Source organism: Pan paniscus, chromosome 4, assembly GCF_029289425.2.
Source record: "Pan paniscus chromosome 4, NHGRI_mPanPan1-v2.0_pri, whole genome shotgun sequence".
In the NCBI taxonomy this organism is placed as follows: Eukaryota; Metazoa; Chordata; class Mammalia; order Primates; family Hominidae; genus Pan; species Pan paniscus.
The window spans coordinates 65817178-66105535 of NC_073253.2; the positions used below are offsets into that span (position 1 = coordinate 65817178).

The window sequence follows — 288358 nt, forward strand, 5'->3', positions numbered from 1 at the left end:
TTGTAGGAGATCAGCCCTCTTCTACCCAGTATTTCCCTGTCTCCTGTCCATATCAACACCACCTATAGGGACACCACAAGTGCATACCAAATTAAAGTAGAGATTTCTATCTCCCTCTTCCTCATCTTCACCTCCCTCAATAGAGAATACAAGCCTTAAAAAAAAAGAAAGAGAAAAAATATCTCTGAGCCAGGCCATAGCTCCTCTCTTCTGAGCCCTCTTAGTCATAACCTCTGTCGTACTTGGGAAGGTGTAGTCTAATTTTAACAATCAAAAGTCACCAGAGAGTTATAAAATTATTCAACATATCAATATATAGTAAAGGGGATTGGGATGTAATAGAGCAGAGTTGAAAGTAACAAGAGATAAATCTTTTTTTAATTGAAAGAGACAGAATGTTGTGTCATAATTAAAAAGACTACAACAGATACTGGAGCTAGATTGCCTGGGTTAAATCAGCTTGCAGATTTTACCAGCTGTGTGATCATGAACAAATCACTTAGCATCTTGACATTTTGATTTATTTATTTAAAAAATGGAACTAATACTAGTACCTACCTCATGAAGTTGGAAAGAGTATTAAATAAGCTAATATATGTAAAGTGGGGGCATGAAGTCAGTACTTTGTAAGTATTAGCTGCTATATTGATACCCCATTAACCAGTTGCATTTGACTAAGTTTGAGGTTCACCTTTATACATGAAAATAATTAAATTGAATTATTTCATTTGTATTCATATATTATTCTCTGTCGATTGCTATAATTTTTGAAAAAGGAAAATATCCCAGAAAAAAAGGAAAAAAAGAAAATTTATTTTTATTAATACACTAAATGTTTTATGAGAGAATAATTAAAAGCTCATTCCTCATATATAATATTTAACACCCTTTACCTTTCACTCTGATTCATTATTTATTTTTGAAATATCTGTGGAATCAACTAAATCGCAAAAGCAGAAGTTTGCTCTAAGTCAGACTGCAAGAGCAAACAACAATGCAGAAAATATATTATAGCACATCTCTTCTATTGCTTTACAAAACTACATGTTTAAACCTCAAATTTAGAAAAGCAGGTTATGACTGATAGAAGGGGTACCCAAATGACATGCTTTGGCGTCTGTCAGTTTTTGGACATCAACAGCAACATGGTGGTGATACTAACACTACTCCATTCACTGTACTTTTAAAAGAAAGAGGACAATTTCAGCAACCTTCAATTCATTTAGTTACAGAAAGTTTAGTGAACTTCAGTTAATGTTAAGGCCTATTGACAGCAGAAAGAATTCAGATTTCTGCCACTGAGAATCGGGGAAGACTGGTGACATTAATAAGATCCAGATCCCCAGGCCAAACAACTGTGATCTTCCTTATCCACTGTCCCACAGGATGAGTTTGTTAAAGGTTTTCATCTCCTCTCAGTGGCTTTCCTTCCCTCCGCCCCTATCTCTGATCTGCAATAGGGGAAGGGGAAAGGGAAAATAAGAGTAGAATCCACCAGAAATTACTGTTCTAATTTAGCATTAGCAGGAATTTGTAAACCACCACTAAGTAGATAAAGCTAAGAGCTACTAACTACAAACATAACCAAACAATAACCTCTGTGACTGTTTGATGGAGACCTTGATTAGAAACACAGAAACCAGGAGCCTTTACTGGAAACCAGGGAGCAATAATGTATTCAAAGAGAAAGGCTAATGGGGCCTGCACAGAAAATCAGCGTTCTGGAAAGAAAAGAGAGGAAAAAGGGAGGTAATCAGGTATAGAAGGAGTTAGAATTAATACAGCAATTTGAATTTGGCTGTGAAGTATTGACACTGAATTATTATTCTGAAGTTAATGAATTAACACACTGGAATAAAGAACTGTGGTATTTAGAAACACTTGCCTACGTTAATTTTGCAGGACTGTATACAGATACAGGTTGATTTCTGGGTTTTGCTTTAAAATGTAGTTTGTTGTTTAGAACTGCATGAGTTACTGAAAAATCTTTTCAGGGTATTGGATTTCATGTTGCATAGTCAGTTCACAGTAACATATTTTGCATATTTACTGTTTCTAAAGGCTTGACTGGGCGTTTAAAGAGCAAATTAGAGTGCACCTGGTAATAGCCTTAGAGGAAACTCCACAAGAATTACAGACATCGTTTTGTACATCAGTAGTTACAAATTTTGTCTACTGACAAAAAATGTCCACAATAGTGTGGTTGAAGTGTCTCTTACATTACCTAAGCACAAGTGTTTCCTCATATTTAATTTTTTGCTTTCCAAAAATATATTTAGAAAATACAGTAGCATCTCACTCTTCCTAGTAATAATCAAGGTCAATGCTAAGGAAATATCAGTTTTATTGAGCCAATATTCTATGTTATGTTGTCCAATAGAGTAGTCACTAGCCATATGCTATTCAAATTTAAGTTAATTTTTAAAATAAAATTAAAATCTCAGTTCCTCAGTTGAACTAGCCATATTTTAAGTCAAATTTGACTAGTGGCTAGTGTTTTGGGACATGCAGACATACAGCATTTTTATCATTGCAAAAAGTTATATAGGACAGTGCTGTATAGTAAGTCAAAACTGTTCAGACGATTATATTTGTAGAAATGATACAATTTCAATAACTACAAAAACACATTTCTTGTTCTTGTCATTATTTTCAAAAATTTTTCTAAATGGTAAATATTTCTAAAAGAGTATATTTTCTGTACTAAAATTGTATACCATGTCTTATCTCTGCAGCTTCTCCATTTTATGTGCTTATTGCCCAAAAAGTAAAATTTAAAGTAATTAATTCATTAAAATAACAAATCCAATAAAGCTTTAAAATAACATTTAATTTCAAAGATGCAACAAAAATTAAGACTTTGTAGCCAGGTTATTCTAAATCACAATGTTTTCACAATAATCAGAGACTAGACCTAAATATGCCGTGTACATAAAAATAGAAGCAGCTGTTTATTAGTCCAGGATTGATATTATGGAAACATTAAATATTCACTAAATCATCAGTTTGTGTATTTCAATGGTTTTTTAAAAAAGAAATCAGTGCTAAATTGGTATTAAATATTTCAAAATATTAATTCTTACAATTTTTTTTACACAGAAGCAAAATATAAACTAGTTAATTTGATCTCCAAGAGTTAACCGGTTTTAATATTACTGACAGTAATATCAGCAGTGGTGTTGGAATCCCATGATCTCATGAATGATAGATGTAAGTACAACTTTTATTTGTCAAAAAGCTATTGGATCTGATTTTCCTTTTAAGATACTCACTTATTTAAAAAAGTAAATAAAATTATGTATACATGTATGGTATGTGCATATAAATATAATCAGAGTTTTCACAAACACTCTTGAAAGAAAATATTCTGTCTTTAGACATGTATGGTGACGTTTCAAGCAAAGTTTAGCCTAAATGTGTGAGGAGTTAATCTGATGCCTATAACTTAGCACTTTTGTACTGTGGTAGTGGAAAGGGATGGATCACTTAATGGTTTCAGATGTTAGACTTTAGTGAACTAGGATGGGTTTCCTTAGCATGACATCAGTTTATCTAGCTTATTAGCTTTGTAGTTAAAAACTTTATTATTCTTTTGTGTCTGCAAGCATTTTCATGACTTTTCTTCCTTTTGAAAAATGTTTCATTTGTTGTGTTATATAGGAAATAGTCCATTAAATAACCTCTTAATTGCTAGAATTAGCTTATTCAATTATGATTCAATTTCTTTTAAATGTATTTCTTCAAGGAAATTAAAGGATCCAATTATGCAGGCTTATGTCAATTTTCATTAGAAGGTCTCAGCAATTGAATTTTATGAATACTAGTACTTTATGGCACTCAACTGATGAGGGGAAGTGATTATGCATTTCAAGTACCTTTAAATCTGAAATGAGTTTTGCATTTCTTATAATATGTATTCACATTAACTGAATAGTATTTTTTCAAATAGTTATTTCTTATACTTTGGGCAACAAAAATAGTAAAATTTATAATAACATGAAACAAACATTTATTTCTCTGGATCCAAATGCATGGTAAGGCCACACAAATCATCTGCCAGTTATACAGCAGTCTTGTGAGAAATCTCAGACTCATGGGCATTTTTGCATGCTCATAGCCTGTCTGATGTGTTTGTTATGCCTGAATTGCTTTTTTTTTTCTTAAATTTACCATGTGTGGTCTGCCCAGACTACAGCTAATTGGAATAGACATGGGAAATAAGTCAAAGCAACCATATGGCAGGGAGAGTATGAGGGAGACTCGGACCAATGTGTCTGTCTACTCTGGTGACCAGCCAAACCAGTTAGAATCTCTTTTTCCCCACTTAAGAGAGAGAAAGAGAAAAAAAGATAGAGTTAGCTGGCAATTGAGTAAACTGGTTGAATAAAGGTAGAGAAGTGGCTCAATGCTTTTGCAATAGCTAATAGAATTGCTGTTGAGTCAACAGACGTGCTCTTGAACTATAAATCCTAATTTTTTTAACTAAATGGCAATGAAAGATGTTACAGGTATCTGTGATGCCTCATTAAGACATTTGAGATATTTTCCTTGTCCTCTCTTGCTACCTTTCCAACAAACCATTTGTGGAAAGTGAATTTATTCTTACAACCTGAAAAACATCAAACAACACATAGGTTATTATGTCCAAGTCCATTGGATATAAACATTTTTTATTAATAAAATTGCTCCAATCAATGGTGAAGAAAACTGAATTGAAGAGAATATGTAATATAAAGTGCTAGCTTCTTGAAAGTGCAATAATCTTACAAATTTGTTTATAAATTATCTTTCCCATTTGGATTCAGATATAACTTTGCAAAGAATAAATTAAGAGGTGGAAAGGTTGTAGGCGGCTCTAGATATGTTCAGGCCTCTTTGTGATTATGTTCACAGATTAATGTGGACAATGAGCTCATTAACCATTTCATTTGATAAAAGTCGGCATCAAGATGAGCTCATCAAAACAGAAGTAAAATCAAATAGAAGACAAGAATTCCCTTTATCTACAATCTTATTATGTAGTTTGTGAAGGAAAAAATGTATATTTTTAGAGCCATCCTCAAACAACTTTGACAATTTTATCCAGTCAGTTGTCTCTCTATTATAAATGCAGAACTTGGAGGAAACACCAGTAGTCATTAGTGATTAGCTAAAAACATGCAGATTATGATAAGAAAGGAAGTGTAGGTCCACAATTGCTGACCTGACTCCATGTCTGTCCTTGGAGAGCACAAAAAAATCTCCTTGAACTCTCATTAGAATGTGTTTTTTTTTTTAATCCCAGTAAAACTAGTTGAACTCTTCAATTAGGCACACCTTACAAAAGAGCAATGATTTTAGATAAAATCATTCCTCACACTTTCATGATTAGTTTGAGGTCTGGGTGCAGAAAGGGAAAAAAGTAAAAAGTTCAGTGTTAAATATTGTAAGACTTCCGCAGTTTTATATGTAACATCAGAAAGAAGGAACTCCCTATACAAGGCTATTTTCTTGGTTCTCATTATCACATAGAGTTAATCAAAAACAGTTCAACCTCAGGCAAGTACCCCTGAGATTAACGTATTGAAGAGAAATAAAGCATCTTAGTCACCTGGATGATAATTAACCTTGAGAAAGCCCAAATCAAAGCAAAATATGGTGTATCTTTTCTGAAATATTTTCCCCTAAATACTAATATATGCTGGGTTGATAATATATGCAATATACATTATCAACCCTACACTGTGGTGTATCATACCAAACCAGCAAGTGACTGTCCTCCTGTCCTCACTATGTTCTTTGGGCACATGAGGAGTTGTAAATATATGCCTGCATAATTTAATGCATGACACATTTATTTTATCATGAAACTACATGTTAAAATGCTACAGTGCTATTGTTTTAAAACATCAAGAACTAAAACACTGACTACAGTATGCAATCCAGATGGCAAATTCTCAAGGCATAGGACTGGAAAATGAAAAAAAAAAATTAAGAGTTGTTTGGCTTTCTCAGTCATGCAGCTTCCTAGCTTGCTTTTACCTTTCAGCACTAGCAAGGATTTAAATGCAATAAAAGCAGTTAGTATAACAGAGAAATAGGATTTGTTACAGGTCTGCTAGTCTTTTAAAAACATCTTTATTCCTCCTAAAATGGCCTGGGCTATTTAAGTTCTTGTGTTGCACTAATTAATAATAAATAGAGTACATTAAAGTCGCTTTATTTATCTAACTTCCTATCACATGCAAGCCAATACACACATATATTATTTACACATAGTCGATGTCTTTCTGCTATTTAAATTTTGCAGGATAAGAAATATCCAGTGAACTAATTTTCAGAATGTGTTTATGTGTCATGCGTAACTGATAAAACAACTAGTTAGAATACAGACAAATATCAAAAAAACAAATGTAATTTTCTTAATTAAAATGTCAGTCATGCAACTATGCCAAATCACATTTTAATCAAATAAACCCAGACCTTATCATTAAAGACAAGTACTTCAATTGCAGAATTTTAAATAGCTTAATTGTATATGGAAAATGTGGCTTGAAAATATAAACATAATTAAGACAACTTCTTTTAGTCTTTTTGGTCAGCCTACTAAGAAGGATAAAAGTCTTGCATGTATTTGAGATTAGATACAGCATTAATTGGCAGCACTTTGTCACAATATCCCATTTAAGTAGTCTTGACTGTTCTTGCACAATAAACAACATTGTCTTTCAGTTTTTTTGAAAGTTTTATTTATATTGGAAAAAAAAGCCTCCAGAACTTCCCCAAATCTCCAGGAACCATGCCATATTTAATACAATATCCACCTCAGTAACTCAGTGATCACGTATTTCACCTATTTGTTCTAAATTCTCTTTTTAATTTTTTAAAAGGCAGTCTTCCAGCAGCTACAAACATCATTAATTGACTTTTCTTGAACCAAGGTTCATATTAACAAAATATAAATTAGATAACGGTTATTAGTGCTGCAACAACACTTAGATGAGTCTAGCCATAATATGTCAGTAACATGAAAAATGCTAGGTTTTTTGGTTTGGAATTTATCTGGATTTTCAATTAGGCTTAGCCAACTTGAGCAAGTAGTTCTTGTGGGCAACAATTATGGGTTTTACTTGTGTGTTTGATTTGTATTTGGGTCTTCTTTTTTCCTTATTTGATCACCAAGGCACACACAAATATTCATCTCAAGCCTAAAGCCCCGAAAGTAAGCCATTCTTTAGCTGGTGAAATTCTAATCTCGTTTTATATGTAGTCAATGAGCTGCTGAGAGATGACTTAGCTTGTTAACATGATAGCAGACAGATGAGAAGAAATAAAAAGTACTGGCCTGTGAAAGCCAAATCAAAGAGCCAGATTGAGGAGATTCTCGAGTTACCCAGGTGAGGCCCTCAGTGCCTAGCTAGTGACCCAGCTAATGGTCAGAATGCTGTAGGTTCCGTTTGGATGATCCAAATGTTAAAACATGGGACTTCGATGTCTGCATAAATGGCTGATAATTTGCTTTTTCTTTGTAAGCTTACTATACAATAAACAAAAGACATATTTGATACTAACCAAACATGGAGAAGGAACAGACAATAACACTGGACGAATATATTCAAGATGCAAATCTTTATGTGGCATTGAAAGAATTTCAGGATCCTACATTTCTGTATCACAGATTTTTAATTCTCCTTGAGTGTAAACTATTACCTATTGCCATTTACCAAAAAAAAATACTCATTTCCATAGACATGTAACAATATAAATTGCCTGAAAATGGGATAATGCTTTCATGCAGTGAAATCTTGATAAAATAAGAGAAAGTTACAGCTTTTTTTAAAATAATGATTATAGGATTTAAGAGAAAGGGTATGTGACAATACTCTGAAGAAGTATTTTAGGTGTTGTAAAAACACTTGTACATGGGAGCATTGAAATCTACAGATTGATATTTCCTTTTTGTTTTCTTTTTCAGAGCAACTGCTTACTGGACATTGAAGCTTTATGGCCAGCTGCCAAAAAAATAAATGCACCTTAATTTTTAAATTGAATTATAAAGCCAAAAATATCCTATTGCTCTATTCCTCTTATTTTGGTGTTTACATGTCACTTTATAATTTCCTTCACTTGAAAGATTTTAACTTTAAAGGAAACTTTACTCTGAACGTTTAGGACAATTCATAGATAATCAAATTGATTATCATGTTTTCAATGTTAAATATTACTTCATATGTCTTTTTACAACCTTCAGAATAAGAAAGCCAGCTATGAAATACCAAGTCTTGACTAGTAGTGCCACCTAGCATCACAAAGAAAAAGTTGTTCAACTACTTTGCAAAGCATTGGAAATTTATCAAATCATCTAATATACTATCTTCTTGATCCTTAATCCAGAGGAAAATAAGCAGACATGATCAATTAGAAGAAATGTACACAAGACCTATGTAATTTTAGAGATAGTATACTACATATTATGAATGTTTGTGTTTTAGTAAGATGTAGTTATGAGATGTAGCAGTAAGATATAATTTCTGGTTTGCTGACTGATATGCTACCGGTTTTTCCTATAATTTAAGAAAACATATTGGGATTCAAATGAATAAAAATAATGTTTGTGTACTGAAATATTGGCTATGACCTAATTTATAGAATAAAAAGTAAGTCATTCACAATTATCAGTATTTTGAATAATGTGGCAACCAACAACTGATTGAGATTTGTTAGTGTTTTGAGTAATGAATTTAGAAACTTTGGAATATAATATAATGCTAACAAAGATATCACAGGCTCAATCCTGGATGGAACTGAGGACAGCTATTCCAACCATCTCAGTTAAGATGCTTCTTATTGGTGATAAGTGAATAATAAGAGAGTAGATGGCTCATACCAGACCTATTTCTCTCACAATTCAAATAGACTTAGCTGTGAGATAGGGCAAGTCCTCAAATAACACCATTTCATTCAAAGTCATTTTATAATCACTTTGATGAGAAGAAAATCACTAATTCTTGGTCATGGCCACTGTCTGTGTGGAGTCTACATGTTCTCTGCATGTGTACGTGGGTTTTCTCTGGGTAGTTTGGTTTCCTTCCACATCCCAAGGAAGTTCACATGAGGTTCACTGGTGTGTCTAAATGGTTCCAATGTGAGTGAGTGTTGGGGTGTGTGTGGGTGCCCCCTGCAGTGAGATAGCTTCCTGTCCAGGGCAGTTCCCACCTTGCACCCTGAGCTGCTGGGAGAGGATCTGACCACTGGTGACCCTAAACTGGAATAAGCAGGCTGGAAAATGAACGAATACAAATTATTATAAAATAAAATTTCATAAAATCTATGGTAATCTTATAAATGCATGACAAAAAATGCAGTAAGAAAGTGCTCAGGAAGCCCACTGTATTTGTCGTTTCTGAAGGAGATGCTCCTGACAGTTTTTGCTTTGCTAACATTTCTTCCTTGATTTAACACACCATCACTACAACTACTATTGCTCACTGATTCACCAAAAATTGGGTAAATATTTATCGTTTTCATTAACATTTCTTAAATGTATGGATGTATCACAATTATTTCAATGTTTAATATTAAAAGTGTTTTGGGTCTTTATTTAGAAGTTTAATATGTTTTTGTGACCAGAAATATAACATTGGAACTTCACTCTTGTTTGTATCAATTAGCCTGTGGTAAAGCGGGTTTCATTCAAGCTTGTCCAACCCACAGCTCATGGGTCACATGTGGCCCAGGACTGCTTTGAATGCAGCCCAACACAAATTTGCTACCTTTCTTGAAACATTATGAAATTTTTGTGTGATTTTATTTTTTAGCTCATCAGCTATCATTAGTGTTAGTTTTTATGTTTGGCCCAAGACAATTATTCTTCCAATGTGACTCAGGGAAGACAGAAGATTGGACACCCTTGATTTCCAACAACTTGCTTAAAGTTGATGTCCCCAAAAACCTACTGATGACATTAAGTGAGGACTTACTGTAATAAAACTTAAGTGGTTATCTTAGAAAAGGGAGAAAACCATTGAAGACAGGTCACACTCTGGGACACACTCCTCTGGGAGTAGTCAGCTACTCAAATTAAAATATGCCAACAGAAAGGCTAACTTGAGCTTCTTTCAAACCAGTGCCCAGGTGTGCCATGTCTAGTGAGTGGGACTCCCAAGGCAAATAACCTTGGCAGAAATAGGAAGATTTTCAAGATTTCAATTAGGTTAGGTTTAGAACTAGAATGGAACTGCAATACCTTTCATAAAGCAAAAGGGTGAATCCAGCAATGTGCACTAGGCATCAGTATGTCTAAAGACAAGTGACATATAATATCCCAAACATACCAGGCTTTAGCAAAAGTACTCTTCAACTCACCTGTTAGGAAGCAAGATGGCATAATGGTGAGGAGTATGATTTTGCAAGCTTCCTGCCTCACCAATTGCTAGCTATGTGATATTGGACAAGTTAGATCAGTTGTCTGCAACCCGGTTTCTTGTGAAATGGACAACAAGGATATGACTGAATGAAATGAAAACACTCAGCATTGCTGTAAACATCCACTAAAAATATGTTATTATTATTTTATTATTGCTCCTCTCTTCTCAGGTTAGGTTTTGACACAGAATTCTTTCAATGCCATTTCACCAGTTGGAAACCTCTGTGGCTGGTGGCACCTCTGCCTCGGCTTCACTTTTGTCTGCTGGGCTTGCTCTGCCCACTTGGCCCAGCAGGCTGAGCTCTGTTCACTCCCCAGTCCAAATCCCACAATCACCATGGGACCCATGCTCAGCTCACGGCGGGACCAGGCATGCTGTAAGTGGCTTCTGTAGCTGAGTGCTGGCATTCAGACAAAGGGGGATGTGGTGGCGCCTGAAAACTTGGAGACGCCAGCAACCGCAGAGCCCCAAGAGGTGTTACAGCTTCTGCTTGGGGAGTCCCAAGATCTGAGAACCCAGGAAGTATTACAGCTCTCGTTCATTCCCACTGCCTACAGCTTCAGCGAACAGGGGTGTGTCACAGCTCTTTCTGTCCTGCTGCCTGCAGCTCAGCAAATGGGGGCATGGGGCACCCAGCAGCTTTTTCTCCCCTGTCGCTTGGTGAGTGAGAGGGAGGGTTACAGTGTTATAGCTCTTTTTGCACCTCCCATTTGGTGGGTTCTGGGTTCTTGTCCCATGACCAAGAAGAATGAGGTTGCATGGACACCAGAGAGTGAGCGAGGCAGGGAAGAATTTTATTGAGTGACAGAGAAGCTCCTGACAATGACAGGGTACCTGAAGTGGGTAGCCCTCTGTGTGAGGGGGGCCTGAAAGCAGGTAGCCATCTATGTAGCTGAGTCCAGGAATGAGGAGGTGCAGGCTATAGGTAGCCTTTGGAAAAGGCAACATTCCATTGGTTAAAGAGCATTATTCAGAAAGAACCAATCAGGAAACAGTGGGCAAACAAGAACAGAAGTTCTCACACTGGACTCTATCCAGAACCAGCAGTTCGGTTTTCAGTCTTCGGGCTGTCTTTGGCTTAAAGGCCAGGTTTCACAAGGGACCCATCCTTGTCTGTCTAGGAATTTGTCTGTCTTCTGCTGCTATCAGTTTGTCTCAGGAACTACATGATTCTGGGTCTTTAGGTAGACAGCCTTAAAAGAGCTTCAGCTAAACATGACTGGGAAGCTAGCCACTCACCACTAATATGCAAACACATAGTTTCTGGCCTAATGGAACTGAGGAAATAGCACTGATTTAATAAATATGGAATATTTGTCACCAAAAGATAAAATTACAATATTCTAACATATTTTTCTATGCAACATTCATATATTTATATAAATATTAACAAATATATTCAATGTTAATTCATATATATTAACAAATATATTCATCTGTATTAACAAATTTAATATGTGATCAATCTATTTAATCCTTTTTCTAAACTTTAGGTTATAGTTTAGCACAAGATATAATTAGCTGATATCAATAATATTTGTCACTCATTATTTTTTCCCCCAGGATACAAGTTTTGGTGTCCGCAAAATGAAATATCTCTCAAATCTGTAATACAAGCATGATATAGTCTTAAACAAGAACCACTCCTGTTATGACAACTATTACTCTTCCTCCTTTTAAAGTTTACTCAGATTCTGAATTATGGATAACTACAAAGAAGCTTGGTGAAGTTACATAGGGGAAGAAGTTTCATTTTTCAACTTCCCAGTGAAAAATAAGTAACACAGCATCACAGAAGGGAAAATATTCTGTCCCAGAGGACAGTGCCAGGACTTTAGCTTATTTCTTTTGCTTCTGTGGTTGGTTGTCTTTGGCCATTTCTCAAGATGTGTAAGCATCTGATAATATTAATAAAAGCACTTTATTTGCAACCCGTATTAGTCCTGGTTTATTACACATACCCCTAATTATGATTTTAAGTGGCCAAAATAAGAAATTTTGGAGACTGTAGAAAAATTTTTTTTTCTGGGCTCCAGATTTAGACTAAAGGAGAGTGACCAATACAAGTCATGGGACCCTGAGAATGGGAAGGAGAGGCATTGAATTAAATATCACTAGTAGAGATTCAAGAATATGAGAATCCCTAGTCCCAACCCTACCATTCCATGATCTTAATCGCCTGAATGGAAATAAACAACATAAGAATACATTTTACCAGCTGGGCGTGGTGGCTCATGCCTGTAATCCCAGCACTTTGGGAGGCCGAGGCAGGCAGATAGCGAGGTCACGAGATTGAGAACATCCTGGCCAAGATGGTGAAACCCTGTCTCTACTAAAAATACAAAAATTAGCCAGGCTTGGTGGTAGGCGCCTGTAGTCCCAGCTACTCGGGAGGCTGAGGCAGGAGAATAGCATGAACTCAGGAGGAGGTGGAGCTTGCAGTGAGCTGAGATCATGCCACTGCACTCCAGCCTGAACGACAGAGCGAGATTCCATCTCAAAAAAAAAAAAAAAGGATACATTTTACCTTAATCACAGGAAGTCATTTGAAATACAGAACTTTTTTCTAGGCATTGTAGGGCAGGCATGAGAGCAAGCACTTAAATTTAGAAGTGAGATCCTTGAAAGCTGATGTACTTAGCTTCACAAAGTTCCTCTTGCTTTCTAATCTTATTCTCCCTTTTCCTACTCCTCTGCTGATAAGATATAAAAAGAAAGCTAATAGACTCATTTCCAGGTGAGTGGCCTGCTTGGATCGTATTTTGGAAATTTTAGATATCTTTCATCTAACAGCAGGAAAGCTTGAGGATGTAAGTCTGTGGTGGAGAGCTACAAAATCAAATATAACTTGGTTATTTTCCCACTATGAAGAGTCACTATGAATAAAGTAAACTCGGATATTAGCTCAAGTTTGAAGGCTCTTTTCATTTATTTGTTAATGACCTTGCACCTCTGTTGGCAGCACTGGAGGCTTGCAGAGGCCTTAGAAGAGGTTTCTGGGGGCAGACATGAAACAGGATCACATAGCTTAGGTGAGTATCCAAAGAATTCTTAGATGTGACATAATTCTTAGTAATTTTTTTCAGAAATTGGTTTTGGATTGAGGAACAGCTGAATTTGAATTCATCCATGACTCTTTCTTCTCCAAATTTTATCATCAGACTTTCAATTAACTTTTTTTATGGTAGATTGAATAACTGACCCCAATATTTCCTCCTTCCCTTATCTGTACACTTTGACATGTAATTTTGCAATTCCTCCCCCTAGAAGTGCTGTCTTTTCATACTGCATGGCTTGGCTTTGAGCTCAGTCATATGACTTGTGTTGACCAGTGGAATGTGGCTGAAAATAACCATTTTTAAATATATGTTAAACTTCTGCTGTCACCATGACAAGAACATACTTATGGTAGGCCACCAATACGCAAAGAATGAGCAGCACATGGAGGAAACCTGAACACACCCAGTGACTTTAGACCAACTCTCACTAAACCAAGACTAATTAGCTTAACCTCAGCTGACTTACAGATATGGGAGGAAAAAAGGCTTGCTATTTTATGTCATAGAATTTTGGAGTGGCTTGCATGTGGCATTAACTGATTTACCTTTTCTGACAGTTTCCATTCTCTAAACCTTTAAGCCCTCTTTATGTCTCCTTTAATTTCTCTCCACTTCTCTCATGTTTAAGATTCAACATTGTAATCTTTTAAAATAATTTAAGTCAAGCCAATAATTTATTAAGATTTTGCTTTTGTTTGTTTAATAGATATATTAACATTATAAAAATGTACTATCGGTATTACCCAGACAAATTAGGCAATGCTTACAATCATGTTATAATTATTATCAGTATCAATATTGCCTTGATGTATGAAATATATTTTTTTCAGTTAAACATGCATGTTTTTTCCTAACAAGCTGTCATCAGTGGGTACTACATGTATATGTGAGATGTTACTAAGAGATTCATTATAGTTTTTAACATGAATTAAATCAATCTTAGATTTATAAAATTCGAGTAACAATTTGATGTATGTAATTTGAGTAACAATTTGATGTATGAACAATTTGATGATTACAAGAAAGGCAATTAAATATCAGATAAGGAATTTACTCAAATACTTAATTTTTAAGAAAAATTAAGAAACTTAAAGCAAGTAAGAAACCAGTGCATTTCCTAAGAAAAACATAGCAGGTAATCACAATTTAGTTTATATTTGGTACGAGCCTTATGTGATTTACTTTCACCATCTCATAAATTTTCAAAAACTTATAGTCTTCATTCTAAACTTCATTCATTGAAACTTTTATTGTAAACATATTTACACTAGATCACCTAGTATCTTATTTTTAAATGTGCTGAATTTTGCATATTCATATTTTTATGTGCTTCATTAAATCTTTAAATTGTAGACATATATCTTATAGGAGATCTTGTGAATAATTAGAAACAATGCAGAAATCTCGCTTCCTTTGTTCTAATTCTCATATCTTCTTTTCTGAATGACTACTTTAATCTCCCAGATATTCTTTGAGCCTGCAGTCTCATAATGCTCTGTGTTCCATGTTCCCAACAGAGTTGTATTTCTAAAATAATAATATGAACAAGTCACTTTCAGGTGTAAATTTTAAAAGAATCTTTCCAATACCTATGCAATAAAGTTAAAAATATTTGACTTTGTTAACAAAAAAAAAAGATATTATATATTCTATCTAACGTTCCAGCCTCAGGTTCTACCTCTTCCTTTTCAATAAAGTTTTCTAATGGCAGTTGAAAATATTTCAAAGTGAAACAGTATAGATTTGAGAACAGTAGGTGAATATCTTCTTAAATCATATCATTAATTAAATGGTCTATATCAGACTAGAGGAAAATTTCTAGTAATATGCCGCAAGACTTCACTGATAACTCTTTCTATTTGAAACAGTTACTTGAAAGATGTCATTGCAAACTGCAGATGCTGGAAAACAGAAAAAACTTAGTGACCATAATGGATGATTAAAAGATAAATATTAACTTGAAGGATTTTGAAGCAGTGTATATTATCGAAGAGTAATGAATGTAAAACACTACTGATAGGTCCACAAACAAACATGTACAAAATATAGAGTGTGCCAGAGCTAGTAGTACACAGGTGAATAAAGTTTAGTTGACAGCTAATTATCAGCCTGCATTTCTACTAGGCTTTGAGGTAAAAGGTAGAATACAACATGACCCAGTGCTCAAGGGGCTTTTAGTCTTGAAAGCAAACAATTAGAAAAAAATTAATATAATTTCTTAATCAAATTTATTCATTGCTTACATTAAGAAAAATATGATAAGAACTTGAGTAATGTATTTGTACACCTCACTTAAAGAATAATACAGATAAAGTCAATCCAGAAAAGTACAATCAGGATTATGAGGAGAACTTAAATAATATCATAGGAAGAATCGCTATGTTGTTTACAGAAGTGAAAACTGGATGAGATGCTAAAAAAATAATAATAATGGTAACGATAATATAAGGAAATAAAAATAATTAACCCTAATTGAATATTACCTATGTACCAGGCATTCCATTATGTTAAAATTATATAATTCTATACTCAGTGATTGGTTGCTTTTTAAAAAATTTTTATTTTGTAAATGAAGAAATGAGGTTTGTCTTGTATAGTAATTTGTCCAAGGTCACTAAATTATGAGTTGACGCTTCAAACCTAGGTCTGTATAACTCCAGAACTCGAGTTATTAAACATGATACTGCCTGATATTGTCATTAGCAGGTGTTACTGACTGAGAAACTAATATTCATAAAAAAGATTAGAATTTTTCTATAATAGAGTATCACATGTATTATGATACTCAATTGTTATGGAATATAGAATAAAGAGTATAGAATACCAAATTACATATAATACATATGATACTGTATTGTAGAAAATAATGTAGAATAATTTGGTACAGAAAATCTAAGTTTATGATTAGTATCTGTTACTTGCTAGCTACATGACTTTGAACCAACTACTGTCTCTCTGAATCTCAATTTCTTTGTCTAAAAATAGATATAATAATAACTAAATTATCCTATAAGGCTCATGTTCAGATCAAATACTATAAAAGGAACATAGATGAAAGGATTTTGAAAAACTTTCAAAAGGTACTTTTAAAATGCTTAGTTGTATTACTATTGTAACCACTAAAACCAAGCAAGAATTAATGGGTAAAGCTATAAGCAATAATTTATGTATAGACCTTTAAAGGTTAGAAGTCTTCTATGCAAATGTGAGTTCCCGGACTTACATCAATGAAAGTATTCAAATATTGCATAGATGACTATTTGATTGGGCTATCAGGGAAGAAATGTAGGCATCAGATGAGTGTCCACAAGTTTTGAAAACATTTTTTCCTTAATCATACTTTTTTGAAAACAGTTTATATGTATTTATATAACACATGTTTTCTATTATGTAAGTAGATTTTTGTTTGGAGGAAGCCATTTCAGTTATCTTTATCTTCCTTAGAGCAATGAGGTCATACACAAATCATCACAGGGAAAAAATATCTAAGAAAGATTTGTGACTCTCCCTTCCCATTATTGGATGCTTTTACAGAGATAGTCTTAGCACAAATGTTATTCATACATCTTGGAATAAAATCATGTTACTTTACTTGCCATTTCAATTATATTTTTAAATGATTGATTTTGAGCTTCTGAGTAACAAAAGATGACATCAAATTATATTCTCTGATGAATTCTTATTTTCTTGAAATGTTTGCTAGTTATGTTTTTATAGTAGTACACAGTGTAGCATCTAGTTCAACTTTCAAGCTATATATTTTATTTTGGTTCCAAATAGTGAGAAATAGTTCATTTATTATACATTATATTGAAAATTCTGGTTTATCTTTCCAATTTCCCATTTTTAAGCTAATTGTAGAGAAATATTAGTCCATTAATGATAGATACAGATGGTGTCCATCTGGTATCCATCTTTAACTCTAAAAATGGAGGCATAAGGATACACTGAAACATTAGACGTTCAAAATTAGATGCACTCTAACAGCTCAAAGAAAATGTTATTTGATCCATTATAATTTTTTTCTAATACTCATATTTCAAACAAGATAGAGAATAATAATTTTTTTCTGAAAATAAGAGTTGTAATTTTAAGTCCACAATTTTTTCCTACTATAACCAGATAACAAATATCAAAATCATTAATACAAACCAATTTTTCACTTATGGCTTATCTCAAAAATCTATTGGTAATCATCAATATGTGGACATCTTCTGGAGTTTTGTTTTTGGTGTATTAGCTCTTTACCTATAGAAAATTCAAGTATTTCAGACTGGAATGTAACTAAATTAAAAAAAAATCAGTGCTTCATAAAAACCTTATTTTGCATTGGGTCCTAGAGAGAAAAATTATCTTGTTTCTCAGTCAGTGTCACTAGTACTCATAATTATGACTTAAATTTTATTGGGTTTATTTTCCCAAACTAGAATACCCCATTGTAATGCCCTTTGGGGATACTGTAAAGATATAAGGAAGATTTCGAAAGCAATTTAGTCACGCCTAGAGGAAATGTTAAATACAAAGATACACCAGGCATTTAATAAGAAAAACAAGAATAAACATTTCAGAAAGAAAATTTAAAAACATTAATAAATAATTTAAACAAGCACTTTCATGAAGACAATTATAAAATGCAGAATGACAATAGCAATAAAAGCTTTGGTAAATTTAATGGTGATGTTTTGAATAAATATCTAAAAGAAATAATATATGTTCTATTCTGTTGTCAATTAAAACTTTTTAAATTGCCAGATTTTTATATAGACTTTCTCATGCATATATACTGGCTTCTATTAACAATATTGCTGCTAAATTTAGATTCTACTTCCGTGTGTGTGTTTGTGTGTGTGTGTGGTATGTGTGTGTACTTCAGTTCTTTAGGCTGAAAAAGGTTAAAAGTTATTTTTTTCACCCAATATTACCATATCTCAAAAATATATAAAGGCATAATGTTTTCTAGTTTTATGTCATGTACTTGTCACTGTGTAGGATGATTACAAAGTTTTTTTTTTAAATTGTACTTTTTATTTTTGTGGGTACATAGTAGGTATACATATTTATGGGGTACATGAGATATTTTGGTACAGAGATGCAATGCATAATAATCACATCATGGAAAATTGGGTATCCAATCCTTAAGCATGTATTGTTTGTGTTACAAACAGTACAATTATACTTTTAGTTATTTTAAAATGTACAATTAAATTATTATTGACTATAGTTCCCCTGCTGTGCTGTCAAATACTAGGTTTTATTCATTCTTTCTAACATAGTTTATTTCTCAATATTCTCTCCACCCTTTGAAAACCTAAGAGGTATTTATAAGAAATTAAAGCATTTTTAAAAATGAAGTTATAAAGCCTTATTCTTGAGAGCTTTTAAAATTAGGTTAATTACATCAAATTTCTTTACCCTCCACAGATTTCACCTCCCTTACTCTCTCTCTCTCTCTCTCTCTGTCTCTCGTTTTTGTAGAGACAGGGTCTTACTGTGTCGCCCATGCTGGTCTCAAACACCTGACCTCAAGCAATCCTCTTACCTTGGCCTTGCAATACAGTCATGAGCCACCGCACCCAGCCTTACACTTTATCTACCGGAAGTTGCTTCTATTTTTCCTAATGTGTTATTTTTTAACAAATTATTTTTTGTTAATAATAAAATAAAATCTACCAGATGACACAAGTATCAATGTATAAATACATATATAAAACCATAGATTTTGGAATACTACATAACGAAAGGGACCATAGAAACCACCTAGATTTTTTCCAGCAAATATCTGAATGATATCTAAAATTTTTATTGCGGACATCAGAAGTATAGGAGAGAAGGAGAGATAGAAACAAATGAGCTGAGCCCCAGCTCCTTGCTAATGAATGGGAAGAAATAAAGTCAAAGCCCTGGATATTGTTCCCTCCTGGGTCTGGATTGTCGTTGGGAGATGTTGATTAGGTCCAACACCTACCTACCCTTTACAGATAAAGAAGCTAAGTTCCAAAGAAGTTATGTGACTTTCACAAAGCCATACAGAAGGTGTGCAGCACATTCTTTCACTCATGTACTCCATATAACTGTGAAAAGAACAGAAAAATTAAAATATTCTGATGAAAGACTTAAGAAAATCCACACAAAAGCTTTTCTATTAGTTTGTTGTTCCTTGCATCTGTTGTGTTTAGGATAGTGTCTGCCATATACCAAGTAGTTAGCAAATATTTGCTGAAAAGATAAAGAAAATAAATACATATCTACAGAAACATTTCTTCCTTTAGGTAACACCACTGAATCCTTAAAGCAACACTGTATGTTTATTCTTAATTATAACAAATGTGAATCATCAGAAAAACATCCAGTTTCAGGCAATATCTCTTTCTCTTTTTTTAATGAGGAAGACATTACAGTATATTGAAAACAATGTTTTTGAAAATGATTTAAAAACTCTAAAACTTACTTAAATGTGAAAATTATCTCAAAAGTCTATTGTACTATAAATCTTCTATAATAAAGGTAGAACAATGAAATATGATAAACATGTTAAATAATATAAATTATAATTTATAATTATTATTGTAACTTTTAAGTTTTAGATACGAATATTAAAAACTGCTGTTAACACTTGGCATTCTACATACAAACTGTCATTAGGAAAACTATTTTGCTATTATGCTTTGTATGTTTTTGTTTGTTCTTTTGTTTTCTAGTATAACACTTTATTCAGTGGTAGGAATTTCTACCTACTCATAAATACTTAAGATATGAAATGATTTATTACTTTAAAAATAATAAGAAATAGCTAATTAGTGAGATGCTTAACTTCCAAAAATTTTAAATTAATGGAAATTGTGCTAAAGGGATGAAAATGTGATTTCATTTTGAGATATAGTTTTATGAAAAAGATTAAGGCACATAAGTAGAATATGAAAAAAATATTATGGAAGGTGAACAAGAGGAGGAGGAAAGAAAGCAAGCAGAAAAGTAGGGCTAAAAGGAAGGGAGAAAATTATGAAGAAAAAATTTCTGACCTTATAATTTTATAAATCAATATTGTAATTAGATGAACATCTAAACAAGCATCATTTATTAAAAAATAAAATCATGAAATAATAAAAGGTTTATTTTATTTCATTTTTTTATATGACCATAAGAACAAAATAAGCCACTCCCCTAAAAAAGTGCAGCTGATTCCTGAAGCTTTTGAAAATGTAAATCCTGGCGGAAAGACGTAGGCAACTAGGTGAGCTAATTCCATGTCCCGAATCAGACTTTTCCTGGCTCTATGATCTTGGCAAGTGAAAGGACTTCTCTTCATTTGACTTGTTTTTATCTCCACAAAGGAATAATTACAATACCCAACTGATAAGGAAACTGTAAGTTTAAATAAAGTGGTTACAATATTTTAAAGTTTAAGAGTTGAAACAAACAGCTTAAAACAATATCTGAAACATAATAAGCAGTAAATGTTGTTGATATTATTATTTAATCTTTAACCTCAAATTGAAATTTTGAGATGAAAAGTCAGAAGATTGTCACAAAGCTAACAAAAGCAGTGATTCCGGATTCTTTGCTCATAACCATTACATAATTCAGCCTCCCTGAAACTAGAGATAACAGGAAAATTGTTACCGGAGGTCTTTGCTCCCAGAGCTCCCAAGATGGTGGCAGGCCGCTTCCAAGATGGCAGCAAGCCTCTTGTTCTCTGACCTGGGGTTCTTGGCCTCATGGATTCCAAGGAATGGAATCTTGGGCCATGTGGTGAGTGTTATAGCTCTATTAGAAGCCACAGGTCATGGAAGAGAACGGTGGAACCCAGTGACTAGTGTTCAGCTCAATTAGGATGAACCCGGGCACTTAGATGTGCAGGAACAATGGCAAGCCTTTAGTCTGATCAGGAGAGGCAATGGGCACCTTGCTGGATCAGGAGTACAGCGGACTCCCTTCCGGATCCAGAGGGGTGGAAGTCAGCAGCAGGTCTGCCACGGCAGCAAATAGCAGTGGTGGACGGCTAGCGAAACCTCAGCTTGAGACATAACAAACAGGGACCAGAAGAGTGTGCAGTTGCAAGATTTAATAGAGTGAAAACAGAACTGCCATACAAAGGGAGGAGACCCAAAGTGTGTAGCACTTGCCAGCTGGAATGCCTGGGTTTATATCTTAATCAGTGTTCCTCCCCCTGTGCTCTCAGACGATAGATGATTGGCTATGACTTTACCTCCCATTTTTTGCCTAATTAGCATTTTAATGAGCTCTCTTTACTACCTGATTGGTTGGGTGTGAGCTAAGTTGTAAGCCCCCTGTTTAAAGGTGGATGCGGTCACCTTCCCAGCTAGGCTTAGGGATTCTTAGTCGCCTAGGAAATCCAGCTAGTCCTGTCTCTCAAAATCAACCTGAGCTTTATGTAGGCAAAACACGCAAACCACCCTGATAGGTTATTTGACAGGTGTGACTGGGGATAGGACAGGACAGTTCCTCCATATTTGACACAATTTCTTTATCCTAATTATTTATATGATGCCAATGACACACTGCCAACTGTACAGTGGTGTTAAGAGTGGAACTGATCGCCTCTATGTGTGGTGAACCTCCTCTTCACACGAACCTTGATGTGATGCCTGTGTCAGAGGCATTTGAACCAGAGTGACTCCATCTTGAGTGAGAGCTAGGAAAAATGAGGCTGGGACTTGCTGGGCTGCATCCCCAGAAAGTGGACCACCATGTGACAGAAATCGCTTAGGAAAGGAGATGGGGTCACATGTCCTGAAAGATTCCTGGCAACTCTAAAGTATTCTGAAAAGCCATTCAACCCAGGTTACATATGACCTCTGATTTTTTGTAATGCAAATTAAGTTAACACCATATACAGCATTACAAAGACTCCCCAAATAGTTCTAAAGAATCAGTTAGTTTAGAAACCATAAACACACTAATTATAAGCAAATATACAATATTATCTATTCCCTGAAGCAGGTCTAATCTATGATTGGTAATAGTTAGCTAATAGGCCCTACACTGTGAACGTGAAAAAAAAAAAAAAAAAATCTGGAGGGCTTTATGAAGACTCCTCAGACTTCATTAATCCAGATGTTGCTTTCCTAAAGTTAGTAATATTTTACTGAAGAACAAATTTTTCTAATGGTGCAACTACCCAACAGACATTCCTCTTTCATCAGAAAGTCACTTAAAGACGTTTGGGATATTTCTACCTGCTCACCCTTGCCTGAGTGAAAACTAGTGATTTCTCCTTCTCACAGATGAAAACTGCCAATAGATAAGACCTATCAGTCTGAAGTGACTAGATTTATACCATCTGTTAGCTCACTCCTTTCCCTCATCACTGTGTGCTTACAGAAAGTAAAAAAAAAAATGCGGGTATATGTGTTTTCTTTTTTCTTCTCTCCTCCTCCCCACCACCTCCCACAGACACCCCCACGCCCAGTAAATATGTGTGTGTTTTCAAATGCAAAAGACAATGAAATTTCAAATTAAATGCTCTTTAGAGACAAATTTACCCATTTGAGCTTTGCCTAATGCCTGGGGCTACTAAAAACCAAAACAGGATGTTTTTCTAAAAGGAGTGACTGGCTTACCTTATTTTCTCATCATAAAGAGCAACCACCCACCTGGGTGTCACTATTTTTCTCCAGAGGAAGAACAATTAAGATTCAATTTAGGTCACTTAAATCTCCAAGTTTAAAAGTCCTCCAAAAAACCTGACGGTTCTCAGGAATCTCTGACAACCGTTACATACAATTTCTGATGTTTTCCATTCCTTCACAAGTGTCTGCAATGCCCCAGATTAGTTGTACTCTTTTGTCATCTTTTTAAGAATAAATTAGGGCTAATGTTTTATTTAAGTCTAAATCCCAACACTGTTTCTTTAGAACTCTCTAACAAGAAATAATGAACTCATACAGTGTTCTCTAAGAGTGGATGTTATTGTTTTCCCTTTGTAGAAGAAAAAAAAAAAAGATACAGCAACAATAGTTGGCTTTTCCAAAGTCACAGAGCAAATCAGGAAACAACACACCATTTCTGGCAATTTTTTTTAAAATTTATTTTTATTTTTAGAGAGTCTTGCTCTGTCACCAGGCTGGAGTGCAGTGGTGCAATCTTGGCTCAATGCAACCTCCGTTTCCCGGGTTCAAGCAATTCCCCTGCCTCAGCCTCCCAAGTTAGCTGAGACTACAGTACAGGTGCATGCCACCACACGTGGCTGATTTTTTTGTATTTTAGTAGAGATGGGTTTTCACCATGTTGGCCAGGATGGTCTCGATCTCCTGACCTTGTGATCTGCTCACCTCGGCCTCCCAAAGTGCTGGGATTACAGGCGTGAGCCACCGCACCCAGCCAATTTTTTTTTTTAAATACTGAAAAACTTTGAAGAAAAAGCTCTTAAGGTTTAGGATCTAGTTATAAGGGAGGATTCAGGATCTACTCTAGTGTAGAAAAATAGATGACTTTCTCAGCCTTTCTGATTTTTATTTTTAATACTTTGTTATTATTAAAGTATTCCAGCTTTTGTAAAGGTTTAAGAGAGCCTTCATGAAGAGATCAGCAAATTCTGTCTGCAAAGTCTTCTAGGGCTTTGGCTAATAAGAGCAGAAATCTGAATCCTTGCCTCTGTTGCTGCCACTTCCCAGCCCAGTTCAGTCCTGCAAAACTGGTAATTTTACCATAGTGTGTCTGACCATGAACATAGAAAGCTACCAGATAGACAGACTCAGGGGTCAGGAGGAAGTTGAGAAAAGAAAAGAAGTTTTATCTGAGGAATGCCAAGTCCTTTTAAATTATCAGGCTCAGAGAGAGACATTAAAATGAGAAAGCAATCATGTCCTGCTTTCTGTCTTTTGAGCTATGTATTCATCTCTTGAAACTGCTTACTATTGCCAGAAGTAGCTATAAATTAACCAATAATGCCACACCTGATACTACAACCCACAACCTATGGCTTAACAATGTATAGCCAATCAATTGCTCATGTAATTTTAATGTAAATTCTTAATAAACAACTCAGGAAGTACTTCTTCTTTCTCTTTAAAAAAACACATGTAACTGCTGCTAATCAGAGTCTATATTCAGAGAAACTTGAATCTGTTTTCCTGGGTTGCAATCCTCAAGACTGGCACAAAAACTCTCTACTTACATTGATTCTGCCTCAGCTTCTTTTTTTCAGGTCAACACATCTGGCATACATTGACAGGATTCAGAGTGACTCCCTTTAGCCCCCTGGTGTTTGCCTCTGAAAGTATTACTCAGTAACCTCATAAACTCTGTCTTCAAAAGTCCCATTGGGTGTTAGGGGTAAGTTCTCCTGAATTCGGAATTCTGACTCTAGACTTTTTATTTGGGCTGTTTTCAAACCCCGTCTTTCCTTTAAGAGTGAAGGCTTTGATTTCTTTCTCTGGATATGATATTCAGGGAAAGAGCTCTACAGACGACTGCCTTTTTTTCCTACCTTTCTCTCACAGCGGAGGTTCTAGTCAAGTCTGATCAAGGTTTTTCCACCTCTATCTCATAGTAGAAGTTGGTATCAAAGGACTGGCAGTTAGGGACTACAATAGCAGTTGCACAGCATACTTTTAAGATTGCAACTGTTTTCTATGACTTGAAAATTCAGACTTAGACTTTATTTGTGACCAATCTTTGTTAGTTTCTAACTGAAGTTTACCACCTTTTGCTCTTTCAGAAAGGTATAATATGAGAGTCTGGGTCCCCCATATCTTGAGCACTCTGCTATCACCTAGTGGTTAGAGATAGTCCAAGATACATTAAACTTCAACCTCAAAATATTACAGTCTCACCAATGTACTACAATGTAGCAGCCTCTCATTGTGAGGTATCACCCAGAGTTCTTTGTCTCATAACCAAGAGAATTAAGGAGCGTGGACACAAAGGGTGAGGTTGGAGTGGAAGTATAATAAGGGAAAAAGAAATCTCTCCACCGCAGACAGGGGGCCTGGAAGAGGGTTGCAGTTTTTACAGTGAATGCAAAGGCTTTTATAAGTAACTGATGAGGGCTGGGTATTTTATTTGCATAAAGCATGAATTTCTGGTAGCTCCACCTCATCCTCATAGTGCACATGTGGGCCCTTAGCTTGACTTACTACATATTGCTTTGTTCCCTTTACTGCACATGTGTCAGGGGACAGAGTTTTCCATTGCAGGCATATCTGGGCAAGTCATCTCTGTAGCCTTTCTTATCTTTGCAGCTGTGGGCATGTCTTAGGTACTAAGCCCACCTGTGCAATTTCCCTTATCTCTGTCTGCAGGCTGTTCTTTTGTTTGAAATAATTTAACTGAGGACCCACCCTAACTGCCTGCCTGACCAGTTTCTTCCTTTCCCCTCTCTCAACAACACATCCTCAACTTTTGTCACTTCTGAGAAGTTCCCAAATTATGGAAAAAACCAGTCTTCAAAATCTGAGCACTCTTTTTAGAAACATCAGGTGGATTTATGTATAATACATATGAAGCACCCTCTTGTAGATATCTAGGAAATTAGATCTACCTAACCCAGGATAGTCATAGGCAACAATGATGAAAAATGGGGATTTTTAAAATACCTAAAATAATTTGTTTGTGTACACCATTGTAAATAGCTGGTTTTAGAACCAGACAAATTGGAGACTTCCAATGGCACCTAAAAATGTCTTTTTAAAGAAATAACTTTTTTTTTATTTATTGGGAAGCAGAAGCACTGACCAGCACTTGGCTTTAAAAACTTCTGAAAGAAATCATGAAAAAAAATGCCTCCATTCAAGAGGTAAACAAAAGGATATTTGAAATATTAAAAAAGACTTCAGAGGCTTTCTCCCTTACTCCTTCAACTGCTCCTTCTCCTTCTACCCGTGTGAGCTCAACTCATCCCTCTCTACTTGTTCCCTTGGCTCACATGCATCTCTTAGGCAGAGAGGTTTTAGGAAATTCACAATGCACATGTTTCTTCTTTTCAGAAAAGGGAAATAAATTTAAATCTAGAATAGAAGAAAAGTGGAACAATGTCAGAATAGGAATAATATTCCTGTTGTGAGCACCAAATATCTGAGAAATGTCTCAGTTAATTTACGAAGTTTATTTTGCGAAGATTGAGGACGCATGCCCATGACACAGCCTCAGGAGGTCCTGGTGACATGTGCCCAAGGTGGTCAGAGCACAGTTTGGTTTTATACATTTTAGGGGGACAAGAGACATCAAACAACATACATAACATGAACATTGGTTTGGTCTGGAAAGGTGGGACAACTCAAAGCAAAGGCCAAGACAACTTGAAGTGGGGAGGGGGCTTCCAGGTAATAGGTAGAAAAGAGGCAAATGGTTGCATTATTTGGAGTTTCTGATTAGCCTCTCCAAAGGAAGCAATCAGATATGCATTTATTTCAGTTAGCAGAGGGGTGACTTTGAATAGAATGGGAGGCAGGTTTGCCCTAAGCAGTTCCCAGCTTGACTTTTCTCTTTAGCTTAGTGATTTGGGGGACCCAAGTTTTATTTTCCTTTCACACTGTGATTATATAAATGCCAATTCAATAACTTTTTTTCTAAACCAGAACAAATGAATGACACTAATTTATTGACCCAATATCAGACAATACTATTTAAATCGTATAATGTCATTGAAATGCTAATGTCCAGGAAATTAGCTAAGCAGCATTCCAACTGAGATCAGGTCTGAAACAAGTTAAAATCCTTAAGATGCTGAAACTGCCTACTTTGGATCCCCTATAGAACTTATTTTTAAAAAACAAAATAAAACGACAACAGCAACACTTCCCGCTGTGATCTAGTGGCTGGGATTCAGCACTTTTACTACTGCAGCCTGGGTTCAATTACTGGTAAGGGAATAAATCCCATTTGTTTGAAATTGTTTGTATAATTATTCACTTTTAGAAGTACCTATTTGTTATGGATCCTCTTCCCTTCCATGAACGTTTGACTGCCTGTCTTTTTTCCATTTATGAGGCATATGGGGCTTTTGAGCCTTCATGCATAGGTGCTCAGATGAGAAGCTGAGATTATAGAAAACATGGCTGGACATTAATGTGGGTTGGATTCCATTTGCAGCTAGTGAAGCTACCTTTCCTTGAGCTGTTTTGGGAGTGGTTTTGGATGTTGTGAGAACGGCTTTTCACTTCTTTGAAGATGCCTCATGCATCCTGGGTTAAGTTATATCTTTGGTTAAGTCGTATTGGTTTTGATGAGTTGCTCGAAAGGGGATCATTGATTAAAAAAAAGAATGTTCAAAAGCCAGGAATATCAGCTGTTTGTCCTGGCTAAAATCTGATAAGAGTTTTGAAACAAAAACTTTTTTTTGTTTAAAGAGTGCTGCGGTCAAAAGTCACCTTAATTAAAAGCTGATATTCAAGCTCTTCTTTTGTCTTTGCTATCTTTGGTACCACATGAAAAGAGCTACGTGAGAATTCTAATGACTCAGACTCCTTGCAGGACACAGAAAAAGGAACTACCCACCACTTTTTTAAGGTCTTTTTTCCTCCTTGGAGTCTGAAGAATCATGGACAGGTTCCTTTCAGCTCTAAAATCCTGCTGCTTTTTGTATTGCATTGCCTGATCTCTTTGGCTTTTGAGGTAGCAGAGTTTACGTTGTACTGTGAGAGAATACTTGACCTTTGTGTATGTGATGGCTGGTGAGTTATAGGTGAGAGTTGCAGTCTTGGAGATGGCTAATGGTAGTTGTTTATTATAAATGATTATTACCACAGGGGGTTACTCTGTGGGTTTTTTTTTTTCCGCATGTTTAGATAAAGGCATAGTTTAAACACTTAGATAAATGTCTTTGTAGTGAAGCATACTGTGACAGCATTGCATGGCCCAGTCCCATTGCATTTCACTCTTTGTGGGGATTCTCTTTTCAATGTAAAAGTGGAATTCTTGATTTTTAAAGATCTAGATGCTTTGCCTTCTAATGGTGGCTGCTTTTCACATATTTATATTACTAGGCCGTAAAGACTGCACATATATAAATTATCAGGCTCTAAAAAGTGCAAATGCTTTGCTGGCCTTCTTCCCTAATGGGCTCCACCCTGAGCTCAGTGGTCCAGTTGCAAAACAGACTAAATTAAAAGCTACTAACCTCAATAAAATTGGTCTTCTTATGAAATCTTTTTGTAAATTCCTATGATTTTGTACTACCTTGGTGTTCTATTTTTTTTTTTTTTTTTCTGAGATGGTTTTGCTCCTGTCACCCAGGCTAGAGTCCAATGGTGCAATCTCAGCTCATTGAAACCTCCACCTCCTGGATTCAAGCAATCCTCTTGCCTCAGCCTCCTGTGCAGCTGGGATTACAGGTGTGTGCCACCATGTTAGGCTAATTTTTTGTATTTTTCGTAGACATGGGGTTTCACCATGTTGGACAGGCTGGTCTCGAACTCCTGACCTCAGCTGATCTTCCTGTATTGGCCTCCTAAAGTGCTGGGATTACAGACATGAGCCACTGCACCCGGCCTGGTATTCATTTTTAATCTTCTTCTATCTATCACATATAAACTCCTTCTTGAAAAAGCTTAAATTCTGTCAGTGCTTTGAGGTGTAAATTTGCTACCCTATTTTCTCTAAACATCTGTAAGAACTTTGCCCATGTGTGACAGGTAAACTTTAAACATTTCTACTTAGAAAGGCACAGTGTGAATACAACTATCCTTTTAAATTAGTGAGTTGCTGGTCTCATGGCTAAAATTTTAAAATCAAAGCTATAAAGTCTTCATGTGTTTTTGTATTATGAGTGCATGTGTAAATATCTGTTTATATATTGCTATACTGCACCATTGATTTATAATACATAAGCACTCATAAATTTAAAAACCACCTCAAATGCTTTTCAAAACTTTTAAGTCAAATTTATGACTTTAACAACTTTTGGTAAATAAAGTTGTAAAATTGTTGGTAAAGTGAAATAGAAATTGCTTCAGAATTTTATTTAGACATTTTTGCCTGGGTCTATTGGTTGGAAAAGTTTATACAGTCTCTGCTAAAAGTTTTAAGGTTGTAAAGTTGTTGCTTTTTTGACATTTGTAGATACTTGCTTAATTTGTCTGTGAGTTTATGTCTTTTTATTTGAGCCGTTAAATTCTGAGGCCTAGACAAGTGGCCATGGTGAGGCCTCGGGCAGTGCCTGAGCTCCATTCTCCCTGGACAAACTTTGCCACTTGGGCATGCTGGGATGGGTCAGATGCTCCATGCATTGTCTCCAAAGCTTTGTCCTTTGTCCTAGGCTCTGCATCTCATGCATAATTAAAATTTCTAACTTTCTAGGGTTTCCACTGGAAATTAGGATAACTAAGAGTTAACATCGTAATTAATATATATATATATATGATTAAAACTACTAGATATGAGATACAATTTTATATAAAGGATATATAGAGAAAGTAAGATGGAGAGCTAGGCATGGTGGTTCATGCTTATAATCCCTATGCTTTGGAAGGCCAAGGCAGGAGGATCGCTTGAGTCAAGGAACTTGAGACAAGCCTGGGCAATATAGTGAGACCACATCTTCAGAAAAATTGTAAAAATGAGTTGGACATGACAGTGCATATCAGCAATCCTGAATACTTGGTAGACTGAGGCAGGAGGATCACTTGAACCCAGGAGTTCAAGGTCACGGTGAGTTATAACACTATTGCACTCCAGACTTTACCTCTGAAAAAAAAATAAATAAATAAAGGAAAGAAAGAAAAAAGAAAATGTGAAAGTTGAGAGAGGAATTTTTTTTTTCTTTTTAAATGAAAGAGAATGTTGTGTGGTGGTCAAAATGATAAGGAAGAAGAAACATAAATTTTGTCTTAAGTAGAATGCCAATATGAAAAAGAAAGTACAGGACAAAACTCAAGTATTAAGCAACTTGTATAAAAATTGTGAGAAATTAATCTACTAAAAAATTTTGTGAGTGATCAACTTGGCTAAAATTAGAAGGAGATTATTTAGTTTTTTTAAAAGTTGAACATTAATATCAAAATTACACTAAGGCAGGGCCACAGTCAGTGCTCCTATGTCAAAATAACAGGGTTTTCTTGATTTGCTCTTTAATAGAAAATTGTCAAAGGTTATAAAAGGTTTATAAAAGTATTATTTTGTGCACTCAAAACTGAGATTGGACATATATGTTTACAAAGTTTTATTAAAATTAGCTTTAGCATTAATAATATATGGATGAAAATGTAAAATTTTGTTTTCTCTTTAGAACAAAACTTTTTGAAGTATTAATAGGGATAGTAAAAAATTATTCACCTTTTGAGTAAAAACAAAGAAGAAAAGATTCTGTTGGTCTCATGCTATCTTTATTAGGTCTTCTGACTCTTTGGAAAACAGTATGTTCTCTGTCAAAAAGTAAACATTTTTTGCTTTTTGAAATCTTTGAATTATCACTTTGGATAAATAAATGACTTTTTTTTTGTTTTTGTTTTTACAGTGGCCTGTGATCCTATTTTGATCAACTGTTTTAAACCTTTAATATTTAACACATTTCCCAAAATCAAATTCTAATTCTAAAATTTTCTTTTCAAAAACAAACCAAAAAACCCTGCAAGTCCAAGACGGCTGTTTTGGCTTATTCGGGATGTTAAAATCATATGGAAAGCATTGTTAAATAAGAAATGGTGTTTAACTATATTTGATTTATACTTGTATGGATATTTTATTAATATGTGTTCCAAAATTATATGAGATTCCTAAAATTCTGATATGTTTTTGTTTATTTTCTTAGTTATAACGAAACTGATGTATGTGACAGGAATAATCAAATTTTTCTTGTCAATTCCATCTTTAAACTTGGCTATTCCAAGTATTTTTTCATCCGCAAAAAATAATTGTTTTACTTTGGATTCTTCTCAAAATCAGTTTACAATCAGCTACAGTCCAAAATTGGCCTTTTCTTCAAGGAAATGTAAGGAAAAGAATCCTGACAAATACTCTTAAACACAGGTTTCAGATAACTTTGGAGATTATATTATCAGACTCAGTAAAAACCTTCAGAGATCTAATAAATACATTTTTTCATAATGAGGATGATCCCACCATCAAGCAGAACAAGAGTTAATTATATGGGACAGAACTGATAGAGTACTAAATTGATTTTCATGACTTTTTATTTGCAACATTGCTGATTATTTTTATATTTTGTTTTCCAGAGTCGAGAAAACATTTTTCTTTTGAGCTATACCAATTATAGCTTATAACAATTGGGAAATGTATACATTAGTGAGTGAAATTGAAACATCTATCATTCTTTCTACCTGATCTCTCCAAAATGTGCAAACTATTCTCAAGTATTCTTATGTTATCACAGTCTTGAAGTTATTTGCATAAGTTCAAAAAGAAGCTACTTTCTGTAACAAGACACAATTAAAGACTTTGCCTATTTTACCAAGGCATTACTGGAATGGCGTATTTTCAGATATGACCAGATAGTTTTGAGGAATTGTGGTTGACTTCATGGAGCTGATAAAAAGCATATTGGAGAGAATGGCTTTGTACGTTGTCTACATAATTGCCTTTCAAAGGTTCAGCCCATGCAGAAAATAAAAAAATATCACTTTCCAACAGGTGTGGGAGCCCCAGAATATTTGAGGAACTGATACGGTTTGGCTGGGTCCCCACCCAAATCTCATCTTGAATTGTGGTTGCCATAATCCCCACATGTTGCAGGAAGGATCAGGTGGAGATAATTGAATCATGGGGGCAGTTTCCCTCATCCTGTTCTCATGATAGTGGGTTAGTTCTCATTTTACCTGATGGTTTTATAAGGGACTTCCCCCTTTGCTGGGCACTCATTCTCTCTCCTGATGCCCTGTGAAGAGGTGCCTTCTGCCATGATTTAAGTTTCCTGAGGCCTCCCCAGCCATGTGGAACTGTGACTCAATCAAACCTCTTTATAAATTACCCAGTCTAAGATATGTCTTTATTAGTAGTGTGAAAACAGACTAATACAGGGACCTTGAGAAGAAAGGAATTCACCCAATTTATCCAGGTATTACAGGTACAATCTAACGGTGAATCTTCAGTTTGGATTTCTATCCTTGAGACTTTTAAAAGTCAAATATGCAATTTCTTATAGGAGTTACAGCAAAGCCAAATAAAAACAGCTGATATGATCAATCACTATCTTGCTCCACTTAATTATGTAAATAATCAGGCTAAATATAATAATAAGATGTATTATGCAAGTAAATTGATCCTACTGAAATTAATCTTTGGTAAAAATGGGGGCTGGAGAGAGAAAAAATTATTTTTCAGAAGAAAGCTATAGTAGATCAATTATTGGATTCTAGCATTGTACATTGTTTTTTAGTTTTTATTATTTTTCAGCAATTTGGGTTAAAACCTGAATTGTATCCTGGCTACAACAAATCTCTAAAAAAGGACCAGCTTTTTAATTTTATTCATGATGTTTTTAGTTGACTGCCCCAAGGGAATTTTTTTTTTACTTCTGAAATACAAATTTGCTTTTTACCAAAATTCTTATGTATAGCATACTTCTACTATGCATCTGTTTTACTTCTGAGAAAAGTAAATTCATGCTACTACAACATGTAGAGATGACAGCAGCTATAGATCAACCACTTTGACAGGACGATCGAGGATCGAGCCTTCCCAGTGATGAGGGATACCTTGACACTCAGATTTTGTTCATCAATGCTTTCAAGAAGAAAGATTTTTGATCCAAAGTGGGGAAATGAGAAAAGAACTTTTATCTAAGTAATGCGAGTCCTTCTAAATTACCAGGTTCAGAGAGATGTTAAAATGAGAGAACAATTCTGTCCTGGTTTCCCCTCTTTGAGCCATGTATTCATCTCTTGCAAACTGCTTGCAGTTGCCAGAAGTAGCTATAAATTAACCAATAATGCCACACCTGATACTACAACCTACACCTTATAACTTAACAATGTATAGCCAATGAATAGCTTATATAAATGTAATGTAAATTCTTGGTAAAGACCTCAGGAACTGCCTCTTCTTTCTCTTTGAAAATTCACTTGTAACTGCTTTTAATAAGAATGTATATTAAGAGTAATTTGAATCTATGCTCCTGGGTAGCAGTCCTCAAGCTTAGCTCCTAAAATCTCCACTTATATTAATTTTGCCTCAATTTCTTCCTTTTAGGATGACAGGGTGATTGGGTAAGCTTCATATAACAAACGAGGAAGTCCAATGCTTTGCTAGCCAGAAGTTGCAGTCTAGTTAGTGGTCAGTAGCGTACAAGCCAGAAATGTAACAAGTGATCATGTAAATGAGAAAGCCATAGAAAGACGAAGTAAGCCTTGGCTGAGCAGAAAGGTGTACACATATGTAGGAAGATTCACAGTAGTCTTGCAGAAGTAAAAGACAAATCAAACTTCAGAATTTGCTGAACATTAAATGTGCTCTTCAAACTCACTGATCTATCAGCAGGGGATAGAAGTCTTATGGAGTTGGGGTGTTTGAGCAGAGTCTTGAACAAAAACATTGGATTTTGCAGACCCAAGGGAGACCCCTTGGAAGGTAAGTTAAAAATAATAATAAAGGCCAAGCGCGGTGGCTCAAGCCTGTAATCCCTGCATCTTGGGAGGCCGAGGCAGGCAGATCACGAGGTCAGGAGATCGAAACCATCCTGGCTAACACAGTGAAACGCCATCTCTACTAAAAATACAAAAAATTAGCCGGGCGTGGTGGTGGGTGCCTGTAGTCTCAGCTACTTGGGAGGCTGAGGCAGGAGAATGGCATGAACCTGGAAGGTGGAGCTTGCAGTGAGCCAAGATTGTGCCACTGCACTCCAGCCTTGGCGACAGAGGGAGACTCCATCTCAAATAATAATAATAATAATAATAATAATAATAATAATAATAAAAACTGAGAAGACACATTCACAACCACACACTACAGGGCAAACAGATGCCGCACTTTAAAAAATCCAGAAAAGTTCATGAAACCAAAAGTACTCAGAAACAAAATCAGAAGTCATAATTACTATAAAACATTGTCTAAAATGTCCAGTATTCAACCAAAATATTAAAAACCATGTACAGGAGCAGAAAAGCATGAATTATAGAAATAAAACAGTCAATAGACATTAACTCTTAGTAGGCCCAGATGCTGAATTTAGCAGGCAAAAAATTCAATACATTTATTATAAAAACATTTAAATAATTTTAAAAACTATATTTGAAGAATTTAAGAAAAATGTGATGACAATGATTCAACAGATATGGTATCTAAGTACAAAAAAAAAGTTATAAATATGAAATTTCTAGAAGTGAAAGATATAATAATAAAAATAATTCACTATATGGGATCAAGAACATGTTTGAGATAGTGGAAGAAAGAATAAATGAACCTTAAAATAGATCACCGGAATTATCCAATCTATAGACTAGAGAGAACAAAAATAACTGAAGAAAAATAAACAGAGCCTCAGAAACTGCAAAGTATTACCAAATGTACCAACATATGTTTAATGTGAGTCTTATATATCAAGGAGGAGAAAAAGAAGCTACAAATGGAAGACAAAATCTTTCCAAATTCATTGAAAAATATTAACCTACATATTTAAGAAGTTCAAGTAGCATCAGTTAGAATTAACACAAAGATATACACCTAGATACATAATCAAATACTTAAAAGCCAAACAGGAAGATGAAATACTGAAAATGGAAAGAGGAGAAAGAGCTCATAAAGTAGAAGTTATCAATAGCACAATTAATAGCTGATTTTACATCAAAAACAATACATGTAAGGGATAGTGGAATGAAATATTGAAAGGAATTGGTAGAAGAGAACTGGAAACCAAAAATTATATATCCAGCGAAAAGCTATTTTCAAAAATAAATGCAAATTAATGAAATTCTGAAAGATAGTACAGACAGCAACACTCAAATGCAGAGGGAAGGATAAATAGCCCTGGAAATTATAAATATGTTTGTAAATATAAAGGAATGTGCCACACACACTTATTTTCTTTTAAAAACAAGATTATTTTATTTAATGTAATAGTTATAGCACTACATTGCTGAGTTTTAAACAACAATATATGTAATATATTGATAATAATAGCACAAATAAGGAGGAGTAAATGAAGCTACATTGAAGCACAGTTACTATAGTTTAACAAATTAAATTGACATTACTAAGAAGTTAATTCTCATAAGTTAAAATATATATTGAAACACCTAGAACAGCCAATGATAAAATAATTTTAAAATATAGACGAAAATCAAAAAATTAAAGCAATATACTAAAAAATACTTGTTTAACACAAAAAAGGCAGTAAGAGAAAAACAGAATAATTAACACAAATGAAACATACAGAAACCAAGTAGCAAAACTGATGTAACACTAATCATGTAATATGTTACACTAGACAACAAAAAGGCAGGTATTTCTATACTAAATAAAAAGCACGATGCAGGAATTAAGGAGCCAAGATATGAATGAAACATACAGAAACCAAGTAGCAAAATAGATGTAACACTAACCATGTCATATGTTATACTAGTCAACAAAAAGGCAGGTATTGCTGTACTAAATAAAAAGCAAGATGCAGGAATTAAGGAGCCAAGATAGCTGCCTATACACAGCCATTAAGAAAGTCTCCCACAAACAGATTAGGACAGGCCGGGCGTGGTGGCTCACGCCTGTAATCCCAGCACTTTGGGAGGCCGAGGCGGGTGGATCACGAGGTCAGGAGATCGAGACCATCCTGGCTAACACGGTGAAACCCCGTCTCTACTAAAAATACAAAAAATTAGCCGGGCGTGGTAGCGGGCGCCTGTAGTCCCAGCTACTCGGGAGGCTGAGGCAGGAGAATGGCGTGAACCCGGGAGGCGGAGCTTGCAGTGAGCCGAGATCGCGCCACTGCACTCCAGCCTGGGCGACAGAGCGAGACTCCGTCTCAAAAAAAAAAAAAACAAAAAACAGATTAGGACATTGGGAAGACTGGCATACTCCAAGCAGATCTTTGGAGGGTAAGCATTAAGAGTAAACAGAAGGAAGATGCAGACCCCGGGCTGAAGGAAGAGGAATCTGGAGACCCTGCACAAGGCTGCCAAGCACCAGGACTCATACCTTGCTCCCAGTAGCTCCTTTGGAAGGGATGAGTTGAACAGGTGAGGAGTGGCCTGCTCGTGCAAGAGACTGCTGGAGTCCTAGATGCAGGAAAACCCCTTCACCCCCCACAAATATCTGAGCTGGCAGGGAGAGCTGCATGGAGAGGTGGCAGGGGCAGGAACTCCAACCTGTGTGTAGTCCAGGGGATTTGGTGTGGGAATGGCTGCAGTGGAGCATGGCAAAAGACACTCATACCCAAGGCTCACTGTGCTCCTCTAGGTGACTTTCATCTTCATTGACTGTTAGACCTGGACAGATTAGGGCAGTATTGGGCTGGCCCAGTTTGGTCTGAGCACTCCCTTGTTTGACAGCCTCTCCTGGGGGCCCAGGTGGCTGTGTCCACTTGCAGCACATCCTCAGATGCCCAACAAGGTGCCTCTTGGGGCCATCATCATGGATTCTTTACTGGCAGACTGTGCCTAGCCATCTGACAATTCTAGCAGATGGCCTCAGCTGATGTGCACCGACCCACCCACAGCCTCCCCCAGGACAGTTCCCCCACCACTTTGCCAGTGCAAGCTTGCCCATGACTTACCCCAACTGCTCTGACATGCACCTGGGGGTGGACCTGCCTCCTCTCCCATGCAGCTAGCTGTGAAACTGCCACTAGTGTGAGCATACATGAAGACACAGACCATTCTGTACCATGTATGAGGGCATGTGCTCACCCCTCCACACTGCCACTGCTGTTACAAATGTGTGCATGGACTCTGTCACCCTGCCCCCATCAGTACCCTGCCCCCACCAACGTGTGGGCACTCCATTTTGGCACTGCCACCAGCACAAGCACACACATAGATACTGCTGCCCCAGCCCAGTCAACACCCCTTCCCAGCTGATGTGTATGCACTCTGCTGTGATGCTGCTGCTGCTGCTGCTGCTGCTGGCATATGTGAGTGAGTATGGATCCTTTTGCTACTGAGGCGAGAAAGCACTTTGGCCTGCACTCCCCATAGGAGTGTTATTGCAAGCAGACTGAGAACATCTCAGCCCCCCCAATGCAGCAGGTTCCTAACCTTGAGAGGCCAGAGAAGAAAGATGGAGGCGTGGTACCAGCCCTCAGGGTTAGAGCACACAGCCCAGGATTTTGGAGCTGACTCTTGGCTCCTTAAAAATTTTCATAAGTGAATCCAGTTAAGTGAACTCAACTATACCACAGTAAAACCATCAGGGCATAAAAGAAAATCAAAGCAAAAAATCCCATCCAAAGGACAGCTGAAAGATGAAACAGCTATTTAAAGAAAGAATCAAACTGATCTAACAGAGCTGAAAAACTCACTACAAGAATTTCACGATACGTTTCCAAGTTTTGTTTTGTTTTTTTGGAGATGGAGTTTTGCTCTTGTTTCCCAGGCTGGAGTGCAATGGCATGATCTCAGCTCACCGCAACCTCCACCTCCTGGGTTCAAGCGATTCTCCTGAGTTCAAGTGAGTCTCCTGCCTCAGCCTCCCGACTAGCTGGGATTACAGGCATGTGCCACCATGCCCAGCTAATTTTTTATTTTTAGTAGAGATGGGGTTTCTCCACGTTGGTCAGGCTGGTCTCAAACTCCCGATCTCAGGTGACCCGCCCGCCTCAGCCTCCCAAAGTGCTGGGATTACAGACATGAGCCACCTCGCCCAGCCCATTTCCAAGTTTTAACAGCAGAATAGACCAAGCTGAGAAATAAATCTCTGAGCTTGAAGACTGTTTTTCTTAATTAACTTAGTCAAATAAAAATGAAGAGAAAAGAACAAAAAAGAATGAATGAAACCTCTGGGAAATGTCAGATTATGCAAGGACACCAAATCTATAACTCATTAACATCCCTGAAAGAGAGGGAGAGAAAACAAGCAACTTGGAAAACATATTTCAGGACACTATCCATGAAAATTTCCCCAACCTCACTAGAGAGGCCAACATTGAAATTCAGGAAATGCAGTGAACCCTTGTGAGATATTGTATAAGACGACCATCCCCAAGATACATAGTCATCAGATTCTGCAAAGTCAACATGAAAGAAAAAATATGAAAGGCAACTAAAGAGTAGGGGCAGGTTATCTACAAATGGGACCCCATCAGGCTAACAGCAGACGTTTCTTGCAGAAACTCTGCAAGCCAGAAGAGATTGGGTGCCTATATGCAGTATTCTTAAAATAAATTCCAACCAAGAATTCTATATCTACCCAAAGTAAGCTTTATAAGTGAAGGAGAAATGAGATTATCCTAAGATAAGCAAGTATCAAGGGAATTTGTTAACACCATACCTGCGTTACCAGAGGTCCTTAAGGGAGTGCTAAATATGGAGACCAAAGATTGTCACTGATCACCATAAAAACACACTTGAGTATGTAAATCATTGACACTATAAAGTTACTACACAATCAAGTCTGCATAATATCCAGCTAACAGCATGATGACAGGATCAAATCTTCCCATGTCAATACTAACCTTGAATGTAAACAGTCTAAATCCCTCAATTTAAAGGCACAGAGTGGCAAGTGGGATAAAGAAGCACGACCCAACTATGTGCTGTCTTCAAGAAACCCATCTCACATCCAATGACACCCACAGGCTCAAAGTAAAGGAATGGAAAAAATCTCCCAAGCAAACAGAAAACAGAAAAAAGCTGGGTTATGATCCTAATTTCAGATAAAACAGACTTTAAACCAACAATTTAAAAAAAGAAAAGAAGAAGGGCATTACATTATGGCAAAGGGTTCAATTCATTCCACATGAAGACTTAACTATCCTCAATATGCACACAACACAGGAGCATCCATATTCATAAAACAAGTTCTTAGAGACCTACAAAGAGACTTAGATAACCACACAATAATAGTGGGATAATTCACTACTTCACTGACAGTATTAGATCCTCAAGGTGGATAACTAACAAAGATATTTGAGACCTGAACTGGAGACTTGATCAAATGGACCTAACAGACATTTATAGAATGCTGCACCCAAAACCAACAGAATATAAATTCTTGTCATCTGCACATGGCACATACTCTAAAATCAACCACACAATTGGCCATAAAACAATTTTGGCAAAAAAAACTTAAATCATACCAAACACACTCTTGGACCACAGGGCAGTAAAAATAGAAATCAATACTAAGTAGATTGCCCAAAACCATATAATTACATAAAACTTAAACAATCTGCTTCTGAATGACTTTGGGGTAAACAATAAAATTAAGACAGAAATTAATAAATTTTTTTAAACTAATGAGTACAAAGACACAATATATTGAAATCTATGGGGTACAGATAAAACAATGTTAAAAGGCATGTTTAAAACACTAAACAACCACATCAAATAGAAAAATCTTCAGTTAACAACCTGATATCACGCAGAACTAGAAAAACAAATGCAAATCAACCACAAAGCTAGCAGAAGACAAGATATAACCCAAATCAGAGCTGAACTGAATGAAATTGAGAGGTGAAAAACCATACAAAAGATAAATGAAAACAGAGGTTTATTCTTTGAAAGAATAAGTAAGATTGATAGACTACTACCTAGACTAATAAAAAAAGAGAGAAGATCCAAATAAATACAATCAGAATTGACAAAGGGGGCATTACCACTGACCTCACAGAAATAAAAATGATTCTCACAGACTGCTAGGAACACCTCTATGTACACAAACTAAAAAACCTACAAAAAATGGATAAATCTCTGGAAATATACCACCTCCTATGATTTAACCAGGAATAAATTGAAACCCTGAACAGATCAATAACAAGTTCCAAAATTGATTCAGTAACAAAAAGCCTACCAATCAGAAAAAGCCCTAGATTAGACAGACTCAAAGCCAAGTTTTATCACATGTGTAATTAAGAGCTGGTACCATTCCTACTGAAACTATTTCCCAAAAATGAATAGGCAAGATACTTTCCTAACTCATTCTATGAGGCTCGCATCATTATGATACCAAAACCTGGCATAGATACAACAACAAAAAGAAAACTACTGGCTAGTATCCTTGATGAATGTAGATGCAAATATTCTCAACATAATACTAGCAAACCACATCCAGCAGCACATCAGAAACCTAATCCACCATGATCAAGTAGGCTTTATCCCTGTGATGCAAGGTTGGTTCAACATATGCAAATCAGTTAATGTGATTCATCACATAAACAGAACTAAAAACAAAAGCCACATGATCATCTCAATAGATATAGAAAAGTCTTCTGCTAAATTTCAACATCCCTTCATGGTAAAATTCCTCAACAAAGTATGCATTGAAGGAACATACCTCAAAATAATAAGAGCCATTTGTGACTAACATACACTCAACAACGTAATGAATGGGCAAAGGATGAAGTCATTCACCTTGAGAACCAGAACAAAACAAGGATACTCACTGTCACCACTCTATTAAACATAGTACTGAAAGTCCCAGCCTGAGCAATCAGGTAAGAGAAGGAAATAAAAGGTATCCAGATAAAAAGAAAGGAAGTCAAACTATCTCTGTTTGCAGACATTATGATTTTATTTATTTATTTATTTATTTTTAAGATGGAGTCTTACTCTGTTGCCCAGACTGGAGTGCAGTAGCACAATCTCAGCTCGCTCGACCTCTGCCTCCTGGGTTCAAGTGATTCTCCTGCCTCAGCGTCCCAAGTAGCTGGAATTACAGGCATCTGCCACCCCACCTGGCTAATTTTGTATATTTTTAGTAGAGACAGGGTTTCACCATGTTGGCCAGGCTGCTCTCAAACTCCTGGCCACAGGTGATTCACCTGCCTTGGCCTCCCAAAGTGCTGGGATTACAGGCGTGACTCCCACGCCCAGCCGACAATATAATTTTATACTTAGAAAACCCCATAGTGTCTTCCCCAAAACTCCTAGATCTAATATACAACTTCAGCAAAGTTTCAGGATACAAAATCAATACACAAAAATAAATAATGTTTCTATTCACCAACAACATATTCAGGCTGAGTGCGAACTCAGGAATACAAACCCATTCACAATAGCCAGAAAAATAAAATAAAATTTTGGGTATTGAGCTAATCAAGGAGGTGAAATTTCTCTACAATGAAAATTATAAAACACTGCTGAAAGAAATAAAATGACAGAAATAAATGGAAAGACATTCCATGCTCATGGATAGAAAGCATCAATGTTGTTACAATGACCATACTACTCAAAGCAATTTATAAATTCAATGCTATTCCTGTCAAACTACCCATGACATTTATCACAAAATTAGAAAAAAACTATTTTAAAATTTATATAGAACCAAAAAAATTGCCCAAATAGCCAAATGAATCCCAAGCAAAAGGAATGCTGGAGGCATCATGTTACTGGACTTCCAACTATACTAAAAAGCCACAGTAACCAAAACAGCATGGTATTGGTACAAAAACAGACACATAGAACAATTAAACAGGTTATAGATCCCAGAGATAAAGATGCACACCTATAACCATCTGATCTTAGACAAAACAAGCAATGAGGAAGAGACTCCTTATTTCTCCTAGGAGATAAGATTCTGGACATAGGCCTTGGCAAAGATTTTATGACAAAGACTCCAAAAGCAATTTCAACAAATACAAAAATTGACAAATTGGGCCTAATTAAACTAAAGAGCTTCTGCACAGCAATAGAAACTATCAACAAAGTAAACAGACAAACTACATAATAGGAGAAAATAGTCACAAACTATGCATTTAACAAAGATCTATTATCCAGAATCTATAAGGAATTTAAACAATTCTACAAGCAAAAAACAACCCCATTTAAAAATAGGCAAAGAATACGAACAGACACTTCTCAAAAGAAGATGTACAAGCAGCCAACAAACATATGAAAAAATGCTCAATATCACTAATAACCAGAGAAATGCAAATGGAAAACACAATGAGATACCATCTATCTCACACCAGTCAGAATGGCTATTATTAAAAAGAAAAAAAAGCAACAGATGCTGATGAGGCTGTGGAGAAAAGAGAACACTTATAAATTGTTCATGGGGATGTACATTAGTTCTGCCACTGTGGAAAGCAGTTTGGAGATTTCTCAAATAATTTAAAACAGAACTACCATTTGACCCGGTAATCCCATCCCTGGGTATATACCCAGAGAAAAATAAATCGTTCTATCAAAAAGACACATGCATGCATATGTTCATTGCAGCACTACTCACCATAGCAAAGACATAAAATCAACCTAAATACTCAGCAACAGTAAGACTGGATAAAGAAAATGTGGTACATATACACCACAGAACGCTAGGCAGCCATAAAATAGAATTGCATCATGTCCTTTACAGCAACATGGATGGAGCTGGAGGACACTATCCTAAGCAAACTAATGAAGGAATAAAAAACCAAATACTCCATATTCTCTTACAAGTAGGTACTAAACACTGAATACACATGGACACAAAGAAGGGAAGAATAGACATCAGGGACTACTTGAGGGTGAAGGTTGGGATCAAAAAACTACTTATCAGGTACCATGCTTATTACCTGTGTGACAAAGGTAATAATTTGTACCTGTGTGACAAAGTAATCTATGCACCAAACCCTGCAACATGCAATTTGCCTATGTAACAAACCTGCACATGTACCCCTAAAGCTAAAATAAAAGTTAAAAAATAAAAATAAAAAACAACATGCAGCTGTTTGTTGTCTATAAGAAACATACTTAGAGACAAAATAAACAAAGCTAAAAAATAGAGAAAAGCTATCCCACACAGCCAATAGCCATAAGAAAGCTGCAGTGGCTATATTAAAATCAGTCAACACAGATTAGACAAGAAATATTACTAGGAACATTTCGTAATGATAAAAGGCTCAATGCCACAGGAAGATATAGTAAGTGTAAACAAGCTGCATGTAAATGTGAATAAGCAAATATAATGCACCAAATTGTATTTGCATGGAGCTGAGAGTGGGAGCAGGGATTAACTGCAAATAGACAAAGGGAATTTTAGGGGGTGAAGGTAGTTCTAAGACTGAGTTGAGGTGCTAGGATGCAATTGTATAAATTTATTAAAAATTACCTAATACATTTAGAAGGGTTGGATGTTTGGGTATGTAGACTCTAATACCTCAGTCAATTTCAGAAAAGTTTTATTTAAAAAGTGTAGATAATTTCTTTCAAACAATAAAATAACCTATTAAGTCTATATTTGTAAAATATTTAAAGTTGTTTTAAGCAATGGAGTTAGGTGAAGGGCAAAAACAAAGATTTAAGTATAATGTGTACCTGGGAAACAAAAAGAAGCCCAGGTTGATTAGTAAATCAATCCGGTTGATTGATTGATAGTGGAAAACCTTTATAGATAAGATTAAAAAGCTAAGTTTTAAAAAGATCATGAGGGAGAATGATGGATGCTTCAGCAAGAATCTTAGGTTTTATAAGGATCTCAAATTTATAATAAGTAATATTTTAATTTTAATGTGAACAAAATATAGTACTAAGGTTTTTTCATGCATTTTTAAATTTAATTCTCAAAATGATTAACTACAGTGAAAACTATTATAATCATCCCCATTTTACAGGTCAGATTGTTGAGTCCTTCACAAGTTAAGAATACATAGCTGTCAAGGATACATAGCTGGCAAGTAGAACAGTATATGTGGGATTTAAACTTAGGTTTCAAGTCTATCTGTCCTCAAAGTACAGCTTTAACATTCTGCAAGTCAGCCTCACGATTATGGTACAGTTAACTGTTTCCTACATAATGCATAGTATTTCTAACACTGTGATTAAAGAAAGAAAATCAAATAGTTGCTAACTCTACATCATTTCTATGATGAATAATTTGACAACCTATCTGGAGTTAAAAACAGAGAGGTGAAACAGATGTCAGATTATGTTTGCTTTTTTCCAATTCAGCAGCTTTGGAGAGAGAAAGTAATCTGAAGCAAAGTAAGTTGGAAACTTGGGCTCTGTTTACTGGGCCTGTCTGTGAGGGAAAAAATGAGCTAAGACTTGTGTAAGCAGAATCAAGACACTTAAGTCAGCTTAACCATGTGCTTTGGCATAAAGCTCTCATGGAAGAATTAAAGTGGCTTGAGGAAATACATGCATAAAGACTTAGTACCTACAGAATGACAAATATAAATACAATGGAATATTATTTCACCTTAAAAAATAAGGCACTCCTGCCATATATGACTAAATGAATGAATCTGGAGGATATTGTGCTAAGTGAAATAAGCCCTTCACAGAAGAATAAATACTGCATGATTCCACTCACATGAGGAATCTGAAATAGTCAAACTTACAGAAGCAGAGAGTAGAATGGTAGTTGCCACGTGCTTAGAGGGGAAAATGAGGAGTCGTTGATCAATAGGTATTAAGTTTTGGTTCTGCAAGATGAATAAATTCTAGAGACCTGTTGTACAACATAGTGCTTACAGTAAACAATAGGGTATTTTGCACTTAAATTTTAAAAGAGTAGAAATCATGTTAAGTTTGTTACCACAAACAAATAAAGTGGCACAAGGATCTTTTGGAGAAGATAAATGTGTTTATTACCTTGATAGTGGTGATGGTTATACAGGTGTATGCATAACTCATCAAAATGTATACATTAAATATGTACAGTTTGGGTGTATCAATTATATTTCAATAAAACAGTGTTTAAGAAGAACAAAACTTCTATTTTTTAATTTTAAGCATTCAAATTACTTTACTCCTGGGACAGCCTTGGGAGTCATAAAATTCAAAGGCATTGAATATTTAGAGCAAATTCCAGATAAAACTTTATGCATGTTACCTACCACAAATTGAAGACCAATTATTTTTATTAAAAGATGAGGAAGAAATATTTTGAACAAAGCTGCCTTGTAGACCATTAATCTTGTGCCTCATGGATTATGTTGTGAATGGCATCCACTGGTATTGTGTGATATACAACCTGCTCAGCCATATACAAAGCTCTGATTGTGGATCATTTCCAGTCAGCAAGAGATGGTAAATTGGAACTACTGGTGCAACACCAATTATTGTTATTTTAGGACTTGAAATGCCAATGACAGTTTATTTTCATTGTTTTATTGCTTATTTAATTTTTGTGTAAAGAAAATTGTACTTATAAAGGTCTGTTAAAACCCATTTTTCTAATAATTGGTTTATGCATTTTAGCTACAAATTATCTTGCCATGACGACTTTCAGGATCATATAATCCATGTGGTTGAGGTGGGAAGGCAAGGTTCCAGAATTTCATTTGGAATTTTAAGCAATTTTCCAAGGAAGCAGTGTGCAAATTCTCAGGCTAACAAAGTCCCCCTAACTTACAATGTCACTCATGTAGTATTAATAGTGCATGCTGTCCACAGTACAAATGTCTTTCGAACACTAACTCAGGAAACTAAGGACACAGCTAAAACATCTCCTAAATGGAAGTATGCTCCCACCACTTCAATTTATACATAACCCTAAGGTCCTGAAAGTGTAAATGACTTGTCGAAGTTCACATAAAGTATAAGGGATAAAAAAAATCAAAAATAGTGTAGCGGAGAAAAAGTAATATGTTTTTCTCACTCATTGCAAGGTTCATGGCTGACATCCCCATAACAAAAGATATATTAGCAAGATAAAAAAATAAATTTATTTAATAAAAGTTTTACATGACTTGGGAGCCTTCAGAAATGAAGATCCAAAGCTTAGGTTTGGAAAAAGAGAGGACAGTCACGTAGACATATTATCAGACAAAATTGGGTATGATATAATGTTAATAATCTGGGGAAAATTTAGGAGGGCAAGTTTGCTGAGATTTTTCTTGGCATCTCTGTGTCTTCTTCATTCTTTTCCTCCAGTTATAGGGAAAAGCAACTAGGTTTTATGATGTACTTTCAGGGGAAATTGATGGGAGAATTTTTTCCTAGCCAGCTCTCACATAGAACGCAGAAAAAGATCAGATTGACATTTTTGCTGATAGAGACAGGAGACAGCCAAGGGTCCCCGATGAAACCCTGCCTTCAGCCTAAAACAGCCCGAAGGTTGAAAAACCAGACTGCTAGTTCCAGATGAAACCCACCCTTTCCCAACTGATTCTCTCTGAATAATGCCCATCTGTGCACTGGGGGAAGTGGGTCGAGCCAGGGGAAGTTTGCCCCATTTGCAGTGGGGAGGAGCCGGGCCTCTTCAGTTCCTGTGTGGTGGCCTGGGATTCAATCTGTGAGATGGGAAATCTGCTAGTAGGACTTTCTTGCGCTTTTCTGAGATTTCCTCTTTTCTTTTTACCCAATAAACCTTCCCTACTCACCCTACAATATGTCCCTGTGTCTAAATTTTCCTGGTCATGTGACAAAAACCCGTTTCTTTTCTATAACATTTTTGGCGCCCAGAACATGAGACCTGAGAAAGGGTAAGCAAAATGTGGACCCCAAACCTCTCACTTTCGTTTCTGGGCTTTTTGGTCCTCTGGCATTTTTATTCTTTCCTTTGGACAGTAATAGCATCCATCTTTTTTTATTTTACAATATAGAAGGTGGTCCACACCCACCCCAACCAACTGCTGAAGGCAAGCTCACAGGACTGTTGTGCAAGTGGTGACTCCCTACTCCCTTTCCATCCTGGTGGGGGTGCAGTGTCTGCTGCATGTGTGTGCTGTGTCCAACAGCTGCACAGGATGGGAATGAGCCAATGCCACTGCCTAGGCCCCAAGATGGCCTCTGAGGCCCGGGCCCTGTGCAGCTAGCTGTCCAGGCTCCTGCTCAGTCTGAGACAGGGGAAAGGAATCCATTTGCATACGAATAAGAGTTTCTTCCACAAAACATCTTTCCAATCCTGCTTTTTAACTTTTTTTTTCCTTTTCTTTACCCTTTTTCCTTTCAGAAGACATTTGACTAGGCCAGGATCACTGTTTATATTCTCTGTAAACTTTTAATTATGAAAAAGCATTTGTGAGGCTGGTCTTAAGCTGTAGCCAGTCAGGTGTACTTTGCATGATTTTCTGTATGGTCAGTAGCAAATTTTGCTAGAGGCCTCCATCTTGTTTTACAACCTTGTGAGCATGACCTGTAACCATGTGGCAATGTTTGGTTCTAGCATCCACCATTTTACAATGGTGCCCAGGTTCAACCCTGGCTTAGGGAATGAGTACTTTTGCCATTTGCTGATTCTCTTCCCCTCCATGAACAAATTCTAGCCTTTGTTTTAAATCTTCCTTTCTCTGAGTAGCTTTCTTGTTTTGCAACTCTTAATACATGCATGAGAGGCCAATAATCTAATTAGGGATTGACAAATGAAAAATCTTATGACTGCTGAGTTTTTGTCTGCTTGTCTGTGTAGTTTATATGTGTTGTGTGTAATGTCTATTAAAAAGGGCTCTAATTAATTGGCCTAAAGGAAAATAAGCACTTGGATCAGATAGTTTTAAAGGGAAGATAAAAGCTGTGGTACCATTCAGTTCATTGGACTTTAATCTTTGAGACATAAAAGCAGACTTAAAGATTATTGGTAGAATGCAGGTGTCATTGAAATCTAAATTTTTGCCCAGGATTAAAGAATTGTTTTGAATTAGATAAGATAAAGCTGAAGGTTTAAATAAACAGTGGAATGTTTATACTAATTAATCTTGCAAAAATTCCATGTGTGTTCACGTTATCTAAATTCAAAAGGATATTATATGTATTTTGTGTAAATTGAGCATTGAAATAAAAGCACAACAAGGTGCTCTTAAGGCACTAATCTTCTTTTTAGAAAAATTTGTAAAGGTTTATAAAATGGTTTTGTTTTTTAAAATTTCTGAGTCATTGTTTTGGCAAAATAAATAATTTATGGTACTCTGGAATTCTATTTCATAACATCAAGTGTTTTAAACCTCTAACATTTGACATGCTTTCCAAAATCAAACTTCAGTTTCAAAATTGTCTTTCCTGATGCCTGGCTTTTGGGTGCTACAGAGGCTCCTGGAGTACCCAAAAGAGAGGTAAACAAGATTATTTGACATGTTTAGGTACGTGGGATTGCCAAAATGGTGTTCAATCTTCTTTAGGTTACATTCTGGTGAATGATATTAGTATATGTTCCAAAATTGTAAGATACTTCAAAAAATTCTAATGTCTAAAGTATATGCTATGAATCATAATTAAGATTGTTAAGTTATTGTAAACCACAGAGATAACCAAACTTCTTTGTCAATTGCATTCCTAACTCTAACTACCCTGGACATTTTGTTATTCACAGACAATTATTATCTTGTTTCGACATTTTCAAAAGATGGCTTATACTCAGCTATAGAACTCTGACAGGTGCTCTCAAACACAGGTTTCTGATAACTATGGAGATTGTGATATTGGAATAAAGGAAAAAAGGTACAGAACTCATGAAGAGTTGAAAGGTTCACAAATATCAAGCGAAACAACTAACTAAACGGACTGAACTCATAGAAAACTGAAGCAATCTTTTTGACTATTGCTTGGAATATTGCTGATCCTTGTTTCGCTTTTCAGAATCAAGGAAACTTATTTTGAACTACTTATGGCCTCTAATAATTGAGTAAGTTATACTCCTGTGAACAAAATTTGGAGCAAATTTGTTTTTCTCTCTCTGCCTGGCTTCTCCTTAATTTGGAAACTAGTTGTGAATGTTCTTAACTTATGGCAATATAGCTGTTTGCATCAGTGCAATAAGAATCCATTTTCTTTTGCAACAGGATGCAACTGGATAAATTGGTTGTTTTACCAAGGCTTTGACTAGAAGGCTATGATTCCCTTTAAGTAGTCAAGCTTGACTTGCAGAGCTGATTTAAAAAACCCCTGGGGAAACTGGCCTCACACCCTTGTCTATGCAGTATGTGTACAGAGTTCCTGATCTATGGTAAGTAAAGTATGTCACTTTCTGACAGGCCCAGGAGCTCCAAGTTTATCTTGGGACTTTAAGAGGAAAGGATTACCCAACTCACAGATATTTGAGGATACAAACCCATGGCCAGGTTTGGCTTTAAAAGGTCTTATCTGAGATTCCTTGTGGAACAGAGTTCCAACAAAGCTAATCTAACAGGCCTATGTAGAAATAATTATTCTGGCTGCACTTTATGCAAATAATCAGGCCAAGTATAAGACTAAAGTCTACTTTGCAAACAACTCAGTCTTATCATGACTTGGTTTTTAACAAAAATGAGGACTAGAGAGACAAAAATTATGTTTCAAAACTTATCATACATTTTCATTTAATTCTAGACTCATTAGTTGTTTCCAAGTTTTTGCCTACATTTTAGACTAACCCTACTTATTCCTGTGAACCAACCAACAGTCTCCACCTGCAGCTCAGAAAGAACAAAAAGGACAGGTGATGTAAAAATCTGGATTAATATTCTAGTTTTGAGAATTTATCCTGCAAATCCTGCCAGGTGATGGGAATAAATAGGGTGCCCATCACCCAGAGGTTTCCTTTTTGCAAAAGTAAGACCAAGGAAGTTACCCAAAGCCAAGCTCCATGCACCCAAATCTTAGCAAGCATAACTGTAGCTACCAGTTATCTGGGCATGTCACAAGACATTCTTTTCTTTCCCTTGTTGGAGGGGGACTCAATTCCACAGCTTCACCTTAGCATTCAGCCTATGATAAAAAGTCCATGCAATGCCCACACAAGACATATTTTTGTCCCAAACTCAATTCCAAGCTTCAGGTAAAAGCCCTAGGCAAGAAAATTGGATCTGAGGGATCCAGAGACAGAAAATAACGGAGGTTAAAAGGCACAGTGCAGGTTAGCATGACTGATTATTGCTGATTAAGCCAAGTTTCCCATTTCATGGACAAATTTCATGCTAGTATCCATGGCATAAATGAGGTCTAGGGAACTCAAAGGCTACTAACAGCAGGGAGATACGGCATACGTGGGTAAGAGCAGATACTCCCACCCCAGAGGCCCCCCTGTTAACATGGGTGAAAGCCACTTTGACACTCATGGGCAGTACCCTGTTGCAGTCACCTGTAATCAGGGATACAAGGACGGAGGAAAAAAAGAGGAATGCCTCACTTTCCTTCCTTGATATACCTTGGGTATTTGCTAGGAAGAGAAAGGACCCAGGGATGTCTTCCCCACTCTTTCTAGATGAGTAGTCATTCATCTTCAGTCTGTACCCCTTTCAAAAGCATCCTGAATCCCTGGAATGCCTTTGAAAAAAAAAAGCCTTCATTTTTCCTTTCTCTTCCTGTGTCCTCTCTTCACTGATAGGCAATTGCATCTTCGTACTATGGGTCACTTCCCTCAGACGCATCCTCCAAAATGGGAAAAGTTAACTTCCTAAGCCTTAAATTAGTTGGTTTAGGATTGAACTCAAAGCAAGGAAGCTCAGAAGCCTGACATGCTGGCCATAGGGTAAAAGTGTTTTTTGCCGGCTGGGCTTTTGGCCTCCCTCTCTCTGCTAAAACTGGTAAAAGGCCTTGAGATTTTTGAGCTGTCCTTACCCATCCCTTGTTTTATTTTAATATATGTTTTCTAATAATCCGATTTGTCTCTTCAGGCCATCAAACTTCCAGTGGTCATGCAACAGGAGCTCAGATGATGGCCCCTTTTGCTGGCAATCCTTACACAGGCCTCTGAGGGAGCTCTGACTGCCTTTTTCCTAAAACAGCACCCCCTGTCACCAGGATGCAGCTAAGATCAGTCTTCATCCTTATCCTTATCCTAATGGCAGTTAAGTATACTTCTTTACAGCGGGAAATGATAGAGACAGGAGACAGCCAAGGGTCTCTAGCGAAACCACAACTTCAAGCCTAAAACAGCATGAAGGCTGAAAAAACGGACTGCTGGTCCTGGATGAAACCTGCCCTTTCCCAACTGATTCTCTCTGAATAATGCCCACCTGTGCACTGGGGGAAGAGGGTGGACCCAGGGGAAGTTTGCACCATTTGCAACAAGGAGGAGCCTGGTCTCTTCAGTTACTGTGTGGTGGCGTGGGATTCAATCTGTGAGGTGGGAGACCTGATAGCAGAACTCTTTGTCACTTTGCTGAGAGCTCCTCTTTTTTTGTTCTTTTCACCCGGTAAACCCTGCCCTACTCACAAATGTGTCCCTGTGCCTAAATTTTCCTGGTCATGTAACAAAAACCTGTTTTTGTTTTTCTTTTTTCTACAACACTGCTACTGCTGCTTTCTCAATTTCCAAGGTGCCATGTTTGGAGGTACAATGTCCTGCATCTCATCTTTATCATAAAGTAAATGGTGAGCTCAAATATGCATGCATGTAAAGAAAACAGATGTTTGATACTAAAGGAAAACAAAGATATTTCACTCCAAAATATACTTTGACTGAAATATTTTGAGATGGCTACTCAGAGGGCATGCAGACTAGAATATCCCTGCAAAGATTTTTTTATGAAGGACATTTTCATTGGTAGAGAAAAATTTACATTAGCAAAATGAGCAGATAGGCTTTCTCTGAGGCCTTTCTTGCCCAGATTTGGGACAGATTAACTCACAGGAGAGATAGATTGAGTCTGACAACTTTGAAGATCTGACAAACTGTTGTCACAGGCTACTATCTATTCTTTCTGAGAGCTGCTGTCTGCGATGTTTTATCTCAATAACAAGAGGGCCTTTGCGAGCCATGCCTTTTCTCTTCTCTCCCTCACACAAACTATTTTGCCATGCTCCAAGACCTTATGCTTTCTGTAACTTCAAGATGGCATAAAGCATCAATCCCCTGCCCTTTCTTTCAGTTCTGATATTTTGTATGACTCTCTTGCACACATATTCACATTAATACATTTGTATGCCTTCTTTTCCCGTTAATCTATTATCAGTTTGTTTTATAGATTCAAGTTATGATAATCTCAGTGGAAAAATTTTAACTTCTCCATAGTTTTGGTGTTGTGTGCAGGATAACATCACCGCTTTGGAGACAATGAATGGGATCCTGGGGCAACTGACAAAAAGCCAGCCAAGAAAGGTAATTTTTTTTTTTTTTTTTTTTTGCAAAGCCGGATTTTCCAGGTCCCTGCCTATAGTGCCTAGTCAAATGAGAGTGGTAAGAGTCTCTGTCCTTTCTCATTCTGAATTTGAACTAGCAAGGGGAAAAGGGGATTTGAATCACATTTGAAAAACATAAATTGGCTACATTTAAAAAAAAACTTCTTAGAGAGCTCTTTGTCTTAAACTGCTTTATTATTGGTATCTATAAAAGATGCAAAAGAAACATAACCTTAGAAAATTCCCTTGGCAAGATTAAGAAAGCAGAAATCAGATTTAAACATTGAAATTCTTCATATATTCAAACTGCCTGCTTTGACTTCCCTGAGAGATTTTCCCAAAAAAGACACTCCACCTTGTAGCCTAGGGGATATGATTTCATACTTTTATCTCTGCAGCTCATGTTTGATTCCAGGTCAAGGAACAAGTCTCTCGGAAATGTAAACCTTTTAACTAAGGAGGAGAAAAATTATAAAAATTACTTTGAATTATTTGTTTTAAATTTATATGTATATGACTTAGCCTTTGGGGTGCCCATTTGTTTTGTAATTCTTTCTTCTCCTATAAACAGCTTTGGTTTTCCTTTGTCTTAAGCACTGCAGAATATGACCAGACAGAAATAGGCATTGTATGCCATTTGCAGCTAGCAAAACTTTCTTTAAGTTGTCAGTGATAATGGTCTTAATTTTGTAAGGCTTCTAGCTTTTGCTCCCTCTTTGGAGGCCTTGGTTAAAATCATAAAGGGGTTCTTGGTTTTAGTTGCATATGTGTGTATTTGTTTTGGTATTGAATCATTTGCTTAGGTATATCTTTGATTTAAAACTTTAGTTTATTTTTAGAGTGTAATAGCAACTATTAGCTTTTTAAAATTTTATCTTCCTTCTAGTGGGCTAGAGAGACAGCTCAGAACCAAACCAATAAGTAGGCGAGGCAAGCTCCTCCCAGGCAGCAGAGTCAGTGGGGAAAGGCCACTGCTGCTGCTACCACTGTCCTCTTGCTCCATGAAAGTCCAGCTGCTCAAGGGACAAAAAGTTTGCTGCTTTTATAGTTAAAATAATTATTTAAAAAGAACTATATGGTCAAGTCAGCTTAATTAAAAGCTGATATCCTTCTCTGTTCTCTTTTAAATCCTGTATCTTTCATGTGGACTTATTCAACCACATCTTTTTTCTCAAATTCTTGCTAGCTAAAACTTCATTTTCGTGTGTGTGAAACTTAAAAATCTCTCCTAAATTGGCTCTAAGACTTGCTCTTCCATTTCCTTCTACTTCAGCTCCTCCTTCCTTTTGCCATCTTTGATACCACATGAAGGGAGAGAGGGGACTTCTAATGACTCTGAGATCCCTTTAGGAACACACACACACACACACACACACACACACACACACACACAAAGACACCACTGACCCCATCTTTTGGGACTTCCTGTCTTTCTCACAGAGACCCCAAGAGTCATGGGCAGGTTTCTCTCAGGTCTAACATTAAATAATAATCTTTGGACAAGTGTGTGTGTGTGTGTGTGTGTGTATGTGTGTGCTGTATGTTATGTCTAAGTATGTATGTGTCTATGCATGTATGTCTACATTGTCTACAGGTACTAAACTGACTTATAAATAAATGAGTGCCCATAAACTAAATGGCTAGCTAAAATGCTTTCAAGATCATGTAACTTTAGTGGTCTTTGGTAAATAAAGCTGGTTTTAAAACTGTTGGTAAAATAAAATAAAAATTTCTTCAAAAGTTAATTTAGACATTTTTGCCTGGGTCTGTTGAAACAGGATTATGCTTTCTCTGTTAGATATGTTAAAGTCATAAAATTGTTGCTTCTCTGATATTTTTGATACTTGATTGATTTGTCTGTTAGCTTACATCTTTGATTTGTGCCTCTGGATTCTGGTGTCTGGACAGGTAGCCATTATGAGGCCTGGAAACATGGTGCCTGGGCCATCAGCTTCAAGCCAGAGTCAAGCCCATTCTAACCCCATCCTCTCTGGCCCAGCTCTGCCTTCTAGCCATATTGGAAGGGATTGAATCCTCCAGGCATCATTTTTACTGTGAAATGTGTGTGCTCTATACTTGGTGTGTAAACCCAGGACCCAGATGGACCCTGCCCCTCATAGCTTCCCTAGAAGCCACATGAGTATTTGTGGTCCAGGACAACTGTGGGGAGACATTGTGGAGGGTTCCATGTCAAGTATCTTAAAGGTCTTGGTTAAGATGAGACTGACTGATGTAGAAATAGCCTAGTTTTGCTTTTTTAAAAGAAAAAAGACTGAGTACTTTTTTTTCAAAGCAATTCAAATCTAATTGTTTAAATGAATAAATTAGGTAAATGAAAATTGAAATAAAGATTATAAATAAACTTTTAATAATAACTGTGTTTTAAAACATATTTAATTAAAAGTTTCCAAATGCCTTTTGTAACTATACTCTGAAAGTTTTAAGTTAAATTAAATGACAGATATTAATTAAATATCTAAATCATCTTCAAATAAGGTATAATGCTAAAATATTAATTACTAAATACAACTGTAAGCTTATATGCTTTTGGCTTCTTATTTCAGAGAAACAAAAGATAGTTGTGTTTGTTAGTGAATATGTCCTGTTTCACTTTAAAAAATTGTTCTATAAAAAACCCATGTTTCTAGAAATTATAAAATATGTGTTCATAAAATGTTTTGATACATACCAGTTCAAAATTATTTACCCCATAGGTTTTCACAAGAAGTTAAGGTTACTTAAAGGTAAAACTGTACTTAATATATGCAAATAAAACTAGTAGATATAAGAGTAATAATTCTGTATACAAGGTGTGTAAGAAAAGTAGAATGTGTTTTTCTTTAAAACAAATTTTATATAGAATACATGAAGATGTGATTTTGTTAAAGAAAAAGTAATTTTGTCTGGAGAATTTAGAGTTGTTTCAAATTCAAAGAATAAAAAATATAGATAAGACTAAACGAGAGTGAAGGTATGAAAAGTCAAAAAAAAAAAAAAGAGAGAAAACAGAAAGAAATGTAAAACGTTATAAGAAGTTTATGGAAATCTTATGTGGTCCAAGCTGACTGAGTTTGAATGTGTTTATAAGATTTTATCAAAATTAGTTTTAGTATTAAAAATACACTAATACAAAATTAAAATTCAGTTTTCTCTTTTAAACACATTTTCATGTAGTCTTAACAAGAGTTAGTAAAATATTTTGTTCATCTTTTGAGTAAATTCCAAAAAAAGAGAGGAGGGAGAAATAGATAATGTGTACCTCATGCTGTCTTTATTAGGTCTTTTGATTATTTGGAAAACTCAGTCTCCTCTCTATCAAAGAGTAAATATTTTTGTTTTTTGAAATCTTTTAATTTTGACTTTCACTAAAGGAATGACTGTAATTTTACAGTAAGCTGTGATCCTATTTTGATTAAGTGTTTTCAATCTTAGAAATATTGTCAGGCTTCCCAAAATAAAATCTTAAATTATAAATTAATTCTGTTTTACCTCAAACTTTTAGTCATTTTGGAAGGGTCTTTGGAAGTATGTGAGAGACATATTAAATTTATTTGATATGCAAAATTATATGGGTAGCATTGTGAAATAGAATATGTTGAACCTTCTTTAAAAGTTATATTTGTGGCTGGGTGTGGTGGCTCACATCTTTAATCCAAGCACTTTGGGAGGCTGAGGCGGGCAGATCATTTGAGGTCAGGAGTCCGAGACCAGCCTGGCCAACATGGAGAAACCCCATCTCTACTAAAAATACAAAAATTAGCTGGGCATGGTGGCACACACCTGTAATCTCAGCTACTCGGGAGGCTGAGGCAGGAGAATCACTTGAACCTGGAAGGTGGAGGTTGCAGTCAACCGAGATTGGCACCACTGCACTCCAGCCTGGGCAACAGAGCAAGACTTTGTCTCAAAAAAAAAGTTGTATTTATATAGGTACATTATTAATATATATTTCAAAAGTGTATGAGATTTCTAAAAATCTGAGATGCTAAACTGCTGTAGATCAGAGGAAATGACCAGATTATTTTGTTAATTGCATCTTTAACCATGACCATTTTAAGTCTTATTGTCAGTAGTAAATTGCTTTATTTGGATGCTTTTTTCTAAAATCTCTTTGCAAATTCTAAAGTGTTGTTTCTTAAAGAGGTTCATGGAAAAGGCTACACCAGGTACTCATGTTTCTGACAACTTTGAGATTATACAATTGCACTGGATAAAAATTTCAAAAACTGAAAAAAAAACAACTAGACCCATAAGACTGCTAGCTTAACATCAAGTTGAACAAAAATTAATTACATGGGACTGAACCGATGGAGGACTAAAATTATGTTTTATGACTTTTGTTGTTTGAGACATTGCTGATTTTTTAATGTTTTGTTTTCTTAGTCAATAAAGCTTTTTTCTTTCTATCTATAGGTGACAGCAATTGAGTAACATACTTTTGTGAGAGAAAAATGAAACATTTACCTTTTTATCTAGTTCCTCAAGAATTCAGAAACGGTCATGAGTATTCTTATTTTATAGCAATATAGATATTTGTATAAGTCCAATAAGAATCTGTTTTGTAACAGGACACAGTTAGAGGCACTGGTTATCAAGACTTTGACACGAACGTCATCTTTTCAGATTTGACCAGACAGTTTTGAGAGATTGACTTTATAAAGCAAGTAGACTTGGAAAAAGACTGGTCAGTATCTTGTCTCCACGGTTTCCTTATAAGGTTCCTGACTTGTGGTAAGTAGAGAATGTCACTTTCTCATAGTCCCAAGAACCTTAAGATATTTTTGGGACTTCAAAAAGAGATGTATTTACTCAATTTGTACAAGTCTTATGGACACTATCTGAGGGTGAATCAAATCCTTGGGTTGGCTTCTAAGCCTTGAGAGGCTTTTTAAAAGTTGAATGCAAAATGTCTTATAAAAACTGCCAGCAAAGCCAACTTCAAAAAAGCCCACATGGCCAATCACCATTCTTGTTTATCTTATGTAAATAATCAGGCCAAAGATTAAACTAATTTTGCAAGTAAATTAGTCTTACAATAAATATTTTTGGTAAAGATGAGGGTAAATGTAGAAAGAAAAATTGTTTCAGAAGAAAATTCATAGAGCACCCATTATTAGATTCTAGTTCATTCATTTTTTGTTTTTTCCTCTGAAATTTTATTATCTGTAATTAGAACTAAATTCTAAACTTTTAGTTTCCTCTGATATCTGGCTATAACTCTCCAGACTAATGTTTCCAGTTTTTTTCCTACCCTTCTGACTTCGAAATTTTATTATCTGTAATTAGGACTAAATTCTAAACTTTCAGTTTCCTCCAATATCTGGCTATGACTCTCCAGACTAATGTTTCCAGTTTTTCTCCTACCCTTCTGACTTAAAATCACTAGAAATTAAAACTATGCTTTTCTTGAAGCTGAAATTTTCTACAAACTGGAGCTGTAAAACCTGATATAAACTTTGGGGGAAATCACTACAGTAACTTGTATATGAACAACTTTCATGCCTGGAGGGTGTATGGATACTCAGAAAGTTCACTGAAACATCTGATTCAAACTACAACTCAGAAAAATCAGTTACTTTGCCACTGCCTGCCTATTCCAACTGAATATGCTTCAGAGTCTGTAGAAAAACTAACTTACAGACTTCCCCAGACATGAATCTTTATTTTTTCTTCTGTTTCCATAGAAATGCTTCTTATTAAACATCTGTTTGCCTGTATTATATAGAGAGGCCTTGCTTTGAAAACCTATCGCAATTTCACCTCCTGGAATGTGACACAGCTGTCTAACTGACCTATTCTCAAGACTAGAAGACTGATTCAAGAAAATATGGACCCCTTGTTTAAATCTATGTTCTTTTTCTTCCCTCTGCCAATCTCTTATCTGACAACCTATAACCCAAATCACTTCACAGTACCGATCCTATTTTAATATGTTGAACTTTCTAAAAATGAGCTTTAAATGGGAGACTAAAGGAAACCAAAAATATCTCAACCCAAGATACATTCTGACATCTTTGTAGATGGCTATTCAGAGGATCTGCTGAGTGAAATAGCCCTGCAAAGCTGCTTTTTTCTGGAGCAGATTTTTATCTGTAAAGTCTACATTAGCAAAATAAGGAGACAGACTTTCTCTGAGACCTTCCTTGTCTAGATCTAGAAAGATTATCTCAGAGGAGAGAGAGAGACTGAGAGTATGACCTTTGAAGTTCTGGCAGAGAAACCGTTAGAACAGGCTGCCATCTACTCTTTCTGAGTGCTGCTACCTTAGAGGCTTCATCTGCATAACAAGACAGCCTTCGCTAGCCATGCCTTTTCTCTCCCTCACATAACCTGTCTTACCATGATCCAAGCCCCTAAGTTTCCTGTAATCTCAAGATGATATAAAAGTGTAAACTATCTGGCCCCTTTGAGTTTTCATATTTTGTATTACCCCATGCACATGTATTCATGTTAATAAGTTTGTATGCCTTCTTTTCCTGTTAACCTGGTCTGTTATCAGTTTGTTTTATAGACTCAAATTATTGAACCTTCCATGGAAAAAATTTAAACTTCTTTGCAATATTAAATAAGTGGAGAATAATATCTTTAGAGAATTAATGACATGGGGATTTCATGGAAGGAGAGATTACTTCAAGCTGGAAGGGAGAGGAAATCTGGATTCACGTTAAATAATGATAGTTTGTGGAAAAGTGGAAAGCACAGAGAAGACATTCTGAGAAATGAAATGGACAAAGGCACAGAAGAAAGCACAATGGCATGTACTAGGGAGTTTCAAAGGTCAATTACACATAAATAATGGTTTCCACTGCGATGGAGAAATAAGTTATTGGGGGACTTTAGATCAATATAGAAAGCTGAAGATGCAAAGTATGCCGACTACTCCAAGCACATACAATAGAAAGCCAAAAATGCAGCAAAATTATTTTTAATAAAGCTGAACTTTTAAACAAAAAAATGACAATTTCTAGGTGCTAGAAATGAAGAGGAATGTCAAATATGTAGTAAGTTGGTAATTGTACCATACTTAAGGCTTAGGAGCTGGGATGATTAATAAAACTTTAAAGAGATCTAGGCCACAGTCATTGTGCAGGGCAGGAGACTTGGAACTGGTCTTCTGAACACTGCTGAGAAGGAGGGAGTGGTTGTCCCATTAACAGTAATCAGAAATACCCTTGGCTCTCAAATTAACAGACCAGAAATGCTCTTCCACCAACTCAGGAATTTAGACCAAACCTAAGTACTCCTCTCTCCACAGTGGCAATCTGTCTGGATATGCGTATTCATAGACATATCAAGTTATATAATTTTCTTGAATCCTAGAAAATAACTTTGCCATTATCTGTTTGCCATTCTTAGTCTTCTCATCTCCTGCAAATTCTATTAGACATACACTGGAGATAGTCTTATATAGAATATGTTTTAAATTTTCCTTCATAAACTCTATTTTAAGTGATAGTCTCCATTTTATCTTTGACTAATTATGCAAAGTATGTAGGTAACCCTTTGACTGAAATATTGAATGTTTTTTACAATTCAGTTAATATGTGGTGTGTGTGTTTGTGTGTGCATACATACCTACATATACAATTGACCCTTGAACAACACAAGTTTGAACCATGTGGGTCCACTTATACACAGATTTTATTCTGCCTCTACTACCCCTGGGAAAACAAGACTAACTCCTCCTCTTCCTCATCAGCCTAAACAACATGAAGTTGATGAGGATGAAGACCTTTATGATGATCTACTTTCACTTAATGAATAATAAATATATTTTCTCTTCCTTATAATTGTCTTAAAAACATTTGCTTTTCTCTTACTTTATTGTAAAAACACAGTATATAATGCATATAAAATAAAAAATATGTTTTAGTCAACTATTTATGCTATTAGTAAGGCCTCCCTTCAATAGTAGGCTATTAGTAGTTAAGTTTTGGGGATTTTAAGAAGTTATGCTTGGATTTTTGCCTATGTGAGATGTATACACCCCTAACTCCAGTGTTGTTCAAGGGTCAACTATATAGTCATGCTGCTTGATAAGACTTTGTTCTGAGAAATACATCACTAGGTGATTTTTGTCATTATGTAAACATCATAGAGAATATTTACAAAAACCTAGATGGGATCACCTACAATATACCTAGGCTATATGGTTTAGCCTATTCCTCCTAGGCTACAAACCTATACAGCATGTTACTATGCTGAATATGGTAGGCAATTGTAATACAATGGTAAGTATTTGTATATCTAAACAGAGAAAAAATACAGTAAAAATGTAGTATTATAATCTTATGGGATCCCTGTCATATATGTGGTCTTTCATCAATTAAAACCTCATTGCATAGTGCATGACTATGTATATATTTTCCAATTCAATAATAGGATAAAAGAAAGTAATTTTCAGATGTACAAACACTTTAAAGCTTTGCTTCTAAAGACTCTTGTTGAAACTACTACAGGATGTCCTCCAACAAGAAAGAAATAGAAGCCAAAGGAAAGCATAGCAAGAAACACAAGTGAGCAAAGAAAAATTAAAAAAAGATAAATGAAAGTTAGATGAAGGCAGGAAATTTTCTTCTTTGCCAGTGTGACACCAGAACAAAGAAGAGGGCTTATATGAGATACTATAAATACTTGCTAAATTTAACAAAATAAGCATTGAATTTCATAACTAACTAAAAAATAAAAATAAATTTTATTTTTAGAAACAACATGTAATAACAGTAACATGAAAGATGACAAGTTTGGGGGGGAATTAAAGTATCCCAGTTTACTTGTTAAGGAAAAAATAGAAATATCGGTCAATGTTAGGCTTTGTGAAAAATAAAAAAATTGTGCACATTTATATATTTTTACAAATTTACGGAAAGCCATTAAAACAAAGGAAATACTATGTATAACTTTGAAGAGGAGACAAAGGATGTGAATAAAACTCCATTAATGCAATACATTCTGAGGAAAAAAAGAGCCAATAAAAAGATGAAAATAAAATAACCCAAATAAGCACGAATATATCAGTACTCACAATAAATAAAAATGGGCCTGTTGTGCATCGATAGGTATATTTGAGGAGGATTCTTGGAAGAGTAGAGCTAAGAATCCCAATTCCTCCTCCCAAAGTGTGTGTGTATGGGAGGAAGAGGTAATATGGGGAATTCTTACCTTCATTATTTTAAGTCTTGAGAGATTTGGCTTCAACAAGACACCAAGAGTGTCTCTTTGCCCATGGAATGAGACATGACTGCTGCCTGGGACTTCACAAAGTTGCAGTTTGGCCTGAGTAGTGGTGATGGTATAGCCAGGAGTGTGCAGTTGTCCTGGGACTGGACTGCCATCTCAGGGTTTGTACAAGTATAGATTTTATAAGTATTTCCCCTGTACTGAATATGGACCATGTGGACAGAGAGCAGAGCTATGGCCATTTAAAATCCTACCCTAGATAACTGCCTTAAGGGAGAAAGAATGCATGAGCTGTGTGGTCCAGACTACCAGAGAAGAAGAGGCTGTGGGAGGACTTATAAGTCTGGGGAAAGGAATGCATTATCTGATGCATGAGAGTTACAGGTAAGATATCTAGAGACTCAGATTCCACACTTTGTCAGCTTTAACTATCTGCCAGATACAAAGAACGCAATGGCACTCAGCTAAAAAAGAACTGCCCCATCCTCTTATTCTTATTCCCCGCTGATCTTCCCCATTCAGTGCTGGAAATTCAAACCAGCAGCTCACAAAGATAAAGCAGGCATTTTTTAATCAAAAGAAAATGGGTTAGTATAAATAGTAGAAAATAGAATTTTGAGTAAAAAGCATTAATGAGGATTAAAGATGGACATAATAGAGTGATAAATGGAACAAACTACTAAGAAGATGCATTAATCATGAACTTTTATGCAATTAACATAAATGTGATATTGAAAAACATCAAATAAAATTAATAGCATTACAAGGACAATTGGAAAAATAAAGAATTCCAGTCAAGCTTTTTCAGAAAGTTGTAGAGGAAAATGTAAAAAATAAGCACACAGAATAATAACATATTCCTCGATCAATCTTATAGTTGTATGTGGGATTTTTATACCCTAAAAAATAAAGAATATGCCTTCTTTTCTAGAATTGAATATTTATAAAAACTTGATGAAGTGCCAGCATAAAAATAAGGTTATTAACAAAGTTTAGAGATAATATCATGCAGATCATATATTAATATGTAAGAACAAAAAGGGTAAAGTTGCTTATATCATCTTAAAAATTTTTTAAATTAATGTTAAAAATAAAGTTAGAAATTATTGAATATCTAGAGACTGAAAATACTGGAAATAATTCAAATTAAAACTCATGCGATATAGCTAAATTATGGTTTAACAGGAAATATATAGCCTTAAATTAATATATTAGAGAACAAGAGAAAAGTAGTGAGCCAACATTAAATTCAAGAGGCTAGATGAAAAACAGTAAAATCACAAAAGTGATAGCTAGAAAATAAGAGAATGGAAATTAATGGAGTATAAAGTAACATTAGAGTTTTTTTGTGCTTAACTTTTGAAAAACTCATAAAATAAATCTTTGGAAAGCTTCATTAAAGGAAAAAGTGATAAGAGCAAATAAATATTACAAATCAAAAAGAATGTAGCTACAGATAAAGCCATGGTTAAAAAATACATGAGAATACTTCATGTCAATAATTTTAAAGTTTTGGACAAAAAAAAATTAAAAAGGGTATTCAATTTACCTTTGAGACTAGTATAAACCTGATATTCAAAGCAGAATTAAATAAATTAATGTCACATCAAATTCAGAAATGTTAATAAAAATCATGACCAAGTGGGTTTTCTAAGTAACGCAAATATTATTCTAAATTAGTATATTCATTAATATAAGAAACATGAATGGATTAAGATGGAAAAATACTATGACCTTGTAAAAGTTTGCTATCTAGCATTTAATAAAATTACCCATTTATGATTTAAAACTATTGTAACCAAGAACAAAAAAACTTAAGAGTACACATTGCTTTTAATGGTGAAACTTTAGAAGTATTCCCAATAAAGTTAGGAAAAATTCTTTGTAGTACTAATTAGACTGAAATAAATAAAATTAAGGAAACTGGACTTAACAATGAAATAAAAGGGCATTTCCTTTTCTCAGTGGCTCTGTGAATGGGCAGCCCATACTCAATCCACATACAAACTTTCTATTGATGGCAATGGGATTAGTGTGAGGTTTAAGTACAAAACAAGCAACTGGGATCTACTCTTTGTTTAAAAGATTTCCTATGCAGGATGTTAAAGAGAGGCAAAGGCCCTGTCATCCTGCTTGAGGGCCAAGTCCTCCTGTTTAAAATCTTATGAACTCTTGGGTGATCAAACTTGTTGCAATAATAAGCCAGGCAGGGTAACAACATAAGTACTGAACATAAAAGTTTTTCAATTTTAAAAGCTTTCTTATGGTCATTAAACATTTCAGACAAACAGTCATTATGAACTAATTGGTAGCAAATGTTAATTTGAAAACTTAAGCTGACTTTAAGTTATAGTCTTTTGGTTTTGTGATTTAAAAAGCGAAATATTGAGAAATCGTGTGAGCATCTTTCCGTGCTTAAAAATTCCAATCACCAAACCCTATTGTTCTTTAGATGCCGACCCTGAATAAATTGAGCCTTCTAATCCCAGAGTTAACTTCTCTAAATTCTTTATGCCATGAAAATAACTTCTGATCTCCTGACATTTTTCACTGTCATTCTCTAGATCCATTGAGACATGTTTGTGTAATTCTCATAAAGTTTTGAAATCTTGAGGAAAAGAAACAGGCATTTTCTATAGAGATGTCTACCCCTTCTTAGAATTCCTTTACCTTTTTCTGTTATTCTATAACATCAAAATTTATGGAGCATCGTAATAGGGACTAAGCTAAGTATCTCAGCAATTTTCTTCTCTTACTAACCCCAGATTCCCCAGGCTGCATGATTATTTTTTCTTTCATAGACTCTACATTTTTTGTTCTGGTACATAATAATATTCTTACCTTCTATCAGTTCCAGCAGAGGGTGGGAAAGTTGAGGGTGGGTAGGGAGGCACACCAGGGCCAAACCTGTCTGGTAACACATACATGTTTTTTACTCACCAAAATTCCCTTTTTACCACTCCCAAGGTTTTCTCCAAGGCTTTTCACTGCTACTCTATTTTTATCACCTCCTTTAAATCTTGGGTTAAAACTCACACCTAAAAGTCATTTTTATGAGCTCTACTTGAGCTGAGTATTGCTTTATATTCCTCAATTTAAAATGCAAGTTGTGAATTTTGATTTTTAAATCATTGTTATAAATATGTGTTAAATATATTTTACTTCTGTATATTCTTTCATACTTTAAGCTTATGCATGAGTTATACTTTCTTTTTTCTTCCCTCTTTTTTCTTTCTTTCTCCTTCCCTTTCTTCCTCCCCTCCTTCCTTTCTTTCCTTTTCTTTTTTCTTTTTTCTTTTCTTTCTTTCTTTCTTTCTTTCCTTTCTCTCTTTCTCTCTTGCTTTGTTTTTCTTTCTTTCTTTCTTTCTTTTCTTTCTTTCTTTCTCTTTCTTTCATTCCCATTCTTTTCCTTCCTTTCTATACTGTCTTATTTTATTCCCCAAACTGGTAGTTCTTTAAAAATACTTGACCAACTAAGAATTCATTTTTATTAGCGGATATAAAATTGATAATACTGCACATGAAGGTTGGTCAGAAATTATTCAGAAGCAATATAGAAAAAAGAGCTTCCACTGATCTGTTTCACGGTTTTCATTATATAGATGCATGTGTGTTTATATCAAGGTGAATAATATAGCATTTTGGTTATACTATGATATAGTGTAACCATAGACTGTGGTGCCATATCCACGTTGTGATCAAATCTCAACATGGATACATCCTGGATGACTCTGGCTGAGTTACTTTACTTCTCTTCTACTTAGTTTTTCAGTCTGCAAAATGGGGATGATTATAAGCACCCACTTCATAAGATTGTTGTGAAGATTAAACAGATTAACATATGTAGAGGACCCAATATAAAAACTGCACACGTTTTAGTTATCACAGCTTGAGAGTCCCAACTTCAAACTCCAAAGAACTCTGAAAACAAAATTACTTCTATGATTAATTCGAAAGCACTGAAGTTAACTACGACAAAACTATTTATGGTCTTTCTTATTTCTTTTAATGTGACTACACTTACATTACCATACAGAAACATTGAAGTATTTTAAGGACCTTACTGGGGGATGCAATGTTAAATTCAATATATAAAACATGCTACATTTCTATGCATATATATGCATGTGTGTATATATATATATATATATATATATATATATGTGAAATGCATCTGGCCCCAAGAGTTTTAGATAAAGAATGTTGTATTATTTGCTCTACATTTCTGCACTGATATAATTTCAGTTCAAATTTATGAATCTGACCTTGGCATACTGCATTTGATACATGAGTTGGAAATGAGTGATTATTTCTATTTTTGAATGTATATCACTCCCGAGGACCCTTTTCACCTTCTCGTCTCATGATCTTCCTTCTCTTTTCTCTGCTCTTTATTTTGTGCTCCTCCTATCATCCTATATCAATTATAAATTGCATTCAGAGATGAGTGATGGTCAAGTGAAAACTTGACTAGAGAGTTTCAGGTATTTTTATGCTATGCTAAGAAGTCCAGTGATGGGAAGTGCAGGGCTAGTAAAAGTGGCCCTTAGTCTCAAAACAGTGTCAATGTCCAAGGGAAGAGGCAACCCCAGCAGACTTCCATTTACTTCCTATTGTCTGAACTATGCACATGCTCACTCGTAGCTGCAAAAATGGTCGGGAATTCTAGTTATGCTTTTGTTTAAAATATTTAAAACTAGAGGCAACAAAGAATAAGGAGATTGAGATGGACATTAGTCAACCAACCCACAATATCTGCCACTTTATCCACATGCAAAATGACAGGTGGTGTAAGAACTGAATTAGAATATATTGTCATCAGCAATGTATCAAGATAAAGAGAAAATGTTTCAATTGTTTAGGTCCCCTATTTTATAATGTAACCATATTAGTAACCTTAGTGGTTACTTTGAATGAAGAATTGAATCTTCTAATCTCCTCCTGCAACTATATTTCCAAGCTTTTAGCCTGTAGCCTTTCTTTTACTTTCCATATGTACAAGTTACATTTAGAACTCTTCTTTATTTTCCCATAACTATAATTAAAGCATGTGCATATGAATACCCATGATTCTGTGAGGCTATCTATGGAGATATCTTTTACAAGCATGAAGAATAGGAGTAAGAATGTTGTTGTATGTGTAAGCATGTGTTTGTATTCACACCTTCAGTGCATCTCAAACTTTAAAAAAAGGTGGTATTACCAAGGAAAAATGAAAACAAAACACTCTTTTCCATAATCTCTTCTTCTTCCTTTGTATAAACCTTTCTCTGAGAAACTTCAGTGCTAACCTGTTTTTCTCTGTTTCTTCCCTGATCCTTTCTTGCTGTGGATGTCTCCTCAGCAATAAGTAAAAGACTAATAGGAGCAATCATTAAGTTTGTAAATTCTATGAATTAGTGAAATATTTTCTGTACATTTTTTCTTAAAGTAGGAATCAACAAATACTTTATTGGCATATTACCAAAGCCTACTATAGCTCCTTTCACGCTTGTTTTATAAACAAATATTTCATCCAATCCTCTTGTTAGCTTCCTAATAGACTAGGTGCTTTTATTGAATTGACCACAAAAAGGTATAAATATTTGTGCTGAAAGGTTGCAGAACATTAAAAAACTATCGGCATATATAAACTTTTTAAAATAAGATTTTATTTCTGCGATTATTTTCTCCTGGCCCTTGTCTGTGTTGAAATTAGCTGCTATTCTGTTGATCAATTATAACTTTTTGTAGTCCTCTGGTATTTTTTTCCTTTACTCTGTTAGGCTAGTTTGTCATGAACAAATTCTTTCCCCTTGCTACTCATGTTTTTAATATATTTAGCTTATCTCACCCCAGTTAACCCCGTAGGAACACTACTAGAAGATCTTTCCATAATCGATACTCAGAATTAGCTATTCATTCTTACTCTTTACTCCTTATTTCATAAGAAGTACAAAGGCAATAATATGACCTCTATTTCTTGTCCCATTGTCACCAACCATCACTTCTTCTAAGGAAATAAATTCAAAGCACTCTTTCAACATTATAGTATATTCTACTCATGAACATTCAGTAGTCATTATTGTTTATTCTTTTTAGAAAATTCTAACACCTCAGAAGAATAACAAGGACATAAAGGACTCCTCTGAGATTATTAGTCCATGTTCTTACTTGGGAATTAAGCTATCCCAGAGTGAGTAAGTCTCAAGTGCTTTTAATTTCAGAGAAAGAAATAAATCTATTTTCAATTATTATTTGGTTTTCTAGTTCTAAGACTCTGGAAGGGTGTGGCAATGAGGAGTACTCTGTATCATTATACAGCTTCTGGTGTTGGGGTACTGACATCAGAACACTGGATGGTATAGCCATGATTCTAACAAAATAAAGTCTTCTAGGTTTTCTAAAGGTGAATGCAATTGGTGATAATAACACTTCACTTCTGTAAGTAACATTGTCAATCATAGTCAAAAGCACAGTAGTTTTAATAAGTTAATCAACCAACCAAATTGATATATACAAACTAATCATTTTACTTGTTTTATCACATTTTCTGTTTCATTTTGTTTGTGTCTCCTCTGATGCCACCATTTGATAAATAGCACCATTTGTAGATAAAATGGAGTTATATAGAGAGATTAATTTCTAAAGTCAACACAGAAGATAAAGATGTCAGAGTCAAATTTACTACAAACCTGTTATAAGAAGATTCTTCTGCTGTCTCTCTATAAATCTATCTCATCATTTTTCTCTCAAAGTTGAAAGGATGGCTCATTTTGTTTTGTTCTGGCTGAACATCTGATATATAGATGATGTATTCTTGGAGGTGAAGGGCCATTATGTACAAAAGTATAAAAATATCTTATAACACAAGAATTACATAGCATGGCAAGATTCTCAATTTTTAGAACCAATATAAAACCAAAACTGATTGGGAGATCAGCAAAGCCTTATCTCTCCTGATATTTATTACTGAAAACATATACATATTCTCATTGATTGAAATGTCAGGCAGAATTGTCCACACTATTTAAATTATTGTTATTATCACTATTATTGTTTTGGCAGAGACCAAATAACTGAATTCAAGTAGGTGTGATGCACACATAATGCATCTTTGCTATACTTCACCAAATTGCCCATGCTAAAGTCACCAATGATTTCCACAGGATAATTTTCTGTTACTAGAACTCTGTTACTGTTGACACTACTGACCACTTTTTCCTTCTTTTTATTAACACTATCCTTCGTTGGTTTCTAGAATCCCATTATCTGTTACTTCTGTCTTTACTTATTCTGAGTTATTACGGGTTTTATTTTTTTCTTAAACCAACTTTTAAATATTACTATTTCCAAAATTCTTTTTCCCTTTACTTCTTTTAGTTGCTCACAGTGTCACTTACCATCTTGATTTTCCCGAGTTCCAAATGTACAATCTCTAACCTGAGATTTTGATTCATGTTTTCTGGTCCATTTACCGTGTTGACTGGGATGTCTCACAGGTATATTAAAGCTAAGCACATGATCTTTATTCAAACTTTCTTCTACAACATTCCTTTTTTTATTAATAATTCTACAACCTGTTCAGTTTTCCAGGAAACTCAGTCATTTCAGCTTCTTTTTTTGCCATAAAATCCTATGTAAAATTACTCATTATATTCTGTCAGTGCCACATCTTAAATATCTCTAAAATTTGTTCTCTCTATGGCTGCTATTGTAGTTCAAGCCAACATGTTTTTCTTTCTTAGGTTATGACAAGAGATTCCTTGCTGGTCTTCCCCATAGCAGCTTTGTTTCCAGTATGTCAGCTGCAATAATATTACCAGGATAATCTTTTGAAAATGTTTACTACAACTCAATTATTATGAATTAAATTGTGTCTCTTCAAAAATCATATGTTGATGTCCTAACTCCTAGTACCTCAGAATGTGAACATATTTGGAAATAGGGTCACTACAGATCTAATTAATTAAGATGAGGGCATATTGGAGTAGGGCGAGTCCCTAATTCATTATGACTGGTATCCTTACAAAATGGGGAAATATGGACGCATACATGCACACAGGGAAAACACTATGTGAGCATGAAAGCAGAGATGGGGTGACACATCTACAGTCAAGGAACACCAGAGATTTATAGGTAACCACTAGAAACTAGGGGAAAGGCATAAAACTTATTTTTTTCTCACACCCTTTATAAATTAACCCTGCCAATACATTGATTTCATATTTCTAGCCTCCAGAACTGTAAGACAACAAATTTCTGTTGTTTAATCCACACAGTTTGTAGTACTTTGTCATGGTAGCTTTGGCAAACTAACACAATAATTATTATATAATATTTTTGTACTCTAGATTTTTAAATTTTCCAATGGCATCCATTATTTATTGTTTCAAACACAAATGTCTTACCATAATACAGTATATAAGACATAATATGATCTTGGCCATATTTACCTCTTCACTTTTGTTTCTCATTGCTTTTTTCTCTACTATACTTCTATATATTTCTCTTATTTTGTTTGTGTGTTTAGTGACCTTCTACCTGAAATGGCTTTTCTGCCATCATTGACTGGGTGATTTCAACCTGTTCATTGTGGTGCATCAATGGCATCGCATTCTCTGCAAATTATTTCAAGGCGGAGTTAGATTTTCATCCCTCTGTTCTCTTGGAATCCTTTTTCCACTCTTTTGCCATGTTTACCAGGACACTGTCAAATGTCACTGACTTTCCCTGACCACCCACTAGTTTCTCATGCATTGAATTCTTTAAGGGAAAGGATTTTGACTTGTTCATCTGGCACCAATGGAAGTTAAATATTTTGAATAGATAAATGAGGCCAGACAGTCTTCCACCCTCTCTTTACTCCTTCACAAACCCTTTCTCTTTTTCAGCAGGGTGCCTAGATAACCTATGCATCCTTTTATAGTTCTACTTTATAGTTAAAAGTCTAAATTTGTTTGTTATTATTTTAATCAGATGTTAATCAGATTATATGTTTCCTTCAAAGTTGATATTTATTTACAAGCTGGGGAAAGAACATGTTATAAACATATTTTAAAGTCCTGTTGGCCAGGATTCACAAATTTTGAACATTCAGTGCAGGAAATCATTGGGCAAGGGAATAAAGTGAAATGGTTTTAGCCTATCAAATGTCTTTCCAATTCAGACCTATGGTTTAGAGCTTAATACGAAACTGTACCTCACAGCAGTGGGCGACACTAAAGTTTAAAATGAAATTCAATAATTGCACAAGGTCCTTGGCTAGAAATGCACTGCTATAGAAGACAATATTGTCAAGTGGAAGAGGAGAGACAAATTACTCAATACAGCATTGCATTTAATATTTGTTTAGTAATATTTATTTTAGCAAATATTTGTGACAGTTAGTAGACACAATTCTGGTCATAGTTCATGATAATATTTCCTTAGAAAGAAATTTAAATACAATACTAATTTCAGGAAATTGTGAACTCCACTTGCTGAATTTTTTGCACTGTGACTCTCAACTGATTGTATTGTATTTTAATATTCCACTTAATGTTCAGTTGGGATCACAAAATTTCAAGTCAGAAAGCACAGCATAGGTTATCTAGTTAAAATCATTTTTAGAGTAATTTACTAAGGTCTGAGTAGGCTAAATAACTTGTCTAAGTTCATGCAGTTGTCTGGTAAGTAAAAATAGACTATAACTCAGATCTAACTTCTTATGAAGTGTTCTTTCCTTCTTAGTATATTTACTTCTGTTGGAAGGAAAATCCAGTAACAAAAATGTAAAGAGTAAATATACTCTATCCTTCGATTTCACAAAGAACACCAGTGTATCATAAATTATTTATTTTACTTAAAAATGTAAGTCCAAGATTGCACATTTTACTAATCTAAAATTGTATTAGCCATAATAAACAGTGAGTATGAGTTTGGGAACTATGCTTTGGTTGACTCATGTCTATTTAAAATGCTTCTTACAGTAGTTTGAACTATAGTTTTTTCTTTTCAATTAACATCCATCCAGAAAGCAAAGCCCTGCCTCAAACCATTTCATTGACTACCTTTTTATAAAACAGTCATTGTAGAATACAAATATGTGAAGATATTAATAAAATTTTATGTATCAGGATTCAAAGATCTGGCATTACTGTGAGATCAAAAGTTGCTGGAATTTTCTATTTCTCTATTGTTTTTATGTATCAAATATGAAGTTCTTTACTTTCAGTATTGTGTTGAGTACAGGAACATGGAAGAGTACTTCACACACAGTCCATGTTCAATAAATAGATGTGTGGTTAAAAAGGTGTATGTATGCCGAAGAAAACACTTTAGATCCTTTTTAGACTCAGGCAAGAAACAAATTCTAAACACATTATTAAATAAAAGGTTTTGGCATTACTATAGAGCTCTCTGTCGATGATTGTATGCTTTGGCTCCCTAGAGTAATAACGTACACAAAATATTATATTTGGGGTTTCAGTTCTAAGAAAATTGTGCTACAGTTTTGCCCACTATTGTGCTTCCCGCTGTGGCCTACCAAATAATTCACCGTAGAAAGTTGAGTTGCCTTTTGTTATTGATAGAATTTCCATAGAAATTATCCTTTAAGAAATAAATGTTCTAAATAGTATTGTACTTAGAGTTAGGATTTGTAGCTTCTGTCACCAACAAGCTGTCTAACTATAATGGGTTTACCCTGTAGGGTAAGATTAAAAAATGCTTTAATGCTTTTTCCAACCTCTACCCGGATCTCTATTCTACACTGATCAATCATATTTTGAAGAGAACTCTTTGCTGTCTAGATTTTATATTATATGAAGAGTTTCATTTTTGTTACCAAGACTCAATTTTCTTTTACAAAGTTTAGTCCAATCCAATTCAAATGTCAATTCTTATTTCAAATCCAAATAACATATTTCTCTGCTTTCCAACTTCAGGCCTGGACCACCCTGCTAAAGAGAGGAGAATGGTGTGATCTTGTGCTCTTTCCAACTTTTATTCTTTGTTTCTGACTTTCTACAACTTTCATTCTTTGTTTCTGGCTCACTCCTCTGCCTCTAGATCTCTTTTTTCAGTTGAATGTTGAGGAAAGAAAAGAATGTTAGAGGAAAAAGGCCAACAGTCTTATATGTCTACGTTCTTGACAGGCAGCCATGTATGACTTTTATAGGCAGGCACTCAAATATAAGCTTTTTTATGAGATACACTTGTAAATTCTTTAGAGGCCTACATAGAAAATGTCCATACTATTCACCCACCAAATGCCCTTTCTAGATGGTATCAGTTGTATTTTCCTAAATTCTGCAGTGACAACAAACAAACCCATGCCTTAGTGGCTTACAATAACAAAGGTTTAGATTTAATTTATATTACATGTCCTCTGCAGGTTGGCCTTATCTTTTCTCCCACTTCTTTATTCTGGGGTTTGAAAGAAGAAACCAGCCTTTATCTGAGACCTGCTGCTGTCATTACAGAGGAAACCACAAGGTGGTTAAAACTTAAAGAAAATTTTAATTGAAAGTGTTATATGCCACTTCTGCTTATATCCCATTGGCAAAGCAAGTCACACAGAAAAGGCTGAAGTTGATATGGCAGAACGTATAATTTTACCACAGGTAGGGAAATAAATATTTTTAACAAATAAAACAATCTTCCACCATGATCGCTTGCACTCTGGCCCTATCCGTCTTTAGCTTCTACCCCTGGATATATACTTCATACCCTCTATTTTAATTGAGAGACATTCATACTAGCAAGCCTTTCTCCTGGGTGGAGTCTTTTTAAGATGGCTCCAATATACATTATAATACATCTACTTACTGCCGATATCTGATCACAGTGTCCATGGCCCTAGAGTCATGTACGATTTTCATGTTCAATAATAGGAAGGCATACTGTTCTTCGGCTGCCATCTCTTCTCATCTTGTTATTGGGAGCTGCTTTAACCTGATTTGCGTAGTTAACATTTTCCAGAATTAACAGGAACTAGGATGTATGTTCTATCTGCTCTTTAACTCAAGATAATCTATTTATCCCAAAAGCTTCCTTATCATGATCTACTGTGATGCACCATTAGGTAGGCCAAGAAGTTTCTTATGTTCAGTAAATGTCAGACTGGGGAATGAGATGCCAGTCTTTCATTCCTGAGGAAACCTTCAGTTTCTTTGAGGAATTCCTTGTTCCTTTCTTGTCTGAGCAGAGGAGCAGGCACTTCTCCTTTCATTAGAAAGGAAAGATGATGAAATGCTAGTATACTTCTTTCTAGGCTAAAAGCTCATGAAATATATAAATGCACTCTTCGTTAAGCTCTACTTTTCTGTTTATATAGTCTAGGAGTCATTATGAGGATTGAGAGTTGAAGAATCAGGTTGGCCATCTCTTCTTAAGCTCTGGCAATGATGTCTGGTATCTCCTTGAAACTCTGTAAAATACGGAAGTTCCTCATGGCTATTACCCATAACTTTGGGAATTTAGCTGACATTGAGACAGACACACACACACACACACACACGCACACACACACACAGTCTTCTTTGATACCCTTTTTATGTAATCATGGACAAGTCAATTAGCCTACACAGGACTCAGCCTTCTCATGTGGGAAGAAACATTATTTACTCTAGAGAACTCTAACCAAATATTACTAAAACCACTACGACAAGTGGGGAGATACTTTGAACAGGAGGTGGGAGGGACACTTTGATCCTGGACTTATTTCTACACTAATAACTAAGGGTAAAATTTGGTACTTTTTTTTTAAAAGCACAAAACATATTTTGAACCATTAAACATTTGCCTTCATTTTAGGTTGCTTTTCTGATTAAATAAAACACAATTCCAATTGTAGCAATCAAACATGTAGGTCCCCATTAGGCCAATTTTAAAACACTTCCTATTTTGTACACTTCAGAATTTTCCGTCCCCAACTATTTCTTTCACGTCATAGGAAATCTATTTCATTGAAATAAAGAAAATGTTTTAAATTAAGACAAAAAAGGTCCAGAGAACTCTAAGTTCAGCCCAGTTATTCTTTGAAACTGCAACTGATGAAAAAAAAAAAAAAAAGGCTTTGCTGGCCTCAGTTGATTTTATATTCTTAATTTTATTCAAATGTAGATATTTTGTAATTTCCGCTTCCTTTCATTTAAAAAACATGAGCTGTCTCAGGGGATTATGGAGATAAGGCTTCATGAAGTACATGTATCCTGTGGAAGCTGGTTTGTTTATCATGCACGCCCTTTGCGAACAGTCCGAGATGTACCTGATGTGCTGTGAACACTCTGGACTTATCACGTTGTGTGTATAGCACATAAGCTAAAGGAATGCATAGCTTTTCTGTTAAAAAGGCCACATAAAACAAAAAGAAGAATCAAATTTCCACTAGACTTGCACATAAAAATTTTAGTTTCACACATTGTTAATCTTATTTCAGATTTTATAGGGGTTATTTTCTACTTTTAAAACAAAATATTGCAGTAAACTGGTGTCTCAGTATTTAAAGATTTAATAATTTTGACATGTCCCATGGCACATACTGTACTATGTGAAATTTCCTTTTAAGGTATCGGTTCTCAGTTGGGAATATGTAATTTTCAATCACATAGTTATTTGTTTATAAACAGGCACCATACACTAGAAAATAGCACTTGAGAGTTGAAAGGAATTTTTAATGGTCAGCTAAAAGTTTATGCAACAGGTACTAGAAAAGTAGGAAGAATAAAGTAAGAGGACAATATTGGGGTTTTTTTTAACGTTAGGTACCTCACTCTAGTTTCCAGTTGCATCTGATATCTAACTCTAGTATTTGATAATCTAAAAACTGTCATACTAGGGGTAAAAAATGACCAAATTCCCATGGAGAGTCTAGAGGTGAGAAAGCACTAGGTAGGACAACCTAAAGAGAGCTCCATATCCTTCTAGCTTGCTCATACAGCTTTCCTGCAGGGGAGGGGGAGTAATTGGTATAAAATCTGTGTTACTTTTCTTTCCAGAAGTAATTACAAATTATCTTGGGAGCTGCAAGGTGATAAACCCTTCAGAGAAATTGAAAGACCAGAATTAATTGATTTTTATTCTTTGCCACATTGAAGGAGAAACTGGGTTCTTGTATAACACAGAAAAGCAACCTAAGCAAGAAATTGAAGGGAAGAGGTTTTGAGAAGGCAGAGGGAAATCAAACCAAATCAAGTACAATTAGTGACAGAATATTACACAAACAAAAATGGAAAGAAGAAAGTTTGATCCATTGGAGGGATCTTTGGGAAGAGATGTATAGTTTCTGGAAAGGAAGCAGTATGTCCTATTTCTTTGAAAAGGTGAAAGAGTCTTCTAGAGCTAAGAAATGTGAAGAACTTAGTTACAGGAACTACAAAAATGAAATAGAGTGGAGATAGCCATTTGTAGAGCTTACATGGACAATCAGTAGTAGTTCTCCCTTCCTGAAATGAATAGCTTAATCTTGATAGAGAGTTGTCTGGGGCTTATAAATTTACTGGCCCATTACTGTACCTGGAACAAAATAGTCAGTCAACAAATGTAGCTTAAGATGAGCAAATAAATTAATGAATTCTCTGGCTCATCACCACTTAATAACCATGTTGAATGGGGATAAATGATATAAACAGAAGAAATCTGAATTTCTTCTAGGAATTATGAAGAAATTATGAAGTCCTAAGCAGGAAACTAAAATATTTGCTGGTAGCATGGTCTTATCTATGTTTCTATTTTAGGATAAGAGATTTTGTAGATATAAGATTAGTAAAATAATGGCTAGTTAAAATAAATAAAGAACAGGATCTGGTTGCTGAACTAGGGTTTATTCTGCTAGACTGATGAACACCTGGAGTATATTGCACAGAATCATTTGGAAGCCTGCCAAATTTATACTATAAAATCAAAATCTAGGAAAAGGGAAACATTGTCAGTTAAAACTGTAAAACTAGATATAATGAAGGGTATCAGCCATTACAATAGAACAAGTTATGTAAGTGATACAGATTTTTTAAAAAATTCCTAATAAAAATCACTAAAAATAAAGTCAAAATTACTATTATGTACACAAAGCACAGAGTATCAGCAACATTTGGAGTGTAATTCAACATAGTAAAACACTAAGATTTGTCATTGGAAATGCACAATCATAACAATGAAATATGTAGTTTGTTTAAATAAAGACTTGGAAGAAGAGGTAGATGGAGTCCACATGTCATGAAGATACAAGCTTTAGTGGAACTCTTCAATTTTGCTTTCGCTATCATGAAAGAAAATACCTCCATGAAGATAAAAGAAAAGAGAATGAAGTGAAATGGTAGAAAGAATGTTCCATAACTGAGCTTCTGAAAGAAGGTCTTGTTTCTGCTCTTAGAATGAGAGTGAGCTTGGACCCTGAAACAGTGTCAAGAGATGCCTCAACATAGGGGTCCAGGGCTAGGTATTATTAGAACAGCATTCACCTAAGAAGGTAGTCCTTCTAGTTGGAGAGGGAACCTGGATCTTAGTTGAAAGGTAAACAGCACTGAATGAGAGATTTAAAGATCAAGACATGACAGAAAATAGGAGTGGTCAAAGCCGGAAGGATTAAGGGTGAGCTAGTATGTTATGGAAAAGTTTGTGGCAAGCAATTCATAATTAAAGCAATTGACAGAGAGCAAGAGAGTGTTTGGATTACTTTCCTAGGGGATGTTTAGTGCACGAGAGGTGGGGGTAGAAATATTAACAGGTGACAGTAACAGCAGCGTAAAGGAATCAGAGCACAGACCCGAAAAGAAAGACAAATATCATGGTTTTGGAAATGTTTAGCTTCCTTGTATTCTGTTAAATTCTCTCCTGGGAAAAGGTGGTTTGATATAATCATATCAAGCACAGATTTTAGAATAAAATAGGCTTAATATGAAACCTGACTCCGGAGGGCTCTGTGAACTTGGGCAAAAAAAAAATCTCCACATTGACCTCAAATTCTTCATCTGTAAAATGAGAATTCTAATAGTAATCGCTATAATGTCAGGAAGGTTAAGTAAGACTTTAATAAGATGGCCAATTCAAAGAGTGTACCTTGCACATAGAAATCCCTATATAAATGTTAGTCTACTCTTATTAATATTCAGCTAAAAGTAAATTATCTGATACATCCTTTTTTTTTTTTTTTTCCCCTCACTCTGTCACCCAGGATGAAGTGTAGTGGTGCCATCATGGCTCACTGCAGCCTTGACCTCCCAGGCTCAGGTAATTCTCCCATCTCTGCCTCCTGGGTAGCTGGGACTACAGGTGCACACTACCACTGCACAGCTAATTTTTTTGCATTTTTGTAGAGATGAGTTTTCACCATGTTGCCCAAGCTGGTCTCAATTCAGCTCAGGTGGTCCTCCTGCCTTAGCCTCTCAAAGTCTGATAGATTCTTCATTTGTCTTGAAGTAAATTGTTTTCCCCTAAAAGTCCATCAAACTGACTGTCAAGGAAGACTTTGTTGAGGGGTGGAAATGAGAGGACCTCTTGAGAAAGTGATTCTGCTGTGTCATCTTAAAGTAGGCTTCTCTGATTCAATGTGCTAACAAAGTATCTGAAGTTCTTTTAAGTGTGCTCCTTCTGACTCAGTTGGACTAGCGTGGGGGCCTGAGATTCTACATTTATAACAAGAACCCAGGAGATTTCATCCTACTGGTCCATGGACTACACTTTGAGTAAAAAGGCCATAGAATACCCAAAATTGAGTAAAGAAAACATGGCAGGAAGTCAGATATGTAACATGGGTTTCAAGAAAGCAAATTTTAGAGGCCGCAGAAAGATTGGTAAGATTTATTGGATCAAGGCCTGAAAAGAAGATGGCTCAAATCCAAAACCAATGACATAAGTCACAGTTTTCAGAAGTAAACCTGAAGGGAATTTCCATATACCCACACCAATCAATTAAATAACATAAGAATAAGTACAGAAAGTTAAATAAAAGGAAATAACTAAGGAAGGAGAAAAAAGTGACCTAAGCCTGAAAGAACAATATTAGCAAGTTGATAAATCTTAAAATATATTAAGGTTCATTAAGGCACCTAAAATTCCTTTTAAAAGCCATTTTATTAGAGATGGAAATACTGTATTATAGCATATAATTCCTCTAAATGGGTTCAAATGTTTCTATTTAAATAGACTATATTTCCTACTAATTAGAGATCACTGACAGAATCTTTGTAAAATCATGATGAACCTAAAAGTTCTAAAAGACCCTAAATGACCAAACATTTTATTTAATAGTAGTTTCCATTTCCTAATGAACATTTCCATTTAGTATCATGTTCATTAGAAGCAATGTTTAATGAACATGATGTGAATTAATTCCTGATTAGATTTGAGACATTGTTTTCAAAAGATAATTAATACAGACAAAATATTTTGCCAATATTTTTTTCTTTAACCAATGATCCTGTTCATCTTTAAAGAACATATCCAAATGTAACTTCGTTGGTAAAGTAATTAATTATTATCTTAGATAAAATTAGTTACATTTTATATGTTCCCATTAATCTTAGAGTGAATTTCAGTCACTGTACTTACAATGTATTTTGGTTTCTCATTCACACATGTATTTTCTAACTTGATAGGGAGTGGCTTATTTTTATCATTATAATCTTTGTGTTCAGCAAAGTACATGATATTTAAAATCAAAATTTTAAATATAAAAATTGGAGTCTACACACATAGAGCATATGCATACATGGAACATAATTCAGTCTTCGATTACATTCATCAAAATATAGTGTCCAGAGTAAGGAGGATGTAAGTCCCAGCCAACTGAGTGGTACACAAACTATGTCAAAAGTATACATTTTAGAAAATGCAGGATAGCCCAGTCATTAAGAGCATAGGCTATACATTCCAGTCCAGACTACCCTGGATTCAAATGCCTGCACTGTCATGTTAAACAACTTAGGGAAGTTGTTTAACCTCTGTTGCTTACGGTTTCCATGTGAATAATAACACTACTACTGCATAAAGCCGCTGGAATGATTACATACAATTATATACGTAAAACACTTAAAGCAGTGGCTAGCACATAACAAGCTTGTTATTGTTATTGCTACTATAATTATTAGTGATTATTAATTATTCTAGGTACTGCCCTTTAAGCACCAGTGACAAGCAGCCCAATCCAGGGAGAAGTGACCAAGAGAGCAAAGCACTTGAAATCATTTCATAAGGAAAGTTAAACTATCTCAAGCTGTTAGGCTGGAACTGAGATGGAGAAGGGTGGAAGGGACAAGAATTAGGATAGCTATCCTAAACAAAAAGGCAATGAATAACTTTGAGTTAGGACACTCAAGAGGACAAAATTGGACCAAAATTGGAAACCACATGGAGGAAGATTTAGGCTCAAATAATGGAAAACTTTTCTCATACAGAGTAAATCTAATGGAACATCTCTAGATGTACTTAAGCAGGACTTTAAGACCTCATTGTTAGGGATGGTAAACATGAGGTTGAATCATTGAATGTTAGGAGGGCTAGGCTAGCTGGTTCATCTGTGACTTGAACTCTATCCTATTCATTTTACAGATGAGGAACTGAGGACTAGAAATACAAAATAACTTGAGGCTTACACACAGAGAGAACAAATTAGTGGCAGATCCTGGCCTAGAACCCAGTTTATCAGATTCCCACTCTAGGGCTCTTTTCTAGGAAGTCCTCTTGTTAGCAAAAATAAAGCACTTTCCAGAACCAGTGGGGTTGTATTTCCAAGTAACAATGTGAAGCAAATGTACAAGTGAGGCAGAGGGAAGTATGTGAGAAAAAGTGAGTAGAGCAAGCCATGTAGAATAAAGTCATTGAGTCCTGGATATGTAATCCCTAGGGTTTCTCTGGTGACTTTTTGTATTCTATTATCAGACATGGTTTTATTTGTATGTATACATGATCACAGAGCATTATGTTTTATTTATTTAGTTAGTTATCTAGTTATTTAGTTTTTTGAGATGGAGTTTCACTTTTGTTGCCCAGGGTGGAGTGCAATGGCGTGATCTTGGCTCACCGCAACCTCTGTCTCCCGGGTTGAAGTGATTCTCCTGCCTCAGCCTCCTGGGTAGCTGGGATTACAGGCATGCGCCACCACGCCTGGCTAATTTTTGTATTTTTAGTAGAGATGGGGTTTCACCATGTTGGCCAGGCTAGTCTTGAACTCCTGACCTCAGATGATGCACCTGCCTCGGCCTCCCAAAATGCTGGGATTATAGGCGTGAGCCACCGCTCCTGGCCTAATGAAATGTAAAGTTTTATGAGTATAGATTATATAAACCTGAGAATGTATTTGCTAATTTTGCTCCATGTGTCTCAACTATTCATCTGGGATAAATGTATTCTAGGTTTCAGTTCAATGAATAAAATAATTAAAATCAAATCCCCTCTTTCATTTTTCTACCAAGAGGTCGGTGAGTCTATGCTCAAATATCTCATGAGACATCATCCAATTTTAAATGTCTTTAACAATAATAACAAAACTGAGTGAAAAAGGGAAGAGAAATTTCCTTTGCACAAAACCCATTTGGTTCATAGGAGAATTTATTCCCTTTTTAAAGCATTGATCATATGAAGAATAAAAGATAGATTAATGGGCTGAATGATAAAACATTAGATCATTGAAGTTTATTACAGATAAAGTAATAAACAAATCTTGACTGGGCAATAAACTATATTATATATTCCAAGTAAGTTTTATAGTCAGAAGATATTTTGTTTCACTGTGGGAAAGATAGGAATGTTTTCAAGATTATCCTTGTTCTCTAATTTCTCAAAATGTTCGAGATTATGAGTTCTCTCCTTTGTCTTTCCTTTCTCAGAATATATGCCTATTACAGCAAAGTATATGTTTTATTCACTGATACACTGTCATGTGCTTAGAATAATATTTGACATATAATTGTCACTTGATAAGTATTACTTGATTACATAAATTAAAAATTGAACAAATTGACAAGTGGTAGATAGAACAGGGAGATAGAACAGGGAGAAGAATAGTTCATGGAAGCTACTTTAATTTTACCAGATTTATCAAACAAAAAGGAACTTCTTATAGTAAAAATAAAATCATTGCTTATCTAAAGTTCAAATTTAACTGAGCATTCCGTATTTCATCTGGCAAGTGCACATTTAGAAAAGAAAAAAGAAAAAATATTACGACAAAAGTGCCATCAATATTTACATATAATAGGGAAAGAAAGAAATTTCTTCCAAGACTATTTTGATACATGTAAGGAAATCAAATTATATGTGTTTAAAAAACAAAACAAAACTTAAAAAGTATCGAAAGGGTTAAAAGTTTCTTTAAAAACACAGTTTGGTTTATAAAATCTTGCTAGATTCAGGGATGTTATGACCTGTTCCATCATGTGTGTATGTGGGTGTGTTTTGGGATAAACCCTAAAACAGCTTTTAAGTGTTTTTTAATACTTTGTTATTCCCTACTTGGAGGTCATCAGGGATGAGTTGCTGCTGATGGTGGCAAACATGGCCTTCTACTTTGAGTTATACAGTGTAGTCTCAAAAGAATTATTACATTAAAAGTAAAATAACACATCGATTCACAGTGCCGAAACATCAAACAGGAATTATTTTATTCACTGACACAGAGAAGTAGGTACTTGACAATCCTGCTGGGCTGCCCTCTTACTGATCCTTCAGTGCTCAATTTAACAATTAGAAAAAGTGAAAGAGATATTAATTATTTGTGAGTAGACATGTCTCCCTAATAATATCATAAACTTCAGGAATACTAAGAACCATATATGAAGCATCTATCTTTTGTGTATCTGGAGTTTAGCGTGGATTCTGGTAAATAATAGGTACTCAATTATGGATTGAAGAAAATTTTAGGACGAATGAAAGAAATATAAATAGGAGTGTCAGCATCTTTTCTATCTTTTTTAGTTAACTTCTTAGTATGTTTTTCTGTTCTCATCGGTATGTTTAAATGAGTAAATGAATGAAATTCTGGTGCCTCCGTTTCTTTATGTGTAATATAATAATGTACCTATCCAATGGCATTGTTATGAAGATTAAGTAAGTTAATATGGGTAAAGTGCTTGGAATAGTGATTGGCGCATGGTAAATTTTATCTATCATCATCAGCAGAAGTGGCAGCATTTTTTATAGTTAGATCTTTTTCCAATGAGAGTTTCAGACTGGACTTCTTTTGTCCTAATAGTCGCCCCTCCAGTTAGAAACCTGGCCTTGGGCTGGATAGGCCCTTTTTTGAGGTTTTAAAAGAAGTGTCACCCCTTCTGGATGAACCTAGGCTCAAATGTTCCTTGAAAAATGATGTGTCCCCTTCATGTTTACTTGATCGTTTATTTTTCTTCCCCCTCCCTGCTTCCTTATAATTCAATCCTGAACGTTGATTGTCATAGCTGAACTCTGTTTAACTGTGTTCTTGGATGCCTCAATATTTCCCTTTTATTCTAATAAGCCTATTGTGATGTCATTGTCTCAGCTGTTTTTAATTAAACTACTTCAATGGATAATGGAGAGTGACCCTACAAACTGGCTTTTAAAACACAGATCTGTTCAACACAGAATAACATGTTTTATACTAGGTTGTCTGTTTACTAGTTTTATTAGAACTCCCTACCATCTATTGCTTGAATAGACTCAGATTAAGATTCAGATTAAGTAGGTTATAGCCTGGAATATCTAGAATACTGAGCTAGTTAATGTTCTTTCCTTATATACAATCTCTCTCCAATTGTTTTAGACCAGAATTATATTAACAATTATAATGAACATAAACAATGTTTAGCAACATTAATTTGTGATTATTATATAAAGTTGTTAAAATTTCCCTCTTCTGTACTGCCAAATTCACCGTCCTGAATCATCTTGCATAATGGTTGAAGATAGGAGACTATTTCCATTGGGCTTTCTTGCTTCAGCAACACTTTCTGATGAGATCATGTTCCAAATATGCTAGAAACCCCTGTTCCTTTCCCTCCTTGCTGCGTCGTGGAATCCAGGGATGGTGAGCCACCCTCGATTTGCAAAATGTACTTAATTCACTTCACCTTTAATCTGTTTCACAAAGTATTTTCTCTTGTAGTGAATATGTATGTATAATGAATATATATAATTAATTTTTAAAATATTAAAATAAATATTTAAATTATTTATTGCTAATAAAACTATTCTTTTTATAAAAATGTGTAATTCAATGCATCTCTTACCTCTTTACTTATTCATATCCTAGATAATCTAACCCAGTGGCTGTCAACCTTGGCTCTTCAGTGTGTTAAAAACACAGATGTCCCTCCTTACTTCCAGAAAAGTGAATGGAAATGTTAGGGGTGGAGCCAAGCATTATATTTTAAAATAAACTTTATAAGACATTCTGATGCTCAGCTGTGAGATTCTTCCAATTGCATCCTAATTGAGAAATAATTAATCAAGCTAGTAATATTATTATTGCTTTATTACAAGCTGAAAATACTTCTTAAAATGTACCTGCATGGATAATAAAGAAGACATTCAATATCCAAAGATGAGAAAGAGTTGTATATTAGTCTTACTTCTTTGGATCTTGGCAAATTATTTTGTAATTGGGAACACCTCTTTCTTGGAAAGTCTTGGTCTCTAGAGAGGAACAGTGGAATGGTAATGTTAAAAAAAATTACCTGGGGTACTCTTTAAAATATGCTCTATATGAGTGACATTAGAGTCCTTCACTATTCAAATGCTTTTTTTCTTCCTTTTTTGTTTTTTGCCTATTAATTCTTCATGTTGAAAAGGGCAAACCCAAAGTACAGTCACATTATGTAAATGAAGTTGAGTTAATTATTAGCAATAATTTGCAATGTAATGAAAAGATGTATTCGTTTGAATTTTAATAATCAGTTTTTATTCATACACTTCCAAAATAACTTGTGGCTTAAGGAAAATAGAATATATAAGTGCAGTTTAGAAACTTTTTCTTAATCCCAAACATATTGTATACATTTTAAATAATGCTAGACAGAAGATACCATATCATGGTGCTTCAATTATATATTATAATATTAATAAAATTCAGAAAATTTGCTAATCAATATGCATCATGATTAAACAGATAAATTCCCAAGTCGTTTTGTAGCCAAATTTTCATAAAACTCTCAGTTAAGGAGAAATAGCCTTTCATGGAAAGGTTGTACTCCTAAGTTTAAGTAACTGTTACTTGGTCTCTGAGTCATATAATGTACATTTATTTCTATATATCATAATGATCCCTTAAAATAGAATGTGGTCTAATAATTCCTAATATCTATTCAAATATACATGAATAACTCAATTACTCAGAGGTCCATTTTCCAGGTTATGAATTATTTATTTCTTTTGTTTTGAAGAGGTTATTATAGCTGTCAGGCGCAAGAGAATAGTAAAGCTCCAGAACCTGATGACAGTGTTTATAAGATATTTAAACGTGGAAAAGAGGCATTAGTTACAAAACCGAATAACTTTTAAATTAAGGAAGAGTCAAAGCAAAATGCTTCAGTATTTCTAAGACTCTTTCCATATGGATTATTGAACAACAACGTAAAGTGAACCCTCCAAGAATTCCCATGAGATTTTAGTTTGTAATGAAATACAGCAGATAGGATTTTTGCCAACAGTAGATCTAGGAAAGGGGCTGACATCAAGAACTGTAGCCATGATATTTATTTGATACTACTAGCAACCCAAACCAAAGTTCTGACTGCCATTGATTGTGTTTGGCTGCCCTGAGCTCACTGAATTCTGGGATGATTTAAGTTTTTCCAAACAAAGAGTATTTTATTTGGCTTTTCCCCATGGATTAAATTGGAGCATAAGCAATAGAATAAGGCAGTGCTAAGGGTAAATGCTATTAACGACAAGTATTGATGTGACTCAGGTAAATTCTGTATGCCTAAGACTTCTGTGAACAATGTTCAGCTAAAAGCTATCACTAATTCAGTTCTTTTGAGTGTCAGAAGGTTTTTGGATAGATTTTACTGCCAGAATGGCAACAAGTGATCAAATGAAGAAGCTGTGAGATTTGTAACTACCCAAGATTTTACACGTTTTTTCATTAAGCCATTTTATCTATGTTCCCTGTGTTCCATTATACATTAAGAAGGATTTGTAACCACATATGCCTATGGAAAATGTATTCTCTTTTAGACAACCGAATCGACACGTTCATTATTGCAATACAATTGCATTAGACTTGATTTACATAATGAATGGGGAATAAAATAATAGCTGACACAATCCTGTTTTGGGATATTCGACACCTTCATTATCAGAAAACCAAAGCCTTCACGGCACTGATTTATGTACGCTAAAAAGTTACTTTAAACTATCTTGCAGTCTCTTATACTTTAGTTAATTTCACCCAAGATATTTACTTGTGAACGATACAATGCTATACTACCTCCTAGAAAGCATTCTTCCATGGAAACAATAGTAGAATGGCAATAGCTTGCTTATGAGATGGAAGGAAAAACTCAAAAATAGGTCACTTACCAGCTAAATTTTATTGCTTGGACCAACTTAATCCTAGAAAACATCTGTGACAATTGTCCAATACAGTCTGGACTACTCCTAAAATGTTTGATTTTTAAAATCCTTATTCTGGCAATTCTTCTTTTAATGTTAGTGTACTGAAATTAGAGATGTGTTTTGCCTCTTTTATAGCTCTATTACCCCAACAAAAATAATACTTAAAGTCTAGAGTTAGCTATTATTTAAAAAAAGAACTTCAGCTATAAAATGTCAATGACATCATGGCCCAAATCAACAATTACCAAAGTTCTCTGGACGTTGTAACTAGAGCATTTAAGTGAAACAACAACAACAACAACAACAACAAAAGTTGTGACTCTAAAGCTAAAAATGTTCTTTCTCCCAAAATGTTAAAAACAGTGAACGCAGACATACTTTGGGGGAAGGGAGCTGGATTACAGATCCTTATCATAACTTAGAAGCATCAAATAAAAAATTAGGAAATTAATTAACTACTAAGATACTTAAGTATTAACAAGAAAAATCAACTAGACACACATTTGGAAACACCTAAATAATTACGGTATCATCTATCGGCTCTTCTAATGCCTGAAGACACAACATTTCTATTCATCATTCAGATTCTTCTTGAAGTCTGCCTTTTGGAATGATCATAATCAGAAGCAATGTTTTCCTAAATTCCACCCTGCCTGGATTTGAATGTGCTCCTCATGAACTGCCAAATGCATTTCCCAAATTTCATGTCCTTATTCTCAGTCCCTCTACCTAGAGTCATAATATATATTTGACGATAATATTTTACAGTCTGAAATTCAAGGATCATGCCCTTGAAAGCCATTAGAGACATGGAAGGCAATGCTATTTTGTAAAACAGCCAGGTGAAAGGTCACAGAAAGGAGCATGACCTACCAAGAACTGCACAGTAGGTACCTACCCCAGAGTGTTCAAATTCAAATTATTGAAAAAGCAAACATAGAGACAACAAACAAAAAAACACAAAACTAGCCCAGCAAGATAGATTAATGAGATAGCCTCAGCCCAACAGCTGCCATGTTGCAACATTTAGCCTAGATCAGTGGTTCTCAAGACAAGCTGCAAATTACAGTCATGGCAGCAATGGAAATGAAACACAACTATACATGCCCACCACTTTCCTCCAGAAATGGTGGGCAAATGGTCTGGGGTGGGGCTCAAAGCACTGGAATCTTTTAACAATTCCCTAGCTGATACTAATACCAAAGTTGAGAACCATCAGTCTAAAAAAAAAAAAGATTTTATTGAATTACATGAATTTATATTTTTCTGCTTAGATATTAATCCCTATGGGACAGAAAGAGGCTGCTGACTTTCATATTTACAATGAAGCCAATTTACTAAGCTGTTTTTCAAATGCCAGTGGGAAGTTTCCCTACACTGTCTTTGGTCACACATTTATTCATTAGGGAGTTAGTTGAGGTTAGGGATACAGTCAGACATACAGAACAACTGTAACTGTGTATTAAAGTTATGCAGAAAAACAGAACCAAGAGGATGTATACATGTGTCTACATGTGTGTGTGTGTGTGTGTGTGTGTAGAAAGAGAGGTATGGTGTATGTGTGTGTGCATGTGTGTTTGTAGATGAGGGGAGGGAATTATTTTAAAGATTTGGCTTACATGATTATAAAGGCTGGCAAGTGCAAAATCTGCAAGGTAGGCCAGCAGGCTAGAAACCCAAGGAAAAGTTGACGTTTCAGCTTTAGTCTAAAGATAGTATGGAGGCAGAATTCTTTCTTCCCCAGGAGACTTCCTCCTTTTTACTCTTAAGGTCTTTGGCTCATTGTGGTTGAGTTTACCACATTATGGAGAGTAATCTGCTTTACTCAAAGTCTACTGATTTAAATGTTAATCTCATCTAAAAAAATACTCACAGCAACATTTAGACTAGTGATTGACCAAGTATTTGGATGCCAAGTTAATACATAAAATTAACCAGCATGCTATGCAAACCACCCCACAAATGAGAAATGGAACAACTTGCTTTTCATTAAACACAATTGCATTCTCTTACTTACAAATTGAACCTCTTGGTTACCGATGTGTTCTAACCGGCCAAACTAAAGGCCTGAATAACAACCAGTTTTTCTTATTTTCAGGCCTACGTTTCTTCCTTTATAATTTTCTTCCTTTAGAAGACGTGACATTATCAAGAGAATCATCCCTAGCTAAGATCCTTAGCACTAGAAAACTTACTTGATTTTATTCTTTGCCTCATCATCTTTATACTTACTGAGTTAATGTACACTTCAAAGTGATGAACTTGCCTTTTTCTAAGGAGCTCAGAAACTAAAAACAACTTAAATAACTATTGTACTAGAACATATAAGATTTGGAAGTGTTATAGTTTGAAGGTGTCCCAGAAAGCATGTGTTGGAAACTTAATCCCCAATGCAACCGTTTTGGGAGATGGGTCCTAATGGGAGGTGTCTAGATAAATAGATTAATGTTTATTATAGAAGGGATTGAGACTGTATGCTTGATCTCTTGCACTCTCTCTTGCCTATGATCACTTGTTCTTCTACCTTCTGCCATTGAATGATGTAGCAAGAAAGCCCTAGCCAGATGCAGCCCCTCAACCTTGGACTTCTCAGTCTCTAGAACTGTAAGAAATAAATCTGTGTTCTTTAGAAATTACCCAGTCTCACATATTCTGTTACAGCAGCACAGAGTCAAGTAAGAAATGTGTTTATAATAGTGTGGCAGTTTTTAAAAATGGTTACAATTTTTTTGTATCTTCTTGCATCTAGAAGTAGAGTCTATGTCCCTTTTTCTGAGTCTGAGAATCCTTGTGCTCTTTCAACCAGTAGAGGCAAAAGAAGTGATGTTCTATGACTTCCAAGACTAGGCTACAAAAGGTCTTGCAGTCTCTGTCGAGTTTTCTTGAGATGATCTGAGGGAGGCTAACCTCCATATAAGAAGTGTGACTATTCTGAGATTGCCATGCCAGAGTAGCTACCTGAAGGCATTGAAGGAGGCAGTCCCAGCTGAGCCCAGCCATTCCAGCCATTCTTGCCAAGGCACTAAACAAGCAAATAAAGTTTTCTTAGACTCTACAGACCAGCCTATTGATTGAATATTATGATTGCCCTCATTTGATACCACAAGGAACAGATTCGAGTTCTACCTAAATTCCTCAGCCACAGAATTAAGACAATATAAAAAGATGGTTGTTGTTTTAAGCCACTCAGTATGGGGATAGTTGTCACACAGAAATAAAATTGGAGAACTAGCAGTCATGACAGAGGACTAGAAACTGAGAGCTGAGACATCCATCTATCTTTTCTCTTGAGTTAATGCAAACATGAGTGAAGCTGATACACAATGCAGACTGTCAGAAAGCTAAATCTTCTCTGGAAAGGCTAGCACAAGGCTGATGATACTATCATTGTGTTCTGATGCCTACTTAATAGCTGTGATATAATGAAGGTACTTCAAAAATATGTATATTGAAGACTTCTTGACTTTAAATCTTAAACCTGATTAATCTCCAGTAATCCTGTATTCACTCATTTGTAATGCAAGAAATACAGAGCACTCAAGATGCTGAGGAGGAAAGATCACTTGAGACTAGAAATTCCAGGCTATAGTGCACAATGACTGTGTCTGTGATTAGTCAAACTGCACCCCAACCTGGACAACATAGTGAAATCCTGTGTCTTTAAAAAAAGAAAAAAGAAAGAAAGAAATTCAGATTAATCAGCGCAGTAAATCCTGTTGAGTCTACCTTCAAAATATTCCTCAAATTCATTTATTACTCTGCATCTCTACCATTGCCTTCCCAGGTCACTATTATTCCTTGTTTGGTTTCTGGTAATAGCCTCCTAACTGGTTACTTCTCTTTCATTTCACTGCTCTGCTTAAAACCTTCCTTTTGCCAGGTATGGTGGCTCACGTCTGTAAGCCCAGCACTTTGGGAGGCTGAGGCAGGAGGATCACTTGAACTGAGGAATTTGAGACCAGCCTGGGTAACATAGTGAAACCTTGTCGCTACTAAAAATAAATAAATAAAACCCCAGAACAAAAACAAAAACTCTTCCTTTTTTCCCATTACCTTTAGGTTGAAAACTCAATGTCCTCACCAGGACCTATTAGGTCGTGAATGATTTAGCCTCTATCAGCATCTGCAATCTTATATCTAGCAGCTTCACTGTTTACATACCATGTTCCAGCCACACTGGTCTTTTCCAAGTGCCTTGAACTTCCCAAACTCTTTCCTGCCAGTGTTTTTGTGCTTACTGCGCTCACTGTCTAGAACACTCCTCACAAGTCTGGCTCCTTCTCACTTTTCACGTTTCTTAATATACTCTATTAAAAAACACTTTTTATTTTACTCACAATAACAATTTCAAGACTTACCATCTTATTTATTCATTTTATGCTGTATATTTTCTCTACCAGCAAATAATCCCCAGGAAGAATCAGAGACCTTGTCTGTCCTAATCCACCATTTCATCACCATTGCCTAGGACCATGCCACAGACATAACAGATGCCCAGTGAATATTTCTGAATGTCCAAGTGATTGAACCAGTACTTCAATTTTGACATTTTAATACATCTATAAATAATTGAGTGATCCGAATGCCTAAATTTGGCTAAGAGGATAGGTTATATGGCAAAGTGCTGATCTATTTGAGTACTCTCTCAATAAATGCTTTCAGTTGTCATCAGCACAGTTCTCATTCATCTTTGATTTAAGCATTTGTCATTGTGCCCCATTGTAGAATAGCATAATACAATGCATACATGCCTCACCAATCTGACACATCTAAGGTCACACTATTAGTAGTACTTGAATATTGCTATTTCCAACTTCTCATTTTCTCATTCAGAAACTCCAATGCCTTAACACTTCCCACCCCTTCAGCAACAAAAAGGATCTTATATGCCCTTCAATATCAGTTTGAACTGTAATTACCCACCATCCTCTGCTACTCCAAGCTCTATCTTCACCATCATTCCTTGCCTCACACAGGCCCCTCATTTCATTAAGGTGCATATTCCTACCTTTTTATTTGCAACATTAATGTTCTCAGTGCTCAAACAGTATGTCAGGAGTCTTTGCAATGTTCCATCCCACTATATTAAGCTCAATGGGTAGGGTTCCATAGCAGGAGAGCTTAAGGATCTGAACTAGAGTAGACTCACAGTACAAGTAGACTCAAAAGCATATATGGCTCTCGACAATAGAAGTGTATTTCTTGATCATGTGACACTAAAAGGTGAGAGAACAGGTAGATGGGTCTGCCATCTCTTATACTTTCAGTCACACAGAGACCCAGATTGGTGAAGTTTCTGCTGTCTTCTGCATGAGACTTCCAAAGTTCCCTGGGAGAAGTTTTTATTATAGGCAGCAGAAAAAAAAGAGAGAAGATCACAGAGGAGCACTTCCATGAGCCAGATCTTGAATAGTAACATCACTTCTTACAATATTCCACTGGATAGATCTGAGTCACCATGGTAATGCTTAATGACGACGAGAGCTGAGAAATGTAATACTTATCTGAGAAGTCACTTTTCAGTAACAATTCATGAATTTTTGCTGGATAAATTTCTCTGCCTACCACAGCCCATAAATACTTTAGAATATAGTGGAACACCTGTTCTGGATCACACGCAGAGCCCTTCATGTCCTCAGGATGTCCACATGCTTCTAGGGTAGGTATATTGGGACTGGTTTCAGGACTTGGCACCACACCATACCCAGAATTACCATTTCATTCTTATCTCAGTCTCTGTTGCTGAATCTGCAAGCTTCTGCAAAGGTTCAAGTTTCTTTCTGTATCCTGGCTTGCAGAGGCTTCTATTGAACCATAAGTTACATCTGTAACATTTTGGATGAGTACAGTTTTTTTTTTTACCTTCAAGGAAACTCTTCAACCCTCAACAAAAAGTCACTGGGAGAAAAATAGAGATTTTCTGGTGATAGTGTTGCTCAAAACTATCTACCAGTCATACCCATACCACAGCTCCAACCCTTCTCAGATCCTTGTAAGGAATTTGAATTAATCCTGGATATTGGTTGGAATTTATGAAGACATAGGGGCTAAAGAAAGAATTCAAAATAAGAGATAAGACTTCGCTAAAGACTGACAGGAATTCATTCATCATACATTCATTTATTCATTAAATATATATAGCTCTCTGAGGTTTAGAGAAAGAAAATGGCTTTTTCATGTATAAACAAGTATAATATTCTTTACATTAACTATAAACCGCCTTATGGTAGGAGCTATTCATTTTTCTGTTAGTAATCTTCACAAAGTTGATTCTAAATCCTATTTCACTAAAAATTTAAGAATACATCTTAAAGTTCAAAAATAGTTCTTGGAGGTGATTTCATTGATAAAGATCTTTTTAAAATCAAGATCAGAAGTAAGATTAGAATAAATGCAGAAAGAGTATAGGTATTTTCAAGATGAAGTCAGAAAGCAACTAAAAATACAGCTGAAAATAAGGTTAATATACTTAAGAATTGTAATTACAGGCAAGAGTCCAATGTTCATGAATCTCAATCTTCAGAAGACTGGCTAAGTAATGACATTTGAGAAAGTCAGTAAGCGGCAACTCTCCAATCCTTCTTTGTGAAGGAAAGCTGGACAGGCCTAGCCTAGCTGGCTTGAGTTTGAGGGGCCGCCTCAGAAGGTAGAAGTGCTTCTTGCTTGCATCTGTGGTGCATGGTGCCAGAGTCCAAATACAAAATTTTGTTCCAAGAAGAGATGCCAAGTGTCCGTTTGCAGAAATGTGTCCAAATGTTCTGTCAAACCAAAGAAGCCTAAAAGTCAAAGCCAAGACAGCCAATAATCCAGGGAAGTCAACACCAAGAAACAACGGGTCAGAACTGGGCAATAACCAGGATCAAATGACTTGGACAATCATTGTTCTAGGTGGGGTATAAGGTAAAATAAGCCAGTATATATAAAGAACATAGAACAGGGCAGAGAGTAAGAAAAATGGTTTCTAAAAAATAGCTAGGATAGAAATTAATTCTAACACAGATTTCTAGGAATGTGAAATAAGTGGTAACAAATGTAACTTGAGTTGAAAAAAACTGATAGATCTTGGCTCTTCCTAAACATATTCTTTATTGACTCAACTTTCAAATAGAATTTTCAGTTTTGACCAATAAAGTAATTGGTGTAGAATAAGAAATTATTGCCAGAAGATTTGTATAAAATATTAGAACCCTAAAAGAATGCACTTTTTCAGTAATCTCCTCTTGAAACAACTTAATTGCTTATCTTCCAGAAAAGAAATAAAAAGCAGAGGCCTAAAGGTGACGGTTTGATTAGACAGGAATTTAATAGCCATGTAGTTTGAGTGTAACTTAGATTGCGTGTCCCTGAAACAAATTCAGACACAAGAATCCATGTGCAAGTGATTTCTGAAGAAAGAACTCCCAGGGTAAGGGAGTGAGACAAGCAGGAAAGGGAGGGGAACAACGCAAACAACAATGCAATTTTAGGCAAAGCCTCCTGCCCTAGAGGATAGCTGCAACTTGATTCCACCAGGGTTCTCTGCAGTCTAGGATGTATGTCAGAGTTATTCTGCCCCAGTGCAAGAGAGCTGGCTTTCATATTTTTGCATTGCACTAGACCTTCTTTAGTGAAGAGTTACCCTGTGTGGAGGTCCTCTTTTGAGCAATCATAGGTACAGGTTGCTGGAAGCAAAAATGCGGGAAACTTAGGGTCAGAGCTCCGTGAAATAGTAAAAGGCATCAGAGGGAAGCCGGACAGAAGATTGATAACTGTGGTGGTGTTAGAAGTAATTTTAATATGCATATGTGTCTCACTCCTTTTGGGCTGCTATAACAAAATACTTTAGGCCGAGTAACTTACAAACAGCAGAAATGTATTACTCACATTTCTGGAGGCTGGGAAGTCCAAAATCAAGATGCCAATAGATCTGGTGTTTAGTAAGGGCTCACTCATTACTTAATAGATGGTGCATTGTTGCTAAGTCCTTACATAGCAGAAGGCACAGGGAGTACCCTTGAACCTCTTTTTAGTTGGGGTAGTAACCCATTCACGAAGATGAAGCCCTCAGGCCTTAATCACTTCCTGAAGGCTCACCTTCTTACTACTATCACATTGGGTATTAAGCTCTAACATATGAATTTTGGGGGACACCAATATTCAGACCATAGCAGTATATAAACTCTGTTCCATTAAAAATACATTTTACATAATCATATGATTAAGTGTTCTTTTATAGGAAAATAGTATTTTATTAAAACTGTTATAAGAGAATATTTAAATCAACTACAACAAAAAGTGAAAATCAGTTTACTTCTCAATCATAAGCAAAATAAACCCATAAACTGAGAGATATAATAAAAATACAAATAGGAAGTGTAATAAAAGTGATCTGGGATGATGGTAACCTAGTAACATAATTTTATAATGACCTAGTAACATAATTTTATAATGGCTGAACAGAGTGTAAATTCATGCATCACCATAAGACATAATAACATGAATTACATTGAAAGGTAAATTAGAAAATATATAAGGTATACTGGAAAGGTAATTGCATTATGATAAAATGTGTTATTAATAAAAATATGGCATAAATATGATTTGATATTTGAAATAAAACTTTTAAAATGTGATGCAAAATCTTTACGACATTCAGAAAGCATTTGACAGATGTGTTATAGAGTGGGAGTTAAACTCAGCTGTATCTGTTAACGGTTAAACAAAATCTAAATACGAACATAATGATATCGAATGATACTCCCAACACAAAATTATCAGATATGTAGGTAACTTTTTTTACAAATAAATTGAATATGCTTTTATTAAAAAATAAATTTTCTCTGGTAAGTATTTATTCAAAAGCAATATGTGTTTCCTACCATAACTGAAGCAATGCAAGTATACATAAAGAAAAAAAACTAAATCTAAAGCACAAATCCTCCATTTCTATTCCCTCAATTAACCAATTTTAAATTGTTAGTTGTTTATTCTTAACATATTTATCCATATGCGAAATGTATATAAGATTTATTTTTGTTCATTTAAAACAGTAACAGTATACACAATACTTTTTACTTTCCCTTGCCCACTTAACAATATTACATGACCATCCGTCCAGATAAATATACATACATTTACTGGATTTTCAAAGGAGAGAAAAATTTTCAATAATAGGAATGACACAAAATGTATAAAATTATTTCTCTATGAATGATGAATATTAAATATGAAGCTTTTTCTATGTCACTATAAACATTGATACACTAATAAATTTTGTACCTATGTCCTTGTATGCCAGTGTTTTATTTCCAAAGGACAGATTCCCAGAAGTGGAAAGTCTGGGTCAAAGAGTATGTACATTTTTAAATGTAAAGATAAAAATAAAATTCAGTTGATGACCAAGTATTTTTATTTCACTAAGAACATAAGAAGCAATCAAAAGGGAACTCTCACAAGCTACCTGAGACAAATTTGCCACTTGACAGGATCTATATCATATACCATGTTCTCTCACCCATGGTAAAATTAACTGTTTATTCCCCTAAATCTAATCCCTTCATCTATACACCGTATTTCATTCTCTCTTGCCTACTCAAAGATAGTTTCACTCCAACACTTCTCCCCTTTTCTTCTGTCTCTTACACAAACTCAGTATTTCCACTTTATCAAGACAAAAAATCTTGGTGCTATCCTCCACTATTCTTTCTCTCATGCTGAACATACAACACATCAGCAAATCAGTTTGATTATACTCTAAGATGTAACCAGGATACAATCACATTTCACCACTTTTAATGTTATAACCTTTAGTCCAGCTAAAGTCCTGGATTACTGCTCTAGTTGTCAAAATGGTCTCTTTGCTTCTACCTTTGTTCTTTTACAATCTACTCTTAACTCAGTGGTCAGAGTAATTCTTTTCACCCTAAGACCAATGATGCCATTATTTTCCTAAAAAATCTCAATAGTTCTTTACTTCTGTCAGAATAAAAACCAAAGTCTTTACACGCATGAACCCACAGGTCCACCTGCAGCTCTTTACCAGATCTTTGACCTGATCTCCTGTTACTCTACACCTTGCTCCTTCTGTTCCAGCTAACTGACCTCCATGTTCTCTCTTGAATGTGCTAGATATGGTCCACCTCAGGGTCTTTGCACTTGTCACCCTTAACTATAACAAGCTTCCTCCAAATTGCTGCTTACTTAATTTCCTCACCTTCTTTAATTCTGAACTTGGGCATAATTTTCAGAGTGAAGACTGTAACAACCCTATTTAAAATTTTAGGCACCTCCCATATCCCAATCCATCTAGTCCTCTCTGTGTTATTGCTATGCAGCACTTACTGCTCTTAAATAAAATGTATAATTTCCACATTCTAGATCAGTTTAGATATTTCATAATTGTAAATCATTTTTATTAGTGTTTAAATATTATTGTATTCACTTGTCTTTATATTGTCCAAGATTTCCTTATGGAAAAAGTTTAACATACAACTTAGTGGAACAAATTTTGTAATAAACATCCTAATACTCATCACCTATATTTGACCATATACATTTTACTGTACTTGCTTTATTGCATACATCTCTATGTCACCATCATCCTGTTTAGCAATCCAGCCACTTCACTTTATATGTGTTTCTAAATGAATTGCACACATCAGGTTTAATTCACATTTTCCTGATGCCAGATAATGCTGAACACTTTTTTACATGCTTACTGTCCTTTTATATATCTTGTGTTGTAAAACGTCTGTACAGTTTTTGCGCATTTTAATTGAGTTGTCTTTTGCTTATTGAATTATAGGGTATCTTTGTATATCCCATATACCTGCTCTTTGCCAGCGGTATGTATACAATTTTCTTCCCACCTATGGTTTGCCTATTCATTTTCTTAACTGTGTACTTTGATAAGCGTATTTTAATTTTTGATAAAGTATAATTTCTCAATTGTTATAGGTATTGTTTCTGTAAACTAAGAAACATTTGCTTACATGAACATCATGAAAATTACATTTTATCTAAAAGTTTGATGATTTCAGCATTTATATTTATGTCAATAGTCCATTTTGAGTTAATTTTTGTGTATGGTGTCAGGGAATTTTTAATTAATAAATTTTATCTATTGGAAGAGTTTTAGGTTCATGGCAAAATTAAGCAGAAAGTACAGAGAGTTCCCATACACACTCTGCCCACCGCCCCTCAACAACTACCGCCCCCACTATCAACATCCTGCACCGGAGTAGTACATTTGTTACAATCTAAGAATGTATATTGACACATCATTATCACTTAAAGTCCATAGTTTACATAGTGGCTCACTCTTGGAGTTGTACATTCTATAGGTTTGGATGAATGTATATTGACATGTAACCATCATTGTACTTTTTTTTTTTTTTTGAGACAGAGTCTTGCTCTGTTGCCCAGGCTGGAGTGCAGTGGCGCAGTCTCAGCTCACTGCAAGCTCCGCCTCCCGGGTTTCAAGCGATTCTCCTGCCTCAGCCTCCCGAGTAACGGACTACAGGCGTGTGTCACCCTGCCAGGCTAATTTTTTGTATTTTTGGTAGAGACGGGGTTTCACTGTGTTAGCCAGGATGGTCTCGATCTCCTGACCTCGTGATCCACCCACCTCGGCCTCCCAAAGTGCTAGGATTACAGGCGCATTGTACTATTGTATAGGATAGTTTCGTTGTCCTAAAAATCCTCTATCCTCTGCCTATTCATCATTTCCTTCTCTTGAACTCTCAGCAACCACTAATTTTTTACTGTTTCCAGTTTTGCCTTCTCTGGAATGTCATAGAGTTGGAATCATATAGTAACTGTAGCTCTTTCAGATTGTTTTCACTTAATTAGTAATAGCCATTTAAATTTCCTCCATGTTTTTTCATGGCTTGATAGCTCATTTCTTTTTAGCCCTGAATAATAATTCTTCATCTGACTGTAGCATAGTTTATTTATCCATTCATCTACTGAAGTATATCTTGGTTGCTTCCAAGTTTTGGCAATGATGAATAAAGCTGCTATAAACATTCATGTAGAGGCACAACTTTTCAATTCATCTGGGTAAATACCAATGAGCATGATTGCTGGATTGAATGCTAATGGTATGTTTAGTTTTGTAAAAAACTGCCAAACTGTCTTCCAAAGTGACTGTACCATTTCCTTTTCCCACCAGCAAGTGAAAGACTATCTTTTCTCCACTGTACTGCCTTTACTCCTCTGTCAAAGTACAGTTGACTATATTTTTATGAGTTTATTTCTGTACTTACTCTTCTGTTTCATTGACATATTTGTCTGTTCCTTCACCAACACCAAACTATCTTAATTACTGTAACTTTATAGTAAGTATTGAATTTCGGTAATATCAGTCATCTATATTCTTCTCCTTTAATAATTTGTTGGCTATTCTTGGTCTTTTGCTTCTCCATATAAACATGGTAATCAGTTTGTGAATATCCACAAATTATCTGCGTAAGATTTTTATTGGGATTGCCTTGAGTATATAGATCAAGTTGGAAATAACTACTATCTTGACAATATTGAGTATTCCTATCTATGAACATAGACTCTCTCTCAATTTATTTCTTATCTGCTATTTTTCATTACTGTTGTATAGTTTTTCTCATACAGATCTTATACATATTCTGTTAAATTTACATCTAGGTATTTCATTTTTGGGGTGCTAATGTAAATAAAATTCTGTTTTAATTTCGAATTCCATTTGTTCATTGCTGGTATATTAAAAAGTGATTGACTTTTGTATATTAAGTTTGTGTCCTTCAACCTTTCTATAATCACTTACTAGTTTTAGGAGCATTTTTGTTTATTTTGTTCATATTGTCTACATAAGTGATCATGTCATCTACAAAGACAGTTTTATATCTTCTTGCCCAATTTGTATACACTTTATCTCCTTTTCTTGTCTTTATGCATTAGTTAGGACTTTCAATATGATGTTTAAAAGCAGTAGTATCTAATCTTAGTGGGAAAACTTCAAGTTTCTCATAATTATTATGTTACTGTGGATTTGTGTGTGTATATGTGTGTGTGTGTTCTTTATCAGGTTGAAAAAGTTTATATTCCTAATTTCCTGATAGTTTTTTTAATAAATAGGTGTTGAATTTGATATGATTGTGTGATTTTTATTCTTGAGCCTGTTGATGTGATGGATTACATTGGTTTAGAATGTCAATCAGCCTTGAATACCCGAGATAAATCCCACTTGGTCATTGTTTATAATTCTTTTTATATATTGTTGGATTCTTTTTTTTAATTGAATATTTTTTGAGGATTTTTGTTTCTATGTTCCTGAGTGACATTGGTCTGTAGTTTCCTTTTTTGAATTGTCTTTTTTTTTTGAGATGGGGTCTTGCCCTGTTGCCCAGGCTTGCAGTGGCATGATCTCAGCTCACTGAGACTTCCGCCTCCCAGGTTCAAGTGATTCTCCTGACTCAGTCTCCTGAGTAGCCGGATTACAGATGCCTTCCCCCACGCCCAGCTAATTTTTGTATTTTTAGCGGAGATGGGATTTCACTATGTTGACCAGACTGGTTTCGAACTCTTGACTTCAAGTTATCCACCCGCCTCGGCCTCCCAAATTGTTGAGATTACTGGCATAAGCCACCATGCCCGGCCATTGTAATGGCTTTATCTGGTTTTGGTTAGGTAATGCTGACCTCATATAATGAATTAGGAAGAATTTCCTGTGCCTCTATATTCTGTAAGAGATTGTAGATGATTGCTATAATTTATTGCTTAAGTGTTGTTGTCGACTTCATCAATGAACCCATCTGAGCTCTCTATTTTGGAAGGTTGTTAATTATCGATTCAATTTCCTTAATAGACATAGGCCTAATTCCAATCATCTATTTCTTGTTGCATAATGATTGGCAGGTGGTGTCTTTCAAGAAATTGGTCCATTTTACCTAGGCTGTCAAATTTGTGAGGAGAAACTTTTCATAATATTTTTATTATCCTTTTGATATGCATGGGATCTATAGTGATGTTCCCTCTTTCATTCTTATACTAATCATTTATATTTTCTCTCTCTTCTCTTAGCCTGCCAGAGTTTTATCAATTTTATTGATCTTTCCATAGAACTAGTTGTTGGTTTCATTGACTTTTCTCTATTAATTTCCAGCTTTCAATATCATTGAGTTATGCTCTAATTCTTATTATTTCTTTTTTTCTGCTTACTTTGAATTTCATTTGCACTTTTTAAAACTATAGTTTCCTAAGGCAGATGCTTAGAAACTTTATTTTAGCACTTTCTTTTTTAAATATCTGCATTCAGTGTCATAAATGTTCCTCTATGCACTAGTTTTATAGTATTCTACAAATTTTGATAAGTTGTGTTTTCATTTTTATTTAGTTCAAAATATTTTTTGAATTCACTTGAGATTTCTTTTTTGACCTACGTGTTATTTAGAAGTCTGTTGTTTAATCTCTAAGTATTTTGGAATTTTCCAGCTATCTTTCTGTTATTAATTTCTGCTTTAATTCCATTGTATTCTGAAAGCAGACATTGTACAATTTTTACTTTAGATTTGTGAACATGGAATTTATGGCCCAGAATGTGGTCAATATTGTTGAATGCTCCATGAGAGATTGAGAAGATTTTGTATTTTGTTGTGTTTGGATGAAGTACTCTACAGATGTGCATTACATCCAATTGACTGATGGTGTTGTTGAGTTCAACTATGTACTTAATGATTTTCTGTCTCCTAAATCTGTCCATTTCTGACAGAGGGGTGTGAAAGTCCCCAACAGTAATCATGAATTAATCTATTTTTCCTAAAAGTCTATGAGTTTTTTGCCTCAAGTATTTTGATGTTGTGGTGTTAGGTGCATATACATTAAGGATTGTTATGTCGTCTTGAAGAACTATCTCTTTATCATTACGTAATGCCTGTGTTTATCCATGATAATAAGTCTGCTCTGTCTGAAGTTAAAATAGCTACTCCAGTTTTTTTTGGTTTTTTTTTTTTTTTTTTTTTGAGACAGAGTCTCTCTGTCACCCAGGCTGGAGTGCAATGGCACGATCTTGGCTCACTGCAACCTCCACCTCCTGGGTTCAAGCAATTCTCCTGCCTCAGCCTCCTGAGTAGCTGGGATTACAGGTGCATGCCACCACACTTGGCTAATTTTTGTATTTTTTTTTTTTTTGGTAGAGACCGGGTTTCACCATGTTGGCCAGGCTGGTCTTGAACTCCTGGCCTCAGGTGATCCACCCACCTCGGCCTCCCAAAGCGTTGGGATTACTGGCATGAGCCACGACACCCAGCCTACTACTGCTTTTTGAAAAACAGTTTTAGCATGGCGTATCTTTCTCCATCCCTTTGCTATTAATCTGTTTGTGTCTTTATATATAAAGTGAGTTTCTTCTCAAACAACATATAGTTGGGTCTTATTTTTTTATCTACTCAGAAAATCTCTTTTTTTAAATTTGTTTATTTAGACCTTGATGTTTAAGATGATTATTGATATAGCTGAATACAATACTATTATTATTTTGAACAAACTATGATCTGTTAGATCAATTAAGAAAAAAGAAAATTAAAGTTTATTATTTCAATAATCAGGACCTTCAATACAATGTTGAATACAAATGGTGGTGACTGTGTGCATCTTTGCATTATTCCTGATATGTGGGGGAAATATTAAACATTTTACCACTATAAAATGTTACCTGCAAATTTTTACATAAGTCCAATTTCTTTAAGACATATGGGGCAGTTATCATATAAGTTGGGAGTCACTGAACTTCTCTAAATCTATAAATTTGTATCTTTCACCTACTTGCGGAAATTTTGGCCACTATTTATTCTCTTTTGTTTGTGTGCCACATGCTCTCCCTTCTCTCTTTTGGGACACCATTGTGCTATAGGTCCCAGAGTTTCTTTGTGTTTTAAAAATCTTTTTCACCCTATTCTTCAGATACCTAATTGCATTGACCTATGCCCAGTTCCACTTCTCCCTTCATAGTCACAAATTCTGTCATACTTCCAGGAACTGTGTCTACATATGACAATGCCTGGCAGAATAAAAGGGACATCTCTTTTTATTTATCAGTAAGGTTGCCAGAAGACTTCCCCTATGCCAGAACTATGTCACATATCCATCCTAGGTCCAATTGCCAGCAAAAACAATGGTATACTACTTTTGGTTTAGTGAGTTATATGGTCTTCAAGAGGAGAGTTGGTTCAACAAATAAATTAGAGACTCTGTCACAAAGGAAAAAGCTGGTTGTACTTCTTGGATAGGCAGCCAGCAGTCTCTTCTACATAAAGCTCTGCATTGCAAAACTCCAAAAGACAATTTTCATATAGATTAACACAAGAATCATGGGCCCCAGAATTGTACAATTTGGTGCTGTTAAAATTAATTACTAGACAATTTTTTAAAAATAGAATTGGGAAATTCAAAAAATGAAAACCAGTTTTATTTTCATCTAACTGCAAAGCCATTTCAACAGGAATGAGATCAGTATTGGTTAAAATTCATGATATAGACACTCTAAGCATAGTTTAAAAGGAACAAGGAGGATATTCTAAGGTATATAGATTAGCATATAATCATTGTTGACAAAAATACGGAAAAAGAAATTATTAGACTAAGATTTTGTAAAAAGTCTACAGTAAGTTTTCTCAGGGGGAAAAAAGCAAATAAAGTTGTGTTAGTCAGAGTTCTCCAGAGAAATAGCATGAATAGGATATATATATCCTATTCATATATATATATATATATAGCTATAAATTTATTTATTATCTTATAATACATCTATATATTGGCTCACAGAATTATGGAGGCTGAGAAGTTCCAAGATCTATAGTCAGAAAGCTCAAGACCCAGGAGAGCCAATGGTGTAGTTTCAATCAGAGTTTGAAGTCCTGAGAGCTCATAGAGCTGATGGTATAAGTTTCATTCTGAATGGCCGTGGCTTGACACCTAAGAAGAATTGCTTTTCCAGCTTGAGTCTGAAGGCAAGAATTTTTTTTTTTTTTTTTTTTTTTTTCAGACAGACTCTCACTTCGTCACCCAGGCTGGGGTGCAGTGGCTGTGATCTCTGCTCACTGCAGCCTCTGCCTCCTGGGTTCAAGTGATTCTCATGCCTCAGCCTCCTGAGAAACTGGAATTACAGGTGGGCACCACCACACCTGGCTAGTTTTTGTATTTTTAGTAGAGATGGGGTAGAGAGGCTGATCTCGATTTCCTGACCTCAGCCTCCCAAAGTGCTAGGATTACAGGTGTGAGTCACCGTGCCTGGCCAGAAAAAGATTGATGTCCCAGTTTACCCAGTTAGGAAGGAGGACTTCCTTCTTATTTATGGGAGGGTGAGCTTTTTCATTCTATTCAGGCCTTCAACTGATTGGATGAGGCCCACCCATGTTAGAGAGGGCAATCTGCTTTACTCAGTCTACTGATTTAAATATTAATCTGATCTGCAAACGCCCTCGAAGGCACACTCAGAATAATGTTTGACCAAAATATCTGGGCACTTCATGGCCTAGTCAACTTGACACTTGAAATTAACCATCACAAAAGTATTTCATTGGGTGATGATAAAAGCAATTATTTAATGATAAACTTCTCTGTTTACAGAAGTATTCCTAGAAGAAGAAAGGACCAAAATAGGGAGTAATTAGATCCAGTTAGTTCAAGAGTGTGATTCATATTCAAAATTAAGTCATCTTTTCAGATGAAGAGAAGGCCAAGGACTTTTTCCTTTGGATAAATTCCTAGAAATTATATCATTTTTCTGTTCATTAATGCAGTTTTGGATAGTTTTTTGGCAATTAATTCCTATTTTAGCTAAAACTGCCTAAAACACCAGTGCAATTAAGGACTGTCAAATATTAAAAATGTAAACAGAGTAGTATCATCTCATCATGGTTAACTCCTATTACTCAATTTCTTATCTTTATGCAAGTACCATGGGTTTGACTTTCAAACCCTTCCCATCATAAAATACCTACATTTATGCAACACCTTTTTATAGACACTTGCATAAGACTTAAAAAATCCATTTAGTCAGAGTTCCCTTTTATCAACATTTGCATTTTCTCACTATATTACTCATTATCTTTTTTCCAAAAAACAACAAAATTTTACTGTTTGCTGTAAAATATTGGTATTGTAAAAAGAATATTAGAAATTTGGGGCATGTGGCTCCTAAAGATTCTGTCATTAATTAACTGGCTAATATCAGGAACGTAATTTTTCCTCTATGGACCATAGTTGTTTCATGTGCAATTGTGCAAAAAAATGAAAACAGAGCTTGATTTTAGACAGGACTTTCAGTTCCATAATTCCATGATTCCATGAAATAACCAAGTAACTAGATTGGGTTTTCCATGTTAATGACCACCTATTTTTACTATTGCCATTAAGTGGTGCTAATACAATACATACATCATTATTCTGGGTCTCATAGGTTAGAAAATTTTAGAGCCAAATGGTCTCTATCCCTTTGCCTAAGTATTATCCCTAAGACACAAAATTATGAGTGTCAGAACCAGAAATATAATGTAGATTTCCTAATTTTTGGTTTAGCAACCTTTACCTCTTTTCCCATTCATCTGAAAATATAATAAACTATGTAAGCCTGACAAGTATTCTGAATTATTCTTTCCTCCCCATGTGACAGAAGATACTATTAATAGAATTTATTAAAGCACAGGTTATCAGGCATTATTCCATATCTCATTCCATATTATATCATCATTCCCTATCTCCCTTTCATCCTCAATAGACTTGGCATTCTCCAGCAATGTGAAAGTCTACTAAGTGAAAACTAAGAAACTGTATATTTTTCTACAAGAAACAGTTCCAGGAAATACACTTTGTTGGAGAATAAATCCAGAATAATATTCAACAACACACAGCACACACATCTACTGAAGAAAACACTGATCTGTTTCAAAATATTGTCCAATTAAAAACACATTACTTCCATACTCTATGTATTTTAGGTCATTTTATCATGAAAAATCATTTAAAAATCTATTAGTTGAAGACTCATTCCCAAATAAAATCATGTTACTTGTACTAACTTTAATACCTATACAATAGTGCTAGAAATAAAACATATAAAAAGAGGTTAACTTAGGTAAGGGGTCTGTATTAGTCTGTTCTCACACTGCTTGTAAAGACATACCTGAGACTGAGTAATTTATAAAGGAAAGAGGTTTAATGGCTCACAGTTCCACATGGCTGGGGAGGCCTCACAATCATTGCAGATGACAAAGGAGGAGCAAAGTCACGTCTTGCATGGTGGCAGGCAAGAGAGAGCATGTGCAGGGGATCTCCTCTTTATAAAACCATCAGATCTCATGAGACTAATTCACTATTACAAGAACAGCACAGAAAAAACCTGCCCTCGTGATTCAATCACCCCCTACCAGGTCCCTCCCATGACAATGAGAATTATGGTACAATTCAAGATTTGGGTGGGGACACAGGCAAACCATATCAGGGTCTTAAATAGTGTCACTTTGGAAAATGTGCTCAAGGTACACACTCCCTTCCATCAGGCTCTTAAACATACAGCTTCTTTACAGGAACATCACACACTCCTGAAATTGAGGACAATGCCTCATCCACTTCTCTTCACCACAGAGGGAAGTGCTTGGGCCCTGGCTCTTAGTCTTGAGATGCTTTGACCAAAGGCAGGGATCTGGATCAGAGCCCCTTCCATTTGCATGCTGCAGGAGGGCTCTCTGCATCCCTCCCTTTACTAGTCCCTTGTAGGGAGCAGCACTGTGACAAAACATTCCACCTTCCCCTCCTCCTATCTGAACATAACGTTCTGTTTCCAGCTTCTGCACTTTCCTGATGGAAATTGGAGTACACAGCTTTCTCTTTCCTTTCCACCAACATCATAAATGTTGGCCATAAATGTTTAATTTTTCCTAATGGTCATTCACCCTTCCTCAGTTGGGTAGCTTTCAAAAATTCATTTTGTAAGAAAGACAATTCAACCAGGAGACAAGCTTTCCTCCAAATGACAGAAGCAAATACGTTTGAGACAGAAAAATGATGAAAATGAAATTGGCTCCCCAAACTTTATACAGCAATTAATTTCTTCATAAAACCTTTATATGCTGTCATGTGGATACAACTGTGTGTATTTTCAGTAGGCCTGAAAGGATAGTGTTTATCAGTAAAATGTTCCTAAGTACCAAAACGAATTATACTTTATATTGCTAAATCTAAAAGTTTCTTTATTTAAAAAAGAAAAAAAAAACTCTGAGGCTGAGGTTTCTAACTTTACCAAAGATGTGGTTTCCTTGCTGTATTTCATTTCCCTTGCTTCTTTACCAAAAGATAAACTAGTCACTTTTTCCCCTGGCTTTGCTTAGTTATAATTTTTTTAACCCTACAAACAATTTCATTTTGGACTTTGATAATAGGAGATCCTGTCTTTAGGTTAAGACTCATTTTACTACTTTAAAGTTTTACTTATTTTAAAAATGCAGTAGCTAAAATTCAACTGACACACTCAAAATACCAAAACAGAGGTGAGAATGGCAGCAGAGTTTGTTAGCTAAATTCTAACTCTTAAGTAATGAGTAAATAGGGATTTTTTTTCCTCAGAGCCCCCCTTGAGGTCATTTTAAGAATCTTCACTAAAGTAAGCTTCAAATGCTCTCAGGGAACATCCTCAGCTAGCTTGCAAAGTTTTTTTCCTCCACTAATTATGTAGAATGGATGTGCACTATCCAGCCTTAGATTTCTAGGCAAAATAATCAATTTCTTTTTCATCTTGGTGGAAAAGTAGCCCAGAAGTTAGGTATCTGCCCCCAAAGGAAAGAAGAAGGGTTAACTTGACACAGAGCGGGGTCCCAAGTCAAGGACAAGGGCTCTCTTTACTGCTACTGTTGTAGTATCAATACTCAAACAGAGCAGGTGGTTCTGCAGAACAAACCTCTACATTTGGGAATGAAACAGAGAAGCAGAGGTATTGCTTTCATTTAAGTATGCCTTCAGAACCCAGAATTTTCTAGAATAAACAATAAAATCAGGCACGTGAAAGAGAAAAATATAAAAAGACATAATGTGAAGTACCACTGTCCTTACTCCTTAGGCTCTCTCAACATGGAGTCCCCCAGACTTTGCCAACTGGCATTTCTGAGGTTCAGAGTACTGAATCTGGGTGCCCAGGGCTTTTCTAGGCAGAGGATTGTGTCAGAAAATGGAAATAAATGCTGGCTTTGCCACTTGGGCAAGTAACTTCACCTGCCTGGACGTGGACTTTCATATCTAAGGTCCATGTTCCTTTCTACTTTTTCCCCTATCTTGTCAGACTGGAGGGCAAATAACTTATGCATCTAATCATATAACACTTAAATTTCTTTGATAAATCAAATGCTCTTAATTGCCTTCCAGTTACAGTGGGCTACTTTTATTGTTCTACTGTGCAATTCTTTTACTAGCATTATTTCTGTCAGTCTAGAAGTTGACCTCTAAAACAGAATCTAGCAATAATTAATAGAAATAACATTTATCTGTTATAGATAGATATTGAACAGTGCCAAAATTGTATATGTAAGTCTTTAAGCTTCTTATTATTTTTTCAATCTATTCCTAATGATCTGATAAGCTTTATTTTTCAAATTCAAAACAAGACTAGATGTCTAATAAGAGGTCCTTGAAGGGGTGTGTGTGTGTGTGTGTGTGTGTGTGTGTGTGTGTGTGTGTTTATAAAATGACAGGAATGAGTTGGGTGATTTCCCACAACTAAGTTTCAAATTGTAGAAAATACATGATTAAAATATTTCTCATATATATTTTAGGAAATTATATATTTATATATATTTTCCTATTTTTAGGGAAAAAATATATAAAACAGCAAGTATAGGCGAAACACTGAAAACATACCAGCTAAATCAATAAACATTACTATCTAGTGCTGTAAGGTAGGAAGACTCTACCTTAATTCACCCACAGATGAACATGGCTACAATGGTGTAAAGCAAAAGAATGTTTCTTTCTCACAAGTTGGCCAAAGAAATATTTCTAAGTTCTTTCTCCCTCTGCCAATATAATTCAAATGTCAAATTAAAATAGCCAAACTTCTGCTGATAACTGAATGTATTAGTCTGTTTTCATGCTGCTGATAAAGACATAACCTAGACTGGGCAATTTACAGAAGAAAGAGGTTCAATTGGACTTACAGTTTCACATGGCTGGGGAGGCCTCACAATCATGGCAGAGGGCAAGGAGGAGCAAGTCACATCTTACATGGATGGCAGCAGGCAAAGAAAGAGAGTTTGTGCAGGGGAATTCCTCTTTTTAAGACTATCAGATCTTGTGAGACTTATTCACTATCATGAGAACGGCACAGGAAAGACTTGCCACCATGACTCAATTACCTCCCACTGGGTCCCTCCCACATGTGGGAATTCAAGATGAGATTTCGGTGGGGACACAGCCAAACCATATCACTGCAATAGGAATATGAAAGCCAGAATTTATACTTAACATATAGGAAAGAAGGAGACATTATAGATTTTTAAGGAGAAATGAATTTCAAAAGGGCCTACTGTTGAACCATTAACCTAAAAGCAGTCTCCTTCACCCCTAGCTAAGATTCAAGAGATATATCAAAATGCTGTCCTAACTTAGCGATAGCCCAGAAGTTTTCAACCACAAGGTCAGAACCTTCCGAAGGCAAACATTGCAATACACCTTGAGAATTTTCCAAACATCACGTGCCAAATGCCCCAGAGATTCTGAAATGTTCCCTCTCTTCCTTCTTGCCCCACAGCCTCAGAAGGGACCACTGTTATTCTTGGAAGTGCATTATATCTGTAAGTATGAAAGGCTGAAGTGCTTGCCATTCACTAGTTTAGTGCACAGGAAGCAGCTTGTCACTATCGGCCCTGTCATCCTGGGCAGCTCACTTCGTGATCCCAGATCTCTCATTTTTTTTTTTTTTTTTTCCACCTGTAAAGTAAGGGCAGTAGAAATAAGAGAGTTAAAGTATTTTCTAGCTATAAAGATACAAAATTCTATAAATTCTCAGGGTTATAAGATTAGAAGATGAAAGACTAAGCCCTGATCTGGGCTTCATAGACTCTAGGCTATATTGATTTCTATAAGAAGTCATTTGTTTATGAAATTTGTGAAACTGTCTAGACAGTGAGCAATACACAAAATTATCTGCAAATGTATTTCATCTTGGGGTTTTTGGTGCTCTACCTAGCTTTAGCACCTAGCTGTACAATTGAGGGCTGCATATTTCTTTATTTTTAAAGATCTGTCTTTAGTTGAAACGAAAATGTTCAAACAATACCTCTCAGTGGGCTAGAAAATAATATTAATTTCCCCCATTCTTTTATACACCAAACTATTAACAAACATCAGTATAACATGTTTCCTTATAAAAACATTAATGATTTTAAAAATTAGTAAAGATTAATATTAGGAAATATTTAAACTAAAAAGAAAAAAGCTGATTTTAATTTAGAACTTTACAGTTTTCCATAAATGTATGTCATTTATGAACATAATTTCTACTTTATTGGATTCCTTTTCTGAAGTCATTTATATAAATGTATTTTATTGAACAGTCAGCAATCAAAATAAATTACTCTTTGATTTTAGACCTCAAAATCATTAGCTAAATAAAAAACTCTGCAATGATCAATCAAAATTCAATATTAGATTATACATTTCTAGAGGGCAAATGTCATGCGGCATTACGTTTCGTATGGTTCAAGGAATCCTGTACATCACCAAGCAAGCATTAGATGCTTCACAACCTGCTTTGTAGTAATTTGCACTTCCCTGTTATCTCAGATATCCAAAAAACCACATTTTATGAACTGGTTACTTACTGTGATGGTATATACTGCAGTTTGAAGTTAGTGTCCTGAGTAGGACAGAATTCTTCCCAGTTGATTTAAGTGAAGAGACTTTAATAAAATAACCAGTTACAAAGGTGCAGGCACTGTGAAAGAAACAAGGGATAATGATGATAGGCAAGTAATAGACAGGAACTGCTACCAGTTCTTGAGCTTAAGAAGATGGGGAGGAAATATTATTTTAGGGTTGCCAGTGATAGCCAGAGTCCTAGAGGAGGGGTCACCCAGTGGGAAGGGATACAGACACTGCCAGAAAAGTGTCACTGAAACATAAAGGAGGAGAGGAGGAAATATCCAGAGTTCTCTCGCCTTCTGTGTGCTGATCTAAGGATTCCATTCTCCCATTGACAAAACAAACTCAAAGTCTTCTGTTTAAAAAGGACCGGTGATTCACACATGTCAGCACAGAGCTGAACAGAGGAGGGGAAAGAATGGATCTGGGGGCCAATTGAAGGAAATCCAGTACAGCAGATATTGCATTGCCCCCAACACAATAATGTTTAATTCATAGAAAATACATTCTTTTTGTCAAAATTTGCTTAACAGAGGCACAATTTTTCAAATAGAATGGATATCAGGTCAAATTATATTTCATAATAAGAGGCACAGAGGACAGCAAATGGATTAGGGAACTTTTATTGGGAAGTAATTAAAATAATAAACTAGAAAGCAAGAAATATGCTTCCAGGAGTCTGGGAGCAGGAGTAAAAGAGAGGAGGTCAGGTTGGGTTGACAGAAAGGATGCAACCAAAATCTCCACACTGTAGAGAAAATCTAGAAAAAAGGATTGTGCCAGGGACATAAAATAGGGAGAAATCAAGTCTTAATCATTCGTGAAGCCATAAATAGAAGTCACAGTTTTCCTTAGCTCTTGTTGTAGAGAAAAGGAAAATCAAAAAGAATTTTCAGGGGCTCTTCTTTCTTTTTCAATATCTCTCTTTCCAATATCTGGTTTCTGAGTCCTAAGATAACCATATTTTGCCCATCATTAATGATAAACTGCCTAAATTCATGCATTCAATCATGTATGCACATTCTTTATGGGGTAAGTTTCTCTGTCTAATTTATTGGAAAAACCTTGCACCATTCACAATGCCTACCTAGCATATAGTAGGCACTCAATAAACATTAATTGAATAAAAACCAGTTAAATGTCTGTTGGCATGACATTACAACTTTAAAGAAAATATTATAATCTGTCAGTTAATTCACAAACATAAATGACTAATATCAGAATGTTTACAATTTTGCCATAGATAGCAGGACTAAGATGCCTAGAGAGCTTGAAGTAGGAAGAGGCACAGATCTACAAAAGGACAGCTGGGAACACAGAAAACAAACAAAACTTTTCAGAGACTTCACAACTTTGTCAAGGGAAGGTTCTGTTTACCATCAGCTGGGAGGGGACAAACAGCAGCTTTGTGAAAATATGTTTGTTGTGTTTAGTGCCAAGATGCAAAGTTCAGTTTCCAGGAATTTGTGGTGATTTATTGTATGTTTTAAACAATCTTATATAGAATTCTTTTCTTGTTACAAAAGATCCGTTTTATCATCTTGGCCATATTTCCTTCCTAATAACAGATCATTGAGTCTGTTTGAAAGTGAGGGAACAGAAAATTAACCTTAGTTTCAAACTTTGAAAAAAAATTGTTTAAGCAACCTATGCTTTGAAATATCACAATACTTTATGGAAAATTAATATTAGAACGCAGAAACCCGGATCAAATTATAAATCTACTTTTCTAGAAAGTCTCATCAGTTTTCTAGAGGTGAACTTATAAATTCAGATTCTATTAAAAAAATTGGGGTATTCTGAAAATATGGGATATTCATTACTTTTTGATTGTATTCATCTCGGAAGCATTGATAAAATATCCCCCTTTGCCAAGCATATATCAATATTTATTTTAGCTAACCAGCTGATACTTAATAATTCAACACTATTTTATTACTTTTCTCTGGTTAATCTATTGCAGCAAAGATATAATTGCTTTTCCATAACTAAACCCCTAACTCTTTTTATCATTTCTACTCTGCCATCTTAGACATATTAGAATGATGAATGGTCAATGGTAAGAAAGGGAGTAGGGAGGAAGAAAAAGAATATAAACAGGACAGGTGTTGCAAAAATTAGGGTAATAGCCTAAGGTCTATCACAGGAGTTCCAAAGTCTGGTCTACCATGGAGTGACCTGGGAATCAGCTTATTCATCTATAAAATACATGTGTTGGATTCAGTTATAGCTAAGATTCCCACTGGCTCTGAAGCACTGCACACCACTATCTGTGGGATAACACTTCTTTTCTGTTCACTTGAAGCTCCTGGTTTAAAAACAATAAGATATCACTCCTTCATTCACCCAAATGTGAGTGATTATTAGCATCATTTCTAGCTGCAGCCTGGGAAGTGCACAAGTCCTAACGATGACTTAAAACTGGCATGTTCTGTGTCCAAAAGGGAAAAATGGGCTGCGACACATACTCATAAGGTCTGCACCACAGGGTGAAAAAATGAGGCCTGCATATGTCTAAATTTTTGAACAGTGTGGCTGACTTTTGACCTTACTTAGCATTACTTGAAGCAGCTTACTGACGCTGCCAATAACATCATACATAATAGGGCACACATCTTGTAACTGAACCACAGGTAGTGCTGAGCAACATAAAGAATCCAGGCAATACATATGTAAAATGTAAACTGCTCAAACACAATAGCTACTGAAGGATCTGCTAGTACATACACTGATTGCTTCTCTGAGGTTCAAGAGCCAGGTTTTAGGATTCTTCAATGGCTGCTGCCATGGTCTTGTTTTAAAAAGCCTCAATCATTTCTCAAGACATCACACGTAACAAAAGGCTGCATCTATTTCTCTCAATACAGAGCTAGCCTGATAGTAGCAGATATGTTTAAGGGCATAGAAATAAAGTATGCCTTCCAGAAGTTGGATAAAAGAGAAAAACAGCCTTTGAGAATTAGTAGGTACCACTCTAATCTGAAGCTTGTACTGTCCTTTTCAATCCTAGCAAAGAAACAATTAATAAAGGAACCCATTAAGACCTGATTATTGCAGCTAAAAAAGGAAGGTAGAATTTCAGTCCTTTGAAGTAACTGAGAATGATTCAGGCCTCATTACAGAGATATAATCTACATTCATACATTTATGTTAGTGATTCAAATCTATTGGGAGAGATTGAATTCCGTTAAATAGTGCATCTTTCCTGTGGAACTTTTCTCAGGCTTTCTCGGGCTAACCTAAGAGGTGACCTAACAATGCAAAGTAGTCGGGTATTTAGGGATTCGACTGTGCTGTAAAAGAAAGGCTGCACAGAAAAGAAAAAGAAGAATGAGATATAATCTAAAAAGCTATGTCAGCTTTTCCTTTGGGCTGTTTTGTAAATGCCCTCTTGTCATCACGCTGTACAGAAGAGCAGCGAAGGGGCTCTAGAACTTTCAAACACTGCACCTGCTGCAACCAGATTTTAATATGAAAGTTTAAAGACATCTTTTCCCTCATTTTAGACAGAAAAAAAAAAGAAACTCCTAGCTAAAAGATCTGAATGGCTTCTTCTACTGGAACATAAAGTTGGTAGATGTGTGCATGAGAGAGAGAGGGAGAAAGAGAGACTAGCTTTGGATTGGAGGGGCACATGTCTAGGGTGAGTTTAACAAAAATTTTTAAACCCCAAAGTGGCATCAATAGTGTTGGTTCCTATTGTACAGAAACCCCAAAATAATAACTTCCTGTGTTTTGTAACTTTTCACAGCAGAATCTTTATTGTATGGTTTCATCAAACATAATTTTAAAAAAATGTAGTTTTAATTAGTTGTAAATTCAAACATTTGGATTCTTCTGGACCATTGGGCTGAAACCCAAATCCATGGGAAACACTACACTGTCTTTCAGGCATTTGTCCTCTCAGGTATAAAACTGTGAACTAAAACATTGAAATTAGCACTGTTGGTTCATTTTTCAGTATCCTAAAGAAAAAGACTCGCTTGATGTGTGCTCTTTATTTGCTTAACTTTCCAATTAATATCTACCGAAATTAGAGCTAATTATATTAAACTTTAAAAACCTATTGTAATGTTCACCACATTGTTGAACTCTTCTAAATAAGCACTGCATGAGTTATAACTAATGCAATTAAAATCCTGATTCTAGTATTAAATGATTCTATTTCAAAGGATTTGAATACACAGAAAAATATAAGAACATTCATGTAAACTCATTTTTCAAGTCACTAAATACTTAATTGAGCAATCATTCCTAATGCTCATCTCTAACGCTAATTCTTTTTTCTTCGCATTTCCTCTGGTTCACAACCAATATGGAGGTCAAACGCACATCATAGGGATCCTAGCTTGTGTGAACACAGACTCTTCTAATTAGTTCCCTCCAAATTACAGTTGCTGTTGTTAAACTCCCAGTTCACCTTGAAGTGTTTCTCTGTCTTACATTGGCAGCCTAATTTTAGGTTGAAACATATGAAATTACCACTTTTGTAGGTACAAAACCTTAAAATGTTGGCAATTTTGTGGGCTTCAACAAAACACAAATGTCTAACTGTCCTATGTGACATAGATAGTTCATTCCAGTACATGTTTAGGCATTCCTTCTAGTTAAACGTTCCCTAGTTTAGAGTCATTCTTAAAGAAGTGGTCCTCTAGGAGCTGTTTCTTATTCAGATTGGAATGGATTATCACAGTATTTCCTTTTTTGTGCCTCTTAACTCTTGGCAAAGGCTTCTTAGCCTTGGACTTAGTTCTGTCAATACCTGGGCTGTGAGCTAGTTTCTGCGAGCAAGGGAGGAGTTGGGGTGGCTTGAAAGAGTGTGAAAAGGAGAGGAAGACTAGTAGTGCAGTGATATTGTAAAACAGAGCCCTTTAAACATTAAATGTGAAGATAGAAAAAAAAAAACCTCCCCTTTATGACAAAGTGCAAAGGAAATTGCATAAAAAAGAAAACAGACAGCAGGGTATTCAGCCAAATTATATGGTAAAATCTTTGCGATCGCCATAAAGTGCGTTTGCTTTGAAGTGCACGCATGATTCAGTGAAGGGCTCATGTTAGCAATTAGAAATCGGTTATTTGGGTCCCTGATTTCATTTGCGCCGAGAGAGGCAACTTTTAAGGGTGACGATAAATCTCCCTGAGCTTAAAAGGCAGAGAGGGCCAAAGTGTGAACTTTTTACTTCAGCAACGGAAGCGAGAAATCAGTGATTCATTAAAGAGGAGACCTCCTTGGAAGCTGGCAGCAGAGGAGGAAAGGACACTAATTATGTCTTCCTTTTCTGTGCTCGCTCCGACCAGTTTATAACCTGCTGCTTTGGACGGTTTAAAATCCTCAGCATCTTCTGCTTTCTCCCAGCCCTCTCCTCTTCTGGGAGTGAGAAGGGGGGAAAAGTCAGCCAAGCACCAGGCTCCAGGTGGCTCTCAAGTACTTCACTGCCAAAAGAAATGGGGGTGGGGGGAGGAGACCCTACGCTGGAAAACAAGTGAGAAAGGGGCTCCCCAGAAGGGATTGGTTCAGGCTGGAAGACAGCAAAATTCGGAAAGCGGGAAGATACCGTCAGCGCCGTGGCCCGCGCTGCAAGCATAGGACGCTTTAGCAGCGAATTAGCCAGAGCTAGAGGCGCCGGCGGAGGCTGCGGCCGCAACAGCCGCGGCGAGGAAGGGACCTGGCAGCCCCCGAGCTCGGTGCAAAGGCATCGCGCTCTCTCCTCGCTCCCCTGCTCCCCCACCCCCTTCTCTGCCCCTTTCACCCTCCCTCTCCCTGGCGTTCCCAGCAGCCTAGGGTTTCAGATGTCCCACCGCCGGTTGACCCCCTCCCCCCTCTTCTCCACCCCTGCAAATGAGGTTTGACCAGCAGAGGCAGAGCCCACCTCTGGCTTAGAATCACTGACATTTAGACTCCAGGCTTCAACCTGTTTACAAGCGGACTTTCCAAAGGAAGGGGGTGGGAGATAGGGCCATACAAAACACCAGCCGCCGTTCCCCAAAACAAAAAGTGACTTTCGGCAGCCTTCAAATCGGCAGGCACCACTAAAAACAGAAAGGAAGAGAGGGAAGAAAACAACGGCGACTGGGCAGCTGCCTCCACTTCTGACAACTCCAAAGGGATATACTTGTAGAAGTGGCTCGCAGGCTGGGGCTCCGCAGAGAGAGACCAGAAGGTGCCAACCGCAGAGGGGTGCAGATATCTCCCCCTATTCCCCACCCCACCTCCCTTGGGTTTTGTTCACCGTGCTGTCATCTGTTTTTCAGACCTTTTTGGCATCTAACATGGTGAAGAAAGGAGTAAAGAAGAGAACAAAGTAACTCCTGGGGGAGCGAAGAGCGCTGGTGACCAACACCACCAACGCCACCACCAGCTCCTGCTGCTGCGGCCACCCACGTCCACCATTCACCGGGAGGCTCCAGAGGCGTAGGCAGCGGATCCGAGAAAGGAGCGAGGGGAGTCAGCCGGCTTTTCCGAGGAGTTATGGATGTTGGTGCATTCACTTCTGGCCAGATCCGCGCCCAGAGGGAGCTAACCAGCAGCCACCACCTCGAGCTCTCTCCTTGCCTTGCATCGGGTCTTACCCTTCCAGTATGTTCCTTCTGATGAGACAATTTCCAGTGCCGAGAGTTTCAGTACAATGTGGAAATGGATACTGACACATTGTGCCTCAGCCTTTCCCCACCTGCCCGGCTGCTGCTGCTGCTGCTTTTTGTTGCTGTTCTTGGTGTCTTCCGTCCCTGTCACCTGCCAAGCCCTTGGTCAGGACATGGTGTCACCAGAGGCCACCAACTCTTCTTCCTCCTCCTTCTCCTCTCCTTCCAGCGCGGGAAGGCATGTGCGGAGCTACAATCACCTTCAAGGAGATGTCCGCTGGAGAAAGCTATTCTCTTTCACCAAGTACTTTCTCAAGATTGAGAAGAACGGGAAGGTCAGCGGTACCAAGAAGGAGAACTGCCCGTACAGTAAGTAACAAATGCGTGCTCCCCTCCTTCCAATTATCCACCCCCAGCCCACACGGGGGGGAAAAATCTGTTCCAGATGTGGCCAGCTAAATATTTACGTCCCCAACCCCTGTAAAATGATTAAGTGGAATACTTTCACACTAATTCACCCCCCAACCCCCGTGTATACATTGTGCTGCCGCATCCCCTCCCCTAAGCGCGCTCCCTTCACATCCCCCACCCCTTGCCGCTCTACCCACCCCTTCCCTCCAGCCTGTCACTAGCCGGACCACGCAGGGCGCTCAAGAGAGTTGTTGCAGTGCAAAGATGCCCCTTTCTCTCTCCACCGCCTTTCCCACCTCATCCAAAGAGCTCTTTTTCCTTCCTTCTGGAAATGGCTCAAGTAAACACATTTTGTTTCTTTTCCCTGGCAATCTTGTTAAGAGTTTTGGGACAGGCTCCTCAAGCTGAAAATAATTATCCGCTGTCAATTATAGGGGCTTTGTGGGAACTTTATTTAAGAAAGAAAAGTCAATTCCACTCTCTCCCCACCCCCATCCCTTTACCCCACTACCTCTAGATATGAGCGAAAAGCATTTTTCTGGTTTTGATTTTTGTTTTGTTTTGTTTTGGGTCCCTTATGTTAGTTTGAGTGATTGCAGTCCATGAAGTTAGCTTTTCAGGCACCACCGCTGCTATTTGTCTTCTGCCTGCCTTCCCTCTTGGTAACATGATGCTCATGTCTGCATTGTCAATAGCGTATGCACTGCTTTGTGGTGTCCTGTTGTACTGTTTCTTCTGAAACCTCTCATATTGCAGAGCCATACTACTACAGCATTGTAAACATCTGGGACTGGATTCACACAGACCTCACACAAATTTCATTGTCATTCTTTTATTTTCAAAGTAAAAGTCATAAGTCTGTTTCCATGGCTATAGTTTATCCCACAGTGTGACATTTTCTCCTCAGCGTAAATTATGCCTGGGATCCCTACATTTTGGTCTTGCCTTTTCCCTCTCTCTTTCCTTCTTTCTCTCTTTCCCTTCTTTCTTTCTTGCAGGGGTGTGGGCTGGTTGGGGGAAGAGAACTAGAAGAAGAGGGGTGGATATTGTGTCTCTTCTTGAATCAACCCAGCAAACCCAGATTACTCTGTTGACTTCCTTTCTCAGATACTTTCAAGTGGTGAGACTTATTCATCCACTATTGATTGTTATGTGAAAGGAACCCAAGGCTCTGTAATGGCACACTGAAGACAGTAGACAATGATGTTTAAACATCTTTAGTGACCATTTGGCATTATCTCAATGGTAAATTCCAAGTCACCTTTAAAGGGGACATTTTTGTGTTAGTTGTTCAGGAATTCTAAGCATAGATTGTCAGTTAACTTAAATACGTCAGTCAAACATTTCAAGATTCCTTGGTTTAGAAAGTACCAGGTACTAATGGGAATGACAGTTGACCAGAATTTGGTATTTTATTTTTGAATACAAATTTACAAGAATTAAGAATTTAGTTTTCTTCTGTGGGGATGTACACACATTCAACATTAACTTCTGTTTCTCCTCAGCCACTGGTTCTATTTACTAAAATTCACAATATGTTTATAAGTAATAAAAATATGTGTAGAGGTGCTTTTAAAGTGTTTCATTTTATGTTTCATACTAAAGATATTAAGTACCACATTATCTGATTCAAAGAAAGTAGCTGAAATAATGTCATAATTATGACAATTATTTTTGCTTAAAAATCATTTGTTACCTGAATTCATTAGATCCTATGTATATAACCTTTAAGGTTTTTCGATTAAAAATTTAAAAACTTTATTTACTTCTAAAATAAAATAGTTGTGGTGTCATTCAGTTAGCAGGATGGGGAAGAAGCTATCCAAACATTGGGCTGGACAGAGTGAGCTGGGAATTAACAACAACAACAAAAAATTCCGATGGACTCATTTCTTATTTTTCATGGAGAAAACTCAAAAGAATATGATAAAGTTTCAGAGTGTTATCCTTGAGCAAACTTTTTTCTTTTTAAAAAATGTTTGTGCTATACTTTAAATGTCTTTATGATATGACTTAAGGTCAAATCTGCTCTGTTTTAGTTTACACAACTTAAATTGCTATTTTCTAGAATAATAATCACGTGTGATTAGCTGCAGAGTAAAATGATTTCCACAGTACACACTGAATTTCATCTTTACAATAAGAACTATCTGCAAGGAAGAAAAGTACACAATATATATTGTATAAAAGGGGTGTAGAAAAGTTCCATCCTAACTGTCCAAAATATACTAATATTTTATTTTCTCTGTGATAACATACATTACTTGTTATAATGACAAGCTAAATATCTTATATGGTAATGCAATCTTAATCAATGGTTAACAGTGAAAGGGGAGGGGTTCACTCTGCTAAATATTGTCAAACCATAAATAATTTAGGCTTTCCAAGAACATCTGTGTCAAAACATAGCAAGTGAAAATTAGAGATTGAAAAAGCCTTAATTTCACATGTGGCCAGGTAATCTAAATGCTGCTACGATTTCCAGCTGGACTGATTCAGCTGAACTACATGGTATCATTAAGATATTGTCTAAATGTTGCATAATTACATGTGAACAAACTTTTACCATGCCTACAGGGTAGCCAGCCAGCCGTCCACCAAATGGTAGCTTGTCAAATACTAGGATCTCTAACCTCTGAAGAGTGTCAGTTCCTTTTCCAAAAACCACATTTCAGTAACATTTTCCTAAACAAGTTATTAATTATTCTCAATACACAAAGCTGTTCTTTTGAGGTTTGCTTATTTGAAGATTAATTTTCTTTGTTACTTTTGACCCTAGTATTATTGCTGCTAAAATACAGTAACAGCTTATCTAAGAGGTTATATGTTTTTGATGTCCTGGGTAATTAAACAACTGTTTTCTGGCTTTTTGCCAGCAGAATGCTAACAAAAGGGAAGTAAGACAATCATTCATAAGTATTGCAAAATCATTTTTAACTTCTACTTTCAAAGCTAGTTCCCAGAAATTCGATCGTTCTAAAAAGACCACATGCGTTAACAAAGCTCTTCTCTATATGGGTGATTATTATAATTTTTGAGGGTGGGGGGCTATACTTTTTGTTTGCTTCTTTGCCATGATATGAGAGTAGAATAAAGAGAGCAGAGATGAATTATGTTTCTCCTGCTAGAAGTCTGAGAAAGCTTGAATAATTTAGAATAGCTGTGGTGTATCTGTCACTAGATATGTGTAGGCTCATTTAGGTTTTGTTTTATCATTCTTTACATCTAGAGCTTTGCCCTTGAAACCTTACCACTCGGCTTTAGTTCTGACCTCTTAGAAAGGCTGGATACAGCTGTTAGGTATCCTTGCAACTGGGACCAGTTGACTTATTTCTGGATGTGAGTAAAACAGCTGTGAGCTTCTCCCATGGTTGTCATTTGTAGAAAAGAGGGATCTAGTGAAAGGAAAATGTACCCTAAACTTGAGACAATTAAGAATAGATATTCCAAAAAGGGAAACTCACAAAAAAGGCTCCTGGGCCTTTCTGGGAAAGAAGAATGGGAGGCAATAGAGAAATCAATATGTAAAGAGTATGTAGTATATGCTTTATCTCTTTAAATACACACTTCATTTAATAATCATAATAGTCCTACAGCTATCAACATTTTTCAAATTTGAAAACTCATACTGAAAAAAGTAAATTGTCCAAGGTCATTCAACTAGACATGGGCAGAACCAGGATTCAAGCCCCAGCCTATTGGTTGTATCTCTCCTTTCTTATTGTACCTTTCTGCTACTTCCAACATTAATATCAATTTATTAGAATTTGACACCTCAAATCTCTAAAAAACAAATTATCCAAATCTTTACTGGCTTCTTGCTGTGAACACCCACAGTTCTTTAGAATTAAATTGGAACAGAAATAAAATGACAATTGCAGAAAAACAAATACATTAAACGTGTCATTGCAGGTGGCCACATGATATCAGACAAGGTTAGTGTATTCTCTAGGTAAACTCTCTCTTTTGATATTTGGGAATATAATTGCTTATGGATACACACAAAATACACATACATCAATCTCACTCATGTTAACAGAGGTCATTAGGAATACATGACTATTTAAGAAAAATCCATGAATGTCATTTTATATAGTAATTGTTTACAGCTGAGGGCCAAATGTTTAATTGTTCCCATGTGTAATAAAATAATTTGATTGTAAATACCTGTGATAAATTGGACTGTTGCAGAAACTTCTGATATATGACTCTAAAAAGGGCGACGTCTTAGAGACTTAAGCCATACATATTAAGAAAAATTTAAAATAAACCTGCAAATCAAAAAGACACTTTACCATATAAAATGACAGATTATTATCTGGGATTATTACTTTTTAACCAGGACTAGAGCTTATTGTAGGAAGCTAAATGAAGTGAGAAAAAAATAATTGTTGAGGAAAATAGGAACTCAGAAGTGATCTTCTAATAACGACACAAGAGTTTTCTGTGAAGAAAAACAATTTATGGCTTCCACTGGTATCTTATTTCAGTTGTGGTTGTTTCTAGAATTTGGTTGCATAATTTATAACCGGCAGCATTTAATCACGAGCATTGAGGATTTATGAAGGTGGAAGACACTGTATTTAATGTTTACATGACATTGTCCTGTTACCTTTACTGCATTCCTACCATATGGACCCTCCACTTTGATGGCTTTATCATAAATCTATTAAAAATGCACAATTCAAGAGAGTTTCCTCTTCATAAACCTGATTTATAACCACCTACGAGGAGAAACCTAAGGAAACAGTTGTCAGGAATCAGATGCCCGTATTGGAGCATGAGAATTCAGAGACACCAAATTCTAGGTCTTGGATATTTCAGTAACCTATTACCTAAAGGTGTGAATGACTCTTTAAAAGCAGGTGTTTTCAAAATGATGTTTAGGCACAGAATTTTAACAAAAGAAAAAGAAGTAGAAGAAGCGTGTCTTATAGGATCAAATAAACTCCACTGTCTTCATAGTTTCTTCTACATTTATACTATCCAGTTTAGAGTGAAAAGCTTTATTCCAGTGCATTTCTTTAGAATTTAAAGAACTGATAGTAGAACATGAATGAACACTTTAAATTTCTATACAATTACTTTAATGTCCAGAAGCAAACCCCATTTATTATCCAAATGTCTAACTTTCCACAAGCCAAAATGTTGAAAAAAAGTTGACAGCTCATTTGAAATGGAACTAATGTTCCTCCCATTTATGAGCTGCCTGTGAATAACTACATCTTTCCTAAGCCTTAATGTCTGTATGCTTATCTGACATTGTAGTGCAAATGATATTTCTTTATTATGCTTCAGAAAGAAGAGTAATATATGTGTATTAGTTCAAAGTGATTTTAATCTATCTTAACATTAATTCTGTGAACTTTGCGATGAAGAGTAATTCAGATGACATTTTTAGTATTACTGTTCCAACATCTGTCAACATTTATAGTTGATGTTTGCTTAATATAAGTAAAATATTAGAATTTTCCTTCCAGAAATTATAAATCTATTTTATTTTACAGTAAGATGGAATATACAATTCATGTTTATGTAATTTTAATACAGTTTTATCACAATATAGACAAGGAATCAACTTCATTTTGTCTCAAGTCATTTATGCAGAAGTATTTAAATCTTTCATGGTATATTGCAATGATTTAAGATAATTTACATTTGACATTTGACCAAGGGTGTTTATTACTTTGTTTCACAGATTTAAAACATTATTTTGTAATCGGCACTCTTTCTTCTCAGTGCATGTTACCTTTATCTGTGTCAGTCAGTCAGTACAACAAAGAATAGCTTAGAAATGTACTTTTAAAATTTGCGAAAGGAAATATACCTGCATCTTGGAAAGCCACTAGTGACACTCTGATACTGAATTAATGAATACAAAATGTTGATGTTTTACAGAATCAGTTTAAAACCCAGTACTTAATTTGTATAGATTTTACACAAATAGAAAGTTTCAAGACATCTAAAAGGGAGCCAGGTCACCCACAAAATAATGACCTTAAAGGCTCCATTCCTTTTAAATCAGATCAATTGTGTTCTTTCTTTGAACGCTATGTTCTAATTGGCACAATAAATCAAAGAAGACACTCAGAGTAGATTCCCATGTAAGGTGGACAACTGGACAGTGACTTTTTACTGCTGCTAACACGTGCATCCAATTACTATCTGATAGATTCATAGTGCTGGCAGTAAAGCATTGCCTTATTTTATAGTTCACCTAATAATTCTTCCTAAACCTGTCCACCTTTACCTATACCCATTCTGTCAGTATGTACATTATTAATGAATAATTTTCAAAGTTTTGGCATGCTTCCTGCAAAGAATGATGTCATTGAGCTCTTAATGAATCATCTAACCCTAATAGAAGGTAAAATATTGATTAACTTGATATACCCCAAATTTCAAAGAATTGTCAACTAAACCTAATAATTGCACCACAACTAGAACCTAATTCTCAATAGGGTGGGTTAAATTCCATCTAATTCTGAATAGTGTGGGATTGCTGCAAGATTTAGAACTTTTTTAAAAAGGTATTTTTAATGTTTTTCTGTAATTATTATTACTTTTCTTCAAGGACCTTGTGTTAACATGCTTTACTGATAAGCAGACATGTTATTTCATCCTTAACCTTTTTTGCTCCTGTGTTGAGGACAACTTGACATGTTCATAGAGTCTTTACAATTCAAGACTCATTGACTTCTTTCTAATAGCTTTGTTTTGAGTTAGTCTGTGACAACCCTGCTTCTGAGCCATTGTAAATCCCTAATAGTTTATCATCCCTTCCTCACTCCATTATTTTCACCTTCTTGGTTTTGTGTGTTTTTTTTTTTTATTACTTTTATCTGGTTTCTGAACTGGCTACATACCTTTAAGCCCAGGGAAAGTCATTCATTAGTATTACTTGGCACCCAAGGTGACATTCAGGGCCAGAGGCCTAGACATTTTCAGATGCGTAGCATCTAAAGCTGATAGTTTTGTTTTTATTTTGCATAAAAATCTTCAATGGTGTAAATTCAATATACTCCATCAGGACCGTCTTCTCATTTCGATTCTGCAGTGAATTCCTTCTTATCCCAGCATTCCAGGTCAATTTCTTTTAAGCTCTGCTGTAAGTGAAGTGGACAAACCACAGATAAGCCCCCTTCAGAGTGCTGATTATCCCATTACTAGATCATCATTCTGCATTTTTCCTCCAAGTTAAATTTTTGCTCCCAATAACTCTTCCTGCTTTTCCTATTTTCTTTTAAATTATTTGCATACATAACACTTACTAGCTACTTTGCCATTTTTCTCACATTTTTGCCTGTGTCTGGACTACCATGAAAGAAAGAAAGTGAAGATGATTTTGAAGACAGGGTCTCACTCATGATCACAGCTTACTGCAGCCTCAACCTGCTGGGCTTAGGCGATCCTCCCAAGCAGTTGGAACTGCAGGCATGTACCACACTGCCTGGATAATTTGCTGATTTTTGTTTGTTCGTTTTGTAGAGACAGGGTCTCACTATGTTGCCCAGGCTTGTCTCAAATTCCTGGGCTCAAGCAATCCTCCAGCCTTGGCCACCCAAAGGGCTGGGATTACGGGTGTGAGCCACCATACCCAGCCTGAACACTTATATTTTTCTACTTTAGTTTTCATTTATTTTAAAAAAGATGAATGCTGATTTGGAGGTCTTCGATATTCCCAACTTCCAGAATGGCACTTAGATTATCAAGCTTCTCTGTGTACCCCTGTCAAATATATGTGGCTTTTAAAAATAAAACCTAGGTTCTCAATAAAACTTTTTAAATCAGGAAACAATGTAAAATAGGTATATGTATGTCAGGTGAAACAAATATAGAAATACGTATGCCTTTACCAGGAATTTTTGAAACACCAACAGGAGTTAGAATCTGAATTAATTCCATAAGTGTTTTCATATACTTCTAAGAATTTTTTGGCACTGATTGATGAATTAGATTTAAGTTTATCATATGCAGAATCTGACTATTGACATATGTTAAATTTATGTTTTAATAATAATAAAAGTCAAGCTTGTTTTTACAATTGTTTCCAAATTTTAAGTAACTTTAATTTACTGATAGAATTATTAAAAGAAGAATTAATATTCTGTAACATGGGGTAAATGGTAACATATGGACACTGATTTACATACTATTGATAGTCTAAAGTAAGATACCTTTATAATGGTATTCATAGCAGTAATTACCAGATTTTGGGTGTCATTTTTTGGGAATATCTCTGCAGAAGGATATCATTCCACAAGTATTAAAGAAAAGTGCTAGTGATGTTAATCACATTATAGTATAAAACTTGATGAACAAAAATAGTGTTTTAGAGCTCAAATATGCTGACATCCAGGAAGCAAGAGAGACGGTAAAGATCACATAATGAAATTTTTTAGAAGCCAGAGGGAAAAGTAGAAAAAGAGAAGAGGCCCTAGAGTGTTTAGACACATACTGTGAAAGGAGGAGGAGATGCTTTGCTGGAGTGATGAAGACAAGGGTTTTGAACTCTCAGGAAAGAGATCAAGCTAATGAGTAGCACTGCAAAAGGGCTGACATGACAAGAAAGGTGTGAGGGAAATATAACCCAAGCCCTGGCATTCAACTGGATGTTAAATTAACTGAAATGAGAACCTATGATCTAAGAGAAGTCCCACAGAAGACATCGCAGCCAGGCTATCAAAGTAAGGAAAGCTAAGTCCCAGTTCCTGCTAAAGAGGAGGTATGATAGAGTGATTAAAAGTATGGGCTTTGATTCAAAGGGATAAAAAGTATAGTCCCGGAGTGAAAGCAGGCTTTGAAGCCGCAGACCTGTAGGCAAACTGCGAGGTAAGAGTTGATAACTTTGGGCAAGTTGTCATCAGTAAAACAAGGATATTAACAATACCTACCTTTTTACTACATGGTAAAGATGAAATGAGATCGTATATTTATTCATTGATTCATTCATCTGAAATTTGAGTGCTTGCTTTGTGTCAGATAGTGTGTGAGGCACGAATAAATGCATTGTTGAAAAAAGTTGGTCTTTCTGCTCTCATAGAGCTTACACTCTCCACAGATAATGTCAAAAACGTTAACCAAGAGGTGATATGATGAAAAATTGAAGTGAGTGTTATCAATGACACAAGTACAGTGTTTTAATAGAAAACAACTGGGAACTACCCCAAAGAGCACTGCTAGAGAAGCCTTTTGAAGAGGTGAGAAGGGAACTACCCCAAAGAGCACTGCTAGAGAAGCCTTTTGAAGAGGTGAGAAGGGAACTGCAAAGGGAGAGTTTGGTGCCTCATTCAAGAAGTACAGAGAAGGCACATTGAGGCTGGATGTGGCAGAAGTTTGAAATCTGAAATGACACACACACAGCTTAATGGTGCCTGTCACATCATAAGCCTTAATCAAAAGGATACTATATGAAGAAAAAGTAAATATGATGCTTCCTCTTATTTCAGGGGGAAACATCAGGAAAGCAACAATTATATTATTCGATGAAGTGGAAATTAACAATGCTGGAATTGAGGAAAGAGGCAGGAAGGAGAAATATACTTGGTTTTTGTTTAAAAAGGGAAATATCGGCCAGGCGCAGTGGCTGACCCTGTAATCCCAGCACTTTTGGAGGCCGAGGCGGGCAGATCATGAGGTCAGGAGATCAAGACCATCCTGGCTAACACGGTGAAACCCCGTCTCTACTAAAAATACAAAAAATTAGCCGGGCACGGTGGCGGGTGCCTGTGGTCCCAGCTACTGGGGAGGCTGAGGCAGGAGAATGGTGTGAACCCAGGAGGCAGAGCTTGCAGTGAGCCGAGATTGTGCCACAGCACTCCAGCCTGGGCGACAGAGCGAGACTCTGTCTCAAAATAGAACTACCTGAAATTTGATTTGGAATTGTAATATTCACACTGTTCTGAAGTTTTGGGGAAAAAGTTAGAGGCCTGGTTCTTTAAGAAATTGGTAGAAGAAACAGATTGAGCACTTCTAATCCAAAAATCTCAAATCCAAAATGCTCCAAAGTCCAAAACTTTTTGAGTGCCAACATGATGCCACAAGTAGAAAATTCCAAACCTGTCCTCATATAACAGATCACAGTCCAAACACAGGGGCACAGTTTATTCAGCATCCCCAAGGGGAAAAAAGACCCTCCCATCCCCCTTCAGCTGCTGTTGCTTAACAGCTGATACAGGTATTCTGGTGATGCTACTGTGCTGCCTAGTTACCCCCAACACATGATTTTTTCACTGTAATAGTGGTATGTCATGTTGTTTACTCTTAAGTACTTATGTATGAATAAGTGTAAGAAAATGATTGCTTATCAGTAGCATTTAAATTCAGAGTCAGGAATGATGGTGATGCCAAACAACCACAGATTACCTACATCAACGGCTAAGATAGTGACATCTTTGCTTTCTGATGGTTCAATGTATATGGACTTTGTTTCATGAACAAAATGATTTAAAATATTTTTAAAAATTACTTCCAGGCTGTGTGTATGTAAACCACAAATTAGTTTTGTGTTTAGACTTGGGTCCCATCCCCAAGATATCACATTATGTATATGCAAATATTTCAAAAACTGAAAATTCCAAAATCTGAAACCTTTCTGATCCCAAGCATTTCAGATAAAGGATACTCAACCTGTATTTGAAAACTGAAGGTAACTTGAGGAGAGAACAAGGTGCTTAAAATAAAGAATAGAAGATGAATATTTTCAAGGACACAAGCTGTAAAAGGTTAAAAGAAAGAAAAAAAGAATCGCAAAATAGGTAACCGTGGAGATTTGATGACTATAGAATAAAAGGCAACAAAGAAAAGTAATTCTTAATTTTTAAATATTTCAGAATAAGTCTTATATTTCAACTTACAGTTTTGAGACAGCATTATCACAGATACTTAGTTCTTATTAAACTTGGTAGTTGTTTTTTGTTTCTCATCCTATTACTGTGACCTTTTTGGCTCATACCCTTAAAGCATTTGTAGTCTAGAAGTAGAAAGAGGAGATCGTCACAGGGAGTTGGAAGAGCATATAAGGCAGTTTCTACTCAATGCCAAGAAGCAGGGCAGAATTTAAGTAAACAGCAGTCTCTAACTGAGGGAGAGATGCATGACATCAGGGGGTCACACTGAGGATAAGGGACTCCAGCTAGACAGAGATAAAACAAGAGAAGGAAGAATATTCTAAACGAAGGCACAGAAGTGTGTGGGTGCAGAGTCAAACATGAAGTTTTCAGGAAATCACAGGGAGGAAACAAAGTTTACATGCAGGTGGGCATCTTCTGACAGACAAAGCAAAGTACAGTAGAAGGTGGTATCATGTGAGAGGGAAGTATGTAAATGTATCCCTACATCTGAGGATCTAAACTTTCTGGCAAAATATTACATTGACATGATTTTTATTTAAACTTGCCCTTTACTTTTTTTTTCATTTTTACTTTTTGAAGTAAAAAAAGAAAGAAAGTGGAAGAATATTTCAAAGGAGTATTATCTATATTATAATTGACAATCTAAATATAGTAAGTAGCAAGAAATTGTAGCTTAATCAAAAGAAAAAAGAACTAATTTTATACTAGGGACATGGAAAAGAAGAGTTCTTCTGCTCTTCACTAAAATGACATTATTCTTCATATTTCTGATTTGCCAAATGATCATTATTTTACAATTTAAAATACTTGGAACTTCAAAAGTTCTTAATATGTATATTTCACTGTGAAGAGGTTTTGTAATTTCCAGCAAATCCCCAAAAGGAACACCTGACGCATCAGTATTTCTTGCTCTAGTTGTGGGTTTTTTTTTTGTTTTTTGTTTTTGGCATTTGTATTCTAACTTGTCTTAGATTTACTTGGTTTAGATAATCAGAAAAAGAAGCAAAATATGCTAAACTTCTTTTTCTGGAAAAGGAGTACATGTAAGTGTTTTTTAAACAAACTAGGAGAAACATACAGACAGCATATATACAACTACACCCCCCTACTGACACTATGAGCTCTCGAGTCAGACTTCTTGGTGTAGAATCTGGGTTATTTATAAAACTTCATAGTTGTGTGATCGTAGCCAAGTTACTCCCTGGGTCTTGGTCTCTGCATCTTTTAAGTTTAGATAAACCAACCTCACCACTGTTGGAAGAATGAGTCATAAATTTACAAATGATACTATAAATGTAAAGTTGTATTAAATATAGGACCTAACACCATGTAAGAGTTCAACAATGTTAGTTCTCATTACTCTTTTATGCCATGACTGCTTGTGTTGTTACTAATTATTCCATTATGTGAAAAATTCCCTAAATCATTGAATAATAAAAACTTCAGCAGATTAATGCTTTTATCAATTGATTCTCAAAAAAATTTTGTAATATAGGTAAGATCATCGTTGTTATACCCATACTATGTTTAGATGAGAAAATTAGGCCTAAAAGTTATTGTGCCAGACTGACATTATAGAGTTAACATAATTGAGGATAAAACCTAGGCCAGTCTTAGTGATGGTGATCTTCTATCTTTGCTTGCCTGGGACAGTCCCAGTAAATGTCTCTTGTTCTGGCATTTTATTATTAACACCTGTTCAGTCTCAGTGTACTATCACAAGACCATCCTAGTCTTAATCAGTGTGGTCTATGTAAGGCACAAATCCACACAAGCTAGTTCCCTCTTAGATACTACTACATTCCATCACATCCCATGTCATATGTCATATAATATCATGTAATCTCTATATTCCTTCACATGTCATATAAGACCCTCATGATTTACTCCCTACCAACTCCCTGGCCTCGTTTGTTACTACAGTGCCCATTATAGCTATTTTATGTTGATTTCAGTTCTAGAACCTGCCTTGTCCCTTCCTGTTCAGCCTTGCCAGACACTGCTAGGTCGGCCTGGAATGATGTTCCTGCCCTCTTTCCCAGCTCTTCTTCTTTTCAAATTTCACTTAGATGTCATCTCTGGGAAACCTTCCTGCTGTCCTCTCAAAACCTGTGCTTCCAAAAACCATATACCTAGCATTATAATGCAATACCACACTTGATTAGTTGACTGTTTACCCATCTAGTTTCCTCATAAACAGAAAACTTGTTGAGAGTGAGAACCATACCTCACTGATTTTTACATGCATGCACTTAAGATAGTATTTGGCATATAATAAGTCCTCTTTCTATATATTATTAGGTAAATAACTGCTTTTAACCATATGATCTTGGTCAACTTACTTAGACTCTCAAAGTTCAGTCACCTGGTCTGGAAAGGTGATTAATATGCTACCTACCTAAAATGATGGTTGAAGTAAATTAGCTCTTAAAATTTCACTTAGTTCTAAGTTCTACAATTCTGAGAACCTGAAAAATAAGTTAGTAGGGCTATCATTATTTAAGAGACTGTTAAGTACTTAAATTCATTAAAATTTCTGAATTAAAAAAATGTGTAATCATGAAGTGAATCATTTTTCATGTTCCTCTACTTTTCCTAAGGTTACTACTGATAACATTCAGTGGGGATTAAAAATTACTTTATCCCCTTTAAAATTCCTGCTGACTATGAGACAGTTATTTCTAGTTTCAGAGTTGTGTTTATGGATTCTTGGATAATTTGGTGGTTATTAAAAAATGAGCAATTCTTAGTAATTATTTTAGAGAGGAAGAATAAAGTGCTGTAAAGAGTGGGAGTAAAGGGAGTGGTCTTGTCTGTGTCAAAACATTTACTGTGGATCTTAAGCAGGTCATTTACTTTATCTTGGCCTCAGAGACTTAATCTATAATATGAGTGTATTAAACTACATTATTATTAAAATATTTTAGTTTAGTATATTTATTTCACAGACTAAGGACCAGATTCCTGGAGTGTACCTATATTAGGAAATAAAGCTATATTATGCTGAATAATGAGCACCCAAAGACATCAGGTTCTAATCCTGGAACCTGTGAATGTTACTGTATTTGTAAAGTTTTGCAAATGTGATCAAGTTAAGGATCTTGAAATGAGGAGATTATTGTCATTGTCCAGGTAGGCCCTTAATGCCATCACAAGTGCCCTTATAAGAGAGACACAAGGAGATTAGACATACGTAGAAGCACAGAAGGCAGAAGGCATTTTGAAAATGGAAACAGAAAGATTTAAAGATACAATGTTGTTGTCTTTGAAGATGGACAAAGGAGTCATGAGCCAAGGAGACTGGAAGAGGAAAGGAACAGATTGTCTCCCTAGAACCTACAGAGGAGTTTGGCCCTGCTGACACCTTGCTCTAGGCCCAGAAAAATTGATATTGGATTTCTAGTCCCCAGAACATTGAGAGAATAGATTTATATTAGTCTAAGACACCAACTTTGTGGTAATTTGTTGCAGAAGCCATAAGAAACCAATACAGATATGGTACTTAGAGCAGGGTCCTGCTGTAACTCAACCTAAAAATGTGAAAGTGGCTTGGGACGTGGACAGTGGACATAAGCTGGATGGATTTTGAAGCACATGATAAAGAAACCTGGATTTCTTTAAACAGACTTCTGTTAGAAATATGAGGATAAAAGGTGCTAAGGTGAGGATTTAGGAGGAGGTGTGAGGCACAGTAGAGAATGCCTACCTCATTTAGAGAATACATATAACATCATAAACAGAAAGCTGGTGGACATATTAACATTAACAGTGCTTTTTTTGAGGGCTCAGAAGGAAATTAAGAATATGTTATTGAAAACTAGAAGAAAGGCAATCCTTTCAGCTACAGAAATGTAGCTGAACTGTGTTCTACGTTGTGTGAAAAACAGAACGTGTAAGTGATGAATTTGGATATTTAGCTGAGGAAATTTCCAAGCAAAGTGTTGAAGGATCAGCCTGGTTTCTTCTTCCTGTTTATAGTAAAATGCAAAAAGAAGGAGATAAAGTGAAAAAAGAACTGCTAAGCAGAATCAAAATAGCACTTGATGATTTGGGAAATTCTCAGCCTATCCAGATTGCAAAAGATGCTAAGTTGGGAGATTCACTGTTAGGAAAGCATGCTCTGAAGAGAAGGCTAAGGGTACGACTAGACAACCTTATGATAGTGCTGAAGAAATGAAACATGTGATGGATGGATTCCCTCAGCCACCTCAGCAGAAGTCAGGAATAGAGATGAGGTTACCTAGGAAAGATTTGTAGAGAACCCTCTTATGGCATGAATCCCTGTGACATACACGGGAGGACCACAGAGTTTTTGAGAATGTTGTATCAGCAGAAACACTGCCAGCTGGAACTAAAATAGACAAAGACAGAGCAAGTTGAAGGAAGGCTGTCAGACTCCCAAAATTCTACAGGCAAGTTGATAAAACTATTCAGCTGCAAACACATGATAGCTTTAAAGAAAAAGGATCACCATGAGTGCAGAGCCTTGGGTACAAAGGAAGTGCAGAGGCATAGAAGTAGAGACTCTAGCCATGTGCCCTGAGGCAGGACCCTCAAGTCACAGAGGTTGATTCCCAGGCCTTGAAACCTAGTGGAGTTTACCCTGCTGGATTTTGAAATTGCTTGGGACCAGTGACTTCTTTCTTCTTTACATTTTTCTCCTTTTGGAATAGGAATGTTTATAACTGTTATACTATGCTTGTTCTACCATTGCATTTTAGGAACTGATAACTTTTTTTCTAGTTTTATGGACTCAGTAATGGAGAATAATTTTGCCCAGGATAGATCATACCCAGAGTCTTATCCATATCTGAATTCCATTATTTACATTATACAATTTGAGATTTTTGAGCTGCTGTTACTTAAATGAGATTTTGGGCTTTAATTTAGGTAGGATATAGAAGGCTGAATAATGGCCACCCAAAAATATCAAGCTGTAATCCCTGGAATGTGTGACTATTACCTTATATGGTAAAGTTTTGCAGATGTGATTAAATTAAGGATTTTGAGATGAGGAGATTATCCTGGATTATTCAAGTGGGCCTCATATACCATGACAAATGTCCTTATAAGAGAGAAGCAGAGGGAGATTAGATGTACACACAGAAGGCAGAAGATGATTTGAGGATGGAAGCAGAGATTTGAAGATGCTACACAGTTGGCTTTCAACATAGTGGTAAGGCCATGAGCCAAGGAATGTGGCCAAGGAATGTGGCACCAGAAGCTGAAAGAGGCAGGCAATGGATGCTCCCCTGGAGAGCTTCTAGATGGAATACAGCCCTGCCAACACCTTAATTTCAGCCAAGGGAAACAGATATTAGAGTTCTGGCCTCCAGAACTGTGAGAGAATAAATTTCCGTTGCTTTAAGCCATCAACTTTGTAGTAATTTGTTATATCGGCCCTAGAAAAGTAATACAGGAATCTAAGACAACTTTGTGCAGCCCAAATTAAGGATAATTTGACAAAAACAAAGCACTATCTTGTGGTAGATAGTACTAAGCATGGACTCAAATAGATGTAAGTTCTAACCTCTTAACGAATGGTGTGAGTGAGAAATGTCTCTAAACTTTTGTTTTCTAATTCCGTCTATGAGGATTAAATGAAATAATCTATGAAAAGTATCTAGGAAAGTATCAGGCTTATAATGGAACCTCAAATTTTAGTTGAATCTAAAGGGATAACAAATTTAGTTGACTATATGCTTTTAAAACGTTATTTTAAAATATAGTTTATTTGCTTACAATACCTTGACTGCTAGGCACTACAAAAGCAAAGGGCTTTGGTTGTTTGATACAGAACCTATCCATAAAAGTAGCCTGTTTTTCCTTTGGGCGATACATTCAATCTGACTTGATTAAAGCGTTTCCATTAACCTGGCCCAAAAGCCCCTTTTCTGAAGATAGGCGCTAAACCAATGGGAACCTTTCCTATTTAAAGAAGCCCCTTTATATTTAAAGGTGAGAGAAGACCAATTTTTAAAAATGGGTAATTAGTGTTGCCTTAGTTCATTTTCTGTTGCTTGTAAGAGACTACCTGAAACTGGGCAATTTATAAGAAACAAAGTTTGTTTCTTATATTTCTGAAGTCTGAGAAGTCCAAAGTCATGGAGCCACATCTGTTGAGGGTATTCTTGCTACTGTGGACTTTCTGCAGGGCACCGTGGCAGCAGAGAACATCACACATCAAAGGGGCTGAGTGTGGTAGTTCAGGTTCCTCTTTCTCTTCTTATAAAGCCGCCAGTTCTACTCCCATTATAATCCATTAATCAATTAATCCATTAATGAATTAATCCAATCATGAGGGCAGAGCATTCATGAACCAATCACCTTTTGGTTCCTGTTGCCATACTGGGGATTAAATTTCAAAATGAATTTTGGAGGGGACAAATATTCAAACCATAGCAAATGTAATTAAATTTCAGTAACTGGTACATTCTGAAGGATTTTTCAACATTTATGTTGACGTTACTGTGTATTTACTCTTTGAAACTAACATCTTTTATCATCTATCTTCTCTCACTATGTGTAGATTTCCTTTAACATCCTACCTTTAAGCCTCTCACATCTCAAAATGTTTCCATAATACATAGTACAACTCTCCTAAAATTTATTAACATCTTTGTTTACATCACTTGAATTTTTATGGCTTGGAAAAAAATAAGATTCTAAAACTGGCATTTCCTCTTACAGAAAATTTGTTTCTCTCATAGTAATAGGGGCTATGAAGTTAGAGACAGCAGACAAATGTTTTGTTGTCAAGTCTTAGGGTAATGGAGCTTTTATGGAGCTGAGGCTGACTGAAACAGCTGCTAATTTAGAGTGTTATGGAGCTTACTTCTTTTTCTCCTCAACACTCTTTGTCTACTGAGTGCTGGGACTATAGTAATTTGAGAAGAGAGATGATGGTTGTGATATTGGGAAAGGTGGTGCAATTAGGAATGGGGCTCCAGTGCAAGGGAACGAGATAAGAAATGTGACCCAGGATTACCTTGAGCACAGAGAGCACATGAGGATCAATTCTACCAACCCCAGTGCCATTCAAGGATTTTTACTTATATTATCTGAGACTAGGCAAATAAATGCATATGTTCATTCCAATCCCCAGGAGGTTTCTGAAACTTTCTTAGAGATAGAATGCCCACAGATAAGAGTTGTGCATTCTGATTTGAGATCCATACCCTACCTATTTCTCTTTATAAGAAGATTCTTTCTAATGAGCATTTAGAAAACAGGCTTGGAGAAGGAGAGGAAAGCCAGATTGGAAATAGGTAGTAATAACAGGCAGTAATAGATATTTCTCAAACTTGGGTCTATGGACCACATGCTCAGAATGAACTAGTGTGCTTGCTCAAAATGAAAATTATAAAAGTCTCATTCTAGATGCACTGCACAAAGTTGGCGGTGGAGGAGGGGGGCAAATATGTTCACACATAGAAATCTGAACTTTAATAATCTCTAAAAAGCAATAAAATTAAGAGTAACACTAAATTAAGTGTAGAGGTGATGGGAGGAAAGGCCAAAGGTCTTTTGAGCTTGAGATAATCTGAAAAATTTGGCAGAATGAATTTCATACACATATTCCAGGTTTGCACATTTTGTGTTTTTGCACATATTCTGGAAAGGGAGAAAGTTCCAGTATATTCTATAAAAAGGGGGTAATTTTTAAAGTAAGTTAAAACACATGCTTAAGTTTAAATGCTCCCTGTTTGGTGAAAGAGATTTTCTGATAAATCTGAGATTAGGTCAGTTTTCAGCTCACTCTTGTAAGTGTCTGAGTGCGTGTGTGCTAAAGCTGGAGGGAGGGAAGAGAAGATATGATATTCATCAAAAGCTGGCTGTTTTCTCACCATGTCAGAGTGCTCCGCCACTGCTATTTATGAGGAAGAGCTGGGGATGCTACACCAAATGACAGTCGTGTAAACAAACTTTTAGGGATTGAGAGCTCTTCCCTTCTTCTTTTTTAAGCCACAGGAATTTATGCGTATGTGCGTCTAACCCCAAGAGTGTTGGCGGGAACCTAGCCCTCAAAGTGATCACTTGAATTTGCAGCCCAGCCTCCAAAACTGGAAACATGAAGAAGGAATATTGACGAGATTCTATAGTTTCCTCAGGAACCATCTTTTGAACTCAAAGAGTTCTTTAATGTCTTATGGTTTATTGAGAAAAAAGTCCTCTATTGTGAGAAATTATTTCCTTCAGCTGTGGAGATTATTTGAGTTTCAGTTCCTGTAGATGACCTTTTCTCAGACGAGTGAACTGGAACTACAGTCAAAGCTGTGACTCTGTCCACCTTGGGTGTTTCATGAGTATACAAATTATAGGCTCATGTCTATGTAAGTGACATTTCTTTATACCTACAAAATACACATAATACCAGATTCATATTCCATATAATTCATGGAATATCTCCTGTAAAGTCATGGGAAACATGAATATGAAAATATTAATAAAGAATTGACCACATGGGCTGGAAGCAGTGGCCCATACCTGTAATCTCAACACTTTGGAAGACCAAAGCAGGAGGATTGCTTCAGCCCAGGAATTTGAGATCAGTCTGGACAACATAAGGAGACCTCATCTCTACAAAAAATAAAAAAAAATTAGCCAATCATGATGGTGCTTGCTGGTAGTCCTAGCTACTCGAAAGTCTGAGGTGGGAGGATCCCTTTCACTTAGGATGAGGCTGCAGTGAGCCCTGATGGTGCCACTGAACCCTAGCCTGGGCAAGAGTGAGACCCTGTCTCAAAAAAACAAAACAACAAAAAAATTGACAACACAATACACACTGACGCATTTTTCTTCCGTACAGATTTTTAAAAATATTTTTTCTTCATATCAAAGGCTTCAAAGTCATTTAATAAGCTTGACCTATAGTTTCAGCTGAATTTAGCAGTATGTAACCACTGACAATGGCCATAACTAATTAGTCTGAGATGATTATTGTACTGAACAACCTAAAGTAGTGTGGTTGGGTTTTTCACAGTCCCAAAAGACTTCATGGAGGTGTGGAGGTTTGAAATTATTTGTTATGTGCTGTGCTATGTTGTATGAGGCACTTAGCCAAAGACATCTTTGTCCTAATGTTTTGTGCTCCAAAGAAGGCATCAAATTATTATTAAAGAATCTGAATTGCATACTTCCAATTTTACTCATTGAAAAATGCCATCCATCAATTGTCTTATTATATATTTTCCCCTATTAGTGACTATGATTATAGATAGAATAGAAATATATTGCCTTAGTCCTAGACCATCCTACCCTCTCATGTCCTTATTCAGTGACTGGCACTCTGATTGAATTAGTAAAATTTTAAATTAGTAACATTGACATTTTGTGAAGAAGCAGACTGGGGACTAGAAAGGGAAAAATTAGAATTTGGAATAGGTTGTTATTAAAGTCATATTTTTATAGTCTGTTACGTTAACTATAAAAAAATCCTTGTTTCCCTATGTTGATCTTGGGCAAGGTTTTGAGGCAATTCAGTTTTAATCAACATATGTGTTCTTTATGTGCCACTGTGTTTTTATTAAATTACTTTGTGTATTAGCACATTACATTTAAAAAACAGATAGACTTTTAAAAAAAAACAGCATACAAAGTTTTCTTAGGCAGCATTGAATGATTAATGCAAACTGGGTGAATGGTCTTAACTACTGATATCTAGCTCCTGGTTTTAGATATTGTTTCAGTTCTGTTTTTAGAATAGGAGAAAATAATAACTAATGATATTGAATGCTTAGGCCTATGTACTTTATATGTATACTCATTTAATGCTCAAAACAATCCTAGAGTGTGGATACTAGGTTATCCTATTGTACTGATGGGAAAATTTGAAGCTACTGAAAAGCCGAGTAACTTCACTGAGTAGTTAATAAGTGATGAGACTAGGATTTGAACCCAGGTAGTATGGCTTCAGTTCCTGTGCACTTAATCACTAAGCTATTGTGCCCTTTGATAAGATGCAACTAGTCTAATTTGAAATCCTTCAATTAGACAGAGGAAAATTAGTCACTATGCTACATCAGCAAATTAAACTTTATAGCTAGAGGAAACTTCCATAGAGTATTCTGTGCTTTCTTGACAAAGTTTGCCTACATAAAGGACAAAAAAAGATCTCTTCTTGCCATCTACAAATGTTTACCTGCAGTTAAAAAAGTCTGGCTCCTGACCACTTTTATTTTGAAACTCCTGATGGCTAAAAAAGAAATAGATGAAAAAAAATGGATATTTTTCAGTAGTTACTTTTCAAAGGATGATAAATGGAAACATTTAAAAAATACTTTTATAGTATGAATTCATTTTCTATCAGTTCTTTCAGTTTGAAATTTCTTTTTTTATTTGTTTAATATCAAAGATTTTTAACCTTCTCACATATGAGGAACACTATTTATTTTATTTTCTTGCAGTTTGAGAAATATTTGTCTTGATGCCAAACTGCCTGAAGACATACTCTTTTACAAAGAAAGCAAAATTTTAAGAGAAGTTAACTTAGGGTTGCTGACATTTATTTTCTTCTTTATTTAATCTTCCCATAGTTCCCAAGTTCAGAACTTGAAATATTATCTTTATTAAAGAAAGTATTTATATTAAACTCCCACATCTATATGTAGCCATTTTTAAGTCTAAAGTATAAATTAAAAATTATCCAGACACTATCAAATAAAATCCCCATCTTAGCAAATGCTTTTCCCAATGAATTTCAACCAAACTAACCTAGAATCAGCTTTTGGCGTACCTTGTACTAATGGAAGATTTGCTTTTTTGCTTTTGAAGGCAAATTGATATTCACAAATCATATGTCACAAGCCACTAAAAGTGTCAGAATCCCACAGCAGGCCCTTGGTAGCTTGTTAATCTCTCCTGTTTAAAGGAAACAGACTAATTCACTTAAATATAATGAAAGCCATGCCTGCCCCAGCTTAGTCCCTTAAAGCGTCAGCCCATACAAGTCCTGCCTTCTTTCTTCACCTCCTTCTTTCCTGGCTCTGACAATTAAACATGAAACTAAGAAGCAATGCTTTCCTTAATGTTGCCATGTCTGAGTTATTTCAGATGTCACATATGTGAAAATTGTGAAAATGCAGGATGCCTTTAAAAAAAATTTTCATTGACAATATATGCAAAGGGGTATCCTTGCCCACCTTTCACCATTGTTCTCAACAAAGCATAAAAGATAAAGCAGGATGTTAAATGCAGGGACCAGATGTATATATAACCTTTTGCCCTCATTATTCTAATTGGTTTCCATTAGGAGGAGGGAGGGAAAAGTAAAATAGCAAAAAAAAAAAAAAAAAAAAAAAAAGGAAATAATTGATATAGAGGTGAGAGAGTGAACTTTTAACATTGGATTGGCTAAAATCTGGGAATATTATAATCAGAATAATAGAAGAGCAATTTCAAAAGATCACATCAAAGGTGATTCATATAACACCAATAAACGGGGAGGAAATAATTTATCTTAATTTTATGCGCCCAGAAATTTTTCAACTGTGGTCAGTGGTGCCCCAACTATATTATTTTTAACACTTCTCATTTTTACATGTATTTTTGTACTTTGAAGGAAGAGCCAAATGTTCTCTGACTCTTATTGCCCAGATACACACAATCACATTTGTGGCTAACTATATTTGTATTTAGTTCTCCCCCTTCTAACCATGTGCATTTTCCCCTTTTAGTAGCATTAGCTATTTGTGGTTCTCCACGCTGAAATGAACTGTAATATGCAGTAAGGTTAGATCTTCCAATCAAGGACTTCAGTGGCAAAGGACCTGAGACTGGGATGACAACAGAGTCTTACTTTCAACCTAAGTCTTAATCAAAGCGTAGAGTCATAAGATTGAAAATCTGGAGTTAGGGCATGTAGGGGAAAAAACCATTTTCATTGCAAGCATACTGTACATGTTAGTCATGGCTCAGACTGCAATAGGAATTTTATGGAGCAAGAAAGGGGAGGTGCACGAAGAAGGTTTTGAGTTTCCTACTAAATGTATTTTTAAATAGCATTACAGCATCAGGATTTATAAAGAAAGAAACAATAACAAAAAGGAGCTTTTTATCTCTCTCTCTCTCTCTTTTTTTTTTTTTTTTGCAAATTATTTGAGGATGAAATTGACCACCAGAAAAGAGACATGAGGAGACCAAAAGGAGCTGACTGATTAAAGAGTGAGCTCCTGAATGTGGCAAAGTCTGGAATCCTACAAGACAACCTGCCAAAGCCTGTTGACAGCTCATCTTGGGGTATAAAGTCTGAGTGGAGGTCTTAGGTATGGAAGGAGCTTTCAGAGGTCATTTAGGTCACTTCAATCTCTCTCCACAAATCACACTCTTTGTTATTTTAGACACCTCCCAACCATGCCGACATTTTACAGTAATAACTATAATTGGAAACTTGACAGTATCCATTAATTTCCAATTCTAGTGTTTGGCTATACCTATTTTTATCTATATATTTTTAAACTCATATCTCTTATTCTCTCATTTTAGCTCATTTTGCCTTGGTTTCTCCTCAGTAAGCATGAGAAATAATTGGGTTTAAATAACTTACTTAAAATCTTTACATATTCTATGTAAAAACCACCTACACAGATAATATTATCAGATTTCTATCTTGGTTTCCTTAAACTCAAAGGATTCACACTGTGTTTCAATTCATTTTGATACTTTATTTGGTTTACAGGATCATTTTACATGTATGATGTTATTTAGTTTTCAACATAACGTCATCAATTAGGTAGCATATGTGGTAGTATCTTCATTATGTATGTGAGAAACCTCATCATATTTCACTTAAACTAGAATTCTCTTTCTTTGATTTGTAATTAGTAATCTTTCCACTGCACTATCATATTAATCTTAAATAAAGATTTGTTAGCCACAGCACTATTTCGAACCAGGTAATTCTTTGTGGTAGGAGCCTGCCCTGGGTTTTGTAGCACATTTAGCAGCATCCCTGGTCTCCACCTACTGAATGCCAGTAACACCTCCCTCCCAGTTGTGACAGTCAAAAACTGTTGTAGGCTGAGGAATTGAAAATCTGACTATATTTGGAGAATAATTGCATTCAATTAATATTGAGTGTCATGAGATTCTCTAAATATAAGATGTGCATCTTCCTATTAATATACATAAGATTGCTGAGTTATCATTTTTTTGATTATGACAATGCCTGTCACCTCACAGAGGATATAATCCAATACATTTTCTTAATACGTCTAAGGGCTTTGGTTCTCCATCAAAAAGTAATTTTCCACTTTTGCTTTAAAAAGAGTCACAGTAAGAAATGCTATTTCTTTTTTTCTTAGAGATTTAATTTTCAAAAGAAGAAAATGTAACTCAGATGAGTTTTGAAAGTCTCAGCCACCTCAGCCTTGGTGGATAGCCAGGGTCTCAGCCCTGATATTTTCTTTCTTTTTTTATGGTGCTCCCTGAGGTTGTGAGTTTCTGAAATATATAGTGAATTCTACAATGCAATTCAAATATAAGGAAGTCTTGTTTATTACCAGGTGCAAATTTGTTGCTTCATTACCATGTGATCCAGGGCTATCTTATTTGTGTAATTGAGGTTATAGGAGAGATATAAACTATGAAGCAAAATGTATGTGGAGACCAAAAGTGTATATGAAATAATGAATAATTTCAGGTGAATATGTAGTTAGTGATTGCCCACCCTCTAAGTTAAAAATAGATTTCTTAATGACATAGGACAAATACCAGGTTGCTAAAAGTTACTTCTTCCATATTGTAAAGAGGCTGTTTCAATGAAGAAAGATATTATCAATGACCTTATTGGAAAGTCACATTTAAAGTGGATGAATCCTTCATGCTCTATTTTTGCCCTTCAACAAACATATCTTTTTTGGTGCTTCTTGAGTGTATAAGACATTTCATGGGAAGTTTCAAACTCTGTGAAATTTGCTTGTACAAATAACAGAAAATTTAGAGCATAAAGCTTTGAAATGTCTTTAAATTTTCCAATCTATGTTTTTAAAATTACTGTTGAGTTCAAGAATGCCTAATGGCTGAGTCCTGTTGCTTCACTGTAAGTATAATTGTATTTCCTTATGAAGGTTAAAATTCCCATTTCATTTCTTCCATGTATCTAAGTTTCCAGGTGACATTCACAATTAGCCATTAAAAATGATTGTGTTTAATTGAGATTTACGAGTGGCTTTAATACAAGTTTTCACTTAAAGAGCAATTATGTTTTATATTGCAAGTTGAAAACTGTATTAACGGTGAATTCAGTGAAGGAAATTTAGAGATCTGAGGCTAATGAAAACTTTTTAATGACATGCAATACCTAGGAAATCATATTCATCTGTTGTTTTTCACAAAAACTAACTCCAGGAAAATTGATATTGTTGTAGAATATTGGAAAAGTTACAGAGGACACTATTTAGAAGTACATTCATTATTCAACAACTACTTTCAGTACTTATTACATGCCAGGCCCTGTGAAATATTTTGGGGACAACATAATTAATAATTGCTGTCTCCCACTAAAACCAGAGACAGACGCATAAACACATAATCATACAGTACAGTAAGTGCTGGAATAACAGGGCAGTGGAGGCACAAAAAGAGAAGGGAAGAGATAACCCTGCCTAGGTCTGAGTGTTTGGGGTAGGAACACTCAGAGCTGAATAGTGTCAGTTCAAATTTCTCCAAGAGGGAATTTCTTTAGCAGAGGGTAAAGGATATATAGGATATCTCCAAGACATTAGGGACATTGTGAGTAGAGGAGGGAAGCAGCATCTATAAGGGCAGATAAGATTACAACAATTTGTCATGCTGAGGGAGTATTTGTTCTCTAACATATAGTATCCATTGATACTCTATGATATCTCTATATGGGATAAGAGGACAAAAGGAATACAGGACTAGCTCCTGTGAATAACACTTGCGTTGTCAAATATGAGGAAATATAGTAAGTTGCTTTGTGCTGTTTGCTGGGTTATAGGAGTTCTCCCTATGTCCTAGTTAATTTTACCAAAAATTGTAACATTACAGTGAGTGCTAGAATAACAGGGCAGCAGAGGTACAAAAAAAAGAGAGAAGAGTTAACCCTGCCTAGGTCTGAGTGCTTGGAGCAAGAACACTAGGAAAGGAATGGTGTCAATTCAAGTTTCAAGAAGGAATCTCTTTAGCAAAGGATAAAAGATATATGGACTATCTCCAAGACATTGGGGACATTGTGAATAGAGGACGGAAAGTAGCACACATCATGGAGCAGATGATGTTATTTTCATTTTTCAGAAGAATTAAGGAGTAACTAGTCCAAGTTCACAAAGATGGTAAGTAGCAGAGCCATGATGCCAAGCTAGGTCTGCTTGACTCCGATTTTCATGAAATATCATCTCTCTTCTATGTGTTTTATCTGGTTTGGCATGGCTTTTTAGAGAGTATAGTCTCTTTAAGGGATCTTCAGGGAATAGAAGCAGGAGGCATACAGACATGAGATTTGTTTGGGAAAAATAAATACAGATCACCTTTCTGGTAAAGGGAGCAGTTGAGAGAGTGATAGGAGGTGACTTTGTGTCCATATGGATTTGAGAAAGAGACCTTTTGCAGATGCAGATGAAAGGAAATGAGAATGGTATATAGGTGCTTAGGAAGTAGAGACTACAAAACTGCTGAATAGGCAAACCGAAATCAGGGAAAATTTTCAAGCAAACTTGCAGAAAATAGCAAATGCAGATTTATTAAGTGAAATATAATAATGAGTTTGAAAGGCATAAAGAATCTGTAGAAGCCCAATGTTTCCGAATCTTGCCAGACTATGCAAGACAGACTTCTCTCTCCTCCCTGGCTCAGCTCCTAAACAGAGCTATTATCTGCAGAGATAATTCCAGATGCTCTGACCCCTTCCAAATTCTTATTTGATGATCAGTCATCTGGAGTGGAACTCTTACTCCCCATTGAGGTTTCAGAGTGATGCACCAAACTTTGCTCTCCTAATTAACACTGTGGGTCATCCCCATGCACCCAGTAGTTCTTAGAGACTGGACTGTCAGGCTCTCATATCTATGACATTGCCTCTGGGGAGGAGAAGGATGGGTGGACCCCTTGAGTGGCCTTCAAATGCCTCAGCATTAAAATAGAAAGCTCTTATGAGTGCCTGAAAAATCTCAGCTGTTATTTCTCCAGCTTAAAAATGTTTGAACTCAGAAAGCAATAAACTACAAGCTAAGAAGACCCAAGGAGCTTCTGTGGGGCAGCAGAAGCTGCTTTTAGCTGAACTAGCAAACCCTCTGATTGTCATCATTCCAGTCAAGATTTCAGCACTGAAGAATAACCTTGAGAGTTGCTGCTGCAAGGCAACTCTTATCATATAAAATGTTTACTATTCCTTTTAAGTATACAGAGTACCTTTTAACAAAGACATTTCTGGGAACTTTGGTTTGAATTCTTTATTGCGTCAATGAGATAACAAGGATGACATTCATTCAGAAAAGTTAGAAGTTGAAGTTAGGAAAATTAGAGAAGTTACCTATGCTTTCTGCAGCAGCAGGCCTCTTTAAAAGATCCAAATTTTGAAATATCATTAGGACAGAATATTTGGTCGATAAAGTAGTCAGGCCATTAATATTCTTTCACAATTATTCACTTGGTGATTGTGTTGCTACAGGTGACTTGCTTCTTTTTAGTGGTATTGTTAATGATTGTCATCATGCCTTGCAAATATTAATTACATCCTTGCAGGCATCATATAAAGAGACATTAAGATTTCAGCTCCCATGCTTTAAAGTCTTGCAATTAAATTTAGAAAACAAGACAGCTAGTATTCTGATAAGTACCTATAAAAATTCCTAATTGTTGATGCAAAAGAAATGACATATAAAATTAATACAGAGGTAGGTATGAGAAGCCATGAGGTAGACAAGAGGTATTCTTTGAAGGAAGCCTGTAGTCTAGAGAGTGGCTGCAGGGAATTCAAAGTGTTGGCCTTGACTTAAATTACAAATGTTGCTGTTATGTTCAGGGATCAAGGATCAGATGCTTATGGTTGAATGAATGATTGCCCTAGGGAAGGGAGTGTTAAAGATTAGCAGGGAAAGCTAAATGGGCATATCAAAAGCCATCAGAAGATATCAAATGTCAGGATAAGTAGGAAAACTCATTAACACATTAAATGTTTTGCCCTTTAAAACTACTTTTCTTGATGGAGTATATTTTAAACAATTAAGTGAAACCTGTTTTAATTAAAGATTCTCCTGATGTGATTAAGCTGTCATTTTACAGTGGCGTGATGAATTGTAACACTTGGACTTCAAAATTCTCCAAGTGCATTTAGGCAAAAGCTATTCCATGAAGTCATAATCTGTCATCAAGAACCAAAGCATTGAATGAATACTGGTCAATGCAAATTTGTTTCTGTTTTTCAGTGCTGTCAGGATTGGGATGATTTGAAGGGCAACTCTTAGGGTTCTTAAAAGGATATAGGTATTCCAAGGTGATTCAGTTCAGGAAGGTGGCATTTTCTAAACAATCACAGGACTAACCCTGGATCACATATTTTCAAGACGGAATTAGATTTTCTAGTCCAGTAGAAAGTAGAATGATAGACCATGAGACTTGGAAGGGTTAGGGGGTGAAAGTTGGAGTGGATGATGAGAAATTACATAATGGGTATGATGTATGTTATTCAGATGATAGGTACCATCAAAGCCCTCACTTGACCATTACACATGTAACAAAATTCCACTTGTATCCCATAAATTTATATGAATTTTTCAAAAAGAGATTTTCCAGTCCAGTAAGGTCCCTACAGTAAGCCACTGAAGAAAGTGGCATTATCACCATTTTATAATGAGGAAAAATAAGATTTTGAGACATTAAGCCAATTTACTGAAGTTACCCCACTAATAATTTAAGACTTTAGCCCAGTCTATTAGACTGAAAAGTCCACTGTACAACACCCTCCCTCAGATTCAATCTGCAGGATTGGTCTAGAAAAGATTTATCTAATTCACATTTTCCTTCTTCCAGGTAATGTGGAAGTTTTTGTGATTCAGTGATTTTCCTGGAATGCTATGCAATGACAAATGTCAGGAAGAGTAATTAAGAATTGATTTCCCTATAGGATTCAGAATATCATATATCATTATCTTTGAATATGCATGTGATTTTTGCAATGCTATCCCATTCCATGTGTGCCAATATAACTTTTTCTTCCAAAATCTTTTATGCAAAAATATGCAAGTTAATAGCATTACCTAGTAGCAATCCTCAAAACTTTACTGGCACATAAATTAAATATAAGCACTCTCCAAAGGTGCTTAGATGGTGCAAAAGAAGTACAAGATGATAATTTGACTTTGCTGACTTCAGATCTTGTTAGGAGTCTCTCGTTGGGGTATAACACTGCACATAATCAACTGCTAAAAGGCTTGAGCCATTGTGTATGCCAAGGATAAGCGTATATGTATTGCATCACATAGAGAACAAATGTACCACAAAAGCAGAGAGTCTTTATTGGAGAATGTTATTCTGAGATTTTTATTTTAGGAGGGTAATCCTATTAATTATCTAATTTCCATTTTTCTCTTGGCTTCTAAAGTAGATGTATCAATTTTAGATACGATGTACTGACTTTTTATGTTGTCATGAGTAGAGCATGTACCATTAAAACTGATGTGCGGAGATAATATGCACCACATGGTTTCTTACTGTCTATATGTCTGGCTTTAATCACAGATTCTTCATGAAATGTTGCAATCCTGGGGTGAGCTAGCTGTTAGATTCTTCTGGGGTACAGCCTGGGCTTTGGATTATTGGTGAAACTGCATTACGAGGCTACTGGGGTTAATTATGTCTGAAAGTTTTCAGTACAATCCACATCAGTTGACACTCTGTGCATACTACATAAACAGTCTGGAGGGAGACCTTTATTAGCAGAGCAAGAAAGCAGCTAGCTGTCTGTGTTCTATAATGTCCTTTGTTTTTTAGAGCTTCTGACTCATGTAGCCCTTCTGTTTTATTTAATGTATTCTTAATCAAATATGTGCTTATTAAGCCAAATAATGAAGAGTCAAGAGGTTCAAATCTTGAACATAAATTCCCTATGTCTAAGAACAATTTTTAATTTAAGATTATGTGCCCCAGGACAGCAGCCCACTGAATCTGGGGGAAAGCATGCCAATGTTTACCCAGAATTTCAACATACATTGTGGCACTGGAAGCCATCCTAACCTGCAGAAGTGCTATGAAGAAATTAGCCAATGAACATACGTTAAAGATCTTCTCCCTTGTGTATGTCGTATCTTATCTGTTGGAACTTCTGCCATGTAGAATCTTCCTAATTGTCAATTAACCATAATGTTCTTATGTATAATATTCTTTCTGTTCCTAAACAAAAGAAGGGTGGAAGAACATTAGTCTAAGCTAATCCAGAAATGCCTTTGCCCCCCTCAAGACTCCTGACTTTAAAGTCACTCAGCCTCTTGGGTACACGATTTCTACTTTACCTGGCATGAACTCTGCATCATCTTATAATGTGGTGGGTTTGGTAAGTTCTGGAGGAGACAGAGGGGAATGCATTATTCCAACAGGTCTTCCTAAGAACCTTCATGGCAGAAAAGACTAGGAAGCTCGAGGGTCCTGATGGCCTTTTAAGTGAAAAAGCACTTATTTGGCTATATTTAACTATAAGGAGAAATCCGTATTCACCAAGATGTTGAAAAGCAGGAGAATTTTGCCCCCAATTGGCATCTTTGTCTCTAAACTACCTAAGCACCTCACAAAGAGAGGCAAAATAGCATAATGGTTAAGAGCAAGGACACTGGATCAGATGCTGAGTTTGAATCCTGGCTTCACCACTTAAGAGGTATGTGACCGTAGACAAGTTATTGAGCCTCATGTGCCTATTACCTCTCAGTAAAACGTAAAACAGGGATACTAATTGTACCTCACTCAAGGCTATCATGATGGTTAAATTACTTGATATTTGTCACTTGGTAGGTGTTAAACAGTTTCAACTGTGAATTCTCAATTCCATCCATTTCTCTGATAGAAAGTTCATTATTAGTCATTTATGTATAGATCAACTTTTATATCTATAAACTAATAAGAAAAAAACCTGGCAAAACTACAAGGTAACTTCTTGCTCTTAGCCCAACACTGGGAAGCTGTGACTTTGTGCAAAAACATGATCTTTCAGGGTTTAAGATTCCTCCTCTGTAAAAGAAAGGTTGAAGTAGATCACTGGTATGGCCCCTTTCAGGTCTAACATTCAGTTTTTCCAACTTTAGGGTTTTGTTGTTGCTAAGCAAAAATAACTCATCATGTTTCCAAATTGCATTAGAATGTTGGTTTTTTTTTTATGAAAATCTTAGGAAATTGGAGGTAGTGTCGGTGATCTAAATGGCATCTCTTACCTACACATACATATTTTTTTTTGTAATAATCTTTTTTTCAAACAGTTTTGGCAGTTGAAGCAGAAAGAAGTGAAACATTAGATTTTTGAAAGCCAAGTGTACTGGGGGAAAGGGATGTAAGGTCACCTGGTTAGTTTGAAGTGTGTAATTCTTTTCTCTCTCACCTCATTCTGGCTTCTTCAGAATGGCAGTTGGGTAATACTGCATCAGTTTGATAAGGCTGCCTTGCCCTTCCTAACAACTAAAACCATCCTAGACACCTTTTCAGGGACACTCCCTCCATTAAAGCACCAGAACTTTAGAACTGCTTTTAAAAATAGCAGATAAATTAATGATGTTCTTGAGTAACACTTTTCACTAGAAGAGTCTGACTGAGCAACAAAGTTGATAATGCTGTACAATATTCTTATATTGAATAAAGGCGTGGAGTCTTTCTGCCTTGAGAAACATAGTCAGAAAATAGCCCTGGGACACCGATATTAGAAAAGGAACAGACGCAAACTCCATTGCATTTGGCTGCCAGTAAAGAGCTCATTTTGTTTACATTATTACTCTCCAAAGAAGACAAGATGAAATTGTCATTATCCAAATGTTGTCTAGTGTTTTCCAACTAAGATCCTGAGCTAAAGTAAGAGATTGCCAAAAACCATGTTTACAACACTGAATGCATTGTGTAATAAAGTGTTAGGTAGATCAGCTAATAAAATTACTTATTTTAGACTTAGATAAGTTGAATTTAGGTTTAATTCACTACCCAATGGGGACAAAGTGAGTTGATTTTCTGATAAACTGAAACATACCCAACTTTTTGTTGATAACAGAGAGTAAGAGCCTTTAGATATTACCCACGGGAACCACTCCCTTTCAGTGGGAAAAGCCTGCCATTCTCAACTGAATTGCTAATGGTCATCTATTTAATTGATTTTGATTCTCAAATTTGTTAAAATGCAGTTGGCAAAGAATATTTTTTATTGCCCCTGTTGGCTGACCTATGGACTATGAGCTGGAATAGAGTTGGTGAAAGTTTAGGAATGGAGCTGGAATTAAATGCTTAGATTCCCATCGTTTATTTCCTAAGGGAAATTGTAACAATTTCACCTCGCTCTTTTTCCTGACACTAAGAATTGTATGACCAGCACTCTCTTGTTAAAGTATTAGTGGATCAAGTCTTTTGGGAAAAGCTGCAATGTACTTTGAACATTTGACCCAAAGTACCACTTAGGATAATTTATCTGAATTTATTTTATTTATAAGACGCAGAATAGGAAACTGAATCATGACGCTTTAAATATAAATACACTCTGTTGTCAGCATATTCCTGCGGAGTCATATGAAAGAGGTCCTCTCTTCCACGCTGCATTGTACTTTACTTTTATCATTTTAGTTTTGTTTAAGTATTGCAGAAAAATATGGGCCATTATATTCTCTCTGTTTTTATTTTACCTTCTGTGCACTAACAATTAGTCTTCCTTTGTTTTGCACTATGAGTCTGAAATGTTTGTTAGTTCTCTACTTTCTTAGTAAATGGTACCATTTAAAATAGATTGTAAATATATATTGCATAGATATTTAAATATATATTATAAATATATAGAAATATATATGCATACTCAGAGTCCTCTATAAGCTCTCTGTTCTACTTGAGACTTTTCATATCAGATCCTTATACTGTGTTTTCTCTTTGTGTTTGATCTGTTCTTTTATCATGTCTACAACAAAGATGTTTAACCTATGTACAAAGGGAATATAATTTGACTTTATATACTCCCTTTTGAAGACCATTTTTAATACTAGTTTGAAGCCACATACATCAGAGTGGTTTGGTAAGATGAGATTTTACACGTCTTGAAAAGTCCAGGAGAGAATGGTTATACTTGGTGAATCAAATTGTCTTCTTTCCTACCCCATTTTTCCAACTCTAAATACAAGTGAAATGAATGTTCTTGTAAATTTTACTTTCTTTTTATGCCTTTTAGACCATAGTTCTATACACTATGTGCACACATAATTTAGAGAGTAGGTACATGCGAAGAGGATAAAGTCACTGCCTTTTAAAGCTCTGTGTTTACATCAACACTGTCTAGCTAGATAGCCTGATGAATGAAAAAGGGAACTGGTATTATAATGGTAGTTAATTAGGACAGCTAATAAAACCAAGATCTGATCGAAGCTGCATCTGGGAGTGAGGTTTTAAGAAGCAGGCAGGACTGTGCACTAATTGTTGGATTGTTATTATATTACATGCGTCTTGGAGAGGAGATAGTGTGACTCAGGGTAGGCAGCAGCTGAATCAGTAGCACTGGGTTTTATCCATCACAAATTTAGTATTAAAACTTCAGCTGCGTTATAACTTTCCTAATGGAGCAAATTCCAACACATGACTTGCTGCAACAGCCAAACACACCTACCACTGCTTTTAGAGATTTTTAACCCTGATATGAGGACAGGTTCTATTTGGATACTTTCTGAGCAGGATAGAAAGTTCACTTACATCTGCGGGGTGATGCTTATGGCTCTGCTGTAACAATGAACAAAATTAGTGGCTCTGAAGATTTTCAGATGCAATTAGATGTAAGAGTAAATTGATTATTTGACCTAAAAAAGCCCACATAACTGTCCTTTAGTATGAGATAGTTGTAGAGACAGGGAAGATATAACAGAGTATATCTGTATAATATACTACTGATTATATTATTTTAATGATTTAATAAGCACTTTTAATTAAAAATATGTCTTCCTCTTAGTCCATGTGAGAAATGCCGTTAATTATAATATTAAGGCAACATATATGCTAGACAAAAGCATTTTAGTAAGAACACATGAGTGTTCAACATGCCATCCACTCTCTACTTTCTATTTAAGAGTTTTACTTACAAAGGTGTTACTAGAGATGCAACTTAAGGATCTAGTATATTCTTTGTTAAGGAGTCTGTTTGTATTCTCTTAAGAAAAGGGAACATTTTAATATTCAAAGGCAAGGTAGATCCATCATATTTTAATTCACCTAAACTAAGAACTCCAGAGAGAGTTATAGCTTATTATTCACTATCTTACTCTATCTTTATATTATTACTTGGTTGTATTGCTACCAATATGAAAGAAAAAATAGAGGAAAAAATCCTCAAATTACTTATGACATAATAAGTGTACTTTTTGCAAATTTATTTTATTTCAGAAATGGAAGCATGTTAGCTGGCTGGATAAACCAGAACTACTCTTTCAAGTCTGGCTGTATTCTAGCAGAGAAAAGAAGAGCCCCCACCCCCCGCTTTTTTCATATTAAATTATTGAGTTTTCTCTTCCCATTGATGGCTTAGTAGATAGTTCACTTAATCTTAAAGCAAATAGGGAGAGATGGTAGAACTTCTACCACTTTCCTTACTTACCAGCTATTTTTGCTGAGGAAAAAGTTTCTAGATACATTCTAATTTTGTTAAGAGAATCTTTTAAATTAGAAGGTACCTGAGCTCTCATAATATTTGAAATGTACCCTCAGGATTTACTTTTTAAAATTTATTATTTCTACATAATTACCAAGGGGCTTGACGCAATTTAAAAATACAAACACAAAACAAAACTAATGAAGTGAGAAAATGAGAATAAAAGCTAAATAATGAGGGTTTAGTTACAACAGTTTTATTGGAAACTGTACTGGAGATTGCTATAAATCATAACATTTAGCTCCAAGCTTATTGAAATGTAAAGAAAAAAGAAAACGCAGAACAAACCATATAGTTCTCAACAAAAAAAACAAAGCACAGCAAGCAAAGCATGAAAACTAACAACAACAATAACAAACAGGTCATTTAGACGATAAACAAATATATCCTGGCACTGGATTCTTACATGGATATTGAAGAGGGACTATGGACTATGCGTTGGGAAGCTAATATTAACTAAGAAGAAAGTGTTCACAAGACACTGTTCTAGGAAATTTACCTGCATAATCTCATTCATAATCATCATAAGATTGCTATGAAATCAATTGCATCTCTGTAAGAAAAATGAGAACACAGAGACTATTTGGTTTCATTGCACCTACAGATGGCATTGTGTCATTCTAAGAAATCTTTTTTAAATTACAAAACATTTTCTCTAAGAAAGTATCTCAACAATTCTTGTGAGAAGCCTAGCATATAATATTAGGAAGACTGAAAGTTTTTATTTTTAATAGTGTCAAAAACAACTTCTGTTAGCATTTATTGAGGACATACTATAATTAACTCATTCAAATCTCAGAAAAATCCTTCTGTTAGGTACAAATAAGATTTTCTGATGAGGAAAAAGAGTCACAGAGGGAATCCTGAGAGCACTTTCAAATACCGTAATGAGAGCTTCTCAGGTATCTTCTAAATTTGAAGTTTCTCTTGGTAGAATCAAATGTACCTGGAAAATGTTTTCTCAGCATAAGAAGCCTGGTTAAACATAATTATAAAACTTAGACATTTCCCCAGGAGAATGTCCAAATCATGTACTCCTGCCAATCTAAACTAGCACAGGGGTGGGTTTTAAGATACTTTCATGGATGTTTTTGAGCTTTAGACTGTTGATCTCAAAAATTAGTAGTATTAGAATTTCACACTTGGAAAATCCAGACCTTAAACGTAAAAATCAAGATATAAATCAGTAAATATTTAACTCTAGATGTGTGTGCGCGTGTGTGTGTAATTTAAAAAAGGAATGTAACTGTTGTTTATCTTTTGGCAAAAATTATTACACTGAATCATAAACTATTGACTCCATCTCTCCAAATTTATCCTGCAAGAATGGAAATTCATAGGGTTCAAACTAATAATGGTAGTAAAATATTAATAGAAATGTTAGTATAGGAAGTAGTCACAGGTAATCTGGAAGTCTTCTTCCTTACAGATAAGATTCCGATGACGGGGCTGACTTGGAAAGCATTGATTTCTGGTTTTCAGAGGAAAAGTTTACAGAGTAGCATGTTTCTTTGTTTAATTAAACGGTATTTTTGATCTAACATTTAACTTTAGTTTTACTTATAGTTCTCAAATCGTCAGAGATATTTCTATTTTTAAATCTTTGGAAAACCACTTAACTGTTAAAAAAAAGATTCTATCAAATGGGATAAATCAGAGAAGGTGGCATCTGTTATTGATATAGGACATCTCAATATAATCTCTATCAAAAATATGAGAATGAACTGCTGACTCATTTTGCCAATTATGTGTCTGTCTATCTTATTATCTGTTTATTGTTGGGTGAGAAATCAAACCACTTATTTATATAAGAAAATTGACACATACTGTCATGTGTTTAAAGCATGTCTTTTGTATCTGATTAGTGTATTTTGAATGAGAAAAATAAGAAATTCTACCATAGATTAGCATCTTCTTCCTAAAGAAAAAGGATAAGAGAATAAGATTATTTTTAGACACAATAAAATTCAAATTTTAATGCAGGCTAAACTTAATTAGCTCACTTTTCTTCATTTAACAATGCCAGAGTAAGCAGTCTTACCCAAGAAGGTTAATTTTAATTAATAGATATTTACCTACTTTAAGTACTTTTAAAATTCTTAGCCATGTGAAATATAATAATTATCAGCGGGCATTATTTACTAAGCTACCAAATGATACAAATAAAAACAAGTTTTCTGAACTTGGAAACTTTCAACCTGGAAGTTACCAAAATCACATTCTTTTAAAGAAATAACCAAAGTGCTATCTAATACATGGAACAAAACCAAGAATGAGCCATAGTAATTTAATAATCTCTTTGCTAAACCTAGATACTGATTTTTTTTTTCATGAAATGAATCATGGATAGAATAAAACACTTTTATTTAAAAAAATTTTATACATCATTTTAAATTGGATACATTTCTTTAAAATAATACACAGGAATAATATACAAAACTTAAGGACATATATGTATATTATATATATACACACACCTATGTGTTGTATGTATGCATATGTTATGCATACATATGTTTATACATGTAAACATTACTTTTTTATTGCTAATAGTATTGCATGCCCATTGTGAGAAATACGTAGATAAAGAGGTATTAAAATAGCTACTCATAATTCTACTACCTAGAAGTACCTGTTGTTCTATTTTGGTGAATTTCTTTTTATTTTTTTTCCCTGTATCTATGATTATATAATTATACATTGAATGGATAATCTGAGGAGACATCATACTGTATACAGTACATTTTATCCTGGGTTTAGGCTTTTCTCATGGATACTTTTTCATATCATTAAAATATTCATATGTATTAGTTTAAGATTCTTATATTCTGACTTCTAGTTATATCTTAGTTTACTTAACCATTTATGTATATAATAGATAATATACATTTATTATATATATTTAGAAGATATACATATCAATAGTTAAAATATTCACAATAATCCTGTTTGATTGATATTCTTATTATCTCAGCTTTTGACATGGACAATTTCAACTCTAGATGTGTATGTGTGTGTGCATGTGTGTGTGTTTGTTTAATTTTAAAAAAGGAATGAACATGTTGTTCATCTTTTGTCATAAATTATTACACTGAGCCATACACCATTGAGTATACTTTTCCAAATATATTCTAGAAAAATAGACACTCACATGATTCAATACAGTACATCCAAATAACAAACTACTGAACAAATGAGACTTAGACTTTTCATAACTTTAGATGGCAAAACTAGGATTTGAGCCCAGGTCTGTAGGAATCCAAAGACTATGACCTTAACTACTCAACTTTATTGCTTTCAAATACTTGTCTAGAAGCCAACTGTTTAGGTCTAAGAGTATTCAAAATTTTTAAGTTATTGATAGATATTCCCAAAGAGTTTTTTAGTTTTCTATAAATATATTTAGCCTTAGCAAAAGTAGAATATCAAGCTATTTTCAAAATGAAGTATGAGTCAAACTGATATGTCATGTACACTTTGGCCATATCTAACTTAGTGATTTCAAAATAAGAGACTAAAGCCTAGCAGAGCAAATAAAATGGCATATATAGAGATATATACACACACACATATATATTCTGATATATATATATATATATATATATATATAAAGAAAATGCTTTCCCATTTTCTTAGGCAAGAATTATCATTGTTAAAAGTATTAAGACCACAAAGACCTTAATTTGTAAAGTGGTGGTAAAAAAGAAAAGATAGCTAAATTGCTTTCCATATGAACTTAATAATGATCTGGCTGCTGGGGTAGGCAGAAAGACAGATGAGATGGCTGAAGAAATAGGAGGTGAAACAAAACAGAATGAGGCAAAAGATTATAGAGACAAGTGCCTATGAGAAATTTGCTCAAAGTAGAAAGTGGGAGAGGGGCAGGGAGTGTAACCAAAGTATCCTAGGAAATAAGCACATCTTTAATTTAATCTTAAATTATTTAAGCTGGACAGATCTATAGTCCCTTTTTAGCTGCAAATGTTAAGCAAAGTCTGCTGTGTTCATAAATTTCTTGAACGAGTTTTGGAAGGAAACATTACAGAAGAGAAACCCTGGTTCACCATGCAACTAGTGCAGAGCATAAGGAAGAAGAGTCATAGAAAATGAAATCAGAATTGTAGTGGACACATAAGATTGAGCATTTAGGGTAAGCCAGAATTTAGAATCAGAGGTGATGAGGGGAAACATAAGTCACCACTTCCCAGAATTCTCCCCATGTAGAGCTGCCAGATAAAAATTAAATATGGATTTCTATTAAATGGCTTCCAATTAAATATGGACTTCAGATAAATAACAGATTTTCTTTCTATAAATATGTCCAAAATATTGCATGTAATATAAACACACTTAAAATAAAAAGCCATTCATTATATATCTTAAATTCAAATTTAATTGGGAAATCTGTATTTTTATTTGCTAAGTCTGGGAACCTGCTCCTAAGAACCTCTAGAGATAATGGGAAGGCTGGAAGTTCCACCTTATCTGGGATGGGAGTGATAGAAACTTGCACTGAACTTTCTTTACAACTCAGAAGGTCTGGTGAACACAAATATGCACAATTAGTGTCAAAATGATTATAAAATCCAGATCCCATGTTAAGTGCCCTTTCTTCTGTCCCTAGTTCTGTTTTCAGAACTAGGTAAGACTACTCCATTAGTAAGTTGTGTTACTATGGCAAGACTATCCCATTAGTAAGTTTTATTAGTGTTAACTTTGTTTAATACTTATGGAATATTTCATCCTACTATTGCCAGTGGTTTCATAAAAGCAAATTATATTTTTAATAACTCACTGTTAACCCACCTTTATATGCACAACTTTTCAGAACATATGAGACATTTCTTTTAAAAAAAAGTTGCAAGTCTACTTGTGCCTTATTAACTACTTCATTCATGGTATAGAGAGATGGCAGGTAGAATCCTCAGGAGCTTCTGTTAACCATCCACATATTTGTCAAACATTTTTGCCCAGACACATTCTATTTACATTTTATACCAAATCGTGGCAGTCTTAGGAAAAGACATATTCCAGAAGGATTGTGTGGAAGACTCCTATACTGACCTTCTAAATTAAATAAAAATATAGCATGTTCCCAACATAAAGAAAATCATATTATAGACACTAAAAACAGTTGTTCTATATAAGACAAATGGTAAAAAAGAAAATAATAGTTTTTCTATAGGAACAATAAAAACCTTGAGACAGAGCCATTGGGTCCCCTCCACCAGCACAATGGAATCCTACTATAAGGGCATGAGATGAGTTTAATTAGCAAGTATTGATTGAGCACTTATTTTGTGCTATAGCTAGACCTTTTGCTCTGTGCTAAAATTGCAAAGTAGGTCAGTCCATGCTGTCCTGTATGATTTATTCATGTGGCAATCAATATTTGGGCAAAGTATAAAAGGTGCCCCCCAAAAAAGAGTGATTCTTAGCAAGAGAAGAAAGATTTGCCAGGGACAAAGCATCACAAAGAACAGCCCTCAGAGATTTTGAAGGATGGATATAGTTTTGCTAAACAAAAAGAAGTTCTATTCATACTGCCCTAAGATGTGTGAAAAATGGCAAGTACATCAATATTGCTTGAGTAAAATATGAGGTGGGCAGAGCCAGACTAGGCAAAAGTTACCATATTATAAAGGGTTGCTCGCATTTCTTCATGATGGTGACATAAAAACCAAAGTGTTTTAGGCAGGAGAGTGTGACTTGATCCCATATGTAACTCAGAGTGATCACTTTTGACAGTGACGTGAAGGAGAGAGTCGAGTGAGGCAGGAGTCATCCCAGGGAGCATAGGGAGGATGCAGTTATACTAGTATGAACGGGAGATATTATGACTCATGCTTAACTTCATGAGGGATAGATTCATCCATTCATTCAATTATCTATTTTTTTCTACAAATATTTATTGAGTATTTACTATGTTCTGGGCCTTCCTCTAGGTACTGATTATATGAAAGCAAACCAACAGACATCCCCACCCTCATGGTGATTATGCTGTAGAGAAGAGAAATAAATTTTTCAAAAGTATATTAATTCATTTTTTGAAATTTATAATTTATAATTTTATTTTTTAAGAAACAAAATAAGATGCTGTGCTAGAACTGCATTATTCAATTCAGTAGTCACTAGCCAAGTGTAGCTATTTTAATTTAAATTAGTTGACACAGTAAAAGAAAACTAAATAAAATTAGTCTGTTTCTCAATATTATTAGTCATATTTTAAATGCTCAACACTCACATATTGGATAGCATAAATTATCAAACATTTATTGCAAAAAGTTCAAGATGGAGCTACTTTGAGACCGATTATTTGTATCAGATTATTTACTTATGAGGAGATGTACTGAGACCTGAATGACAAAGTGTAGAGTAAGCTATACAAAAATCAAGGAAATAAAGCTCAGGCAGAGTGCATGAGTTCTGAAGAATGAAATCAATGTGTGAAAAAGAAAGAAGGCCAAGTGGGCTGGAGAATGTTGTGTGAAGTAGAGAGTAGTGGGAGAAGTTTGGAAAGTAGATCGTGGTCATGTAGGCCATGCTAGGAAATCTGACATTTATTCTAACTAAGCAGTGATGTTATCTCCAAAATTAATTGACATGTTAATTTGGGAAGCTAGTGAATGGATCGATGTAAGTGAAAAACATGATATAATTTTATATTTGTTTTTTTAATTCACTTTATTTTGGGGACTGGGAAAAATGAAGGAAATATACAAATGAGAAAAAAATGATGGCTTTGACTAGCACTGACAGTGGAGCTGTAGAGAAGCGAAAGAGTCAAGACATTTTGGAGGCAGAACAAGTAAGTGTTCATGTTTGACTGTAAATGGGGGTGGGAGGTACATAGATAAGAGGAAAAGAGTAAGTGGTGTTGTTTTGTGCTGAGATTAAGGCTGTGGGACAAGGAACAGCTTCAGGAGGACAAATCAGTTAATTTTGGAGATAAGATCACTATTAGAATTTCAAGGGCAGCCGTTAAGTGATTAGAGGTTTATGAGGTTAGAGAATAGGTCAAGGCTGGAGATGTATGTTTGGGCATCATCAACATATGTATTGAATTTAAAGTCATGAAACAGAAGTGCCTGTGGAGGCAGCATAGAACACTTAGGCCTGAGTCCAACGTCAACCCAATATTTTCATACTGAGTAGAGCAAGAGAAGAAAACAGAAAAATGACTTAGAAGTACTAAAGGGATGGGAGAAAAATCAAGAGAGTGATATCTCAGAAGATGGATGAGAAAACTTTCCAAGTATAGAAGGTCAGCTATGTTGAATGCCATGCAAGGAGGGGTAAGATGAGAAAAGACAGTTGAAATTGAGCAGCATTGTTGGTGCCTGATGAAAGGCAAGTAGAAGTTCGATTTTTTTTTTTTTTTGAGCTGAGAAAGGGAATGAACAGTGAAACAATGGGGAAAAACTTTCTATTTCTGAGAAGGGAAGCAAAGAAAAAAAAGGAGAGAAATTTTGAGGAAAGCTTGAGATCAAAATAAGGTTGTTTTTGTGAAGAGATCCCCAAGCATGTTGCAGAGAATGATCCTGTACATTGTCAGATATTGATGATGGTAATGGTCATTCATTTTGGTTAAGATGAATGGAAGTTCAATAATAATGGAAAATTGTAATGCATTAATAGTCTTGTAAACAGAAAATATAAAACCTAGCTGAAGTATTATATTCTTGGTTAAATTCTATTTGTTCAGTTTTATTTTACTGATTTTTTTCCTCAAGGTATCTTCAAATAAAGTCTTCCCATTTTCTCATTCTATATTCATTATTTTCCAGCAGTATATTGTTTGTTTTGGAATTTGAAGACTATTTTTAAGGTCAAGATATTTTGCAGACTCCCACATGGAGTCTACATTATGATGAAATTATGATGAATTATACCTACATTATGATGAAAAGCTAGTGTGGATGCTTTAAAATAAATTTTATTATTTTGTCACTAAAAATATCCAAATATATTTGAAAATAGTGTATATACATAATATATGCTGATTTAAGTTATAGACAATCTCTAATGTGACTCTCGATTGTAATAACTAAAGTTTTTTAGGCACCCAAGGCCACAGATGGGTGGTCCCTATCAACATGAAAAGAAGGGAGCTAACAAGTAATTGTATATACTGCTTGTTGCCTGAATCAGGGAAATTACAAGGAATATACAAGTGCTATTATCCAAATTCAAAAAGTTATTTTTTCAAATGAAATCCTTTGAAAGTTCCAAAACTTCCTTTCTTTTACTGACCCCTAGAAACCACTGACCCAGTACATACCATAAAATCAGAACAATGCTGAAACTTAGTTATTATTAGCAAATGTTCCACAGAAAATCATCATGAAGGAAAACTTGTACTCTCTCAATCCTGAGTATTGGAAATGCAAAATATTTGACCCGGGAAGCAGAAGTGGGTCAGAGAGTTGGTTTAACACACACACACACACACACACACACACACACACACACACAGAGAAAACAAAACAGTAAAACCCTAATTTTGGTAAAGGAAAAAAAAAGGTTAACTTTTGCCCCAACTATAACTCATCTCAAATCTGATATTTTTACTGTTTGCTTGAAATTTTGTAATAAAAAAATTTATTTAATCTTTTTAACAACTTTCAAATGACACATCTTGTGGTTTTTGTAGTACCCTAGTAACAAATACAATTGCTTAAAATGCTATTTTCCTAACAGTTTGTCTTTATTCAGACATGGTATTATCATCTACCTGAATTTATCCCCATTCAAGCATGAATCCATAAAATTGGACTGTGGCAATGGGATGCATTAAAGTACTTGGGCTGGACTAGCAGCTTGCCTCAGACTTGGAGCTGACAGCTTTTCTGTGTTTTCAGTCTCACCTGTCTCTCTGTTCTCTATGGACGTCTCTTTGCTTGCACTCTGACCAGATCTCTGGCCATCCAACCTGGCTTGTACTGTTGGCCCCTATGTCTGGATTCACATTTGTTCACCTCTAGTTCTTTAATCAGAGTTGTGCTTTGATCTGTCTGCATTCAGCAAGAGCTTTTACTTTCCTGGGTTGTTAAACCATCATTAGCAGTATTTTCTCAACACCAGTCATTCACATACCACTACGACAAATGTTGCCATATTTGTCAGGCCCTATCCTATTATTTCCTTAATTCTTTTCCTGCAAATTGACTCACTTTGTATACTAAAATTAATTTATTTTTAAAGACAAATTATTATATCACTCTAATAAAGGGAAAGCCAATATCTGTTGCCATAAATAGAAGGTGATCACATAATTAAATATAATAAAAACAAGATACCATGGTTAAATTATGGCTATATGCTATGTTTTGGCAAAAGAATCTAAGTCTGAGGCCTCAGATTTCATTTGTTGGAAAGGGAGATAAGCAAGTTTTCCAGAGGTGTTAAGGACATATTAGTAATAAACTGAGATTTTCCTTGACATAACCAGAAGAACTGAAAAACAGGAAGTGTTTCATTTTATGATTTAATGTTATTTCATACTACTTGTATGTGCCACCTCAGAAGCATCTCATATACCCTCAACATAGCATGAAACATCTAGAATGTTATGTGTCCCACATTTTAGAAGACAGAATTTTAATGTAAAATTAGCTATCAGAGAGTTTGTGCTAAACATGAATAAAACTGGATAATACAATCAGGTAATGCATGATCTTCAGTCGTATTTCCTATGGTTGAGCTATAATATTAGCAATAGGCTTTAAGGATCTTTAGACTTAAGGGATCCAAGATAAGTTATGATTGTAATGATTCTTCGTTTTCTTGTCATTTGATAAGACTTTAGGATTCATAGCATAGATTTCAGTGGGGAATAAGTACTTGTACCTAACTTGTACATAAAGTGGAAATTTAAATTCAAAAAAATTTTTTAAGTAGAGCTTTTAAATGAAAAATTATTTTTGTAAACAAAATGCCTGTCATGAACTATAAGCTCTAGACGAGTTATTTTTATTTGTTCATGTAAGGGAACCACACACCCACCCACCTCTATTTGAATCTGCACCCATCTCTGGAAATGCTTCTTTCCTGAAGTTCGGAACTTTGATGGAATGGTGAGGAAATTATTATAAAACTAATGAGATCCTACCAAACTATGTGATGCATTTGGGGAAGAGGATTAATGCTTTGGAACTAGTAGACAATGCAATAAAATCTAGAGACTCACTTTACTCCACTAGAATTGGCTTACTGTTCTAGATTCTGTTTACTCATGTAAAACAGAGAGACTGACATCCCCAAATTTGGAGACATCATGGATTTCCTTTAGACGGCAACATTCTCCAACTTAAATTACTGAAATATCTCAAAGCAAGCAACTTATTTTTTTTAATGTAGATGAACTTTAGTGTGGGCAAGGTAATGAACTTCCTAAATATTTTCATTCCCTTTATGTAAGGGTACTCTGTCTTCCCCTTGCCTGTGGTTTGCTAGAGTGCTTAACCTATACGTGGCAGTCAGTAAACACAGCACTTTGAAAAATGAATTCTGGTTAGTTTTTTTTTCCTAAAACTTTCTATAAATTTCTTAATCCAAAATCCTTGTTCCCTTGAACTCCAATTGAAGTTATTTTTGATACAATTTATTCAGAAACTTATATGTTATAAAAGAATTTGTGACATCTATACCTAATATTTATTAACTTTCACAAATTGTTTTGTCCTTTGACAGAATGTGCCTAACACAATGTACACTGAATTTCAATGACTGAAGTAAAAGTAAGGTCTAGATGCTGGAGTGTGACTTCTACTTCTTTGTATCCTATAGTTAATAATACATAAGGGCTACTTCATAAGTGTGCATTGATTTGTTTGTGATACTCATGAAGATCAAATTTAAGACTAAAATAATATAATTTTATAAAGGAGACAGCTAATTAAGGAATACGTGGTAGCATGGACTGAGAATAAAAATTTACTAACTTCCAGATAGTTTTAAATTCACAAATGTTATTGCTAGAGTGAGGTTATTAAGATATGCATACATTCTTTTTAAAGAATATTATAGAAAAGACAATATTGCTTTCCCCTCTCTACCTTCAATCATCACCAAATGGTATTTCTGCAAAGCATACAAGATTAGTTGGAATTTAGAAATAAAATAACCACTATTTGTTGAATACTTTCCATACCTTAAATAATGTATTACTTACATAAATTCTATGAAGTAGGGTTGTTCAATATCAATCAAAAGAGTATAAGGCAGACCTGGTTCAGCTCTGTCTGATTTTAAATTCTATGATGAACCCACTGTCCCATGATTTCTTCCCAGTCACTTTGGATCTTATTCAGAAATGTGTCTCTTCTTACATTTAGGTCCTATAGCAGTGCTGAGCAACCATAACAGTTCCCTAGAGGTTTTAGGTCTTCAGATAATGGGTGTTAAATCTCCTCCAAGATTATTACATTACAGTAAGTTGGTCTATTATGTGGACATTATAGAGCTTTCATTGCTCTGCTTCAAAGAATAGACTAAAATAACTTACCTACTTGAAAACACTCATCAGGTTTATGTTTTTTTTTAAATAACAAGGCAGTGAATTATGGAAATAGCTCAGACTATCTATTATCTATCTGAATATATAAAATAATAAACCATATCATATTTCTTCTTCATTGTATTCAGTAAACCAGATACATGACCTAATGAAGTAGAACTGAGTGGTGTAGTTTTTTTACATTCTTGCTCCTAAGTATTCCCTACAAGTGAAATTTTACCAATTTTTATCCAATGCAGCATTCCTTATGTATACCACATTTTCAAAAAGACATGTTCAATGAATCTGCATAATATCTGTAGGAAAGAAGCAAGCATAATGTTTTCCATTGTAAAACATTATGCTATAATAGTTATTAGATTAACAAGCATTTACTGCCATTTATTTCACCTAGAACTCGTATGCAAACTTTTACGCTAGAATTGAGAAATCAGATAGACTCTAGAAATGCTAAAAAATAAGGACAAAGGAAGACTTGATTAGAATATATTTTTCTCATATTAAATGGAAAGTATATTTCAAGTCATCATGTAAACCAATCCTTAACTTGGGGGTGGTTCTCATGTTAATTTCTAAAGTTTATACATGGACATGGTTTTTCTTTCTTTCTTTCTATTGTTTTGTCTCTCCCCTTCCACCTTGGATTGATTCTTTCTTTGACTGTCAATTCTTTTTTCTTTTTTTTTTCTTTTGGGCAAAGGACAACACATACATTCCTAATTCTCTTTTCTTCTCAACATTTCTGAGTTTAGATTTTAAATTCCTAGAAAAAAAGGTTAGCTGTGTATCAAGAAAGTTATTCCACCGGAGTCTAAATTCTCAAAAGCATTTTCTTTCAGAATTTCATGTTAAGTAACACTCTGCTGTCCTAAAGTGAAAACCAACAACTATCAATCATTTATGTCAGTATTGTCAGAATAATGAAAATTAAAATTATACTGATAAAAGACAATACCTGTAGCCATCACAACAAAGAAACATTTATCTGTGTCCTATTATTAAACACTTCTTTTCATGCTGCATATAATGTCATTGAACTTTCAAATTTTTATTATATCTCATAATATTTTTCTATTAGGTTGGTGCTGTATCTTTTTTAAAAAGCTAAGGAAAGTACACCAAGAAGCTAAAATGTTGGCACTTTATGGATACAAGGGTAGATTTCAAAGGCTTATAACCCTCACTAAAGTGTATAACTTTTGGGCAATTCTTGAAGGGACAGGGAAAGGAGTGTTATTCCTATTCTTTGGGCTACTTTCATTTCATTCACCTTCCAAATTCTGTGTTGATGCCAACTCCTGCTTTTCCCCTCCACTGCTATTTCAGTCTCATCTGCTCCCATCATTTTTATACACTCCTTTCTTCTTTAACTCCATTTCTCCTTAACTGTCCAAAGTGGTAGATGTGTGCGAAATGGAAAATTTCATGGCCACTTTGGCTTAGTAGTGGCAAGTGGTCACTGGGACAAAGATGAGGCTACTTTCTAAAGTTCTTCACTCCCAGCCTCTCATAAATCTTGATTATCTTGATTTCTTACCGTTTTCCTGTCCTATTAACTAACCAAATAGTGGAGAAAGAAAGTTCAAATCAAGAGAAATGAGCAAAGTTCTACCTTAATTTAAAGCAATGTATAAGAATGATGCAAGAGATGGACGTTGATAGGAACATGAAAAGAATGGGGGCATATAGCCTGAAGTGCCAGTCCTTTGTCTGAGATAATAAGGACTCTGAAAGAAGGGAAGAATTTAACCAAAAGTGGGAAGGTGAGGAGCTGAACAGCACAGAACAGAAAGCATGACATTAAAGATAGGGGTCAAATGGCCAGAGGAAACCTTGAAGATAAGAAGACATCATTCAAAGAATTGCAAAGTGGAAAAAGAAGTGGAAATTTCTCAGTATGGGCCTCGTAGGTTACTGTTTCACAAATAGAGTGTTGATAGAAGGTTATCACTGCATTTTAGATAATTTGCAAATACGCAAGGAAAATTGTCTTGCTATACCAGAACAAAACCCACTTATATAAAGAAAGCTCTTATCCCCTATAGAACGCCTTATGCTAAAAGTTTTTTTAATTTGTGGGGTTTTTCTCTTGTCCTCAACTCTAAATGTCTTTAATATACTGTGAGAACAATTATCATAATTTCTACATTCAAAAGTTAAAAGCCAATTAAATTATAATATGTGTAACATTTTTTGAGTAGTGGGTTAGTTTATACTTACTGGTACTACTGAACTCTAAAATAATTTAACTATTCTGGTCATATCTGTACAACATTTAGAACCTGAGATGTAAAGACTTCAAATAAAAATAATTAAATAAAGCTTAAAATGTTCTTTGTGTTTGGATTTTAGTCTCTATTTAAAGACAGATTAGATATTTTGGAAATTTTCATAAAATACCCTCTTTAAATCATATTCATTGTGTGCTTTGATCGCTTTTAGAAAAAATAGTAAAAGGAAAGAAGCTGTTTAAAATTAAATATTGTTGGTCTTAAATGAACAGGAAATCAGATTCACTGATTTGGCTTTACATGACCATTTACCCACATTCTAACTGATGTTCCTAATATGCCTTAAATTCATTACTAAGTAGCTAGTTAGACAATCTCAATCTAGATACAGTTTGCTTTTCTACATTAATTCTCTGTTATCTTCTTACATTCCTCGCTCAATAACAATAACGTCTCATTCTTTTGACTTTGATATTTAAAACACAACAAATTAATCACAAACAGCTAATGAAAATTAATAGAGTACTTTAACTCAGCTGTTGGGGAAATTCTGATAAAGTTATAGAGAAACTTAAATTATAATTCAAATCTGGGGAGATACATTTCTTAGAATTTAGCCTTTTCATAATAAATGTTTCTTTGAACTTGTGTTGTGATGAGGGAAGACAAGGGAAAAGCTTTGCTGATCTTTTAAACACATCAAAGCCTTAGGAAGCTAAACATGCTGGACGGATGCTTTTGTCAACCTGAATAGTATCTGTGCCGCATCTTTCAATGTAGATATGGCATTTATCTCCTCTAAATGGCAGAAGACCTCCGGTCACTGCAGGGACTCTAAACCAGGAGGTCTACACAGAGCTTCATAATTTCTTTTGGTATCCCTCAAATTTGATTATTGTCATATTTTCTGAAAATCAATTTTGTACTCTGAAAAACAAGTACTAAATACTGGTTGTAGAAAATACAGAAGAGTACAAAGAAAATAAAAATAACTAATAATGTCATCACATAGAAGCAATCATTATTTTAGATTATCTTCCTTCTTTCAGATATGTAAAAACTATATGTGTTATTTAAGATAATATATTAAATGGTAGCTTTTATAGAATTGTGAGCATAAAATATCAAATTTAAAGCTTACATTATTAGCAATTCCTCAACTCATTAATGCTATTTTTAACCTTTTTCTAACATGTTATATGATTGTTGCTGGAAACATAATAATTACATGTTAGAATAATAATTTATTTAATACATACATTTATTTGAACATTTAGATTGTTTTCACTTTGTCATCATTACACATAATAATTGTAATATGCATTTTTTTTTCTGAGACAGAGTCTCGCTGTGTCGCCCAGGCTGGAGTGCAGTGGCACAATTCAACTCACTGCAACCTCCACCTCCCGGGTTCAAGTGATTCTCCTGCGTCAGCCTCCCATGTAGCTGGGACTACAGGCGCATGCCACTACGCCTGGCTAATTTTTTGTATTTTTAGTAGAGACGGGTTTTCACTGTGTTAGCCAGGATGGTCTCGATCTCCTGACCTCGTGATCCACCTGTCTCAGCCTCCCAAAGTGCTGGGATTACAGGCGTGAGCCACCACGCTGGGCCCTAATATGCTTTTTAATGTCCAAATCTGTTTTTGGCATCTCTGACCATTTTATTTTCTAATAGTGCTTCACGCATAGAAAAATATTGATTTAAAGTACTTTTAATTCAACAAACTGAAATAAAGGTTTTCAGTAGATTATTTTTGTGTTTTAGCTAGGCAGTTCTATCATCAAAAGGTAATGATGGTATGGTTTCCTCTTTTTAATACTTATCTTTCTAATTTTTGTTTAATGTTACATTGCATTAACCTGGACTAGTGAGTTAATGTTAAATACTAGTTGTGTCAGTCGGTGTAGTTTACTAAGAGTGAACTTCATTTGAATTCCTGGGATATACCTCAATTGATCATAATGAGATCTTCTATAATAGACTGTGGAATTCAATTAATTAATGTTTTATCTAGGATTCAATAGTATCTTTCTTTTTGTGTTATCTTAATATTTCAGTATCAGAGTTATGCTACTTTTTTGCAAAATAAATTGGGATCACTAATATAACATAAGCTTACCTATTCTAGAAAAATGTAATAACATTCACAGGTGAAACCACTAGATGTTAAAGCCTATTTTTGGGATTAAAATTTGTTATAATAGTAGTGGCAGAAATAGTGGTACTCTATCTTATTTAAGATAGCCTCTTTCTCAGTTTGAGTCAGCTGTCAGGGAATATAGGATCTAAGAAAATTTGAGGCTCATCTTTGGTTATTTTCAGGTTTACCATTCTGCCTTGCCACTTCCCCAAATTGGTTAGTAAGCGCTCTTTGTCTTCCATGTCACTTCCTCTATCTAGACTTCACCTTAGATGGAACATAACTAAGATGAAAAGTTGCTGACTTCTGAAATATGCAAAACAAGGAGATTAATAAAAGTAACTGTCATTTTACCATATTCTTTTATCATTCTTCTATATACTTTTAAGGCATCATCTCATTTAATTCTCACCACAGTTCTAAATTCTATTTTTATTTCATATTACAGATGAAAAAACTGGGCTTAGCAAGCTTAAATAATTTGTGGACCCAGGATTTGAACTCCAGCTTTCCAAAGTCCAAATGTATAAGCATTGCTCTATATGGTCTTTCTGTCACTTAGGGTACTCATTAGAGAAATCTTTCCATGAGACAGTTCTTCTCCACCTCTCCCGGAGGAGGAGGGTGTGGGGAAATGAAGTGATATGATTACAACAAAACAAAGAAGACAAACATAGAATCTGACAATCAGTAATTTTGATCACAGTAAGTATTTGAAACTGATTATCTCTGAATATTATGAAATCAAACCACAAAAAGACGAGAATAAAATATATAAACTAGCACAAAATTATGCATTTAAATACCATGAAAGAAATTTTGAAAAACACCAGTATTTCTTAGACTATTTAAATCATTTTCAGACAAAAATTATATATTTTGAGTAACTCTCATTAAAGAGATAAAATGAATTAGAAAAAAGGAAAGAGAATCAAACTTACATACAAAGAACTTAATAATTAGCAGTTATAAAAAGCACAGCTCTCCAAAAACATTAATGAAATGCTGATGAAAATTTGGTTTTAAAATATGATGAAAAACATGCAAGTTCATTAATATACAATGATAAAGATAAAACAATTCTACCTTATTCATCTGCAAATTTGTGGTTCAAATGGTACATGTTTTATGTTATCTTATTTCAGTTTTCTTCCCTTTTACTTTCTAGTCGGTCAAACATTTGAATCCATAGAATTGTCCTATTTGTTAGACCTCTGTTGAAGTTATTACTGTTATTAATATTTACCAATTATATTCTGATATTTTAAATATTCAATAATATGAATGCTTATATGAGTTACTAAAATGGGTATGCCTAGGTAAAGTAGCATATTCTATAACATTTGTTTACAGATTGTCTTTCATTTTCAATATGTACTTTCCCAATCTGTATAGTCTATAGTCAATAAAGTGGAAAGCAGTATATTAAAGCTAGACAGGCAACTCTAATCATGGCTTGACTCCTATATGAATTGGTACAAAGGATGTGTTTTCCATAATTAGCTTCCATGTGCTAAAAAATAATTTAACCTAAATAAATAGAATGTAATTGGCCTTTCTTAATAACACTCAGGTTGTAAATCAATGAATATGTTTAACATGCCAAAAATTATATTTGTCACATAGAATTGGGAACATAAAATCTAAATGATTGTTACCAGTAGAATTCCCAAGAGAACTTTTGTTTAAATTTTATTTTGATAAAGTACCCTTAATATGAAAGTATGTTTTTTGTTATATACTAAGATACATACTAAGTAGAACACTAGCTATAAATAGAATGGAAAATACAGCCACTAGAGTTTAACTTGATACAAAAAGGAAAATCTGAAGATCTCCAGTCTACTTGGGCATGCTTGAGGGAAGGGAAGGGAGAGTAGGTCATTTCTTCTCACCATTAAGAAAAGATGCATGAATGCCTCTTGGTGAGTGATCATTGTTATGAGTGATTATTGTTATGTTATGAGCCACATATTCCTACCTGTAAGCCTAGTTTGAAAACCAAATTTCATTTATAACTGATGATTAGAAAAAGACTTCAGATTTATATGTTCCTATCTTGCTGTTATTTATCACTCTTTCATGATGAAGTTAAATTTTGAGTCTGGAAGTACTTGGAAAAGATTAAATTAAATCAAATACAATATTATATCTTTTTAAAATCCTAACATTAGTAGGGGAAAATGTTCAAGTGAGAATGATTAAGGGAGACAAAGAAAGGGAAAAGTTCTTCTGTGATACAGGGATTTATCTTATGCTTACTCATGATTTCCTCCCAACATTCATGATCAATTTCCACTGAGCCTTTCCTGGGCTTGTTTATGCAAGTATCTTTATTTGTCAGCTGACTAAACAATGTCAGGCACCAGCTTTCGCTAGGCATTACCATATCAGGTGGTAACTACTCTGCAATAGTATCATTTTTTTAGAGCTAGTGAAAAGAGCATTTGGCTGATATTGAAAAAAACACGAGTTTGAATTTCAGCTGGCTTAACCACCAGTTGTGTTAAGCTAGGTAATTCATTCAACCATTAGGACATTTATTGTGTCCAATCCAAATTACTGACATTCTTTAATATGACCTCTAAAGACATTTCCATTGGTAAGCTTCTAACGTTGTGCACCTGTGCCCTAGAACTTAAAGTATAATAAAAAAAAAATTTCCCTGTGGGAAGTAACCATATTCCCCTATGTAGTTGGGATAAGAAGGTGGCTTGCATTTCTTTTTTTAAGTGACCTGGGAGAGCCTTTATGTTGGCTTTGGATTTCAAGATTTCTTTGTAGACAATGCCTGAGACTATTCCAGAAACAAACTTAGAATATTCTATGAAAGAATGAGAAGAAGCAGTATTTTAAAATGGATTCTTACTCTGGAGTACAGAGATGATGTGGCAAAACAGGAACGGATACAAGGCCTAAGGTTGTGGACATAAGGATAGGGCACTATATCCTCATTCAAAATAAAAAAATGGGGCATAACAAAGTTTCAAGACAAGTAACTGACGCTTGCCTGGAAGCGGAAAACTGGGAAGGTAAATTTGAAGTAATATTTACCATTATTATAAGGAAATGATGCCCCTCCTAGTTGTAGCAGCAAAAGAGAATCACCTTTTGGCCCACGTGACTATTTGTTTCTGAAAATAAAGAGGGTGTGGGCCAGAAGATTTAATCTACTGAAGAGGATGAAAGCTACGCTGAAGGGGTAGAGTAGGGAACCAAACTTAAAACAGAGATACAAGTCTCAGGTTCTGCTTTCCCTCCCCCTGCCTCTTCCTACAGCCACACTCCTCACAGATCGAATAAAAATGAAGAGATGCTGAGACACCAACACACATTATTTATTACTCAAACTGTCAGCCTCACATTATCTCCTTCCATTGCACTAAAGAGGCAGCTGTTGAAAATATGGAACACAGAGGGGAAGGATTCCCCTTCATCTGTTGATTAGCTAGAGTTAACATTTTGAAAATCAATGAAATGCAACACAATCCAGTGGTTAAGGTTTGATGTCATACATGAGTTTGGACCTTGACTCTAACCTCTTTCAGTTTCAGCTTCCTTATGTATATAATGGAGAATATAATGGGGCCATCAAAATAATGGCCGATGTTTGCTTAGCATAGGGTCAAGGACATAGTGATGCTCCATAAACGGGATGACTATTAATCTTCTATAAATTTTGTTATACTTTAACATAGTTGTTTCTTCTCTTCTTCTCTGGAATTAACTCATGACAAAATGCCACTGCTGGGTTGGCTTCCTTGCTTAGGTCTATATTCTCAGTACTCAGAACAGTGCTTTGAACATACAGGTTTTTGTTGCTAAACTTTGACTATTCTACTGTCTGGGAAGAAATCTCACTATGCAAGAGTTAAGTGCATCTAGCTATATATACTCAGTGTTCCACCAACACAGCTTACTTCTGTAATAAAATACACAAAAGTAGTGAGTATTTTCTCTCTAGACTGATTTTAATATGTATGTTTACATAATTATAGAATTGTAAAATCTTAACTTTGATTCAACAAGTTGTAATTTTTTTTGGGGGGGTCAGGACTTCTTTTTAATTAAAATTCACTAAAATATAATAAAAGATAAGAGGAACACAATGTAAGTCCTAATGCATATACTGTCCTATTAAGCCTAGATATAGAAACTTTCTAGAGATTGCTAGTGATCAAGAACTATGTAGTTTTGCCACATGAGCCCTTTCAATCTGGTGGATTTAATTCCTTCTTCATATTCTTCCCCGTCTCCTTCTCATTCTCTTGCCCTTTTCTCTCCTCCTCCTCCTTCCCCTCCTTCTGTTTCTTTTTCTTCCTCTGCATCTTCTGCTAACTAGAAACTTCTTTCATATCATGTGCCAAATATGTTTCCTTCCTTACTTAAAGTAATTATATACCAAAGAAAATCACTTAAACTCATGCTACTCAAAGTGTGGTCCTAGGACCAGCAGCACTGAAATCACCTGGGAGTTTGTAATGCAGAAGTTAAGGTGTCACCCCAGGTGATGTGTATAGCTTGAGAAGCGCTATTTTAACCAAACTTGTTAACTACTCTAGGGAAGATATGGTTTTATCCACTAGAGGGCAGTAGGACATATGTACCACTGGCATTGCATTTATTTCCCAATTAAAAGCTCTTTTAAGAACCACTCTCAGTTGCCAAATGGATAGTATGCTTGGTTCCTTTAAAGGAAAAAACAACAAAGTCAAACCAGGTTACATAGAGAAATTCAACATGTGAGATTAATGAAATAAGCAGTTCCATGGCACTAGCATAGTATAAAATCAGGTGCCAAATCCTAAATTGTGATTTTGGCTCTTGTTCATAGATCATAGTATTATAAAGCTGGAAAAGTCTTTGATACTCACTGGGGCAACCAACTTATTTTACAGATGAGGAAGGAAACTCCTAGACATTAACTGGCTGTTTGAAATTCATACAGCTTCCAACTTGCCAATCCAAAGCTGAAACTTCTACCAACAAAATCCCTACCCAAAGATTAAGAGAGAGAGAGACTTTAACACGACGCTAAACACCTCTTTGTATTATTTAAATGGAAAACTGGGGTTCATACTTGTGCTTTACACATCTATTGGGTTTAATAGTATTCGTTGTTTCTGAAGAGGTGGGGAGATAGGGAGGAATTGGTAGGTTTTTTTTTCCTTCAAGTTATTTATATTCTGCTGCACTGCCATCAGAACACAGCTTGCATGTCTCCATCTCAAGCCCAAAAGTGTCCACATGTAAATATCAACCAATCACTAAGTATTGAGTAACCACAATATTCATGGCACTGTTAGACATTCTTTTTAGCATGATGCTAGCATGATTTCTGCTCTCGATGATCTTTGGTTATGTGTTATTAACAGCCGGGCTGGTAACTGCTTTTAATTTTCAATCCCACATGTATTTTGCATGCAAAATGGGATCAACAACATTGTGTCAGACTCAGAGACACAAAAGGTGATGAAAACTGAGCTGATGGATTCTCATTCATCTAAGGAATTGGCAAGGCTTTACAGAGAAAAGAACCCTAATTGCACATACAACACCCTCAGTACAACTTGCTCACATGTCTTTAAAATGACCTTTTAAAGAATGTTTTAAATGTCAATGGTCTTTTAGAAAACATTGAATCAAACATGAAAATTGCTTGAGAAAAATTTTGCAATCTCCAATTAAAGGCACAGTCACATTTCCAGTTTCCTTTTCCTCTTTCTCTTATTATCAATGGAATTATTTAATAAAGCCTAAAATCACATGAAGTTTATGGATGTAAGAATTTGGATACTGATAGATGTTTACAAACAGTTTCTAAGAAAGAGACTGAATTGTTAAGCAAAGCTCCAAAGTGAAAAATGTAATAAGCAAAGTCTTGGTGGAGTGGCCCCAGAAACAAAGGAGCTCCTAAAATAAGTGCACAAAAATTTTAAGCACTATCTAGTCTGGCTTAATTTGTATCTGGACAAAAGGAAGAGGCTTGTCAGAAATTTAAATTTAGCTCCCAAAGAAATTTTTCAGAACTATGTCTTCAAACCACAGAAAAGCACTTCTCATTTGTCTATCTCTCCTTTTACCATTAGCTTTAGTATATAAATGAAGTCGTAACCAACTGTCATAATTTAACCAGGAGTCGTTACTTATGATGTCTTTTCCCCATGATCTCACCATTAGTTATTAAGAATATGAATGCAAAATACTGTTTGTGAGACAAAGTCTGAAGAAAACGTCCATTTTTTTTAATTTTAAGCAAACAGTCAATAATCTCACAAAAAATGACGTCTGATCAATGAAGTTGATAATTCTTAGTTTATATTTTGAACAGTTTAAATTGTAATTTTGACATTTTTCTAAGAGACAGATGAGGCTTTATGTTGCTTATATAAGCTATGTATGCTCTCTATCCTAACAAATAGTGCAATAGCCATGAAAGAAAACACTAGCATTTAATATGCTTTACCTTCAGCATTCATTACATACACAGTTATTTTAGGAAAGTAATGTTACCATTTGGACTTACTCTACCTATTTCACCTGAGAATATCCTCTGTTTTCCCCTCATTATAATAAAAGAATAGCTCTCAATTATTGCCAGTAATATTAGTGACACACTCATGTTTATATCTCAAATATGCTTTTAATTTTCTGAAACAGAGGCAAATTGCTGGTGATATCTTAATGTTTTAAGGTAGTTAATGCCAAAAGGCTTGGATCTGATCTTAAACTGAATATTTCCCAGATGTTTGGTAGGGTGAAAGGTGGAACTGCTAACAGAAACCAACTTCCTATCCCTGTTATACTTACTTAGGTGAATTTTAAGTAAGGATTAATTAGACATTGAGATCTTATGAGCAGTCAACTTCACAGCTCCCAGAGATAAAAGCTGGGGGCTTGCTCAGTTGTAACATAAGCCATATGTTGAGAAAGCAAAGTCTCGACTGCCACTGTCTCCTTGCACCTTGTTTATAATGCTCCTTTAACTTTCTTTTGAAAATGCAATACTTTTGAAAATGTTGAAAAACTACTAAAGGATTAGACAACTTACAGTTTTTGAGTAAGTATTGGGTAAATATTAAAGTTGCAGATATACATCCAAAATATTTAACTCACAAGAATGAGCTCATAAATATAAAAGGATAGCTTATGAATGAAAAGAGGAAACTGCTATTAATGTGGCTTATCCTAGACCAGCTTTGTACTGGCAGAAACCCTGAGGACACTAAGGATCTGAAAACTCTGTGTCTCCATGGGAAGCCAGGCTGCCTATTATAGGAAGAGGAATTTAGCGCAAATTCACAGTTGTTTGCCCAGATTCAGTAGGGACTAAAGATGAACTGGAATAAGGTCTTGCCAATTACCCATGCTTAAGGGTTGGGAGCTTTAGCTTGACAAGATTTTGCCACCTAAAACAGCTGTTTTGTGTTGGAGACTAGATGGTAATTTTGCCAAAACCACTTAAAAGGTCCAAGCCATCAATTTCAAAGCAAATGTTTCTTATATTGGGTACATGCTCATTTTTGTGATTTTTTTCATTTAAATTTTCATGTGAATATGAGTTCTAGTTTAGGTTGGAGGTGTTGATGAAGTAGCAGATAGTGATGCCAAGTTAAGAAACTATCACCAATCTATGCCAGCCAATGAGAAAGATCTACTTCTACAAATATAGAAAAGACTAGGCCAGGCACGGTGGCTCACACCTGTAATCCCAGCACTTTGGGGTGCCAAGGTGGGAGGATCAAGAGGTCAGAAGTTTGAGACCAGCCTGACAAACATGGTGAAACCCCGCGTCTACTAAAAATACAAAAATTAGCCAGGTGTGGTGGCATGCACCTGTAATCCCAGCTACTCAGGAGGCTGAGGCAGAAGAATCGCTTGAACTCGGGAGGCAGAGGTTGCAGTGATCTGAGATTGCACTAGCGCACTCCAGCCAGGCCAGCCTGGGAGACAGAGTGAGACTCCACTTCAAAACAAAACAAAAGACTGTACTTGGTAAAACCAAAAGGAATCAATGAAATGCACCTATTTACTAACAGTAAGAGCACAATCTACATTATTAATTCTTCAAATACGTCAACTAGTTATTCTGGGTTGGAATCCACTTGAAATAATTTTTCTTATAAGGTTTTCCTCTTCTTAGGCTATTTATTTATTCAGAGACAGAGTCTCACTCTGTCACCTAGGCTGGATTGTAATGGTGCAATCGTGGCTCACTGCAGCTTCAAACTCCTGGGCTCAAACATCCTCCCAACTCAGCCTCCTCAGTAGCTGCAACTACAGGTGTGCGCTGCCATACCCAGATAATTTTGTATCCTCTCCACTTAACAGTGAGAATACATATTTGTCTTTTTGTGTCTGACTTGTTTCACTTAAAATAACAGCTTCCTGTTCCATCCACGTTGCTGCAAAAGACACTCAGATGGAGTGCAGTAATGCAATCACAGCTCACTGCAGCCTCTACCTCCTTGGCTCAAGTGATTTTCCTACCTCAGCCTTCTGAGCATCTGGGACCACAGGCATGCATCACCATGCCCAGCTAATTTTTCTGTGTGTGTTTTGTAGTGATGCGGTCTCACTATGGTGCCCAGGCTGGTCTCAAATTCCTAGGCTCAAGCAATCCTCCTGCATCGGCTTCCCAAAGTGCTGGGATTACAAGAGTGAGCCACCATGCCCGACCATTAGACTTTTTAAAAGTATTTTATGAATATACATGAGATTGTCAGTATGGGTTAAGATCTCATAGATAAGATAATTGTAAGGGTTAAGGGAAATGTACAGAATCTGATAAATAAGTATCTTGTAAAGAAAACAACTGGTTATATGTTTTTATGTCTGTAATAAATTTGCCAGCAAATTTGCTACCTAAAGAATTTGTCACCATTTTGCTTCAGTTTCAAAGGCAAAAATATCTCTGACTTTCCAATGCGATTACGTTGTTTAGTAGTTAGCCAGCAAGGGCAACTGAACAAAAGAAAACTGTTGATTCTAATGAGCAGTACTCTCCTCACTCAACATCTATGCCAGGATTTTTGGAGGGGTTACATAAAGGTGAAAGGAAAAAAACAAAACAAAACATGAAAACAATTTTCAAGTGCAGCCATTTAAGAGTATAGTATGAATGTCCCTTGAAGTTTGTGAGTGGGAAGACATCTAAGGAAATGTCTCTGTAGCTCTCCTTTTGAAAATCAATCTTAACTGGACAAGACCCCTGGCCACAAGCCTATGCAATTAGACTGCATATCCTAGTACCACAAATGCAATTGTTAGCAGCTGTCTTTGTCAACAGGCAAGTTGGAGAAACAATAAAAAGAGGAGCTGGTGATGATGAAAGAGGAAGGGTGTGAAATGGTTGTGTGCTTCCTAGTAGTCTTTAAGTCTCCACATACAGAAAAGAATTTGTGCTCCTCCCTGTAGCTAAAGTGTTGAATGACTGAGAAGGCAAAGAGGGATGAGAAAGCTGTTTGTTGTCTAGAGGAAGAAAGATAGGATATCCTACCATGTCAGAAAGCTGTTAAACACTCAAGATGAAAACACTCATCAGGGTTTTAGAATCAACAAGCAGTTGTTTATATTTGGATGTTTGCAGTGGACCTTATTACCTTAACATCCTTGACCAAGTTTGTGAGACAAAGAATATCCAGGGTGTGGACTGAGATATTGGACTTTGTGGTTAAGGGACTCTTTTTAAAAACCTTTTTTAAAAGGTTATTATGACTGCAAACTTGGGTAAGAAAAGGGAGCCAAAGTGGTCCTTGGCTTTTGTTGTGGTTGAAGCAAGTGAATTTAGAAGAAAAAGACTGAGCAGAATAATTCTGGTTTAGGCTTGGGACTCTTTTATTAGTTCTCTTCCTATAGCATACAAGTCACAAGAAATTCTTTTTATGTTTTGTAGATGGCTTTTATACCCAGTAAACACCAAATATTGTCAGTGTGATTTTTCACAGGGATACATTTAGCAGTCAGTCCCTCATGGTACACGTTTATTATTTTGAGTTGAATATGCATATGTTAAATAATGGGAGGATTCAGCCTCAGGCTGGAAACCACGCTGAAGACTGAAGAAAACTTGGGGCAGTGGGTGGGGAGTGCTGCTCTATAGTCCTGCCTACCCTGGAAGGGCTTCTGATTTTACCCCACTGAGTACCCTGGGCAGAGTTGAGACACAATTAAATAGGGAATACCTGCCAACAGAGGAACAGCTTCCCTTTTCCTGTAGCGTCCCCTTTCAACTTGAGAATTGAACAGAAAGAACACCGAGCACTTCTTTCTTCTTTCCTTTTTCTAGGATAAAATGAGTTTGCCAAGTTGAAATAAGTACTTTTCACATGAGTTTCTTCAGATAAATTTATTAATTTGTTTACATATATACATATGAAATATGATCCCGGTGCTGGTAGTACAGCATCAGGTAAGAGAGGCAGATGAGGTCCATATGAAGAAAGAAGTATGCTTTCAATAAACTAAGGGCGGTCTCAACACTTTGGGAGGCTGAGATGGGAGGATTGCTTGATCCTGGGAGATTGAGAACAGCTTAGGCAACATAGTGAGACCTCTGTCTGTACAAACAATATTAAAAAAAAAAAAATTAGCTGGGCATGGTGGTTTGTGCCTGTAGTCCCAGCTACTTGGGAGGCAGAGTTGGGAGGATCGCTTGAGCCTGGGAGGTTGAAGCTGTAATGAGCCATGATCATGGAACTGCACTCCAGCATGGGTGACAGAGTGAGACCCTGTCTCAACAATAAATACGTAATAAACTAAGGGCAAGTTGGATCTCTTTTAACTTCAAGCTAAGTATGCCATCCTCTTCATCATACTTCTCAATTGTACTACATGATCAGAGATCAGAATTTTTAAAGAGTTTGAAATCTGCACACTAAACATTTCTCCTCTAAACTAAAAGATACCTAGTTCTTGTATCAGTGCATTAAGAAATAGGCTCAGCTACACAGTAGCTATAATCTATACATAAGGAAAAATTGCTTAATAGAGTTCTATTCCTGAGTTCCATTTCCATGGTTTGCCAGAGTTTAATTAAGTTTCTCAAGCTTTTTAAGGGCATGTCTATTTTTATTTATTTCTGTTTTGGTTGTTTTATTTTTATTTTTAAATGCTCTTTGACCTGTTTTTGTATAAGATAGATGTGTATCTATTCATATACATACCTATTGAATAATAGTGACTGTGAAATATATGCTGTATGATGGGTACTGAATTTGAGTCTATTTTGTTAAAATATAGAGACTTCAAATATATCTTTTCTTTTTTTAAAATTTTGTATTATACTTTAAGTTTTAGGGTACATGTGCACAACGTGCAGGTTTGTAACATATGTATACATGTGCCATGTTGGTGTGCTGCACCCATTAACTCGTCATTTAACATTAGGTATATGTCCTAATGCTATCCCTCCCCCCTCCCCAGGCCCTGGTGTGTGATGTTCCTTTCCTGTGTCCAAATGTTCTCATTGTTCAATTCCCACCTATGAGTGAGAACATGCAGTGTTTGGTTTTTTGTCCTTGTGATAGTTTGCTGAGAATGATGGTTTCCAGCTTCATCCATGTCCATGCAAAGGACATGAACTCATCATTTTTTATGGCTGCATAGTATTCCATGGTGTATATGTGCCACAGTTTTTTAATCCAGTCTATCATTGTTGGACATTTGCGTTGGTTCCAAGTCTTTGCTATTGTGAATAGTGCCGCAATAAACATACATGTGCATGTGTCTTTATAGCAGCATGATTTATAATCCTTTGGGTATATACCCAGTAATGGGATGGCTAGGTCAAATGGTATTTCTAGTTCTAGATCCCTGAGGAATCGCCACACTGACTTCCACAATGGTTGAACTAGTTTACAGTCCCACCAACAATGTAAAAGTGTTCCTATTTCTCCACATCCTCTCCAGCACCTGTTGTTTCCTGACTTTTTAATGATTGCCATTCTAACTGGTGTGAGATGGTATCTCATTGTGGTTTTGATTTGCATTTCTCTGATGGCCAGTGATGATGAGCATTTTTCATGTGTCTTTTGGCTGCATAAATGTCTTCTTTTGTGTCTGTTCATATGCTTCGCCCACTTATTATGACACTAAATTTGATGTCTATTTGGATATCATTTATAAGATCCTTATATAAAAACAAATAAACAGGGTTTACTTTGAATTTTACCAAAGAATAATCTACATTGAAATTATGTTACACACAGTTTTTTTCCTGATCTTTAAGAATTAGCAAAAAAAGAGGAAACATTTGCAAAAGAAATTGAATAGTATGAAACTGTTCGATGTTGCTTTTTCCTTATAGATGTTTACATTAATTTATTAATCTGACTTGAAAAAGTCAACCACTTTACCTAGAATTAGGTTTTGCCATTTTGGTGGCAAGTTGAAAAGTTGTTTTCAAATTTGTCCAGTCTTTTCCAGCCCTTGTTTTTCCCTGTCTCATATTTATGTACCAACATTTTAATCATCATGCATTATTATAAATTATTTTATTTCAGTTGAATTTAATAATTATCTGACAACACTTTATAAGCTAGTCAGATTTGAGAAAATCAATTTAAAGTCCTTCTTGCAATTCATTATATGCAATAAATAATATTAAGAGAGTCTTTCTTCTGGAAGGAATGCCTTCAGATTTTGACGAATAAATGTAAATAAAAACATTTCTTCAAGATATGATATTGTGCGGTTTATCTAGCTGAACCCAGGTACATTAAAAAGAAGTTTAAGGTAATGTTTTTCTCAATATTCTTCTTCTAAGTTTTAAAAGTATTAACAGTTTCAGATAAAATTTGACGAGGAAAGTTAGACATTTACAGTTAACATGGCTTGGATATATATTTTAATAATGCATTTAATAATGTAATATACACAAAGTCAAGTCAGTTCAATAATTTTCTTTTTTTTCAGTGTTTCTTCTCTTTTAACTTTTAGCTTTTGCCTTTCCCTTTATGTCCCTTGTCCTTTAATCTGGATCCCAGCAATATTTTATGTGCATGAGAACTCAAGTACATAGTAGTTTTAATCTATCATCTATTGTTAAATAATGAAATTTCAACATATTCCATTTAGAATCATTTACTAAGACACCAAGAGGAGTATGAAATAACACTTATTTGTGTGTAGATAGATAGGTAGATAGATAAGGATATACATTATTTTTATCCACTTACTATTCTCTTTGCATTTTTAAAACTCTCAATGTTTCCTGTTGATTTTGTAGCACCAATTCCCACATAAAATGTTTCCCTTACCCATCAGTTTTCATTTTCAAATTGGATCAGATATATCATGTTTTTTCTTAAAGGGCATGAGCACTTTCTCAAGAACATACTACTTTAAAACAATGTAAGCATTTTTAAAAAGTAAAACAGGATAATGGGATAATTTCTGGTCTTTTCTATCAAGAGGAAACAGATCATAATGTGCCAGATTGCACTCATCCTCTCTAGGAATTTCTTTATAGATAGTTTGTTAACTCAAGACTTAATAAAAGTGTTTCGTGAGCTTTAGAAAAACATCTTACCTAACAATCCATTTCCCACATTTAATTACAAAAAACAATAATGCATATATGTTGGATTCTAATATCAATCCTTAGTTGCATCTTACTAAAGAATGAGTAATGCTCCCTCCCCACATGTGGTTAAGGTAATAGTACCTGTTCTTAGACCATCTCTAGCCCAATGTTGCTTTTCCCATGTTATCTGTACTAGAATGTCAGATTTTCATGCTGAGTTCTAATATTTGTTTAATTACTTTCTTAAAATACAATTTTTAAGCACCAGGAAAACCCTTTAAACTAATTTCTATGAAAGTACTTTCTCTAACATTTCCTACAAAATCCTGGCTGCATGCTTTACTAGTAGTCACATTGTATTTAGTAGTCAGAAATGATGTGTGATGCTGTCTTCTTGTATTTCCAACCTATGGGTTCTGTTTTCTTTGCCAAGTGTGAGTTGTGGCAAAAATAGGACATTTCCATGGACTTTAGGGATAAAGAACCACTTCAGTCTTGGTAATCATCCCAAAGGGGGTAATCTGTAGTCCAGAAAGCCAGGACCTTCCAAAACATATTGATTAAACATCTCCTTTACAGCAGAAGCCAAAAATCTTTATTGCCAATATTATAAGTTATAGCAGTGGTCCCCAACTTTTTTGGCACCAGGGACTGATTTTGTGGAAGACAATGTTTCCATGGACCAGTGAAGGAGATGGTGTCAGGGGGATTCAGTCACATTACTTTTATTGCGTACTTTATTTCTATTATTATTATTACATTGTAATATATAATAACATAATTATACAACTCACCATAATGTAGAATCAGTGGGAGCCCTGAGCTTGTTTTCCTGCAACTAGATCGTCCCATCTACTCCATAATCTCATTTTGGTTGCTGTCACTGCAGAAAACCCTGCTTCACAAAGATAGAATGTTGGAAATTGAAGCAGGCTCTTTGGTGCTTTTGTGGCAGTTGCAAGATATTCTGCCTTGACTTTAATCCAGAACATATGGAGATTTGAAGTTGTCTCAAATATATTTTAAAGTCCACTGTCATTTGTGATCTCAAGCAGTTGATCCTCTTCTAACATGGACAAAGTCCATTCACCTGGCTTATTCATAAATGGGTCATGGATCCATTTCTTCCCAGTTTGGGGTCTTTTGAGTAATACTCAAATGCTTTTGAAAGCTGAGGTAAGTGACCATGCACCAGCTGTGAGAAAGAAGGCCCTGGCTCAGTCTCTTTATAAATCACAGCTAATGTTTAAAACATATCAGAAATCCCAATGTTCACTCATCACCCCCATAATTCTACTTTGGCTTTTAATGCAGACCCTTTTGCTGACTTGAACACAGTTCTCATTCTCCCCTGAAGTGACAGATTGAGTTTGTTGACTAGGTTGAATATGTCACACAAATAGGCAAGTTTTGGGACCCATTCTGTGTCACTGAAATGTGCTGCCAGTGGTGATTGTTGTTCTAAAAATCTCTGGAGTAGTTCTCATAACTCAAAAACTCTGGCCAGGGATCTACCTTTAAAAAGCCATCTCACTTCTGTGTATAAGGGAAGATGTAGCTGGGCGCAGTGGCTCACACCTGTAATCCCAGCACTTTGGGAGGCTAAGGCGGGCAGATCACTTGAGGTCAGGAGTTCAATGCCAGCCTGGCCAACATGGAGAAACCCTGTCTCTACTAAAACCACAAAAATTAGCCGGGCATGCTGATGGGCACCCTATAATCTCAGCTACTTGGGAGGCTGAGGCAGGAGAATCGCTGGAACCCAGGAGGCAGAGGTTGTGGTGAACTGAGATCTTGCCACTGCACTCTGGCCTGGGCAACAGAGTGAGATTCTGTCTCAAAAAAAAGAGAAGATGTGTGTGCTCTCTGTCTGTCTCCTCACAGAACTGTGCAAACAGACATGAGTTAAGAGCGTGTACTTTAATGTGGTTGATAATTTTAATCACATCCTGCAAAATGTTGTTAAGTTCAAGTGACATTTTTTGTCTAGCCAGCATTTCTCTGTAGATGACACAGTGCATAGACTCACATTCAGAAGCGACCTCTTTGACCCGAGCAGTGAAATCAGAAAGCCATTTTAGTCACGGCAGCTACTCTGTCTATGCATATACTGACACAAAATGACCAATTCAGTTTTCTTGATATATATTCATTCAAAGACTTGAATGTTTATGCAGCTGTGGTGTTGATTGCCAACAAAAGTGCACATAACAAATCCTCATGCACATCTTCCTGAAAAATATATTGCACTAAAACAAGCATTGTTGCCTTGTCAACATCAATAGACACATCAACCTAGACTACATACCATGGTGACTCATTAGTCCTCTCTGACAATTGTGCCCTGATATCCCCTGCTATTTCATCAATTGGTCTAGTTATGGTGCTAGCTGAAAGAGGAACATGTGCCAACTTTTGAACTGCAGCCTCTTCTGTAAGTTCATGACAAATGTCCTTAGCAGCAGGAAGGATCAACTCTTCACCAATAGTAAAGGGTCTCTTAGCTGTAGCAATGTGGTTAGCCACTAAGAATGATGCTCTCAGTTTAGACACATTTGATGAAGTGGTGTCCTTCAATGTTTGCTTCTGTTCTTCATGTTCATCTTTTTTTTTTCTTTTGAAAAACTTCAAAAGGGACTGGCACTTTGGGAGGCCTAGGTGGGTGGATTGCTTGAGGCCAGGAGTTTGAGACCAGCCTGAGCAACATGGTGAAACCCCATATATACAAAAAATACAAAAATCAGGCATGGCGGCACATGCCTGTGGTTCCAGCTACTAGGGATACTGAGATGGAAGGATCACTTGAGTCCGGGAGGCAGAGGTTGTGCCACTGCACTCCAGCCTGGGTAACAGAGTGAGACCCTACCTCAAAAAGAAAAAAAAAGTAGAGAAAAAGAAAAAAAAAGAAAACCTCCAAAGACTTGAATTTGACTTTTGACGCAGGGTGCTTAATCTGCATGTGGTGAAGAAGTTTTAAAGGTTTTATGGCTTTTTTGGATAGCCAGTCATCACATATTATACAAAGCAGGCTTGCAGAATGAATGTGAATCACCTGTTGCAGTGAACCCATAATTTAAGTAGGACTCTTGTTATTTTCTTTTAAATGCTGAATTTTTGTAGGCAGTCTTAGAAGTCTTCCGCTGTTTCATCACTGGGTCTTTCCCTCCTTCAAAGAAGCACTCCAGTGATGTTTGTTTTTTTACTCATTTTGGCTGGGTTAGCTTGAGGGCTTACCAAAACTGTGACTGAAACAAGTGCACAGTGCAGGAAAGAAGCATGGGTGGAAGTGGTAAATACAATAATGGATGGGCCATACATGAACTAAATTAAGTGCTAGATTCTGACTTAAAGCCTGACACCAGATGCAGCACAGATAGGGTTTTGATATGAGTCTGTAAGCAACTGATTTATGATGGTCTCTGTGCAGTCAAATCTGTCCGCTAACGTTCATCTATATTTGCAGCTGCTCCTCAGTGCTAGCATCGCCACCTCAGCTTCGCCTCAGATCATCAGGCATTAGATTCTCATAAGAAACATGCAACCCAGTCCCTCACATATGCAGTTCCCAATAGTGTTCGAGCTCCTATGAGAATCTAATGCTGTTGCTGATCTGACGGGAGGCAGAGATCAGGCAGTAACGACTGATGGGCAGTAGCTGTGGAGTGGCTGCAAATACAGATGGAGCTTCACTCACTCACCACCGGCCACTTCCTGCTGTGCGGCCTGGTTCCTACCAGGCCATGGACCAGTACCAGTCCATGGCCCAGTGGTTGGAGACCCCTGAGTTACATAAATATATAGTTATGGCAAATGAATCAATGTTGCCATTTGTCAAGTATACATAAATAGATAAATTGTCTTTCTGCACAATCAAATCAAAATTCACATACCACACAGTGGAATATATATTTCTTATAAGTATTATGATTACCCACTAAGTAATCATGGAAATAATCTTTGAAGGAATTAAGAGGCCAATTATGTATTATTCTATACCATGTTGGAAGCTTGTCAAATTTACAATACACATGTTCAAAGTGAGCCTACAGCTTGAACCCCTCAAACTTATTCCATATTAAGTATTTAAAACTACTCAGGGCTGTTCATGATTAGCTAATTTGTGAACACTTTAATGCATCAAGTAAGACTTTTTCTTACAGGAAACCCAATATCAAGATGTGCTCTACTGACCCATTTTATTATTTTCCTTAAATTGAGGAGAAAAGATACTCTATATTATAATTAGTTATATTAAAGAAATTCATAAAAACCTGAGTAAATGTGGTAGACAGTTTATAGCAATGTCTTTAGGGTAAATGTCTATATTAACATGTTGATCATTTATTAAAATATGCCATGCAGTAATTCCTCTAACCCTTTATGTGGCTTAAATTTTTTTCTCTCTTTATAAATAAAATGCAGTGGCCAAGCCCAAATAGAATGAATTGTTTCTGTGTAATGAACAAGATATAAAATCTTTGCCTGGCTGCCAACTGTTTGTAAATGTTAGCAGGAGCCTCATGGTGAGGTAGACTAAGTATTTACTTAAGGCTCTAAGTAACCTTTACAGATAAGTCCCTCAATCTCTCTGGATTTCCCAGTGTCATCTATACGAAAGAGAATTGGATATGAAACAGACAATCTCTAGATTTCTTCGAAATCTTCTCTGACTCTACAATTTGCTAAGACCAAGCCTTAAATGATCTGAACTTTTCTCACTAAAATAACAAGTATTTTTTAAATTTAGTAATTTTAGCTCAAATTAGATTGATCAGAGGTTTTGATTGAACATAGAAGATATCTCAAAATAATGTAAAATAACTTAGTACTTTGGGGAAAAATATGACAGTTGACTTGCTTGCCAAAGCTTCTGTATCATAATAGATCTAATCTAGGTAGTAAGTTGGCTTCTACTGATGCATAACATGTTTCTAACATTATTTTGCATTCTGGATATATTTTCCCAGAAGTGATAACATTGCAATGATTGTCCCTTATTTTTGCATGGTCAGTATATGAAACTTTCTGTCCAGACTGGCAGACTTTCTGTCCTTCCAATGTTCGCGAGAAGACACAAACCACACAAAGATTCCCTTGGGATTTTCCTTAAAATATGAAATGCATTAGATAAGAATAGAGACAAAAGTGGGATGTGGCCATGATGCCCTGGCAAAAAGCCAGGATTTCTAACTTTTCAGAATTTTTGAAGGGTTATCTACTAAAGGAAATGAGGGGAAAGAAAAACCAATAAATTGCTACATAAAACTTTATATAGAAATATGTTTTCTGATACAGAAATGTTTACCTCTCGGGAAGAATTACTCTCTGCCTTGCTCATGGCTTTGTTACCATTCAAATGAATTGTGCAGAACTTTTCTAAGGTAATCGTTCAGGCTTCCTTTCTTAACTTTTCTGTCTTGTACCATTTCCCGCAATTTATCCCATTGCAAAATGGGATCAAAAGTCAGTTATCTTGGGTCACAGCAAATGACTCAAACATGTAAGTGTTTCCAGTAGTTGTTGTTTTTTTGTTTGTTTGCTGGATTGCTGGTAGTTGGGAATAAGGGTAGAGTTTCTATCTCCAGGGGAACACAAGCTTTTCTAGATCTTTATTTTACCCAAAACTAGCGATAGAATCATTTCACACTTTGTGAATACAATTTATATCAGCACTTATTATGAACAGTTCTCAAGAATTACAAATCCATTTCTGTCCTAGACACGTGTCATTTGTGTCTCACTGTGAATGTATCCTAAGAACAGAGAGGATAATGTTTGAAAACATGACATTATTACAATATTGATAAGTGATTATTTCCTGAAATATTTCCATAATGTTAAATACATTTTAAAAATCTCTACCAGTGAGGAAAAAATTAGAAAAAAAAAGTCAAGTTTACCAAATCTATTGATCTAGCACAGTGTTGTGAAGAAACCTATTAGATGGTCATCTGCAAATATTTGTTCACTTATGATCACTGTGAAAGATCTGGAGTCATATTTCATTTGTAATAAAAATGCAGTAAGAAATTGATCTTTAACACACTTTAACAATTAATTTACCACTTAAGAATATTGTCCCTATATTGCATTGTAAGTTTCTGATACTTTTAATGTTAGATCAGTGACAATGGCTCAATGACAATATTGGTTAAATATAGTCTTAAATTGACAAGTGTTTTGGGATCTGCCACTGTACTCATCAATAAGGCTAAGCTAGGCACTGTATTTATCCTATGACTTGAATTATCAGGTGAGAATGTAAAATGTCATTTTGGTATTTAGCATACTGTGAAAGATATATCATCTTATCCAGAGATAGAAAGGATTTTCTGCAAATTCAGATCTCATTTCTATCTGTAATTCCAAATGCATGTCAAGTGTATTGACAGAACTGTGGAAGATAGAGAAAGTAAATAACTCAAATACATTATACTAAAAAGGCAACCAGAGTGTATAATGGTAGGAGGTGGACTAGACCTAGATTACTGATTAGCCCAGTCTAGTACCCTCCTTTTAATGACAATGAGATCATTCTAGAGCAAGTATTAATATATGCTTTCAACACTGGGTGTAGGGTGAAGGATAAAGTGGAGCCCTATTGCTTTGAGACAATTTCTTGACCATGTGCATATATTTAAGGGGGCCATATAGTCCTTTAATTCTTGGTGTTAACACAATTAGCCTTTTGAAAAAGCCCATAAAATTCTTATGAGTAGTTGAAGGCACTTAAGTTTCCACCAACATTTCCACACTTTTAAAATGGAGAAGAAAATAAAGATTCTGATGACTATCAACAACAATGCAGTATATCTGTACACAAATCCCAAATTCACAATACCATAGTTATGTAGATGTTAAAAATCCCATACCTGTTCAAAAATGAGGTTACTAATTTTCCACATTGTTTAAAATTTTTCTTGTTGTTAAGCTGCCGCTATTACTTGTGTATATTCCTGTCTGTGGTTCTGCTTCTATGCACACGTTCTGTCAATGCTTTTTTGCATCAAAGCTGTGCTTTGTCTCTGAATCGTATTGTATAGAACAGTGTGTGGTCCTTGGACAAGCAGAATCAGCACTGTTTGGAAATATGCCAGGAATTCTAATTCTCTACTCCAATCTAGAATTACTAAGTCAAAAATCCCAGCAATCTGTCTTTAAGCAAGTCTTCCAGATGATTCTGATGCATGTTCATATTTGAGAACTATTGGTATAGAAGGTTGGTTAACTTGCCACTATTCTGATTGAGCAGACAGTAAATATATATTTAGCACCCACTCTCTGAGATTCTTTGCAACCCTATGAGCTATAGGCCAGTGGTCCCCAACCTTTTTGGCATCAGAGACTGGTTTCGTGGAAGACAATTTTTTACACGAAAGGGAATGAGGAGATGGTTTGTAGATGAAACTGTTCCACCCCAGATTATCAGGTATTAGTTAGATTCTCATATGGAGTGTGCAACCTAGATCCCTTGCTTGCATTGTTCACAGTAGGGTTCGCACTCCTGTGAGAATCTAATGCTGCCACTGATCTGATAAGAGGCAGTGCTCAGGCAGTAATGCTAGTGATGGAGAGTGGCTAAATACAGTTGAAACCTCGCTCTCGCTTGCCTATGGCTTGCCTCCCGCTGTGTGGCCCAGTTCCAATATTGGTCCATGGGACATTACAGTTCCCATAATGTTTTGAGGCTTCACTTCATTTAACTTTGTTTCATTTTTAAAGAGAGGTAAAACCACATTTAGAGCCATTTAGACTCACACTATGGTATGGCCACATAATCCCAGAGGTATTAGTGAAAATGTGATAACAACCCCAAGGAGCTCCCTAAGTCCTTCTGTGCTAGGATATAATAGATGAACTTAGGACACTGACAACAATTCTTGGGAGAGAGAGAGGTTTCATTTAGAGAGGTTAGTATTTGTGTCTTACGTTGTGCTAACTATGATATGTTTCAGCATCTTGATTAAAACTATGAAACTATATAGCATTATAATCAATTTCAAGTTAAAATGTTTACAGAAAAATAGATGTGACTGATTCTGAATTAATGAGACTTTCCACGTTTCACAATAATTTTTTTTTGGAAAGTACATTCCTCACCCAGAAAAGCACCACTACCACTCAATGAAGCAGAACCTTTAGTTTTAGCTAGTGGCCACCTCAAAGTGCCGTTGGGGGAGGTGGGGAGAAATGTGGCTCAAGCACTTGAGCTCTTTCTCTCTCCAAGCCTGTTTTTATGCATGCACTTTCTCTCCCTGGAATGTTCCTTCTCAACTTCCCAAATCCCCCCTATTAAAATCCTGCTCTTGAAAAGTCACCTCAAACACCAGCTGTCTTCTTCAGGATGGCTTCACTATTTAAAGTAATGTATAACATATGTTATCTCTCATACCACACAATATATTTTCTTTCTGTTTTTTTTTTTGTATTGTCATTACTTATTTGGGTCTTTATTTTATTGAGCTTTAAAACTCCTTGAGGCAAGGACCACATCTTGTTTGCCTTTGTAACCTTCAGAATGAGAGCTAACACCTACCCTGCACACTGGTGCTTAATACACATTAGCTGAATTAATTTACTCGGTCTATAGAATTCCATTGTATATTTATGTTCTATTTATCTAGGAGTGGATAGAAGGATTTTGCACTTATTTTTCACATCTAGTTTTCCTTGTCTATATCCATTCTATTAAATACAAGTTTTATTTGCCATATACTTTCTCCTGTTGTGTTTATGGAAAAATATTTAGTGAGAAACTTACCCTCCAGACCAATAGCTTTTTCATTCTAATAGCACCAAAACAGAAGAAGCCTTTGTCCAACATGATTGCTAGGGGGACAATAGGTCAGATGCTCCTCTTCTGGAGAAGAATGAGAAGCAGCAGCTGGGAAAGATGCTTGTGAATGGCCACCTTCTCAGATTAACTATTTAGTCACTCATCAAAACATTACCAGCCCAAACAATTATATATATGAGTATTAAAAGAAAAAATGCATTTACACGAAAATTGTGACTTCTAAGTTATTTCCACTCAGAGATTATCAAGTCACAAAATTTTCTCCATTACTAAGGTGATGATGCATCATGAGGGAACATTCGCAAAGTAATATGAACTGATTTTTGTCATAATCGCTTTTGTAATGTTGACTATCAAACTTTATTTTTTAAGATTTTAAATATAATCTAAAATAAGCTTTATAGATTGCTACTATTTACTGAAGAAATTTGCTAAATATTACTTTATTTCTAATGTATTCTTTAAACAATTTTATATTTGTAGACAAAATCCTTCCTAGTTGCCAAAATTCTTAGAATCTGCACAAGATGTTTACTAAACTGAGTCTCATTATCTCCCAACTTCACTTTTCCCAGCTTCCTGACTTGTTCCTTGTACTCCAGTTGGTAAATCAAACCTCTTATGATATTTGAAAACACCATACTGTTTTACCTTAATAATTTGCTCTTGCCTTCCCACCCTTCCCAGCCTTCCCCTGGACACTTCTTAACCTTCATGACTCAGTTCAGGTCTCATCTCCAACAATAATTTGATTGTGGAACCCCAGCCAGTATGACCTGCCTTTACCTTTGCCCCATAGTCCCCTTGTCATCATCTTAAGTCATCACTTACTGCCATGTAACATGTTTTATTGTAATTATCTGTGTTTGTCTTTTATTCCCAATAGTACATAGACTTATCAATAGAAAAGCCATTACGTATTTGACTTTATATTTTCATTTTCTAAAAGCGTACCCTTCTCCTCCTAGGTCTTCCTAAGTGATTGAACTAAATTGTCCAAAGACCCTTAAATAGATTCACAATACTACCTGGGCTATTCATGTTTTAAGGGACATAAAAACTAATATAGTTACAACTTAATATAAATAATAGAATTTCACTACAAGAATATGCCTATAAATTTACAAAATATCTGTTTTACATGAATGGGAAATATAATTCATGTGTCCTTTCATTAATAATATAATTTTCAGGTGTTTCTTTGAGTAAAAAAAAAAAACCTTTTTTTATAGCTTTTAATGTTAAGGTAATTGTAGAGTCATAAACTTGTAAGAAACACGGGGAGATCCAGTATGCCCTTAACTCACTTTCCTCCAGGAGGCTCTTTTAACTGGCATTTAGTTTTGCTTCAAAATATACACATATAGAACTATAAGCTACTGATCCAACAATCCTCAAACGAAATTCTGGAGCTCCTTTCCAAAAATAATTTGATAGGCAAACTTGATCATCCTCACCAAAGAACAGAAAAACTGGAGTGATTCCTTACAAAAAGTAAAGAAGTCCTCTAGGCTTCAGTCCTTCAGAACTCCCCTTTCACATTCACAGATGTTTATAATAGGTGCAGTCATTGTCCATTACTCACAAGGTGATCAAATTATAACTTACCTGACCATACGCTGCGTCCAAAAATTATTTTCAAAATTCAAAAGGATTTTAAATCACCTATGTCTTCCCTCTATTTTGAAACAATAACTAAGTAATAATATAAAAAATGATAGCTAAACCTTTTTAAGCTTGCCTAAAGTAGTTGCAAAGTGGAAAAAAAAATGGTTGATTCAGTCTTTGAATATTGCGCTCCCATTTCAGGTAAAGCAGAAAGAAACAAAGGGGTATCTAAGCTAAATATAATCTACAATACCACTTGCAGTTCATCCTCAGAAATAACAGGTCAAAAATTCAGTTATATCTTATACTATTACTATAGCTCAGTCTGTTAGTATAGTTTAATCCCAGGACGTTGCATGCACCTTCACAAATATTGGTTTATTTTTTGCTTAAAATCATCCTTCATTCCTCTTTGTTCTATTAATTTTCAGTTTCAAAAGTATACATAAGAGAATATCTTGCAGTTTACTGACAGTACTTTCTTGTCTTTTGGCCAGACAATGTAAGCAGCTGCCTAATCTTTTGCCCCTGAATTCTACCTCCTGCTCTGCTCTGTATCTTCTGCTTATGACATAAATAAAGTATGTTAGATTTTGTTCTCTAAGATTCAGACGTTATCCTCTATGGCATGCCATCATCCTTGGGAGGAACAGCACATTAAGTCATTAAAGAAAATTATCTTGATGAGTCATTTTGTCAGATGGTTTGCAACAGGGTTCCCTTGTAGGAATGGGAAAGAGGAGGAAGATGTGATGGAGAGGCAAAGTAGTCAGAGATGGGGAGCAATAGAGTCTAAAAGTCAGAGGCTTAAGTGTTAACATCCATTATTACCGACCTTTATCACCTTACCACCTGTGTGTGTGTGAGTTAAATAACCTAAGTATCTTCCGTTTTTATATTTGTAATCGAGACTAAAAACAGTATCCTTAGAGGGCTATTGTGTGAATTAAGAAAATATTTTTCAGAATATGCAAATAAATATGCGTGTGTGTGTGTGTGTGTGTACCTTAGGGAAACTACCAGCATAAGGGAAATGGATGTAAAAAAACACAAATAATGTCTCCTTCATCCTTCACAATCTTTCCTTGGTTTTGGCTTGCAAATAGAGTGAGATATATCTCTTTTGATGAAAAGGAGTGCTGTGTTAGGTCAGAGACTTCCTACAGATACATGGACAGAAGGGTCTCTGACATGTAGTCTTGGCAAAGTCTCTGGTTATGTCAACTTGGCAACAGGGGAAACTCAAGCATTTCTATTGGCCTCCATAAGGCTAACCTGTGAAGGAATAGGAAAGAAGGTATTCATCTCTCGAGAATAAGCTAAGCCACTCTACCTCTATGGGAAGAGTGAAAACATATAATCTGTAGACTGCATTGGGGATGGTGTTTCTCATGATACATGACAAGTGATAATATGCTCAACTTTCAGATTTCATGTATTAAGCCAATGGGAATTTGTATGTAGTGTTCAGGATTTACATAGCCCATTGAAGAATTTCCAAAATCTAGCACTGTTGGAGAAAAACTACCCTCTAATGATAATTAAGAAGATACTAAGCTCCAGGCAAATTCTAATAATTTTATAGGTACTATCTCATTTAATATTCACAACAAAATTATGAGGGAGGTACTATTATGTTGCCCATTTTGCAAATAAAATTGAGTCATGGGACACTTCAGTGACTTCTCCTATGGTAATTCACTAATAAATGCAGAGCCAGGAGTTGAACCCAGACATTTTGGCTCCAGAGGCCACATGCTAATCACGATGCTACTTGTCTACCCTGAACAAACTGCTGAGAGTTATGAAATAAGTAGTTTTAGTTCTCTAGGTCTTCTTAAACTAAAATGGGTGGGCACTTTGAGTAGACGATAAACTGACTTCCCTATTGTGATCTACAAACTTTTCCGAGAAAATTATCTTTAGATGCAGCAATCGAAACTTGTGTATAAGGGGAAAAGGAGCTCTTGTCTACCTCTTACTACTTCCCTCGATTTTCCATTTTTCCTAGGAAAAAAAAAAAACCTTAAAAATCCATGTTTATGGATTTTCCCCCAACACAGAGCAGTAATTCTGCTATTTCAGGGACAGTGCAGATGTTGGGATTAGTCTCCCTGTATCTCAGAATGTCAACACATTTGCTAAAAATGAATCTATCAGTTAAATGTAGCCAAGAGATTTAGATTATCTATATCCTACCAAGAAGAAATAGTTTATCACTGTTTTCAGAGATTGAGGTAATCTGGCATATTATTGACATGTGCTACAGATTTAATTTAATACCATAGTACAGATATGGGCTCTGATAAGTTATTTTGAAATCTAGGCTAAGATGAGTGGAGTTGTTTCAATATTTATAGGGTTGAAAATGCAGAGTTAGCAAAGGAAGCATTTTAATTAAAACAATATTTTATATGTATGCTCAGAGTAAAATGAAGGGGAATTCTTTTAAAGCCTTATTACTTTTTTCTATATATTTGCTGGAAATACTTGCCGGGCTTTAAGACACAATGAAAAAGATTTGCTTGTTTGCTTGTTTGTTTACCAATGTTTTGTGCCTTTTGTTTTTAGAACCACACAAAAAACAACTCAATAGTTTCTTTTGATTTTACTTTTCTTCCAAATATATTTAGGATTCTTTATTTAGCCTTTTAAAATTGTATGTTTTAGGCATCCTGGAGATAACATCAGTAGAAATCGGAGTTGTTGCCGTCAAAGCCATTAACAGCAACTATTACTTAGCCATGAACAAGAAGGGGAAACTCTATGGCTCAGTAAGTATTCTGCTTTTGTTTTCAAATCCACTCCAGTAAACCATCACCATAGTTTTGGAATGTTTCCTCCAGACACCGAATAGCTTTGTTATCCTTCTATTGCTAGTAAATAGAGCCACAGTGGGTTAGTCACCACTGTTTCAAGGGTTGGCAAAGCAGCTCTTCCAATTCTGTAATCTCCTCTGTTGTTCACCCATTAGTCTACCACACAGGCTGCTGCTGGCATTTGTCTGTGAATGTTCTAAACTGCTAACCAAGTCAGGCTCTCACGGAAGCATCCGGTCAGATTGGCACGGAAAATGAAGACAACTTGGAGAAAAAACACTAAAAACAAAGATCTTGAATTGAGTAGAAACCCATGTATTATATATGTGTTACGGCTGAAGATGAAATAAGGGCTCAGATGTTTTGCATTTTGTTAAAATCTGAAATGGGGAAATGTGTCAAGAAACACCATTTTGCTTGTTGTTCAATCAACTCTAGAATTTTATTTACCTAGACAATAACCTTTAATTCAAATTATGCCTCAAAATCATATATATATGTGGGAAATATTTGCAATAGGGTCCTTGTAGAGCAGGTATCCCTGCAGTGCTTTGGGCACATCCATGCCTATATTCCATACCAGGTGTTAAGTATTTGGAATACCACTTCTGCAATCTTGGATCAAACTCTTTTAAACCAATTTCTTAGAAATTTAAGATCTCACTTAAAATGCCAAATAGTTGTTTTATAATTGCAATTGTAATAATAATTAAATTACAAGCAGTGAGACAATTTATCCTGCTCAAGTCCTTAGAAAAAAACGCATCAATCAATCATATCAACATCTACTATATGCCAGATATTGTTTGACATATCAAAGATGCATAAGAAAGAAGTATAGAAATGGGCCTTGACTTCAAATAATTTATAATATATTTAGGGGAAATGTTAACAAATATGAAATAATTACAGCATGATTGGTTGTTACATGTATGAAAGGATCAGCTATAGCAAAGCAGCCCTATAATAAAGTTGGGAACTAGGTTTCAATCTCTTAGCTGTCATTTGAATGATGACAGGAGTATATTAGTTTGTGCATGTGGATCCATCTTATTGTGTCCCTCCCAGAGATAGATCAAGGGGATGCTAACTGAATTTCATTTTTTTCTCTGGATTCTACTGAAGGGGAGTGTATTGAAGGCAACTATAAACTTGGAAGAATTTTAATTTAATTTTTTGGAGGACATGTAATATTATATATGGCCAGAAATAAAACCTGTGACACAAATCTTTTAAATAATTTTTACTTTTGTAAACAGATCCTGTGTCATTTTTACATTTTTATGTAATCAAAAAGGAATTTCACTTTAAATTTGTAAATAAACTTACTTTGTTGATTAGCATAAGGCTGAGAGAACCATTTAGAACCATTTAGTGACCATTTAGAACCAGCAGCTCTTAAACTTGAGTATGCATCAGAATCAGTGGAAGGGCTTATTAAAAGACAGAATAATGGGATCCACAGCCATATTTTCTGATTCAATAAGTCTGTGGTGCGGTTCAATTTCCATTTCTCACATGGTCCCAGGTGTTCCTGATGCTGCTGGTGCAGTAACCACAATTTGAGAACCGCTGGTCTGGATGTAGAGTAGCCTTATATTTTACTAATATCAGGTCCACTTTTAACTGGGGAGTCAGGCATGCTTTGAGTTGGTCCCTGGGACTAGGGCAAATGCTTTTTTTTTGCATGGGGGTCAGAGGAATTTTAGTAAAATTTCTCCATTACCATTGCTCCCCTAATGAACCCAGAGGAATAACAGACCATTATAAAAAGTGGTTCCATTTAGGGGTTCACATCATAATCTCTTTTGAGGCATGTTTAATGTTTTCATTAAACATGTCCAGGTTCTTCCTTGATCTACTATATCAGAATTATTGGGGAAGAGAACCAGGTACATATTCTTTGAAGAGATAACAACACACATACTTAGTCTAGACCCAACGTCCTAGAGCCAGCTAACACTAATTTAGATTAAGGAAGAAAATGTAAATAATTTTAATGAATATAAAAGATTTTAAATACTTTTAATTGATAAAATATACTTATTTAAAAACATGACATCAAGGAGAAATGGATAACTTTCAAATAAACTCTGACATAAAAATATTTAATACTTTTCTTCACATTTCTCCTCTTTTTTTCTTCTGCCCCAACACAGCTCATGGACTGTGCTTATGCTTCATCTTGAGCTCTAAGCTCTGTGAATTATTTCATTCAAATTATTTATTTAAAGTAGAGTCCGGTGGCTTTCTATTATCTGCAGTGGCACTTATCTGAGATTTCTCTCATTAATGTGTTTGTTGTTCACTGTCTTCTCCCAATAGATTGTGACCTTGGAGAGAGTGAGGTCAGTCTTGTCCCCCACTATTTGTTCAGCACTTAGAACCGTACAGAGCACAGTTATACACTGCATAAACCTAACCTCTCGTAGAAGCTCAGCCAATTACAGAACATACTTTCCACTTCCAGCATGTCTCAGAAAGAAACTCATTCTCTAACCATAACATTCTTTTTTGTGTAACTTTACATTTCTACTAGGAATAATGAAAAATTATGGTTTGTTCAAATTTTAAACGAAAAATTTATTCAAGTTCAATATTCTGCTCAGAGTGGAATAGAACTAACATCAAAATTTATAAGTGCATATCTAATATAATTCTGTATATTAGGTGACAACTCTTGTAATTCCTACCTTCATTTTTTGTTTCATACAGTATCCATCGATTCCGTAAGCCCTCCTAAAAATCTGACTTGGGCAAAGATTCAGACTGACTGATTAAACCAGTTTTATATCTATTCTCTTGAATTATCTTCCTCTATTCCTTTTTGGAAACTGTATACCTTTCTTATATTTTCATTATCCATTCTCTAAGCAATTTATCTATTGTATTTTGAGTTTTCACCTGACTGATGGGATTCAGTAAATAAAGTATAAAACTGAATTAAATAGAATAGGTCTTCATAGAGCATGATTTAAGGACCAAAGAAAATTTTCAGGTAGCTGGAAAAAATCCAAACTTCTTTTAAAAAAACTTCCCGAACCCTGCTTTTGAGACCTTGCTGTAGCCTGAATTTTCTTTTTATACATAACTGCTTATGATTTGCTTAGATCCTGTCAACAACATATATTTCGAGGCCCCTTCTCTAGAGATTTGGTAACTTTGGCCCAAATATTTAAAACATCTGAAATAAAAAGGCTGATACATGTGCACTTCAATTTAAGAAACATTACTCTATAAATTAATTTTGGGGAGGAAATTTAACATTAAGCATAGGCTCCCACTTTTCTATACCTAGCTTCATCTGAAATATGAAATCACCTCAAACAATCTCAGTCCTTCATTAGTCTCTAAACTGTACCCCATTTATTGATTGAAATGAACATAATTATCCATATTTTAAAAATTACTCTGCTTTGAAAAGTATATAGTTTTAGACAGACTGAGATAAAGAGAATAAAAGTAAATCCACACTAAGGAGTTATATTCCTTTCAAATACAGAATTATTTTTGTTTTATCAAAATCCTTACCTTAAATAATTTACCTTTCCTTCTTACTTTCAGCCAGTTAAATCATCATTTGAATGTTATATTTAAATATTACTTTATAGAAGAGAAGCATTTAAGACTAAAAAATTTCAGGACAGATAACTTGAGCTGGTAGCATTAACATAGAATACATCTGCTTCTTATGGTTCTGATAATGTTCTAAACTGTGATAAATCCTACAGACACCTAGGTATATAAACATATACATTTTCAGGAATTTGGAATTTTGTAGAAATTTCAAAAAGTCTCAAGGTGAGAGAAACTGCCAAGTACAGTCCTCAACTGAACTATGCCCACGGGGCCCTTGCTTTGGATGAAGAAGATAGAACCAGAGGGCAAGTGCTCCAATTCCTTAGCTTCTTAACTACTTTAGTTTGAGTATAAGAAAAGAAGCTACTTCTCTTTTTCTGTTTGTTTTTGTTTTGTTTTGTTTTGAGACGGAGTCTCGTTCTGTTGCCCAGGCTGCAGTGCAGTGGAATGATCTCGGCTCACTGCAACCTCTGCATCCCAGCTTCAAACTACTCTCCTGCCTCAGCCTGCCGAGTAGCTGAGATTACAGGCGCCCGCCAATAAGCCCGGCTAATTTTTTCTATTTTTAGTGTAGACGGGGTTTCACCATGTTGGCCAGGCTGGTCTTGAACTCCTGACCTTGTGATTCGCCTGCCTCATCCTCCCAAAGTGCTGGGATTATAGGCGTGAGGCACTGCGGAGGCTACTTCTAAAGCCAGAGTCTTGAGATCATTGAGCTACTTCCTCTTTGTTATTAACTCCAGAGTAAGAACCTGGATTTGTGGAGTGTGTGAGAGCGAAGCCTTGTCCAGGAATGTCTCCTTAAATCCAATTGGCCTCCTGAACAAAACCAAAGCTTTATGGCTATGGGATGGAACTTCCCAGGATCCAAGTCCTTAAGATACAATGTAGGCATTGCTATTCACCATGCTCATAATTTCTTCAACATAGTAGTTCACAAAACGAGGAATTCCATGTCCTAGTTTTCAATCCCTAGAGTTCACGAGCAAAATCTGTCAAAATTCCAAGCTATAGAATATTGAAAATAATTTCATTAAATTAAGAAATTTGATATTTGGAAGAAAGACATCCCCTCCTTTTGGTTATGCAGAACTATTGTGGTTTTGCTATAAGCTCTGCTTTCTTATGAATGTGTGTGTGTATTTATTATGGATTTGTAGGTAAAGTTTGCAAACTTGACAAGCCCATATCTTTCCTTCAGTTCTATTTTTTCCCATGGGGCCCCTGGTTATTACTGTAAAAGAAGCATTATAACACTATTCTTTATTACTGACTCATCACAAATATTGTTAGTGGGATGTCTACTTCTTGACAATCACTCTAGGCACTTAAACCATATAATATTCAAAGCACATCAGCTTTTTAAAAGGGCTTTCAAAAAGTGGCTATGATGATCAATTAAAATGTATCATGTGCTTTCAAACAGAATGTGTTTTGTGGTTCTGAGATTTACTTTTCTATTGTTGACGTTATGTATTAAGTGCACAACTTAGGTACAAATGGCAACTACAAACAGAATCCTTGGACTGGAGTTCTCTGGATGGCTTGTATCAAATGAAATCAAGTACAATCACCATAGGAATAAAAGATTCTGTTTTTCCTTTGCAGAAAGAATTTAACAATGACTGTAAGCTGAAGGAGAGGATAGAGGAAAATGGATACAATACCTATGCATCATTTAACTGGCAGCATAATGGGAGGCAAATGTATGTGGCATTGAATGGAAAAGGAGCTCCAAGGAGAGGACAGAAAACACGAAGGAAAAACACCTCTGCTCACTTTCTTCCAATGGTGGTACACTCATAGAGGAAGGCAATGTTTGTGGATGCAGTAGAACCAATGGCTCTTTTGCCAAGAATAGTGGATATTCTTCATGAAGACAGTAGATTGAAAGGCAAAGACACGTTGCAGATGTCTGCTTGCTTAAAAGAAAGCCAGCCTTTGAAGGTTTTTGTATTCACTGCTGACATATGATGTTCTTTTAATTAGTTCTGTGTCATGTCTTATAATCAAGATATAGGCAGATCGAATGGGATAGAAGTTATTCCCAAGTGAAAAACATTGTGGCTGGGTTTTTTGTTGTTGTTGTCAAGTTTTTGTTTTTAAACCTCTGAGATAGAACTTAAAGGACATAGAACAATCTGTTGAAAGAACGATCTTCGGGAAAGTTATTTATGGAATACGAACTCATATCAAAGACTTCATTGCTCATTCAAGCCTAATGAATCAATGAACAGTAATACATGCAAGCATTTACTGGAAAGCACTTGGGTCATATCATATGCACAACCAAAGGAGTTCTGGATGTGGTCTCATGGAATAATTGAATAGAATTTAAAAATATAAACATGTTAGTGTGAAACTGTTCTAACAATACAAATAGTATGGTATGCTTGTGCATTCTGCCTTCATCCCTTTCTATTTCTTTCTAAGTTATTTATTTAATAGGATGTTAAATATCTTTTGGGGTTTTAAAGAGTATCTCAGCAGCTGTCTTCTGATTTATCTTTTCTTTTTATTCAGCACACCACATGCATGTTCATGACAAAGTGTTTTTAAAACTTGGCGAACACTTCAAAAATAGGAGTTGGGATTAGGGAAGCAGTATGAGTGCCCGTGTGCTATCAGTTGACTTAATTTGCACTTCTGCATTAATAACCATCAACAATAAATATGGCAATGCTGTGCCATGGCTTGAGTGAGAGATGTCTGCTATCATTTGAAAACATATATTACTCTCGAGGCTTCCTGTCTCAAGAAATAGACCAGAAGGCCAAATTCTTCTCTTTCAATACATCAGTTTGCCTCCAAGAATATACTAAAAAAAGGAAAATTAATTGCTAAATACATTTAAATAGCCTAGCCTCATTATTTACTCATGATTTCTTGCCAAATGTCATGGCGGTAAAGAGGCTGTCCACATCTCTAAAAACCCTCTGTAAATTCCACATAATGCATCTTTCCCAAAGGAACTATCAAAGAATTTGGTATGAAGCGCAACTCTCCCAGGGGCTTAAACTGAGCAAATCAAATATATACTGGTATATGTGTAACCATATACAAAAACCTGTTCTAGCTGTATGATCTAGTCTTTACAAAACCAAATAAAACTTGTTTTCTGTAAATTTAAAGAGCTTTACAAGGTTCCATAATGTAACCATATCAAAATTCATTTTGTTAGAGCAGGTATAGAAAAGAGTACATAAGAGTTTACCAATCATCATCACATTGTATTCCACTAAATAAATACATAAGCCTTATTTGCAGTGTCTGTAGTGATTTTAAAAATGTAGAAAAATACTATTTGTTCTAAATACTTTTAAGCAATAACTATAATAGTATATTGATGCTGCAGTTTTATCTTCATATTTCTTGTTTTGAAAAAGCGTTTTATTGTTTGGACACAGTATTTTGGTACAAAAAAAAAGACTCACTAAATGTGTCTTACTGAAGTTTAACCTTTGGAAATGCTGGCGTTCTGTGATTCTCCAACAAACTTATTTGTGTCAATACTTAACCAGCACTTCCAGTTAATCTGTTATTTTTAAAAATTGCTTTATTAAGAAATTTTTTGTATAATCCCATAAAAGGTCATATTTTTCCCATTCTTCAAAAAAATTGTATTACAGAAGAAACACATTTAAGGCACTGTCTTTTGGCTTATAGTTTAAATTGCATTTCATCATACTTTGCTTCCAACTTGCTTTTTGGCAAATGAGATTATAAAAATGTTTAATTTTTGTGGTTGGAATCTGGATGTTAAAATTTAATTGGTAACTCAGTCTGTGAGCTATAATGTAATGCATTCCTATCAAAACTAGGTATCTATTTTTCCTTTATTTGAAAATAATAATTGCACCTGACACATAAACATAGACCACCCACAACCAAAATTAAATGTTTGGTAAGACAAATACACATTGGATGACCACAGTAACAGCAAACAAGGCACAAACTGGATTCTTATTTCACATAGACATTTAGATTACTAAAGAGACTATGTGTAAACAGTCATCATTATAGTACTCAAGACACTAAAACGGCTTCTAGCGAAATATATTAAAACTTGCAGAGGCCAAAAATAGAAAACATCTCCCTGTCTCTCCCACATTTCCCTCACAGAAAGACAAAAAACCTGCCTGGTGCAGTAGCTCACACCTGTAATCTCAGCAGTTTGGGAGACTGTGGGAAGATGGCTTGAGTCCAGGAGTTCTAGACAGGCCTGAGAAACCTAGTGAGACATCCTTCTCTTAAACAAAACAAAACAAAACAAATGTAGCCATGCGTGGTGGCATATACCTGTGGTCCCAACTACTCAGGAGGCTGAAACGGAAGGATCTCTTGGGCCCAGGAGTTTGAGGCTGCAGTGAGCTATAATCTTGCCATTGCACTCCAGCCTGGGTGAAAAAGAGCCAGAAAGAAAGGAAAGAGAGAAAAGAGAAAAGAAAGAGAGAAAAGACAGAAAGACAGGAAGGAAGGAAGGAAGGAAGGAAGCAAGGAAAGAAGGAAGGAAGGAAAGAAGGGAGGGAAGGAAGGAGAGAGAAAGAAAGATTGTTTGGTAAGGAGTAATGACATTCTCTTGCATTTAAAAGTGGCATATTTGCTTGAAATGGAAATAGAATTCTGGTCCCTTTTGTAACTACTGAAGAAAAAAAAAAAGCAGTTTCAGCCCTGAATGTTGTAGATTTGAAAAAAAAAAAAAAAATGGAGATATTGAGAGATCTGCCTCTGTAGGAGTATGGTCCCAGGCCCACAAAGTTAAAGTGCATCAGCCACAAATATGTGTCCATTTGAGTTTTGGTTCTGAGAATACTCCTCATAAAGATATAGAATCACTCCCTCCTCCTAACTCGCAAAAGGCTGAACAGTGTATAGTATGTTACATTTAAATAAAAACAATAAAAATGTTGGGAAAAGAAAATTAAAATATTGTCCTTGTTTGTTTTATTAGTCAGAAACTCTACCTGGTAATAAAGAGAGAAGCTCAAGTGTGTGCATGGCAGGATGTGGTTAAATGCCCCACAGCCCCAAACAACAACAACAGAAAAAAAAATTACTCAAACATTTGTAAGTTTTCTCTAATGTTTCACATGTGTGAGTTAGCTATCTTTACTCTAATAACAACCAAATGCTTTCAATCTTTTCTAAATATTCAGGTCCACCTAATTTACACAGTGGATAAAGAAAAATGAATTGGAAACGAGGATGGCTTATGAAACAATGGAAGACTTTTGGAGGAAAGCCAGGTGGCTGCAGAATCTGATTTCAAGGGGATGAATGACCAATGAATTTGATTTGAAAATTAGAGAGAAAAAATACATAATAATGCAAGTTGCTTCCAGGGCCCAAGCAAGTTTATGAACCCAATTTATATAGATCAGCATTAATGCTGCACAGTTCTAATAATTTGGATGCTGCCAATTCAAGGTTTGTGATTATTCAGTGAAGTAAAATTTACCTTTTTCATATTACTGAAGGGTTCAGCTGGTCCAGACTTTGTCTAAATAAAGTTATATATGTAGCTTAAAATATTTAAGAGAAGATGTCTAGTACATAAGAAGTGGGACATATACATGCAAACAGATAACATATTGATTAAGAGTTCTTGTTTATTTCATGAAGCAGGACTTTTCCAACTTAAACTGAAAAAAAAAATAAAAAGGAAGAGGAATATCTTTGAAGGATGCTCAGGAGAAAAAGGAACTCTGAGTTCTATGAGTACTTAGAAATGAAGTAATGAAGATCTGCTTCTTCTCAGACATTCATTTTCTCTTACCCTTCATTGGTTTTATTTGGTTAGGCCAGATTGCTTCTAGTCTACTTCTTTCCTACTCCAAAACCCAAAACCCCAAACTCCTTTACTACAAGATCCAAAAAGGTAAACATCCTAGATATAACTCTTATTGGCCAGGTTTGGATAACATACCAACCTCTAGACCAATCAGTATAAGAGATTTGGGAATTGTGATTGACCAATCTTCAGTGACATGACCACAGAGAGGCAAGGTGAAGATTTTGGCAGCCCACACAACCGCAACTAGTGAAGAAGAGTACACCAAGGAGACAGCAGTGCTGCAGGTGCAAAAACCAAATGGTTGTTTGCTACATCTTATTAAATGAAGCTGTGACATAAAAGCATTTTCTATTCCTATATTTCCCACCAATTCCAATTATTCTTCACCTGTTTGTCCAAATTAGAGAGGTTTTAAGATCATTCTCTTTCATATGTTCTTTACTATTGAAAGATTACTTTTGCATTGTTTTGTTTTAAGCCAAGAGTAGGGCCCTGGATATAGCTAGGCTCACTGTGGTTTTGCAAACTTTATATTGGGATGAATGCAAGTTTTCACTGAATAAAAAGCTGGTCCTTCTACTTCAACCTGTATCACAATATGATGTTATAAATGTTTCTTTCAGTTTATCCCAGGAGTATGTGCTAGTATTTTCAAGTGTATCGACATATAGAAAAAATCTGAAACCCTGATGTCATTCATTGTTTAAGTGTAAAATAAAAAAAGAAAATAGAAAAAACCTGCTTTGTCTTTTACTACATTCAACATGTGACAAAAGAAAACTTTATCACCTAAACTTTATCTATTTATCTTTTTGCAGAATAGTAAAATAAAACACAAAATGCCCTTGCAAGTGAATAATCTTTGGAAAACACCTTCATAAATACCATGTATTTGTTAAAATGGAATAATCATGATCAAACTAATGAGGTCAAACGAATTGGTCTTGTTCCTAAGTGGCTAATAATGAACATTTCCATGAGCCTGTTCCATGATAGCAACAAAGGGCAACAATTCCATAAACAGAGAAAAGCCACATGCCAAACATACATGCACGTGGCATGTATTATCTTACACATTTTTATTATCTGCCACAAAAGAGTCCATGTTCATTGTTTAATACAGGCAATTGCATCCTCTAGAGATCAGCACAGCAAATGAAGGATCAAAACACCCCATGTTCCTCATTACAACTGTAAATTGAACATATGCCTTCATACAACTTAGGCAGTGACCCCAGCTATAGAATAACCAACTACAGTGAGGTCTTACCCCTCCGAAAGTTTGGTTTTAATTACCTTATACACATCTTAAATGCCTAAATCATCTTACGGTTTTCTAAATTATTTAGTTATTATCTCTGTGGTCAATTTAAGCTGCTGACAATGCAAATATTCCCAGCGAGGTCTTTCAAGGAGAAGTAAATTAAAACCAGTGTTTCATGAGGTATTACAATTTTTAAAAGACTGCTTTTTATGGTTACAAGAAGTATTAGGGTTGGGGTCACTAGTCGAATCAACTCAGCATTAAAAAGATTTTAACATCAGGTGTATAAACACTAAATGTCTTGATAGCCATTTTTTTCAGTGACATAATCAATATGTTCAGATATCAATGGTGTTTAAGTCAATACCTATAAAATGTTACAAGAAAAATATCTGTTTTAGGGGGCTTTCCCACTGAGGAAAACAAAAGAGAAACACTGAAAGATGGTATGCATGTAAGTAAAGATACAAACAATATCTTATTTGCTTTCCTGACAAATCAGATACTGGGCATGAAATGCATTTTACAATTGGTGTTTATACTCATGCAGCAAAACATGAAACTAAATGCTATTTTCAAGTCAGTGTAAGCAATCATTTCTCCTCATCTTATAAAGTTCTGCATTTCATCCTCCAGTATCTCCTAAGAAATAGTCAAATCAGTACATTTCAACTGCAACAATTAGCTTATCTTTCTCTTTCTCCTCATTTTCAATGCCAGGTTATATTAAACAGCTATGTGATATGTATTCCCTTATTAGACTCACAAGAAAATGATAGACTTTATTTAGACAAATCATCTACTTCAGCTGCTTCAAGTGAGTAGACTCCATAGTAATGTTCGTAGAGATTGTTGGAGGCAATTAGTATTCAGAACCTGGAAGTATTGTTACATTCTCCACATTTTTAAACATTTCTGTTTCTCTCCACACATATAAGTATTCTCTCATGATAAAATTAATTATCCCTAATCATTTAAATTAATTAAACCTAGTATTGGAAAAAAACTAAACATAAGGACTATTATGGGTTGAAGTCCTAATTCCCAGTACCTTCCAAAGCGGCTTTATTTAGAAACAGGGTCGATGCAGATGCAATTAGTTAATATGAGATCAGGCTAGAATAGGGTGGACCTCTAATGTGACTCTAATCTGACCTGTAATCTTTATGAAAAGGGGAAATTTAGACGCTTGCACACAGGTAGAACTGTCTTAGTCCATTCAAGCTGCTATAACAATATTATTATAAATATAGTGGTTTTTATAAACAATAGAAATTTATTTCTTATAATTCTGGAAGTCTGAGACCAGGGTGCCAGCTTGGCTGAATTCTGGTAAGAACCTGCTTCCTGGTTCATAGATGACTGCCTTCTCACTGTATCCTCAGATGACAGAAGGGAGGAGGAGGCTTCCAGGATCTCCATTATAAAGGCACTAATCTAATTTAAGAAGGCTCTCCTCTCATCACCTAATCACCTCCGAAGGCCCCCTCCACCTCTTACTACCATGGCATTGGGGATTCGGTTTCAACATAGAAATTTTGGGGAGACAAACATTCAGTCTGTAGCAAGAACACCAGGTGAACATGAAGGCAGAGATTAGGGTGAGTCTTCAAGCCCAGGAACACCAAAGCTTGCCAGTAAACCACCAGAAACTGGGAGAGAGGTGTGGCACAGATTCTCCCTCAGGAAGAACCAACTGTGCCAACACCTTGATTTCAGACTTCTAGCCCTCAAAACTGTGAGGTAATAAATTTCTGTTGTTCAATCCATCCAGTCTGTGACACTTTGTTATGGAAATCCTAGGAAACTAATACAGGGCACGTAACTTAAGACCACAGAACTTATAGTTAGGAATTGGTCTTTCACACCTGGAATCATAAGTCAATAAAAGAATTGTTTGCTCCAACCTTCATATTAACAAAAAATCCTTAACCAGCTCCTAAGGCATGCATGTACAGTTTTGCCCAGTAAATCTTTACTTAATCAACCCATAGATTTTTTTTTTGGAATATTCCCATAGTCATGGGGATGCCATCTGACTATGGTACACTTTTCCCTTAAAGTTTTTGTATGGTTGTCCGAATGGCCCTACACATAATAGGTTCGAATAACTACATTTGACTTATATCTCAATATGCAAATTAGGTGAGTTTGGTGTAGGCCAGAAAATGCAGTGTGAAATAGACATGCTATTGAGGGTTGTGATTTTTAAAAATACTTGACCTTCTCTGTTTACTAGAGAAATAATAAAAAAACATAATCAGACCATTACATACAATATAAATCTATTCATGGCAGCCTCCACTAACTTCTGATAATTTACAACAGTTTATATGGAGTAACACCGCTCTTAATGATTTTTTACACAAAAATGTTTGAAATTACACGATCAAGGAGACATGACTACAAAGTAATTGAATTGGCCAACATATCAAAATTTATATATTCAAATAAATATTTCCCACTTCAGATTAGAACATTAGAAGACTATTTATATTACTAGTCTTCATCTTAGAAATCAGATGCTCTCTTAACTCTTACGCCCTGCCAATGCATGTGTTTGATCCCAGTGACTTTGTATCCTATCCATGGAAGTTTATACCCAGGGTCCCACAATCATTTACAGTCCTAGCTTCTGTCTTTTTTAGTCTTCCTTTTCCCAATATAATTGCAGAATTAACTTTTGAGTCCAAATGCATTACTAAATTGGTTCCTTTCCTATGTTCCTACTGTATGCAACTATAAGACAGGTAAATAATAAGGGTCCCCTTCTCTGAACAATTTAGTAAATCCATCTGGAACAAACAATGAATAAAACAAAGGAATGCTTGTGTTATGTAGCCAAAAGCTACAAGGATCTTTTGTAAATACAGTCACATTTGCCAAATCTTCTCTCTTAATTATCTTATTTCTTAAAAATGTTATTGAACCATTAACATCTACCCAGGTTTAAGCACCATAATTCTTTAATCACCACCTAATGTTTCACAGACTTTCTAATCTATCATTCCTCTTTGATAAACACAAAAATCTCAAACTGTCCTTTAATGTTATAGGAAAGTAAAAATAAATTTAAGATCTTGACTGAAAATCTAAACCTTTGGGCCAAGAACGTTTGTTTTCAAATTATACTTGACCCATAAGAGAGTCTATATTCATGATTTTCTCTGTTAAAGACAGTTCAGGGCAAGGATTTCACAACCTCTCCGCTATTGATATTTTACACTGGACTGCCCTGTACCTTGTAGCAGGGATCCTTAGCAGCATCCCTGGCCTCTACTAATTAGATGCCGGTAATGCTCTATCAGTTGTGACAGCCAAAAATGTCATTAATTTGGGGTAAATAAACATTTTTATAATATTGAATTTTCTCCAACCACGTACTTAATTTTTCTTTTCCTGAAGCCTTGTTATATGGTCTGCACATTTCTCATTAGGTTTATTGCTACGTATTTTATAATCTTTTCCATTTTGATTTTTGTTTTGGTTGTGTGATCTCCGTTCATTATATATTTAGACTAACCATGAGTTTATGTAATTTTAAGTTCACATGGGAAGATGTATTGTCTAGTGGGTACTTGGGGGAAAAATCCATCCTTCGCTGATAATTTACTGGTGAAGCCAATCATATCTAAAAGGTTGACAGTGCTTTGTATCTTATCCTCCTGTCTTCACCATGTGAAATTCTATCTCCATTGTGCTGTTAGTAGTTAAACAAGCAAGGAGCTATCAGACCTACAACAAAATAGACCTCTGCAAAGGAAATACAATTATGGTGGGATAACCCAATGCTAGGTGATTATAGAAGCACTCAACATTCAAAATACCATAAATAGACTTTAAGACACAACACAGTCCTATTACCAGAAAACTTGTTTAAAATTTGGGTGCTATATCAAATGCAGCACATTACTTGAAATGTTTATCTCTATCCTTCTACTTTATTTATTTTATTTTATTTTTATTTTATTTTATTTTATTTTATTTATTTATTGTTTTGAGACTGAGTTTTGCTCTGTCTCCAAGGCTGGAGTGCAGTGGGACAGCTCAGCTCACTGCAACCTCGTCTTCCTAGGTTTCAAGCAATTCTCCTGCCTCAGACTCCAGAGTAGCTGGGATTACCGGCGTGTGCCACCATTCCTGGGTAATTTTTGTATTTTTAGTAGAGACAGGGTTTCACTATGTTGGCCAGGCTGATCTCGAACTCCTGACCTTGTAATCTGTCTGCCTCGGCCTCCCAAAGTGCTGGGATTACAGGCGTGAGCCACCGAGCCCAGCCTATCCTTCTACTTTAATATCTTAATCTTATAAGTGAGAAAATTGAAGTTCATTTTACTTCCCAGAGCTTATTGCTAGATAATGAAGCTGGTATCCTGACTAAAATCACTCTTCTTCCCATTATATGTGTACTTTCCAAAAAATAAAACAAATCAGAATGATATTCTTTATAGCCCAATGTTCAATTTTTCAGAAATGCAATTCTAAGAATAATGAAAGTTTTTCACTTTAATGACACATCTCACATTGTGGATACTTTTTGGGAGGAATAGCATGTACTTTTCAATCAGAGAAACATAACTTTTAATCCCAACTCTGCCAATTTCTAGAAGTAAACTTAGAAAAGTTACCTCATTTAAGGTAAAAAAAGAATGAACAAAAATCTTGGATAATCATTCCTAACACTTGGGACAGTCATTAGCATTGAATGTTATCGTATTTGTTCACTGTTTTCTATAATGCCTGGCCAGAATTAAGTGCTCAGCACGTGTTGGTTTCCTCCCCTTTCTGGTCAATTGTGAACATTTATTAAAAGTTTCCTTATGTGCTAAAGTAATGACTGGGTCACCCTCAAACTCTCCACATGTGCTCAAGTGATTACTTCGTTACACAGATTTCAAGTTTGATTTGTGTAGTATTTCTTTCTTTTCCAGAAAATCTTTTTCTGACTATTGACTAGATCATCATTTTATATTAAAGTCATGCCTCTCTCAGCACTGTGGATTCCTGGGCATGGGGCCAGCTCATGAGGTAGTAGTTTGTTCCTGAACCACAATTTTTGCTCTTGGGAAGATGGGCTTTCTCAAGCATCAGAATACAAGAGGCGAAGATAATGTGAAAAGAACCAAAGCATGGACAGGGCTTTCTTACCACAGGAGGTGGTAAGGGGGTGACAATGTCTGTTAGATGATTGGTTTAAAGACCAAGAGAAACTGATATTTCATAATGTTCTTTTGAAAGGAAGGGTCAGCCCTACTAGCGTGAGGGCTTCTAGAAAAGTTACATGTCTTAGTAAAACAATGGTTTAACAATAATTTAGTTTTTTACCCCAACCAATACAAATCATCACTTTTATTGAAAGTGAAAGTGACAATTCTTTAACCCACAGGGAATAGGGGGCATAAGAAAATGGACAAATCTATCTTGAATATTCTATTCTGTATAACCACCTGTTCTGTTAAATTCTTAATCCTTGCATAAATAAATTGGGAAATGAGGACAAACACACCTATCATCTCTATTTCTAAGAAAACAATTCAGATTTTAGAATCCTGGGTGGTACATGGCTGGAGGACTGCCTGGATCCTAGACACAAGGCATTATTCCCCAACAGCTAAAAGCAAGTTGCGTGGCCCCCGCAGGGCAGTGACATCCAGTGAAGGCTCATAAATCATGCCTCCTTGCTCAATTGCGGATGATTCTATAGGGTCATCCCCTGAGCAATCAGCTGATACATTTATTGTGTGTTAGTCTCATATCAGCTCTTTCCTTTTCTCAATCCTATTTCTTCGCTCCCTCTCAGAGACTCCCAAGAGCACTCCCCAATAAACTTCCTACGTGAAAATCTCCACAAAATCGACTTCTTCTAGAATTAGTTCTAAGATATTCTATTTGTGTATTTTGTTTTAGGAAAGGAGTTATTTGAGAAAACTAACACATAGCTTATCCCTTTCTCTGAATGATGATTGCTTCAGTTTTAGCTTAATAGCATGTGAGTTTAATAAGTCTCCTAGAGAAACCTGAAATCACACAACACTTTCTAGGAGCAAATAGATGAGGAAAGCAGCAAGTTTTAGGACTAGTTTGGAGAGATGCAACAGTATTGAATGGTAAGAGTGCATTTACCAATCTGGTTCCAGAATATGAATTACAGTCTCATGAGCACTGAGCTATGTGCCAATTTCAGGCAGAGGCAAAATGGTAATTATCTAAGTTCTTCCTACTTTATTTTATTGGAGAACCAGTGAAGAGAACCTATGAACATACAAATTATGGTGCAGAAAACCTAAAGGTTACAGAAATATACCCAGAAATTCCAAAAGGAACATTTCTAAATTTTTTTTACACAAAATAAAAAGTTATTGAAAGGGAAAATGGAAGGTATGTAGGTATATGACTTCACCGTAAGAGAGTTCATCAGAATTTGTCTTGAGTCCAAAAACTAAAGAGTAATATTTTCAAAACTAAGAAAAGTTCCAGAGTAGCCTCTTCAAACAGTTTGAGGCCTAATTATGTATTTGTATTTTTGTAAAGAAAATTACTGATAACAATTTGCTATTTTTTTTCCAATGTTTCCAAAGTGCTGTGTTGAAATTCCATTACTGGGAACCTCGAACATCATTATTCCGGACAATTCCCTATTATTATGTTGGAAATGGAACTTAATTTCAGGTTTCCAATTCCTAGTCCCAAGTGGGAACCAAATATCACAGAACAAAATGTCATGCAATAAGATCGGATGCTAAAGTATGTGACAGTAACCAGATGTTTCCCTGACAATTACCAAACAGCCAAAGCCAGTCAAAGAAATGAAATACAGCACTTCTCACAAGTCAAATGGCATGCCACATTGTCATTAAGCATGTTGGTATTTGCCAGTTTATGTTCTGATGAGCACACCCTGGATGTCTCTGAAGAAACACAGAATAAAATGCAAAGTACGATTATTTTGTGAAATATATTTTTAAAGTATACTTTAATAGTCCCCAAATAGGGCAATTCATATTATCAACAACACAATCCAACTTCTAATCAAGATGCAAAGTAGAGAAAAATAGGTTTTTGATTATTCTACTGAAACCTCCTTGTCATCGTTCCCACCCCAAACACTCACATTAACTACTTTGTCATCTCTGAGACGTCTGACGAGGCTTTTTATAAGAGAAATGAGAAATATGAGGGATTTTCAGCTTAAAGATGATGAAGCAAAATTAAAACTGACCGCCACCACCCCGCACCTTCAATACTATTTATGACACAGATCAGAGTCTTAGTTCATGGTGGTGTTCCTCATCGTCAATGCCAAATTGCCAATCTCAGAGAGCAGATTACTTTTTCAGGACTGATATCTCTATTGCTTCCTGATATTCAGTTTTAACACCATGCTAAACTGATGGTCAGTAGTGAAACCAAAGATGAAAAACAGAAATACTCTTCAAGCCCAATGGAGATAACCAAACCTCCATGAGGCAAGGGCAAATATTAGTTTAATGGATTAGAGAAAACATTTCAACAGTCAAAAGTCAGAAATATAGATAAAAATTAAAAAGCCTTTTAAAGTAAAAATAATCTTAGATTAATACAAGTGTTAGAGGTAATCATATGTAAATAACAGATTGACCCAAGAAAAGTGAAAACAATATATATTTAAATTCTGGTTCCATGTGTTTTTTTTTCTGGGAGCTCCAAAGTTTCGTATGAACTAATATGAGATATTTATGAGTTTAATATAGGATAGGATAGCAATTTTGGAAGTGTTTTAAGTTTTAAAATGTATCCTTGAACTTTTTTCTAAGATCACACTTTTCATTACATCTAAGACATCACTTGGTGGCTAACACACAATATTCTATAGACAAGCTTTTAAAAAAATTCTATTTGCTAAGAAATCTTAAGCTATGAAAAATATCTACTGTCCCGTTTTTCCCCACTTTTACAGAAATAGTATTTGATGAAATGTACAGTTGCCTTCAGCACTCCCTGTATGCAGAACACAGCAAACAGGTGACCCAGTCAATTTGGAGAGAAAAGGGTCAAGATCTGCCTCCCTGTGATTTTGTAAAAATTTTTATTTGGTTCTTTTGTTTTAACTGATGCAATGCATTCCATTTTTTGAGCTACCATAATGTATTTATCTTTCTTCAAACTGATACATAGGTCATTTCTAAATACTTATAAACATTGATGCAGTAAATTGTCTTCTACAAGTCCTTTTATGTACAAGGGCAAAAAACCTCTTCAGTGTGTAACAAAAGGTGGACTCAAGGGTTTGAGTATCTTTGAGTTTGTACACAGGTTGTCACGTTGCTCTCCAAAAGGAAAGATTTAAATGTTAAATTTTAACATGGTTTGTGTTTTCCTATCATTAAAAATATTCTTCCCCAACTTAAAGTTGTAAATGTTTTCTCATAATTATTTCTGAAAGTTTGAATATATATTTTCACATTTATATTTTCAATTCATGTCCAATTTATTTTTGTTACAGGTTAAGCTATGGATAAAGTTTTATTCTTTTTGATAAGGATAGCCAATGGTACCCTTATTTATGTTAAAGTCTACTCCTGTCATACATAGAATGACCATATGGCTGGGCGCAGTGGCTCATGCCTGTAATCCCAGGACTTTAGGAAGCCAAGGAGGGTGGATCACAAGGTCAGGAGATCGAGACCATCCTTGCCAACATGGTAAAATCCTGTCTCTAGTAAAATACAAAAAATTAGTTTGGCGTGGTGGCACGCACTTGTAGTCCCAGGTACTTGGGAGGCTGAGGCAGGGGAATCACTTGATCCTGGGAGGCAGAGGTTGTAGTGAGCTGAGATCGCACCACTGCACTCCAGCCTGGTGACAGAGCAAGACTCTCTACAAAAAAAAAAAAAAAAAAAAAAAGAATGACCATATATACTGAAAAGCTTTTGAAATTGAATGGGGACATTATTAATTATTATGGTTGGACAGCAGGCATAAGTGGGAAGTATCACCAGCAAGCTAGGACATATAGCCATTTTACTTGTAAACCAGATTCCAATATATATATATATGTGGGTCTACTTTTTGAAACTTTAACCTCTCCTATTAAAACTTTTGTCTATTTCTACTGCTGTGCACACACAGTTTTGAGTGACTAAAGGTTTTAATGGCTGCAGTTAAGTTTTAGCAAAACATTTTCTAAGAAAGACAAAACCATATAGTACAGGAACTCATATACATTTTAGAATGGGAAATTATATTTGCAGCATATTTTATTGAGAAAGATTAGTATTCAGAATATACCAAGAAGTCCTACAAATTCCTAGAAAATAAAACAACACAAGACACCACTTCATACTCATCAGTTTAGAAAAAATAGAAATTCTAATAACATCAAGTATTGGAGAAGATTTGTTGAAATGGAAAAATTCATGCACCACCATTGTCTTGATAGAAAGTGGCAAGGAGGAGGGCAGTCAACTTAATTTCTTCTTCTTCATCAAAATGTTCCAAATGTTTCCTGACCCTTTTCTATCCTATATGAGCTTTAGATCAGCTTATTGTGTTCCTTTAAAAACGTCTTTGTTCATCCAAGTGTTTTTTCTGTTCTCAACTGGCTATACTCATAAGCCTCAATATATAAAGCTCATCCATCACAGTTCACAGCTTGCTTGCTTAGGAGAGTAGATGAATTTAAATTATTGGTAATGATCGTTTACTACACTAGGGATAAACATATCAGAAAATATTTGGTGCCAAGGCAGCATTAGCAGAAGATGATAGGGGAAGTATGTTGTGAGTGAGGGAGTTTAATTGACTCAAAATGTCTTCTAGTATCATGATGCTCATTATTTAAAATTAAACTATTATTCCAAGATATTTGTAGATTCACAAGAGAAATAATAAAGAATTTATCTAATTCTCCCCAGTGGTAACATCTTGAAAAACTACAGTACGACATCAGAAACAGGGTATTAAAATTAATAAAGATAGGGGAACATTTTCATTGCTATAGAATCCTCCACTTTGCCCTTTTATAGCACTTGTTTCTTGCTGACTCCTTCCCTCTCCTTAACACCTGCAACCAGTAATCTGTTCTCCTTTTCTATAATTTTGTCATGACAAGATTGTTATAAAAATGAAATCATACAGTATGCTATCTTTTCGGAGGGGAAGCAAGGGGACGCAAAGAAAAGCAAGAGGAGGGTTAGGAAGGAAAGGCAGGAAAAGAGAATGGAAAGGAAAGGGAGGCAATACGAGGCTTGAAAAAGAAAGAGAAGAGGAATAAGAAGCGCCATTTTGGAATTATGATTGAATTATTCAAAATGCATAGTGTAATTACGGAAAATTTTTGCCAGTTGCCTGGTCATGTTCCCTCCTTTTTAATTACATTCCTAACAATTGCCTTGACCAATTTGGTGTGGAGTAAATTCTGCAACTCTAAAGTATCAAAGCCCTTTCAGCTATGCTCCTATGTTGTGGTAGAATAGCAAGTTTTTAGTGAATTTACTGTTTACCATTTCTTTCACAGATAAACACGTACTCTAGACTTAGGAATTGTGTTTGTTTCTTGCTAATACTCTGAATAGGTCTTTTCCCATTCACTTTACCATGCTCACTCCTTTCCAGTACACTGGCTGACTGCTTCCAAAATCCACATGTGCAGGGCACCTCAGGACTTTCGTACATGCTGATCCTACTTTAGGGAGCTCTTCCCCAGGATATCTGTATGGCTCATTCACTCATCAGGTACCTGCTTCAGTGACACTTTTCAGAAAAGCTTTTCGTAAACATTCTATGAAAATATTTCTTACATATTTCTTACATGGATTCATTTCTCTGCATGTTACTTAATAAATTCTAACATACTATATGTTTATTGGTTTATTTACTCCTGGAATTTAAGATCCATAAGAGTAGATACTTTTTATTTATTGTTATATCTCCAGAACTTAGATTCCTGAAATGTAGTTGGCAAACAGTAAATGAATGAAAAAGGGAATTTTCACATCCTTACAATGCTTATATATTTCTAGTGACTGGGCAGGGGGAGATTTTGTTGCTACATATTTTTAAGGTAGGAAAATTCTGGTAAATGTTTGAAACATCAGAGAATTAATGGCAAAGCAAAGGAGAGAACCCAAGTCTCAGAACCCAGAGCTCAATATGTTATCCTTTATCCCCTTGAAGCCTCTAACAATTCCTTACTTTTGCATGATAATCTGATTTTTTATTGTTATCTGAAATTCTTGCATCTGTTAAACCCACTGGAAATTTCACAGGCAGAGTTATTTTTTAAACATAAAATTTATAGCAACATTTTGCTTCCTCAAATCTAGTCTAAATTACCCAAGAAAGAGCCTTCTCTATAGTATTTTGGCATTTCCCCTCCCGGCTAAAATTGTTCCGAAAGCATAAAGGTGTTCCAAAGTGAAAAGTAACAGGAAAGAAAAATTAACTCCTGAAGCTTCTAAAATGATTAGATTCAAGTTGCATTTGTATTTTGGTATAGAAGTCATGAGAGGTGAAGGGGAAGGGTTATTATTTTACTGAATCTAAGGATTCAGGTTTGAGATATTTCTCTTTGTTAAGGTTTTCTTGGAGTTTCTTTGTTTCAATCTCTCCTGTTTCTTGCTGACAATTCATTTTTAGCAAGCCTCTCCTTCATGTATATGTAGAAAATTTTCTTAAAGGGAGCCAGAACACATGTAACATAATCAGGATGGACCTAATTAAATAGGGGACAGATGGTGATCTTTCCGTAATACATAAAAATCTTGTAAGACTTCTTTTTAATTGAGCATAAAATATGCAACAGATTTGTTGCCACCTAGATGGAATTTCAGATTCAAGAATAAATACACATGATGGTGCATCTACACACAAGATAGTTTTCAAACATTCAGGAAAATAAAAAATAAACACGTAGAAAATATTTTATAAACCAAACCAAACTTTGTGGCTGAGTTTGAGAAAAAGGGCTGTCCTCCATTCCTTCCAGTAATATAAGAGTATAACCAACAATAATGAAAATCATTATTAGTCCTCACATCTTTTAATTATTGCCCTCACCTCCAAGGTAAAACAATACATTTTTTCATAATTTATTTCAATAAACAATCTCACTGTGGTAGAGAGAATAGAAACACTGGGGTCAGACATACCTACATTCAAATCAGTCATTTGTTAGTTGCGTTGATGGTCAATTTACTTATGATAAAATAGAGATTATAATTCATCCCTGAAGGTTTTTATAAAAATTTGAAACGATACATGTAAAGTTCCTATCAGTTTCTGGCCTATGGAAAATGTTCAATAAGTGTGAAACCAATTGCACTTGAAGAAGAAAAATCTAGAAGGTTTCCTTCTGATATTTGTTTCAAATAAAAAATTGATTTGCCCTGCAAATTTTCCAGACACATATACCTTATATAATGTTAGCATTGGAAGGGATTTTAGAGATTAACTAGTTCAACTCACTCGTTTTAGAGACAATGAAACAGAGGTCCTGAGAAATTAAGTGACAGAAAGAATATATCTTGGGCAGCCTGGCTTCAAATGTGCCACTCTTCCAGAAAGCCCCAGAAACTGGTTTCTCATCCACTGGTGTGTTGTATACACCTGCATGTGTATATTTACTCTTCTGTTTTAATATAAAATTTGATGAAATTGATTTTTATGGAAGTTTCTTATGAATTTTTCTGTTTCCTACAGGGATTTAAGCATAAACTCATGATTAATTTCAGACACTGTGGTTTTCCAATTTTTTAAATTAACAATAATACATTTTGGCATGATTTTGCAGCGGCTGGTACCAGTTGTTCCTTTCCATGTTGAGTGCTTCCTTCAGGAGCTCTTTTAGGGCAGGCCTGGTGGTGACAAAATCTCTCAGCATTTGCTTGTCTGTAAACTATTTTATTTCTCCTTCACTTATGAAGCTTAGTTTGGCTGGATATGAAATTCTGGGTTGAAAATTCTTTTCTTTAACAGTGTTGAATATTGGCCCCCACTCTCTTCTGGCTTGTAGAGTTTCTGCCGAGAGATCCGCTGTTAGTCTGATGGGCTTCCCTTTGTGGGTAACCCGACCTTTCTCTCTGGCTGCCCTTAACCCAGCAATCCCATTACTGGGTATATAACCAAAGGACTATAAATCATGCTGCTATAAAGACACATGCACACGTATGTTTTTTGCGGCACTATTCACAATAGCAAAGACTTGGAACCAACCCAAATGTCCAACAATGATAGACTGGATTAAGAAAATGTGGCACATATACACCATGGACTACTACGCAGCCATAAGAAATGATGAGTTCATGTCCTTTGTAGGGACATGGATGAAATTGGAAATCATCATTCTCAGTAAACTATCGCAAGGACAAAAAACTAAACACCGCATATTCTCACTCATAGGTGGGAACTGAACAATGAGAACACATGGACACAGGAAGGGGAACATCACACTCTGGGGACTGTTGTGGGGTGGGGGGAGAGGGGAGGGATAGCATTAGGAGATATACCTAATGCTAAATGACGAGTTAATGGGTGCAGCACACCAGCATGGCACATGTATACATATGTAACTAACCTGCACAATGTGCACATGTACCCTAAAACTTAAAGTATAATAATAAAAAAAGAGAGAAAAAAAACAATAATAATCCGAAGTTCATAAAAATGAAATTCATAGTTCTATGATCTATAGCTTTTATTTTCCTGGTGTTTTCCTCCCATCTATTCTCACTTGACATTTTTTCCCATGTGTTGGGATTATAGCCTATACATAATTTTATGACATTTCTTTTTTAACTCTATGAATTAAGAAGTGGGGGGAGGAGAGATGGAGTTGAAAAAAACACATTTAAAAAATCCTGTTTGGGGAACTACTGTTGTTTGATAGTATTAAACTGGCCACTCATCTATCTTCAAACTTATGCTCATTCAATTGGAATTTTCTTTTTCTTTATATTAGAGTAAAAGACCACTATAACCTAATATGATGGTCCTTAACTGGGGTAGTGAAGAGGCAATAATCTGAATGTGACAATTTTGAAAAAATTTCTTGTTGATCATTCATCTCCCCACCCTCCATTGACAGTTATGAGATTAATTCATAAGCGCTCAAATGTGGGGTGTGCAAAGCCACATAATTTGTGTGCCACAAGAAAAATTTTGTTATATAATTTAACGAAAACGCAAGACAGAAACAAAGTTTTCCTAATATCTAATAAACACACAGATACTGTCGACCTTTCGTCTGATGGCCGAGAGAAATCATAGTAGGTGAGGCACCGTGAAGGAAGAGGAGGGTGACTCCCTCCAGATTTCTTTGCTTTTAGCATATTAGCATATGGTGGAGTTTACATATGGCCAATTAAGTAGACTTATAAGTTATATTATTTATTTTTAATTAAACTAATCCTAACAAGATGGCTTTAAAAGATTTCTATAAATAGCCATAATAAAAATAACATTACTAATAGAAGCAAAAGAAAATAACCAAAAAGTTGTAGAACTGGCACTTTTACTCCTGGAACAAGCTCTTGGCTGTACTATAAGGTTAAAAACAACAAAAATAATTTTACAACAGTATTTGAAAAAATAACACTATTTCTTCATAGTAAAGTTTTATCAATAAGCTTGAAAGTAAAGCTTTTAAAATGTATATACTAATTTTTTGGTGAGTATAATTTGACAATAAAGTGTTTGGAAACGTTTCTATTGTTACATGATTATATGTTGAAAGTGATGCACATTTATTACTTATGCACACATACATCCATAGAGTGAATCCTTTTTCCTAATTCCATTTTCACTATATTTACTTTCATAGCTTTGCCTCTAAAACAATTTCTCACTTTACATTTTATTTAAACCTTAAAAATATCCAGCAAAGTGTTCCTCCATGCTAAGACCTCATTATGAGGCTTGCTAAAGGTTTTTACAACAAACTGACTTTAAGTAAGTCGAAATACAATTCAAAGAAACATGTATGTGTTTATAGTATATGCTAGACACTTTGCTAAAGGCTCTAAGATTATAAAAATAAAGACCTGTAATCTCTGTCTTTGAGGTGGTTGCAATATAAAATTAACCACAAACAAGTAATCTTGTAAAGATATAATGTGATAAGTAATATGATAAATTTGCATTACAAAAGAAAACAAATCACAGAGGAAAAGACATTCAAATTTGTATATTAAAAATGGTAAAATTAGCCGGTTGTGGCAGCGCGCGCCTGTAGTCCCAGCTACTCAGGAGGCTGAGGTAGGAGAATTGCTTGAATCCGGGAGGCGGAGGCTGCAGTGAGCCAATATTGTGCCACTGCACTCCAGCCTGGCAACAGAGCAAGACTCTGTCTAAAAAAAAAAAAAAGGTAAGATTGAAACAGGTGAATATTAGATGAAGTAGAGGACAGGAGAAGCAAAAAGCAGAATAAATAGTGCTATCAAAGGAAGACAGGACAGGATAATAACAAAAGGGAATGTTGTGATTATCAACAACTTATTTTTCATAATAGTTATACGGATGCATCACTAGACAACTTACAGCTTCAAAAGCAAGAGCAAAAGCAAGTTCAACTTGCTTTTGACCTTTATGTACAAAGGAATCAGACTACACGTATTTTCTATGACTTTTTCCCCAAGATTGGATTTGAGGCTCATCCATATTGGTAAGTTTGGCTGTCGTTAATTCATTTCCATTGTTGCATGTTTTTATAAAAATATTAATTACTTATTCATTCTATAATTAAGGATCTAAATTTTGTTTGCTTGCTTATTTTTATTTTTATTTTTTCATTTTCACTATTGTGAAAACATCTAGTACCCACACATTTAGGAGTAGAATTGTTGGGGGGTGTATGCATTTACTACTTTACAAGATGATATAAAATGAGTTTTCATAGTGGTAATAGTTATACTCCCATGGTGTTCTTATTAGAACACATCTTCACCAACAATGTATTTTCAGAACTTTAAAAAAATATTTTTAGTAACATAATGATGTGAAAAGATAACTCGTTTTTACTTTAACTATTTTGCTTTACAATTGATAGTATTTTCTTCCCAGGTTTTTAAAATTGAAACATGATATATATTATTTTGGGATACATGTGATAATTTGATTAATATAATGTATAAAGATCAAATCAGGGTAACTGGGATATTTATTACTTTAAATGCTTATTTTTTTCTTTATGCTAAGAATATTTGAATTACTTTCTTTTAGCTTTTTTTGAAATTTACAATAGATTATTGTTAACTATAGTCACCCTACTGATCTATGAAACACTAGGTCTTATTTCTTCTTTATATTAGCTGTATATTTGTATCTATTCATCAACCTGTCTTCATGTTTTAACTTTTATTTCCATGAGTATTAATAAAGATGAGCATTTCATATACTTATGGGTCATTTGTGGCACAAGGTATGTTTTCATAACTATTTCCTGAATTAATAAATGAATTATCAAACAGTATTATACGAATTCTGTTGAATCATGAATAGTGTTATAACAAGATCCTACCAATCTTAGAGTGCAAAGAATTTTGAGAACCATGCTTATTTGGAAAATGTTGGTGTATATTAACTTTTAAGGCTGTAATTGATTCAGTAAAAATAAAGTAGATTGGTATGTTTCTTATTAAACTGCTATCTTTCTTATCATTTGCTCTGGATATGTAAGAATGTTTGCTTCCAATTACAGCAATGCTAAGATAGAATTAGCTTGCTCTTAAATTTTGTAAACTATTCAATAGGCAATTTAAGAATTGATTTACTAACATTATTTAGCATATATGTAGTTAAAGAGCACATGAATATTCACAAATCATGACTACAGATTCATTGTGATCACCTGCTCAATACCCACTAGAGAAATGCCCCTAGTGTTTTGTTGAATCAAACATAAGTCCAGCCATACTGAATTTATTTCAGGTTTCTGAATGTGCCATGACCTTTGTTGCCTCCAGGTCTTTAAATGTGCAACTCTTTCTCTTATTAATTCCTCTACCCCAATATATCTTCCAGATTTTGAGCCTACGATTTCCTTAGATTCTACATATCAAAAAATTATTACTTCAATATTGACGCTAAACCACTGTAGTAGATCGTTGCAATTACTTTTTCCTTCCCTTTTTCAATCATATTTTATTTTATCACTTTTTCTTCATTTTTCTTTGAACAGATAAAAATCATGTAGAAAACTATTATTTTGCCTTTATATTTCTCAAATAATCTTCATATGTTTACTATTATCCACAGAGTCCAAAAGGCCAATGGATATTTTTCTTATTAAAGACCTATTTTAAAACCAAATTACCGTGTAGTTCTCAGAATCTTTGGTTATTCTTTACTTCATTAATATTTGGGAACAGTTATATATTTGCTGCTACAAATTTTATATTTTTAGGATGCCTATTTTCATGAATATATATTCACTGTTAAAATTAGTCATACTTGGGTTTTCCTACCATACTAAATGCACATAATTTAAATTTAAAAAAAGAAATATGTTTAGTCTCATTATTTCAATGAGGATAGTAAATGTTAATTTACAGAAAATAAATAAAATAAGAAATAATTACAAAGTAATTAAATTACTCCAAAAAGAAAGAATTGTAATATTCTTTAACAGGCAGAGATTAGGTTTTGCTCAAGCAACAGCATTTATGAGGAGTAATTTACACTCACACTAAAGATGAAGTAACACACTTTTTCTAACAATATGCATTGACATAAGTCAGATGAAAAATTATAAAACGGATTGTTTTTTCCTCAATAACTATCTCTATATTTCTTTCTTTTTCTTTTTTTTCCTTTTCTTTTTTTTTTTTTTTTTTTTTTTTTTGAGATGGAGTCTCTCTCTGTCGCCCAGGCTAGAGTGCAGTGGCTCGATCTTGGCCCACTGCAAGCTCTGCCTCCCAAGTTCACCCCATTCTCCTGCCTCAGCCTCCTGAGTAGCTGGAACTACAAGTGCCCGCCACCACGCCCGGCTAATTTTTTGTGTTTTTTTAGTCGAGATGGGGTTTCACCATGTTAGCCAGGATGGTCTCGATCTGCTGACCTCATGATCCGCCAGCCTCGGACTCCCAAAGTGCTGGGATTATAGGCGTGAGCCACTGCGCCCGGCCTATATTTCTAAATATGAAATAAAATCAATAGATAATTCAAACATCTAGCTTTAATAGTAGTACTTAATAATTTAGGATAAAACACAAAACATTAAAAATTTTGAAAAAATAGCTTCTATTAAGGGATCAATAGAATTATGCTGGCACCAAATTAAATATTTTTACTAATCCAAGTATGAGCATGTCATTCTTTACAAGCAAATGAAACTTCTCTTCTGAGATCAAAGAGGTTTTCTTGGGAAATTAGCCATTCCCATTCATAAAACCCAAGAGTGTGAGAGTGTTTCTTAGAACCTCTCTATTTGTTTTGGTTTCCCTTAACTTACCTTTGAAATCGTACTGTTTCCATGTTTTAGAAATGTTTATGCATAGTATCTATAAATTTTAATGTTCAATATAATGATGTTTTGAAGTTGCTCATATTTATATATTATTTTCAACTTTACTCTCTGAGCACATTTCTAGGCATAATAGAAAGATCAGTTCTTCACACTGGAGACAGAAATATGTCTTACTCTCATCCTTTTGCTCTCAACCTTCAAATTCTTCGTCTACACCATATAGAAGGCTGGAAAACCTCTTAGTATGTTCATCATCTGCCTAATTTAGAACAAGATGTTTACCATCACTTCAAGAATGACTGCGCCCTCTAAGACACTAGCTATTCCATGTAAGAAGTTGCAACTAGGGCTTCAACTCTGTTTCACAAATACCAAGGTTCACCCTCACCCCAAGTTTCTTCCATAATAGGTAACTCAGGTATTTTCAAAACACATTGTATTAGTTCACCATAAAGAACAGTTAAAAGGAAACGGAGATGAGAAATATAACTTTGCCTTGCCCAGCGTTCTTAACATGAGGTGCTGCTTTATTGCATTGATGATTTGTTTACCATCCTCATATTCGCTTTCACAATTTAAACCCATTTGATATCTTCCTTGGGTTTAATCTAGTGAAGTAAAACTTTTAGTCTAATTTTAGCATACTTTAATAGATTCCATTTAAAAATTTTTCTTGATGCTTTGTGTTTCACCTTAAATTATTAGGCACTACCAATTAAAGCTAGATTTGGAATTATTCATTGATTTTATTTTATGTTTGGAAATACAGAGATAGATATTGAGGAAGGAACAATCTTTTCCATAATTTTTCATCTTAATTATGTCAATACATTTTGTTAGTAAAAGTGTTCTGTCACTTCATTTGACCTTTTGTGTGTGTGTAAATTACTGCTTATAGATACTACTGCTTGAGCAAAACCTAATTTCTCCATGTTAAATGATAATATAATTTTTTTGAGTAATTTAATTACTTTGTAATTATTTCTTGGAGTTTTAAGATTTCATTTTGCTTACAAAAAATTAGCCAGGCGTGGTGGCGGCCTCCTGTAGTCCCAGCTACTCGGGAGGGTGAGGCAGGAGAATGGCGTGAACCTGGGAGGCAGAGCTTGCAGTGAGCCAAGATGGAGCCACTGCACTCCAGCCTGGGCGAGAGTTCGAGACTCTGTCTCAAAAACAAAAAACAAAAAACAAACAAAAAAAAAGATTTTATTCTGCTATCATTTTTCTATTTCATTAACTACCTTCCTGTTTGTCCCAAGAATACTCCCCAGCAGCACTTGCGGTTGCAGCTTCTACCCCAAGTTAAATTTGCCATGAAATATCTCACTTTTATTATGACTTTCGCATTGCTCTAGTATGCCAAATTTGGAAACAAAAGACATTATTCTATCTATAACATTCTATTTTTAGTAGTGGTATTTCCATTTACAAAATATAGTAACTCTCGATTGCTGAAAATGTCAAATCCTAAAAAACACAGCATTCTTATGCATGTTAAACATCATCACTCTTGAACAGGTGTTGACTGAAGATTCATTTGAGGAATCTGATTTTTCCCAAACAGACAATTCTGATGTTAGTTCTGTTTAGAAATAACTCCAAGAACAGTTTTTATATTGTATTTTTGCATTGAATATCAGTCATATTTGCTTTAGCCTTAAAGAGCATGTTTATGTAAAATTAAATGAGTGCTTTCAGTGAGCTGCACTTTTTTTTTTCCTAAACGAGAAAAGGGGAATTCTATGATTTTTTTTTTTTTGTTTCAAGTTGTTGAATAGCTTTTATAGTTAAATAATTTTGTGTTTTTGTTTTTGTACTGGATAATACTCATACCACAGATGAGTACCCTGTAAAATGAATTTGAAAATCTCTCAGCTACGTCACATCATAACTATGCCCAGTGGATCCAAGGGGATAAAAAGAATTCAGCTGCATCTCAATAGCTTGCAGAATAATTAGGAACATGTAGGTTTTGGAATTTCACTGGATCAATTTCATTGACAACTCAGAATTAAAAAAAAATTTTTGTAACTTCTCTCACATTGTGATACATGGTAAAAAGTATGACAAATAATTAAGACGACCCACTATTTTGGAAAATATGTCAATTGAGTACCCACTGTGGACATGATACACAAAGTATTTTCTTTTGATTATTAACCACGTCTCTCTTCAAAGTTTCTTCAACCATTCCTATTTAGAAATATGCCTAAGTAACCCATCTCTATCTCCTAACCTCAATCTATCCAATTGACACCAAGGTAGAATGGCGAGACTGATAGCAGCAAATTGAGAACTTACTGTCTCTTTCCAGCTGCTCGGCTTTTTGTTTATTTTGCTTGTTTTTTAGACATTTATTCCTAAAAAGGGTTCATGCTGTGGAAGAAGGATATGACAATTTTCTGTTTTCATGGAACTATTTGTTTTGTTGGGAATTCAAAAAACAGAGACAAGATTTATACAGTTGAAATAAGGAACTATGTGTGAATCAGGTTTCAGTCTAATGTTAGTAACCCAGCAAGGATGTAAGCTCCATAGCAGCAGGATCCTTGACAGACTGTCTTATTCAGCTCCATCTTCAGGGCTTAGGACAGTGGCTGGAACACAGTAGCAACAATAGCAACAAACTCTGTTGCTACTGAACAGTCGCTGACCATATCCTGGACTGTGAATGTGGCAGCAAGCCAAAGAGGGAGAGTTAATTTGATCCAGTGAGCTTGGAAAGACTTCTTGGAGCAATTGGGATTCGAATAATCAAGTACATTATTGATACTTACAGAGTTGCTGAGAAGCAATGAACATTTTTAGTGCTTGATAAACAACTCTCCTGAACCGTACTTCATTGTCTTTCAAATCCTTCAACACATTTTAAAACCATTTCTGACTCTTTTTCTGCCAACATTACTACCATTGTAATACTACCAATAATGCTTAGAATACTTTTAATATTTTATTTTTGAGATATTTCCCTTCATGGTCTTTCTATACAACAACAATTCTGCTACTTCCATTTGATATTTTTAAGCTCTATAATCACCAGATATGTGATATTGAAGTTATAAATATAAATGAGAAATGGTTCATTCCTCAATGACCTCATAATGCAGCATGCTTAAAATATAATTGCCATACTGAACAATAAATGCTTTATGTAGTAAGAAGGGGAAGCCAGATATTATTAGAGACCTACTGTGTTTCAAGCTTAGAAGCAAGCAATATGCTACTGCTTTTCATAATCTTGCAAGCTACATAATCGCCAACTTTACGTCTGAGAATTCTGTATTGACATAGGCAGAACTGCTTCCTAAAGGAAGAACTTGTATTTCTGGAATCCACTCTTCATTGTGCTGACTATATATTACCACATATTGTACTTCTCACCCAAATTCTATTATATGATTACACCATATTGCAAGGCCTCTTCTTCGATCTCTTTGCTATTTCTCCTCTTCTTATAGTCTGGCTTACCTCCTGAAATGAAGTAAAAAGAAATGCATAATTACCTGAACTTAGATACTCTTTGGTAAGAAGTTTTTAATGTCCTAAAATTTCTTCTCATGGTCAATGAATCCTTACTATTTGATATGTGACCTCATATTCTGTACTTAACAAATGCAGAATGTGTATTGTGTTCTTAGAGAGCTAGGGCAGAACTCAAGCTGATTCAAATAGTCTTTTACTGGAGGTATAATTACCTCAACAGAAATATGTTTCCATAGATATTACGATACTTCTTGGAGTTTAAATATATCCTGTCTGGCCACACAAGAGCCTTTGGTTTGAAGAACTATTACCAAAGTGATGTTTTTCCTTCTTATCTACTAGGATGGTGCAAATACTTAAATTCATCTAAAAATCCTATTAAGAATTTTCATATATTCTTATTGGCTTTATCTAAATTGAGATCACCAGATTGCAGACTTCTAATAATGCACTCTGCTAACTAGAACGTCAGACTTAAATTGTGAGTTCAAAACAACCTTGTACAAACTAATAGATGCCATTTATGTGTACTAAGTCTTGCCTCTACTTTTAATAAAATTCTTTTTCCGATGGCATCATTCATACAAAAGAAATATGTTTGTTTTAAGTTTTATTTCTTCTCTTCTCCACATTTGTGGCAACTATTCACTCCTGGTTATTAATATATTACAGAGAGTATACTCCTCTGAAGAATGATGTGGGTACTGTGGCTGGAAAAACTGGGATTTTTGCTTAAAAAGAGTTAGCCACCAAAGCAAACAAGCTGGTTTTGAACTACAAAAACTGCCTAAAAAAATTTTCCATGCCTTTTTACCTTGTTTTTCCTTTGGGTATACGGAATTCAAGGACACGAATACCAAGCATTTCTGACATAAGCTTCTTAGACTTCACTTGCTGAATCCTTTCTTTTTCCATCTCTGAACTGATGCTACCCATCCACAGGATAAAGCAACAATCCAATACAAGCCTTCAGGGGCAACCTCTTTTTCTTCCAACTCAAGTATATTGTTGAGTTATTCTGACAGAGCAACAAGAGTCTAGATAGACCTCTACCTTTCTCGCAACATATTTTTAATGTCTAATACATTTACTCTGGCATTCTTCTCTGAAACAAACAAGTAATAAATAAAATTGGCCATGATATTCAAGCCATAAAATAGTGATAGTCTTAGGCCCCATGACAACTATCTTTTCTATCATTTCTGTTCTAGAGAGCAGAATGGAAAAGTAACATTACTCTATATAATTGTTAAACAGAACTAATTGTTATACAGATTGTTATACAGAACTAATCTGAGTATTTTACTACCTATAGATTTAAAGATCTTGCTTCTTCTGGATTGATTAGTTCTTAGGGAGTAATTCCATATAATCTTTTTCACTTTGTTTCCTACACAATTACTCATGTAACTTGGTTCACTGCCTGACACATACTAAGTTCTCAAATATTTGAGGAACAAATGAGCAAATAAACAAAGTAATGTATATAGAAAAATCCATAAGGGAAAAAAACCCAAATTATGTCATTATGGAATATATAACAGTCTCTAAGTAACTATGTACCCAGAAATTGGGTAGCTTCTAGTGTGGCTTCCTTTTTACTGTAATAGTGAGTGCAGAAATACCAGATGTTTTTACTTAGGACATCGTGGAGGCTTGAAAATAATTACTTCCTCTTTTGAAGGCCTTGAGAAAAGATTTCAATGCTTTATAGCTTTAGTGAAGACACATATAAGGTACATCTATCATCAAGGCAACTTGGAAGAAGCACTTTGGTAGTCTATGAATGTGGAAATGGCATAGTGTATAATGTAACTTGTAAAACATAGACTGAAAAAAGTCTATATTACAAATAGAAATCCACCATGTTTCAAGTCAGTGATTTGAAGAAAAAACATTTCCATTAAAAGTAAACAATAGGTGAACCACAGCCAGACCACATCTGTGCTTCACTTTCAAGTTATTATTTAATAATTCGTTTACCCTGTAAGCAATTCAGAAAGACAATTATTGTTTTATGAAATCTATAGTGATATGTTGGATTCCAAAGAGATCTGGAGGTCTTTTTAACTGTCATCTTTGACCACCCTATTCAGGACATCTTTCTTTTTCTCTCTTCTTTTTGTAACTTATTAAGCATATGCTCTTGAGTGATGAGATGCCATGATGCAGATCAGATGCATTTTCTGTTTTATTTATCAGATTATTTTAACTTGATCACAGTTATTTCAGACCAATTTTTGGAAATAAAGGCTCTTGTCAATCTGTATTAAATATAACAACTGCTGAGTTGTGATTGCATCATCAAATACTTAGAATGAGACTAGGAGAACGTTGACCCATGAGAAGTCTAACCCAATAAACAAATTATTTTATTTGAAGAGATCTGAAAATCCAAGTCAAGTCCTGACCAAGTGTTTTAATCACAAACTGCACAGGAAAAACTTGTTAATTGAATTAATGAGTAGCTAGCCATGAGTTATACTCCTTTTCAGGTTTTCAGTTCAATTTTAAATTATTCTTAAGTAGTATATACCAATATGATTAATTTTTATATTTTGACCTTGTATTCTGTCATCTTGCTAAACTCACTTTTTAATTCTTATCTTTTTTGTAGATACCTCAGAGACAATGAGAAATGTCATCATTGAACAGAGTTTTATTCCTTTCTCTCCAATATTTATAGTATTTATTTATATAACTATTAATTTACTTGCCTTATTGCATTGGTTAGGATCCCCAGTACGATGTTAAATAGGAGTGGTTGTGAGAAAGTGCATTTTTCTCTTTCCAAATCTTAAATGGAAAGAATTGAGTCTTTCACATAACTTAAGTATTATGTTAGTGTCTTTTTTTGCAGATCCTTTTATTGGGTTGAGAAAATTCTCTTTTATTGCTAGTTTGTCAGCTGTTTTAATCATGAGTGGTTTTTGAATTTTGTCAAATGCTTCTTTCGTATAAATACAATCATTTGGCTTTTCTTGTTTATTGACTTTCTGAATGACCAAATTGATTTTGAATGTGGAACCAGCCTTTCCTTCTTGGAGTAAATCCACTCAATTTTGGCATCATAATATATTTAAATATTGCTGAATTTAATTTGATGACATTTTGTTGAGGACTTCCACACTTGTATTCATGACAAATATCAGCTTATTGTTTTCCTTTCTTGTAATGTCTTTGGTTTCATCAAAAGAATAATTCTGACTTCATAAAATGAATCAAGCAGTGTTTCCCTCTCTTCTACATTCTGAAGAATGTGTGTTTTCCAACTACTTTAGCAAAAATTAAGAAGTTTGATAGTGCTAATATTAGAGGGCAATATCTATCAACAGGAACCCATATACATTATTTTTGGGAAAGTGAATTTTTGTAACCATTTTAAAAATAATTAGGCACTATCTTATAAAGTTAAACATGTTTATGCCTTAAAACACAGCAATTAAACTCCCAGAGAAATTTTAACATATGTGCACCAGAAGAAATGTACAACAGAAAACATGTATAAAAGTATTCAGAGCAGCAACATTATTTATAACTGCAAAACAATGGAAACTGAAATGTTCTTCAGCATCAACAGGAAATGCAAAAACATGGATAAGTTACAGATACATATAACACATACTGGTAAAATAAACAAGACCCAGAAAGCTATATATAACATGACAGCATTTTTATAAAGCTCGATTGTTTAAGAATTAATACATAGTAGAAAAACTATTTTTAATAGCAAGCTAATGATAAACAACATTAAGGATAGTGGATATAGGGAGAGCAAGGTATTAGGATGAAAGAGGAGCACATGAGGCTTCAGAGACTTGGGTTTCATACCTAAGCATTTTATTATTATACAATGTAACTTACCTGTTTGGCATGTATATCCATTGACCCAGATGTATTATACAATTTAGCAGGTTTTTTTAATTAAATAAGGTTATATATGTATATATATGGTTTATATATGTGTTTATATTATGTATCTGTGTGTGTCCTTTTAATATGCTTAGTTGTTGTCATAATACACAATTTAATTCTATGCAGAAGGAATAAGCAAATGCCCAAATTTCCCAGTTTCCTCCAACCCTTTACACTGGATGGAGTATTTGATTGCTGGGATAAAGAAGTTCCATCTGTATTAAGAGATCAATGAACACAGTAGTGTTTACTCTAGACCTGCACCACTCCTGCTAAGAGATCCAAACCGCTTGGCCTATCTCTAGGTTAGTAGCCTGTTCATGGCTTGTTTTAGTTAAAAAGAAACAGTCAAAGTGAAAGTTTTATAACACAGCATAAATTCAGTCTTTTCATCTCCCCAACTCATCTCCCAAAAGAAGCAGCAAAACAAACAAACAGACAAAACAAACAAACAAACAAACAAACAAAAAACAGTTTCAAACTCTTAAGGTACATAAGTCCAATGCCTTTCATAATCCTAGAATCTATCTGCTATATCCTCACTTGGAGAAAATAAAATCAAAGAAAAATGGATAGAAGGTAAGGGGAAGAAATAACGCTTGATTAATGTCTAACATTATTTTATTTTTGACCCCAGGAAGCTCAAGGCACATTTTTAGTTTTCAGACAAACTTGTGCAACAACTGAATTTCATCAAAATGACAATAATATATTCCCTTTTGTGAAATAATTTTTTTAATTGTCCAATTTTTCTGAAAATAAGTAACCTATTGATATCTCTGTGGTCAAATTATCCTAGTAATGAATATGCTGCAAATCATATATCAAGTGGTATGAGACAGCCTTTCCCGTGAGATGTTTGTGCCATGTCTTGCCAAAACAAGTAGAAGCCTCCCTGAACATGTGGCAATTCACACTCAAAACAAAATTTCTATCCCTATCAACTATATGATAATGGAAATCTTAATACACATATGGTGATTTCAACAAGCTTAGGGAAAATCTTATCAGATACTTGTGGAATATATCTTTACGATAAACTTATTCAACTCATAACCCACTCATCCAGTGTTACACCAGAGACAGAACACAGAGCAATAAGTAAAAGGTAACACAACCTATGTACTTATATCATTCAAACACCATTAAAGAAATAAACTCTACAACAACACTTATTTGAAAACTCCCTTTCTAGCTTGTAAGTTTTCCTCATTTAGTTCATATATTGCTATTATGTTGCTATCTCTCAAAATACACACATACAAGAGAAAAAATAAAATGTTTTTCTAAGTCAGGGTTAATCTTTTTCTCTACCCAATCTTTTATTGATTTTTGTGTTAGGTAAGATACTCCAAAAAACTAAGAGGGAGAGAAACAGCTCACAAAGCCAAAATTCTTTTTAGTGGTCAGTGGAAGAGGAAGAGCTGTGGACAAATTTAAGTTAAAATTTTCTGACCAAAGTTACTTATGAGAATAATTGCATACATTCTTGCAATATAAGCCACCTTTCCCTAAACCAGTGGTTCTCAAACTCCGCTGTCAATTTGAAATGCCTAAGAAATTTTTATTTCTCCTTCACTACTGAAAGATCATTTCATGGGATATAGAATTCTAGGTTAATGAGTTTTTCTTTCAACACTTTATATATTTGATTCTACTGTCTTCTTGCTGGCATGCTTTCTATAGAGAAGTCTGCATAATTTTTATCCTGTTACTTATAGGTAAGGTGTTTTATTCCCTCTGGCTTCTTTCAAGACATTCTCTTTGTCTTTGGTTTTCTGCAGTTTGAATAGAATATACTTACATGTAGATTTTTTGGTATTTATCCTTCTTGGTGTTCTGTGAGCTTCCTTGATCTGTTGTTTGGTGTCTGTCATCAATTTTGGCTTGAACCTGCATGTCAGGATGAATCTGCCTTTTTACTTATTGCTATCATTCACCACTTCCCAGAATCTAACTCACATGGGATGAAGAAGTCCTAGATCAGTCACCATTTTCACATCAAGCCCTGCTATTATGTCAGAGGACTTCAAAATCCATAAAAACAACTTAAGCTCTATTCATATAGATCTTTGACGTCCTCAAGTCCTAGAAACTTTACTTCTCAGACAACCTCATGGTTGACCTCTTTATCTTAACTGACTTTAATAACACTTTCTGCTAATGCTCAGCTAGTCCTTGATGATAAACTCTCCCATCACTGTCATAATACTCTCTGGTATCTTTTCTTTCTCTCTGGCTATTGCTTGTTATTCTACTTCATGGACTTCTCTTTTTCTTTTCTCTGTAATTGTTTATGTCTTCCAGTATTCATCTTATTCCATTTCTGTTTGTGTTCTAAACACTTCCCATGGAAATTTTCATTTACATTTTTGAATAAATATAAATTCACCCATCAGTGAAACCAAATAACTGGTCTTCTTCTTTGTTTAAAAGTAGAAGTTTTTACTACTTTTGTTATATATATAATACACTTACACACATAATATACATATACATGTATATATATACAGTATATGTGCCATAATTTGAATGTACGTAGTTGATTCTTAATTTTTTCTTTTTGATTAAAAAATACAATAATTAAAAGGTTTTTTTTGTAAAAGTTTCAAATCTGCATCAGATTCAAAAGGGGACTAACATCAAGAAAATATCAAGCATCACTGGTCTAGGCAAGTAATATATCACCTCTTACTGACTGAATAAATTTTAATCATCAGTTTACTGTTCCAATGGGGAAAAATTAGGAGGTACCATTTATAGTCAAAGGAGAATTACAAATTGTCAATTACCCACTGTTGTATCTGTGTAAAGATCTAGCCTTCTAAATTATATAGTAATTTCTCCTATCCGACTCCACACCGTATGGAAAGACTAAAGTGTCTCACTTAGGTGTTTCACTTCCTTATAACTCCCTCAGAATAATAGGCTCAAATTGGGCTAACAACAGGTTCTGGTGCCTTAGCCCTGCCATCTGCATTTACAAACTGCCCAGATATTTCTGTTACAAATCAGATTATCTCAGTCTGGGCCAGTGTTAAAGATCTAGTATGTACTGATATGCACTTGTTAACTGAGAAAGTGATTCCTATCCAAAACAGCAGGAAATTTGTCTAAATATTTAATATATAAGAGTGACAGTTTTCCAATTTGTAAGAAAGTTGGAGGTTTTTTCTTCTTTTTATTCTTGTATTTTTTTGTTTTTGTTTCACTTCCTGTTTAGGAATTTGTTTTTAAATTTTTTTAATTTTTAGTTTCTGTAGGTACATAGTAGGTATATATATTTATGGGGTACATGAAATATTTTGATACAGGCAAGCAATATGAAATTATCACATCATGGAGAATGGCGTATCCATCCCCTCAAGCATTTATCCTTTGTGTTATAAACAATCTAATTACATTCTTTTAGTTATTTTTAAATGTCCAATTAAGTTATTGTTGACTACAGTTGTTTGAATCTCAATCCAAATGTAGCCATAGAATCATTATCCTTCAACTGTCCTTGACACGATTATTATAAAGAGGCTTAGAGTTAATATATGAATATATAATCCATAAACCCTCCAAAAACTCTCATTACTTTTTAACACATTTCCATTTTATGAAAGAAAAATTATTTATTAATAATTATTCAGCATAAATAATTAATTTATCTGTAACTAATGCCTTCTAATACTTCTTTCCATTTTTTCTTAACAAGCACTAACATCTTAATGTTTAAACAAGATTCAAATTATGATTCAATTTACAGAAAATAATTTCAAATATAGGAGAACATAAAGTGTAGATTCCGGCACCAATCATGAGCCAGGCTTATCTAGAGGACATACAGTTGGAGAGCGGAAATGAGACATAACCTTAATTTTAGCCCTTAAGCACAGTAAGTTGTTTAGTGGGCCATTATTTTCACAGTTCATCAGCACAAGTAGCTTTGCCTTATTTGCTTTATAGGGAACATTTTATCCGCCCCATAAAAATCTTTTTCCCTCCCCTCTTCTTTAAGCAGGGGTTGATAATTAGACATTGAATTTTAATTCAGTGTAAGAATATCCTTGTTGACTGAGATTGGAAGCTTTCATTTGCAAGGTCTTGTTTTAGCTTCAGGATAACTTTTCTTACACTCTTCAGAATAATATATTGCTACTACTTTGACTTTATTCACCAAACAACTCCATTAATTACCACCAACCAGACTTCACTTCCTTGCAAGGTTTTGTGCACCTGGTTTGCAGACGGGATGTAGTAACAGAAGCCCACAGAGCACATCCAGACTGCTGTACAGGTTAGAATATTGGCTACCCTCAACTAATTTTATGTGTCTGTGGCAAACAGGGCTTTGGATTTCTACCAGCTGAAGTTACTGTTCATTGTTTCTCTATTCAGCAACAATTTTTTGTGCACAAAATCATAACAAGAAAAGTGAATTGTCAAGATGTTGACCAAGTCATCACTTAATGGAAGTCCTATTCAAATAATGATGGATTCATATGTTGAACCTATGTAGATTAATATATTGAATAGAGAGCTGGGGATTAACACTTTTTAATAATTTGGAGCCCTATCATTGACTTTATCTGTTGATAGCATGTACAATTTCACAACAAAAGCTGAGGGCTCCTCTGAAAAAAACAAACAAAAGATGCCTTAATATTCTGCATTCTTATTGGCAAATCTATGTCTGTATTAGTTAAAGGGTTTAAGGTTCTACTTAAAACAAGTCTTAAAATTTCTTCTCTGCATATGACATGAGCTGTCTGTCTGTAATATGCCCAATAAATATTTGAGGATTTCATTGTGAAATTAGACTTTTTATCCCCATTTCTTTCACATTCATATGTTTTTCTACATTCAGGAGGGGTTCCTGACAAAGAATTAACCACCAGAACCATCTTTGGGTCTTACTTTTTTGGGATCTCTCCATTAAATCCTCCAAGTAAATGTTGATGGTGCTCTAGTGAACTATCCCAAGGCAGGGCTTGTAGGATATGAGGAGCAAACTCTTTGCAACAGTGTGGATGTGGACAGAGAACATTCCCCTACTTTGGCTCAGGGAGACCCTTTTGTAAAGATGCAGATGAAACAAAGGACTTGGCATATTTCCTCAAAGATCTCTTGCACAGATGAGTTAAAATGGAAAACTATAGACCCCTTTCAGGTACATTGAAGAAAGCCTTACAGTAACCTAAGCATTCCAAATAAAGTGCAAAAAGATACAGGAACTCTTGGGCTAGGCATGCTGCCTCTGAACACCCCATGGGCCTCAATTTAGAGAGAGCTGGGATCAGGAAAAGCATGCCAAGACCTCCTCCAGGGTTTCTGTGTGGCACCCCAGGGGACCGTCTGCATCTTCCCATAATAATAGTACACTCTTTGGCCCAAATTTGTTTTACTTTTTATAACGTCATAAAGAAAAATGGAATGAGAATATCTGCAGTGATTGATTTTGTAAATGGGGAGATGGAAATAATAGAAATATGTAAAGCCAAGAAAAACTAAAAATTTATAAATTTTCTATAGCTTGACTCAAAGAAAGATTTAAGAGTCTATTTTAATTTGTTCTGCCTAAAGTAAGAACAGATATAGAGGTATAATTGTTGCTTGGCTATAGGACGAAATGAAATCTATAGCATTTCCTCTAATATTGATTTCATCATTAAATAATTGAAATTTTTCTTTCAGAGAACAGATTTGATAGGCATGTCAAATGATTTTTGTTAACTTTATCTTTTCATCTTGGTCTTTGTGGCAATTATTTCCAGACCATATTGTGGTTTCCTGGACAAAATTATACCCTTAAGCATAGCAGCTTTACATTTACTACAGGCACAGGACAATAAAAAGTCAATAGCAGGAGAAAATATGTTTTATATGTTCAGTTAACTTTACACAGAACTGGAAAGTATTGGTAAATAGCACTTAGTTATGTTACCCTACTTTCTTTAATATATCTCAAAAATTGACAATCTGAATAGAGATTGCTAATTTCTGCAGTTATTTAGAGATAGAATAATTATTTCTATAATTATTTAAAGTCTTCTAATAATCTATTTATGATTTTATAATTCCTTCTTTATTTGATTTTATACTATTTTTTATTTTTAACTTAAATTGTATTTAACCATAAAATTAATGGATAGTAACTTTGAGACATACAAAAATATAAATCAACTAGACATGGGTAATCCTAATTTCTTTAGCAGTTTAATATGGGGCTTGTATTTGTCTACTATCATTCAGTTCAGAGATCTTCATTTTGATGATATTGAGTCTATGCATTAGTTACCTACTGCTATATGATAAATTATTCCAAAGCCTGGCTGCTTAAAACAACAATTATTGTGTTATAATTTCTGTGGGTCAGAAATTCAGGAATGGTTTTGCTGAAAAGTTCTGACTCAGGTTCTTTCATGGGATGACATTTAAGATGTCAGCCAGGGCTGCAGTCATCAGAGGGTTTGGCTGGAGTTGGGGGATTTGCTTCCAGAATAGCTTATTCTCACATCTATTCTCAAGAAGCCTGAGTTCCTCACTGGCAGGAAGCCACACAGGCTTTTCCACAGGGCTTCTTGGTTTTCCTCACGAAATGTCAGCTGGCTTTCCCAAAATCCAGTAAGTCAAAAAAGCAAAAGGAAGCTACAATGTCTTGTATCACCTAGTTTCAGAAGTTACATTCCATTACTTCCACAATATCCTATAGCTTACACAAATGATCCCTATGCAACATGAGAGGAAACTCTACCATGGTGTGACTATCAGATAACAGAGATCCTTGAAATGAGCTAAAACAATCTAGTCTGGCAGGGGGAGGAAAAAACACAGTGACAAAAAGATAATCGCAAACAACAGACTTCAAGGTAATTGACAGTAAGAATTTCAGAGCATGAATAGTTGACACATGTCTGGGAATACTGCACAGAGTTTCTGTCAAAAACTACTCATACTTTAAAATGAAACCCAAATGCAAGTGACCAAATTGATGTGAGATCCTAGGACATCCACCTTCCTTTGATTCATTTATTTTAATATTTCTCTTAAATCTTTCAATAATATTAGTTTAATGCAAAAGTAATTGTGATTTTTGACATTGAAAGTAATGGATACCTCATGATTACTGATTGGATTTCGTACTCTCTCTAAACACTAAGAAAAACAGAATAATGTGTAGGAGCGATCTCATGAAATTTGCAAACAAATTAAATTCAAATGATACAAATAATAAGTTGTTATCATTTGAATTCTAATCTGATTGCTAGTTGCTGTTAGCCTGTGGCTATGTAGCTAAATAGTAAGACGTGTGATACATTGTCTGAATTTACTTATATAAAAATAAAACCTCTGGTCAGGAGATCGAGACCATCATGGCTAAGAAGGTGAAACCCCGTCTCTATTAAAAATACAACAAATTAGCCAGGCGTTGTGGCGGGCGCCTGTAGTCCCAGTTACTTGGGAGGCTGAGGCAGGAGAATGGCATGAACCTGGGAGGCAGAGCTTGCAGTGAGCCGAGATTGCGCCACTGCACTTCAGCCTGGGCGACAGAGCAAGACTCCATCTCAACAACAACAACAACAAAAAAACCTCTGCTGGAAATGCCATATGTGTACCATACATGTAATAGACACCACAAAGAGGTATAAAGAGAAGACATTTGTACAATTTCTCAAAATCGTGTTGGATGACTGACTGACTAATTTGTGCTACCTCTTTTTTGACAAGAAAGTATCAGAGGAAATGTGGAGCCTGGGTTGGTTTTGTTTCCTCAGGGCTGACTTTCTAGTTGCACTCTAAGATATTATACCTCCAGAATGACAATGTCTCTTGACAGAATTAAATAGTGCCCCCCACCATCCAGGAAATGAGAGTAAGAAACATGTGAATAGTGAAGTCAAATACTTTATTATCCTAAGGTCTGCCCTTAGCAACAGATGGCTGAGGAATACACAGCTTTAAATTAGAGACAGACATCAGATTGAAGGGAAATACAATGAATCTGAGCACAAAAGATGGTAACTGAGCCCAGTAGAATTCAAAGAAAAGACTTTAGCATGGAAAAGCTAGGGTCATGTGGAGCAATGAATGTATTATTCATTTTTTTTTTTTGCATTTCTCCCACAATATCAGGTGGAAGAAATGCAAAAAAAAAAAAAAAAAAAAAAAAAAGGTGGGGGGGGCGGTGTGTGGGAGAAGAGGCAAAAGTTTTTTTTTAAACTTTATTAGAATTTGCCTCCAGCACAACAGAATACTGAGAGATATTACAGAACGCCAAATGCATGCAGAAAAATACTTTCAAAATAGCAGAGGCAGAACAGAACCTTGAGGTTATAGCTGGCTTAGCCATCTAAAGTGAAGAGTGGAATTAGAGGTGAATCCAAGCTTGTACTGAGGAAGCTCTAGGCCACCAGTTAGGATGGGGGTCTGGTAGAAGGAGGTTGGTAGGAAAGGAAGGGCCTGGGGGTAAAGGGTGGCTCAAAAAGCCAGGAACCCCCAAATAGCATCAGGTGGTCGAAATGGAGCAAAGAAGATGGGGGAACAGGGCCCAGGCAAGCTCTAATGATTACGTTCTTCCAGTTTTTATTTCCCAAGAAATGAATGACAGAGTTCCAGTACCAAATTCACCTTACTGTCACAAAGAAACTCATGACAAGATCATCCATTAATCAAGAAAACATGTGTCAAACTTTAATTCACCACAAAGAGAGAAACTATGGGATTCATAATGACAAAGTGGCTTTACTAAAATGCTTCATTCCCAAAGTTCCAAATACAGAGTTACATTAATGTATATAGCATATTCCAGATAGTAACTGAGCTATCCTTTTGCTTGTATTCTTACTTCCTTATGACTTGAAAGTAATGAGAAAACAGTAATGTAATGCTACCTTGGGCGCTTGTAGTGGGAGGCTAAATAAGTGTGTGTGTGTTGGGGGTGGGGGGTGGCAAACTATGTAGCAATCAAGGATGTGGCTCAAAATATAGAGGTGGAATAAATTGAAGAGCAAAGTAGCTCTACATTTGTGGTTCTATTGCCCACATTAGAGTAACAGTTTACATAAACAGTGCAGTTTAAATCTTTTTAAGTACTTCCACATATTTTCCATATTCCATTTTATATCCTTAGAACAGTCTTGGAGTCAGTTGGAAAGGTATAATTATGTCTGTTAGTTTAGTTGTAGAAATAGACTCACAAAGGATATACGACTTGTAGAAGTGACAGAGCAATGGCATACAAATGCCCAGAATCCCAGTTTCGTGTTTGTCTCTCCTAGTTCAGTGCTCCTAGAACTTTCACACTAATCCCTGGGAATCTCGTTGAACTGCAGATTCTAAGGCAGTAGGTCTAGGGAAGTTCCTGAAATTCTGCCTTTCTAACAAGCCCCCAAGCAATACCAATGCTGCTGGTCTAAAGTTCTAAGCCAGACAACATCTAATTCAATAATCTCCTGATTTCAATGACTGTCTATCAATTGTGTTTTACACATAGATTCAAAAGTCCTAACCCCTAGGATTCAGTTAAGTCTGGTATAGGTCCCTGGCATGTGTGTATTTTTTTAATTTCCAGAAGTGATTTGATTCATATTCAGGACTGAGAACTTTTGCACATTAAGAAGTTATAGCACCTGTAATGTACATATTTATAAACTTAAAGTGAGAGGTTTTTTTGTTGAAATTATACTGACTCTAGTTCCATCCTAACTCACAATAAGGCAACTGTTTATAGAATATTGAAACTGATTTCTTTCAGATTTCTGTCCCTCATCTTTTGACTTTTATTTCTCTAGTTCCTAGAGTAAAAAGTATCGTAGCACTCCATAATGTCACAGGATGTCAGTTTCACTCATTTTTGTTTAAGATAACATCACTTACAAATTTCAATCCCTATTTTCTTTGATCTTTTAAAATGTCTATGCTTCTTGGTAAATTTATTGTCAGGTGTAGTTTTCATAAAAAGGCACATTTTAGAGGTCTGTACAGCAATGAGGAGGAAGTGTTCAAGATATAAAAATCATTTCAAGAATTAGATTTTGGAAGGAGAAAAAACCTAATCCCTGAATGACAATTAAAGAAATGGAAACCTTATTGCCACGGTTAAGCTTCTCAGTGAGCACATGACAAAGACTGAGGTAACAACAAGCACTGACAGGTGTTAGGGATGATGTGCCATACTGGTTTTGCAGTGGTTTTTGGAAGTTTGATAATCCAGCAAGATATCTATCAGATTTTGCACTCCCTGATGTGAAGGACAGGTTAAAAGCAGTATGAGGATATCCACAGTTTTTTCTTTGTAAAGATGACCTTGGCTTTCAAATTGCTAAACTAGGTGTCATTTTATTTCCACTGTAGCCAATGTTTACTTCTCAGATAAAAAAGCAAAAAAAGGTGGTGCCCACAAGGTGGCCAGAATTCTGCAAGACCAATCCAATAAATTGTTAGTTCTTCCCTCCTGTATAGCCTTCCCATCCAGCAATTTCAATTTCTTTAGGACTTTAATCCTAGTGGGGTAATGTCCCCAGAGAAGACATGCTTTCTCAGTTTACAATGCTCTTAATCTCACAGAAATTTTTTCACAACACACTGAACCAAACAATTTATTAAGTAGTTAAATAAGTACTTAAATCCTCACACTTCAGTGCCTGCTGAACACAGTACAACTTCTTAGACTTTAGAATCTGATGGGACACTGCTATCTTCATTTCCTATTCCTAAATGATTTTCAATGATTTTCATGTGCTCCCCACTTTTTATCATTACAAAACCCAGCTTCATAAAGATATAATGCAACCAAATAGAACATTAAAAAACCTAAGGTTGAAAGCATTAGTAGTTCATGTACATCCAAAATATGTTACTTTAGTTCCTTTGAAAATTTACAATATTTAGTGATGTCCCCCGACATCCACTGAGGCACCCCACAATGCCTCAGTCCCAGGAGAACCATTGCTTTAGCACCTAAATTAGAAGCCTAAGACCCAGACTTCTGGTCCTGGCAGCTGAACCTTCTAGCCATGTCTTGTGCAGGAAGTCTCTTAATTATTCTAAGCTTCAATTTCCTCATTTTAAAAATAGAAATGATAGTTTTCAGCTTTCTAAGAGGGAACATACTTATGTTAGTCCATTTTCACACTGCTATAAAGAAATAACCTAGACTGGACAATTTATAAAGGAAAGAGGTTTAATTGACTCACAGTTCTGCATGGCTGCAGAGGCCTCGGGAAACTTACAATCATGGCAGAAGGCGAAGCACGCACCTCCTGCATAAGGCGGCAGGAGAGAGAAGAGTGAGGAGCGAAAGAGGAAGAGCTTCTTATAAAACCATCATATTTCGTGAGAAGTAACTCACTATCACAAGAGCAGCATGGGGGAAGCGGCCATATCATATCAATACTACCATATCAATACTACTGCTTAAGTACAAAATACTATACTAACGAAAGCTGTAGAATGTCCTCTTAAAACTGAGTTGGGGCTGGACGCTGTGGCTCACGCCTGTAATCCTAGCACTTTGAGAGGACGAGGTGGGCGGATTGCCTGAGCTCAGGAGTTGGGGACCAGCCTGGGCAACAGAGTGAAACCCTGTCTCTACTAAAATACAAAAAAAAAAAATTAGCCAGGTGTGGTGGTGGGCACTTGTAGTCCCAGCTACTCGGGAGGCTAAGGCAGAAGAATTGCGTGAACCTAGGAGGTGGCAGTTGCAGTGAGCCGAGAAGGAGGCACTGCACTCCAGCCTGGGTGATGACAGAGCGCAGAGGGAGACTCTCAAAAAAAATAAAAACAAAAACAAAAACAAAACACTGAATTGGGGCCCGGCGAGGTGACTCACGCCTGTAATCCCAGCACTTTGGGAGGCCGAGGTGGGTGGATCACCTGAGGTCGGGAGTTCCAGACCAGCCTGACCAACATGGAGGAACCCCGTCTCTACTAAAAATGCAAAATTAGCCGGGCATGGTAGCACATGATTGTAATCCCAGCTACTCGGGAGGCTGAGGCAGGAGAATCGCCTGAACCCGGGAGGCGGAGGTTGCTGTGAGCCAAGATGGCACCATTGCACTCCAGCCTGGGCAACAAGAGCAAAACTCTGTCTCACACACACACACAGAAAAAGAAAAAAAACTGAGTTGGTCCAGTATAGTGAATTTCAGACTTTTGCCTTTTGAATGTAGAATTCCTTCTTTAAGTGAAGTATCACCAAGAGCAAAAATACATATATGTGAGACTTAACGTAGAGATATTCCAGCTGGAAAACGCAGGCTGGTCATTTCCCCCAGGCCCATTCCTTGCCCTTTTCATGCTCTGCTCTGTTTTCCAAGGGGGTGAACTCCTACTGTGTTTCCCAGGATACCTTGCAAATTGGCTTTTCACTGGGCTCATCTTGTAGGCTATTGCAGGGAGAGTCCAGGGTATTCCCTAACTCTGCCTCTCAGATGCTCCTCAGTAGTTCTGTTTTTAGTCTCCCATGAAAGTTCCCCTCCTATGAGATATCCATTTCCTCAGCTTCTTCTCCATTTTTCCCTGCAGTCCTATGGGTAATGGTGATTTCCTGTGGTTGTTTATGTTGTAGTTGCCTCAACATCTCCAGGTTGCTCTTTCAAACTCTTCTAACCTATAGCTAATTTTGTATGTTAAATTTTCCACAATGAATTTCTGGCAGTTGGTTTTATTTTTGTGATCGTACCATGACTGATACTAAGTTGCGAATAGCCTAGAGCCCTGCCTCTGGACCCCAGGTTTCCGGACATGGGGTTCCTCAGGCACATTTGAAAAACCATTAAGGCTCATTCCTCATCCTGTCACTAAATAGCTGTATGATCTTGGGAGAGTCATAGAATATCTCCAAGCCTCACTTTCCTCACTTTTTAAGGGTCAGACTCACCTTTACCTATCATAATAAATGAAAAAATGTTTGGACAATTTAAAGTATTACACAGATCTTTTATTTATAGCCCAAGTCTCTGTGAATCTGGATGAACTAGAAGGTAGATATAGTTAAGAAATATAGATATAAATGATATAGATATACAGATACAGATAAAGTGTTAGTTTCTCAGGGATGCAAAAAAAATGCCTCCTTCTCCCACCCATAACCTAAATCTAACTTTGAAGATAGAAAATTTTAAACTGTTCCTTCAAACAATTGTAAGATTAAATGAGGATTCATAAATTTATATCAGTTGTAGCAAAGTTATAACGATCTTAGTTATAGCTACTGATTCATGTTGTTTCTATTCAGGTCTTGTTGTTTATGCCTAACAACCCACACTGGTATTGTACTCATTCTTTCTTGTATTGTGGTTTCAGCACTTCCAGAGTGGTTTTAGCAGTCCCAATCCAAATTTTAGATACATGTGCTTTGAGATAATTACCTTTGGTTGCAAGGAGGATGCATACATACAATAGAAGTTGGAATTAAACAATTATGGTTTGAGAATTGCTGCTCCAAATAGAAAGGTAGAAATATATATGTTTATAAATAATTATGGCCTAGTGTGATTTTTTTGTTTTTTCTCAAAAAAAAATTCAGTTTCATTTTCTGATTTCCTGTAAAATCAACTCGGTCTGGTGGAAAGAAGACATTTGGGTCAATGTCACTACCACACATCGTCTGACCCATGACTAAGAGTACTGATTAAACAGATTATCACAATATTTAATACATTGCATTGTGATTGCCTCTTTACTTATCAGCTTGACACATCAACTATTATAAACTTGAAGGGAAGTAGGATTAAGTCCTTTTCATTATGCCAATGTCTTTTCAGTGACATCACAGTGCCTGCCACATGGGAGGTTTTAAAAACACATGAGATGAATTAATCAATAAGTTCCAGGCTGGATTCAGGCCAACTGATGCCTTCAGCACAGTCCAACAACTGTGCTGTGATGGAAGCAAAACCCTCAAGCCATGCAGTATCTCTCAAACAAATGCAGTATCTGACAAAACTTTCAAGTCAAACTTCTAAACTTGATCACTCACCATGCCAAAAAAAAAAAAACCATTTAATAATGAAAATTGAAGTCAAACATGACAGATAAAGATAAAAAAAAATAGACTAAAGTTAAGGGAGGTAGTGAAATACTTTTGGCCATGATAACTGAGGTCAGTTCAGGGAAACTCTTTAGTACCCTTTCCTCTTGGTGCATCTGTTTATTTTGCTAAATGATTAATCCAGAGCTGAATGAATGGTGAAAATGCCGAGATGATTGATATTAGATAAAGTCCACCTTCCATGTTTTCTTCTGATTCTCCTACACTAATATAAGCCTCACTTCATAGTTCCATTGCAGGACTCTTCTTATTCATACATTGAATTGGGACAACCCCTTTTCCCAGTTCTATGAGATCACGCCTGACTCAGGTTTTTCTTGTTCTAGTGCTTTGCATTCTTACTGCTCAAGCCTTCGCTACTCAAAATTGATTTTCTCTCCTCACCTAGTACATCATTTTTGGTGCTTAATGGTTACAGTACTTTGTGAAAAGTATGATGAAACTGGAATATAAAAGAAATGAAAAGCAGAACTACTGTAGAGTATTTCACATTATGACTATACTTCAATTAATTTACTCATTTTTCGATGAATGAACATTTAGGTTGATTCCAGGTGTTCACCTTTAGACAAACATTGTTACAATAAATATTCATGCATACATCTCTTAAAATACATATGCAAGAGTTTTTCAAAAGCATATACTTAGAACTGAAATTTGTGAATTTTAAAGGACATGAAATATTCAACATTGCTATCTATTGTCAAAATTTCTCCAACTGGTTTTTACTAAATTCTACTTCCATTAAGTAGCATATGAAGTTCCCCATGTCTCCATATCTTAGTAATGTTTGATGACATAAGAATTTTTCTTTGACAATCTAACATCTGTAAAATTGTATCTCTCCTTTATTTCTGTTTATAGTTCCTGATTATTTGTGAAGTAGCATATTTCTTAACTTTATTGGTTGCTCTTCTCCTACGAATGGCATATTATATGCTTTACATATATTTTCAACTATTTTACTTACTGTTTTATGTTGATTAGTAGATATTCTTTATGTATCCTAGGTAATATTGTGCTGGCCATATGAATTTTAAATAACTATTGTTTATCTTTTAACTTTATGGGGTCCATGGTTGTTTAGAATATTTTTACTTTGATATAGTCAAATTTCCAATATTTTATTTTATAGTTTAAAAGTCTTGTGTCTTCTCTGAGACCGTCTCCTATATTTGATTCTAAAATCCCCCTGTGTTTTTCTTTGCATAGTGTGACATAAGAATCTAATTTCTTTTATTCTAAACAACTGATTCTTCACATAATTATTTATTGTCGTTGCTTTATAATTCTGTCTCTAATCTATTCTTTTATTTATCTATTTTTTTTTTGAGACGGGGTCTCACTGTGTTGCCCAGGCTGGGGTGCAGTGGCACAGTCTCGGCTCACTGCAACCTCTGTCTCCCAGGTTCAAGCAATTCTTCTGCCTCAGCCTCCAGAGCAGCTGGGATTACAGGTGCCTGCCACCACACTTGGATAATTTTTGTATTTTTAGTAGAGATAGGGTTTCACCATGTTGTCCAGGCTAGTCCTGAACTCCTGACTTCAGGTGATCTGCCCACCTCGGCCTCCAAAAGTGCTGGGATTACAGGAGTGAGCCACAGCACCCAGCCTAATCTATTCTTAAAAATAGTCTGTCTAGATAATAGCAGCACATTCTAAATGGAATATTCTCTCCTTTAAGCTATCTTTTTGGACAAAAGTAGCTACAGGAAACGTAATGTATAGCATGTGTGTATGTGTGTGTGTGTGTGTGTGTGTGTGTTTGTATTCCAGAGGCGTTAAACTCCTGGAAATCTTGCTTTTAAAATATTCACTATGCAGTGGTCTCAACTAGCAAGCAAAGGGGGAAGAAAAGAATATTAAAGATACATGGGCACTTTTGATGTTACTAGGCTATAGATGTCATCCCCAGCCACATCCGGAAACCTAGGACTACTCTGGCCTGACCAGAGTCTCCAACTCCTGCCATGCAGAGACCTCAGACTTGTAGCGAGCCTCTGAAATGTGTCTCTAAGATCTCATCTTCAGCCTGAATTTTTCTTTAGCCTATAACCGAGGATTCAGCTCAGCACTTTTCTGGGAGTAAATTAGAAAGGGATATTTTGAAGTTATCAGTATGTCTCCACCTTCAGGATGACAAGGTCCAGTATCACTTCATTGCCCTCTGGATAGCAGACCACTGAAGTGTTTCACTGAAGAAAGGTGACCATGTACTGAATGGACTTGTTTCTTCTGGGAGACATTACATCTATCAGGGAAAAAGAAATGACCCAGCACAAACTAACCAACAAACAGCACTTGTAAACATCTCTGAGGAAGCCGATGGACTCAGTACAGATGATCAATAGTGATAGATAGAGAGGCTTCTCATATAATCGGTGGTGAGAGGAGCTGCAGAATTGCTGCTTAAAGAAATTCTGAGCCGAGGTGGTAACAGCGCACATATAAAAGCAGCAGTTCCTGGGCTTTTTCACTTTAACACTCCTGTAATTTAAAAAGAATGTAATGGATTTTATTTTCAAGACCTGGAAAAACAAAAGTCCTCTTAAGCTGAGAACAAATGCTTCAAGTGTTTGCCTGAAGCCATTCTTTTTATTGGGAGAGTTACGGCCCCTTGAGAAAAAGGGATTTATAATGGAAAAAATGAAACAACATCAACCATAACAGAGCTCAGAAAATAAATAATAAAATCCCTGTTAGTGCCTGACGTTTTATTTCTCCTGCCTTTTATCCAAAATAAGACAGTTGCTGAGAAAATAAATAAAGGCCAGGCTGATCTGCCCACAGTGATACATTACCTTTTGAATATTCCTCAGACAAAAGACCAAGAATTTTATGAGAAAGACAAGCATGTATTTAACACAGTTCTTTTACTTACTTTACATTTATTACCCTTAAGGGAAAATGTGGTCCCTTGGCATATGTTCGATTTCCCTTATTTTCAATCCCCCATATAAATGCAGCAGAAACCCTTTCAAAAAAGTCTCCAGTGAGGACAGGATTATGCTTTTCAGCTGAACCCACCAATCTGAGAAGGAAACAGCATGGTTCTCAGGGCCAAATCTTCCCACAGTAGAGGTTTTACATATGGAATTCCTCCTTGGGGGACTTCTTGCAACACAAATACCTCTAAAAACAGTAAATAGAAATAAATACTCAGTTTATATCCTCATGAAGTTGGGTACCAAGGACATGGCAGTACATGTGACACTGTCCTTGTCCCCAAGGACCTCCTATTCAAGGCAGGCAGAGCCAGTAATTAAACACAGTTTCTGGCAATTATTAAACACTGATGTGTGATTTCCACTAGGCTTAACTTTTCACATGCATTACGTCCTGTAATCCGCATGTGAACCTCAATGAGATAGGTATTATCACCACTTTCTAAGATATGGATCAGGCTTCCAGGGATGAATGAGCCTTTCCAGAGTCCACTGGGCAGGAACAGCAAACCAGGAGGATATGCTGCCTCCTCAGCTGGGTACGCAGCTTGCAAGAATTTGATACACTATATTAGGTCCACAGAATGAAATGTTTAATAGTAAAAATAGACCCTTGTCATTTTTAATTAAATGTGATAACACCAACAGCTATCATTGGCTTTTAAATCTTCCCTTCCTCTCAGTAAAATGTAGTAATATAAATATGTTGAAGCCTTACTCAGTGCTGCTATTAGGGCTTATGCCAGGGCATCCTCTCAAAGACAATTCTCATAGAACATGTTTAACAAATAGTATCCCTTAGAGAGATCCAAAACAACCTGACATTACTCTGACTTTTACACAAATGAATTCATATTAATAATCAGATAATGGCAATCTCTGTAACGATAAGGTGGTGGCAATGGTCCTATCACTCACAAAGTGATTTCCTATTATCTGTCATACTCTCTCCTTTATAATCTAGATGTTTCTCTACCTTAACATAAGCTTTCTGCATAAACTTAAATCACTTAAATTGGTAGTTTTTAAGGTAGAACTTGGTCCAGTGTCACATTCTAAATTATTGCATTGCTATGTTTATAAATTGTTTTAGAACCTATATCACATTCTTTTATCTAGTTATCTTTAGTACTCTTCTTATTTCTCTATTAGATTTTAGGCTCTTTGGAGGTGGTGGGCACAATGTTTTATTCATTGCTCAACCTTGGACAGTGCTGGGTATCAGACAAGGTGCCCAACTAAAGATTTTAAATGTAATTTTCTAGAAAATTGTTTTTATATTGAGAATATTTAGTAGTCTTAAAATTATCGCACACTCTAATAATATTTGCATTATCATGACTAAATATATAGAATTTCAAAATGTCTTCTCTTTCTTCTCTCTCTATTCCTACTTCTTGCCTCAGCGGTAGCCAATATTACGAGTTTACATATATCCTTCAGCCCTTTATCTATGTATTCAGCTGGACATATATGTGATAGCATCAATAAGCATAATAAAAAGTACTGAGTGATCACTATGTGTGTTACACTGTGCTAATCATCACGTTACATATTTTAACTTATAATTCACATAACAACTCTGTGAAGTACATCCTATTAATACTCTCATGTTACACCTAACTAAATTGAGGTGCTGAAAATTTATGTACCTTGTCCAAGGTCCCTTCAGTAGTAAGTAAACAGAATTCAAATAGTCTGATGCTGACCTCAAGTTCCTAATCATGAGCAGACTATTTTTTAACTACAACAGTTTCCTATATCTATGATAAAAATTATATTGAAATAGCTTCTCAAAAATGTTTAATAAGGAAATGTTAAAACATATAACAAGAACAAGCAAAATAGTAAAATGAACCCCTACATATTCAATGCCCAATTTCAACAATTGTTGAAATGGCTCAATCATGCTTCAGCCATACCCTGCTTCACTCTCTCAACTCTGGATTCTTTTGAAGGAAGTTCTTAGACATGATATTATTCCATATGTCTTAGTTCAATTCTGTTGTTATAACAGAATACTTGAGACTAGGTAGTTTGCAAAAAACTAGAAATATATTTCTTATCATTCTGGAGGTTGGGAAGTTCGAGAGCATGGTGGTGGTATCCATGAGGGCCTTCTTCCTGCATAACATGGCAAAAGGCATTGCAGGGAAATAGCACAAGGGAATGTATGTCAGCTCAGCTCTCTCTTCCTCTTCTAATAAAGCCACCAGTCCCATCATGGGGCTCCACTGTGATAACCTTATCTAATATAATTACGATCCCAAGATCTCCATCTCCAATCAACATATTAATTTGAGAATTAAATTTTCCACACATGAAATTTGGGGACAGTTTCAAACCATAGCATCATACATGTATAATTCAGTGTGTATCTCTAACAGATAAGGTTATTATTATTATTATTATTATTATTTGAGACGGAGTCTCACTCTGTTGCCCAGGCTGGAGTGCAGTGGGAAGATCTCAGCTCACTGCAACCTCTGCCTCCCAGGTTCAAGCGATTCTCCTGCCTCAGCCTCCTGAGTAGCGAGGATTACAGGCACACACCACCACGCCTGGCTAATTTTTGTATTTTTAGTAAAAACGGGGTTTCACCATGTTGGCTAGGCTGGTCTTGAACTCCTGACCTCAAGTAATCCACCCTCCTCAGACTCCCAAAGTGTTGGGATTACAGGCATGAGCCACCGCACTGTAACCATGACACCATTATCCCACTTATAAAATTAACAATAATCCCTTTATATCATCATATACTTAATAGGTGTTAATAGGTGTTCAGATTTCTCTGACTTTTCTCTATTTTTTGACAGATTGTTTAAATCTTTATCTCAATAATATCCATATAGTTTAAGTATCTCTTTAATCCACAAATTACTCCTTCCTCTTCTTTTCGATTTCTCTTCAGTGCATTTGTTAAAGAGACAACCTTCCTGGTCTTGTAGTATTTCCCAGGGTAGATTTTGATTATTGCATTCTTGAGGTGCTGTTTCATTTTATTACTATTCTTTTTATTTTCTCTAAGTGGTAGTTAGGTCTAAAGTCTTGATTACATTTATTTTTTACTTGATTTTTTAGTCAAGAAGATATCACAAGTATTGTTGTGGACTTCTACCAGGAGGCACATAATTTCTGATTGTCACTTTGTTTTTAAGTTAGCAGCCATTGATATACATCCTCTAGCCATTACTTTACCAAGGATTAGAAAATGCTGGTATTATAATTTTATAATTTATTCTGCATCTGTTACTTGAAACTTTTCTGGAGAGAATATTTTCTCAATAACTAGTTTATTACCCTGTAGCAGTTTCTATATTAAAGGCAGGATAAAATTTTAATTCCTTCATTTTATTTACCACCAGTTTTCTAAATAATGAATTGGTTTCCTGGCATGACTAAGTTCAGGGTTGAGTATCATTTGGTATTACCATGAGCTTATAGATTTAAGCATCTTTGATATTTGAAAACCACAGCAATCATTTTTTAATTCATGCTCAAATTTCCAACTTTGACCAGCGACATATCCTCAAATTGTCTTCTTTTGACAATTTATCTCAGACATTGTTGATAATTTTCTTGCTGTTTGATGTGACAAGGTGATGCGATAAGATATTCTAGGCTCAACTTTTACATTTCCTGAAGTTAGACATTTTTTTCAAAGATTCATGGTTTATTTTACTGAGAAATTTAGACTAGATTATGTATGCTAGTGTGCTTATTGCCACTGGGATGGTCATGATGTCTAGGCTTTTTCAGTAGACAGAGCTATGTGTCATACTTGTTTTGAAGCTAAAATACATTACAAGTTTATAATGATACATCCAATTCAAATACAAGATAATAGTTTTTTGCTTAATCTTTTTGATATTATATCTCCTTTTTCCCATCCCAAAAACTCTAGATTTCATAAACATTAGCATAACTCCTTTGTTTTATTCTACGCCATGTACATGACGATCTTAGAAAAATACTGTGGTAAATTACTGTTATCTATTGCCCCAGTTTTTCACCAGTACTCACATCTACACACCTTGCTTTGTAAACTTGTAGTGTTTTTTCATTCTTATTCTGGCTCTGCCCAGTGGCTTGCCATGGCCCACAGGATTTCAGCAACCATGAAACAAGAAGAGGATTTAAAAAAACGAAACAAAACAAAACAAAAAAACCTTGCCTGTTTCTACTTGCTGTCTTCCACTTCTACAATTACCACAGGAACATGCTTGGGCTACTTTGCTGGAGCTACCTGGGGCCAAAAGACATTAAAGATATAAAAATACAACCATACTGGCTCTGCTGTGTCTCTCAGCCAAATAACTCTAGATTAGCTGATAGCCAACTAACTCCTAGGTTGAGCCCACCAAGATGAGCAGATCTATGTAGCCAACCTAAAACTGACTACATACTCATTAGCAAGACCAGACCATATCAGCTAGACTCTGCAGGATTGTAAGCTAAGTAAATATTTATTATCAAGAGTGATTCAGTAAGATGGAAGACTAAAAGGTCTCTGCCTTTAGAACCCCTCACAAAAATTCTGACTGGCAAATAACTATACATATACAAAAACACCTTTATGAAAATTTTATAACTTGAGGGTGAGGTGGAGGTGCCCCGCTTGGAGCTCAAAAACCAAGAAAAGCCACATTAGAAGAGTAAGATAAATAGTTTGATTTTAACTACATCAGGTCTCCCCAGGGTGCACAGCACCACACCAAGGAGAATCTCTTGTTTTTTCTCCTACAAAACAATGGGGAAATTTGCAGGAATACACTACCTGAAGTCAGGTAGAAACAAAGAAAGGGAACAGGGCTCACAGCGACCAGCATGTGTATCTTGATGGTGGTACCACATCTATGCCAGGGGCCTTACCCCATTAGAAAGCCAATCCGAGGCCCCACTCATATGTGGAGCCAAGTTGGTGATCCCATCTTGCCAAGGAGCACAGTCAGCTGTTCTCCATGGTTGAGGCTCCCAGCTAGCAGTCTAGTCCAGCTGTGCAACTTAAGTTTTCCATGTGAGATATTCTTTGAGGCCTTGTGTATCAGCAAAACTGCTGATGCCAGGTAGCTTTGAAGGATCCTTCAAGGAGCTGACTCACCAAAAAATGCAGTTTCCACATCCTGATGATTTCATTCCCCTTACCCAACCAATCAACAACCCAATTTTTCATTCCCTCACCCTCAATGATCCCCTTAAAAACCCTAGCCCAGAACTCCTCCGGGAGATGGATTTTAGGGGCTCTCCCCATCTCCTTACTTGAAGCCCTGCAATTAAACTATTTCTCTCTAACAAACCCTGCTGTCTTGCTGTATTAGTCTGTTATGGTGCAGCAGGCATAAAACCTGTTGGTCTTTTAACAGTGTTAACTGATTTGGTTGTGGTAATCACTTCACATGTATACGTATTTCAAATAATCAAATTGTATACCTTAAGGATATACAATTTTACTTGCAAATTATACCCCAATAAAGTTGGAAAACTATTTATTTATGTTTGTGTTTGTTACTAAACAGTTTGTAGTGAAAGATAGCTTCTACAAACAAAGCAACATGATTACTGAAAAGATTTTAAGAGTATCTTGCAAATCATTTTGCTCATGTACTCCACTAGATATGTGCGGTCAAATTATGTGTTTTGAAGATACATGAGTGGTTCCGCTTTGTGTGGTTATGCACCTGATTGATACAAAGCTCACGAATCTCATTATGCCTTCAAGGATTAATTTTCATTTCATAATAATGTAAGGTAATCTATAAAACATTATATATTCAGACACACATAGCTTATATCCCTGTCCTTTCCACACTATTTTCTCTCACCCCAACAGATAACTATTATTTTAGATTTGGTTTATCCTGCAATTTTTTAAAAAAATAAATAAATAGATTCAAATACACATATGTTACTCCCCTTTCTAATTTAAAGTAGCAGAAGAGCAAGAAAGGCAACACTGACATTGGTTTATGCCTTGTGTTCAAAGCAAGAATGTTATTAACTAGCTATGTTCCTTGACAATAATAGTAAAATTAAAATTACCACATTTAGTGACAATTGTGAGCCAGATATCTTCAGAACAATAGTTAAGTAAACTGCCACTCAGAGTGCTTAAGTAATGTGTTCTAAATTACTCATCTACCAAACAACAATGTGGGTGTGTAGATTTGTGCTCTTCCTAGTCTGCTGTACAGCCTCTCATTATACCCTAACGCTTTCTAAGTTGTACTGCACTGTCAAATAATATGAAGGAATTGGAGGAAATGATCTTGAAAATTAGCTTGAAAATTCTATAATTCTATGACAGTTTATATTTTAAATTCAAAATAAAATGATAGTGAAAATTGATTATGAAGATGACATTCTTCAGTATCTACACATTAGAGATTGCAGAAAGTTTTTAATTAGTTCACAGATAAGTCTCATAAGCATCATATTGCTATTTTGTTTTTATGATACTAAACACTAGTGCTTTGGGAATGTAATGTGAATAGAAGAATTCCTTTGACCCAAATGACAGAAACTCAATTCAAACTAAATTAAGCTAAATAAATAAAAGTTGAAAGGCAAGTATTTATAATAAAAAGTCCAGGACTGGTTATCTTCAGATGTGTCAGATTACCTAGTTGGATGAAGGTACTCAAATGATATTATCAGCAGTTGTCCCTCTACATATTGCAGCTCTGCTTTCCTCTGGTTTGCCCCCCTTTTTAGGTAATTTTTCCCCCTTGTAATAACATCTTACCAAAACTTATCAGTCTGATGAAAATAACTTTTTGTAAATCATTGCTTCCATCAGAAGTCCCAGAATCAAGTACTGTTAACCTGAGATGGATCTCACTGCAGTCAGAGAAATGAAATGTTCCAATGAAAGAGCCTCAGGCATATAGCAACCCATAGATCCAAGTGGAAAAAGTAACTCCATCTAAACCACATGGGCTGAGAAAGGAAGAATGGTGACTCCTCAAATGAAAATCAGAGATTTGTTCCCAAAAGAGAAGTGGTTAGATTCTGTACATGCAAACACAACTAATGTACTTTACAAAAAAAAAGATAAAGAAGGAAAGAGCAGGGCATGCTCAGGATTAGTGAGTAGGCACAGTGATGTGGAACATCCATTAATGCTTTTCATAATTATTTGATGTCCTGAAAAAAATTTTTGAGTAAAAAAAATAGAAGGGAAACAGATGGCATTATGAAATCATACTAGTTAAACCAACAATCACCTCATATTCCTAACTCCCTTCTAAGGCACACAAAGTATTTCTTGAACCACAGAATGGAAACTTAAGAATCTATCTCAATTCAATGCAGAGGTAGAGCAGTTATTAATAGAAACACTTTCCCCACGTCTTAATTCCAAGGCGCATAGAGGTGATCACGGTTAATGTTGGGGAAGAAGAAAAATGGGAATAAGTTGTTGGTTTTATGAGATTACATTTTTCTTAAAGAAGTCTCTTTGCCTATCCCCCATATGTTTTTCTTGAAATTCCCTGACTTAAAAATTGTTGGATGAGATGCTAATCAAAGAGCTTTGAGTTCTTCAAAGAAAAGTCTCTAAATAGAACAAAATCCATGGGTAAAAATATTAACACTTAGAAATGCAGTTATTTAGATATTTACACCACAAGAAAATGAAAAATAATTTTTCAGTCATATTTAACAGATTAAGCTCCTTGATGTAAAAAAAAAAAAAACCCTTTTGTGATTGGCATTTTATCAAATTAAAATTTATTCTACTTTACACACTCACTGTTATATATACTCGGAACATCAGAGCATAAATAATATATATACCAAATGTTGACTTCAGTGATGTCTATAGGCAGAAAAACGTTTTCCTCAAAAATAGATACATAACTAAAAAGCCATGTTTCAGAATCTTATATAAAACTACCTTAACCTTCTGCCAAGAATTGCAGTAGAAACTTAAGTTCCTGTTTTCTTTTATTTTATTTGGAGTTTTATTGTTTTGTTTTATTTTCTTGTTTGCAGTCTCTCTTAAGAGAGAGCTGAACAAACATCTAAAGGTTTTTTTCTGTAAACTTTTCATGAAAAACCGTCGTGAATCATCTACTCTGCAAAACTTTTGGGTCTTTCAAGTTTCATCTTATTCAAGTATAAAAATTAATTCCATTGAAGGTGGCTTCAGAAGAGCAATTTTATTCACTGAAGTTGAAAAAGGGATATTTTGCCAGGTCTAGTGGCTCACACCTGTTATCCAAGCACTTTGGGAGACTGAGGAGGGAGGATCACCTGAGGTCAGGAGTTTGAGACCAGCCTGGCTAACGTGGCGAAACCCTGTCTCTACTAAAAATACAAAAATTAGCTGGGCATGGTGGTGCAAGCCTGTAATCCCAGCTACTATGTACGCTGAGGCAGGAGAATTGTTTGAACCTGGGAAGCGGAGGTTGCAGTGAGCCAAGATTGTGCCACTGCACTCCAGACTTGGCGACAGAGTAAGACTCCATCTCAAAAAAAAGAAAAAAAAGAAAAAAGGACATTTAATACCATTGATTCCCCTATTGTAAGCTTTCAGGACCACAGACTAACTTATGAATTCATTCTTCCCAACTTTCCTTGCGATTATAACTCCCTTATTCTTTAAATATGCTTACATCACAGAGTAATGGTAGAATCTGAACTCTATGCCAGATAAAACTTAGACTAATTATTTTAATATAGCTCCAATTCATAAGAGCTCCCACATGTATGTCCCACTTTGTGTTCATCAATCTCACTTCCAGATCCAGGGAATCGTAAGGAGGTCAGAGTTCCAAAGTAAGTAAGTGATTCAGAGTGCACTAGAAGAAAACAGGACTTTCATGGGATGAAAAGCTTCTCCTCTTTTGTACACTTCAAAATAATATTCTTTGGCAAGAGCCTGGAGAGATATTATGTGTACATTTGAGGGTATCATATATACATATTATATATAAACACATATATATGAATAATTGAATATATATATGAAGAATATATACATATTACATATGAAGAACATACTATATGAATAATTTTTTTTTTTCTTCTAGAGTTCACACCATTCACATGAGAATTTTAGAGGGAAAAATATTTACAATTCAACTGCTCCAAATGAAACTAGTATAAGATTCTTTACGATGCAAGTCTAGTTTCAAAATGTCAAAATGATGAACCATTTTCTGCTTTCATCCAGCCTGCTTCCCAAGATGGTCAGTAAATTTTTTGATTGGATATTTTCTCTCGATACTGTCTAAACTTAGACTTTCATCATCCACCACCACCTCCCCAACAAGTTTTTAGATCTATGCCCATCACATTTTTGGTCTCCCAAGGATAATCGTACCTTAGCCAACGGTTATTTTGCATCTCACTCAATTTGACTTCGCTTAGTTTCTAAAGAAACCTAGGGCCAAATTGTACCACAGATTATGTTCTTTTCACACTAAAGTCAAAAGGCTCTGTGCAGGCAACCGAGGAAAGCACAAGGACAGGAGTGCTTTCATCTCTCTTCAGAAGATAATAGCTCTAGGCCTTTTGTTGCTTAGTTCTTCTCTGAAATTCCTGGATTGTTTTCCACTCAAAGGCCAAGCTATGGCTCCTTTAGCTAATGTCAAATGTGGGAACACCAAAAAACAAACCAGAGAATCACAAACTAGCTAACACAGAATTGTCAACATTATCCAATAGCTTGCTGATTCACATGTTACTTATTCCCAGTTTAAAATACAAAAAGTTGTGTAATGGAAAGCACAGTACGTTAAACCTGAAGCTTTGAAATGTGCACCGTTGATAGCAAGACATGGAGTCAACACAGGAAATATAAGTTTAGAGCTACAGCAAGCTCGGAGAATTTCAGGAACCACAGCTCTTACTTTGATGTTTCTAGCTATTTCAATCAGACAGATAGAGGAGAGAAAGCAGTCAGACAACTTGAACTAGCATTTCTCAAGAGGGCTCTTCTTTCCTTTGAGGAATTCTTTTCAACTTATTAAATTAACTGCATCTTTAGTAGCAATGTGTTTTCCAATGTAAGACCTTACTAAAATGACAAGTAATCTACTGGGAATTAAACCAAAATGCAAACTTAGCTGTTGTTTTTAAAACCACATGTCTTTAAATCCGTTGATTGTTCACTTTTATCCCAAAAGAAGAATTAACTTTTACTGACTTGCACTAGATAATAAGTGGCCTATTTTAAGTTCTATTTCCCCCTACCTTGACAACTTAATTGACCTGTTAGAAGTATAAGTTACCAGATAAAAATAATAATATGCTCCAAAAGCATTAAATAAATTTCACATAAAAATCACTATAGTATATATCTAATAAACAAGGTGGAAGAAATAAAAATTAGATAAAAATATTTTAAGAAACCCAGATGTAATATGATGCTATAATTTGTATTAAGAAACATTTATTCTAAAGCTTTAACCCAGTTGTCTATTTCATATAGGTCATGTATCATGGCCATCCACATAGCAACTTTCTTTGGAATTAAACTTTGGAATTACTTGTTTACACAAGAAAACTCATCTCAGATGTAGCATCTGTTTCTCACTAAGGCTTAGCTTTCACCTAATTCTCCAAATGGGTTGACCGAGGTTCAAGAATGTGAGGTGACTCGATCAAGAACATACAGTGAATCTAGGGCAAGCAGCCTCTCTCCCTTGAGTAGTAGATGGATATCTTGGTATGGAACTCCACTGATGTCATTGTCAGGCCTGTAATGCACACTTAACATCCACTGGAAAACCACAGTTCATTGAGTGAATCACTTGGTATCCTAATATTTTTAAATGTAGCAGAAGGAAGGGAAAAGTGTTTTGTAATTTGAATATGTTCACCAGATCTCCTTTATTAAATTATATGTCTTAACTTCAGAAGCAGTCTAACTTAAAATATTTGATTATTAGAACCACAGATATTATATACATTGCATAATATAGCAAGAATGTAGTGAAGGGAGTTTATATGGAGTATATTCAGTGGTTAAAAAATTAGCAGAAACCTGTTTCTGTGTAGCCATATTCATTTATTTCATATATCATATATTCTACTATATTTATATACTATAAAAGAATTTATAAGTGCTAATTTTTGCTTGGATAATTTCTTGTCTTTACTAGATAAAGTATGCTGCCCTTCATAAAGAACCTCAAATAATATTTAAAAATTAAGTTCATAGTAAATCCAAACAACTATATTTCAAGGAAATAATTCTACCATAAGTACAGATCTACATATATGCAGCTGAAATAAAATGAATACTTTTATAATTAACATTTTTATAATTATATATTTATATATAATTATATATAATTTATATTTTTTATAATTATAATTTATGTGTGAACATATATGGTTTTCTATCAATAAGCATGTTTATTTCAATTTTTTTCATTTTAATTATGACATCTTCTTTAGTCAATTGTACATAGTATACAGAATCACTTCGGATCTTTTCTAATGTACATTGAATAAAATTTCTCAGTCTTTTCTTTCAGCATTTTTCAGAGAGTCATATATTTTGTGTTCATTATTACAAGAATTGCTTCAAGTAAAGCAACATATCCACAGAGGTTATTCTCAGACTTAAACGTTATTTTTCTATGAAGCCCAAATTCTACATTCAGGTATTTCTACATGCCTGTTACTGATCATGATTGACTCCAGTGATTCATGACTTGGGTATTGTAACTAAAATATTCTATTCCATTCCAATGGATATTGCATAATTCTCTCAGACACTTCCACAAAAGAGTTGCTCAAATTGCCTTCTATTTTAGTTTTTAAAAAATAAGTGGGTTATGTGAGATTTTAACATAGGGAAACATAAAGCACGTTGAAGAATGTACAAAAACCTGTGTACTCTCTTTGCAACTTTTAGGTAAATATTAAAACAAAAAGTTGAATTAAAAAAGTCTGATATAGCTCATTTTTAGGAGGAATAAGGTGATGGCTAAAGTTAAAAAAAATAATAAGATTCTGAAAGTAGAGGAAGGTAGGAAATCCTTTAGAGTAACTTTATGGGTTATTTTCAAACTTTATTAGCCCTTAAATATTTCTTTTCCTCTTCTTAAAGGTCCCTGAAATGTTGTTAATTTATTAAAACAGTCAAAACATCTGTAGTGATACCAAATACAAAAAAGTATGCCTGAGTCTTTCTGTAACACTGGCTTGTAACAAATGTTCTTCAGTCACCTTAGGAACACCTTATAGTGACATTGTTTTGGTTAATCATTCAGGAAATATATATGGAGCATTTGCTGTATCCCATGTATTATACTGAGCATTGGGGATGTCAAGTTGTAACATGATGCTTGGAGAGCTAGCTGCAGTGGGGGAAAATGAAGATGACCCACAATGAACTCCATTCCAGTGATGCTCTTCTTCTGGTAAGTATGCACGAACACTCCCTGAAGTAGGCTATATTTTAACTTAGTTATAACAAATTGTATATTTCATTTTATAACAAATTGTATATTTCTCATGTAGTTTTTCTCATCCAAGTTTCACCCCAGGCTAGTACAGCTAGATGGGGCAGCTTTTTTATTCCCATGTTACTGATGAGAGTTACTCCCAATTACACCAGAGGCCTGGAGAGTTTTAATTCATGTCCTCTGAACTCCTGCTTTTGTCCTCTTTCTACTACTTTATACCTCCCTAGGTGAGGGTCTTATCAGACTAATTCTATAAATATTCCATTATTTCATAATAGTAAAGTTAATCTCCAATGTATTTATTTTTCTTTGGCTTTTACTCAGTTCTCACTTATTTCTCAGCACATGGTAAATAATAGTAGTCATTCTCATTTTAAGCCAAATATCCTCTCTCAGGATAGAAGGTACCCTTTTGAAAATAAGTGTTTTTCCTAGGGTCCTATAAGTAAATCAAGCACATTTTGGTGTTTCATTTAATTTTCAAGCCATTTATTACCATTTAGTGTACTGAAGAAGCTTACTCATGAAATATATTCTGCATTATAGTGTTTCACACAATATATTTTTGGCCTTTTTTTATGTGCCATGTATTATGCTGAGCCTTGGGGCTCATGGTCTAATGTAGGTAGGAAGATGGATAATTATAATATAGTATGAAAATTACTATTATATATGTATTTCCAGGACTTTATGAAAAAACTTTTGAGGAATTCCTAAACTAGAGCATTAGAGGGGAGCATTTTAGGGTGAGTTAGAAGCAAATACCAAAGGTTTGGAGGGCATAGCAGTTCAGAAAATTGGTAGCAATTTAGAAAGCCTAGGTACAGAGAGAGTTGAGAGTTACCACACTGGAGAGAGATGAGATTACAGATGAGTGGCTTTGCATGTCAGGCTAAGGATCGTAAGTTTTATGCCAAAAATAAGGGGCCATGGAAGGATTTTAAGCAAGAAAGATGTGATCAGGTTTGCATTTTATGAGAATCAGTGTAGCTGCTGTGTAGAGAATAGATAAGAGCAGAGGAAAACTTTAGACAGGAATAAATAAGACCATAACAATAACCAAGAACAAACTGGTAAGAAGGTGTTTGACCTAGTAGTTAAAGCTGGTCTTGAGAAAAGTGGATGGACCTAAGAGTTATCAAGATGGCCAATAAGATTTAGCGGACAATTGGATGTAAGTGGAGTGGATGTGGTAATGGAGCAAAATATGTTAAGGAGGTCTTCCAGGTTGCTGGCTTTGGTAACTGAGAGCGGCTTTTGAAAGGAGAAACAAGGAGATTGTCAAGAGGTCAGATTGTGAGGTGTTTTGGGGAGGGTGAAGGTGAGCAGGGGTGAGAGGAGGTGAGAAGATGAGGTGTTCATTTTGGGACACATTAAGGTAGAGCCGTCTGTGTATGTATGGACAGTCAACACTGGTAAAATGTCTGTGGTAGTAATATTGGGGAGTTCTTTGCCATAATAATATTTGGGTTTCTGAAAACTATGTGAACTCTGAAGTTAACAGCTCAGGTTTTAGAGAGAGACCCCAGCCAGAGTTTGCAAAATGGATTTACTTCTAACTGTTTAATTATCAAAAACTCAGCTTTCCCATCTCTTATTATCTGTCATGTATGACTTCTTCAATAACAGATTTTAAAATGTGTAAAACAACAAGCAGGATGCTTAACATATAAAAGGAACATAATAATTGTACATTATCATTATCTTTTTTTTTTTTTTCGAGATGGAGTCTTGCTCTGTTGCCCAGGCTGGAGTGCAGTGGCACGATCTCGGCTCACTGCAAGCTCCGCCTCCCGAGTTCATGACATTCTCCTGCCTCAGCCTCCCAAGTAGCTGGGACGACAGGCGCCCGCCACCACGCCCGGCTAATTTTTTGTATTTTTTAGTGGAGACGGGGTTTCACCATGTTAGCCAGGATGGTCTTGATCTCCTGACCTTGTGATCCACCCGCCTCGGCCTCCCGAAGTGCTGAGATTACAGGCGTGAGCCACCGTGCCTGGCCTGTCATTATCTTTTAAAAATGCTCAAAGCAAATGTTAGTGATGGTTAATTTTATAATTTAAAACGTTTAAAATGTTAGTGATGATTAATTTTATATGTCAACTTGACTGAGCTAAAGGGTACCCAGATAGCTAGTAAATATTACTTTGGGGTGTATCTGTGAGAGTGTTTCTGAAAGAAATTAGCATTTGAATCAATAGACTGAGAAAAGAAGATTACCCTCACCAATGTGGGCAGGTATCATCCAAACCGCTTGACAGACTATATAGAACAAAAAGATAAGAAAACGTTAATTCACTCTCTCTGTTGAGCTGAAACATCCATCTTTTCCTGCCCTAAGACATCTGTACTTCTAGCTTTTTGGCCTTTGAAGTCAGACCAGGACTTACACACTTGGCCCCTCTTGCTTATCAGGTCATTGAATTTGGACTGCATTACGCTACCAGCTTTCCAGGTTCTCCAGCTTGCAGATGGCAGATTGTGGGATTTCTCAGCCTTCATTACCATGTGAATCAATTCCTATAATAAATCTCCTTATATATACTATTGGTTCTGTTCCTCAGAAGAACTCTAACCAATACTAATATATTATTTTATAAAGGATTGTTTAAATAATTGAAATAAGTACCTCCAAATTCAATTGTTTTATAATTTAATTATTTGACATATTTAAATATAAATATATACTTAACATTATGATTCATCAAGGTTTTTAAAAATAGATTACCCTGCTTTCTGGTTCAGTATATATAATAATTACTCTTGAAATTCAATATACAAATTTAAAAATTAATTATATCTCAGCAAATGAAACCCTCTCTTTATAAAAAGTTAGTATTTTGTACTATCATAAACTATTATGATTTTCATCATTTGTATATACCAAAGGTTAAGTTGATTGAGAAAATATGTGGAGATATCTCAGGTTTCAATTGTCAAATTATAATTTTTGTAGATAATTACCCTTTTAACAAAACACAGAAATGATAGTCCAAAACATTCAGCTGGATTTAATAAGTTCACACTCTAAAATATAGCAGGGTACAACCTCCTCCCATCTTACTTGTGAGCTCATCCTTAAGAATTCCCTTCAATCATTCTTCCTTTCAAAGGTCATTGGAAGAAAACTGGAAAGTCTGGAGACTTTTTTGTTAACCAACTTTTTATGCTACAATTTGAAAAGTCTGGACGCAACACTCCTCAACTGCAGAACATAAACTTTTAGTACTTCTTGTTCTGGAATCCAACAGAAAAAAAATTGGCTTGCTTGGCCTTATCCCACTAGCTTTAATAAGTTGTTTTCATGGAGTTGTTTTAAAAAACAATGGATGTGAGATATATACTGAAATACCAGTTTTCAAACTGGAGTCGTAGAATAAATACATTTTTTAAAAATGAGATAAAATAGAATTATATGGAATATAGCAGAGTGAAATAGAAAATATCAAACTTGACTTAATATTGAAAAGGTAAATACTGTTTTGTGAGACCTTTTATTCATATATCATATGATACATATGGTTGTGCGTGTGTGTATTTTGTATATTGAATCAAAATATATGTGAATTGTAGTCAGAATTTAGAAGGCCATAGCATTGTGGAATTGTACACTATGGAATATGCAAATTGGAAAAGATATAATAATACTTCCCTGAAAAATCATTTTCCCTATGAACTTACACCCAACTTGTTTTCAAAAATCTCTCACAATTCATTTTTAAATGGAAATGCCTATTATGTACTACATATAAATGATGGTGATGAAGATGATAATAACTCACTTTTATTTATATTATACCCTTCAAGGGATTTCAGCTCTGTTATTTAATTTTATTACATTTACTTCTCAGCAACACTGCAAAACCAACTGGAGAGGTAGCTGTAGTTCTGTTTGCATTGAGGCACAGAAGGACCAAGTGATTTGCCTTAAGTAACTCAGGAGCTACATGCATAAACGTGGTCATTTAACTTTCAATGATGCTTTTTTCCTCAGGATTGTGTTGTTTCATGCCATACAGCTGCAATTAGTTTGCCATTTTTATCTCTTGTGTGGGTCTTTGTCATTTGTTTTGCACTTAAAACACTATCTACAAAAAAGTTCAAAATATTTGGGAAAAGGCAAGAAGGAGTAAAATAAAAATGAGTTGGTGATTTAGGGATTTGTAAAATTCCCAACTGTTTTCACCTAAGACTGAGGCTTTAACTGCATCAACCTAGCAGCCAATCTGCTATGTAGATATCTCTTTTATTCCCAAAACTATCATAGGACCTTGAATGTAATAGGCTACTCAATAAGTATTGTTGAGTTGAAGTAAAAATTGCAACTGTCAGGTCATATTAATAGGGGAATTCATGGTGATATGAGATCAATTAGAAATTAAAGGTGAGGTGGAGGGGAGAGAGGACATAGGGTAGCTTTAGAGCAAGCTTCCAATACAGCCACATACAGTGAGCTAGGGAGCCTCCCGGCCTTTTCTAGTACGTGGAAAATTCATAGAAGGTGGAAATTATCTGACCTAGCTATTCCTCTAAAATTCTCAGAGTATGATACCTTCTTGATGGAAGGTTTAAAAACTACTGGTTTGATTACTTCAATTGATTTATAGATAGATTACGTTTGTTAAGTTATATTTGTCTAGAAAATTGTCCATTTTAGCAAACTAGTCTCTAAAGTTTTCCATAGAATTAACTTATGATTTGTTCAGTTTCTATGTGTGTGTAGTTTTCCCTTTTTCATTCCTGTGATGGTTAATACTGTGTGTCAACGTGATTGGATTGAAGGAGGCAAAGTATTGATCCTGGGTGTGTCTGTGAGGGTGTTGCCAAAGGAGATTAACATTTGAGTTAGTGGGCTGGGAAAGGAACACCCACCCTCAATGTGGGTAGGCCAAAGCTAATCACCTGCCAGCATGGCTAGAATATAAGCAGGAAGAGAAAAGTGAAAAGAGAGGCACTGCTTAGCCTCCAGCCTACATTGTTCTCCCTTGTGGATGTTTCCTGCCCTCAAACATCGGACTCCAAAGTTTTCCAGTTTTGGAACCTGGACTGGTTCTTCTTGCTCCTCAGCCTGCAGATGGCCCATTGTGGGACATTGTGATCATGTGAGTTAATACTTAATAAACTTCCCCTTTAAATATTACATATATATTCCATTAGTTCTGTCCCTCTAAAGAACCCTGACTAATACAGTTCCTAACAATGCTGGGATATCGGGGGACCTGCCCCGATAATCACGTAGGTTCTTTTCTATTTTCCTAAGCTTCGACTGGCTTGAGAAATAAAAGGACAGAGTACAAAAGAGAAATTTTAAAGCTGGGCGTCCTGGGGAGACATCACACATTGGTAGGATCCGTGATGCCCCACAAGCCACAAAAACCAGCAAGTTTTTATTAGGGAGTTTCAAAAGGGGAGGGAGTATACAAATAGTTGTGGGTGACAGACATCAAGTACTTAACAGGGTAATAGAATATCACAAGGCAAGTGGAGACAGGGCGAGATCACAGGACCACAGGACCGAGGTGAAATTAAAATTGCTAATGAAGTTTTGGCACCATTGTCATTGATAACATCTTATCAGGAGACAGGGTTTTGAGATCAACCGGTCTGACCAAAGTTTATTAAGCGGGAATTTCCTCTTCCTAATAAGCCTGGGAGCGCTATGGGAGACTGGAGTTTATTTCACCTCTGCAATCTCGACCATAACAGACAGGTACGCCCCGGGGGGGCCAGTTCAGAGACCTACCCCTAGGTGCGCATTCTCTTTCTCAGGGACGGAATTCAGCGATATTTCTCCCATTTGCTTTTGAAAGAAGAGAAATATGGCTCTGTTCTGCCCGGCTCACCGGCGGTCAGAGTTTAAGGTTATCTCTCTTATTCCCTGAACAATTGCTGTTATCCCGTTCTTTTTTTCAGGGTGCCCACATTTCATATTGCTCAAACACACATGCTGTACAATTTGTGTACTTAACGCAATTATTACAGGGTCCTGAGATGATATACATCCTTCTCGGCTGACAGGATTAAGAGATTAAAGCAAAGACAGGCATAGGAAATCACAAGGATATTGATTGGGGAAGTGATAAGTGTCCATGAAATCTTTACAACTTATGTTTAGAGATTGCAGTAAAGACAGGCATAAGAAATTACAAAAGTATTAATTTGGGGAACTAATAAATGTCCATAAATTCTTCACAATCCACATTCTTCTCTCATGGCTTCAGCTGGTCCCTCCGTTTGGGGTCCCTGACTTCCCGCAACAATTTAGGAGTTTTTTTTAGTTCGTTGTTCTTACTATAGTAAATATATTCTACCAATATATTTAAAGAACTGTCTTTTGGTTGATTTTCTTTATTCTTATACTTGGGTACTTTTTATTTCGTAAAATATTCCTATAATTTTCTTTATTCAGCTTTATTTTATTTATTAGATATTTCCTTAGTTTTTTAGTTTAAGAAGAGCCATTAAAATTTTTTTTCTTAACATATGGTTTTGCAGACTACAGATTACTCTGTAAGCACTCTTTTATTTGCATCCTATAGGTTTTGATATTATTGTTCCCTTGTAAATATCCATTTTGATTCACTGTTGAAGAATGAACTGTTTACAATTGTGTTTTATGCTACGTTGCTACATCAGATTTCTTTTGATTAACATCTTCCTTCTATATCTTTCTCTACCCCCACTCCACACAGTCTTTTATTATGTTTTAAGTATGTCTCCTGTAATCATCATATAGCTGGATTTTTAAATTTTTTATCTTGAAATATTTTAATATTTTAATGGAAAATTTAGAACTATACTCAGAATTTTTTTCTGAATGATTAAAGAGTAAATTGGAGAGATCATGCCCCATCACCCCAGAATATTTATGTGTAATTCCTAGAATATTTACCTACATAAACATAATACTGCCATTAAAATCAGGAAATTAGAATAGACAGATGGCTATGATATAATCCACAGACCACCATTAAAATTTCAGTTTTTTTCAATAATGTTTTCTATAGCAAAATTATCCTGTCCTCAGCTATATTTTATATTAACCTCTGCTTTTCTCCTTCAATCTGAAATAGTTCCTCAGACTCTCCTTGACATTCATGACGTTGACACTTTCCAAAATAACACTATTTTGTAGAATGTTATTAAGCTTTTATTTGTCTGATATTCCTTCACTATTAAATTCGGGTTATATATATTTATTGGAGGAATACCACAGAAGTGATGCTGTGCTCTCATTGTTTTACCAGATGGTATGCAATTTCAATTTGGCCTACTACTAGTTGTGTTAACTTTTATCACTTGATAAATGTGATGTCCTCTAAGTTTCTTTCCTATAAAGTTGTTTTTCCCTTTGCAATTAACAAATCTTTGAGACTAAGTAAATACTCCATTCCTTGTCAAATTTTCTGTCACTAGTTTTCCCATCCATTGATGTCTTTATGACTGAATTATTGGTAAGATGGTTGCCAAATAATAATTTTTCATTCCATCATTCCATCTACACTTATTAATTGGCTTTCTGTTGTAACAAAAAGCTTTCTTTTGTCTCCATTTATTTATGCATTTGTTTATTTATATCTGTATGAAGAAATAACAATTTAATCACCAGGTTATAATCTATTACTGTCATTATTTTGATGTACAAATGATTCCAATGTTTGTCTAATGTGGGCCTCTTCAAGCCAATTTTGTACATCATTTTCTGAACACTTCCTCACTTTCTGGTACAATAACATTTTCCATGCTCATCTTGTACTTTGCCTGCCCAAGCATTGGAACCAGCCATTTCTCCAAGGAGCCCTAGTTCCTTATGGCTGAGAATTATATTTAGAAATGAAGATCAGTGTGCACATTGGTATTGTGATTACTCGGGTCTCTCAATGGACATAACCAAAGCATATATGTAAATACACGTTTACATCTATGTGTATGTTTTACTCAACTATCTATGTATATGTTTTTAAAAAATGAGTTAATACCAATGTCTCTGATTTCAGTGCAATACCATAGGATTAATTCCAGTTTTTTTTATTTCCATATTTGTAACCCCCTTTTACTACAGTGAGAAATATGACTCCCATTGTGTTTGTCTGCTTGGACTGCCATAACAAAATACCATATCCTGGGTTGCATAAACAACATAAATTTATTTTCTCACAATTCTAGATGCTGGAAAATCTAAGATCAAGCTGCCAGCCTATTCGATTCCTGATGAGATCTTTCTTCCTGGCTTGCAGAGAGAGAGAGAGAGAGAACGCTCTAGTGTCTCTTCTTATAACTACAATAATCCCATCATGAGGGCCTTGATCTCCATACCCCATCTAATCCTAGTTTTCTTCCCAAAGTCCCTGTCTCCAAATACCATCGCATTGGAGGTTAGGACTCAATACGTGAATTTGAGGGAGATGCAAACAGTTAGTTCATGACACCCATTATCCTTGATATGATCTTTCACCAGATCAAGTTTCCTTGTATGAAAACAAATTCCAATTGCTGCTGCTGCAAACACACCTCCCCCTATTTTCATGCGCGTCCATGTAAAGAGACCACCAAACAGGCTTTGTGTGAGCAACATGGCTGTTTATTTCACCTGGGTGCATGCGGGCTGAGTCCGAAAAGAGAGTCAGCGAAGGGAGATAAGGGTGGGGCCGTTTTATAGGATTTGGGTAGGTAAAGGAAAATTACAGTCAAAGGGGGTTTGTTCTCTGGCGGGTAGGAGTGGGGGGTCACAAGGTGCTCAGTGGGGGTGCTTTTTGAGCCAGGATGAGCCAGGAAAAGGACTTTCACAAGGTAATGTCATCAGTTAAGGCAAGGACCGGCCATTTACACTTCTTTTGTGGTGGAATGTCATCAGTTAAGGTGGGGCAGGGCATATTCACTTCTTTTGTGATTCTTTAGTTACTTCAGGCCATCTGGGCATATACGTGCAGGTCACAGGGGATGCGATGGCTTGGCTTGGGCTCAGAGGCCTGACACCTATGTAGACACTCAACACTCTTTTTCACTTGCTCAGTCCCTGATGACCATGTCAGACCACCACCACTGCTTCCACTATGCGGTCACCAACATGACCCAACAGGTTTCACCACTCCATGCAAGGCTGCTACTCTTGCCATCATCTCTGCCACCTGATGCAGGTAGTCTTTCCCCTACTCAAGCTCTGAGGCCCCACACCAGGCCGTCTGCTCTGCCCCTCTTTGCAGATGTCCTACTTATTCTGTTTGGGGTCTAATACTAACCATTTCCCCCCATAAACACACACACATACACATACATACACAGTGCATATGCCTCTCTTTTTTGAACTTAGCTGGTTGATTTTTTTTTTTTTTTGACACCAGTATTAATTGACAATCTGGTGACTTTAGGATTTAATTATAAAGAAAGAAGGAAAGGCTTTAAAAAAAAAAATCCAATCTAAACACTTTTAGCTGAAGAAATTCAGTACTTTTATGTTTATTGAAATTATTTATAACCTGAACTTTCTGCCACTATTTTGTTTCGCTCTCTTACCATGATTTTTTTTTTTTGCTTGTTTTTTATTTCTTTTCTTCCTTCTGTTGAATTGAATTTCCCTTTTTCATTTTTATATCCTCTACTAATTTGGAAATTACAATGACCAATTTTTAAATTGTTTCTCTTACAATCATATCACGCATACTGACTTATAATGGTCAAAGTCAGTCAACACTGCTATTCTTTTAATAAAGATTCGGAGATCTGCCTTCATTCACTTCTTCCCATGTGACACATTACTGCTATCCACAATTTTACGAACTTTCTTTTTACACCATCAAATTGTCCATTTTTATTATTATTCATTGTTTTGTTTTGTTTAATTAATGTGTGTTGAAATTTACTTGACTCTTTACCAGTTTCTTGGATGTTACATAGTTTCATAGCAAGTTTAGAATTGCTATTAGGGATTTATTTATATTCATTCTGGTTCAGACTTGTATTTCCTTAATCTGAGAAATTATATCTGATTATAGTCATTGTATTTTCACTCACTGCTTCTCACCAAAGCCTTTTTTCTTTTCTTCAGGTGCTTTTGTTAGTTGACTGTTGGATCTTTTAGTTCTATTCTTAATATGTTTTAACCATATTTTTGAACTTTTTATTTCATTGTGCTGCATCTTTTGGAATTTTGTCAACTTACTGATTCTTTTTTTTAACTGTGTCTAGTTTTTTCAACTATGGTAATTTCATTTTTATAGTGTCTTGTTCTTTGCTTATAGTTTTAATTAACTCTTTTATATGTTTAATCTTTTAAACATACTTATTTTATCATACTTATATCAAATATAATAAAATTATGCGGTTGTGTACTGTATCAAATAATACAAAATTATTTGTTATCAAAATAATACAAAAAATTACAAAATACCAAAATAATACAAAAAATGCAAAATATTATCAAAATAATACAAAATTAGTGTGTATTATACCAAAATAATACACAATCACTTTGCTGACAACCTTTGAGAGAAAGTGTGATACTGATATGCACAGCAGACTATAGAAATACGGAAAAGTGGACCTTTTCCCAACCTTCAGGAGACGAGGAAGCCTATGAGGTCCTTAGACTGAGTTGGAGTTAAAGGGCAACTGTGAGAAGATTTCCAGACAGGTACACTGAATAAGCAATGTGAGAGAAATCATAATGTGAACCTCTAAAAACAGCTTCCAGTTGTCAGCTTATAAATTTAGGGGCACAAAATAATCATATACAAGTCCATAAAGGATAAGGTAGGTGACATATTCTTGAGGGCTTTATATGCTCTCTTAAGCACTTGGACTTAAGTCTTCCAGATCGGTGGTTTTTAAACTCTCCATTGGAGACTTCTTCTTTCCACCTGGGAATTGAACATTTCCTCCTCTACTTCTACAAAGGCAGATCAGCTTAATTTATTTCCTTTTTTTATTTTAAACATTTGGCTCCTGTATTTGGAAAAAGAATAGTTATTCCTGCCAAGATAAGAAGAAAGAAAATGTGGAGAAGAATGTTCTAGATGATAGGAAGTCAGCCTGTGACCCTCTGCTGCCTAATGGGAAGCAACATGGAAGAGGAATATAGTACAGAAATTCAGAAACAACTGCTTTTCAATTCCAACCTGTAACGTATAAAGCTAAACTGAGACAATATTTAAGCCCTATTTCCCAAGGGTCAACTCAAAAACATTTTCATCCTACCCACTGTTCAAATCTCTGGGTGGATCAAATAGTCTGAGAGTAAGGGTCTTTTTAACAAGAAAAAAAATTAGCTTATTTGTGACTATCCTACCAAAGCTGGCTAGGCTCAGAGTACTTGCATTGAAATCTAGAAAGAGGCTTGTGAATGAAGCAAAGAAATTCAGCATGTGAGAATTCTACCTAGAAAGGAATTTTGAGTGTGGCAATTGACACATGGAGCTAACTAGAAGCAAATAGGCAACTAAGTTTTTGAGAGTTGCACTGCCAAAAAGAACCATCATCCTGAGAGAATGCAACTATTAGAAACAAAGCACTCATTGTCTCCCAGTAGTCTACAGGCAATAACTAAGCTGAGAAAACAATTCAGCCCATAAGGACGGCATATTTTCTAATGCCCACTTTAGATGTGGCAAAAGAGGATAAAATAAAGAAACTTTCAGAGGGATCACCTAAAAACCACAGAGAACAATGTAATAGGAAACTCCCTTCAAGAGGCAGAATCTGGGCCTAATTATGAAATGTTTTCCATCATCAGGGTAGGGAGCTCCCACCCAACAAGTATCCAGTAGGATTTCACAAATGCTACCTGTGTATGTCCACCTGCTGTATGTCTCCTGTTTTTTGTTTCTGAATAGTAGAGTGAGTTTATTATGGTTATGCTATCTCTAGACACCATTGTACACACTGGGAGTTTCAAAGAAGCACGTAAGTGATCATTTTAGTGTTAAGGTATCTGGAGAAACGGGAGCTGCATCCTAGTCAGGCACCACTCAGACATCCTGGCCTTTGATGCAGTTATTAGGTGCAGTTATTAGGTACAATTTTTAAATTATCTTCTTTGAGAAGGGAGGGTTTTGTATATGTAGGAAGGAGGCTTTTCCCAATATGGAGAGCTAGAGGAAAGACTGTGGTCGACATCAGTTCAGTCCACCAAATATTTCTAGTCTTTCAGAGGGTCACATTCTAAACTTGCACTTCCTCTTCCCACTTAAAGTTAGAGCAGCCATATGACTTGTGGCTTAATAAATGAGCAAAGGTGACATGTTATTTCTAAGTAGACATTTTAGGAGTTTGTATGTGATTTGCCACATTCTCTTCCTCTATCTCAATGTTTGAGAAAGCATCTGTCGAGGCAGACAATTAACCTGAATCTCTGAATGACTATAATCAACAGAGCCCCTATCTAATCCTCAGTGGACTTGTCACTTAAATAAGAAATAAATTATAACCCACTATGATCTGGGGGTTGTTTTCGACAGCAATAAATCATAGCATATCCACACTGATGCATTTGCTTTCTTTGCCACATGGTATTATAATTACTTTTTCTATATCTTTTTCTCCCAGAAGGCAATATGCAACTTAGATATACAGACTGTTATCTTGTTAATCTTGTTTATTTCATCAATGTAACTGTTAACATATAAACATAGTGCTATCATGCTTCTTACGATGTGCCAGGAACCCATTCTTCACATTAACCAAATTGTAAGATATTATTTCCACCGTTTTACATAACTCAGTTACATAAACTGAGTCACCTAGATTATGTAACTTAGCCATTGCTACATGGCTAGTAAATAGATAAAAAGGATTTAAACTCAGACTATCTGGTGCCAAAGTTGATGGATGTTACCATCACCATGTCTTTCTGCCACATTTCTGTATGCCCAAGAATAAATTCCTACTGAGTAAATGAATAAAATCTTGTAGCTCTTTGGTACCTTCAGTACTTTAATAAATTTTCATCATCTAAGTCAACCAATTTCCTTCTGACCTCTTTTGCCTCCCTAACAGTCTGAGTCACATGCTAAAATATTCAAAGATGTTCTTCATCACAGTTCTGATATTTCTGCACTCTTGTCTTTTTGCTGAACTTTCATAGCCAACTCCACCATGAGGAGAGGACCATATTTTCCGATTTCTCTGCTTCTATTCTAGAACTTTGAATGTTGTACATGTGTGTAACAGCAACTCGCTGGGCCCAGCCACACTGAGCCCTCTCTAAAGGAGTTCTAAAGTGTTCCAAACTGCTCTAAAGTGCCTCCTGTAGTAGATAGGCACTAAAGGGACCCCCACCCCCACCGCCACTGCCCAGTGAGTCACACCTGTGTGTAATCCACTCACCTCCAGTGTAGACACAACCTGTGACTTGCTTCCAACCAATGAAATATGGCAAAAGTGAAAGGATGTCACTCCCTTGAGTAGGTTTTATTTATGGCAAAGTCGATGGATGTCACTTCTTTTCTTTTTTTTGAGATGGAGTTTCACTCTGTTGCCCAGGCTGGAATGCAGTGGCACAATCTCGGCTCACTGAAACCTCTGCCTCCCAAGTTCAAGTGATTCTTCTGCTTCAGCCTCCCGAGTAGCTGGAATTACAGGCATGCTCCACCACGCCTGGCTAATTTTTTGTGTTTTTGGTAGAGAAGGGGTCTTCCCAGGTTGGCCAGCCTTGTCTCAAACTCCTGACCTCAGGTGATCCACCCGCCTCAGCCTCCCAAAGTGTTGGGATTACAGGTGTGAGCCACCGCACTCGGCGGATGTTACTTGTATAATTATGTTGCATTGTATAAAACTGTGTCTTAGCAGACAAGAATTTAAGAGATTCTTCTGGATCCTTTGAGAAACACTGTCTTGTGAACTGTCTGTGGACAAGGTCACATGACCACAGAACCGCAGGCAACCCCTATGCTCTCAGGCCTTAAAATTGTGATAAAGCTACCTTAAAAGCTACCAGCTACCTTTTTTAAGTAGCTGGCAAGCAATAAGGCCTTCAGTCACACAACCACAAAGAAAGGAATTCTGCCAACAACCTGAATGAACTTGGAAGTGGGTTCTTCCCTAGTGAAGCCTCCAGTTGAAAATGTAGGCTGGTGACACCTTTATAACAGCCTTGTGAGCCCCTGAGCAGAGGACCCACTTAAGCCATGTCTGGACTCCTGATCCATGCTAACTGTATGTCAATAAACGGTGTTGTTTTAAACCACTAAGTTTGTGGTAATTGTTACTCAGCAATAGAAAACTAATAAACCTCCCTAACACATTTACCACAGAATTTATTTCAAAGCCATTCCCATGTCTTCAGCTCTGGGTTATATCTATCTAATTTTGCCCTCTGGGTGGCCTTGCCTCCCACTTTATGGTAAGTTGTATATTCTTTGAATTTCTTGAAATTCTTTTCTCTCCATGAACATTTATTAATATTATTTTCTCTTCACTTGTATTTGTTTCCATCTTTCTGTCATAGAGAACAAATTGTCTCTCCATTAGGAACTCTTAACTTACGCCTTTATTCTTTTTTTCAGGACTCCTTTAGGAGGCTTTTTTCTAGAAAATCTTTCCTCTACTTGCAATACAATTTATCTCTCTCCCCTGACGCAGTCTAAAAATACTGGCATGCCAAAAATCCTAAGCTCATTTCTACTATCCTTTCAAGTTACTATCATATTTTCCTCTTTACTTTTATTTTTACCATTCAATTGTTTCCAAATAAACTGTACTTGTGATGTTTAGTTTCCACTCTTAAACCATTGTTAATTCCTTGAAATCTGACTTCAGCCTTCATCACTTTTCTGAAACTGCCCTTTCAAAGGTCTTTAAGTACAGACGGACTTCCAACTCTAATGCTGTTCTGTGTTGTTTTGCTTCCGTTTCCATCTTTCTCAACCTCTCGGTGACTTCATGGACTATCGACCAACAATTCCTTCTGGACACTAGCCATTCTAGTTCCTCTTCTATTCATGTGATCACTCATTGTATTTCTCTTTATCTGATTCTAAAATCCTGTGTTAGATGTTCCTTGTTTGTGCTCTCACAGCTCTGTGCATGTTCTTATCACCTTTTAAAAATATCTGCTGCAATTATCCATTTACTTATCTGTGTCCTCAGTAAACATTGCCCTGCTGAGGCAAGTCAGGGGATCTCATTTTTTTTCTTATCTATAGCATTTGTCACAATACAGTTCACAGTGTAGCTACTCAATAAATATTTGTGGGATAGAAAAATTTTCCCAAGCATGATCATTTGGTCTCACAGGTCATAAGAGATTGATTGCAATGTACATACAGAAAGGAAATAATAACTGTTGAGAAAACCCTGTATATAATTGAGAATGGAATAAATAATGAGCTCTTTTACCATACAATATAGTACAATATATCAATTGTAAATCTATGTAAATATCAATATGTTAAATATAATGGGATTTCTGTCTCGCCGTAGAAGAAGTAATTCAAGACAGATTTTGGACCCAAGCATAAAAGCTAAAACCACAACAATCAAAAACCAAAATGCATTTAGAAAGAGACATAGGAGGATCTCTGAGTAACTTGGAGATTAATCTACAAGTTTGTTAGACAAGTCACAAAAAGGAACAACCACTAAAAAATCAATACATTTAATTTTATCATATTTTAAAATGACTACTCTTCCAAATATTATTGAAAGTGTTTGCAAAACATATATCTGACAAAGGAGTGTTATCCAGTATAATTAAATAACTATTACAACTCAATAATAAATAAACAACTCTGAATAAGATCAAAGAATGGCCGACAAACCTATGGAATAAAAATCATTGGTTATCAGCAAAATGCAAATAAAAATCAAAATACCACTACACATTCAAAGGAAACAAATTACTGAGGTACCAGATGTGAATTAATTAAAATATACTGATGGAAAGAAAAACCTATATACAAAAGAATATTCCGTATGATTCCATTTATATGAAATTTTAGAATTGCGAAACTATAATGACAGAAAAAGTGTGTTTGTGGAAGAGGGCAGGAGTGAAGATTGACTGGAAAGTGATGAAGGAATTTTCTGGCTGCTACAAATGTTTTGTGTCTAGAAACAGGTTTGGATTCATAGGTGCTATATATGTGCATTTGTCAAAACCTAGCAAATGTATGCTTATGATTGTTTATCTTGTATATAAATTGCACATCAAAAGAAAAAAACAAATAAGTATCAAAATCTAGCTAAGTACTCTAAAATATTTAGAGGGAAGTATATATTGACATCTGCAATTTACTTTGAAATGCATCTAAAACAAAATGGATTAAGAGTTGCAGAGAAGAATGGAAAAATGGATAAATATGTGATTAAAAAATTATAGTAAAATGTTAGTGGCAGACTCTACATAGAGAGTATATATGTGCTCAGTGTAAAATTCTTTTAATTTTGCTATTGGAGAAAAATACAATGGGGTACCAAAGTACTGTGTTAGGGTAAACTCCTTTTCACTCTACATTCTTAAGAATTGTTGGAAATTTTTAACATAGTCAAATGTCTGTATAAAAAAATTTAAAAATAAAGATAAGGCATTGTCATATTTATGTAACTAATTTATCCATGAAATTAAATTAATAGTACTAAAAATTTTATTTGGAAAATAATAATTGACTAATAATGTGTCCAATTAAGACACAATTATTCCAAGTTGAACTTAGACTTGTTCAATATATGACGATGGAGGCTATAGAAGAAGAGGTAAAAAGTAAGAGAAAAGTAGCATTTGCAAGTACTCAGCTATTTGGGTTTTTTTTTAACTGTTTTAATCTTTTACTAAATTTCTTGAGCACTACTGAACTCATTACTACTTAACTTTTTCTAAAGTTTCATTTAAAACTAGAGAACAAGTATATCCGTCAGAGAGCCAGTAATTTATTTCTCAGCATTCCTCCCTTTTCCATCTGTCTCCACTCCTACCAGTTCCTTACCCCTTATCCTTAGCCTACTCAGTTTCGTCCAGTTTTCTTTGTGTGAAGACTAAATTCCTATTTCCTTCTTTCTGATTTAGTCTTAATTACAAACCTAACTGAATTATTGTCAATATTACTTAGCTGTTTTCTCCACCCACTCATCTTCATAAGATCAGTCACATCTTCTCCTTTTAGACAACGGTTTTTATGCTGGCCCACTTCTCACAGTAGCTTTCATATGGATTTTTTAAAAAATTGTCCTATATACTACCTATATTCCCAGAATATGCAAAAGTTCAGAGAGGAAACTCTGGAATTCCTAAAAATTGTTGGTAGTTTGGGGTTTAGTTAAAAGTTGCAGACAAGGATGGAGAAATGGATAAACATGTGATCAAGAAAGATACATAAAACCCTCTAGAACAATAACCAAGAAAAGTTCTCAGATAAGTTAAAGCTTTTTTGTTCTCATCTTGCATAAAGAGATCAGTGTTTGGTCAAATTAGGTAATAGTAAGCTTTAATTCCTTTCTGATTTGAAAGTCAGCTGTAATTGGGAATAAGATTATTTAACATCTTTAATACTCAGGAAACAGAACTAGGTAAACAGAAGGATACCGACTCTTCCCATCTTTGCAAACCAAGGCCCATTCCTGAAACCCCTTTCTTAAATCCACTTAAAGAAGTTCTGCAAACAGTAAAGGAACCTACACTAAAACAATATGAAATCTTTTCTGACTTTAGCTATGGTAAGAAAACATCGTAAATGGTAAATGTTAGATCTAAACAGAGCCTGAATAACCATCTATTGCAGCATTTCCTAAATATCTTTGTGCAGATCTCATTCAATAGGATTTTGTTTGGTGTGGTTCCCTGATTAAGTAAGATGGAAGGTGCTGGATTCAATCACGTTCAAATCTAGAATAACTGGAGTTGATGTTAGTGATCTCTGGGAGAATAACTCATTTTTTTCTGCCGCTATTTTATTAACATTTGCAAAGACACGATATGATTAACCTAAATTCTGTGACTAAAAAATAGCAGAACTGGGGCCACAATATAGGTTTCCTGATTCCAAGCTCAGGGCTATTTACGCTATATCTCAACACATCCCATTAATTTAAGACTATGGAATTAAAGATAATAAACATCTAATGTGCATATTTCTACAAAGGTTTGCGGACTATACACTTCTAGCAATCTGACATTTTTTTCTTTCTATAAGAGAAAAAAATCAAATATTTATTTCTTAGAGTATTCCAGAGTTTACTTGCCAAAATGTAGGCATTGTCAGAAAAAAATTAGTACAAAGATTATTATGTTTTCACACTCCCTGTTCTCTCTCTCAATCAAAAACCAAACCAAACAAAAAAGCCCAAGTAACATAGCTCAAAAAGTCCCTGTAAGTAGAAAAGATCTTTCTTTTAGCAAAAATAAAGATTTTAGAGGTAAAACTACAGAGTAAAGCACCTACTGAGGTAAAACTACAGAGTAAAGCACCTACTGAAAGGTGACAGTTGATCTAATTTCTCCCATTTCACATTACACACAAAATAATCTGGTTATTTTCTTAAATAAGTGGTTGACAAAAGATCACTCTTCAGCAATATCTCTAATAAAGACCTGAATAGGTAAATCCAAACATAATTGTCAGTATCCAGCTGGCAGGAGTTATTCCTAAATAGCCCATAGAGATAAAAGGCAAACCAGTTAAGAGTAGAAAAAGGAAATAATATACAAGAGAGTAATTGCTATAAAAAGTTTCTATTTCATATCTTCCAATTATAAAATGAATATAATTTTTCAAATTATTTTATTTCAATGAGAAATTTTCATAATCTAGATCATCATCTAAACTCTTTGTCAAATAAATATCAACAGAAAGATTATTCTCCCAAAGATATCACTAAAATGAATTCTAGTTGATTCTAGCCTTCTTTTCTTATCTCTGAAAGCTGCCTTTCAAAATTTGCTCAATGTCCCAAACACCAAGCATAAAAAATAGAATTCATTTTCCAAAGTGTGTGCCTTCCAGCTAGAAGTGAATAGAACATAAGTAAAATGAAATCAGATTCATTCTGATCTTTAAAATCATTCAGTTGCAGTTGCCATCATTTGATCAAAAACGGATGCCGTGACATTACAAACCCAATTGAAAACATAGGAAAAACAACGTAGGTACTTCTGTGATTGTTATTCTCTTTTTTAAAAAAATGATGTTCAAGTTTATGTTGACTCCTGTGATATAGTTCTCCAGGTAACTGACTAAAATTGGATTTTTGCTTCATCAACCAGGCTAATTAAGGCTTCTGTTCTGGTCTTTGAATGACAAGGCAGAGTATGGCTTCAATCAAATTGCCAGTTGACTCGTCCATGGGCCTAAATCATACCCAGTAATATAATCAAACCTGTTTGGCTAAATTACACACCATATATCAGTAAATGGCTTTTCTGGGTCACTAGCCTACAAACAATCTGGCATTAAATTATAGCAGATAAAAAGAAATGTTTTAATGTTTCCAAGAAACTCACATGCATTACTTAAGGTCTTAACTAATAAGAAACTATTAGAAGAAATAAAGAGAGACATGAAAGCATAACAACATTGTGTCCATCCCAAATGTCATTAGATGCAATCTTTAATCAGGCACTCATTCCAGTTACTGGGCGGTATCGCCAGCCTCCCAGAGGGAAGTCAGCCACAGACCAAGAATGAGAAAATGAATTTGAAAAAAAAAAAAAAAAATGAACCTGAATGATAACTGAGCCCAGATGGGGAAAAGAAAGGTTAACTGTGGAACTAGTCTTATTTAAAGGCCACCAATAAATTTAAGCCACAGAGAAACTTGCCCAAATAGGGAAAATACTATGTTTCACCCCAAATAGTAAAAAGACAAATGAACATACTCAATTGGATCCACCAGCCAAGACGTTTCCCAATTTTTATTATGGAACATAAGGTCCATGAGCCAGAGTTACAGGCTAAATACTGCACTAGGGCAGTGTAGAAAATAAGCAGCTGGTTCTTATTATTTGTGTGTATTTTTCTTATGGGTAAAAACGTGGGTGAGATGCCATGGCGCACTGCTGGGCAGACCTCCCAAAATGACAAGGGCAGAGCACTGGCTTTCCTGTCACCATCAGGGATGTGGTCAACACAAGAATATTTTTCCAAAGAAAGTCCAGCAAGAAGAGGACCTGTCACATGGCCGTTGCCATGCAGCTCTGAGAAAGAAAACATAGATGAGGGACAGCTTTTTAAAAGTGCATTTAAACATCTGATTAAATTGTACTAAGAAAAACTAGATGTATGTAAATATTAAACATTATTGTCTTTAGAAACCTGTATTAGTTGCTTAAGATTTTAAATGACATGATGTTCCGCTAACAGTAGAGACACTAGCAGAATCATGAGTTGGAAGAGGGGCTGCAGAGGAGATGAACTCTCAAATCTCTTTCTCCTCTCCCTTGGATCTCCTCCAACTATCTCCCATTGCGCACATCCATTTGGAAGTGGAAGTCAAGGCAGCCCCAAGGATGCCATGGCAGGCATCAGAGCAGAAAAGGGCAGAAAATGGATTTGGAGGGGCAACTGAAGACTGGCCTGCAGGCTCCCATAGTTTATTCTCAACACAGCCGTGACAGTGAGTCTTGTTAAACCTAGGTCAGAGGTGTCAAGTTCTCTTCTACTCAAGACCTCCAGTGGCTTCCCACCTAATCAAGAGGAAGACTAGAATCTTCACAAAGATCTACAAGGCCCTGCATGGCATGCACTCCACCTTCTTCTCTAACTTCTCCCCTTCGACCACCTTCCCTCTACCACCACCAGTCACCTTCTATTCCTCAAGCATTCCAGACTCACTGCTTGCCCGTGCTGTTCTCTGGGAGCATTCTTCCTGCAGATTCAGAATAACTCATTTCCTTGCCTCTAGCAGGTCTTTACTCAAATGTCCCTTTTCAGTATGAGACACCATGACTGCCCTATTTCATATTTTAATCCTATCCCACCCCAGAATACCAATTCTTGTTTCATTTTTTTTGATAGCACTTATCAACATCAGCCCAACTGGTTTTATTTTTTTGTTTTCTGTTTTTCCCAACTAGAATATAAGCCCCCAGGTATATGCTGTCTATTTTGCTCTCAAATGTAATCCCAGAACACTTAGAATGATGTCGGGCACATAGTAGGCACTTAATATTCATTGAATAAATAAATGAATTAAAGAATAAATTAATGAACATTTTAAGATATTTAATCTTAACATGCATTTTCGTTGTCACGTATTACTCATTTATGGACAATAATCAACATCTCCCATAACACAACTTGGTAAAAATAAGTTTTTCAAAGTTTGATTAGATACTTATTGTATTTAATGCAGGTGGAGGAACAAAAACCATTCCCACCAGCCTTTCTTCACATTATTAAGCAGCATTAAAACTGAACAAATTGCTTTCGACAAGGGAAAATGACCTCTCTTTGATTTTAGGAACAAAATACACTTTCTCCCTTTTTAATGTGAAGTTGTAGGGTCACAATGAATGACCTACCAATTACCAAATCCCACAAACACTCCTCAGTACTTATCTTTCTTGACTTCTCTGGGTTATTTGACACTCCTGAGCACCTCCTTCTTCAAAAAATTAATAGAGATTTAATTTATTATGGGTTAACAAATAGGTGGGAGACTGGTTCTTCAGTAAAATTAAATGTATGTTGTTAATATATTTCTTATGATTGAAGTAATAAAACTTGCAATTTAAAAATAATATGTAAAGTGTTATTGGTTGACTATATAGGGATTCATGCTTGTTGTAAAAAAAAAAATCAGAAAAATAAAGAAGAGAATTCAAATCCCACCACTCGAGATAGGCAGTTCAAAAACTGGATGTGTATTTTGCATACATACAAACAAAATTTTTAAATAGAAAGGATTCCACTACAATATTTTTACACTAATTTTTTACTTTAAAATATGTTATATTTATTCTTATTAAATTTTATGCACACACATCTACATCATATTAAAATAACTATAGAATATCTCATTGTTGGAATGCACCAAATTTGTTTTACCCATGCATCATTATCATGCATTTAGATTGTTTCCATTTTTCTAGTTTAATACATCTTGATTAACCTCCTTGAAGATATATTTTTATGCAATTAGCCCATTATATATTAAAGAATAACCCTTAGAAGTAGAATTGCTGGGTTTTAACATCTGTAAAAACTCTTTCCTTCCTTCCTTCCCTCCTCCCTCCCTCCCTCCCCTCATTTCTTTCTTTCTTTATCTCTTTCTTTCTTTCTTTTTCTCTTTCTTTCTTTCTTTTCTTTTCTTTCTTCTTTCTTTCTTTTTCTTTCTTCTTTCTTTTTTCTTTCTTTCTTTCTTTCTTTCTTTCTTTCTCTTCTTATTTTACTTCAAGTTCTAGGATACATGTGCACAATGTACAGGTTTGTTATATAGGCATATGTGTGCCATGGTGGTTTGCTGCACCTATCAATCCATCATCTAGGTTTTAAGCCCTGCATGCATTAGATATTTATCCTAATGTTCTCCGTCCCCTTGCCCCCCACCCCCGACAGTCCCTGGTATGTGTTGTTCCCCTCCCTGTGTCCATGTGTTCTCATTATTCAACTCCCACTTATGAGTGAGAACATGTGGTGTTTGGTTTTCTATTCCTGTGTCAGTTGCTGAGAATGATGGTTTCCGGCTTCATCCATGCTGCTGCAAAGGACATGAAGTCATTCTTTTTTTATGACTGCATAGTATTCCATGGTGTATATGTGCCACATTTTCTTTATCCAGTTTATCATTGATGGGCATTGGGATTGGTTCCAAGTCTTTGCTATTGTAAATAGTGTTGCAATAAACATTATGTATGCCTATGTCTTTATAGCATAATGATTTATAATCTTTTGGGTATATACCCAGTAATGGGATTGCTGGGTCAAATAGTTCTGGTTCTATATCCTTGAGGAATCACCACACTGTCTTCCACAATGGTTGAAATAATTTACACTTCCACCAACAGTGTAAAAGTGTTGTTCCTATTTCTCCACAGCCTCACCAGCATCTATTGTTTACTGACTTTAATAATTGCCATTCTGACTGGCATGAGATGGTATCTCGTTGTGGTTTTGATTTGCATTTCTCTAATGACCAGTGAGATGAGCTTTTTTTTTTTTCATGTTTGTTGGTCGCATAAATGTCTTCTTTTGAGAAGTGTCTGTTCATATCCTTCATCCACTTTTTGATGGGGTTGTTTTTTTTTTCTTGTAAATTTGTTTAAGTTCCCTGTAGATTCTGGATATTAGACCTTTGTCAGATGGGTAGATTGCAAAAATTTTCTACCATTCTGTTGGTGGCCTCTTAACTCTGATGATAGCTTCTTTTGCTGTACAGAAGCTCTTTAGTTTAATTAGACTGCATTTGTCTATTTTGGCTTTTGTTGCAATTGCTTTTGGTGTTTTAGTCTTGAAGTCTGTGCCCATGCCTATGTCCTGAATGGTATTGCCTAGATTTTTATTCATGTATTGCTTTGTTTCTTGGATGTTGTTTTGACTAAATCTCCAGAGTAACAGTGGAGTAAACAGACATGGTTGGCTTACTCCTAACACTATAAAAAAATCATTCTTGATGTCTGCTATTTTTAACCAGCTATTTCAAAAGAACTGCTACTAAATATACTGAATATACAACTACTGAATTGAATATTTTTCTCAAACACAAACTGAAAACTATTGGTCTCTCCAATCAATGTAGCATACTATTTGGACTTGCTTCCTGCAACTTTTAATTGAGCTAATAATTAGGATTTAGGAGTTTTCACATTTAAAATCAAATTAAATTTCTATCTTTTGATAAAAAATGATCAGGCATTGTTAGGTCTGCATTCATTGGGGACAAAACTTGCTGGGAATGAATATCTCTTTGCCTGTTTAGATAGGATATGGGCATTCTAGTCAACCATAGTCCCCACAATTCACATATTGTATGCATATGTGCTTGAACTAAAATTATTCCACTCACATACATTTCCTGCCTGATTCATACAGGCATTGGATTTTTGGTACTTAATCCAAAATATTAATTTTTAAAACTCCATAAAATTATTTCACAGGCCCCATAATAACACATCACAGCTTCCAACTCCTGGGTTCAAGCCAACATTCTGTGTCAGCATCCTGAGTAGCCAGGACTACAGTAGCATGCCACTGTGCCTCATGTCCATGGAATTCTGTTATGTAAATGGATAGTAATTTTGTTAACCAATTACCTATTTTTGAATATTGAGGTTATTTTCCAGTCTTTCAATTTTAAACATATTCTTATGAATAACTGATTATTCACTTAGCAGAAAAATCTTAGTTGTAGAATTATTGGTATGCCTATTTTGAAGGCTGTAAGTAAGCATTGCTGGATAGCCTCTAGAGATGTTGTTGGTTTTACATTGGCACTAGTAGAGCCTGTATTCTATCAGCTTCCAAAAGTTAGGTATTATTATTTTTAAAAATTTGTCAAAAATAGTTTTGCATTTTTCTATCAATTTATTTTAGTAATTTCTTTTGTTATATTTATCACTAGTAAAGTGCATCACTTTACTACAAAAAAGTACCTTTTTGTTGCAGGTATCAGAGAACCACTGTAGATTGCTGAAGCCAAAAAAGAGACAGATGTGTCTCCCAGAACCAAGGGCATAAGCACAGCAGAGCCTCAGGAAAGACTGGAGCCAAACCAGGGCCTGGAAAGTCCACGGTAACTCTGAAAGTGTTCTTCACAGCCTATCAATTCTCAATGTTTGTGTGAATCCGCTTATTCTGTCTCTCTCTGTCCCTCTCCCTCTGCTAAGTAGATTCCTCACTGTCCAATCTGCATGGTGGTAGATGGTCTTTTAAATTTCCTGAGTTTTGATTATGGGACCATACATGTAGTGAGAGTAAATCTTAATTTGTAGATGGAGGACTTTGGTTGGTTTGACTTAAGACAGATGCCCGTTCATCACTGGCCACTTGACTCTATATTGTTTAAACATGCCACAAGGGCATAATAGAGGGAACTTTTAGGGGAGTTCGATGAAAGGTATGAAGACAACCAAAATAGTTATCACCATAGGAGACTGAATATGTTTCTATGTGCTCATTGGTCATTTGAATGTCTACATATTAGAATTACCAATGTATATTCTTTGCCCATTTTACTAATGGTGTGTTCATCAATTTCACACTAATTTGAAAGTGCTATTTATTTATTATAGTTATTATCCCCTTTCCACCTATATTTCAATTTACCTACTGGTTGTCATGTAGTTTTTTATTTTGTTTATAGTCCCTTTTCAGCCCCAAGGTTTCAAAGTCATGTAAACGTATCAACTCTGAAGAAAGATTCCATTAGTTCTCCTCAGGTTCTATAACTACTTGCTGAGAGTTCATGGACAAGTTTAATTTCTCAACACTTTGGTTTCTACCTTTTGGAAAATGAATCTAATCCCCTACTACTCTACAGGTTTATTGTAAGGATTAAATAAGTTTTTACATATAAAATACTTGACACAATGCTTGAAATAAAAAAAAACTGCTGAGCGAACAGCTGTCATTTTTTTTTTTTGTTCTTTTGCTTAAAAGGGCCATCTAACCTCAATTTTCTTTAAGAAAACCTTATTTTAATTGACTTTTTATCATTGCATTGCTTTATATTTTATATTCAACTGTTAAATTTATGTCCAATTATTTTAGTGTATGATATGAGAGAGAGATTTCACCTCATTTTATAGATTTGTCTAAATGCCCAACATTATTTATAGATTAATTATTCTTGTTCCACTAGTTTGAAATACCACCACTTTAACATTATAATTTATTAAGTATCTGAGTCTGTCTTGGGGAGCATTTTATTATATTCTATTTTTTGGCAAGTATTACTGTTTTAAAACAGTATATAGAAGTATTTCCCTAAGTATTCTTTGTTATCTCACAAAAGTTTGTCTCATTTTTCTTTGAATTCTTTATTGACTACATTTACCAATTTACTTTTCCACGTGAGTGTTACTTTATGAAATTATTTTTCTCCTACCCCTACATATGCCTAAGATATTTTGTTGCAGAAATTCTGTTCTGAAGATTTTATGTCTTTATTATTGCCTTTTCATCTAAAAACAGATTTTTGTTGAAATTTTCTCTTTTTCTATGCCTACGACCACAATTTCTTCTGGGACAAAGAGTCTCTCATTCCTTTCCACCCTGCAAATCTCACTTGAATGCTTCTCATTTATAATCTCTAACCCAGACCCATATAAAGAAGGGGATTCTGGGATTTGTAGTTCCTGACTTCTCCTAGGCAGTACGCAAAGTAGACCTCAGTACCTAGTGGAGATAGCTGTCAAGTTGTTATGAGATAATTCAGCACATGAGGCATCCTTCTGTGGTTCTCAGGTTGGGAGAGTAACTCAATATTTCCTGGAATGTGAACGTTGTTCACTGTTGGTTTGATATAAAAATCTTTATCACATTAAAGAAGCCTCATTCTAGTCTTCCAAATTTACTAAAAAGTTTTTATCAGGAATAAATGTTGAATTACACCGAATGTCTCCCTTTTCTAAACTCTCCTTCTTTGATTACTATGACCTCATTCTCTCCTATTTCCTTCTTACTTTTTAATCCATTCATTCTTACTACCTTTTGCTTACTTTTTATTCTGCATTTTCCTTTTCAATACTGGTATTACCAAGGAGTCCATCCTTGGTTTGTTTTTTACTTTATTTACTCACTATTGTTATAGTTTTATCTCCAACTCAGATTTACTGAACTCTAAGCATATATTTCCAACTGTTTATTGAATTTCTGTATATGACTGAACATGGGTAAGTCAAACTCTGTCATAAAATGAAGGCTTTGTTTTTCCCTACAAACCAATTACTCTGCTAACACCAATTCATCCCTTTTTTGTAGTTGAATAAGGGCAAAATCCCCTACTCAATGGCTGGAAACATCAGCCTAATCTTCAACCTTCTCTTATCCAGTGAATCATAATTTTGCTTTAGAAATATAGTCTGAATATGCCTTCCCTAGTGTGTTTATGTTCAAAATCTTATCATCTCTACCTAAGGTGGTAGTGCAGCAATCTTCTAAAAGATCTGTCTCCATATCTTCTCTGCACATCAAACTCTTCTCCCAACATTTGCCTCATACCAGAATTATCTTTCATACATATGAAATGGATACTGTCTTCTCCTTATTCAAAAAATGTTGATCAGTACACAAATAAAGTTAGATAGAATAAGCCCTAATATTTAATAGCACAGCTAGGTGACTACAGTCAACAATTTATTGTACATTTTTAAATAACTAAGAGTATAATTGGAATATTTGTAACATAAAGAAATTAAAAATGTTTAAGGTGATGGATGCCCCATTTACCCTGATGTGATTAATATGTATTGTATGCCTATATCAAAATATCTCATATGTTAGATGAATATATGCAGCTACAATGTACCCATCAAAATTAAAAACTAAAAAAAACTTTGTTGGCTTGCTCTTAATAACTGGACAACATTAGAATGCATTGGGTACATACAAAAGGCCCTGAACTTTTTACACTTTTTTCTTCATTGGTAGTCGCTGTCCCTGGTTATGTTCTAGAGTCACTACTTTACACTTTCTCATATTCTATTCACATTTCAATAATGCGTCCTCCATTTTTGCCTATATAGAAACCTCCTGTTGCTCATTCAAGACTTTTCAAAAATCAACTCCTCTCTAAAGTCTTTCTGAGTCTCCAGGTGTAGTCTTACCCAAATTCACTTTCCATTTACCTGACTAAACTGTAATCATTTGTTTACATAATATTTTTCCGTTAGATTTGAGTTCCTTGAGGCTGAGGTCATGTCTGATGCTTCTGTGTGTCTCTGGGACATAGCAATGATTAAGTCCTCAATGAACATTAAATGGCTGAATGCATATATGTCTCAAAGATCTGCAATATATTGCAAACATTAGATTTAGTCAATAAAATGAATGAAAGAAAAATTGATGAAAGATTTAAAATAATCACGATTTTTAGACCAAGGCTACCACCTCTGGCCACATGACATTTGCCAATTTATGAAATGATTTAATTGAAAATGAAAGGCCCTGATGAATTATATAGTCTGTTCTATTCCTAACCTCCCTGAATCTTAGACCTTTTATCAATAATAGCAGATATAATAACATTTTTATATGTCAGAATTATTGTGACAATAAAATGAGCTGTGTGTAGGAAAGCTCTTTTAAATTTGGAAAAGCTGGAGAGATGTGAAAGGAGTTTATTACTTCATATTTAATG

At 35.4% G+C, this 288358-nt stretch overlaps 1 protein-coding gene and 1 long non-coding RNA gene across 2 annotated transcripts; one reads left to right on the forward strand and one right to left on the reverse strand.

Moving 5' to 3' along the window:
- Window positions 1-91276: 91276 nt before the first annotated feature.
- On the reverse strand, window positions 91277-116530 carry LOC130541521 (uncharacterized). The gene is made up of 3 exons (XR_008955578.1): window positions 116349-116530; window positions 109914-110026; window positions 91277-92873 (listed from the first exon to the last, which is right to left on the reverse strand). It is a non-coding gene; the product is annotated as an uncharacterized LOC130541521 (long non-coding RNA).
- A 45-nt stretch (window positions 116531-116575) lies between these two features.
- Window positions 116576-204505, forward strand: FGF10 (fibroblast growth factor 10). The gene is made up of 3 exons (XM_003811011.5): window positions 116576-116904; window positions 194107-194210; window positions 199443-204505. The coding sequence occupies exons 1-3, from the start codon at window positions 116580-116582 to the stop codon at window positions 199638-199640; spliced, it is 627 nt and encodes a 208-aa protein (XP_003811059.1). The 5' UTR covers window positions 116576-116579; the 3' UTR covers window positions 199641-204505.
- The last annotated feature ends 83853 nt before the right edge of the window (window positions 204506-288358 follow it).

Bases quoted from the DNA above. Each gene is read 5' to 3' on its own strand.
- FGF10 (XM_003811011.5), top strand. From the start codon at position 116,580: ATGTGGAAATGGATACTGACACATTGTGCCTCAGCCTTTCCCCACCTG. The intron at 116,905-194,106 runs GTAAGTAACAAA...TGTATGTTTTAG, and splicing joins GAAGGAGAACTGCCCGTACA to GCATCCTGGAGATAACATCA. The intron at 194,211-199,442 runs GTAAGTATTCTG...TTTCCTTTGCAG, and splicing joins AGGGGAAACTCTATGGCTCA to AAAGAATTTAACAATGACTG.